Raw genomic sequence first — 288,358 nt, 5'->3', positions numbered from 1 at the left:
TTTATTAAAAAAATTTTTTTTTGGCTGCATCAGGTATTAGTTGTAGCATGCGGGATCTCTCGTTGCAGCGCAGGCTCTTCATTGTGCTGTGGGCTTCTTCTCTCTAGTTGTGGCATGTGGGCTCCAGGACATGAGGGCTCTGTAGTTGTGGTGTGTGGGCTCCAGAGCACATGGGCTCTGTAGTTTGTGCCATGCGGGCTCTCTCGTTGAGGTGTGTGAGCTCAGTAGTTGTGACATGCAGGCTTAGTTGCCCTGCGGCATGTGGGATCTTAGTTCCCTGACCAGGGATCGAACCCACATCCCCTGCATTGGAAGGCGGATTCTTTATCACTGGACCACCAGGGAAGTCCCTATTTTATTCTTTTTGATGCAATTGTAAATGGGATTGTTTTCTTAATTTCTTTCTGGTAGTTCATTATTAGTGTATACAAATGCAACAGATTTCTGTATATGAGTTTTGTGTACTGCAACTTTACAAAATTCATTGATGACCTCTAGTAGTTTTTTGGTGGCATCTTCAGGATTTCTATGTATAGTATCATGTCATCTTCTAACAAATAAATTTTTATAATAGCAAGAACAGCTATAGCCCTTTTTACATTTCATATAAATGGAAATATATTTTTGGTAGTGTGAAAATGAATTCTAATTGGAGGCGAAATACTGTCTTTATTGAACATCAATTTCTATACTTCTCAAGCAGCAGTTTATGCATATACCAAAATTAACAATTCATATGAGTGCCACATTTATCCACTGAACACTTAACCTAGTAACTTTAATTATCAAAGATGTAGATCCCATGCAAAAGCCTTCTAAACATCCAAAGTTAGGAAAATGAAGCTCATGTTCTAAAATTCTCTAACTTTATTCATAGAAGAATCAGAACTTAGGAGCTCTTACCATTTAAATATTATTCATTGTGTAGCTAGTATATGCCAGGTATTTCTACTATTGATACATAATCTTACTTATTCGTCCTAATGATAACTCTATGAGGAATTCAATTTACAGATGAAATTGAAGCTTAGAGGTTAAGTAAGTTGCCTGTGAATCACATATGCAGTTAAATTCCAAAGCCACCTTCTATCCAGAGGCAGGTAGTCTTAAGAACTTAAAGCGTTCATATTTCTGGGGTCACTTAGTATAGGTGCCAAATATGCATACAAGTCTAAATAGCCCTGAGATGATCACATGTAGTTTTTTAATGTTTCCTATAATGTAACACACTGAAGGAAAAGTTAAGATTGCATTCATTGTATGATCCTTTTAAAAGTAGGCAAAATGTGTGATTTATTCTGGAATAAATTTTGTTTAAGTTATCATACTTTTAAGTTTTTACTTTACTGTAGTTATTTTTAAAATCTATAAAATTAAAGTGAATTTCTTAAAGCATCTATGAGAAGTTCTAAGAGGATATAAAATGAATTTTGCACTCCTGAATATTGCTCTGTATGAAATTCTATAATCGCTTCATTCTGTTTAATACGTTGATGATTTTAGATCACTACCACTTTCAAGGTAGCCAAAATCATAATAGATTTAAATAAAAGGATAATGTTCACAAGAAGCCATGGTGTGTGTACGCTAATGACCCAACATCTTATACTTGGCCATGTATTATGAATCAGTGCTTCATAATCCACTGTGATTGACATCTCTTCCCCACCACTGATTCATCAAAGTTTCTTAGTTCTTTACCTTTGGAGTTAGGAAATCCCACATAGGCCCTGCCACCTTTAATTTTAAGTGTCTAATTTGACAATAAAATCAAATAAACTTTTCAGAGCCTCATTTTTTTTTCTCTCTTTTTACATTTGCAGTCTGATGGATTTGCTTGTATTAGCTAGTGATAGGTAGGTTTTTGTTGGGGAAAAGTTAAAGGTTTGTTTCACTTCTGATTTTAATAATTTTATAGCCTGTTAAGATTAAAGGACAACCAGAAAGTGGAATTCTAAAGACTGGAACTTTTAGAGAGAATACAGAAGGCACTGAAAGAAATAAAGTAAGCAACGGTTCATTGGATAGGAAAAGAAAACATGGATTATAACCATGTGGTTATCTCTACCATATCATCCTCCTCCATCTTAAGATCTTCTCTCTGAGGGAATCTTTGCTATCTTTGGTAGCATTTTTTGCTTGTTTTTGCATGATGGATCCACTTATATGCTAAAGGGAATAGATCCTTGTCTTCCTATTTAAAGTATGATGATATGTTCTATTCATTTTATGAAATTAAAAGATACTTAGGCCTTATTGTATGATCTAGCAATTCTCCTTCTGGTTATATACCCAAAAGAATTGAAAGCAGACTCTCAAAGAGAAATTTATACACCCATGTTCATAGAGTATTATTCATAATGGCCAAAGGATGGAAGTAACTCAAGTATACACTGACAGATGAATCTATAAAAAATGTGGTATGTACATATAATGGAATATTATTCAGCTTTTAAAAAAGAAATTATGACATGGATGAACCTTGATGACATTACGCTAAGTGAAATAAACCAGTCACCAGAGGACAAATGTTCTTTGATTCCATTTATATAGGGTACCTAGAATGGTTAAATTCATAGAGACAGGAAGTAGAGTGGTGGTTGCCAGGGACCTGGGGGTTGGGAGAAGTTCGGAGTTGTTTAAATGGGTACAGAGTTTTAGTTTTGCAAGATGAAGAGAGTTCTGGAGAGTGGTTGCACAACAGTTGCACAACATTAATATACTTAATGCCACTTACCTATACACTTAAAAATGTTCAAGATGGTAAATGTTATATTTCATCACAATTTTAAAAATATTTAGGCCTTTTATAAGATGTCTTTGCCTTTGTTTTTATTTAAGAGTTTTCTTGAGGTATAATTTGAATACCATAAAAGTAATCCATTTTTAATGTACAGTTCAGTGATTTCAGTTCAGAGTTGTGAAACAGTTTTAATGCAATCCAATTTTAGGACATTTCCATCACACCAAAAAGATCTCTGTGCCCAGCTATAGTCACTCCCCATTCCAGGCAACCATGAATCTAATCTTTGTCTCCACAGATTTACCTCTTCTAGGCATTTCATACAAATAATATATATATAGTCTTTTGTATATTTCTTTCACCTACCGTAATTTTTTGACATTCATCTATATTGTACCACGTATCAGTAGTTTATTCCTTTTGTTGCTGAGTAGTATTCCATTGTATGGATATACCACATTTGATGGACATTGGATTGCTTCTGCTTTGGGGCTGTTATCAATAATGCTGCTATTAACATTTGCATCTAAGTGTCTTTGTATGGAAATGTATTTTCATTTCTTTTGTGTTGACACCTAGAAGTGAAATTGTCTTTGTGTTTCTGTTTTTTTTTTTTGTTTTGGGGTTTTTTTTTGATGAAGTCCAATTTATTATTTTTTCTTTTCTTCTTTTATAAATTTATTTTTTTCTTTTTGGCTGCAGTGGGTCTTCGTTGCTGTGCACGGGCTTTCTCAAGTTGCAGAGAGCAGGGGCTACTCTTCATTGTGGTGGGCGGGCTTCTCATTGCAGTGGCTTCTCTTGTTGCGGAGCACAGGCTCTAGGGCACGCAGGCTTCAGTAGTTGTGGCACATGACTCAGTAGTTGTGGCTCACGGGCTCTAGAGCTCAGGCTCAATAGTTGTGGCACACAGGCTTAGTTGCTCTGCAACATGTGGGATCTTCCCGGACCAGGGCTCGAATCTGTGTCCCCTGCATTGGCAGGTGGATTCTTAACCACTGTGCCACCAGGGAAGCCTGTGTTTCTGTTTTTTTAGAGAAACTTTTAAAAGTCACCGTTATTATAGGCTTGTGCACACAGACTCCTTCCCCTTGCTGTGATAATTTTAGGACTTTTTAAAAAACATATATAAATGGAATATTACTCAGCCATAAAAAGGAATGAAATCGAGTTATTTGTAGTGAGGTGGATGGACCTAGAGTCTGTCATACGGAGTGAAGTAAGTCAGAAAGAGAAAAACAAATACTGTAATCTAATGCATATATATGGAATCTAAAAAAAGAAAAAATGGTACTGATGAACCTAGTTGCAGGGCAGGAATAAAGAGGTAGACATAGAGAATGGACTTGTGGACTTGGGGTGGGAGGGGGAAGCTGGGGCGAAGTGAAAGTAGCATCAACATATATACACTACCAAATGTAAAATAGTTGGGTGGTGGGAAGCAGCAATATAGCACAGGGAGATTGGCTTGGTGCTTTGGGATGACCTAGAGGGGTGGGATAGGGAGAATGGGAGGGGGGATATGGGGACATGTGTATGCATATGGCTGATTCGCTTTGTTGTGCAACAGAAACTAACACAGTATTGTGAAGCAATTATACTCCAATAAAGATCTATTTAAAAAAAGAAAGAAAACATGTATAGTTCTTCATCTTTGAACTTGTTTTAAAAAATATTAAGGGCAGCAACACAAGGCTTTTTGGTTCTTTGGTACAAGTAGCTTAAGTTTGTATATGGCAAAATGTAATTTAAAAATCTTTTACTTTTTTGTTTTTTTTCTTTAGTCTCGAGAGCCTTTGACAAGAGCACGAAGTGAAGAAATGGGGAGGATCGTACCAGGACTGCCTTCAGGCTGGGCCAAGGTAAAATTCAAAATTAGCACAGAAATAAATTACATGGTCACTGTTTTTTTAAAAAACAAAACATGTATTTGTTTATTCTGCATCTTCTCTAATGCAGAGTGGATTCTGTTTCTTCATTATAAAGGACATAACTCATTTCCCTAATTACAGCAGGGTTAGATTTTTCAGTATCCAATCTGGGATGATGGCTACAGTATATGAACATCCTGGCATTTGTCATTGAGAAACAGTGTATCACTTTAAAACCTAAAGTTGTTTGAAAGTTTAATTATAGAAGTGATTATCACCATTTTATTCAAATAATTTTAATCCAGAAGTAAATTCATCAGTGAAATACTTTTGAGTGATATTTTTGTTGTTGTTCACTTGATGTTCATCATTTTTTGACCTTTTTATTTTCCCCATGTAAGTTTCTTGACCCTATCACTGGAACTTTTCGTTACTATCATTCGCCCACCAACACTGTTCATATGTATCCACCGGAAATGGCTCCTTCATCAGCACCTCCTTCCACCCCTCCAACTCATAAAGCCAAGCCACAGATTCCTGCCGAGCGGGATAGAGAACCGTCCAAGCTGAAGCGCTCCTACTCCTCCCCAGATATAACCCAAGCCATTCAAGAGGAAGAGAAGAGGAGACCAGCAGTAACTCCAACAGTTAATCGGGAAACCAAGTAAGTTTATCCTAACTCCTAGAAACAGAATCGTCTGCTGTATTTGAAAACTTCTACTCTAAGCATATCAGTTTATTAATATCAGGGCGTCAGAAAATTCTGTGGATGGCTGTCCCAGCCTTTATTTACTAAAGAGGAAAAAAGAAATAAATGGATTAAATGTCCTTGGTTTTTCTCCCAAGTGCTAACTTAAATATATCACAGAGGATTATCATATGTAATAATGTAGATATAAAAGTATACACCTTGTTAAGTTTTAAGGCAGTGTGCCATAGACTGCCTAGACGTGTTGTATAAACTTCCTGTGATCCCTAAATCTCCTTTTGAGGACCATAATTTATGGAATTATTGAGTATGTCTTGTTGCAGCTCTTAAATTCCAAACTTTTTTTTTTAACTCAGCCAGTAATGTGGGAGTAAACTTACATAGTATTAAAATAATGAGCATTATAGTGTGTATCAGCTTCTATTTACCACTTCTGATCATTAATTTTGGGGGATGTAGGACAGATGGAAGTGAAAATAAATGGATTTTTCTATTTATTAAATACAATCTCTTAATTGCTAAGGAATTCTAACTAGGCTGTCTTTTTGGCCTCTTCAGAATCACCTCCGCAAAAAGTAGTTAATATATTTTCCTCATGAGAACCTTCCCTGCCAGGTAGGACTTACCTGGAGGAGATTTTGTAAAATTGGTAAATCTAGTTATAGATTTTAGGGCTCACTATTAAAGCTGGTGAGGTGTAATTCCTTCTTGAATTATCATTCTTATGAAAGTTTGTTAATTTGACAGTTTTAAAAACTACAGCATATGCAGTTCATGTATTTTTTTATCTGTGTTGAACAGAGAATAGCACATGAGTGCATACACCTGAGCCATGTGTAAAGAAAAGGTGGTTGAAATATAATCTGTTCTCAGTATTCCTTTCAGAGGTGGAAATATACTTAGGATCAATAATAAAAGACTTATCAATTAGGAGTTTTCTTAATGCTGTAGCAGTTCTAGAAGTTCCACATATACATCAAATACACTAAGTAACAAAAGTCTTGGAGGCATTCCCTAGTCTAGTGCTGTCCAATAGACATGTTGATAGAAATGTTCTGTATCTGTGCTGTCCAGTATGGTAGTGGCTATTTTGAATTGTGGCTAATGTAACTAAAAAGCTAAATTTTAAATTTTATCTTAAATTTATATAGCCACCTGTGGCTAGTGGGTACTACCATATTTGTCAGCACAGCTCTAGACTTTAGGTTATAGTACCCAAATAACCTCTGCCTGCTTGATAATATACTCCACAGTACCATATATATATATATATATATACACACATACACTTTTTTTTTTTTTTTTGATTCCTTGTTTGGCATTCTGGTTGAATACAACATTTGGTAATGCTAAATTTCCTGGGATCATTTAAAGAAGTTTGAAAGAGCCTTCTCTACTAGAAGACTCTACCTGTTCATGAGAAGCCAGAGAATCTATCTCAGGGTATCTGTAAAAAACCATGGACTCACATAAGAGGTTAAAGGTGTTTGTTTCATGGGAGGGTCACAGAATATAACCAGTGTTAACCTCGATACTAAATGTCCTGTAAGACCCATTACCTTATGAGCTAACTTAATAACTATTTGCAAGATTACTGAATACACTGGTACAGATGCTGCAGTTTACTGCCCTTTGTAGTGTGAACCTTCATTTCAGGTGCTGTGCATTTTAAAGTATCTTGTACACTTTTTTCTTCCTTAGGCCAACAAGCTACCCTAAAACTGAGATCACAAGGCTTTCTGCTTCTCAAATTCGGAACCTCAATCCTGTTTTTGGAGGATCTGGACCAGCTCTCACCGGACTTCGTAATTTAGGAAATACTTGTTACATGAACTCAATACTGCAGTGCCTATGTAATACTCCACATCTGGCTGATTATTTCAACCGCAACTGTTATCAGGATGATATTAATAGGTAAAGAAATATCATACTTTTTGCAGTACAGTATTAAAAGGGTGATCTAACCATGCTTCCTTACCAGCCAGTTCCAGAGATGTCAAATTAGGAAAGAGGAAAATATTCTTAAGAACAGTGTAGAAATTGCCAGGACATAGAAGCAACCTAAGTGTCCATCGACAGATGAATGGATAAAGAAGATGTGGCACATGTATACAGTGGAATATTACTCAGCCATAAAAAGAAACGAAATTGAGTTATTTGTAGTGAGGTGGATAGACCTAGAGACTGTCATACAGAGCGAAGTAAGTCAGAAAAACAAATACTGTATGCTAACACATATATATGGAATCTAAAAAAAACAAAAGATGGTTCTGAAGAACCTAGGGGTAAGACGGGAATAAAGACACAGATGCAGAGAATGGACTTGAGGACACAGGGAGGGGGAAGGGTAAGCTGGGACGAAGTGAGAGAGCGGCATGGACATATATACACTACCAAATGTAAATAGATAGCTAGTGGAAAGCAGCAGCATAGCACCGGGAGATCAGCTTGGTGCTTTGTGACCACCTAGAGGGGTGAGATAGGTAGGGTGGGAGGGAGACGCAAGAGGGGATTATATGCATACGTATAGCTGATTCACTTTGTTATACAGCAGAAACTAACACACCATTGTAAAGCAATTGTACTCCAATAAAGATGTTTAAAAAAAAAAAAGAACAGTGTAGAGAAAAGCCTCCTCTGATTGGTAAAGGACAGACAGGAAAGGAACAGTACAAGAAGGTGGAACCACACTGTCATAAACTGGAGCCTGTTGATAAGGAATAGGAGACCGTGCAGGGCTGGCAGCCAAAAGGAAGCAAGTTGGAGGGGTGTAATCAAAGTAAGATTCAGATAGGTATTTGGTAATAAACCTGTGAATAAGTATTTTAGTGTAGTATAGGGTCACATATTACAGTATGTTGATGTCAAGAACCCACTGTACCTTGGCTTTTTATAATTCCTGTATTGCCTTTTTGTAACTTTAATTTTATTTGCAAAGGTCAAATTTGTTGGGGCATAAAGGTGAAGTGGCGGAAGAATTTGGCATAATCATGAAAGCCCTGTGGACAGGACAGTACAGGTATATCAGTCCGAAAGACTTTAAAATCACTATTGGGAAGATCAATGACCAGTTTGCAGGATACAGCCAGCAAGATTCACAAGAACTGCTTCTGTTCCTAATGGATGGTCTCCATGAAGATCTTAATAAAGTAAGAAATTTTTCTGAGTTGCAGAGGCCCCTTAGGGTTGCTTAACATTGTACTCATTTTTATAGCAATTTAAAATTATAGTTGGTGATTGTTCAGTGCTAATTTATTGAAACCTAGTGACTCTGTACTATGGCATGGAAGTTTAAAACAAATACAACTGATAGGTCTAATATTTGAAAGGAAGTATATGCAATTTGTATTCACTTATGAAAATGTTAACAGGTTGTATTACTGCAAGAAGTTTGTAAATGTTGTAAATTTGTAAAAATAGTTGTCAGAGATGCTGTGTTTGTGACCCACATGACCAAATGATTCATGTGAAAAGTTATTACTGAGGCATCTTTGTCTGTGTACTGTGGCTTCTTTTTAGCACCAAGCTGTCCTCTTTCAGATACCTTTGGGGTCACCTTTCTTACCAGCAACCACAGAGATACACAAATAGATACACACACTTGTATATGTATATGTATGTGTGTGAATATATGTATGTTGTGTGTGTCTATATGTGTATATGTGTGTGAAGGTAGGTAGGTAGGTAGGTAGATAGATAGATAGAATGTATCCATCCATGAGACGAGGACAGCAAAATAACATCTGTCTAGTTGTAGCCCTAACTCCCAGCTCTATGTGGAATGTCTTTTCAAAACCAGACTTTTCAGCTCTTTAAATAAAAATTTGTTGAGCAATTGCAACAAGTTACATCCTTTTGATAAAGTGGGTTTTGGTATTTTAGGAGGTTTTCTTGGCTAGAATTTTTTTGTAGCACTTGATGAGATTAGAATTCCTTTCTGAAAAGAACAAGAAGTGTTTCTAAATCTGCAGAGTGTTTGTATTTAATATACTCTTTCAATTTTATATTTAAATGTTGACTTTGAGATATTAATATAGAGTCTAAATTTTATTTCCAGGCTGATAATCGGAAGAGACATAAAGAAGAAAATAATGATCATCTCGATGACTTTAAAGCTGCAGAACACGCTTGGCAGAAGCACAAGCAGCTCAATGAATCTATCATTGTTGCCCTTTTTCAGGGTCAATTCAAATCCACAGTACAGTGCCTCACCTGCCACAAAAAGTCTAGGACATTTGAGGCTTTCATGTATCTGTCTCTACCACTAGCATCTACAAGTAAATGTACATTACAGGTAAGTTTAGGATTGAGAGAAAATGATTTGTTGAAGAAAAATTCTTTTCATATGCACATAGAGGTGTACTTTATTCAGTAATTTATTTCTCTTGTTTGCCCCATAAACATTTTACAGGTTAAAACTTAAACAAAAATTTTGTTTTAATTAGGCCTCTGTAGATTAGGAAAAAACCAGCATTTTTAAAAAGAAATTTTCCTTTTTAAAAGATATTTTCCTATAAAATATTCTTTTAGAGTTAATAATTTTTTTTAAAGTTTGTATTTATTGAAGTTTTAAAAGTTAATTTGGAAAATTGTATGTTGACTTTAATTTAGGTACAGTTTTATAGGAATTTGCTCTACATGGGTATATCAAATAAATATGTTTTGCAGACAACAGCGGTGTGATTTAGAGAGCTTGTTGACACCCTTTAGTGTTGGCTTCCTGTTAGTCAGAACTTCCGAGCCACCAGGTGGAAGCTCCTCAGTGCTCTCAGGGCATGCAGGACTTCTTCCCTCCACCATTGGCAGCACCACCACTCGCCACACTCTTTGTCACTGTCAGCTCCCATCTGGGTCTGCATCCCTCACTAGATCATAAACTTTGTGGGGGCAGGAACTGTTTTGTAATAGTTTACTGTTGTATTCCTCATGCCTGGCAGAGTAACTTATTGAATAGATGCTCAGGAATACTGTGTTGAAAATATTAACAAGTATCTACTACTTGTTTTTGCCTCCAGGATTGCCTTAGATTATTTTCCAAAGAAGAAAAACTCACAGATAACAACAGGTTTTACTGCAGTCATTGCAGAACTCGACGGGATTCGCTAAAAAAGATAGAAATCTGGAAGTTGCCACCTGTACTTTTAGTGCATCTGAAACGGTAAAAGGGACACATTTTTCTTAGTGTTTAGTACTTTTTAGATGAAGGACTTCTAAGTCTTTTATTCTAAACACTTTGTTTTACTACCTGCTTAGGATGTATAACAAAGGAAGATCATCTGGTTAGGGTATCTCTAGGGAAACTAGGCAGAAATGATGAGATTCTAGTTCACCTTAGTGTTTGTAATAACAGGGCAAAGTGACAGCATCACTCTTTCATATAATTCTGTTTTTAAAAATCTGTGAAACTAGCGGGGAGGGATAGATTGGAAGTTTGAAATTAACATGTACACACTGCTATATTTAAAATGGATAACCAAGAGAATTCCCTGGTTGCCCAGTGGTTAGGACTCTGCACTTTCACTGCCAAGGGTGTGGGTTCAGTCCCTGGTCGGGGAATTAAGATCCTACAAGCCACGCAGCACAGCCAAAAAAATTAAAAATAAAAAATAAATAAAATAGATAATGAGTAAGGACCGACTATATAGCACAGGGAACTCTGCTCAATATTCCATAATAACCTAAATGGGAAAAGAATTTGAAAAAGGATAGATACATGTATATGTGTAACTGAATCACTTTGCTGTACACCCAAAACTAACACACATTGTTAATCAATGATAATCCAATATAAAATTTTAAAAATAAAATCAGTGAAACTAAATTATTGCATTTCAAATATGAAAATTTTAAATCATTACAAAGCATTCAGTGAAAATGTATAAAAATAATGTTATACAATATAACTAACACACTATTAGATAAAATTTATCATTCAAACAATATAGTACACATAACAAAAAATACTGTGCTGAAAATGAAATATATGAGTTTTTTTAAAGTATAATTTTTAAAGATAAAACATTAAGGATGCCATTGTAGAGTGCAGACGTATTTTTGCCCATATTTTTCCAGCCAATGAAAAAGATCTGGACCTGTAGCAGTAGAAGAATAATGGCGAGAGAGTTGTAAAACATGTGCCAGGTCTTTTGCTCTGATTCTTTGTCTTTATGGTATCCATCTGTGGAGTGATAACTTTAAGTCATTTTTTGGAAAAACTTTAAAAGGAAGTTTCATCTGTTTATTGAGAGCTCTAATTTTTGTTTCAAAGAAAGCATTTCTTTTTAATTTTTTGTTTCATCTTATATTATTGGAGATTCTTAGGCAGTTATTTATGTTAATTTCCACATTGATATATTCAAATTCCTCTTGTGTAAATTTTCTAACAAAAGCTTATATCAGTTGTCTTTTTCTGCTTCTTGCAGATTGTGGAGGTATAAACATTCTATAAATGATTACACATTTGTTCTGTTAAAATTTTTAATGCTGTGTATTACTCTTGGAGAATATCTAAAAGTATAAATGGTTCAGAGTTCATTATTTTTTAAATAATTCTGAAATAACCAGTATTTTGGTGTTTAAAGAAGCAGAATATGTCAGGATAATGGAATGCCATTATTTCAGTCACTAATTTATGTGCTTGCAGTTACCAGCTCTAGCGTCCCCAAAAGTACAAGCTTAAATCTAGACCAGCTCTCCTCTGTCATTCCTCTGTACTTTTGTGGTGATTAGCATTATAAATGGGGGTTTTCATAACTTTTTACCTTTGTAGAAGACTAATCTAATAGCTTTAGCTGGTCTAGGGATTAAGGGACCAAGGTATGGCCCTACCTCTACCACTCTAGCTGTTTGACCTGTGGTTAGACATTTAACTCATTATTGATGGGGGATTTTTGCAGAAACTAACGCCTGCGGCTGGCGATTTGTTATGTAAATGGATATTGAAATGCCTACAGTCAATACGTTCTGGTAACAAAAGACGTATTAATACGTCTCTGGTCAATAATGTGTTAATATCTGTGTACGACAGTTTCTTCATTTGTAAAACAAATGAAACCAAGTACAGCAAGTCCCCTATATACGAACGAGTTCTGTTCTGAGAGTGCATTTGTAGGTCCAATTCATTTGTAAGTCCAACAGAGCTAGCCTAGGTACCCAACTAACTCCACTATATAGTAATAGGCGTACTGTAATAGGTTTATAATACTTTTCACACAAATAATACATAAAAAACAAACACAAAAAATAAAACAGGGCTTCCCTGGGGGCGCAGTGGTTGAGAGTCCGCCTGCCGATGCAGGGGACACGGGTTCGTGCCCCGGTCCGGGAAGATCCCACATGCCGCGGAGCCTGCACGTCCGGAGAGGCCACAACAGTGAGAGGCCCGCATACCACAAAAAAATAAAATAAAATATTTTTAATCTTACAGTATAGTACCTTGAAAAGTATAGTAGTACAGTACAACAGCTGGCATACACAGGCACATTCACGTCTTTGGAAGTTCACAATTTGAAGATTCGTATGTAGGGGACTTACGTTATCTTTTTCTTCTTCTTTTTTTCTCTTCTTTTTTTCTTTTTTTTCTTTTTTGGCTGCACCATGCAGCATGTGGGATCTTAGTTCCCCAACCAGGGATCGATCCCACGCCCCGTACATTGGAAGCACTGAGTCTTAACCTCTGGACCACCAGGGAAGTCCGAAACCAGGTGTCTTTAACAGGTCCCTCCACTATTAAAATTCTGATTGTGTGTTTGAAATGGATTTTATGGTCCTGTCTAAAAATCTGGATTGTTAATGAATGAATTAGGGTTCATTCTGATGTCTTTGGTCTGTCAGTGTAATTGCTGTAATGTTATGCTCTACAGTTTTTCCTATGATGGCAGATGGAAGCAAAAATTACAGACATCTGTGGACTTCCCATTAGAAAATCTTGACTTGTCACAGTATGTTATTGGTCCAAAGAACAATTTGAGGAAATATAACTTGTTTTCTGTTTCGGTAAGTATCTCATTAAACTAAATACATTTTCTTTCGAAGCAAACTAAAAAACCCAGTTTCAAGTGGTTCCTTACCTCATAGGAAAGTAAGAACAACATAAGTCTTTGAAATTATTGACATATTTTAAATAATTCAATTTGATTTGATTTTCTGTCTTGTTTGGCACAGAATCACTATGGTGGGCTGGATGGAGGCCACTACACTGCCTATTGTAAAAATGCAGCAAGACAGCGGTGGTTTAAATTTGATGATCATGAAGTTTCTGATATTTCCGTTTCTTCTGTGAAATCTTCAGCAGCTTATATCCTCTTTTATACGTCATTGGGACCACGAGTAACTGATGTAGCCACATAAGGAGAAGTAGGTTATAAGCTAGTTATCTTTTAACAGGCTGAGCAACACAATTCTTGAAATGCTTAAAGATTCTGGATAGCTATAGCTGGCCATTTAAAGGAATTCTAGGACAGTGAGAGTTGTGTTACTATACCATATACTTCAGGTCAGTGCTATTATCAAAAAACTGACCAAGAACATTTAACAAGTATTGCAGTAAGCATTCCTTACAGGTACCATTTATTTCAAAACAACTTTTTTAGTTTGCTCCAAAGTTAAAATAATTAGCTAAGCATAATTATTCTGCTGGTCTAAAAACCATTGTATCCTTTATTTTCCTTTTTACTGTTATGGCCTTTTCACATTTCTAAATCCCAGCTTGATCTATGGATACTCTAGAATGATGTAAAACAGATAGGAATGTATGTGTATATATTTATTGCACACTTGCACATCAAGTCGATGTACATGTTATAATATGTGGTCCTTTTGTGAAGGCTAGAACTCAGAGGATTGCTTTTTTTTTTCTTTCCTTTTGGCCTATTCTGAGTAATTGCAGTGCTTTCTTAGGGAAATGACAGGGCAAAGCTATTTTTCTGTTGGCTTTGGGCTGTATTTGTGCACTGAATCTTTATTCTAAAAAAATAAATGGAAACTTTTCTTTAATTTTTTAAATGAGAATTTTCATTTACACCTACATTAAAATCTTATTGAGAAAAATAATTTAAAACCCTGTAAGTGTTGTCTTTAATTTTATATTATTAAACATAGAACAGTAGAATTACAGATTTTATACATACACTCTTTATACCACTACAATGACTTAAAATTTAGTATACTTATTCCTTTGCATCACTTGATTCCACTCATCCTTTACCTTGACCCTGAACTGCACATAGCACTTAAGATGCTCTCAGAGTTGGGAGTCAGAGTAAAATATAAATAACTTAATGCCCAGACTCATTCTATCAAGAGTAGTAGAATTCTTAGGATTAAGATAAAAAGAGATGAGTCAGACATGACTGCAAAGTGAACTGCATTATAAACCACATCTTTACAAAGTGATGTATTAAAAGGGATAGAGGAGCTTAGAATTTATCATTTACCTCAGGGACTTAGTTGTTATAGGTAAAGTCAATATATAAATATAAAAACAAGATTCTAAAGGTGCTTCTGAAAGATGTCACCATTAGTGGACACTCAGGAAGAAGATGAAAGGAAGGTGTTGAATTGTGAAACTGACAACGTTTCATGTTCTACAATTAGTCTGAGAGATTATAGTTTCTTGCCTAAATTATCTGAACAATTAAATATTTTCAAATCACATTCCTAACCTCACAGAGCCACCTGAACAAAAGTTATTTTGGTTTAGCTCCATGAAGTATCTTTGGAAAATAATTTGTTGGATATATATAATTATTATGAGATAGTTTATGATAAAAATACACACTAATAAACACTGTACTTTGAAACCTGAACATAATACTTATAATCTGATTGCTTTGAAGGTCCCCATTCGTTAGCATTGCATCATTTTCATGCTGCCTTTTTTTAGTGGGCCAGGACCCATCTTTTTATAGACTTACCTTGTGAAGGTTGCGTAACATGCCAGAAAGACTTAAAAATGTCAGTGACGCAAGTAAGTTGCAAGAGTTTTAATGACAAAGCAAAACTTAAGTACTAGGTTCTAATTGCTAGTTTTGCAGTTTTCAGGAAACACCATTTTCCTAGCTCTTGTGTTTTTGTATAGGTATAGAAAAGGGCTGGCAGCTATAGAACAGGAGATATGCTGTAGCGGTTTGAACTGAAGTATCTGGAATCTCTCTGACTCGTGTGTCATCAAAGTTATACCAGGCGTGAGTCACTGAGTTTTTGCAGAAAGCAGTGTAGTGGCCACCATCCAGATCACCAGAGTGGTTCTAGGGGAGAAAGGAATGTCACGCAGTATTTACATTTGAATACTTTAAATATTAGAACCCAAACGATAGGGCCAAGAAATATTTTTATAATTGTCCCTTATACTGGATTAAAAGCTAAATCATACGTTATGTTAAATCATACATATAGCCTGACTGGTATATTTTTCATGTCACTGAAATGGTTATATATTGTGTCCATCGATTATTTAATAGACTGTGAATGAAATAGGATAGTATTTGGCATCTTCTAATATTTATCAGTTAATACTTACTGAGCACCAACTGTACATAGACTATTAAACATCAAAGGAAATTTTAAAATAAGAAAATAGTCATGTTTCCTAAATGAGCTTATAATTTTGAAGACAGTCTAAGATAGACATGTAAAAAGACATTTAACATTGGAACAAGACATTAAAACAACTGCATACTGCTACCACACAATTTGAGGAGGTTGTACAGCAACAGCTCCCTTGGTCATCCAAGGCCCAAAAAAGAACCTGTTCTATTCTCTTTTTCCCATGTTTTCCCTAACCCAGTAAAGCAATGTTTGAAACAAAGGCATTGGAGAACCTCACTTCTCAGAAGGTGGTATGGCATAGAGCAGGGGTTGACAAACCATTTGCCCATGGGTCAAAGCCAGCCTGCTGCCTGTTTTTATATGGCCTGTGAACTAAGAATGCATTTTATATTTTTATATGGTTGAAAAAAATCAGAAGAATAGTATTTAGTGATGTGTGAAAATTATATGAACTTCAGATTTTTCAATGTCCTTAAATAAAGTTTTATGGGATCACAGCCATGCTCACTTGTTTATGTTTTTAAGTGGCTGCTTTCACACTATAACTGTAAAGTTGAATGGTTACAAGAGAGACTATAGAATACATGGCCTGCAAATCCTAAAATATTTACTATCTAGCTTTTTAAGTTTGTTGACCCCTGGGGTAGAAGGAAGAAAATGGATTTTTCTAGTTAGTTCTATGAATTCAGCTCTAATACTGCACAATGACCTTAAGGAAATTATTTAACCTTTCTGAGCTTTAATTCCCCTATCTTTTAAAATGGGTAATAAGACCTTGTCTTATACAACTACTATCTCTCTTATAGTGCTAGCACATAGGAGGTACTTATTAAGTGTTCCCTTAGACCTTCATCTTCCCCACATCTCCTGTTAACTCTTAGAGAAATATCCCAAAGCTGACATTTTAAAGATTCAGACTCTGGTCCTGGTCTTGGCCATGTGACCTTAAGCTGATATGCTTAAAATTCCTTATTTATAAAATGGTGCCCATAATATTGTGATGTAATTTGAGGAAAACAAAACATCTGGTGGATCCAGATGATGAAGTAATGTTCTAAAGTGACTACACAGATTATGGCTGGAATATGTTCTGTTTTGATGACAATGTAAACAAACAAAATTGACATAGTAGAATAGGGTAGGGTGAAGCATCATTCTAGACTTCCATTCTCAGTAATTTTGGCAGACAATTAGCCTGAAAGCCTTAGTTACGAAACTGTAAAGAATGCTCGATAGGGACTTCCCTGGTGGCACAGTGGTTAAGAAACTGCCTGCCAATGCAGGGGACACAGGTTCGAGCCCTGGTCCAGGAAGATCCCACATGCCGCAGAGCAACTAAGCCCATACACCACAACTACTGAGCCTGCACTCTAGATCCCACAAGCCATAGCTACTGAGTCCACACACCTAGAGCCCGTACTCCGCAACAAGAGAAGCCACCGCAATGAGAAGCCCATGCACCACAACGAAGGGTAGCCCCTGCACACCATAACTAAAGAAAGCCCATGCGCAGCAACGAAGACTCAACCAGCCAAAAAAAATAAAAAAGAATGCTGGATAAAACATGGTAAATACCCTTTGAAATATATGGCTAACTTTAAAGATTGTATAGTGAGAGTAATCTCCAGGGGCCAAGAACAGAGGAAATAAAAGATGAGCATGATGTGTGGTTAATGCTGTGACTGCCTGAGAGCAAAGACAGTTTCTGGTCCCTGGAGCCACAGTGCTTGGGTTTTAAAGGTCACACAAGGGCTGGAGGTAAAGTCCTAAGTCCCTGCAAGGTGAGGAGTTGGATTGAAATCCACACACATAGCCACAACCTCTTAAAGACAGGCACCCTCAATAAAAGAATAAACTAGGGGGGAACAAATCCACCCTCCAGTGCTTAGCTTAGCTTAGGCTTTGGGTACAAAGAATAAAAGTCATTCCTGGAAAGTCGTTACCACAGACCTGGCTTCTCTTTGGCTGGGGATTCAAATTTACACTACTGTGTCTCAGAATCCTGTGAATTTAAGGTGAGAATGAAAAGTATTTTGGGGTTGCTTGGCAGAAGAAAAAGAATTACTTTCTGATTGATGCACCTTAATTCAGGCTACACAGGATAACCACATATAAAAACCCAGTGATGCTGAACTCACAATTCAGTATTACAGAGCATACATGGAAACAATTCACCATGAGTAAGAGTTTAGAGGGCAATAAATAGCAAGATTAAAAACTCCAAGGGGACATGGAGAAGATGGCGGAAGAGTAAGACACGGAGATCACCTTCCTCCCCACAGATACACCAGAAATACATCTACAGGTGGAACAACTCCTACAGAACACCTACTGAGCACTGGCAGAAGACCTCAGACCTCCCAAAAGGCAAGAAACCCCCACGTACCTGGGTAGGGGAAAAGAAAAATGAATAAACAGAGACAAAAGAATAGGGACAGGACCAGCACCAGTGGGAGGGAGCTGTGAAGGAGGAAAGGTTCCCACACACTAGGAAGCCCCTTCGCGGGCAGAGACTGTGGGTGGTGGAGGGAGAAAGATGCAGAGCCGTGGAGGAGAGCCCAGCAACAGGGGTGTGGAGGGCAAAGCAAAGAGATTCCCGCACAGAGGATCGCTGCGGACCGGCACTCACCAGCCCGAGAGGCTTGTCTGCTCACCCGCCGGGGCGGGCGGGGCTGGGACTTGAGGCTTGGGCTTCGGTCGGAGCGCAGGGAGAGGACTGGAGTTGGCGGCTAGAACACAGCCTGCAGGGGGTTAGTGCACCACGGCTAGCCGGGAGGGAGTCCGGGGAAAAGTCTGGACCTGCCGAAGATGCAAAAGACTTTTCCTTCCCTCTCTGTTTCCTGGTGCGCAAGGAGAGGGGATTAAGAGTGCTGCTTAAAGGAGCTCCAGAGACGGGCGCGAGCCGCGGCTAAAAGCGCGGACCCCAGAGACGGGCATGAGACGCTAAGGCTGCTGCTGCCGCCACCAGAAGCCTGTGTGCGAGCACAGGTAACTATCCACAAGCCCCTTCCAGGGAGCCTGTGCAGCTCACCACTGACAGGGTCCCGTGATCCAGAACAACTTCTCCGGGAGAACGCACTGTGCGCCTCAGGCTGGTGCAACGTCATGCCGGCCTCTGCCGCCGCAGGCTCGCCCCGCACTCCGTACCCCTCCCTCCCCCACGGCCTGAGTGAGCCGGAGACCCCGAATCAGCGGCTCCTTTAACCTCGTCCTGTCTCAGCGAAGAACAGACGCCCTCCGGCAACCTACACGCAGATGCGGGGCCAAATCCAAAACTGAGCCCAGGGAGCTGTGCGAACAAAGAAGAGAAAGGAAAATCTCTCCCAGCAGCCTCAGAAGCAGTGGATTAAAGCTCCACAATCAACTTGATGTACCCTGCATCTGCGGAATACGTGAATAGACAACGAATCATCCCAAATTGAGGAGGTGGACTTTGAGAGCAAGATTTATGATTTTTTCCCCCTTTTCCTCTTTTTGTGAGTGTGTATGTGTATGCTTCTGTGTGAGATTTTGTCTGTATAGCTTTGCTTCCACCATGTGTCCTAGGGTTCTATCTGTCCGGGTTTTTTTCTCCTTCTTTTTAAAAAATTTTTTTTTCTTAAACTTATTTTTTATTTTAATAACTTTATTTTATCTTACTTTATTTTATCTTCTTTTTTCTTTCCTTCCTTTACTCCTTCCTCCCTCCCTCTCTCTCTCTCTCTCTCTTTCTCTTTCTCTCTCTCTCCCCGTCCCTCCCTCCCTCCCTCCATCCCTCTCTCTCTCTCTCTCTCTCTCTCTTTCTTTCTTTCTTTCTACTTTTTCTCCCTTTTATTCTGAGCCGTGTGGATGAAAGGCTCTTGCTGCTGCAGCCAGGAGTCAGTGCTGTGCCTCTGTGGAGGGAGAGCCAACTTCAGGACACTGGTCCACAAGAGACCTCCCACCTCCACATAATATCAAACAGCGAAAATCTCCCAGAGATCTCCATCTCAACACCAGCACCCAGCTTCACTCAATGACCAGCAAGCTACAGTGCTGGACACCCTATGGCAAACAACTAGCAAGACAGGAACACAACCCCACCCATTAGCAGAGAGGCTGCCTAAAATCGTAAGTCCACAAACACCCCAAAACACACCAGAAGACATGGACCTGCCCACCAGAAAAACAAGATCCAGCCTCATCCACCACAACACAGGCACTAGTCCCCTCCACCAGGAAGCCTACACAACCCAATGAACCAACCTTAGTCACTGGGGACAGACACCAAAAACAACAGGAACTATGAACCTGCAGCCTACAAAAAGGAGACCCCAAACACAGTAAGAAAAGCAAAATGAGAAGACAGAAAAACACACAGCAGATGAAGGAGCAAGATAAAAACCCACCAGACCTAACAAATGAAGAGGAAATATGCAGTCTACCTGAAAAAGAATGCAGAATAATGATAGTAAAGATTATCAAAAATCTTGGAAATAGAACAGACAAAATGCAAGAAACATTTAACAAGGACCTAGAAGAACTAAAGATGAAACAAGCAACAATGAACAACACAATAAATGAAATTAAAAATACTCTAGATGGGATCAATAGCAGAATAACTAAGGCAGAAGAATGGATAAGTGACCTGGAAGATAAAATAGTGGAAATAACTAATGCAGAGCAGAATAAAGAAAAAAGAAAGAAAAGAACTGAGGACAGTCTCAGAGACCTCTGGGACAACATTAAACACACCAACATTCGAATTATAGGGGTTCCAGAAGAAGAAGAGAAAAACAAAGGGACTGAGAAAATATTTGAAGAGATTATAGTTGAAAACTTCCCTAATGTGGGAAAGGAAATAGTTAATCAAGTCCAGGAAGCACAGAGAGTCCCATACAGGATAAATCCAAGGAGAAATACGCCAAGACACATATTAATCAAACTGTCAAAAATTAAATACAAAGAAAACATATTAAAAGCAGCAAGGGAAAAACAACAAATAACACAAAAAGGAATCCCCATAAGGTTAACAGCTGATCCTTCAGCAGAAACTCTGCAAGCCAGAAGGGAGTGGCAGGACATATTTAAAGTGATGAAGGAGAAAAACCTGCAACCAAGATTACTCTACCCAGCAAGGATCTCATTCAGATTTGATGGAGAAATTAAAACCTTTACAGACAAGCAAAGTGAGAGAGTTCAGCACTACCAAACCAGCTTTACAACAACTGCTAAAGGAACTTCTCTAGGCAAGAAACACAAGAGAAGGAAAGACCTACAATAACGAGGCCAAAACAATTGAGAAAATGGGAATAGGAACATACATATCGATAATTACCTTAAATGTAAACGGACTAAATGCTCCCAACAAAAGACACAGATTGGCTGAATGGATAAAAAAACAAGACCCATATATATGCTGTCTACAAGAGACCCACTTCAGACCTAGTGACACATACAGACTGAAAGTAAGGGGATGGAAAAAGATATTCCATGCAAATGGAAACCGAAAGAAAGCTGGAGTAGCAATTCTCATATTAGACAAAATAGACTTTAAAATAAAGACTATTAGAAGAGACAAAGAAGGACACTACATAATGATCAAGGGATCGATCCAAGAAGAAGGTATAACAATTGTAAATATTTATGCACCCAACATAGGAGCACCTCAATACATAAGGCAAATACTAACAGCCATAAAAGGGGACATCGACAGTAACACATTCATAGTAGGGGACTTTAACACCCCACTGTCACCAATGGACAGATCATCCAAAATGAAAATAAATAAGGAAACACAAGCTTTAAATGATACATTAAACAAGATGGACTTAATTGATATTTATAGGACATTCCATCCAAAAACAACAGAATACACATTTTTCTCAAGTGCTCATGGAACATTCTCCAGGATAGATCATATCTTGGGTCACAAATCAAGGCTTGCTAAATTTAAGAAAACTGAAATTGTATCAAGTATCTTTTCTGAACACAACGCTATGAGACTAGATATCAATTACAGGAAAAATTCTGTAAAAAATACAAACACATGGAGGCTAAACAATACACTACTTAATAACGAAGTGATCACTGAAGAAATCAAAGAGGAAATAAAAAAATACCTAGAAACAAATGACAATGGAGACACGACGACCCAAAACCTATGGGATGCAGCAAAAGCAGTTCTAACAGGGAGGTTTATAGCAATACAAGCCCACCTTAAGAAACAGGAAACATATCGAATAAACATCCTAACCTTGCACCTAAAGCAATTAGAGAAAGAAGAACGAAAAAACCCCAAAGTTAGCAGAAGGAAAGTAATCATAAAAATCAGATCAGAAATAAATGAAAAAGAAAGGAAGGAAATGATAGCAAAGATCAATAAAACTAAAAGCTGGTTCTTTGAGAAGATAAACAAAATTGATAAACCATTAGCCAGACTCATCAAGAAAAGAAGGGAGAAGACTCAAATCAATAGAATTAGAAATGAAAAAGGAGAAGTAACAACTGACACTACAGAAATACAAAAGATCATGAGAGATTACTACAAGCAACTCTATGCCAATAAAATGGACAACCTGGAAGAAATGGACAAATTCTTAGAAAGGCACCACCTGCCAAGACCGAATCAGGAAGAAATAGAAAATATGAACAGACCAATCACAAGCACTGAAATTGAAACTGTGATTAAAAATCTTCCAACAAACAAAAGTCCAGGACCAGATGCCTTCAAAGGCGAATTCTATCAAACATTTAGAGAAGAGCTAACACCTATCTTTCTCAAACTCTTCCAAAGTATATCAGAGGGAGGAACACTCCCAAACTCATTGTACGAGGCCACCATCACCCTGATACCAAAACCAGACAAGGATGTCACAAAGAAAGAAAACTACAGGCCAATACCACTGACGAACATAGATGCAAAAATCCTCAACAAAATACTAGCAAACAGAATCCAACAGCACATTAAAAGAATCACACACCATAATCAAGTGTGGTTTATTCCAGGAATGCAAGGATTCTTCAGTATACGCAAATCATAATCTACGTGATACACCATATTAACAAACTGAAGGAGAAAATCCATATGATCATCTCAATAGATGCAGAGAAAGCTTTCAACAAAATTCAACACCCATTTATGATAAAAACCCTGCAGAAAGTAGGCATAGAGGGAACTTTCCTCAACATAATAAAGGCCATATATAACAAACCCACAGCCAACATAATCCTCAATGGTGAAAAACTGAAAGCATTTCCACTAAGATCAGGAACAAGACAAGGTTGCCCACTCTCACCACTCTTATTCAACATAGTTTTGGAAGTTTTAGCCACAGCAATCAGAGAAGAAAAGGAAATAAAATGAATCCAAATTGGAAAAGAAGAAGTAAAGCTGTCACTCTTTGCAGATGACATGATAGTATACATAGGAAATCCTAAAGATGCTACCAGAAAACTACTAGAGCTAATCAATGAATTTGGTAAAGTAGCTGGATACAAAATTAATGCACAGAAATATCTGCATTACTATACACTAAGGATGAAAAATTTGAAAGTGAAATCAAGAAATCACTCCCATTTACCATTGCAACAAAAAGAATAAAATAGCTAGGAATAAGCCTACCTAAGGAGACAAAAGACCTGTATGCAGAAAATTATAAGACACTGATGAAAGAAATTAAAGATGATACAAATAGATGGAGAGATATACCATGTTCTTCGATTGGAAGAATCAACATTGTGAAAATGACTATACTACCCAAAGCAATCTACAGATTCAATGCAATCCCTATCAAACTACCACTGGCATTTTTCACAGAACTAGAACAAAAAATTTCATAATTTGTATGGAAACACAAAAGACCCCGAATAGCCAAAGCAATATTAAGAACGAAAAACGGAGCTGGAGGTATCAGGCTCCCTTACTTGAGACTATACTACAAAGCTACAGTAATCAAGACAGTATGGTACTGCCAGAGAAACGGAAAGATAGATCATTGGAACAGAAAAGAAAGCCCAGAGATAAACCCACGTACATATGGTCACCTTATCTTTGATAAGAAATGTACAGTGGAGAAAGGACAGCCTCGTCAATAAGTGGTGCTGGGAAAGCTGGACAGGTACATGTAAAAGTATGAGATTAGATCACTCCCTCACACCATACACAAAAATAAGCTCAAAATGGATTAAAGACCTAAAATGTAAGGCCAGAAACCATCAAACTCTTAGAGGAAAACATAGGCAGAACACTCTATGACATAAATCACAGCAAGATCCTTTTTGACCCACCTCCTAGAGAAATGAAAACAAAAATAAACAAATGGGACCTAATGAAACTTAAAAGCTTTTGCGCAGCAAAGGAAACCATAAACAAGACCAAAAGACAACCCTCAGAATGGGAAAAAATATTTGCAAATGAAGCAACTGACAAAGGATTAATCTCCAAAATTTATAAGCAGCTCATGCAGCTCAATAACAAAAAAACAAACCAATCCAAAAATGGGCAGAAGATATTTCTAAATAGATATTTCTACAAAAAAGATATACAGACTGCCAACAAACACATGAAAGAATGCTCAACATGATTAATCATTAGAGAAATGCAGATCAAAACTACAATGAGATATCATCTCACACCAGTCAAAATGTCCATCATCAAAAAATCTAGAAATAATAAATGCTGGAGAAGGTGTGGAGAAAAGGGAACACTCCTGCACTGCTGGCGGGAATGTGAATTGGTACAGCCACTATGGAGAACAGTATGGAGGTTCCTTAAAAAACTACAAATAGAACTACCATATGACCCAGAAATCCCACTACTAGGCATATACCCTGAGAAAACCATAATTCAAAAAGAGTCATGTACCAAAATGTTCATTGCAGCTCTATTTGCAATAGCCCGGAGATGGAAACAACCTAAGTGTCCATCATCAGATGAATGGATAAAGAAGATGTGGCACATATATACAATGAAATATTACTCAGCCATAAAAAGAAACGAAATTGAGCTATTTGTAATGAGGTGGATGGACCTAGAGTCTGTCATACAGAGTGAAGTAAGTCAGAAAGAGAAAGACAAATACCGTATGCTAACACATATATATGGAATTTAAGAAAAAAAAATGTCATGAAGAACCTAGGGGTAAGACAGGAATAAAGACACAGACCTACTAGAGAATGTACTTTAAGATATGGGGAGGGGGTAGGGTAAGCTGTGACAAAGCGAGAGAGTGGCATGGACATATATACACTACCAAACATAAAATAGATAGCTAGTGGGAAGTAGCCACATAGCACAGGGAGATCAGCTCGGTGCTTTGTGACTGCCTGGAGGGGTTGGATAGGGAGGGTGGGAGGGAGGGAGATGCAAGAGGGAAGAGATATGGGAACATATGTATATGCATAACTGATTCACTTTTTTATAAAGCAGAAACTAACACCATTGTAAAGCAATTATACTCCAATAAAGATGTAAAAAATAAATAAATAAATAAGAAAAAAAAAAAACTCCAAGGACTTTAGGTAATAGAGACTATACAGAGAGTATATAGACATTTAAGAAAAGGAAGCAAACTGAAAACCTAAAAAGAACTTTCAGAAATGATAAATACTTGAAATTAAAAATTTAATGTAGCGAGTAAATAGTACATAGAATTGAAGAGAGAATGAATAAACTATAGAAACAAAACAGGAAATTACCCTGAGTGTAGTAGCAACGAGACGCTGAATGAGAGACTTCCCTGGTGGCACAGTGGTTAAGAATCCGCCTGGCAGTACAGGTGACATGGGTTCAAGCCCTGGTCCAGGAAGATCCCACATGCTGCAGAACAACTAAGCCCATGTGCCACAGCTACTAAGCCTGCACTCCAGAGCCCACAAGGCACAAGTACTGAAGCCTGCACGCCTAGAGCCTGTGCTCCACAACAAGAGAAGCCACCACAATGAGAAGCCTACACACCGCAACAAAGAGTAGCCCCCACTCGCCGCAACTAGAGAAAGCCTGCACACAGCAACAAAGACCCAGTGCAGCCATAAATAAATAAATAAATAAATAAATAAAGTTGAATGAGAACATTCAGTATATGCCTTGTAGAAGTTCTAGAGAATATAGGAGCAAAACAGTATTGAAAGTGATAATGACTAGAAATGATTAATGAAAGGCATGAATCTTCAAATTTAGGAAATACAGTGAACCAAGGATAAATAAAAATAATACTGCAAGACAACAAATACAAAGAGAAAAGTTTTTAAAGCAACAAGAAAAAAAGATTACCTACAAAAGAATAACATGATGGTAGAACTCCATGGCAGCCTTATGAACAGAAATAATAAAATAGTTTCAAAATGATAAAAGAAAATCATCTAGAATTTGGTCTCTAGTTAAATTATTCAAGAATCAAAGTAAACTAAAGACTTTTTCAGTCAAAGACTTGGGAGACTTCAGGATAAGAGACCCTTGTTGAAAAGTCTACTGAAATATGTCCTACACAAATAAATAAAATTGAATACAAATGAAAAAGTAATATATAAGAGAGATTAGTTTGCAAAAAGGTTGGTAAAGATTCTGGTAAATCTAGCCCGCCCCTGCCCCCTTTCATGGCCACACTGCAAGGGTGCGGTCCTGGAGAGCAAGGTCCAGTCTGGTACCTGCTATCCTTCTCCCTCTCCTGCCATCCATTGCCTCAACTTCCCTCCACCGACCGGCACGCAGAGCCCAGGTCTGTGGTTATGTGCGTGGCGGCAGGCAAGCGCGATGAGGCGGGCAGTGCTGCAGCTTTGTACGCTGAGTAAAGGGCTCCTCGCTCCCATCAGAGAACTGACTCAAGGATCTCAGAATCCCAAGAAACAGAGAGTCTTCCACATTCATGAAATTCCAGATAAGTTGCGGGAGATAGTAGGAGCATCCACAAACTGGAGAGACCACGTGAAAGCAATGGAGGAAAGAAAATTACTTAATAGTTTTTTTGGCTAAGTCACAGAAAGGACTGCCACCTAAGGAGAATGAAAGACAGTTACACTGAAGTTCTCTTACCTTTGGGCAGTCAGCCTGAATTACAAGAGAAATATTTGACTGTTCAAAACACTGTAAGGTTTGGCAGGATTCTTGAGGATCTTGACAGCTTAGGAGTACTTATTTGCTACATGCACAACAAAAATCATTCAGCTAAGATGTCTCCTTTATCAATAGTTACAGCCCTGGTGGACAGGACTGATATGTGTAAGAAGAGCTTAATTACGCCCAGAACAGGACATCAAGTTCAGTGGCCATGTTAGTTGGGTTGGGAAGACGTCCATGGAAGTGAGGATGCATATGTTCCAGTTACACCGCAATGAATTTTCCCCTGTTTTGGATGTGACATTTGTAATGGTGGCCCGTGATTCTGAAAACAAAGGGTGGGCATTTGTAAATCCACTCACCCTTGAAAGCCCAGAGGAAGAAGAGCTCTTTAGACAAGGAGAATTGAACAAGGGGAGAAGGGTCGCCTTCAGCTCCGTGTCATTACTGAAAATGGCTCCCACTGCTGAGGAGAGGACAACCATATATGAGATGTTTCTTAACATGCTGGATCCAAAGACTATAAGTTTTTGAAGTTGAGTTTTGCCTCCTAATGCAGTGTGGATGGAGAAACCTTTAGAGAGAGTCATCAAGGAAAAAAAGAGACAGGGCCCAAATCAATAAAATTGCAAATGAAAAAGAAGTTACAACTGACACCACAGAAATACAAAGGATCACGGGACTTACCTGGTGGTTCAGTGGGTAAGACTCCATGCTCCCAATGCAGGGGGCCTGGGTTTGATCCCTGGTCTGGGAACTAGATCCTGCATGCATGCCACAACTAAGAGTCCACGTGCTGCAACTAGGATGTCTGAATGCCGCAAATAAGAAGCCCTCGTGGTGCAGCTATGAGCCCGCATGCCACAACTAAAAGATCCCGCATGCCACAACTAAAGATCCCACGTGCAGCAACTAAGATCCCAAGTGCCACAACTAAGACTTTTCACAGCCAAAAAAAAAAAGAAGAAGTACAAAGGATCATAAGAGACTACTACAAGCAACTATACACCAATACAATGGACAGCCTAGGAGAAATGGACAAATTCTTAGAAAGGACAACCTTTCAAGACTGAACCAGCAAGAAACAGAAAATATGAACAGACCAATGACAAGTACTGAAATTGAAACTGTGATTAAAAATCTTCCATCAAACAAAAGTCCAGGACCAAATGGCTTCACAGGTGAATTCTATCAAACATTTAGAGGACAGTTAACACCTACCCTTCTGAAACTCTTCCAAAAAGTTGCAGAGGAAGGAACACTCCCAAGCTCATTCTATGAGGCCACCATCACCCTGGTATCAAAACCACACAAAGATAACACACAAAAAAGAAAATTAAAGACCAATATCACTGATGAACATAGACACAAAAATCCTCAACAAAATAATAGCAAACTGAATCCAACAACACATTAAAAGGATCATACAACATGATCAAGTGGGATTTATCCCAGAGATGCAAGGATTCTTCAATTTATGCAAATCAGTCAATGTGATACACATATTAATAAATTGAATAATAAAAACCATATGATTATCTCAACAGATGAAGAAAAAGCTCTCAACAAAATTCAACACCCATTTATGATAAAAAAAAAAAACTCTCCAGTAAGTGGGCATAGAGGGAACCTTCCTCAATATAATAAAGGCCATATATGACAAACCTACAGCAAACATCATTCTCAATGGTGAAAAATTGAAAGCATTTCCTCTAAGATCAGGAAGAAGACAAGGATGTCCACTCTCGCCACTATTATTCAACATACTCTTGGAAGTCCTAGCCATGGCAAGCAGAGAAGAAAAAGAAATAAAAGGAATCCAAATTGGAAAAGAAGAAGTAAAACTGTCACTATTTGCAGATGACATGATACTATGCATAGCAAATCTTAAAGATGCTGCCAGAAAACTACTAGAGCTCATAAATGAATTTGGTAAAGTTACAGGATACAAAATTAATACACAGAACTCTCTTAACACATTAAAAGGAACACTCCCAAGCTCATCCTATGAGGCCACCATCACCCTGATACCAAAAACAGACAGATATCACACACAAAAAAATTAAAGGCCAATATCACTGATGAACAGAGACATAAAAATCCTCAACAAAATAATAGCAAACCAAAAGATTAGAAAGAGAAATTCCAGAAACAATCCCATTTACCATTGCATCAAAAAGAATAAAATACCAAGGAATAAACCTACCTAAGGAGGCAAACGACCTGTACTCAGAAAACTATAAGATACTGATGAAAGAAATAAAAGATGACACAACCAGATGGAGAGATATACCATACTCTTGGATTGGAAGAATCAATATTGTGAAAATGACTATACTAGCCAAAGCAATCTACAGATTCCATGCAATCCCTATCAAATTACCAATGGTATTTTTCACATAATTAGAACAATAATTTTACAATTTGTATGGAAACACAAAAGACCATGAATAGCCAAAGCAATCTTGAGAAAGAAAAACGGAGCTGGAAGAATCAGGCTCCCTGACTTCAGACTATACCACAAAGCTACATTCATCAAAACAGTTGGTACTGACACAAAAACAGAAATATGGATCAATGGAACAGGATAGAAAGTCCAGAGATAAACCCATGCACCTATGGTTACCTTATCTTGACAAAGGAGGCAACAAAGTACACTGGAGAAAAGACAGTCTCTTCAATAAGTGGTGCTGGGAAAATTGGACAGCTACATGTAAAAGAATGAAATTAGAACGCTCCTTAACACCATACACAAAAATAAACTCAAAATGGATTAAAGACCTAAATGTAAGATCAGACACTATCAAACTCTTAGAGGAAAACATAGGAAGAACACTCTTTGACATAAATTGCAGCAAGATCTTTTTTGATCCACCTCCTAGAGTAATACAGATAAAAACAAAAATAAACAAATGGGACCTACATAACATTAAAATCTTTTGAACAGCAAAGGAAACCATAAACAAAACAAAAAGACAACCCTCAGAATGGGAGAAAATATTTGCAAATGTAGCAACTGACAAGGAATTAATCTCCAAAATATACTAACAGCTCATGCAGCTCAGTATCAAAAAAAGAAACAACTGAACAATAAATGGGTGTAAGATCTAAATACACATTTCTCCAAAGAAGACATACATATGGCCTAAAAGCACATGAGAAAGATGCTCAAAATCACTATTAGAGAAATGCAAATCAAAACTACAATGAGGTATCACCTCACACTGGTCAGATGGCCATCATCAAAATATCTACAAACAATAAATGGTGGAGAGGGTGTGGAGAAAAAAGAACCCTCATACACTGTTGGTAGGAATGTTAATTGGTACAGCCACTATGGAGAACAGTATGGAGGTTCCTTTAAAAACTAAAAATAAAGCTACTGTATGATCCAGCAATCCCATTCCTGGGCATATATCTGGAGAAAGCCATAATTTGAAAAGATACATGCACCCCATTGCTCATTGCAGCACTATTTACAATAAGCAGGACGTGGAAGCAACTTAAATGTCCATCAACAGAGGAATGGATAAAGATGTGGTACATATATACAATGGAATATTACTCAGTCATAAAAAAGAATGAAATAATGCCATTTGCAGCAGCATGGATGGACCTAGAGGTTGTCATAATAAGTGAAGTAAGTCAGACAGAAAGACAAATATCATATGATATCGCTTATATGTGGAAACTAAAAAAAGGGTACAAATGAACTTATCTACAAAAAAAATAGAATTACAGATGTAGAAAACAAACTTATGGTTACCGGGGGGTAAGGAGAGGGGCATAAATTGGGAGTTTGGGATTGACATATACACACTACTATATATAAAATAGATAACTAATAAGGACCTACTGTATGTATAGCACAGGGAACTCTACTCAATACTCTATAATGACCTATATGGGCAAAGAAGCTTTAAAAAAGGGTCTATATATGTATATGTATAACTGATTCACTTTGCTGTACAGCAGAAACTAACACAACAATCAACTTACTCCAATAAAAAATTTTTAATAAATAAATAGCATTAAAAAAAGAAAATCCTAAGATCCCATCAAAGAACTACTAGAACTCATCAATGAATTCGGTAAAGTTGCAGGATACAAAATTAATATACAGAACCTACTGCATTTCTGTACACTAACAACAAACTATCAGAAAGAGAAATTAACACAAAAACAGACACATGGATCAGTGGAACAGAACAGAGAGCCCAGAAATGAACCCACATTTACATGGTCAATTAATCTATGACAAGGAGACAAGAATACACAATGGGGAAAAGACAGCCTCTTAGAGAAATGGTGTTGGAAAAGTGGACAGCTACATGCAAAAAAATCAGACTAGATTACTCTCTCACAGCATGCACAAGAATGAATTCAAATGGATTAAAGATTTAAATGTAAGACCTGAAACCAGAAAACGTCTAGAAGAAAACATAGGCAGTATGCTCTTTGACATTGGTCTTAGTAATATTTTTTTTGCATATAATCTCCTCAGGCAAGGGAAACAAAAGCAAAAATAAACAAATGGGACTACAACAAACTAAAAAGCTTTTGGACAGTGAAGCAAACTATCAGCAAAACAAAAAGGTTGCCTACTAAATGAGAGAAGATATTTGCAAATATCTTGCAAATGATATATCAGATAAGGGGTTAATATCCAAAATAATACATACAACTCAAAATAATACATACAACTCAACAACAATACATACAACTCAACATCCAAAAAACAAAAACCCTATTAAAAAATGGGCAGGGGCTTCCCTGGTGGCGCAGTGGTTGAGAGTCCGCCTGCCGATGCAGGGGACACGGGTTCGTGCCCCGGTCCGGGAAGATCCCACATGCTGCGGAGTGGCTGGGCCTGTGAGCCATGGCCACTGAGCCTGCGCGTTGGAGCCTGTGCTCCACAACGGGAGAGGCCACAACAGTGAGAGGCCTGCATACGGCAAAAAATAAATAAATAAAAATAAAATAAAATAAAAAATGGGCAGAGGAGCTGAATAGAATTTTTTCCAAGGAAGACACACAGATGGCCAACAGGTACATGAAAAAATGCTCAATATCACTAGTCATCAGAGAAATGGACATCAAAACCACAATGAGACATCACTTCACACCTGTTAGAATGGCTATTATTAAAAAAGATAAAGTGTTGGTGAGAATGTGAAGAAAAGGGAACCCTAGTACACTGTTGGTGGAAATGTAAGTTGGTGCAGCCACTATGGAAAACAGTATGAAAATTCCTCAAAAAATTAAAAATAGAACTACCATATGATCCAGCAGTTCCACTCCTGGGCATATATCCAAAGAAAACCAAAACACTAATTTGAAAAAATACATACACCCTTATGTTCATTGCAGCATTATTTATAATAGCCAAGATATGGAAGCAACCCAAGTGCCCATCAACAGATTAATGGATAAAGAAGATGTGTGGCATATATACACAATCGAATACTAGTCAGCCATAAAAAAAAAAAAGAATGAAATCTTGCCATTTGTGACAACATGGTTGGACCTAGCGGGTAGTATGCTAAGTGAAATAAGTCAGCCCACGAAAGACAAATACTACACAATTTCACTTATATGTGGAATATGAAAAATAAAACAAATGAACAAACAAAACAGAAACAGAGTTATAGCTACAGAGAGCAAACAAGTAGTTGCCAGAAGAGAGAGGCATAGGCGAAGGAGAAATAGACATGAGGGAAATTAAGAGGTACAAACTTTCAGTTGCAAACAAATGAGTCACAAGGATGAAATATACAGTGTGGGGAATATAGTCAATAACTCTATAATATCTTTGTGTAGTGATATAGCATAACTAGACTTACTGCAATCATTTTGAAATGTATAGAACTATCAAATCACTCTGTTGTGTGACAAGAACTAACATATTGTTTTAAGTCAATTATACTTGAAAAACAAACAAACAAACTCATAGAAAAAGAAACCAGATTTGTAGTTACCAGAGGCGGGGGTGTGGGTGAAGGAGGAATTGGAGAAAGGTGGTCAAAAGGTACAAACTTCCAGTTATAAGATAAATAAGTACCAGGGATGAAATGTACAACATAAATATAATTAACTCTGTTGTATGTCATATATGAAAGTTGTTATGAATAAATCCTAGGAGTTCTCATCACAAGGAAAACTTTTCTTCTATTCCTTTAATTTTGTATTTAAATGAGATGATAGATGTTCATTAAACTTACTGTGATAATTTCATGATTAAATAATTATGCTGTACATCTTATACAGTGCTGTATGTCAATTATATCTCAATAAAACTGGAAGAAAACAAAAGAAAAGAAAGAAAAGGACAGAAAAAGAACAAATAATATCATCCAAAAGAAAGCTGGAATAGCTTTTTCAATATCAAACTAGACAGACTTTAAGTGAAAAGGTATGGCTAAGTATAAAAGATTCCCCTACCATGATAAAAGGAACAATTCACTACAAAGATATAAAATTGCACACATAGCTTCAAATTATGACAATTACTGGAAAATTTTGGCAAAATCACAGTCTTCTTTTATCATATATCTTTCAGTTATTAATCTTGTTAAAGCAAACTAAAACTTATTAAGAGTATATATTCAAACAACACAATTAATGCATTATATTTAATAGACATATGGAACCCTGAACCTAATTTAAAAATTCTTTTCAAGCACACACAAAACTATGACACAAAGTGAGTATCAACACGTGCCAAGAATAGATAACATTTGGACCATATTTTCTGATAAGAATGCAGTTAAGTTAGAAATTAGTAACAAAAAGACAACTAAATAAAATTATGTTTGGAATTTTTCAAATGCACCTCTAAATAACATGTTGATGGAAACTCAAAGAAAGTATAAGAAGGGAAATAAAGACCAGAAATTAATGAAATAGAACACAACGGAATAAAGAATCAACAAAACCACGAGCTGGTTCTTTCAGATAACAAAATAGATAAACTTTGGCAAGACCGACCAAGAAAAAACAGATTAGACACAGATAATATTAACAATAAACAAAAGGAGAACTGAGAATTCAATAGAGATATTAAAATGTCAAGAGTATAATGTGAGCAATTTTCTGCCAATAAATTTGAAAATGTAAAAAGTTGGAAGTTTTCAATATAATTTTTTAAACCATGCTAAAGTAAAACAAAGCTTTTATAAGATAGAATAGGTAAGTGTCTTCATGATCTTTGGGTAGAGCAATTTGTGGTATTTTCACACAGTGTAATACTATACAGCAATGAGAAGGAACAAACTACAATACATGCAACAATATGAATGAATGTTGCATAATTTTGAGTAAAAGAAGCCAGGCACAAAAGAGTACACACAGTATGATTCCATTTCTATAAAGCACAAGAGCTGGCAAAACCTATTCTGTCAGCAGCCAGTGGTCTCCTGGACTAGAAGGGGGCACAAGAGCAGTTAGGGTGCTGGTAATATTCTACTTGAACTGTTTTCTGGTTACATGGGCAGGTTACCTTTACGAAAATTTATTGAGTTTTACATTCATGGCTTGCATTCTTCTATATGTATGTTTTATCTCAATAAAAAGTTTATTTTTTCAAAAATGAAGAAACAAACTCCTGAAATAGTCTCATCCTGGCTAAAGCAAATTGAGCAAATATTTTAAAATCTACCCACCAAGAATAAAAATTTCAGGACCAGATAGTTTTTTTGTTTAATTCTACCAGCCTTTCAAAAAACAAGTTATTTTTATCTTCTGCAGACTGTGCCAAAGAATAGAAAAGAATGGCCAGCTTATTTTATGAGGCTAGAAACAGGCTGAGCCTCAAGACAGAAACAGAAAAGAACAGTATGAGAAAGTTACATGTTAGTTTCTCGACTGTGAAAATAGATATAAAAAATGTGAAAACATTTTTAGCAAAGAAAAAAGAAATTAAGTGTTTTATGTTAATAGATTAAAGGAGATATTCAGGTCAGTTATCTTGAAAATGTGATCTGGGAGAACACACACACACACGTATATATAAAGTTTCATGTGTTAGCACATGACAATGCATTATACAAAGTTGTAGGAGCAGAATGCTGGAAACAACCTAACTGTCCAGCAACAGGAGAAATGATAAATAGACACAACGAATTAGTAAATGAAGGTAAATGTATGCACTAAAGCTAATATATCAGTATGGATTAATATCATAAAAATAATGCTGAGGAAAAAAGTTACAGAAGGATATGTACAGTTAATGATACTAGATTTATAAAACATGCAAAACACACTATATCACACATGTGTGATAAAAGTATGAAAGTATAGTATAGACACATACGAAAGAATGCATGGGTATAATTCCCTCCAAATTCAGGACAGAGAAGGCGGGGAGTGGGGTTGTTAAAGATACACAGGGGCTTGATTTTTTCTACAATACTCTATTCTTAACATCTGTGTGCACACTTACTGTATTCTGTTTTCTGTGCCTGAAATATTTCATAATTTTAAAAAGTTTTTCTAGAAACCAATCATCTGAAACGGGTTGAAGGAGGTAAACATTGTTGGTGTATGATCACTATTTTCAAATATTTGAACGGTCATCATGTATAAGAAAGAAGAATGTGTTCTGTTTAACTAACACATATGTACAAGCATTTGTTAACCAAAAAGCCACGCACATATTACTATTACTACCTCAGAGGACAGAATTAGGACAAATGGAAGGAGTTACAAGGACAAAGGTAGATTTGTGCCCCATACAGAGAGACAAGTTAACAGTCAGAGGCAGCATAACATGGCAGTGCGAGCAGGACTGTTTGGAGCCAGCCTGCCTGGCTTCAGGTCCTGGCTCTGCCCTTTGTAGGCAGTAGATTGGAGCAGATTATTTAACCTCTGTTCCTGTTTCCCATTCTGTAAGATGGGGATAATAATAGTGCCTACACTTCACAGGGCTACATAAGGATTAAATGATTGATTATTCATAAAGTGCTTGGAAGAGTGCTTGGTACATAGCAAGCACTATATGTTTGTAAAATAAATCAAACAAATCTGGCAGATAAAGAGCCTTCCTTATAAAGCAGGAAGCTCTTTAAGGGCTTATTCAAAAGCTGGATAAATCTCTGTTAAGGGTGGTGTGGAGGTAATCCTTCTCTTCTGGTCTAACTGAGTACTTCTCAAACTTCCATATGCATTCAAATCACATGGGGATCTTGATAAAATGCAAGTTTCTAGTCAGTAAATGTGGGGTGGAGCCTGAGATTCCTTATTTCTAACAGGTGTCTCCTGGGGACGACACCTTGAGTAACTGAGCTATGGCTGGCCTTTCCCTATGACCATACATCGTAGTTTCTAAGATGCTTAGTTCTTGTTTCTGATCAATCATCAATTTGCAGCAAATTCTAGATATATTTCTCTTTCAAAACCAATTTTTACCCTTCAATTAACAAATAATTTAAACACTAAAAGGATTAAGAATTTATAGGAAGCTTGGGTGACTCTTTTTATGTAACTGTAGATAATTACCACGTAATTTTTTATAAATTCTGCTTTTGGATTTTTTTTTGAAGCAGAAACACTTATAATGAGATGTTAAAACAGTAAAATATGGGGGGGCATATCATTTTGGAATTCACATTAGAGTTTATTATGATAGGGAAGAGGATGTCACTCTAGATTTCCAAATTGGCGAGTGAGAGAAGGAAAATCATATTTAAGGGCAGGATAAATTAGAAAGGAGAACGTGAAGGTTTGAAGTAAAAAGGAAAAAGTAAAGAAGGATTTTTTTTTTAAGTTTGAAGTATGGTTCTGAGAGATGTTAAAGAGAAAGACCAGTGGGATCAACATTTTATATTAATTCAGTGATAAGCCCAAAAGGGAAATTAGACTTCAGTACACTGGAGGGCTCTGATGAATCATACTGGGCTCCAGTGGGAGCCCTGCCCATCTGACATTGGACACAACTGGACCTCCAGGTTCAACTGAAATCTGAATGTTCTGAAGCAGATCTTTAACACTGTGATCCAGAATAGAAACCCAGAAAATGTCCTGTTGCTTGGGGTGGTTAATGTTGTGGGAAGTTCTAGATGATTTGGTCTGAATTATACTCCATGCTTTCTTTCCTTCAGGGAATCCTCAATGATGACAGTTGATTTACAGCCAAAGGGAACCCCCAGAGTTTCCTTAGGACTGACACACACAGGTAGTGAGTCTATGACTACCGTGTACCTAGTGTTTGGGGCTTTCACCATAGAGGGGCTCATGATTATTCAACATAAAGCTACTGGAACCGACTTCTGCTGCCCCCAGAGCACAGCTCACAAATGTCCCTAGATCTGAAATAGCCTGTCTCTACTATTGTTATAGTATTATTTATTAGTATAAATACTAATAAATAAATACTCTGTAGTATTATAGAGTAGAGGGACAGTGAGGAGGCAGCATAGAGGACATTGTATTCTTTGATGTATTCTTTCACTGCTCTACTGTTCAAGGTCAAAGCAGGGAGTTTCCAGGCTCTATATTTTGCTTTAAAAAGGGCAGTATAGGAGAAGTCAGGGAGAGATAGAAGTAGTAGTCATTCAAACAGATAATTCTACAGTTTTCTTTAAACCTGTGTTACTTTAAATAGTTTCAGTATTTTACTCACCACCACTGCACAGAGGTTATATTTAGGATGTTTCCGAAAAATTGGACAAATGTAAGGAGTAAGGTCCAAGTTAGTGAGCGGGTAATGAATATCTGTCCTCAGTTTCCTTTTCATTGTACCCAGAATGTCAAACCTGCAGAGATATAATAAATGTGTAAAATAGAAAGTAAGTTTGTGAACCACTCATGAATGAAGTCCACATACCTTCACAAGCGCTAAGTATAGTTAAAAGTAATTTCTTGGAAAGATTATTTGGTGTAGACTTATACATAAATTATTTTTTTCTTATCTACATATATTTGAATCTCCACAGCCAAAACTGAGGCTGAAGTGGGCCAAGAGCCTGAGTCAGGGAGTGAGACAGGGTAGAGTCAATCCAGCGGGAGAAAAAGAAAGGGATAAAGCCAAGCTCAGCATCGGGGGGAGTAGAAATCACATTGATAACTTCCAGAAGTCTTCCCTCCGTCTGATGCTGTTCACTCTAACCAAGCTGACTCAGCTTTTCCTTATGTTGATTTCAGCACACACTGTCTTCGCAGTGTCCTGTTTTCCAAGTTGGAGGTTTTAATATATCTTTAATAAGATAAAATTTTGTGAAAATCTTGTCACATTCTCTATGTGTTATACAGATCAGCAATTCCCAAATCTGAGTTCGTATCAGAATCACCCCAGAGCTTTTTAAAGAATAAATTATGTTCATTTTGGAAAAACAGCTGGCTTAGGTCAGGGGAAGGGAAATTACTGGGTGAGGCTGAGATATTCTTGTGCCAGAAAGCAAGAAATCTTGTTTGCAAAAACTAAGGGAATATCATATCATATGACCCAGCAATCCCATGCCTAGGTATCATCTCAGAAGAAACAAAGACTTATATCCACACAGAAACCTATATGCAAAATTTATATCAGCTGTATTCATATCTGCCCCAAACTGGAAACAACTCAAATGTTCATCAACTAGTGAATGGATCAACAATTTTGGTACATTCATAAAAGGGTATACTACACAGCAATCAAAAGGAAGGAACCATGACTACATTCCACAACATGGGTTAATCTCATTGTGCTAAGTGAAAGAAGCCAAACTCAAAAGGCCATATATGGTATAACATACGACATTCTGGAAAAGGCAATAAACATGGAAATCAGATCAGAAGTTTCTAGGGGCTGAGGGTGGGAGAAGGAATTGATTATAAAGGAACATGAGAAAACTTTCTGGGGTGATGGAAAGAATCTCTGTTGGCAGTGATGGTTACATTACATTTGTCAAAATTCATAGAACTATATAAAAGAAGGATACATTTTATATATGTAAGTAAACTTAAATTAACTAATGGGGTCACAGGAGCTGGCTTGAAGGGGATCCCACTGGCCAACTTTGAACAATTTGAGCATGGAGAAGAATGATAATAGTAATGGATATTAAACCAATTAAGTTTAAAAATATCCACGAGTCCAGAGTGATACTAGTTACAGAGGGGAAAACTACTATACCTTTAAATGGTGAGATCGTATAGTCACTACCTTAACTAAGTGATCAAATTAACATTACCAGTAGTGGGACAAACTTTTATTATCTGCCTCCTGATGTAATGTAATGACAAGTCCATAACATCAGCTATGGCAAATTCTTGCTAAAAAAAAAAAAAAAGTTTAGCCTAAATCTAACTATGGGGAAACAATTAGACAAATCCAGGATGGGTGACATAATCTAAACAAACTCAAAATGAGAAAAAATTGTTCAAATATGAAAAAAGAGGGAAGGAGTCTTCTAGATTAAAAGAGACTAAAGAGACAGCCAAATGCAATGTATGACCCTTGACTGGCTGCTAGATTGGAAGAAAAGTTATGAAAGATATTTTGGGGATGGGGGAATTTAGATATGGACTGTATCTTGGGTGATATAAAATTATTGTTAAATTTCTTGGGCTATATGATAATGGTGTGATTATGTAGGAGAATGTCCTATTCTCAGGTGATACCTGCTGAAGTATTTAAGCATGAAATGCCATGGTGTTTGCATCTTACTTTAGACGGTTCAGCTAATAAAATGGAAGGGAGGGCTGGAGGGAGAAACAGACAGACAGGAAGAGCAAAAGGAAATGTGGCAAAGTGGCCCCAACTAATGAAGATTCTAGGGTATATGGGTATTCATTATATACCTTTTCAAATTTTCTGTAGATTTGTAACTTTTAAAAATAAAAATTGGGACTTCCCTGGTGGCGCAGTGGTTAAGAATCTGCCCGTCAATGCAGGGGACACGGGTTCGAGCCCTGGCCCGGGAATATCCCACATGCCGCAGAGCAAGTAAGCCCACGCTCCACAACTACTGAGCCTGTGCTCTAGAGCCCGCGAGCCACAACTACCGAAGCCCGTGTGCCCTAGAGCCCGTGCTCGGCAGCAAGAGAAGCCACCGCAATAAGCCTGCACACCGCAACCCACGTTCCACAACTAGAGAAAGCCCGCACAGCAACTAAGACCCAATGCAGCCAAAAATAAATTAAAAAATAGGGCTTCCCTGGTGGCGCAGTGGTTGAGAGTCCGCCTGCCGATGCAGGGGACACGGGTTCGTGCCCCGGTCCGGGAAGATCCCACATGCCGCGGAGTGGCTGGGCCCGTGAGCCATGGCCGCTGAGCCTGCGCGTCTGGAGCCTGTGCTCCGCAACGGGAGAGGCCGCAACAGTGAGAGGCCCGTGGACCGCAAAAACAAAAACAAAAACATAAAAATAGTAACTGAGCGCGGTGTGGGGGGGTGTTAAAATTTTAAATAGTGATTCTTAGATTCCACCTCAGACCTGTGCGAACAGAATCCCCAAGGGTGGAGCTAGGGAATTTATTTATTTATTTTATAACATCTTTATAGGAAATTTATTTTTTAAGAGCACTCAAAGTGAGTGCCAAATGTCCATCGACAGTTGAATAGACAAACAAAATATGATGTACATACATACGATAGAGTATTATTCAACTATAAACAGGAATGAACTTCTGGTACACGTCACAACAAGGATGAACCTTGGAAACATGCTAAGTGAAATAGGCCAGCAAAAAAGACAAATGGTGTGTGACTACACTTATATGAAGCATCAGAACAGGCAAATTTATAGACACAGAAAGTAGACTGGAGGTTACCAGGGGCTGGGAGGGAAGAGGAATGGGGAGTTACTGCTTAATGGTTCCAGAGTTTCTGTTGAGGGTGATGAAAAAGTTTTGGAAAATCGATGCACAATATTGTGAATGTAATTAATGCCAGTGAAATTATATACTTAAAGTGGCAAATTTTGTTATATATATTTTACCACAGATTTTAAAAAATGAATGTAATATACTCAACACCATTGAATTGTACACTTAAATAGGTGAATTGCATGGTATGTGGATTATATCATGATAAAGCTGTTCAAAAAATCTTCTCACAAAATGTCAAAATCCATACCTTTTTAAGTGAAAGACAATTATTTTTGGTGCTTTAGAAATATTGGCCTTCACAGCTGTTTCTTGCTTGGTTTCGCAAAAGGAACAGTAAATTTGGTTGCTCCAGGTCAGTGTGTCTTGTTGAAAAAAACACTGGAGACAGTCCTGTTGAGGGAAGAAGCATTTGGTGACCAAACTGAATCCACTTCAACCTGGGGTCCTGTCTATATTAGAACTCTGAAAGAGCTGCGGAAATGTAATTCTCTGTGCTTTTCTCCAGGTCCAAGAGATGCCAGCGCTGCAAGCTGCAGCTTGGATATAGTCCACCTGGCAAAGGAGGTGCTGCCTTCTCACTGAGTTATTGAAATAGATCCAAATGTCCATCTCATTTCTAATCTCTGAATCAGCATTTTAACATTTCTGGTTTGTTTCGGAATAATACCAACTATGCAGTTTCCACTAACCAAGTCAGGCAGCTGCTTTAAGTTATTCATCTCATCAGAAAAATGATCTGGGGACTGAAAAATGACCGTATCCCTGTATTTGGGGGTGGCCCATAATAAAGACAGCAGAACAGAGAGAATTAGATCTCATGCCCACAGGAGACATCCTCAACCAGCCAGGCTCCCCGCTCTGCAAACCATTAACCTAAAGAGGAAGACGAGCACAGATTTGCCAGCACCTCACTTAGAGGCTTTGGAATTCATCTTCAGTAGTGTTTAGCAGTTTGATCTGAGAACAAAGCCCAGTTCTGAATAAGTAGTAGGATTATTTTCTCTAACTCTGGTATTTCAAGACTTTTAGCAATTTAAGAAGAAAAATATAAATGTGTGTTTTCCTGCAAGGAAACTTATTGCTCCCTCCCTCCTCACAGTTCCCTGGCTTTTACTGCCACCTACCACCCACCCCTGCCCCCGACTTCCACCACTCCTCTGTTTACAGATTAACTTTTGGTATTATGGTAAAGAAAACTCGAGAGGTAAACTAAGGCACTATTCCGTTCTATCTTCCCCCCAGATTCCTCAGCTTTTGTCCAAAACATAAGAGCTCAAGAATAAGAGTCAAAGTCATTTCCTAATATGTACCTACAGACCTCTGGGATGAGAAAGGGCCATAAAATTTTTATAAGTATAAATTCCCTATATGCACCAAGCCATCTCAATAGACTGTATAAAGCCCACCCATCTTTCCAGTTTTACAGTGAGGCTCTTTCATTGAGCACATTTAGAGATATATCTGAATTCATAGTAACTTTTGGCTGTATGTCACTTTTCTACAAAATGTTCTCATCACGGGTTTCCAATTTTTTTAAGTTATAAAGTAGCTCCCCTCATACTAGAAAATGTAGGAAACAGCCTTGGGAAAACCCAGGGCTGGGGTAGAGAAAGACAAAAGAAGTCTCATGGAGTAAGAATCCCTACCTGAAGAGAGCACTCGTATTTGGATGGAATGGGGAGGGAGAGGACGGTGAAGACTTCATTCTTGTAGGTACAGTTCTCACACTTTAAACATATGATGCTATAATTGAGCTGCCCTTCAAACAGCCGGGTGATGATGGAGGACTCGTTGGCAATCATCTTCCTGCAGAATCTCGGAATAGATCTTTTTTCATATGATCTTCTTCGGTGGTACTGAATAAAGGAACAAATTCACCCCAAATCAACTACTGGTTATCAAAATATTTTTAATAGAATGACCTGATTTTTCTAACAGAATGCTACCCAAAACCACTTAGTTTTGGATTCAGAAAATAAACAGAATAAGATCTTCTTAAGAGCATATAATATGTGTGATTTCTGATAATTCAGTTATTTCCCTCTTTAAGTGAACCTGAGGAACGAGGACACCCTAACCCCGGTAAAACATATATCCATGGTGCCATAAACTGACAGTAAATGATAATGTGATATAGGGTCCTGCAGGCAGTTTTTCCTGGGCAGAAGGTAAGCTGCAAACTAGCTTCTGGTCATGCAAGCTGATCTAGAGGTAAGATAAAGGAATTGGATCTCTCCTCCAGTCCCTTCAGGTTACGTTCCTTAGTCTCTTCTTTTATTGTTAGAAAAGAATTTTTTGAAGAGCAAATCTTAAACTCCAAGGGCAGCCCAATTTCACTAGCCTTGTAGCCTGATTTGAATCTAGCTGATGCTCAGGAACAGTATTTCCGGGAGCATACCCTGACTGGTGATTCTACAGCCTCAGCAGAATATACATTCTGAAGGTGCTTTAGCTCCACAGTCAGCTATGCTCTGGAACTGTGCACAAGGCTCCGCTTTGGCTGCTTCTTTCATCACACCCACCTGCCCGTGTCTTCCACCTGACAGTAGTTTGATGCCTCTAACTCCAAGTTTAACCTTGAGAACCAGAACGCTATTTATTTCAGACCGGCTGCAGATGAGGACCTCAGTGATTTTTACTGACCATCACCCTCCCCTCTGGCTAAAAAAAGTGCTGCTGTGAATATTTCAGTAAAAATTAAAAATGGAGCTGAGGACTGCAGATGAGAGGGATTAACAGTAATAGTTTGTGGTCGTTCATGATAAGTGTCTCCTGACTATGAGGTAAGCTAACAGCAGCCAGCATAAAGACACTGCATGAAGTCTAGGGCATATCTTTGGAGAGTGTGGGTCTCAGATCAAGGCTGAAGGTAGTGAGTCTTATAAATAAAGGCAACCTCCTTAGTAACTGGCAATTTCATGTTTTATTAAATGTATGTCCTAATCCAGTGAAGAACTCAGGTTAGGCACATTTAGTATAAAGATGAAACTGCAGTTTACAGATCTGTCCTTTCACCTTACACCAAGCTTAATATTTCCTCGGGTTTGTAGCTACCAAGAACACTTGTTTTAAATTGTAAATTTTATATATTATACCTCATGAGGAATATATTTTTATAAAAAAATGTGATTTTCACTCTAAAAAATAGTCAATGCAGATGTTACTGCCAAGGGAACTAGACCAGTGGTCCCCACACCTGCTGATTACTGGAAATCCCAAGTGAGTTTTCCCAGAAGACAACGCAGACATTCTAATTCAATAACACCAGAGGGCCTAAGAAGCTGTGCCATAAAATCTCCCCAGGTGATTCCGATAAACAGCTAAGTTTGGGAAATACAGGCCCATTCAAATACTAACTTGAATGTTCCCCATAGTGACCCCAGCACCTGTGCTCAGCACAGAGTAGGCAATACTGACTGAACAAATAAAAGAATGAAAACTGAAAGTTGCTGATAGAGCTAAAGGTCTATTTCAAGGCCATTAATTCTACTTACCTTTTTCAGAGTTTCATGAAGTTCATTCAGGACATAAATCAAGAATTCCTGAGCATCTTGCTGCGTTTTTTTCATAAATGCTGGGTAGAGTTTGCCAAAAGCTGACCAAAATATTTCTGGTGAGACACAGTCAGAGTCTCCAAGCCACATGTCTGTCATCACGTAGGCAAAAGCAGTGGCAACCTCACTGCAATCCCTTGGAAGAAGGAAGGGAAATGATTCCGGCTAAGCATGTGGCATCAGACCCCAAACAAAGCTTCATTCATTTCTTGGTTGACCTTCCCATTTTACTCACCCTAAAAATGGGATCTGGGGCACTGCAGCCTCTCCTAACTGGTTTAGCCCTTCATAGGGACTCTAGAGGGTCCCTTCCCTAACCTCACCTTGGAGAGCAGGGGTGAGGGCCCGGCTGCAGGGATGGCAAATTGTCTTACTTTTGAAGAGCGGTAATGTACTTTCCAGAGAGAAAGTATTCCACCAGCGGTGAGATGCTGCAGAGACACTGTAAGATGGCATTCATGTAGCATGTGTTGCCCAGGTTCTGCAGACCAGTCACGCCCTGGAAATGGGGCTGGTTCTCATCAGCCTCATTAACTGGAAAGGGGTCATAGTGATCTGTGCACTCTGTGCTGTGTTGGTGCCACATGGAAAGAAAGGACAGCATTTTGAGGAAACGAAATACGTACAAATGAAATAAGGCCATCTCAGCCTAATGACACAAAGAAGAGTCCTTCATAAGACTTCCACTAAATACATTCCCTATCAAAGACAGAAGTATTCGGACTTGGAGTCTAAAATTGCATTACTTTGTTTGGGACTCTTCGAACAGTGCCTGCGGCTAAATAAGCAGAGATAAAGTTTCTTCCTTAAACCAAAGCAAGAGGACAGAAAAATTTGGCCTTTCAGAGACCTAGAATTGCTTTGCTAAAATGCAGACTTCCTCTCTAAATATCAAAGTATTTCCTTTTTTGCTGGGCAAGTAATTTAATTATTATTACCAGTAATAATAATAGATAGTAGTTAATAACAATAGCTATCTTGTATTGACCTGACACTATGTTAAGTACTTAACATGAACTTTCCCATTTAATTCTTTCAACAATTCTATGGGGTAGGTACAGTTATCTTTAAATCCTGTTTTACAGGTGAGATATCATGTGTAAATAAATGGTTTCGTCATTTGCCCATGGTAATATACTAAGGCATGTGCAGTGGCACACAGAGAGAAGGGATATCTATCTATCTATCTATCTACCTACCCATCATCTGTCTGTCAAGAGTTATTTGGATTTATATATCAAATATTAGGAGTATATATGTGTGTGTATATACATATATATGCCATATATATATTTGAGAGCATAATATATACACATATTAAGAGAATATATACATATATTAAGAGCACATACATATGTATGTTATATATGTATATATAATACATACATATATAAACACACACACATACATAGAGGGGGGAGAGAAAGAGCATTTAGTTTAAATTTTGATGGTCACTTACCAGCTACATGATCTGGGACTCATATCTGTTTCTCATCTATAAAATAGGAATAGTGTTACCTGCCTTATAGGATTATTGGATTGTGAGGATTAAACAATGCAAGGAACGAGGCACAGATTACATAGTTAATGGTAACCTAAAAAAATTTCTTTAAAGAAATGACTGATCCAGGATGTCCTTAACAGTAGCTATGGAATTCGTGTGTCCATGTGGATCAACCAGACCTGCACAGAGGAGAGGGTCCTCTTCTTTCCACACAGAGCTTCCTTTTGTAATTTGGCTACTGTACCAGGCAGCCCAATATCTTCATCCTTTTAGGTTTTCTTTCCACATAGTATCTAAAATTGGGACTCCAGGAGACAGCTACCTCATGTCAGTATCTCTACTTACAATTCTGCCAGTTTGAAAAGTGCTCGCTTTTACACGGAGGGACATTTCCCCTTTTATTTACCAATGTCACAGGAGGCCCTGGGCTGTCACTCTTTAGGAATAACTATTGGCTAGATATTAAATAACATCTTCCCATCCCTTCCCTTTGGGAGACCTCCAATGGGTCAACCCTGAGGAATCCATTCAAAATTCGGCATGTACCTCATGACCCCTTTAAGCATGGCTTCCCCCCACCCCACCCCAGCCCAGCTAAACTTATCTAGAAAACTGTAGTAGATAGAGGCTCACAGGACATAGTAGATACCGAAGTCATCTGCAGTGAAAGGCTGTTGTGAAGCCATTTTAGTGAAACGATGTTGCGTCTTTCACTTCTATTCAGGAGCTACATCTAATCCTTTTAACTTCATTTCTCCAAGCCTGTTACTTTGGTTCTTCTTGTTTGTAATAAACAACTTACATGTTCCTTCCTACTTTCAGTAGCTGCAAACTGATTTCATCTGTACTTCAGGTACCTTCCAACTTGGATTTCCCATACATCATAATCCTTTACATTACACTTCAAAATTCTAGAATGCTGCCTGAGATACTGTTACTTGGTTGCTTTAAAACTTAAAAGATTAGATTTCAGAGAATTAACTGAACATATAACCTCTCTTCATCTTTCCAAGTTTCTCTTGTATATATATATTACAGACACACACACACACAAACACATACACAGAAGATTTGCCTCCACATCAGTGGATACTATGGCAACTCTGCCCCCTTAGGGCACTCATCCAGCTTCCCAGTGACCACACCACTCCAGGGACTTTGAGGGACTGTGTCTCACACCGGGGAAAGAGGCAGATGGCTTTTGCTGCTTCCCAAAATGCATAGCATTGGGATAGACTGGAGTATTTCCCTTCACTGTCATCAATTATAGTGCAAAAGAGGTATACACACACACACACACACACACACCTAATGCCACACTGGGCAAATAAAATTATTCATCAAAGAAGAAGTTATAAGTTGAGAAATAGCAAAGCACACATGAGCTCCTGAGCTCTCATTTTCTTCACAGAGAACTGTGCTTAAGAGAGCACTTCAAAAAAAAAAAGAAAGGAAGAAAGCACTTCAGCCACATAGCACACGGAGATCAGCTCAGTGCTTTGGGACCACCTAGAGAGGTGGGATACGGAGGGTGGGAGGGAGGCGCAAGAGGGAAGAGATATGGAAATATATGTATACATATAGCTGATTCACTTTGTTATACAGCAGAAACTAACACACCATTGTAAAGCAATTATACTCCAATAAAGATGTTAAAAAAAAAAGAAAGCACTTCAGCAGAGAGGGACACCCCAACCCCTGCAAAGAACCGCTACCCAATGCTCTGTCTAGATGAAAAGGGGTCAGAGAATACATGTGACCACCAGCAGTGATAGCAACCTGGTCGAGGAAGTGGCCTTGTTAGAAAGGGGGAGCCTCTGGAGTTCCGGAGCTAACAACAACATGTTCTTCCTCTGAGCTAACTTAGAATCTGTAGAGAGTAGGTAAAGAAAGAGCCATTAGGGCCAATTCAATTCATCTTTTCTCAGCTCTCCATCTAGTAAAATGAATGAGGTAACAAAAGGAAAAAACTCTTCAAAATTGTCAGTGTCAGGAAAGAAAGAAGGCTGAGAACTATTTCAGATTAAAAAGAAACTAGAGAAATAAGACAAATACTCAATCCTGGGTGGGATCCTTTGTCAGGAAAAAAAATAGTATAAAAGGACATTATTGGGACAACTGATGAAATCTGAATATGGATTATATAAGAATAGTTTTATATCTGAATTTTATAAAACTGTATTCTGTTTATTAAAGATAATGTCCTTGTTTTTAAGAAATACACACTGAAGGATTTAGGGATAAAGGGACATGACTTATGTAACCTGCTTTCAAATGGATCAGGAAAACAGACACACACACACAAGAGGAAAGGAGGGAAGAGAGAGTGATAAAGCAAATATGAAGCAGATGCAGCCCAAATGTCTGCAATTGGTGAATCTGAGTGAGGGTATATTGGAGTTCTTTATCCTCTTCCTGAAATCCTTCTGTAAGTCTGAAATAATCTCAAACTAAAAAGTTTAAAAAATGAGAATGTAGTAGACATATTTGTAATTTGGATTTATCTCCAAGGTACAGTACTGGTAAGTCAAAAAGCAAGGTGCTTAAGAGTTTGCCTATAGTGTGTCCAAATGCTTATACATATACATTTAAATTTATATATTTATACTCAGGCTACACAAAGACATTAAGAATAATCACTTTTTGACACCAGGATAAGGGATCCTGGCAACTAGAGGGGCTAACTCTTGCAGCTATTTGATCTTTGCAGCCTATTTACAGAGGAGTTTCTTGAAGTCACCACAGTGGTGATTCTGGAGGACGTGAGTCCTATCATCCTGCTCCTTTTGTCAGTGAAGTTCTCCCAAGGCCTTCAGTTTCTCCTAATCAATATAGTCTTGCTAAAATTTCATTTTAATTTGATGCTGGGAGGTAAAAATACAATTCATATTCATATGTTGATCTTGTATCCAGGAACCTTTATAAACTTACTTAAGTCTAATTTTTATTTAGGTTCTTTGGATTATTTCCTTTCCAATTTCTTATGCCTTTTATTTTTTATCTTTTGAACTAGCTAGCACCTCTAGTAAGACACTGAATACAAGTGGGATAGTAGGTATCCATAGCTCATTCCTGAACTGAGGAAAAGTTTTGTATAATTCACCAGTAAGTGTGATGCTTACTAAAGGCATAGTTGGGTTTTTTTTTTGGAGAGTTGTGATCATGAATAGATTGTGAATGTGATCAGGTTTTTCTGTATCTTTTGAGGTAATCATGAGATTCTATCTTCTTTATTCTGTTATCGTGGTTAACTATTGATGATGGTCACACATTAAACCCATATTCTATCTCTCGGAGAAACCTATCTTACTTGTGATATAGCATCATTTTCATGAATTGCTGGATTCTATTTGCTAATCTTTTGTTCAAGATTTTTGTATCTATGTGCATGAGTAAGATCACCCATGGATTAGCGTTCTATGCTGTGTAACAAATTACCAAAAAATTAGTGGTTTAAAACAACACCCATTTACAATATTATCTCAGTTTCTGTAGGTCGGAGTCCGGGCATGGCTTAGCTGGGATCACATATTGCATTTTGTTATCACATCTCTCTGGGATCCTTCAACCTGAAAGTTCTTATATATCTCCTTGACTTTCAGGAGCTTGACCCTTTTGAAGATTACTGGCCAGTTATTTTGAAGAATACCCCTTAATTTGGGTTTGTCTGATGTTTCCTCATGATCAGATTCACTTCATGCATTTGTAATACAAATATCACAGAAGTGATGCTGTGTTCTTACTGCATCATATTAGGTGCAACACAATTTTGATCTGTCCCAGCACTGGCAATATTAACTCCAATCACTCAGATAAAGTGGGGCCTTCCAGGTTTCTCCAATGTAGTTACTTTTCGTTTTTGTAATCAGTATATTGTGGGAAGGACTTAGAGACAGTGTAAATGGTCCATTCTTCATCAAACTTTCACACATTAATCAATGTTGCTTAGCTGGATTAATTATCACTATGGTGGTTGCCAAGTGGTGATTTCCTAATGCTGTTATTCCAATTACATTCATTAGCTGATCCTCTACTATAAAGAGAAGTTTTATCTTTTCCTCATTTGTTTTTTTTAAAAAAATTAATCATGGTGGACTCATGAATTTGTTTTATTCACTGGATTAGAATCTGTTATTATTATCATTTATTTCTGATGTATAAATCGTCTCAAGATTAGCCAGCAGGAGGCCCTTCAAGATGTTTTCTGTACCCATTTGACATGTCCCCATCATTCTTTGGGCACTTCCTTACTTTGTGGTACAGCAAGGTCTTCCAGACTTACCTTGTCTTGTCCCTGTCCCAGTCCTGAAGTCAGCCATTTCTCAAAGAGCCCTGGTTCCTGTTAGAGGAGAACAGTATTTAGAAGATCTGGGAGCTAGGTATACTCACACTATTACAGTGTCACAGCCCCCCATTACTCTCAATATATTTCCTTATTTGATCAACCCCAATGCATGTAAATTATCTCCTGTTGCTGCCACCCCTGATTCCCACCCTATTACACTACACACAGACACCATCCTTACCCTGCTTCTCTGACACCCCACATCAAGTCACTGCTGCCCTGCAACAATATGAGACCTAACTAGATTGGTCTCAACTATGGCTTTTAGACTAAAGTGTGAAAGAACGAAGGAAGAGAGGAAGAAAGGAATCAGGCTCTCCCTGTTATTTTCTGCTTCTGATTTTGATGGTTTACTTTTTTTTTTTGGTCTCTTTTCTCAGATGGCTTTAAGTTCACTAAAACTGCACCAGAAATTAAGCAATATGGCTTTTTAGCCTGAGAGTGAGTGTACAAGTGTTGGGGTGGGATGAGGCTGTCAGCAATTGTAGGCAAGTCTTAGCGGACTTTCAGCGGGAACAGGCTGCAAAGACGTGTGGGAAAAGAATTCTAACACATGTGGGTAGATTGCAAGTGTTCCGACAGAGGCCAGTAATGCCCACAGAGGCCACTCACACTGTCATGGGAAGAACCTGAAAAACATGGGTCTGTCCTGCAAATGTCTGTTGTTGTACAACTATTTGAAGTATTCTCTTATGATTGTATATCTTATCTGTGATATTGATTGTAACTTCTCTTTCATTTCTAATTTTATTTATTTGGGCCCTCTCTCATTTTTCTTAATGAGTCTGACTAAAGGTTTATCGATTTTGCTTATTTCTTGAGTTAGGCCTGTATTGCTATAAACTTCCCTCTTAGAACTGCTTTTGCTGCTTCCCATAGATTTTCAAAATTTGTGTTTTTATTTTCATTTGTCTCAAGATATTTTCTGTTTTCCTCTTCAATTTCTTCATTGACCCATTGGGGTTTTTCTTAGTAGTAAGTTGTTAGGTCTCCATATGTTTGTTTTTCCATTCTTCTTCTTGTAACTGATTTCTAGTTTTATCCTGTTGTGGTCAAAAAGAAGCTTAATATAATTTCAGTCTTCTTAAATTTATTGATAATTGTTTTATGGCCTAGCATGTGATCTACTCTGGAGAAAGCTCCATGTGTACTTGAAAAGAATGTGTATTCTGCTTTTTTGGGGTGGAATATCTTGTACATATCTGTTAAGTTCACCTGTTCTAACATGTCATTTAAGGCCAATGTTTCCTTATTGACTTTTTGTCTGGATGATCTATCCACTGATGTAAGTCAGGTGGTAAAATCCTCTACTATTATTGTATTACTGTCAATTTCTCTCTTTATGTCAGTTAATATTTGCTTTATGTATTTAGATGCTCCTATATTAAGTGCAGATATGCACACATTTATGAATTTATAGCCTCTTTTGGATTGACCACTTTATCATTATATAATGCCCTTCTTTGTCTTTTATTATAGACTTCGTTTTAAAGTCCACCTTATCTGATGAGTACTGCTACCCCAGCTTTATTCGTTTCCATTTGCATGGAACATCTTCCATCCCTTCATTTTCAGTCTGTTTTCAGCTCTGAAGTGAGCTTCTTGTGGGCAGCATACAGATGGGTCTTGTTTGGTTTTTTTAAATCCAATCAGCCACCCTATGTCTTTTGGAGCATTTAGTCCACTTACATTTAAAGTGATTATTGATAGGTAGGTACATATTGCCATTTTGTTACCTGTTTTCTGGTTGTTTTTGTAGTTCTTTTCTGTTCTCTTCTCTTAGTCACTTCTTTGTTGTTTAATGATTTTATTTAGTGTTATGTTTGGGTTCCTCTCTAATTTTTGCATATATAATTTTGGTTTTTTATTTGTGGTTACCATGAAGTTCATATATATCGACCTATATCTACTTATTTTAAACTGTCATTTCAGTTCATTTTAAAAGATCTCCATTTTTCACTCCTCCACCATGTTTTATGTTTTTGATGTCATATTTTACATCTTTATGTCTATCCCTTTACTGTTTATTGTAGTTACAACTGATTTTACAATTTTGTCTTTTAATCTTCATGTTAGCTTATTTCAGTGGTTGATCCATTGCCTTTACTGTTATTTGCATTTGCCACTGAGATTTTCCATTTCATATATTTTATTTCTTGTTATAGTTTTTTCCTTTTCACTTAAAGAAGACCCTTTAACATTTCTTTTAAGGCCAGTTTAGTGGTGATGAACTCTTTGTTTTTGTTGTCAGGCATACTATCTCTCCTTCAATTCTGAATGATAACCTTGCTGGGTAGAGTATCTGAGGTTATAGGTTATTTCCTTTCACCACTTTAAATATATCATGCCACTCCCTTCTGGCCTGCAAAGTTTCTGCTGAAAAATCAGCAGATAGCCTTATGGGTGATGCCCTGGATGTACCTCTTTGTTTTCTCTTGCTGCCTTTAAAATTCTCTATAATTTCTGCTGTTTTAATTATGGTATGTCTTGGTCTCTCTTTGGGTTCATCTTGCTTGGGACTTTCTGTGCTTACTGGACTTGGGTATCTGTTTCTCTCTTTGGGTTAGGGAAGTTTTTAGCTATAATTTCATCAAATACATTTTCTGCCCCTTTCTCTCTCTCACTCCTCCTTATGGGATCCCTATAATGTGAACCTTAGTACACTTTATGTTGTCCTAGAAGTAGCTTTAACTATCATTAAAAATATATATATATTTTTTTTTTTTGGCTGTTCTGATTGGGTGATTTCCATTATTCTAACTTCCAGGTCACTTGTACGTTTTTCTCTATCACCTAATTTGCTATTAATTCGTTCCAGTGTATAGTTTTCATTTCAGTTATTGTATTCTTCAGCTCTGATTGGTTCTTTCTTATATGTTCTGTCTTTGTTGAAGCTCTGAGTTCCTCAATCTTTCTCCCAAGTTCAATGAACATCTTTATGACCATTTCTTTATAGTCTTTATCAAGTAAATTACTTATCTTCATTTTATTAGGGTTCTTCCCCCCTTGAGGTTTTATTTTGCTCTTTTGTTTGAAACATATTCCTGTCTTCTCATTTTGTTTGATTTTCTCTGTCTATATGAAATTAGGTGAAAGTTACCTATCCCAGTCTTCATGGTGTATGGGAACATCCCTATGCAGTCTGTGTGTGGCCAGTGGCTTTAGTGGGAGAGCAGGACATGAAGTGAACAGGGGCCATGTCTTCTCCTGGGGTGTATTGGCAGCTGCCTCCTTGGTGGGAAGTAGGGCTGGGGTTGGAGGGGCTAGAGTCAGTTGCAAGCTAGAGCTTCTCCTGGTTCAGTGGTGGTTGCTGCCATCAGGGGGGTGAGTCCAGGGCCCAAGGGGCTGGAGCAGGAGCCCTGAGGGAGCTGGGCTTCTGCTAGGAGCAATGGCAATCTCTGCCATGGTTGAGGGCATGGCCAGGGTCTGAGGGGAAAAATATGGAACACTTCACAAATTTGTGTGTAATCCTTGTGCAGGGGCCATGCTAATCTCTGTATCATTCCAATTCTAGTATATGTGCTGCTGAAGCAAGAATTAGATTTTTTCTTTTTGCTTGAGTTTATCCTTAATATTTTCCAAGAAAATTGTGAACTTTCTGAGAAAGCCATTAAATAGCTGGGTTCAAGCTCCCCCTTTTCACTTAACAATATTGCTTTCTTGTCTCCTAGATACTATAGGACAGGTGAAAATTCTTATGCCAATCTGATTTTTCTCTCCTTTGTATACTTACCTTTTTAAAAAAAATTTATTTATTTTTGGCCGTGTTGGGTCTTCATTGCTGCACACAGGCTTTCTCTAGTTGTGGCGAGCTGGGGCTGCTCTTTGCTGTGGTTCGTAGGCTTCTCATTGCGGTGGCTTCTCTTGCTGCAGAGCATGGGCTCTAGGCACGTGGGATTCAGTAGTTGCAGTACACGGGCTCAGTAGTTGTAGCTCACGGGTTCTAGAGCACAAGCTTGGTAGTTGTGGCACACAGGCTTAGTTGCTCCATGGCATGTGGGATCTTCCCAGATCAGGGATCGATCCCATGTCCCCTTCATTGGCAGGTGGATTCTCAACCACTGTGCCATCAGGGAAGCCCTGTATACTTACTTTTTTGCTCATTTGCAGAGTGACCAAAATGTGGCATTAAGTAGGTCTTTTCACTTATTTCCTCTCTTCTACGTCTTTTAATCTGGAATGCCTATTAAATAGTTATTATATCTCATTTATTAATCTAGAAGATATTTATTGTGACTCTACTTTGTACCAGTCTCTGTGCTGGGTGTTTAGCAGTGAATAAAATACAAGTCTCTACCTTCAGATAACTCACAGTCTATTGACCACTTAGATTTATTCTCTGTGCTTCCAACTCTTCCCACAAATTTTCCATTATTTTGACTTCCGTACACTTGCACTTGTATGGTTACTTGACTTGAATTCTCTTGATGTTTTAGTTTTACCTTTGTGCTTAGGGCAACTTTTTACATCTTTTTTTTTTTTTTCCTAATCTCACTTAAAGTCTTAAAGGATAACATAAAAGTGCCTTCAATTGTTGAGATGATGATGGAAAAGACATACACTTTGAGCACATTATACACATATACACGTCTCTTAAGCATGTGCTGATATTTTAACTACACTAACAAAAGAAGCTACAAGATAAGTTCCTTTATAAAGAGAAAAATCACTCTCAGAATGTTCTCTATTCATCATACCCTCCTCTCTCCATTAGAACTTCCAAGAGAAAAAAAGGTAGCATGAACAGACCTATTATTTGAGTACTTTTATTTGCTGAGTACTTAACTCACTGCACCTTCACAACAATATGAGACAAATATTGTCAAATAGGCTTGCTCAATAAGTTGGTCAGTCATGGAATAAGTGGCAGAGCAAGAATAAGAATCCAAGTCTATCCAGCTTCATTTTGCACTGTGGTGTATACACAGTTACTACAGAATTGAAAGGCCCATGGGATGTTGTAGGACATATCAGTACTTCCTTTTATAGCCGGATAATATTCAACTTTTGGATATATCGTATTTTATTAATCCATTCATCCAAGGGACATTTGTGTTGTTTCCACTTTTTGGCTGTTATCAATAACGCTGCTATCAACATCTGTGTACAAGGTTTTGTGTAGACATTTTCATTTCTCTTGAGTATAAACATACACCAAAGATTAAAACTGCTTTGTCATGAGCTGTCTTTTTATTGATGTAAGTTCTTTACACAAGTCCTTTATCAGATATATTACTTGCAAAATTTTTCTCCCATGCTGAGTTGTCTTTTCACTGCTGATGGTGTACTTTGAAGCACAAAACTTAAAAATTTTGACAAAGTTCAATTTGTCTGTTTTTTCTTTTGTTGTCTTTGCTGTTGGCGCTGTATCTAAGAAACTATCACCTAATCCAATGTCACAAAAATTTACACCTACGTTTTCTCCTAAGAGTTTCATGATTTAGGCTCTGACATTTAGGTTTTCTTTTTTTTTTTTTTTTTTTTTGGCTGCATTGGGTCTTAGTTGAGGCCCACAGGATCTTTGTTGAGGCATGCGGGATCTTTCCGTTACAGTGCACTGTCTGCTTGGGCTCCTCTCTAGTTGCGGCGCATGGGTTTTCTCTCTAGCTGTGGTGCATGGGCTCCAGAGAACGTGGGCTCTGTAGTTTGTGGCAAGCAGGCTCTCTCGAGGTGCTGAGCACCTCAATAGTCGTGGCACGCAGGCTTAGTTGCCCCACAGCATATGGGATCTTAGCTCCCTGACCAGGGATCAAACCCACATCCACTGCATTGGAAGGCAGATTCTTTACCACTGGACCACCAGGGAAGTCCCTTCAATCCATTCTGAGTTGACTTTTGCATATGGTGTGAGGTACTGATTCACCTTCATTCTTTTGCAAGTGGGTATATAGTTGTCACAAAACAATTTAATGAAAAGTCCATTTTTTCCCCATTGAGCTGTTTTGGCACCCCTGTATGGTGCCAAAATTAACCACAAATTTCTGGACTCTTAATTCTATTTTATTAATCTATAAGGCATAACACACTGTCTTGATTTGTCTAGCTTTGTTTGGGAAGGAGTATTTTAGCAGGCTTTTCAGATAGTTGTGGACATTCTTATTTGAGACAATACCAAAATTTGACAAATGGAGGTTTTTTAAAGGTCAGCTGCAGTGTAGAATCTGAAACCCCTTGTAAACTTCTTCTACCCTGCCAGAGTTTCCCTCACTTCTTCACTCATGGACCATTTTGTAATCCATGCACAGAGCATCTGGAGAACATTGGTTGTTTTGCAGATCATCCAAATGTTGACACATTTCATATAAACTATCAAAAACAACTGTTGTTAAATCAGCACTGATTATATTGGAAAAGTATTGGGAAGCTGTCATGCTACAGTGTTAAGAGGAAAGTTTTCTAAAATTCCAACTTTCTCTTGAAAGTTCAAATTTTAGCAGTAACAAGTACTGTTAGTTTTCTGCCAAACACTCAAGTCAGAAGAACCCTGGTTTGTCTGCCAGTCATTCTTCCAAGTAGACATGTTCAATGAAAAAAGTGACTAGTTCAGTTTGTAACTCACACAATTGCATAATTGCCTTTCCTTTGAAACAATCATCACACTTCATTATGTAGCAAAAGTGCTTTATGTATATTTTTCATTTTGTTCCACAGACTATTAAAGACATGTTTTCAAGGTCAAGATTAATTAAAAATTGAAATGAACTTTTTAAGAAAAACTGTGGCATGAAAGTGAAGACTAATGAACAATAGTACAGTTTGGTGCTACTGTCTTGATTCATGCTAAGGTACCAGCAGCTTTACCCATCAATAATTTTGCTACATCAGTAAAACTTTCAACACATTGAAAAAGGTAAATAATAACTTAAGAGTTATGAGGAGTTTTGACCTTGTACGCCCCGTGAAAGTGTCCTGGGGACTCTGAGGGTCTATGGTCCACTTTGAGAACCACTGACCTAATTAATACATCTAAACAATGACCACCAAAAAGACAAGACCTGTGTCTCCTAGTGGAAGTACACACCACCACCAATGAAGCATTCTTCTCAAAAAATCAATCTTGAATTTGACCAAGCCGCTAAACCTAACAACTAGTTTATGGCATATACAGGAAACATAAACATAAAATGACAACTAAGGAAATAATCAGCAAAACCTTTTATGTAGGAAACTTTTTAGAATGAATGAGCTGGTTCTTCAAAAAATAAACTGGAAGAAAAAAGGTGGGAGGAGAAACCTATATATTAAAAGAAAATTTAAAGACAAATCAAGCAACTGCAAAACATGAATCTTATCTGGGTCCTGATTTAAGCAAATTATAAAAATTTTTTTTTGAGAATGACTATATTATCTGATATTAAGTAACTTAAGTTTTTTAGATGTGAAGATACTATAGTTCCTGTATTTTAGAAACATATACTAAAACATTTAGTTCCATAATGCAGGACTCCAGACAAATTCCAATGAAAAAACAAGGGCGAGAGCTAAATGTGGGGTGGGACAGTGCATGAAAGAAAGTACCCTGATGAAAAGTACTGTTTACTGTAAACTGGCGCATGTAGCTTTTCTGAAGAATAACCATACCCTTTCCCACCCCTCTCATGCCCACTAAGGTAGAATCAAGAAACCCAGGAAGAAACTCTGCTTTGAGGAATTTCCAAAAGGCCTAGAAAGAGGAAAACATATTCCAGAGAGGATCAGAACCTTACCTTGGGATTTCTCCTAAGAAAAAGCTCACAGATCATCTAATATTGGAAATATTCTGTGGTACTTCTTCAATACGTACTTATTGAGTACCTATATTGTATGCTACAAAATCCAGCAAGGATCCAAGGGAAATACAAAAATAATACAACTCTTTGTTGGTAACACAGACGATCTAGTTTTGAGAGACACACATAGTGGGTGAGTAGTTTTATTACAATATATAATTACTGAGTATTTAACTAGGTGTTTAACTGTGACAGATCTGAGGAACTGGGTTCCTCAAATACAGATGCCTTGTGTGAAATCTAGCTAGGAAACAATCAGAACAGATGTGGTAAACAAGGAGTATTCAAAAATCCCTCCCTGACCATAGATGCGCCCCTTCCTGCAAATAATTATTTCATCTCTCTTGTGATAAACAGCTGGGTCTGCACTGGGTGCTTTTGCCTTGTCTACATAAATACACAAGATGGTATCATTTTGATCTATCTTCAAGAGAAAGTTTGATATTGTGGAAAAACATTTAAAAACTCAATTATTTTTACAAAATGTCTGTCACAAGGCATGTGGTATACAAGGTGGTGGGTGCTACAGGAGCGAAAAATCTTAAGGGTCCTTTCCTCTGTGAATTGTACAGTCTAATGGGGTATAAAGACACATGGTAACTATGAAAGCAACATAGTTCAACTTAAAGGTCGAAAAGGAGGGTAATTTTATATTTTTCTTTACATTTAAAATTGTTTCCATATGTTCCAATACAATCAACGTGCATTACTTTTACAATAATAGTGGCTCACATATACCACCAGACCAAGGAAGGCACATTATTAGAGAACATCTGCAGAAGATATTTTATGAAGTAATACTTGGTAAAAAGGTGGAGCTCTGTTCTAAGTAGGATGCGACTAACAAGAAATGTTAAAGAGATTAAAGTAAATGACACTTTCAGACGATGGAGTAATAATGAACTTGAGTAATCTAAAAACAACACTTCTTTGGAATGAGAAATGTGGTTTTCAGGTAAACTGTTACTTTCTACAATTAACAAAAAAAGTTAATGGAGTAAATTTGTTTCAGAAAAGTGACTAGGAACTGGTACAGAAATCATCATTGGTCATTATGCTTGAAAGTTAATACGGCACGGGGCTTAAAAGCATAGATAAAAGCCTATCTGCCGCTCATCCACCAGAGGGGAGAGAGCAGAAGCAAGAAGAATTAAAATCTTGCAGCCTGTGGAACAAAAACCACATTCACAGAAAGATAGACAAGATGAAAAGGCAGAGGGCTATGTACCAGATGAAGAAACAAGATAAAACCCCAGAAAAACAACTAAATGAAGTGGAGATCAGCAGCCTTCCAGAAAGAGAATTCAGAATAATGATAATGAAGATGATCCAGGACCTCGGAAAAAGAATGGAGGCAAAGATCGAGAAGGTGCAAGAAATGTTTAACAAAGACCTAGAAGAATTAAAGAACAAATAAACAGGTGGACAATACAATAAATGAAATGAAAACTACACTAAAAGGAATCAATACCAGAATAACTGAGGCAGAAGAATGGATAAGTGACCTGGAAGACAGAATGGTGGAATTCACTGCTGCAGAACAGAATAAAGAAAAAAGAAAGAAAAGAAATGAAGACAGCCTAAGAGACCTCTGGAACAACATTAAACTCAACAACATTCGCATTACAGGGGTCCCAGAAGGAGAAGAAAGGACCCGAGAAAATCTTTGAAGAGATTATAGTCGAAATCTTCCCTAACATGGGAAAGGAAACAACCACCCAAGTCCAGGAAGCGCAGAGAGTCCCATACAGGATAAACCCAAGAAGAAACACGCCGAGACACATAGTAATCAAATTGGCAAAAATTAAAGACAAAGAAAAATTATTGAAAGCAGAAAGGGAAAAATGACAAATAACATACAAGGGAACTCCATGAGGTTAACATCTGATGTCTCACCAGAAACTCTACAAGCCACAAGGGAGTGGCATGATATACTTAAAGTGATGAAAGGGAAGAACCTACACCCAAGATTACTCTACCTGGCAAGGATCTCATTTAGATTCAATGGAGAAATCAAAAGCTTTACAGACAAGCAAAAGCTAACAGAATTCAGCACCACCAAACCAGCTCTACAGCAAACGCTAAAGGAACTTCTGTAAGTGGGAAACAAAAGAGAAGAAAAGGACCTACAAAAACAAACCCAAAACAATTCAGAAAATGGTCATAGTAACATACATATCGATAATTACCTTAAACATGAATGGATTAAATGCTCCAACCAAAAGACACAGGCTTGCTGAATGGATACAAAAACAAGACCCATCTATATGCTGTCTACAAGAGACCCACTTCAGACCTAGGAACACATACAGACTGAAAGTGAGGGGATGGAAAAGGTATTTCATGCAAATGGAAATCAAAAGAGAGCTGGAGTAGCTATACTCATATCAGATAAAATACACATTAAAATAAAGAATGTTACAAGATACAAGGAAGGACTCTACATAATGATCAAGGGATCAATCCAAGAAGAATATATAACAATTATAAATATACATGCACCCAACATAGGAGCACCTCAGTACAAAAGGCAACTGCTAACAGCTATAAAAGAGGAAATCTACAGTAACACAGTAATAGTGAGGGACTTTAACACCTCACTTACACCAACGGACCAGATCATCCAAAATGAAAATAAGGAAACAGAAGCTTTAAATGACACAATAGACCAGATAGATTTAATTGATATTTATAAGACATTCCATCCAAAAACAAATTACACTTCCTTCTCAAGTGTGCACAGAACATTCTCCAGGATAGACCACATCTTGGGTCACAAATCAAGCCTCAGTAAATTTAAGAAAATTGAAATCATATCAAGCATCTTTTCTGACCACAACGCTATGATTAGAAATGAATTACAGGGAAAAAACCGTAAAAAACACAAACACATGGAGGCTAAATAATACATTACTAAATAAACAAGAGATCACTGAAGAAATCAAAGAGGAAATCAAAAAACACATAGAGACAAATGACAATGAAAGCACAATGAATCAAAACCTCTGGGATGAAGCAAAAGCAGTTCTAAGAGGGAAGTTTATAGTTATACAAGCCTACCTCAAGAAACAAGAAAAATCTCAGTAAACAATCTAACCTTACACCTAAAGGAACTAGAGAAAGAAGAACAAACAAAACCCAAAATTAGCAGAAGGAAAGAAATAAAGATCAGAGCAGAAATAAATGAAATACAAACAAAAAAACAATAGCAAAGATCAATAAAACTAAAAGCTGGTTCTTTGAGAAGATAAACAAAATTGATAAACCATTAGCCAGACTCATCGAGAAAAAGGAGAGGACTCAAATCAATAAAAGTAGAAATGAAAAAGGAGAAGGTACAACAGACACCGCTGAAATACAAAGCATCCTAAGAGACTACTACAAGCAACTCTATGCCAATAAAATGGACAACCTGGAAGAAATGGACAAATTCTTAAAAAGGTATAACCTTCCAAGACTGAACCAGGAAGAAACAGAAAATATGAACAGACCAATCACAAGTAATGAAATTGAAACTGTGAATAAAAATCTTCCAACAAACAAAAGTCCAGGACCAGATGGCTTCACAACTGAATTCTATCAAACATTTAGAGAAGAGCTAACACCCATCCTTCTCAAACTCTTCCAAAAAATTGCAGAGGAAGGAACACTCCCAAACTCATTCTATGACCATCACCCTGATACCAAAACCAAAGACACTACAAAAAAAGAAAATTACAGACCAATATCACTGATGAATATACATGCAAAAATCCTCAACAAAATACTAGCAAACAGAATCCAACAACACATTAAAAGGATCATACACCATGATCAAGTGGGATTTATCCCAGGGGTGCAAGGATTCAATATATGCAAATCAATCAATGTGATACACTATATTAACAAGTTGAATAAAAAACATATGGTCATCTCAATAGATGCAGAAAAAGCTTTTGAAAAATTCAACACCCATTTATGATAAAAACTCTCCAGAAAGTGGGCATAGACGGAACCTACCTCAACATAATGAAGGCCGTATAGGACAAACCCACAGCAAACATCATTCTCAATGGTGAAAACCTGAAAGCATTTCCTCTCAGATCAGGAACGAGACAAGGATGTCCACACTCACCACTATTATTCAACATAGTTTTGGAAGTCCTAGCCATGGCAATCAGAGAAGAAAAAGAAATAAAAGGAATACAAATTGGAAAAGAAGTAAAACTGTCACTGTTTGCAGATGACATGATACTATAGAGAATCCTAAAAATGCCACCAGAAAACTACTAGAGCTAATCAATGAATTTGGTAAAGTTGCAGGATACAAAATTAATGCACAGAAATCTCTTGCATTCCTATACACTAATGATGAAAAATCTGAAAGAAATTATGGAAACACTCCCATTTACCATTGCAACAAAAAGAATAAAATATCTAGGAATAAACCTACCTAGGGAAACAAAAGACCTGTATGCAGAAAACTATAAGACACTGATGAAATAAATTAAAGATGATACCAACAGATGGAGAGATACACCATGTTCTTGGATTGGAAGAATAAATATTGTGAAAATGACTACACTACCCAAAGCAATCTACAGATTCAATGCAATTCCTATCAAATTACTAATGGCATTTTTTATGGAACTAGAACAAATCATCTTAAAATTTGTATGGAGACATAAAATACGCCGAATAGCCACAGCAGTGTTCAGGGAAAAAAATGGAGTTGCAGGAATCAGACTCCCTGACTTCAGACTATACTACAAAGCTATAGTAATCAAGACAATATTGTACTGGCACATAAACAGAAACATAGATCAATGGAATAAGACAGAAAGCCCAGAGATAAACCCACGCACTTATGGTCAACTAATCTATGAAAATGGAGGCAAGGATATACAATGAAGAAAAGACAGTCTCTTCAATAAGTGGTGCTGGGAAAACTGGACAGCTACATGTGAAAGAATGAAATTAGAATACTACCTAACACCAAACACAAAAATAAACTCAAAATGGATTTGAGACCTAAATATAAGACCAAACACTCTAAAACTCTTAGAGGAAAACATAGGAAGAACACTCTTTGACATAAATCACAGCAAGATCTTTTTTGACCCACCTCCTAGAGTAATGGAAATAAAACCAAGAATAAACAAATGGGACCTAATGAAAGTTCAAAGCTTTTGCACAGCAAAGGAAACCATAAACAAGACGAAAAGACAACCCTCAGAATGGGAGAAAATATTTGCAAACGAATCAACAGGCAAAGAATTAATCTCCAAAATATATAAACAGCACATGCAGCTCAATATTAAAGAAACGAACAACCCAATCCAGAAATGGGCAGAAGACCTAAATACACATTTCTCTGAAGAAGACATACAGATGGCCAAGAAGCACATGAAAAGCTGCTCAACATCACTGATTATTAGAGAAATGCAAATCAAAACTACAATGAGGTATCACCTCACACCAGTTAGAATGGCTATCATCAGAAAATCTACAAACAACAAATGCTGGAGAGGGTGCGGAGAAAAGGGAACCCTCTTGCACTGTTGGTGGTAATGTAAATTCATACAGCCACTATGGAGAACAGTATGGAGGTTCCTTAAAAAACTAAAAATAGAATTACCGTATGACCCAGCAATCCCACTACTGGGCATATACCTAGAGAAAACCATAAATCAAAAAGACACATACACCCCAATGTTCATTGCAGCACTATTTACAATAGCCAGGTCATGGAAACAACCTAAATGCCCATCGACAGACGAATGGATAAAGAAGATGTGGTACCTATATACAATGGAATATTACTCAGCCATAAAAAAGAATGAAATTGAGTCATTTGTTGCGACGTGGATGGATCTAGAGATTTTCACACAGAGTGAAGTAAGTCAGAAAGAGAAAAACAAATATATATTAACGCATGTATGTGGAAGCTAGAAAAATGGTACGGACGAACCAGTTTGCAGGGCACAAGTTGAGACACAGATGTAGAGAACAAACGTACGGACATCAAGGGGGGGAAACTGCGGTGGGGTGCGGATCATGGTGTGCTGAATTGGGCGATTGGGATTGACATGTATACACTGATGTGTATAAAATTGAGACTAATAAGAACTTACAGTATAAACAAACAAACAAACACAAAAGCCTATCTGCCTGTGTTCAAATTCTAGTGCTTCTACTTACTAAGTATAAGAATCTGAGGAAAGTTACTTTACCTAATGCTGTGATCTTCTAATCAGCCTCACAGGATAATAATAACACCTATTTCATAAGATTGCTGTAAGGATTAAAAGGGTTAATGTATGTAAAGTACTTAGAATAGTACATGACACATATTAAGTACTAAATAAGTGTTTAACTACTATTATTATTTGTTTTTAAATTAATTAATTTTATTTATTTTTGGCTGCATTTAGTCTTCCTTGCTGTGTGCGTGCTTTCTCCAGTTGCAGCGAGCGGGGGCTACCCTTCATTGTGGTGCGCGGGCTTCTCATTGTGGTGGCTTCTCTTGTTGCGGAGCACGGGCTCTAGGCACGCGGGCGTCCGTAGTTGTGGCTCACAGGCTCTAGAGTGCAGGCTCAGTAGTTGCGGCTCATGGGCTTCGTTGCTCTGCGGCATGTGGGAACTTCCTGGACCAGGGCTTGAACCCATGTCCACTGCATTGACAGGCAGATTCTTAACCACTGAGCCACCAGGGAAGCCCTCAACTACTATTATTATCATGTGAAAATAATCAACAAAATATTAAATATCGGTAGACAATTCATATCCCTCTTTTCTGACATAACAAGAAACAGATCCAAAAATAAATAACTAAAAACACAGTAGGAAATCAAGATCACTTTAAACATTGTACAGGACAGGAGATCAAAATGCACAGGCATACAATTGGTTCATTTGAAAAGAACCTGATATTCTGAAAAAAAATTAACAGTGAAAATATTAATTTTTCAGAATGATTACACTCAGTAAAACATCTTTAAACAAGAATAAATTTATTTAATTTCTTTTAAAGATTTAATGACATACAAAATGTATATAGTATAATATCTTTAATACATTTTTTCTTTCTCCCCCCCATCAATATTAAACACTATTTGAACAGCTTATCTCTTTTTCCCTTGTCTGTATCTATGAGATACACTACTGAATACAAATAAGATTTACACTGCTCCCTCCCAAATAAAAATTAAAATTAGTACCTAGGGGAAAAAAAAAGAGAAAAATAGTCAAAGCACAGTACTTCAGACAGATGAAAAGCTTTTCTTGTTGTTGAGTGTTCAACAATATCTGGGGCAGTTAAATTACATTTTATTGGCATAAAGTTGCATTGCAATCTCCCAACATCACATAATGATAATCCAATTCAATTTCTTAAGTACCACAAACAATATTCATGTTCAGATGTTCCTACACAATTTTAAATATATGCAAGAATTCATGTTTACATTCTGATTTGATATACTGGTCAATAAAATCTTTTGAGAAGTATGTAACTTCCAAGTTGTAACTATAGTAGATATAGATAAGAAAAAAGCACTTTAACTTTTCTCACAAGGTAACTTCTCTTGGACAGTGAGTTAAGTTTTTCCTTTGATATATTTAGGTTATACCAGTCTACCATGGCTTTCTTCTACTTAACAATGTTTAAAAAAAAAAAAAAGCACTAATACTTTGCACAATTTGGGCTCTATTTAACGAAAAACACTGGCTCTACCTTTTAAATAGGAGCCTAACCCTGATTCATAAGGTCCCTCTTAGAAAATGGTTTTCTGCTTGGGCTTTCTATATCCCTATAGATCTAGAATTGTAACAAGTCATCTCCTTTCCCATGAGACGGGAAACAACAAGCATCTAGCTGGGCACTAGTGACATCATCACTGAACACACTGAAACACACTGAGGAAGACACCTGACTGCCATTTAACCAAAAGACTGGGTGATTTCTTCATTTTGCTAGCTGAATCGCAGTAAACCAGCTGCCAATAAAATCTGCACGGACACCTAACTTTGGTTAATGGTATTGCACCACATGAAGAGAGGGTATTACCCTCATCAGAACAAAGTCAAATGAAATCCTCTGTTAAAAAGAGCCCTTTAAAAAGTTATAAATACTAATTTTTTTTTACCTTTAAAATTTAACAGCTGCCAGCTGTATTGTATAGGGAGTTCCCAACTAATTTAATCAGGTCTAAAGAATATTGACCTTTTAAATGTGCCAGTTCAGCATATTCAATTAGCACACGCTTTTCTTTATTACCAAACAGTTCCCTCCTAAATGAAAAGCGACAGTAACATTTTTGTGAGGTGTAGGCAAAACCAATGACTCAGTAATATTATAACATCAGACGAATAGAATTAGTTGATTCTGATTCTTTGGTGGAATTTCCAGGCTGAAGAGTCAAATCAGAAGCCTCATCCTGAGGAAATATAACTTTGTCAGGTGTATAGTCATTCCTCTTCAGATCTATATTCATGACCCCCAACAAAAAAAGAAAAAAAGAGTATCACTTAGAAACAAAAAATTAAGAACATTTTCTAAATCAATTTCCCTCTAAACATGCCAGATCTATTTTCTACAAGGTTGTTATAAATTCAAAAGTCACAAAATTTATACACATAAAAATGAAATCATTCAACAAATAATTATTACACTCTGACCATGAGTCAGTAACTCATGTAAGTGTAGAAATGCAGCAGTGAACAAGGCAGGTAAGGTCCCTGTTCTCATGGAGCTTATATTCTTGTAGGTGAAGAAAAACAAATAGAAAAATGACAATTATAAGTAGTAGCAAGTGCTTTGAAGAAAATAGTGTGATGAGAGTCAGGTGGGAGACGGTATGAGGTGATTCTTTTAGATAGGGCTCGGCAGAAAAGCCACAGGAGGTAACATATAAGACCTGAATACTAAGAAATGACCTATCAAAGTCCCAGGAAGAGTACTCTATGCAGAGAAAGTTAACTGCAGACTGCAAAAAGGAAATGGACTTGGTGTGTTCCAAGAATGGCAAGAAGCAGCATGGCTTGCATGTAGTGAATGAGGGAAAGACTAGGAGAAAATGAGGTCAAACAATCATTAACGGTCAGCAGTTGTCAAACTACAGCCTGTGCACCAAATCTGGCCTACTTGTTTTTGTAAATAGTTTTACTGGAATGCAACCATAGAAAATTTGTTTACAGATTGTCTATGGCTGTTTTTGTACTACAATGGGAGAGTTGGGTAGCTGTGACACAGGCCATATGGCCCACAAAGCCTAAAATGTATACTTCCTTTGTTTGCCTTTTACAGAAAAGTTTGCTGACCTCTGATTCATGGTTTGCAAACTAAGTATAGATTACGGTGAAAACCCACTGGAAGGTATTAAGAAGTCTTAAGGGAGGAATGTAATCAAATTTGTTTAAAATGACCATTCCAATCGTCACATGAAGTCTTGTTGGAGGGTTACTGGTAAGAATCCAGGAAACAAAATGGTGGCAATGACGATGAAGAGAAATTGATAAATTCTAGGGAGATTTCAGAATTTGAGCAGACAGAATTTGACAGATTGGTTATGAAAAGTAAGAGAACAGGGCTTCCCTGGTGGCGCAGTGGTTGAGAGTCCGCCTGCCAATGCAGGGGGCGTGGGTTCGCACCCCGGTCCGGGAGGATCCCACGTGCCGCGGAGTGGCTGGGCCCGTGAGCTGTGGCCGCTGGGCCTGCGCGTCCGGAACCTGTGCTCCGCGGCGGGAGAGACTGCGACAGTGAGAGGCCCGCATACCGCAAAAAAACAAAAAAACAAACAAACAAAAAGTAAGAGAACAAAGGAACTGGCTAGCTTTTAGGTTTTGAGCCTGAGCAACTGGGTAACCATTAATGAGACAAGGAAGCAGAATTTCGTGGGTAGGGGTGGAAAATGAAAGTCAAGAGTTCTGGAGTGAAAGTGTTACTTAAAAGTAATTCAAGTAGCAATGTAGGAAACTCAATATAGAAACAGGAGCTCAGGAAAGAAGTTAGTCTTCAGTTAAATTTGGTACTATCAGGATGTAGACTGCCTTTATAGCTATGGGATAGGATGAACTCAGGGAGTAATAGACATATATGACAATGGTTGCAGAGCTGGAAAACAATGCAGTAGTATCAAATTTATACTTTATAAACAAACCATAGTCGTGCATATACCCTTATACTTTTATCTCCATGTAAAATAGAACTAACACTCAGAATATGAACTGTTAATTTTAATTTCAGTAATAGTCTATATTCAATGATCCAAATACATATTTGCTACAGTATGAACAATTTTTTTTCTTGCGATATGCGGGCCTCTCACTGTTGTGGCCTCTCCTGTTGCGGAGCACAGGCTCCGGACGCGCAGGCTCAGCGGCCGTGGCTCACGGGCCCAGCCGCTCCGCGGCATGTGGGATCTTCCCGGACTGGGGCACGAACCCGTGTCCCCTGCATCGGCAGGCGGACTCTCAACCACTGCGCGACCAGGGAAGCCCCAGTATGAACAATTTTTGATAAACTTTAAATTCAAGACTTTGCCAGTAAGGCCTTAGGGAATGCAAATTAATTTGTAGCTGAAGTGTACACAAAGAACAATGGACAGAAACACAATTATAATTCAAACACAATTATAATTCAATTCACAATTATAATGCTGTTAACTAATGGTGTAACCATGGGCAAATCATGTAAACTCTTATTTTATGTTCTGTAAAACGATGGACTTGGACTGGGTTGCTTTTAAGGTCCCTTCCAAGCTGTAAAATCCTTTAAATGACAATTTAAAAAACAGATATGCTATTAAATATTGCATTGTATCAAAACCAAATAAAAATTATATCTGGGCTGCCTGTTAAATTCATCATTGTGTGTTCTACTTCTGGCTTAAATGGACTAAGCATATTCCATCCTCTCTCTCTCTCACTGATTACAAATAAAAACTGATTACAAGTAAAAACATGATACATAAAGCAACTATCTCAGATTTCTGAAAAGTAACAGCAGACATATAGGAGAAGGAAATCAGAACTTGAAGAACGATTTATATGGTGGTGAGCTTCCTGTTTTTTTCCCATCTCTTATTTCTGGGCTTAGACTTGAAAATAGCTCAATCACAGAAACATAGAGTGAGCATGGACACAAAAAGCTCCAAGACCTTCTGGCCACAGGATAAGGAAGGAGGACCCTGTGGGATGGAAAATGTTGAGGGAAATTCCCTCTTTTTAATTATTCTTTTTGCTCTTCTGCCCTTTACCTAAGCCCTGGTCATGAAGAGGCATTCCTACAGTGGTGGCAGTTGGGCAAGAACCTACAACTCCAAGAGAAAACCCTTCTCTCTGACCAGAAGAACTGAGAATAGGTACCTCTATGATCCAAAAAGTATTATATTCAGCACCAGAAACAGACCTAATTGCAGAATGTGTGTGACAGCGCAGGGATGCCAAAATCCTGGCTTTCTAGTCAGTGTACCAAAAAAAAAAAGGAAAGAAGAGGCCCCCGGGAGTCACAAAGTATGGAAGAAATCATGGAGAGGAGGGAAATGGAGAGAGAGATACCCTAAATTTATGTATGAAATCCCAGACTCAGGCTTGAGTGGCACATATATGGAAAGACGGCATAGCATAGGCTTTGAGAACTAAACTATGGTGCAGACCTTCACTTGTGTCCCAGACTTGCCCTTGTTTGACACACATGTGAGAGAGACCTGATTAATAATGCAAAGGCTTTAAAAACTAAACTGACAGTAGAGGGACAGCCACACAGAAAACAGACTGGGACTTGTGAACTGAATTTAACTGAGTTGGTTGCCTACTAACACCAAAAACCTCAAGGATTCAAAATTCAAAATTCTCTATAGAGGATTTTTAATAAGACCTCAAAAATCTTATAACATAATATTCAAAATATCCAGGACACATTCTAAAATTACTAGAGATACAACAAACAGGAACATTTCAAAGATTCTCAAAGAAAAAGACAACCAAGAGAAGCCAATCCCAAGGTTACTCAGATGGTAGAATAATTAAAGACTTTAAACTAGTAGAACCATACTCCATGACGCAGGACAAACAGACTTGAAATGAAAGGAAAAATAAGTTTTCAGCAGAGAAATAATCAGTATAAAAAGACCAACAGGAAATTATAGTACTGAAAAATATAACTGAAATAAAAAATTCAGTGTATGGGCTTAATAGCAGAATGAAGAAATAAAGAATGAGGAGTCAGTGAATTTGTGTGTAGATCAATAGAAATTATCCAATCTGAACTAAAGAAAAAAATTAATTTTTAAGGAAGTAATCAGAGCCACAGGTTCCTGGGTGACAATATCAAAAGGTCTAACATTCTTTTTATGAGAGTCCAGAAAGAGAAGAGATTGATGCAGACAAACATTTGATGAACTAATAGCTAAAAACTCCCCAAATGTGATAAAAGTCATAAATTGGCAAATTCAAGAAGCTTAGTAAAACTGAAACAGGATAAACTCAGAGCAAGCTACAACTAGACATAACTGCTAACTACAGTTAACATAACCACAGAATCAAACTACTCAAAACCAAAAATAAAGAGTAAATCTTGAAAGAAGATAGATTATAATGATACATCATGTATAAGGGAAGAACAATTCAAATGACTGGAGTTTTCATCATAAATAACAGAGGCTAGAAGACAGAAGAACATTTTTTAAGTGCTGAAAGAAAGAAATGTCAACCTAAAATTCTAGATCCAGTGAAAATACCCTTCAGGAATGAAAGCGAAATACATTCTTAGGTAAGGGGAACTAAGATCAACCACTAAAAAAACTAAACATAAAGATAAAACAGAATACTAAAACAGAGCGAGGGCTGTGGGGTGTGGGGTGGAGAAAACAACAAAAAAACCAAACCAGAGACATCAAACAGAAAACAATAAAACAGCAGATCAAAATCTAACCATATCAATAATTACATTAAATGTAAAGGGTCTAAAACAGCTATTATAAGATGGAAATGGTTAGATTTTAAAAAACAAATTAAACCTAGGAACTAACTGTATGCTGTCTACAAGAAAACCACTTTAAATATAATTAATATATACAGGTAAAAAGAATGGGAAAAGATACCTGATGAAACCACTAATCACAAGCTATGTTAATATCAGACAAAGCAGACTTTAGAAGAATGAGAATTACCATGGCATTAATTTAATAAAAATTAAATCACGAAGAAGTCATAACAACTGTAAATCTGTATGTATCTAAGAGCAAAGCTTCAAAATACATGCAGGAAAAATTGATAGAACTGAAAGCAAAGCAGATAAATCAACAATTATACTTAGAGACCTTTCTTCTAAGTAATAAATAGAATAAATAGACAGAAAATCAGCAAGGATATTAAAAACCAGAACAACACTATCAAAAAACTTTCCTTCATTGGGACTTCCCTGGTGGCCCAGTGGTTAAGAATCCGCCTGACAATGCAAGGGACATGGGTTTGAGCCCTGGTCTGAGAAGATCCCACAGGCCGCAGAGCAACTAAGCCCGTGTACCACCACTGCTGAATCTGCACTCTAGAGCCTGTGAGCTACAACTACTGAGCCTGCGTGCTGCAACTACTGAAGCCCATGCACCTAGAGCCCCTGCTCTACAACAAGAGAAGCCACCACAATGAGAAGCCCGCACACCGCAATTTAGAGTAGCCCCCACTCGCCACAACTAGAGAAAGCCCATGCATAGCAATGAAGACCCAATGCAGCCAAAAATAAACAAAAAAGATACCTGTAATTAATCCATAGATCAAAGAAGAAATCTCAAAGGAAATAAGAAATATTTAAAAAAGAAAAACAAAACTAAAACATACCAAAAAAAATTTTTTTAAATACCAAAATTTGTGGGATGCAGCTAACACAATGCTTAGACGAAAATTTACAGCACTAAAATGTTTTGTTAGAGAAAAAGTCTCAAATGAATATTTTAAATTTTTACCCTAACAAACTAGAGAAAAAACAAACTAAACCCAAAGCAATCAGAAACATGGAAATAATAGAATAAGTCAATGAAACTGACAACAGAAAATAGAGTAAAACAATGAAAACAAAAAGTGGTTCTTTGAAAGTATCAATAAAACTGATACACCTTAGCCAAACTGACCAAAAAAACAAAAAGCACAAATTACCCTAATGAAAGATGGGATTCACCACAGACACCTCCACAGACATTAAAAAAAATAAGATAGTAGTATCATTGACTCTATGTCCATAAGTTTGACAATTTAAATAAAATGAAGACAAATATTGTATGATCTCACTTATACATGGAACCTAAAAAAACAAACAAACTCACAGAAACAGATGACTTGTGGTTACCAGAGGTAGAGGGGTGAGGGGAGGAAGAACTGGAGGAAGGTGGTCAAAAGGTACAAATTTCCGGGCTTCCCTGGTGGCGCAGTGGTTGAGAGTCCACCTGCTGATGCAGGGGACACGGGTTCGTGCCCCGGTCTGGGAAGATCCCACATGCCACGGAGCGGCTGGGCCCGTGAGCCATGGCCGCTGAGCCTGCGCGTCTGGAGCCTGTGCTCCGCAACGGGAGAGGCCACAACAGTGAGAGGCCCACGTACCGCAAAAAAAAAAAAAAAAAGGTACAAACTTCCCATTATAAGATAAATAAGTACTACGGATGTAATGTACAACATGGTGACTACAGCTAACACTGTTGTATGATATACAGGAAAGCTGTTAAGAGAGTAAATACTAAGAGTTATCGTGAGGAAAAACATTTTTTTTCTTTCTTTTTATTCTATCTATACAAGAAGATGGATGTTAGCTTAATCTAGTGTGGTAATCATTTCATAATATATGTAAATCAAACCATCATGCTATCCACTCTAAACTTATACATATGTATATCAATTATTTCTCAATGAAAGTGGAAAAAAACAATAAAATGGACCAATTCCCCGAAAGACACAAACTACTAAAACTCACTCAAGAAACTGACATCTATTTTAAAAAACTAAAAATTAAAAAGCATCTGACAAAACTTCAGACTGAGATGGTTTTGCTAGACAATTCTATCAAACATTTGAAGTTGGGATAATATCAATTCTATACAATCTATTCCCCAAAACAAAAGAGGTATAAACACTTAAAACTTATTTTTAAGGTCAGTATTATCCTGACACCAAACAAGACAAAGACAGTACAAGGAAAAAAACCCCATAGACCAATATTCTTCATGAACATAGATATAAAAATCATCAACAAATATTAGAAAATTGAACCCAACAACACATAAAAAAGATTATATACCGTGACAGGGACTTCCCTGGTGGCGCAGTGGTGAAGACTCTGCACTCCCAATGCAGGGGACCCGGGTTCAATCCCTGGTCAGGGAACTAGATCCCACATGCATGCTGCAACTAAGAGTTCACATGCCAAAACTAAGGAGCCCATGAGCTGCAACTAAGAAGCCCGCCTGCCACAACAAAGACCCAGCACAACAACAACAACAAAAATATATATATATTATAATAATATAATAAATAATATATTATATATAATAATATTATATATATAAAATATACCATGACAAAGTGGAGTTTGTCCTCAGAATACAAGACTGGCTCAACGTTTAAAAAGTCAATCAATGTAATTCGATGTAATACTAACCAGTTGAAGAAAAACCAAATGATCATACAAATAGATGCAGAAAAGACATCTGACAAATTCAGTGAACATTTAGGATAAGTGTCTTCAAGAAATGAGGCATGGAAGATGTCCACTCTCACTACTCCTATTCAACATTGTACTTGAATTCCTTGCCATTACAAAAAGTCAAGAAAAAGAAATAAAAGCCATACAGATTGGAAAGGAAGTAATAAAACTGTCTCTATTGTTTACCCAGAAAATTCCAAGGAATTTACAAACAATAAACAAGAACCAAACAAAAACCTCCTAGAACTAAGTGAGTTTAGCAAGAACACAGAATGCAAGGTCAATATACAAAAATAAATAATTTCTGTATCTATTAATAATGAACAATTTTTAAAAATTTACAGATAGTAGTATTAACATGCTTACTATGTGCCTGTCACTGTTCTAAGTACGTCACAAATACCAACTAATTTAATCCTCAAACAAAAAACAACAAACCTCTATGATGTAGGTATTCTCTGAGGCCCTGGAGTCTGGCTCCCAGGTCCAAGCTCTTAACTACTACTATATTATTGGTCATAATGAGAGGGACTTTTAAAAATACAGCTCAAGGGTGAGTGCCAGGCACCTGTAATTTTGAAAAAGTTCCACAGGGGATTCTGACACACACCAAAGGGTGAGAACAACTGGTTTGTGATATAACTTATGATTCAATAATAACTTGTAATTCTTCGAATATAAGATGAAGTTACTATCGTGAGAGACTGTACCTTCAGTTCCTCTTCCAGTTTCACAGAATACTCTTTTCCCAACTCTTTTCCAGGCTAACTTGAAAGTCTATTCATCCTTCAGTTTTAGGCAAATCTGTTAGTTCCCCAGGTAGCATTCCCTGACTTCTAAGTTTGTGTTAGGTGATCTGCTTACCTGTTCTATTTTTTCTGCTTGGCATTTATGATAGTCCTATAATTCTCTGTTAATCTTGTCAGTATCCAAGACCTGGCTAAACTCCACCGAGTGCAGGGACCATGTTTGTCTTGTTCACTGTGCATTGCTAATATCTAACACAATTCCTGGCATCCAGCAGACACATAATAAATATGTATTAAGTGAATGGACTTTGTGTTTTTATAAGTAATGAATGAAAGCATAGATCCATTTATAACCAAAAATACGTATTTATGCTTCTGGCCTTATGAAGTTCTGTAGTAATTAACTTTGCTAACAATTTATATATTATACTGATTAAGAAAATGCCTACCTGGAAGTTTAAGCTTTCTACAGCAAGAATTACAGTGATGTTTTGCTCTGAAATTTTTTATTGCATCTTCTCCTAGGTTTGCTGGGCCAAAAACCATATCACAGGATCTGTGGAATTGGTAGTTAAAAGAAAAAGTCAGTTAATGAAAATAGAAATGTAGAATTTGAAATTACAAAAATGTCTTAATGAAATTATTAAAACTTATTACCTCTTTTCTTCTGCCTTTATCACAGATGGGTCAGTCAAATTTTCACCCACACCTTTATATGTATATATTAAAAAGACAATTTTATTATATAATTGATATAAATACATAAGTATAATAAAAAGTCACAAGAGATTCTATAGCATCATCAACCATTACACGATGTTAAATTATTCAAAAGAGGATAGTTTTTCACTCTTGATATTTCATAACTTGACTTATGACCTCAACATTGCACTAGGAACAAACACAGTTCCTTTGACATGAACAACAGTTAAATGTCAGAATAGGTAGGTAGGCATGTAATCTCCTGGTGACACCAGTTTCTGATGCAACAAGGCCAAGCTGGAAGTAAATATCTCCTTATTTACAATTTGCCTTGTTTCAGCTTAGTTAGCAAAGAACAATTAGGTACATGAAGGCATGATCTATAGGTCATTTTACAAGTCTTTTGGATTTTTTAAAATCACAGGCTAACATATAAATACATTTTCTTGCAAAAGATTTAGATTACATAAAGAGTAAGATTGTGAGCATCTTCCTTCACCTCCAGCCCTGTCCAGAGGTGTTAAAAGTGTGGTTAAATCTTTTCAGTCTCATCTATTCATTCATATAAAGAACTACTGATATTTGAATAATCATAAAATATTTAACCCATTAGAATGAAACCTAATAAAATGGGTAGAATTTCACAATAGGAAAAGCTAGAATTAAAACATGAGTCTAATTTTCTACTCAGATTGGCAAAGATTAAGTAAATATTCAGTAATGAAGAGATGGCGAAGAAATCGGCACAGTGATGAGTGCTCACAGTGCTGAGTATGAATTCACATAACCTTTTGGAAAAGTAACCTGGCCGTTGCTATTGAAATTGTACTCATCTCTAAAACTAAAAATTGGGTGACTGTCTCATAATAGAGGATGTAAATCATGCTATGCCTCCATACTACAGCTGTTAAAAGGAATGCCTCAGATTTATCAATAATGATCCAGAAGACGGCCATCATGTATTATTAGGTAGAAAAAAAAAAAAGTGAAATACACACACACACATACATATATATAGCATGATCCCAGCTGGAGGAAAATCACAACACAAAATGATTAAAAGTAAGTTTTAAAATTTGTAATTTGTCTTCACAAAGGTAGAGGAACAGTAAAGATGGGAACATTTTGTTCTTTATATATTTCTATGCTGTTTAACTTGTTTATAGTAACTGTCTAAAATATTTCTATGAAAAAAATGGCTCCATGAACACATTAATTTTGTAGAGAACATCACTATTACTCTGCTTATTAAAAATAACTGCCATCTTTTAATTAACAGTTTGGCCTCACTTCCTAGGCATATTTGAAGATGGACTGGCCCGTCTAATAATATACATCAGAAATTTCACTATATATATCACTTAATCATTTATGTAAAATGATGAATTTACTAAAAAAAGGACAGCTATTTTTACACAGATTTTCTTTCTTGAGTTGGTATTGAAAATCAATACCAACTGTTTGCTTTTCAACAAATTGTTTATATTTGGGAGTATCTATATAATGAGAGAAGTCATCAAGTGATAAATATTCTAAACAATTGTTTTTATGTGATTTGAAATCTGGTCTATGTTGACATTTGAAATTAAAGCTGCTCTTTAGGGGCAAAAAAAAAATGGAACCTATAATGTGAAAGTGTCATCCAGGCAGAGCTGGCAATTTGCTCAATTTCATTTTTCTTTGACCCTGCTGTGAAGCTGCATAAATATTACTCTAAGCAAATCACTGCTCTCTCCTAGTCATAATTTCTTTTTTTTCTCCCTTTTACATGTATGAAGGAATCTGTCTACAAAGATGGCTATGCTCAGTTTTCCCCTCCTTGTATACATGCTGCTCTACCTTCCAAGTGCTTGAATCTATTCCCTACCTCTTGAATCTGAGCTGTCCTTATAACTTACCTTGACCAGTAAAATGTGGCAGAAGGGATGTGGGCACATTCTGGTCCTAACCTAAGAGTTTCTGCTTTCTCTCTGGAGGAAGCCAGCTGTCATGTAAGAAGTCTAATTACCTGAAACTACCATGCTACAAAAAGTCCAAGCTACCCAGCCATGTGGAAAAATCACTTTGTGGTGAACTGAGGAATTCAGCTGTCTTGAACAGAGACCTAAGACATTTGGCTCCAGTCAAGCTGTCCAAACTAGTCTCCAGCCATTCAAACCCTCCAAGGGGACAGCAGAGATGAGCCATCCCCAAATTCCTTAACCAAAGAAGTGTAAGCAAGCAAAATGGTTGTTTTAATCCACTATTAGGTAGTTTAGTTCACAGTAATAGATAACATAAACACCAGGAACAATACAGATAGTTGTTATTGTTTTAAAGAAATGGTCTTTATACTTTTGAAGAAATTAAGGCTACAGACCTATGAGTGGAATAGGGGATTTCACATGTTTTTGCTTATTAAAACATCTGTATTACCTAAATAACAATTAAGATAGCATCCCACTCTTCAGGGCCCTGATAGCTATATACTACGGCTGTTATTGACTTGCTTTTTTAACAGCTTCTGCTGACCTAAGATTTTACCTATCCATAAATTAGCAGATTTCTGTATATTGCTCATAACACATGAATAGATGAGAACCTAATGCATAATTCCCTTTTAGCAATATTTTAATAAATTTACCTTGTAAATCAAGTACCAGTAACTCCCCTCTTGTATATTCATAAGTCCAATGGCTAAAGGCTAGCATGATCTCTTCCAGTGTATTTGTTGGAATAATCTCATCACCATTATTGTTGTTGTATTTTCTAAATTCTCCAGTCATACATTCTTCCACAGCGAACCACTGTCCTGCTGAATGGCAATACAGCAGGAAAACTTCAAGGAACCTTATGAAAAACAGTTATAGATATTACTAGTAGTTTTTTGTAATGATAAACAACCAAATGACAATTTTTATTGATTTAATCTTAACCAATACACAATCTATGCCATATATAATTCTTTCAGCTCTGCAACCACCTACACTTATTCACATTTTTCAACTCAAGTTCAGTGCCCTCAGAAAGGTTCCTGCTCAATTTAGTCATTTTATCCTATACTAGTAGTTTTCTTAATAAAGTTCTAATCCATCTTTAAAATGGGTAACTAATGAAATATTCAGCATCAATAATGAAGGTCAAAAGAGAATGCTATCCACATAACACTAAAAGATCTCAAAAATTTTTAAAGATTTACCTTGGAGAATATGGTATGGATTTGGGTTTCATTTGGTTGAAGGCAAATGTGAGCTTTTGTGCTGCTCTCTGTTGTTGAATTTCCTACAGAACAGAAAAAAGAAACCCTCGTTCAACACTGAAATTAAGATTATTTGATTTATCATACTTTAGAAGTGAAAACATGAAGCTCAAATAATGCTTCACTGTATGCATTCACTAGCACTTACTCTAAGACAAAGATGCAGAACTGTATCTTCTTTATAAATACTTGACCATGTATTAACCACCTCAGGAAGAAAAGATTTGATAATATAAAGATGTCCTGATTTGAGGATATCATGTTCTGACCAAGTACACTGTACTTTGACAGCTCTTCGTAAACCTCCTCCCATCTCCTCTTTACTTAAAAACTCTATTTTGGCACAGAGGCCTAGCTGTGACCACGAAGACATGCTGTTATTCAGTATGTTGGGAGAACTCTCTTCCAAGCGATACACTGTGACAGGCTCACCTGCAACATGAATAGACATATTTTAAGGTCAAAGTATGACTCTGAAAATCACAAGGTAGAAATTGGCAGGTATCTTTGGTTAAGATTAAGTGAGGAATAGAATATGAGATGGACCAAGTTGTAGTTTTATAAAAGAAGTTTAAGGGCAAGAAATACTCAGAAACCAAGGATCTAATATCTCTAAATTCACCTGTATTTGGTAATAATAAGCATTTTTGAAATCGTGAACATTTTCGAGAAAAACTTTTAGAAAGCAATTAGACGTCTAAACACTTTTAAGCTAAACTTTTTAACAGGAGGTTAGATCTGTTCCACAAACCCTGTGATATCAATATATTAACGCTTTCATTGCTAAACTACGGATCAAGAGCTTTTCTGAATTAAAATACACCACTGTTTCCGATATGCCAGAAAGAGAGAAAATCAATACTTCTGATGCTTCCTTCAGTTTAAACATACCTGAATCTTGTAGTAATCAGACTGATTAAAATTTATATGAAATTAACAATTCTTAATGTGATCCTTCCTCTTTCTGTCACCACCCATGTTCTATATTACAGTTAAAACCACATGTTAATTAAGGGTTTATTTTCCCTCTTATTTCTTTACTTTTTGGATTTACCTCTTGGAGGCACAGGTGTAAATGGAATGCTCTGGGATAATCTCATCAAGTTATTTCTTTCCACAGCTGCATAAAAATGAGAGAGAAATAATGAAATCCCCAAAAGCTCAAAGAACTACTCAATTTTGTTTTTAAAATTTACTATTACTAACCTGAGTAATAGTAATTTGTATCCATAACTGGTTTAAATGGAGAAGCAAGACCTAAAATGGTAAATAAACAAATGAGACCCTTTTAAAAGTACTAATGCAGCATAAATTTTTGTTCAAGCATTCTCATTTAATCATCCCAAGTTTCCTTCATGTAAGCTCTGTTCACAAAAACAGAAAAAAACATGTAATAAATTATGTCCATCATGTGCTTTATTACCCTATTTCATTATGGCAGATTAGTGGTAACTGTGTAGTATGACACCTGGAAGGGAAAAAGCACATGATGGTTCACACTCTCCTGTTATAAACTGCATTCTTCCCTTATTCCCTACTCAAAAAGAAAAGTGTCAGACCTTTGGGGTGTGGGGCTGTAGCCCTGTAACCATTTTAATGGGTTGACCATGAGAAGATATAAAATAACAAAAAAGCCCCTCTTCCAACTCTAAGTGTATCTGAGGACTTTACTTTTTTTAATTTTTTTATTGAGGTATAGTTGATTTACAATGTTGTGTTAGTTTCTGTGAGGACTTCACTTTTTTTTTTTTTTTTTTTTTTTTTGCAGTACGCAGGCCTCTCACTGTTGTGGCCTCTCCCGTTGCGGAGCACAGGCTCCGGACGCGCAGGCTCAGCGGCCATGGCTCACGGGCCCAGCCGCTCCACGGCATGTGGGATCTTTCCGGACCGGGACACGAACTCTTGTCCCCTGCATTGGCAGGCGGACTCTCAACCACTGCACCACCAGGGAGGCTCAGGACTTCACTTTTTTATTTTTTATTTTTTGGCCACGCCATGCAGCTTGCAGGATCTCAGTTCCCCAAACAGGGATTGAACCTGGGGCCATGGCAGTGAAAGCCTGGAATCCTAACCACTAGGCCACCAGGGAACTCCCGAGGACTTCACTTTTTAACTGTACTGAGAAAGATGGAGAATAAGTTGAACCAGGAGAATAAATTGAACCTGCTGTGTGTTAAGTTTCTAGAATATAAATGAAAAAGAACTTATCGTCTTGCAGAAGAAGAAAGCTAGTTAACAGTTATATCATTGTGTGAGAAGTATAAAATATAGTGTGTGTGTATGTGTGTGCATGTGTATGTGTGTTCTCACACATGCACACAATACAGGACTGTAGAGGAGGGGTACCAAATGTCTCCTGGTTGAAGGCTGAAGGATATCTCAGAGGAAGAGTGCTTTGTGAGTGCAAGGTCAATGGGGTCAAGAATACCTCCTGCTCAGGTTTCACTTAGCTGACTGAAAAAGTACCATTCACTAACACATGGAATATAAGGGAAGAAGCAACCTGGGTAGCAAGGATAAAGGGGAGTGGGGAGACTTTTGTAAAACGATCATCATTCACACGGTGAGTTCTTGTATTTGTGAAACACTTATAATGAAGAGAAACAAGCTGAAGGGAGAACTTTCTACTACCTTGGCTTTTTCAAATATGAAGTCTAAAATTTCTTACTTAGGACAATGTAGTATTTGCTAAAGTAGATCATATACAATCCTCAGTTTTTCGCATTAAATCTACCACACAGACTCACCATTCAACGTTCCTTCTTCAGATGGCCTAAAGAAACAACAAAAAATGTTACAATTTTAGTAACTTAAAATTAGTTTTGGCTACCACAAAATTTTTTATTTTATGAAGTTACTGTTATTTAATATAACATTATTAAAGGAATTCTGAGATTCAGACTCACTTTTGTTTGAATATTTGCCACTTCCCTTAAGCTTGTACCAAATTCATACACGGATATGTATAAATCCACATGCATATACTTTATCAACAACTTTTACCTCCAATTTATGCCTACATAAATATTACTAGTAGTTTGATGCCAAACTGAAGGTTCAGTACTAATACAGTAAAATATTCCATGACTCCTCTATTTGTGGAGATTCATTCCAGTACTTTAATAATGCCTTGAAATGACTTTGCAGGATTCTAAAAATACTTCAACAGAACTGATGGGCAAAGAACAGAGAGAACAGCAATTGTATACCATTTTGCAAAATTCAATTGCTAATGTTGAAAAATTTTTTTTTCCAATGTGAATATGTTTATTTATAACAACATATACTGGTACCAAGTGTAGGTTCTATTAATCCCAAAGATTCCAGTGCAAATTAGAGACAAGTGTAGTAGAAAGGAAAGGGGAATGGGAATCAAGAAAAATAGATTAGAAGCTTAGCTCTCCCATTATACAGTTATGTGGCCTTGCTCAGGACTAAAAGGACTAGATCTAGAAAGAACCACTTGAGTAGGAGACCTTGGTAATCTCTTTCTAGCTCTTACATTCTATCTGATCCTGATATTTCCCGTTGGCTTTCACCTTAGTAACATCAATACTTCCTATAGAAAATACTTTTGACCCTAGCATCAGCCCTTTGCCTACTGCTGATAAACCACTCTTATAGCACACCCAAAGAGTACTGACCAACTCCACCTTTCTGGGTACTTCTATGGGTCAGTATTCTGTAACTCAAAGTTCTCTTGTTAGCCGAATTAACATCAACTTTAAGTACTGATTCTGCATTTACATCCTACAGTTCTACTTATAAAAGACATTTTTCTCTGAAGAGGTCTGATTATAAATAGATCTTCCAAATGCCATTCAGGGCCAGGATACCTCCACAATTTGAACAACTGCATACCCACATAGCACCTGGTTTATTCTCTTCTCTATATATTCACATCTATTTCTGATAGAGAAGGAAATAGGGAAAACACTATATAATATATAATAAATTCCCTCAAATTGGCTTCCCTTCTCAAGCAGTTCACATTGGAGAGTAACTTTACCATGCTTCTAGTATCAAATGGGTGTCAAAACAAGATTACTCTTTTTTAATTACTCTTTTTTAATGTCCTTTGGAATCCTAAAATACTAATTTCGAGGCTGGAAAACAGAGAGATTATCTTTGATTCTTCTTTATCGTTATGTTTAATCTGTACTGAAAATTTTCACTTTCTGGGGATGACTACTTGTAAGATTGCCTTTTGTTTCTACTTCTGGTTCTGGATTATCACATCAGCTTTCTCGTGGATCTTCCTGTATGCAGGCTTTCTAATGTACACTGTGTATTACTGCTCTAATTATCAAAGTGCTTCCCAAAAGCAGAAGAAAGGCTTGTTGATTAGAACGATGGGCAGAGAAATTATTAGCTAAAGTGTCAAACTAAGTTGTTGAACAAGTTTATTCAAAAGCAAGTTGGAAACAGGACTAAATAATAAAATCATAACTGTATCATTATAATGAAAATTTTATTTGAGCTGTGGTTATAATATGACTAATATAGCTATATAAAATCATAAATTAAAATTTATACATTAACTTATAATAAATGATTCCCCAATCTCTTCTATGTAAAGACAGGAGATCACAAAATAAATAATCAGCAATAATTTCAAGAAGTGTTAAAAAGATGATGCAAAGAGCAGGAAAAAAACAACATTCAATACCTATGATACTTTTCACACTAACGATGAGAAAAGGCTTACTTACATTTCTCTATTTGATGGTCTATCTTGTAGCCAATCCTTTAGTCAGAAACAAACACAAACAAAAAGTTAAAGAAAAAAGTCTCTAGATAAAGCATAACTGTTTATCTGTTTTGTATCCTACATGTTTGATGAATGAAGGGTTGAAAAGTTAATATGCATTTGTTTTATACAACTGAACTAATAAAATAAAAAACTGGTATAAAAGCTACCGTAAGGCCATTCCACAAGGTAGAATAAAGAATTTCATGAGTGTTATTTCCTACAACATAATTGTAATTGTCTGCTGACAATTTTATTTTCTTAAAATACATATTTGTTTCTATGACTCTAAAAAAAAATATGTGCCTGGTGCCAAAACACATCAAAGTATAAAGATAAAAATTAAAATCATGCAAACTGTGACAAAGAAATCACTAATAACAGGCATATTTCATTGAAGCCCTTTTGTGTGTGTACGTGGTAGGCTTTATTCTGCAGTTTTATAATTATTTTTCTAGGTGTGGATTTATTTTTACCTCCCCACTTTGGGACTTCGGCTTCCTGAATTTGAATCTTCATATACGTCATCAATTTGGAAAATTCTAAGTCATTTATAGTATCTTCAAATTGTCTACTCTCTCAAGGCCAATTTAGAGGTATTTTTCCATCTCTTTACGCTTAACACATTTTCCACCTAATTATAATTCTATGTTACATTGTGGTCCAATTTAGCAAGATTCTCCATTCAGCTGTGCCCAATCTGTTATTTTAACCCCCACCGAGATTTTTTTTTTTTAATTAACTTATTTTTGGCTGCTTTGGGTCTTTGTTGCTACGTGCGGGCTTTTATCTAGTTGTGGCGAGCGGGGACTACTCTTTGTTGCGGTGCACGGGCTTCTCATTGCGGTGGCTTCTCTTGTTGAGGAGCACGGGCTCTAGGCACGCAGGCTCAGTATTTGTGGCACACGGGCTTAGCTGCTCCACAGCATGTGAGATCTTCCTGGACCAGGGCTCGAACCCATGTCCCCTGCACTGGCAAGCAAATTCTCAACCACTGCGCCACCATGGAAACCCCCAACTGAGATTTTTTATTTTTTCCCAAATTTTCCAGTATTTCTAATATCTTTTCTTTTTTAGAAATATTTATAATACTTTTTAATGGCTTTAATCAGACTTATAATCTGTAACCAATAATTCTACTATCTCAAGTTGTCAGAGATCTAACACTGTTTGTATAAGCTGGCTCCCACAAGTTTTGTAATTTGGCATTGTGAGGTCATCTTCAACGGAACCTTATTTATAGCAAAACTGTGCAGCTTAGGTTCAGGATGAGTCCTTCCAGAAAGGAGGATTTGTTACTGTGAAATTCTGCATTCACTAAACACCCTTCCCATTGAAATAATTTTTTTAATAAAATGATTTTTAATAATATAATCTATCTCTTTACAGCACAATGTAAGTTAATATGGTTAATATGTTCTTTTTTTCTTTTCTTCAGGCTTCTAAAATGTTTTAATAAGAATGGGCATCTGGGGGACTTCCCTGGTGGTCCAGAGGTTAAGAATGCACCTTCCAATGCAGGGGATGCGGATTTGATCCCTGGTTGGGGAACTAAGATCCCACATGCCACAGGGCAACTAAGCCCGAGTGCCGCAACTACTGAGCCCGCACGCTGCAATGAAGATCCCGCGTGCCGCAACTAAGACCCAACGCAGCCAAATAAATACATAAATATTTAAAAAAAAAAAAAAGAAGAAGAAAAAACGAATGGGCATCTGGGACAACCGGCAGGCGAGTGAGCAGGGCAAACTGGGATCACTGGGCAGCCGGAACTCCTTGCTGGACCCGATCCTCCTGGTGAGCATTTCTCCGCTCAGGGTCACAGACTGCAGACTGGGCAACACTTTTCTCAAATGTTCCTGGGCAAGGTACGACTGCCGGGGAGGGGATGGATTCCTCACTCCCCATGCTGGGCCGGTTCTGGGCATTGGAATTCACTTCCAAGGTTCACTGCTGGCTGGCCTCAGCTGGTGCGAGTGTCGAAAAATTTTTCCCATCATCTTCAGTAAACATCACAACCTTTGTGCATGCGTGAAGAAAGTTTCCTCTCCCCCACCCCCCTTGCTGTGGCCACAACAAAGGAACATGCATAAATGAGATGAATAAAAATACAGTAATATTAAAAAAAAAAAAAAGAATGGGCATCTGATGGACTTAGAAGATCCTCTTGTTTCCTTTCTGCATTAGATGATGGAAATGAGTGAAACAATAGGAGCAGCAGGTCAAAGGCTTCTAACAGGATAAGATAAAAAAAAAAAAACCTGGTGTACAAATACACTGACTGGAATATCCAAGGGGTTTCCCTTTCAGTTTATCACAGAAATGAATCCACATCCCATTCGCACACTGAACCACTTATAGTGCCCAGTTCTATGCACAACCTGGGATTTCTCCCCTGCCTGCTCTGGCAGCTTCCTGGAATCTTCTCCATCACTTTTGCTTGCCTCACCTGGGGCTGATAACACCTGGTTGAATGACTTCTTTGTCTTCTGAAGAACCTCCAGGCTCTCACGGTTGCCTTGCTTGCCAGGGTGGGAGCAAGCAAGAGGGTGTGAGTACATGTGTAGCGTTCAGTCCAGGGGGATGGGGCCAAGTTAATATGTTCTTGATGATCCAGGATCATAATTATGAGCACTAATTTCTATACTTGACTAGAAAGGAGCAACTGTTTTTGCTTTCTCCCAAGCTATTTGTCTTGGTTGCCAAAGTCTGCTTTTAAAGAGTGTTTGTAAAATCAAATATTACTCCAGTTGGCTGGGAATAATTTCATATCATTAGCTTCAATTCAAACAGAGATTCCTACCTTTCTTCCTTCTGCATACATTTTTCTTTAATAATTCCTGACTATTCACTACAGGAAGAAACTCTTTTCCATAACTGCTACTATGCACTGAGGTCAGTTTTCTAATGTTAAAAAATTTTTGAAAGCTAGATATAATCTCAGATAAAATATCACCATCTTTTAGCTCTTATCTAATAAATTTTTTTTTTTTTTTTTTGCGATACGCGGGCCTCTCACTGTTGTGGCCTCTCCCGTTGCGGAGCACAGGCTCCGGACGCGCAGGCTCAGCAGCCATGGCTCACGGACCCAGCCGCTCCGCTTCCCAGACCGGGGCATGAACCTGTGTCCCCTGCATCGGCAGGCGGACTCTCAACCACTGCGCCGCCAAGGAAGCCCTAAATAAATATTTTTAAATACACATATGTTTAATTGAAATGTACAAACCGGTAGTAAAGCTGCTTTGGAATCTACTTCATGAGTGTCTTCTATAGATGGCCTTCTACTGTTACTTTCCACTAAAAGAAAATTTAAAAAAATAAAAAAGTTATACAAGTAAAACAAATTTTTTTTAATACCAACTAACCAAACACAAAGTGTTTCGAGGCATAATGTAACTTACCTAAGATAACTTATCCTCTCCCCAACACTGATGAATGTAAGAGTTATATGAGTCTCACGGGTCTCTTGACAGGATATCAAAATTATTCAATTTATTTTTGTGAAAAGGCAATATGAAATAAAAGAGTATGGAAAAAAAAAAGTCTTGCTCTTCCTCTGTTCCCAAATTTCTTGTGTATCCTTCCAAAGATATTTTGTGTTTCTATATATACCCCTGAATCTTCGTTTTTTAACATAAATGCTAGTATAATATATATATCTTCAGGTTTTTTGTTGTTGGTTTTTTAAATTTAAGCTTGGAGATCTTTCAATATCAGTACACAGAGGATTTCTCTATTCTACTTTGATATTATGCTGAACTTCATACAATGGATATACAATAATTTATTTAACCAAACTCCTATTGATGGACATTTGGCCTGATTTCAATCTCTTGCTGTAACAATGTTGCAATTAATAATCTTAAACATCATTTTACAGTAATGGAAAAAAAATAGTTCATCTTTCCCCCCATTTAAGATGCCACTTTTGTCACATTTTGCTTGTTTATGCCAAATAAACTTTAGAATTAAGCCTATTTTCCAAAAAAAGTGAGGATGTTAAATTTTAAACTAATTTAGAATTTACAACCTCATGATACAATAAAGGAAAACCTCAGAAAGAACAGTGAAGAGAAATCTTAGAACGAAAGAATGAACGGTGAAAGGAAATCTTAGAACATTCCAAGTATAGAGGGCAAAAAGAGCAGATTGAGATATATTAGGGGACTCTGGGCAAAAGTTTTTCAAGATGATGAAACTGAATATTTTGAAAAAATTTATTCAAAGAGCAGAGAATCCAGTGTTGATCTAACCAAAATCATGACTTAACTACACTGGTGGGAAAGGGTAAAGACATCTGTGCATGAATGTGGGCTAGGGAATAGAGAGGGGTGGGGACGGCGGTAGGAAAGAGCTCAATCCTTGTCTTCTTTAGTGGGAGGTCAACAGATACTGCCTAAAACTGAAATACGAGGATATAAAATTACAGGCATCCTAACTTTAGAAATAATATCCATGTTATCCAAAAATAGTGAGTTTTATTTCTTCCCTCCTAACCCTTCTACCATTTATTTTTCTTCCTTTTCTTCTTTGGCTAAAATGTTAAATAGAATCCTTGTCTTGTTCTCCTTCTGGGGTGTTCAATACTTCACTATGAAGTATGGTATCTGTGGCAAGTTTTTGTTAGATACCCTTTATTCAGATTAAGGACACTCCATTCTATACTTACTTTGCTAGGAGTTTTAATCATGAATGGATGTTGAATTTCATCAAATTCAGCCTTTTCTGCAGCTATTAAGATAATCATATGATTTTCTTCTTTAATTTGTTACTAAATGCCTTATATTTTTGAATGTTAAACTAATTTGCACTCCTGGAATAAACCCAACTTGAAGAGAATAAAAGGAGAAATAATGGTGAGGGGAATAAGGAAGTACTGCTTTTCTTAAGGAACCTTATAAAGATTAAATGTACATAACTGAAAAGTTAGATAACAATAAATTTATACGCATATAACTATGACCCCAAAAAAGCATGATATGGAAACATCTCCAGATCATTAAACTTCTTAAATGAAAAATTAAAGATGCAGAACAACATGTATGGTATGCTACCTTTTGTGTAAAAGATGAAGAGGTAAAAAAGACTATTGTCATATATGACTACATAAGCATGAAACTAGAGAAAAAACAAAAATAACAGTGGTTACACATGGGGTTGGTGTGAGACTGAGACTGATTTTCAAAGTGCTTGTGTGTGTGTGTGTGTGTGTGTGTGTATTTTAATTTTGAACCAAATAAATGTATGTTATTTTTAAAGGTTAAAGCAGAAAAATAAGTTGATTAAATGACTATACAGATTAAAATACAACCGATTCATTTGTAAAAAAGCATATTTGTAAAAAGCGAGTCTTTGCCTTTCATCTTTTAAGTCTAAACAATTTGTTGAAAAATATTAGAATGTTCAGATTATGTATTATTCAAGGTTAAGAACAACGATGGACCAGAATCTTCATTTTCTTACTTCTGAAACATTCACTGCTCAAGTGTGTGACATACATAAAATACATTTAAAGTTTAATGATGTCCATAAAATACCTGTAAAGCTTAAATGAATATATTTGTTAGCATAATTCATGAAGTCAAAATACTCACCTTGCTCTGAATGAAGAGGAACAGAAGTTTTGTGACACTCAGTAAATCCAGCATGAGAACTCACAAGTTTCAGAGTGTCTTCAGAAGGAATATCATTCTGCATATTATACATATACACAATTTTAAAACAATTGAACTAAATTTCAAATCATTGCTCTAAGTAGTATAAGAGCCTCTGGATCTATTTAGCTCAATATGCTTTAATCTACCTGGACTCCAAGGGGTATATTACAAATTACAGTTATTTTCTTCAATGTCAATTTCAAAAACTGCCATCAAAACACCCTACTTGCTTATTGTTCATAAATCCATCTGAATGAATCCTTTTTCATAGCAATACAAGCTCATTTAAAAAATTGGAGGAAAATAGGAAACTGTAGGGAAAATAATAAAACATTTATCAATTCACCTTAAAAAGAAAAAAACTATTTTACACTAAAATTGAAACAGCAATACTTTCTTCTTTGGAGAGTAAAAAAGTGGAGGGGAAATTTATTTTGGGGAGTTTTGGTAGCTTTCTTATTGCTTTGTATAAGCTATTTGTATAACAAAGATCTATCTTGTCATTATTTGTCAAATTTCAATTTTTTTCATATTTGTTTTATCTATGCTTTATATTTTTAGGTACTCATCTCTTTTCATCCTTCCCTTAATATTTGTTTTAAAAGCCCTCCTGGCTTTACTGACTTAATATTTCTATTTTCTTAAGTTTTTTTTATACTTTGAATTTTTATATTTAAATCCAGAATTCATCTGAGATTATGAAGCGATATGAAACAGACGTTTCCTAATTTCTACCCAGTTGTCCAATTTGTGTGTTTACTGACAAAGCATTCCTTTTCTCATCAATTTCTAATCCAACTCTTATTAAATTTGTATTTGTAGAAGGGTTATTTTGGAGTCACCAAAATGTTTCACTAAATATTCATGTTTCAACTGTACCACTTGTATAGATATTTTAGTATCTAACAACTAATTCTCCCCCATTTTCTTCTTTTTACCTATTCGTTTTTCCAGATGAACTAACGAAATTCATTAAACTAATGCGGAAGATCTGATACCTTCACCCTGTTTTTTTTTTCAGCTATACACAGGTCATACTACTATGTAACTTTAAAATATTTCCAAACCTCTACCACCCCTCAGAAACAATGAGTTTTAAAATGTTACTACCACAATAAGCTATTACTTTCATTAAATAAATTTAACTTAAACATCTCAAGAAAATTAAGTTTTTCTACCTTTGATGTTTCACATTCTTCACATTACAGCTGATTTATTGATATATAGCCAAGCAAAAAGTGCTAACCTTTTTCCTATTGTCACAAAGCAACTCTGATTTCCTTTCTGATTTTAGTTGTTCCTTTTGGAACCAGTTCTAGCTATTTCTTGATTGTTTTACTTAAGTATTTTCCTTGATATATACTCTTTGATACAATGACACATCAATTTCATAGAACCATCTTTGATAGAAATTCTAGTGTGGGGCTGATGAGTGGGCTTCGAGGTATTTGTAAAACTCTATACTTTAAAAGAAAAAAATTTGTATATGTGCATTTGCCTGGGAAGGTGGTCTGTAGTTTTCATTAAATTTTCAAAGGGATGTATAACCCACAAATGTTCAAGAACTCAAAACCTCTAATCGTCAAGAGCTAGAGTTCATTATTCTATTATTACAGTTCTTTTCCTCTAAGTAAAGTACTCACAGTTGTTAAATTTAAAACATAGCCACCACTTTTCTTCCCACTCACAGAAACTTGTTATTTCTTCTTGTTTTTACCAGGAAGTTATTTGCTCACTTAAAAATTTTCAGCATACTCCTGTTTTAAGTTCATTTAATAGGTCCATCGTTAAAAGGTGCAATCTGTGGGGAAACCCTAACATCTACCATTTACCATTAGGAAATGTCCATTCATTATAAATGATTTCCCACCATATATCAAGTGCTTCACAACAGCAAAATGCCATCAGAGTGTCATCAAATTCCTTCAACTGCTGTTGTGACACCTTGTTAAAGATACCTTAAAAGTTCAATGAAATATAAATTAAGAGAATTAACAGCCTAAGTCAGGGTAACTATAACTACTATAACTAAGGATTGAGAAAAGTAGAGGCACTAAAAAAGTATTTAGGAAGCAAAACCAGGTAGACTTGGCTGTTGACTGGAAGGGTAGGATGCTGATGCTATTAACAGAGGTAGGAAATACAGGAGGAAAAGAAATATGTCTGCTGAGCGGGGAGATGATGGTGAATTTGAGGTTTTGACATGATGAGTTTGACAACTCTCAGAGTTCCAGCTAGTTAGCAGTTCTAGCCTTTTATTGTGGTGTCATGTCAATTCTCTAAGTCATAATCACTCCAAAGATTTACTTTCTCCATATCCATTCCTAGCCTTCAGAATTTTCCTGGCTAAAATTGAAGTGTACAGGTTTAGAGTCAAACTTGGGGTCAAATGCCACTTAGGCACTAATGCCCCTATTACTAAGTTTTATTACTAACTGCTAAAAGGTATCAATAAATATCTCTAAAATTCTAGGATACCAAGTACCCAACTATAATATTTAAACATTTAAAAAATTACTTTCACTAATAAAAAGTGAACAAATATACTACCCAAATTATCATGTACATCTCTCTTGAACAACTAATTATACTATAAGGAAGGACTAAAATAAGAGGCATTGGGCTCTCTTACACTGACACAAATGGACTCTACAATTGAGCAATATAACATACTGGGTCCATATTTTTAATTAAAGGGTATTCGTATATAGGAGAAAGAGAGTGTGATAGAAATTTTATTGAACTTAAATAATTCCAAATTACAAAAAAACTCTATTAAAAGTTACAAAGGTCCATAAAAAAACTTCATTTACTATAAAATCCACTTCAGTTAAAACCTGTTCAAGAAAAACCCCATATGGAATGTAGATATATCACGTCTACACTTTAAGAATTATAAAACCAGCTCTGGTAGAGCTTTGTCAGTTCTTCTTTCTACTTATTACTTTTTCTCATTCATTTATTCTTCCCTTGTTTTTCATCATCACGTGTCAGCTAATGCTACCTAAATGCATTCAACCTATTTATTTAGTTCTCTCCTTCTCTGTAAGGCATCATATATAATGGAAAATTCAGATCTTTAGAAGTATGTCACAGAATTAAAATGGTTAGAATACATCATGCAAATTAGTCTTATGGTAAGTTTATCTTACCTACTTCCTCCATCTAAATGTATACGTATATTTTAAGTTAACTTTTTGACTCCCACAAGTACTAAAGAGACTTTACCTGATATTTACGCATCTTTGAATACTCCATAATCGTTATTTCTTACATCATTCTGATGGTCTTATTTGAGGTAAGAAATACAAACTTAAAGGCAAATATGGAAAGAAAGGGACCTCATGGAATCACTACATCTCAATTTACATATAGTCACCAATTAAATCCAAAGTTAAAATCTAGTTAATAGACATTAAATTATTCACTTTCGTACAGTAGTTCAATCAAAATATATGCTATTAAAAATACAAATGTTGGGGAATTCCTGGTGGTCCAGTGGTTAGGACTCTGTGCTTTTACTACCAAGGGTGCAGGTTCAATCCCTGGTCAGGGAACTAAGATCTTGCAAGCTGAGTGGCACGCCCCACCCCCAAAAAGAAGTCAGCATTTATATTATAAAAAATGCACTTGAGTCTACCTTTTAGATGTAGGGTAATAAGTAACATGTCCTGACAGCAATTTCACAATTAACTATAGATCATATGAGAAATAATCATTTATAAAAGCTTATATTATATCATTATCATTTCCTTGGCTCTAGTTTTAGGAAAAACTTTATTTCCGTTATATTTATCACTTGATCATTTCTACAACTTAAGTTCTTAAGGGATGGAGAAGCTTAGCACTTTTCCAGGTCTTCCTAATTATCTTGATGTAGCTGTTATTACCCTTAAAGCTCAAATTGGTTATTGGTAATTTATGAAAGCAACAGTTAAGAAATAAAAATTTTCAGCCAGGAAACACACCTTTTTGCTAGTTGTTCTGTACACTTTAAAACTCATTTAACCAACATTTATTGAACATCTTACACTTGCACGCAATACTGTAGTTACTGGCATATTCAGCTTTTTATTGCTAGACCACAGGGTCCTTGAGAAGCAGGGTTATATTCTAATGAATTCTGTGGCCTGGGAAAGAGTTGAGTTCAATGAGTAGTCTGTGGAAACCATATAGGGAGAAGCATTTTTTAAGAGAAATGTTAAATAGGTGATTTTTAACTTCAGTTAAAAAATGCAAGCTATTTGTACATTTTTTCATATTCTTCAACTGTTTCTTCTTTTTTGCAAATTGTGTATAAGCTTCAAATATTTGGAACTCTCATGCTGATGATGGTTTCTGCTAACACTGTATTCTTCCTGAAAAATATGCTTAATTCTATTTTGAACTAAACTCCAAAATAGCAAAATAATCGCACTGCTATAAGGATTTACTTACGGATAATATTTCTTTTATCTTGTTTGACGTTTCTTTAAACCTCTGTAAATCCATGCTATCTCTGTGTCCTTAAAAAAGAAAAAAGAAAAGATTACAACAAAAAATACTTGTTTTTTTTAGTTCTATCAAAATAATGTCATTGCTTAGTCTATTCAAACAAGTGACGTATGTTGTCTTGTGAGTAGTTTTGATGGCTCTGAAGTTTCCTGTAGCTTTCCTGATAAATACTGAAAATAGGTATCAAAAAGCTGGAGAAGATGAGTAGTTCAAGTTTACAGTAACAGGATCCTAAAAGAATCCAACATGTGATATAAAGTAAACCGCTTGAAATTTAGAAGAGGGGGAGCAATCATTTTTACTCTCAATAAAAAAAGCATTATATATAATTATTATACATATATACATATTACATATAAATATAGACATAAAACATGGATATCTATATCTACATATCCATACCAGTGGCAATATATTAACAAACAAACTAAAATATGTTTTTAAAAAATAAATTGGGATAGATTTTATGTAGGAAAAGTTGTCTCTATAAACCCACAGTGAACTCACATAGCCTAGCAGTAGAGATCAGCATGCTCCGTACCTAGATAATCCATGGGGTTGGCCCTAATGTGGAGAATTTTACATGGACATAACATTCTGTGAACCATCTCTATACATGTTCTGTGACTAGGTAAATTCCTAGGCTGGGAAGGCTCATATAAGTGTTAAAGACAAGGTTGGGAAGCCACCTGAAGGAAAAATTCTAACTTGAAGAGACAGAGGGCCTTCTTCAAACCTTGGAACATTCTGGTTATGTCCACGAACAACCCAAGTTGCTTTCTAAGAATTCTTTGTTAAATACTTTTATCTTTAATAATCTAAGAGGAAGGCTGTTAGAACACTATATTCTACAAATACTTGGGGCTTAGCTAGCTCTACAAAGCATTCCCTCTTCATCTTTTCCTTCCACGTGGCATAATGTCAACATTTAAATAACAAAACAATCATCATTAAAAACAAAAGAAATAAAACCTTAAACATACAAACCACAATATTAGTTCTTTCTTTCTGCCTTCATTGCCAAGCTTTTGAGTCGCCCCCCATCACTCTCTACATTCACTCCCATTTGTACTTTATTTCACTATAATCAGGCTTCTTCCTCTATCACTTCCTTCACTGAAACAGTTTTCACCAAGGTTATTAACATGTTATCATTGCCAAAATAAATATATTTTCAGTCCTTATTTTACTTGAGGTGAGGTATAAGAATGAATCATTCCTTTCTGAAATGATCTCTGGGTATATACTCTCTGGGTATATAAATGGGTTGACCATAAATACTCATTTTCCAAGTAGAGTCTTGGCTTTCCCTATTATCCTAATGTAAATATCAGTAACACACCCTTTCACTCTCAAAAGTGTACTGGTTTGGATGAAAAATTATATGGTCAGCCTATTTATAAAACACTGTTCTTTTCCAGTTACTTCTAGCCTCCCCTATACCTTTGTCTTGCAACACTTACACATCACTCAAATTCTTTCAACAGAAGTTGATCAAATTCAAGAGACTATGCTTAAATTCAAAAGACAGAGTCTAGGGCTTCCCTGGTGGCACAGTGGTTGAGAGTCCGCCTGCCGATGCAGGGGACACGGGCTCGTGCCCCGGTCCGGGAAGATCCCACATGCCGCAGAGCAGCTCGGCCCGTGAGCCATGGCTGCTGAGCCTGCGCGTCCGGAGCCTGTGCTCCGCAACGGGAGAGGCCACAACAGTGAAAAGTCCGCGTATCGGGGAAAAAAAAAAAAAAAAGTCCAAATAAGTTTTCCATACAATTGTTATTATAGTAAGTTGCACCAAAGAGGTATGTGCTAATATAACTAGTATAGCCCAATTCAACCTACTTCCCCGACTTCTGACTCCTTAAAAAATTTTTAGAACTATACTCTATGAAAAGGTAATCCACTTGTCACACAAGTACATGATTTTATTAATTAGCAATTTATTTTTATTTCTAAGGTGATAATTATAATTAAAAAATAAATAACGTTGATATACAAATATCAGTTTGCCAAACTTACCTACGAATGCTCCAAATTCTACATTATCTCCTTCTGCAGCTTTAGAACAAACAGTTTCTTGATCTTTGGTTATAGTTTCCAAGTGGCTTTTGCAACTTGGCTGGGATGGTGTACTAACAAAAAATTTGGTTGGTGGGGATGACAGATGTGGTATGCTATTAGACGAACTGCCTGATTTTTGAGTTTTACTAAACATTTTTAAGGTTTCTACTCCATGTTGTCTCTGTCGCAGTTCTGGAGGAGAGACAGCACTTGGGAATAAGGCACCACAAGAGGAACCAGCCTCTGGAAAATTGAATTCTTTTCTCTGGGGTATTACAGGTAAATCCTGACCAGATATGTTAAATTGGGAATCTTTTTCATCTTTCATAAAAATATTACAAAGAAAAGGATTATTACTTTCAAGACCACTTTGAGGAAGAGAGGAGCTAAGTGTATTTACAACACTGTGCTTTTTCCATACAGAAGGTCTTACAGGACCATCATCAATAAGGTTTTGAGCCAAATGTTTGGAAATGCTCAATTCTCGTGTGATTTCATTGTGAACTTTGCTAGCTTCTGAAGCTTTCTGGGCAGTGAGTGTTTTTAATGTATCTACAGTCAGGGCCGAAAGATCTTGCAAATGGCCAATTTGAGAATCTAATGATTGTAATGATCTTTTGATATAGTTGACGCGATCTCCAACTTCTTTAATCTGAATGGACATCTGCTCCACTCTGTAAGGGAAACACAGGAGTTTTACAAATGTTAAAAATTAATGGTTTCGAAATATCCGCCTGCCAATGCAGGGGACATGGGTTCGATCCCTGGTCAAGTAACTAAGATCCCACGGGCTGTGGGGCAACTAAGCCCGCGTGCTGCAACTACTGAGCCCACAAGCTCTGGAGCCCACACACCACGACTAGAGAGCCCACGCACCATAACGACTGAGCCTACACACTCTGGAGTCCGCACGCCGCAACTAAGACCCAACGTGGCCAAAAATAAAGAAATATTAAAAAAAAAAAAGGATCAAGTGCTAATCCTATTATAATAAAAATATAAGATTTTAAAACACACTTTTGTACCATAGGCTATTTATTCCCCCATCAGAGTAACACAAAACTGTGTATTCAGCTACATACACATAAACTACTATTACCATTATTGTACCTACACAAATACCATATACTTTTAGAACGTAGCAAAGCTAATGGAAAGAAACATGTTTTAAAATAATTAAGACAGTTTAACTTTTCTCCACCAACTCTTTTCTGCCCTCTGTAACAAGGGTCAAAAAACAGTTAAGAGACTGACTGACTGACTTACATGAAGTCTTAGAAGTAAAGAATGGAACTGTCTCACAATATATTATGTAAAACCATTACTAAACTTACTTGTTTGACAAACATAAATTGAACAATGACCATGTGTAAGAGACATAACTAAGAGAACCCACTCTGACATAAAATCAGTTATAATTAAAGAGTTTCTGAACCTTTCAAAAGTGACACGAATTCTCTCTTCACTCCCAGAATGGAATTTGTCATCTTTTTCATTAAAATACATCTCAACACACTGCTCTTCAAAATCATGAAGTTTCTTTTGATCTTCTTCTGTTAAAAAAAGTTCTAAGGAGGGAAAAGAAAAAAAAAATCAACAGAGACATCAAGATAAACTTTAGCTCATGAGTTTTATGTTATTTAGAGTTCATAAAGCTATGTAAATCATCAGCATTTTTTTTTCTCTTTTTACTGGTGTGTTTCTAAAGCCCTAAACAAGTATTTCTACTTCTTTCTTCACTCACAGTGTGATGCTGCAAGAATAGTTTCCAGTATTTCCTCCTTTTCGAATCTCCGTTTCCTATAAAATACCCTTCCCCATCTATCTCTCACACCTCTCCTTCGCATACCCAGGTACAAGAATATAAGAACTGATCTGGTAGAATAAAAAGCCACTGTAAAATTTTAGGCAGAGTTTATTATGTCTCACGTAGTACATAGAATGTACTAAAAGTGTTAGTTTACACAGCAGTCAAAATGGTTTGTAGAACGGCAAATGTTATGGCTTACACTAGCATTTTAACAAAACCGAATTGAGATGCCATACCAAAAGGGAAGTTTAATACTAAATTTACTTTTATAAATAAACATATTGCACTTTAAATTCTTTTATGTTTAGGCAAATTCAACAAAAGGCTTTACAATAACATTAACCAGTTAAGTCTTCTGAATAAAATTAATACTTAGCTTTCAGGGACTTCCCTGGTGGCACAATGGTTAAGAATCTGTCTGCCAATGCAGGGTACACAGGTTCGAGCCCTGGTCCGGGAAGATCCCACATGCCACGGAGCAACTAAGCCCATGCGCCACAACTACTGGGCCTGCACTCTAGAGGCCGCAGGCCGAGAGCCTGTGCTCCACAACAAGAGAAGCCACCACAATGAGAAGCCCGCGCACCGCAACGAAGAATAGCCCCACTTCACCGCAACTAGAGAAAGCCTGCGTGCAGCAACGAAGACCCAACGCAGTCAAAGATAAATAAATTTAAAAATAAATTTATTAAAAAAAATATACTTAGCTTTCAGTGTGATACTGATAAGTGATAAAATAAAAACATTTGCCTTAATATATTTTACTTACTTGGTCCATCCGAAGTCTTGTCTTTTTTTCTTCTTTTACATATGCAGCAAAACAGAGAAACTATATGGCTGAGAATGATAAGTGGTGGAGGCAGAACTGGTTTCTCATGATAAGCCATAATAAAATGATAACGTTGGTACTTCCATACAATATTGGAAATTGCCTTCACTTGTAAATACACATTGCTTGAATAACAAAGAATAAAAATAAACTTAGCTAATCACATTTTAAAGTTTTAAATACTAAAATTTTATTGTAATTCTGCTCTAAACAAGGATTCAAAGGAGTACTCCACCATAAACAAGACTAAAAGGTAAATGCGAAACCGGAAAAAAACACATGCAACAGTATAAGGCAAAGTTTGATACTGCTGAGGGTCTTAATTATAAACTCCCAGAAAAATAGGCAGAAAATATGATTTTAAGCTTTTTAAATTACATATAAATGACAAAAACAGAAGAAAATATTCAATCTGAGTAGTAACAAAATAAGTGCAAATAAAAACAAGACTCTTATGTACTGTCAAATTAGCAACCATTAAAAAGATAATACCTACTGTTAGCAGAGATTTGGAGACACAAGGCCTATTTTGACTTAAATAGAAGAAGTCCGAAATATACATATATTGAATAGTTCTACTTTTAGGAAAACACTCTAAGGAAATACATAAGGATTAATAAAAAATTTAACCACAATGTGGTTTTGGGGAACAAAAAATTATAAACAATCGAATGGAGCAATATAACATATTGGCTTAAAAATTACAGTCTATATCATGGAATACGAGGTAGTCATTAAAAAACTGGAGAGGGATATTTATTAATGTAGGATAATATTCATGTTTTGCTTAGTTAAAAACAGTATACAAAATATAAGAACATTATTTTTAAAAAGAAAAAGTGGTTCATATATATAAAATATAAAAAGGATGTATACCAAAATACTAAGGATGGGATTACTGAAGTATTTTCTATTTGCCTTTCTGTTTTGTATACTGCATGTGTATTCCCTGGCCACCTTGTAATAAATACCAAATAAAGATTAAATTTGTAAAAGAACTGCATGTTGAAAGATAGAGTCTCAAATTTAGAATTAATTTGATTTTGAAAATACATGCTTTCTTATTTGTAATTTTCAAAAATAATTTTTAGTAGTTTAAGCCTCAATAAAATCTTTATACTTTAAATTTTGTATAGTTCCTTCAAAAAGAGAACTATATATTAAATGATCTCATTACAATAAGCAACCAAATAAAATTCTTACTTGAAAAATGCAATAAGAAGATTGACCATAATGATATACTGTACAAAGAGGTAGACTGCTTGAAGAAATGGAGTCAACCATGTCCCAGGACCACAGATTTCAGTGATAGTGGAATCCTTTGCACAAACTTGAAAAAGAAAAAAAAAAAATTAAAACAGTAATTTACCAGTTACTGCTTCTAGTCAATATTTGTGTACGTTTGTTTGAAGGAAGTTTTGATTACATACATATCTGTTTCACAGATTCTAGCAAAAGCTTCTGGGCAGGCAGCCATACAAACACCAACTTAACAGTATTCCAAAAGAGAAGAATTTTGTGAAGGATGTGGGTACTATTCTACGACTCTACTCCATACAAGGAAGTATATATTTCTGTATTATGTCTACCCTCCAAGGTAGGGTTTAGCCAGAGGAGCATTAAGAAGAATAAAACTCCCAGATTCAGCCACACATTTCTATAAGAAAAATACCTGAACCAGAAAAGAGTATGATAAACTCATAGTAAATCTACAAACATAATGAATACTGAGTTTAGCTTATTATGCCACAAAGGAGGGTTGACGGAATGGTTAAAGTGCCTCTTAAATATACAATGATTAGATTTGAATTCCTTGCATTTCATTGCCTCCATCTGGAATGTTTCTGAAGCCATAATACAGCTGAATTAAGGAAGGGAAGAGCTTTAATACCCACCAGAGTTATGAGGAATAAAGTAAAATAAATTCAAGTAGGGCAAGGATTTGAATTAAATAGTCTTGAATTAGTGACAAGTTTTATACAAATATTTATAATACACTTAGCACCTGGTGTTTTGTAAGCATTTAAAAAATATACATCATTGAAATTCTCATCATGGCTGTATCATTCCTTTCACATAAAATGGTTTTACGGGCAAACTGATGCATAAGGTCCTTTCACTCCTAAAAAAATTTTTTTTTTTTTTTTTTTTGCGGTACGCGGGCCTCTCACTGTTGTGGCCTCTCCGGTTGCAGAGCACAGGCTCCGGACGCGCAGGCTCAGCGGCCATGGCTCACGGGCGCAGCCGCTCTGCGGCATGAACCCGTGTCCCCTGCATCAGCAGGCGGACTCTCAACCACTGCGCCACCAGGGAATCCCCTAAAAAATTTTATGAATCTATTTCCACTCTATTCAGATTAGTTTGTTGAAGCAAATAACCAAGAAAGAGAATGCAGGAGAGTAAAAAACTGTATCCAATGCTGTATAACTAAACTAGAGCCACATAAGAAAAAGCAGACAATAAAAACCTGGAAATGACACTAAACAGGAAGCCATTAAACACAAAATTTTACCAGGCTGGTAAAAACCTCACTGTTTTAACCAACATCTCAAAACAACTGATGACTACTATGTGACCATCCCCTGATCTAATCACCTATAAATAGGTGGGTAAGGAGCAACACAGAATGGGGGTGATGGAGGAGTAAAGTAAGATGGGTGAGAGAGAGCAAGAGAGAACATGAACAAACTAACAAAATAAAGATTCTATAACTCAATGTGAAGGTCAGAAGAACATCCTTGAAAGTTGGCAGTATCAACTATGTCCACAAGTTATCTAGCCTTTTAAACTAAAACAACAGAATAGCTTTATGCAGAGAATGTATTCAGAGTTGAATTTTACAATTCAAGAATATATACAATCCGGGCTTCCCTGGTGGTGCAGTGGTTGAGAGTCCACCTGCCAATGCAGGGGTCACGGGTTCGTGCCCCAGTCCGGGAAGATCCTACATGCCGCAGAGCGGCTGGGCCCATGAGCCATGGCCACCGAGCCTGCGCGTCCGGAGCCTGTGCTCCACAACGGGAGAGGCCACAACAGTGAGAGGCCCGCATACCGCAAAAAAAAAAAAAAAGAGTATATACAATCCAACTAATCAATGTAATTCCATTACCCTTGCCCTGGACAGGTAGACTGAAGCCAATCTGAGCTAATGAGATTAAAAAATAGGTTCAATAGAAGGCATCTGGGAAAGGGACTTTTTCCCCTGAAGGGAACCAATGGAAAACAGTGTCTCTTTCCTCCTGTTGCTTGTGACAGAGTCTTACAATTGTAAAGGAAAACCTGTATGAATCAGACACTTTTTACAGAGGACTGGGATGAAAAAGAATGTGTCTTTAGCATGAATTAACCAATCCCAAAGACCACAGACCACTCTACCTCTGAACTTTCTGTTATGTGAGCTAATATATGTCCTTATTGTGTAAGCCAGTTTAGGCCAGATTCCATTATTTGCAGCTAAAAAAAATTTTGAAATACTTTTTTTTCAATTAATTTTTGTTATGTTTCTTCTGGGATTAACTAATGTATCATGGCAGGACTTAGGCTGGTTAACAGTTTGATTTGTGAAAATTTGTAATATTACTATAATGCAATTTTGACTTTGAAATATGAAATAACCAAAAGATATATCTGTACACATAAATCCTTACCATCAATTTCATATGCATAAACTTCACCAAAAATCATCCAGTATGGATGAAAAACTATGTCTTTAGCAAGAGTCCAAGATGGTGCTTCACGAGGATAAAGTATTGCCTTTCTGGGAACACCAAAACTAAGTAATACAAGAGCCATAATCACTACAATGTAGAACATATTGGCCACCTGTTAAAAAATGAACACTGTTAAAATACATGGGAATTTAAACACAAAGACAATTCTTCATCTTAAAAAACAGTTTCTAATGTTCCAACAGATAACTTGAATCTTTGAGTTTCTTTTTATTCCTAGCATTAGCATTCAAGAAACCTCATCACTACATAAACCTTAACATCCAGGAAATTATGTAAAAACTGATCTGTAACATCAGGTAAGTCACAGGCATCCTCTACATAATGAACCATATCACAGGCTCAAACTGGAGTCTGCCTATCTCATGTCCATGAAGATTTTAAAGAAGTAAAGACATAAGGGGCAGATTCAGGGAACCAATTTCCATGAGAGTTCTTTCCTAAAACTGTTCTGTTCTTATACAGGAGGTGCAGACTATCTTTTCTACCTTCCTTTGATAGTATCTTTTGCCCACTTCACAAAAGAAAGGCATTCTTTTCACCCATCGTGAACCCTACCATGGTGCCTTGTCTCCTGGGCTGTGAAAACCTCCTAAGAGGTAAATAAAACAACAAACTGAATAATCAGTATGGGTGTTGAAAAAATTAGTGATACCCGTATCTGGTTAACAAATTCTTTTGCAAGTCACGTAGTTTGCAATTCTTTAATTTCAACAAAATTGAAAAAGAGCCTAACTGAACTATCACATAATAAATCATTAAAAAACAATTTTTATTGCTAAATCACAATGTGAATTTTGACATCATTGCTCAGGAATTCAAAGAATTAAGTGAAATGCTATAATGAAACTTCAATTTCTATCCACTTATTTATGTGTACAAGTGTTCAGCTCTTACATCTAAGAAAGTGAATGTAGTGTCACTCTGGTAATATGTAATAATATTCATCCACAAATAATAATCTAAGGGGAAAATCCCATGGAGATCAAGAGACTACATTTACAATAAATCTGTACTTTAATCTACTATGAACTAACAATAATTGCAGTAATAAATCTATCTAAAAGAAATTACTAAGACATTTTCATATGTTTTGAACAAGTATATAGTGAGAGTAGAAATGGAAGGCAGGACTGTGAAAAGTAAAGAGGACAGTAAGTCTACACTACATGGAGAAATTATAAAATATTTATTTATAAATAATCATTTAGTCTTGATCCTTTACCTTTAAAATTGTTAGATCTGCCAATAATTTTTTTTAAAATTAAGTTAGAGTTGAGTCCCTGTGACTTACAATAAAAAAATCCCATACACCGCCCAAGATTCAGTTTTTTTCTTTGTAAAATGGTTAAATAATGCCTTATTTGACCACTTAAGAGAACTACTAAAAGAATATATGTTTTCAATAAACAAAATCTTGGGATAAAAGATTTTTAAAGGCAAATAATTCATCAAAACATTATTCACGGCATTTGCTGTAATTTGAAATCCAAATTAAATAAAGAAAAAGCCCAACTCAAAAGTTCAAATCAAAACCCAAACCTGAAATATTCTAGATTTGTTCAAGGTCTGTTGGCTGATGATTCAGAGTTCTCTGGATTTCATACCTTTCGCATAAAGCCTATTTGACAATCTTCCTTATATTTGATCTAAATTTAACTAATTAAAATATCTGAATATTCCATTTCTTATACCTAAAATGAGGGTTCCTAGCTTGAATGTATAGGTATATGGAGCGAGTAGGACGAGTTCAGCATTTACCATGTAATTTTCATTAGTCTGATCTCTATTAAAGATGTCAAATGTGAAGATTTCTTCTACTTTAATCTTTCATATCTTTATGAAAGATATGAAGCTGTTTTCTCTGATTAGAAATTCCCTGCTCAGGAAAAATTCCTACCTATTTTCTAAACTTTTTTCAAATACCATGTTCCTTGTGAAAGCTTTGTCTTCACAAAACAGTTTATCATATCTTTCTCTATCTGCTCACATGCTTGTCTTATATACTAGACTGTGAATTCCATGAGGATCTGGACCACGTCTTATTCATCTTTGTAGTCTCAGCTTAGTATAATGCATAGCATATAACAGATACCCAATGATTAAAAAATGTTAAGTTACTCTAGGAATCTACTACATACTATAAAATCATCTCCTTTATTCATTAAAGGTATACTTTAATGAAGGATTTCTTATACTTTGCAGCATCTACTTTAAGCAGATAATTAGAACATTAACCATCTGAGAGTACTGAAGGAGGTAGAAAGGGAAGATGGCACTAGGAGAAAAACGATAATGATATGATAAATAAATCGTTGACAAGGGGAAAGACATAATCCTGGTGGAGGGTGGTTCTAAAGAAGATCAAAGGTAAAGAAGAAAATGAAATATATATTTCAGCTCCCTATAATTGGGACGGGAGAACCGGTGGGAGTGTTGGGAGTATATTAGAGGTAAGATTCAGATGGAAATCCAGACAGCTCCACTCTCTCTTGGCTTCCTTACTTTTCCCATCTCCATCTGTTATTAAGATTGTTCACTTTTATACTTCCTGCACCTTCCATTTACTGTATATCACCATTAAATTAACCCAATAATACTAAGTCACTAAATAATCTGGTAGACAATGAGAGCTAGAGCAGTTTTTTGCCCTAAAACGTTAGGCTAAAACCAGTTCCTCCCCCAAAACCTTAACTCCCCTAACTTTTCCTGGAAATATCACTACTTCATGAAAGAATGCAAAATGGATGAATAATAAGTACTTCTTTGATGTGACAAATAATAAACCAGTAATTCTTAACTGGGGAGAGTAGGATACACTCTCCTAGAGGGAAAATGTGTAGTGCGGAAAATCAAGTATAATAATGAAACTCTGTATTCAAAAAATGTAAAAATTTTGTCTTCATGATGCAAAGCAATGCTGATAATCCTGTGAGCTAGTGGGGTTACTTAAAAGATAAATTTAATCTAGAAGACCAATTTTAAAAAGAACTGAGAAACAGCATACACATAATGAGCCCATTTCGATAAAACTATTATATACATTTATTCGTGTGAAGTTTGACACAAATAAACACACGTATTCATATATATGTCTTGAAGGATGGAAAGGTATACATCAAACTGTTAATATTGGATGTCTCTGGAGGGTAGTTTGTCTGCACCTGCTAAAATTTTCTACAATGAATAGTAATTTTAGAACAAGGAAAGAAAAGTTACTTTCACAAAAGCAACAGAAGCATAATAGAGTTTGCCTTTTTCAACTGAAAACCGAAAGTAATTTATGGCAGGAGTAGGCCCAAATTTATGGCAGGAGTAGGCCCAGTACATTTTAGATTTTTTCAGCTCAGTGCATAAAGAACTGCACATTAAACCTGACATCTGTATTTTAAAAACAAAACCTGCCAGTTGGTTAAGCCTATGGGAAAGAGCAAAATATTGGGCATATTATATCAGGAAAATATTAGATGTTCTGGATATAAATTTTAAAAGTCTGGATCAGTAAAGATAGGAGGAAAGAGGTACCTAAAGACATAAACCACTGACAGTATTTGTTTAGTTAGCATTATCTTGCAAAGTGCATTAATAAGGGACAAGATTAGTGTGGTGGGTTGGAACTGAGCATGAGGAACCCTTGTGAGGCTTCTTCAGACTGCCTCACTGGTTGAAAATCATCATAATGAACAATCTGACTAGCTCCTTTCAATATCCATACACTGAAAAGTCACTCCAAGATGATAAGGAAAGACAGAGAAATGTCAACCTACTTCTTTTATGGTAAAGAAAAATCAAAAATTGGCAGGAAAACTCTTCAATGGTTTCCCCTATATTTTTCTTCTCTAAAGTCCTAGTTTTCAATGTTCTATATACTCCAAGCTACTACGCCCTGTCTAACCAATTTGCTAACAAACTATACCTTATCACAAAAAAATTTCCAGTCAGGCTGTTCCTTTTTACTCCCATCTCTCTCAAGCTTTCGAAGAATGGCTCAGATTCCACTGCTTTAACAAAAACCTCCACAAATTTCTCTCTTTCCATGAATCCCTATATCCCCTACTCATTAACTTAATCAATAAACCACATTGATAGTTTTACTAATATCTCATATAATTTCCTAAAATACTTTATGTAGGATAGGCTCCTCAAGCTAGATTATGTAACTGTTAAAAATAACTACAGGACTGATAAAGTCAAAAAAGAGAAATGTGGTTTCACAAAGTTCAGGGACAATATCCTAATAACCAATCTGCACTGTCTTGCATAACAGTGAAAATATAATAAACATTAAAAACTACTTGGTGAACAATTACAGTTTTTTAAATTTATAATCTGCTGCTAAGGATATAAAAATAAGAGAAAAAAATCTTAACTACCAACCTATGAAAATACAATTAATGTTCAGTATTTTTATGTTGTTTTTTTCCTACTTGAAATGGTTTTATCCACCCAACCAACAAATATTTACTAAGGAGGAATCTACTAAAGTGATAAGTATTGAGATACTAGAGATATAAAGGTGACCAACACCAGACAAGGTTTCTACTCCAAGGAATTTAAAGTCTAGAGGAGAATATAAATAATACAATAAGAATGTAGTTTAAAATGCAGTTAGACACAGATAAATATTCTGAAGGGAAAAACATGGGTCCCATAAAATTATACAGCAAATAAACTTGATCTAGTTGAAAAAGATCAAAAAAGCTTCCCTGAAAAAAAATATGTTGAAGCCAAGATCTGGAGAACAAAACTAAGTTAATTAATGAAAAAAGCTAAGGATATGAGTGTACATGAGGGTGATCATTTTACACAGAAAGAACATGAGCTATTCTTGGTTCTCTGATAGGGGCTGTGTTAAAGGAAAAAGATAAAGGTTTGTGTGACTAGAACACAAATAAGAGGTCAAAAATGGTAAGAGGTGAGACTTAAGAAAGCAAGGAAGATGTTACCACTGGAGGAAACTAGGTAAAGAGTACACAGAATCGCTCTGTATTATTTCTTACAACTGCATGTTAATCTGTAACTATCTCAAAATTTAAAGGGAGGGAGGGAGAGAAGAAGGGAAGGAGGGAGGAAGAAAGGAAGGAAAGCAACAGTCAAATTGGACAAGGCTTATGGGTTTCATTATTAAGTGCACTGATTTCTAGCAGTAATGCAAAATCATTAAAAGATGTTTTTAAGAAGGAGAACTGACATATCCAGATTTGCATTTTGAAATATTACTCTGGCTATAATATAGATTGAAGACAGGCCAGAGTGCTTGTGAGTAAACAGATTACTATACTACTGCCAGTGCCAGATGATGACAGATTGGGTTTAGGGTAGTGGTAGTAAAGATGAAAAGAAACTCATAGATTTGGAGCTGGCAAGTTCATATTTTTTCAAATAGCCCTAGCAAGTAACATTTAAAAATTAAAGTATTTCAAAAGAAAACAAATAAAATAAGGTTTCCTAACTTTATCCCCTCAAATATTTTCTTCAAAAGTTAATATCCTGGGCTTTCCTGGTGGCACAGTGGCTAAGAATCCACCTGCCAATGCAGGGGACACAAGTTCGAGCCCTGGTCCGGGAAGATCCCACATGACACAGAGCAACGAAGACTGTGAGCGACAACTACTAAGCCTGCACTCTAGAGCCCGCGAGCCACAACCACTGAGCCCACATGCCACAACTACTGAAGCCCGTGCACCTAGAATCCATGCTCTGCAACAAGAGAAGCCACCGCAATGAGAAGCCCGCACATCACAACAAAGGGTAGCCCCCGCTCACTGCAACTAGAGAAAGATCACACGCAGCAACAAAGACCCAACTCAGCCAAAAACAAATAAATAAATAAATTTTTAAAAAAGCTAATATCCTTAGGAATGGGTCTATTTGCAATATGAGGCAAATAAATATGAACTATCATTCTCTGGTTCAAGTAAAACTATATTAATAACATATTTTTATGATTTTAAGAAAAAATATCAATAAACCCATGAGTATTATCAGACACCTCTCAACTTACCATTTTTCCAATCATCATTACATAAGGTCCTGCCTGTTGATTTACAGCTAGAAAATCTAGCAAACGCACATACCAAAATATTATGTTAAGACAGTAAATTAATCTTCCAGCCACAAAAACATGATTATCATATGCATTCTCAAAGTTCCATTTTGCTCCAAATCTTAGTCCAAATCCAATGAAGAAAGAAATTATGGCAATTGTATCACTGATATTGAAGTAATCACTAAACCACACTTTAATCTTCTGGCTTATTTTTCCAGCTTCAGACATAAAGATCTACAGGTTTAAAAAAAAAAAAAAGAAAAAGGTTTCATCACTTTCTTCCTATTAAAACATATACCAGAATTCAATTATACTGTCAGAGCAGAATTTTATATATCATTTAATATTTCAAAGTATTTTGACTGTCTTGGCATTTGATCACCAAAACAACTCAATAAGATATCAAAGACAGATACTTCTTATCCTCATTCTCTATATATAGGGGGAAAAAAAGTAAAAACAAGACCCACAAATAAATGACCTGCTCAACCAAGGTCATCCAACTAAGACACTGAAAATCCTGGATTAGAACACAATTCTCTAGACTTGGAATGTGAGATACCTATCAAAAGTTGTTTTATTTTTCACTGAAACAACACTAGGATATCCAGGTAGGATCTTCCAAAGGTGCCTTATTTGCAGAAAGTAAACAACTCAATGGTTTAAGTAGCTATACTTAGCTCTTTAATATAAAAAATATTTTAAATTTTTTGTGGGGAATGGTAATACATTTAGAGCTTCAAAATCATAGTGTATCAAAAGTAAATACTGAAAAGTCTCCCTTCTACTCTTCACCCCTAGCCAACTAATTCTTCCCACTAGAGGCAATCACTTTTATTACTATCTAATAAATCCTTGCAGAACTGTTTTATGAATTAAAAAATTATATGCAACTTGCTTTCACAATTTAACAACTTAATTTCTTCAAACATGTTAGTAAAACAACAGATTTCATAAACATATGGGCTGTGGCACTCAAAGGCATTTAAAATGCATAAGCTATTAAATTCCTATTATACCTAAGTGGGAGGGAAGTACAATGCCTTCTATCTATTTTTGCAATTTCATGTACTCTCTAAATGTAGAGACATGAAATAATTCATATGTATTTAAATAACTGTGTTATAAAACAACATTTATATAGGTACTAGATTAAACAGAAAGTATAAAACTTTTTTAAAAACCTTTTTTTCCAAAATCAGGATATTAGAAAATTTACAATTTTAAACTGAAAACTCTGATGGACATAGGGATCTAAATCTAAATAATAATTCAATGGGCAATACAGTACACTTTAGAGCAGTACAACCTAAGAGCAAAGTAAGAATATACTTATAATTTATCTACCTGATTGGCTATATGTATATTTAATACTTTTTGAGAATGGCAAAGAACATAAATATGAATGTTGAGGAAATAAGACAAAAACAAATCTATTTTTTGAGACAAATCATTATCTTTGCAATTGTGACAAAGTTAACCACACAATCTCTATTCTTTGGCCATCACTTTTAGAACAGCAAAACCAAACAATCTATGTACTTCAATAACATCACCTACTGGGTGATATAGGTGGGTATATGAATATACTCACCTACATCATGGTTATGTGTGTGGGTATGAATAACACATACCCACACACATAACCAAAACAAAACGTAACACCCTCCATATATACACTAATTTATTGGTAGGAAAAACTAAAGACATACCTCACGGACTTTCTCAATAGCATAGGTAAAAATATAAGCAATAACAATCCATTCTTGAACTGAAGGTAATTGTTCCATTTGTACAAGAACGACAAATGTATAAAGCATCAGAAATCCTAAGTATGCCAACTAATAAAAAAAAGAAAATACAAGATATGAATAAAATTTATTATAAAATACAATTTCTTTACTATGAAAATTTCCAAGCATACACAAAAAAAGAGACAAAATGAGCCCCTGTGAAGTATCTCCCAGCTTCAATCATTAAAAAAGTTTCAGAAGTAACTCTTCTTCCATGCAGACATTGCATTTATCAATCAACCATTTATAAATGGTCCCCAAGGTAAAAGTGTGTTATTCTAGACTTTAGTTGACTTTTTAGTACTTCTCATAGGAAGAATTTTATAATACCAGGTTTATGTTCTCAGTATAGTCCACATAATTTCACTTAACTTATATTATACCTCAAGTATCATACTATAGAACTTCATCACCATCATCAAGAAACACATAATATGTGGCTCCTCCTTCCCCCAACCAAGTAGTATTCCTAAGAAAGACAACTGGTATTGGGTTAGCCAAACAGTTCCTTTGGTTTTTAAGTAAAAATAAAAAACACATTTTTCATTTTCACCAAGAACTTTATTGAACAACGTATTCACCCTTTTGTTCCACTACCTTCTGCCATTTTTCAGGCAACTTCATAATTCCATCTTCCCAAAATTTTTATATTTTTGAGCAAAGAACTGTTCCAGATGCCTTTTACAGTCTCCCAGGGAATGGACATTTTTTCCATTAAGAGAAGTTTGCAAAGACCAAAATAAATGGAAATCCAAATGTGCAATGTCTGGTGAATACGACGGATGAATGAGAACTACTCAGCCAAGCCATAAGAGTTCTTGCCTGGTCATCAAAGAAACATGTGGTCTTGTGGTATCCTGATGGAAGATCATGCATTTTCTGTTGACTAATTCCAGAAGCTTTTCATTGAGTGCTGCTTTCAGTTGGTCTAATTGGGAGCAGTACCTGTTGGAATTAATTGTTTGGTTTTCTGGAAGGAGCCCATAATAGAGGACTCCCTTCCAATCCCACCATATACACAACATCGCCTTCTCTGGATGAAGACCGGCCTTTGGTGTAGTTGGTGGTGGTTCATTTCACTTGCCCCATGATCTTTTCCATTCCACATTATTGTACAGTATCCAGTTTTCATTGCCTGTCACAATTTTAAAAACGGAATGTTTTCGTTACATTTAAGTAGGGAATCGCATGCAGAAATACGGTCAAGAAGATTTTTTCCACTTATGTGGAATCCAAACATCAAAGTGATTAACGTAACCAAGCTGGTGCAAATGATTTTCAACGCTTGATTTGGATATTTTGAATATGTCGGCTATCTCCCATGCGGTATAACGTTGATTGTTCTCGATGTCTTGATTTGATCATTATCAACTTCAACTGGTCTACCCGACCACGGAGCATCGTCCAGCAAGAAATCTCCAGCATGAAATTTCCCAAACCACTTCTGACATATTCAGTCACAGCACCTTCTCCATACACTGCACAAATCTTTTTTTGCATTTCAGTTGTTTTTACCTTTCTTGAAACAATAAAACATAATATGCTGAAAATGTTGCTTTTTTTCTGCCGTCTTCAATATTAAAATGGCTACACAAAAATTCACCAATTTTGATAAGCTTTTTTTAAATGCATGCTGATATGACAGCTGTCACAATACAGCCTAACAAAATTGTTTTGAATGAAGTTAAAGACAACTAAGTGCTACTACAGCCATCTTACAGAAAAGACCCAACAAATTTTTTGGCCAACCCAATATCTTCTTAGCTCCCAATCACTGAGGTTGAATCCCAAGAAATGTAAACAAATATGGAAAACATTCTACCTAGGTAAGAGAACATCCCACCTTTGAGACTCTTAACAAGAAAGGTTTTAAGGAGATGATAAGGAACAACATATAATAACATTTGAAGAGTCATTTCATTTTAGAGGAAAACCCAGACTCTCTGACCCTTGAACAATTGTGGCTGAGAATTCTCTCATCGTTTTCCTTGCCTCTACCAGTTTTAAAATAAGCCATATCTTTGATTTGAACTATGGCGGAGTAGAGAAGTAAACTGCAATATGCAAAGAAAGAAAAAAGAAATTCCTAGAGCCACCTGAATTGTCCATTTTTAAATAGTTGTTCATACGAATGCAAACATATGAAACCTATGTTATTTCCATTAGTGGAGACAGAATTTGGGGATTATATTAGGTAATTCAGATTTACAATTTTAACATCTGAACAAGATGGAGCAAGAAAATTTTCGTATTGGGAAGGAAGCGTAATGAATTAGTATCAGGTTAATGGGCATGTGTGTAGGTGAGAAAGCAATGGTTGAAGGAACAAATTCTCAAATGTTCATATTAGCATAAAGCTAACAGAAAACTAACATTTGCATACTTTGGCAATTCAAAAAAAGCCTGATAATGATGAAAATGAAACACAACAAACATGACAACAAAAACCAAAAACAACTTAAAAGTTTTCCTGGGGAGTAAAAACTCATTCACTTGGCCCCTGGAAAAAAGTAGGCACCAGTCTCATGTGTTTCTCAGATGGAGTCCATTCCTCTATGGACATGTATGTTCTTTAACCTGGTAGTAAAATTTGTTCTTCCACTGGCAAGGGAAAAACCAATTATGTGACAGATAACCAAACATGTACTATGATTAAAGAAATAAGCTATCATACCACTGAAAAATAAAACTATATGAATAATCTAGATTACTTTTCACCATCAACTAACACTGCAGAAAGGTTTATTTCCAAAATTTTAACATTATCTGCAAAATCCAAAAGCACGAAGAAATTATAACTGTGTATCAGAGAACGTACTGTTCTTTTAAGTGGAAAATGGATTTCCAGTGATCTAAGTTATATCAAGATTAGTATGGACTCTAAACCAAAGGTACCCTTAAAGCCTATCTTTCAAAAACATTTTGCTGGCTCTGCGGGGACCTGGGCTCCAGCTCCATTCCGGGCGGGGGGTGGCGGGCAGTGGGGGCGGGGCCACTCCGCCCTCAGTCACTTGGGGGAGAGTGCAGAATACATGGCCCCACCCCTAGGGGGTTCCTGGAGGGGGTGCCCCAAGCCGGGGGTGGGGGGCGGGCACCCACAGGCCCCAGCCAAATAATACCTAAATGTTGGAGTTCGGAGCAGAGAAAGGTTTACTGCAGGGCAATGCAAGGAGGCTGGTGGCTCATGCCCCCAAAAACCCAAACTCCTGAAAGGGTTTCAGCAAAGCATTTTTAAAGGCCAGGAGCTGGTTATTCCCGTATTTCTCCTGAGACAAAGGATGGGAGAAATTGGCCTTTTCAGCATTTCAAAGTCAACTATGAAAGTTCGGCTTGTGCGTAGGAGCTGGTGAGGGAGATGTGCTGACACCTTTGAAGGTACATTCTCAAGATGCTGATGTGTTTCTTCAACATAATATTGATGAAAAAACAACCCAGAGCAGGAGAAAGAACAGGAGGAAATGGCAGCTTCTCAGGGACTGCTGACATTCCAAGATGTGGTCATAGATTTCTCTCAAGAGGAGTGGGAATGACTGGACTTTGATCAATGGGAATTGTACAGGGACAGATGTTAGAGAGCTATAGGGATCTGGTCACCTTTTTGGAGCAAAAAAAGGATCTCTAGGATGTGAAGGGAATGGAGACAGTAGCCACATACCCAACTATGTCTTCTTACGACACCCAGATTTTGATGACCACAAAGTAGGCATGGAAGATTTATTCCAAAAAATACTGCTGGGAAAACATGAAAGTTGTCGACTTGGAAATTTAAACTGCAATAAACTGTGTAAGGTCTTAACCAAGAGCTCTATTTTTCAATAACTACAACAGCATTTATAATGGAACAACAAGCTATCCCTGCATTGAATCAGACAATAACTTTGACCGAGACTCAAGTCTTATGAAACATCAGGGCACTGAATTTTCAGAAAACCATTCTAAAAGTAATAAATACAGGAATGTCTTTTATCAAAGCTCAAATATTACTACATATAAGAGGATTCATATTGGAGAGAAGACTTACAAATGTAGTGAATGTGATAAAGGTTTTAATCAGTCTTCAATATCAACTTACTCAACATCAGAGTAATCATACTAGAGAGGAATATTACAAGTGTAATAAATGTAGGAAAGTCTTTAATCAATCATTAAATCTAAGTAGACAAAGGAAAATTCATACTGGAGGGAAACTTTATAAATGTAAAGACTGTGGAAAAGCCTTCAAATGGTGCTCAAAATGTACTCAACATCAGAGAATTCATACTGGGGAGAAACTATACAAATGTAAAGAATGTGGCAAAGCCTTTACCCAGGGCTCAAATCTTAAGCAGCATCAGATAATTCACACTGCAGAGAAGACTTACAAAAGTACAGAATGTGGCAGTACCTTTAATCAGCATTCATATCTTATTCAGCAGAGACCTCATACTGGAAAGAAACCTTACAAATGTAGCAAATGTGGCAAAGCCTTTAACTGGCTCTCAAAAACATCAGAAAATAACAGTAGAAAAAGTAGAAAAAAACCATAATAGCAAAAAACGTACAAATGTAGAGAATGTGATAAAGCCTTCAACCAGAGCTGTTACCTCACTCAACATCAGAGAATCCATAGTGGAGAGAAACCCTACAAATGTAATAAGTGATGAAAGACATCAGTCCTAAATATATACTTCAGAAAACACCTGAAGAGTTCACAGTGGAAAGAAACTTGAATGATGAAAAAAATGTGAAAGTACTTAATCAAAAATCAAATCTAAACAAATATCAGAGTACATAGTAGAAAGCATTAAAGTCAATAACTTTTCTGGCGTTACTCTAATTGAGAATATTACAGAAAATAATCTAAAGTTAAAACACTTATAAAATTTGTGGTATTGATCACAGGATCACAGGGAATGATGTTTGGGCAGGTGTAATTATTATCAGCATCTTTTTTATATTGGCATTATTTGAGATTATTTGAAAATAATATTAGGTAGCAATCATTTATTTTTACTACTCCATGGATGTTTAAAGAGCCTGTAATGTAAAATGTACAATGAAAATCTAAATGGAGATGACATCTGTCATTGATTTAAATCATTCCTATAGATCACCATTAGTTAAGTGTTCAAGGAATCATTCTTTGTATTAAAGACAGAGGATCACTGTAAATTTTAAATAGTTGTGACCATTTGCTTTTAGGATAAAAGGATGTTAATTCATTAAAATCTTGATAAACATTCATTAAATCAACAGATAGAAGTCATGAATATTAGTTGGCATATTTGAAACAAATACATCTTCATCAATAACTAAGAAAAATATAGGTAACCCTTCCATAAGAAGTTATAAAATTACTGTACATCCATGTTTACTAAATAACTAGGCTTCTTTGTGTAAATCAAAAAAATCACAATTCTCAGATCATTCTATCCAAAGAACAAGAATTCTTCTGAATTACTGTAATCTGTATTTTGATAGAGAATCATAGATGGATTGTTAAAGGTTTATTTAGACCATGTGTGAACTTAATACGTTAACTAATAAAACTGAATGGTTTTTAATGTGGTAAAAACAATTTTTGCTCAGTTTTAAAATATACCATGTTACTAATTCAAAAAGATACATGCACCCCAATGTTCATAGCAGCATTATTTACAGTTGCTAAGATATGGAAGCAACCTAAGTGTCCATCAACAGATGAATGGACAAAGATGTGGTAAATATATACAATGGAATATTACTAAGCCATAAAAAAGAATGAAGTGTTGCCATTTGCAGCAACATGGATGGACTTGGAGGGTACTATCTTAAGTGAAGTCAGACAGAGAAAGACAAGTATTGTATGATATCACTTATACGTGGAATCTTAAAAATACAACAAACTAGTGAATATAACAAAAAAGAAGCAGACTCACAGATATAGAGAACAAACTAGTAGTTACCAGTGGGGAGAGGGAAGGGGGGGAGGGGCAATATAAAGGTAGGGGATTAAGAAGTACAAGCTATTAGGTATAAAATAAGCTACAAGGATATATTGTACAACATGGGGACTATAGCCAATATTTTATAATTTTATAAATGGAGTATAACCTTTAAAATTGTGAATCACTATATTATACACTGTAACATATAATATCAATTATACTTCAATAAAAAAAATCATACCGTGTTAAACCAGAATTTTACAATTGGTGCATGATAAAAGGCATAAAACTTCCGTGTGATTGGAAGCTTTTTTGATTTTATTTGTATCTCCAATTCATTCTTCCCTTCATTCCTGTCCAATATTCTTACTTCTTTAAATACTTCCTAAAATAAAAAGAACATTTATTGTACATTTATTCACAACAAATTTATATTTACTTTAAATTTTTTCTCCTCCTTACCATGGGAATCTCTTCTGTTATGTTTTGAAAGTTGTTCTCACTATCTTCCATTGTCATTTGATGAGCATCTTGAGATTGTGGAATATGAGACATTTCAGCCTTAGTTTTATATTCTAACATTAATATGGCAGGTGGAACTAAAATGCTTAGTATGACCTAAAAATTTTAGAAACACAAAAGTTTACATTTTAAAATTAATGGCCTTCAAGAATATAATAAAGGCAATAAAAAGGTATACAATCTCCTGATTATTAGTTAGCCATTTTTCCCCTGGTGGTGCAGGGGAAAAACAAAAACTTCACATTTTACTTATATATAAAGAGGCCAGGTTGAATTGTTTTAAAGAGTAACAAAACATTTGAGTATTATGATATAAGGGTATAGAAAAGATTTAATAATTATTATACACTTGTCCTGTTAAAAAATCAGGTTACAATTTGTTCAGAAAATACATTTTTGTCTAAATAAAATGTAAGCCTTATGAAGTTAATATGTGCTTAATTTTATCCTAAATCTCTCTGCAAGTGTTCCATGTCACAACGTGATTACTCAGCTTGTGCCTCTATAAACAAAAAGGTTTATTTCCAAAATTTTATGTATTACCTGCAAAATCCTCAAGCACAAAGAAATTATAATTGTTGTGTCAGGGTTTCTATTATAATTGTATATCAGGGTTAATCCTTCACCATTATTTTTAGTATATGATCAGTATTTATTATCCACTTACAATGATCAGTGATTAAACTACTTGCCTGATTTCTGCCTTCTATATTTCTATACCTTTTTTCAGACATAAAATAACAAAAAGGAAAGTTTAAAGTAAAATCTCTCACTAATGAAACTGAAAGTACCAGACAACATTTTACCCCAATTTATAACCATAAAAACCGAGCAGATCCAATATACTTCAAGCAAATTAAAAGTAACAGATTATTAAGTTAGTAGATAGGTCCTGAATTTTAGAATTTGGGAATCATCTTTTCATAAAGCAACAACTTTTTTTCATGGCTGCTATAAATGCCAATACTCCCATTTGTTGCTCTCATGCTCCTGGCTCAGACTGGGGAAACAATCACTATACACCACACCTGAAAAGGATTCAGAGTGAAGACTAAGAGGGATAAAATGCCAACACCGCAACCCCTACCACCCTCACAAATCAAGGCATTTTACTATACAGCTGAGCTAATTCCTCTGTTCTTTTTTATCTAATCACACACTTTATATTAAATTATTTCTAAGGTATACCTTGTACCAGGAATTTTTCCTCATATTCAGCCTTCCCATCCACATATCAGATAACAACATTTGTGTACAGGTGTGGGCTACAAAAGGTCTAAGTCTTGAAGAAACTGCTAACTTAAGACAGGTGGAATTACTCCAGTTTTTCAGTTCATAAGTGAGCAATTTCATAGCCATGGTTTCATCTTGTCTGAAGGATTGTTCTAATAATTCAACTGCCAGTTGACCAAAATCACTATCAAAAGATAAAAGCCAAAACATATTCAGATTACCAAATTGCAGTTTTAAACCATTATCCTTAAGTCATTCATAACATGTTCCAGTTTTTAATATTTTCACACACACACTTAGGGAAATGTGAGGCATCAGAATCATAGTAGCCCTGCGTTTTCAGATATCCACTACTATGTGAAAATCACAAAATATTAAAATATGCCACATTAGGAACAAGGCTGAAAATGTGACTCCGGAGCACTTTCCCCTGGTCCTAGAAATAAACCTATAGACTCACAGGAAACCAAAACTGACAATATTCAGATGCTCTGTTCAGAAAGTCTCTATATAATATTTCAAACATAGAAGAGGGTTGGTACCCAGTAGAGAGGAAGAATAATGTGAATAGGGACTAACCTAATATGAAGAACATCTTAATCTTAAATCCCTGGTAACATGGTCACAGGATCTCTATTTGAGTTATTTCCAGTAACAACTCTTACTCTCTTCCAAAGACAGCCCATTTTGGGGGAAGGTGGTCCTATTCTCTATTATAAAGCTTCCTACAAACTACCTTTCTAGCTTAATATTCTATTACTCCCCTAAGTAGACTGTAAAACTTGTGAACTATTTTATTCTTCTACATATGTAGTCCCACCATCTGAAATGCCCTTCCAGCTGAATTAAATTTATTTCCTTAGACTACAGCTCAAACCTCACTTTCTTCCTTTCCCTACCACTTCAAATGGAACTTTTCCTAATCTAATTGCTATTATGTACAACTAATTATTAAACTGATTTCTGGCATTTCTTCTTTCTTGTTGAGATATTTAACTCTTGAACTGCAAACAATATACATGCCTAGGCAGCAAAGTTTCTTTCTGAGTTTTTTTAAAAAAACTTAAAACATTTAGAAAGTGGGTTTCTCTTAAATTTTCCAGTAAAATTATAATATGTAACCTAATTAGTGCATGGCACTATAATCTCCACTTAAACCCCATCTATTTTGTATTTTAAAATGTTTCAAATGATAAAATGTAACTTACTTGGAATATTGTTTCAATTCCTCTGAAGTATCATCTACGAGGTCACTCTGCTTTGCTTCATATGCCATTGAACGATAGATCTTACAGGCAACTAATGCTTTAGCCATTGATTCTTCACCATGCTGCCACAAAAAACGGGCCATGACCTGCCTCTTCATAAGGCAAGCCCAAATTAGCAGTTCATTAAGTGGATAAGGAAAGCGCTTGGTTTCTGGATCATCAATATCTACAATTTCATCTTTGGTTCTTTTCTTCTTTCCTTCTTCCACAGCTGTATCAATCTTTAAGAGAAAATAAATGTTATAAGGCTCATCAAAATAAGGCCATATGACATTCATGTGAGAATTTTAATAAAATACCCTTTATTCTTCAATTTCATACAGCTGCACAAATCAAAATAGTATAAATTTTACACACTTGATTTTTATTATAGCTATTCATTTTATAGAAATGTCATTTCCAAAAAAATGTCTTTGCAACGAAGTTTTCCAGGATTAAAGAAAGGGCCTAAATATTTCAACTAATATCCAATAAAACACAGTATTAATGAAAGGAAAGTTTGGATAACACCTCTGTCTTGCATGTTGTTAATCAAGTAAATATGGAATAAAAGGAGGCAGTTAAGCAATCTAAAAATTTTGGTCATTATCATAAATACTAAAAAATAACAATCATTAAGTAACAATCAATATCTTTTGGCATATAGGAAAATGAAGAATCAAGGATATAATACCATATCTAAAACCAAAAGATAATTCTTACTAAAACAGTAGTTTTTTGCTTCATAATACTAAGTAATTTAGAAAGAACAAAATGTGAAAGCCAGAAAGGGTAATATTTAAACAAATATACCTTTGGTCGGTAGGGCTGTGCTGTTTTAATGAAATGATTATGCCTCATTTTTTCCTTTTTATCTGCTCTATTGCCAAAAGATTCCTGACTCTTTCGCAATTGAGGAGTGCTGCTGGAGGTATTTCTGCCAGACCTCTGAAAACAAAAGCTTATTAGATTTTATAGATTTAAATATGCTGTTATGCTATAAAAAAATCAGTTTTTACTCATGTATGTATATATAAATATATGTGTGTACGCACACCAAAAAAAATATATAGTTTCTTCAGGATTTCAATTACAAAGTATTTCTAAGTACTCTTAGTTTAAAATCTCATGTTTTTAAGGCAATCCCACTTTTACCATTCTAAGTAATTTTTAACTTTTAAAGTGTGTAAGTTCATTTTAAAGCACATCTATAGACTTCCCCCCAAATATTAATTACATACCCGATTATTTCCACCAAGACTATTATATATTAATCGAAAACGTTTCCGAGTGTAGGTGCATCTATAGGTTCCTCCCATAAGATATTCAATAACAAGTCCTATATCAATTAGAGTGATCTTATATCCTGGAGGAAGATTTCCCTGAAAACAAAGCATTAGTTTTAAAAAGACAAAATAGTATTTCTCAATATTTCCATGCCATGCCTAGAAATGTGCCTACTATTCTCCAAAATAACAAATGTTTACTTGTTACAGGAAGCTGGAGTTGCCAGCAGCTAACTTTACAGAAGAAGGGAGTGATTTGTTTCTGTTTCCTTTTGTAAGAAGAGAGATTCTGAAGTTTTGAAGTCCCAACGGTGTGGCTCAGGACAGGAGTATGGCTTACAACAGGAAGATAATTTGATCTCTCCACTGTACTAATACTTCACACACACAGGCAAAGAAACCTCTAAGTGCCAAGTATTCTGTTTCACCGTGGCACATAAGTTGCATTTTCCTGCATAAATAATGCTATAAATGTTTCCTGAGGGGCCCATTAATACTTATAAATATTTTTAACCAAAATTATATTGGCCATATTGTAGATTACACGTTTTTATAGCCTTGACTAGAATTCAACTGCCGCCTATAACATTGTTCAGAGATAAAAATTCATTTTCCCAGGGCATCAATTTACAAATGAACTTTTGGAACATAATCCATTTGTGAATTTGGAAAGACAGTTTCAGAATGAATTATTGGTTAAAGGGTTTAATCATCAGATGAGTTATATATGTTAACCAATTCTGCCCTCTTACACCATCCATCACCATTCTTTTCATTTCCCTAATTATAACTTCATGAACTTAGTACTTTTTAAAATGCTTATACTTTTTATATTTTGGCTGCATCTGTGAAGTTTCTAATTTCTAGATACCTATATTCTTTAGATTGCTAATTTAAAAACTAATCAAAAAACATATTTTCACCTTAAATACAAGATTTTTGTTTTTAATTTCATCTTAAGCAACCTCAAAATATGCTCTATGATTAAGGATGTCAGGTATGATAGATATTTTAGTTTTATTTTTTTTTAATCTGACAAATACCCTTATGTTATGAATTCACTTGTATGGGAAATACTTAATTTAAGGAAAATAATGTGAGTTATCTAAAAAAAAGATAAGTAATTTCTCAAGCTATACAAATAACTCTTAGAAAACTCATTAATTTGAATTAGAAAATATTCAATTACTGCTTTTACTTCAGGATTTTTCACTTATGCAAGTAGAAAAACTGGGCTTATTATTACAGCCATCAATGTAAAAGAAGTTAACATATAACAAATCTCCTATGTGAGGTTCCCAGAATTAACAACTATAGTTCTGCTAAATCACATAAGTAAATCATAATGCAAATGTGTTTAAGAAATCCCCGGACTGAAGGTCTCCCTCATTATTCAAGCTTTCTGGGAAGAAAAAAAAAAGCAAGTTTTAGTTACTTAAACAAAACAAACAAAAATTAATGTGAACTGTCCAGAATAGGAAAATCCACAGAGATAGAAAAGAATTAACCGTTGCTTAGGGCGGGCTCAGAGGCAAGGAATAGAGAAGGAGCAGGAATGGGGAGAGACTGCTAATGGGTATGAAGTTACTTTGGGGGGTACTGTAAATACTCTAAAATTGTGGTGACGGTGGCACTACCCTGAATATAGAAAGTCACTGAACTATATATACACTTCACATGGATGAATGTTATGGTATGTGAAATACATTTCAATAAAGCTACAAAGAAAAGCACATGGAAAAAAATAAAAAAATTTTTAAGTATGACAAGGTCTAAGTTCTTTCTATGAAATGTTAGTTTAGTATTAAACATATTACAAAACACAGAAAATGACATTTCTATCAAGTTTTCCATTTTTTAATAGTATACTCACTCACACTTAATGGCAAGTAAAACATTTGAATGAAGAATTCTAGAAGGAAAGCATTTCAGTTCAGAAACTTTAAAAATAATTCAATTAACTAAATATGAGTACTTTTTCTCCAAGGGAAATAAAATTATTGGATATCAATAGTTTAAATTGTTATAATTTTTAAATAAGTGTTTAAAACTATTAATTCACAGAGAATTCAGTAGAAAAGAAGAGGAATATCAGTGTATCAAATTTAGTCACCACAGAATGGCTTCAGACCATATGAGAGCCTTATATATGAAATCACTACCAATACTGAATATAAAAGAAGGGGGAAGAGGGAGACAGAGATGGTGGCAGGGGGGCGGGAGAAAGACATACACAGAAAGAAAGACAGAACATTTTCAGCCTTTTTATTGGCAAAATCTGCCATTGAAGATCACCAATCTGTGTTTCTCTCAATGTCCTTTACATGCCCAGGGAACAAATTTCTTCTTAACACAGAGAAAGAAGACCTTCCTTTATGAACAAATTAGCATTAAGAAATTCATCATACTGTATCCTGGATGACTAGAAGCTCAGGTCTTAATTTCATAAACTTTCCTTTCTCTTGATTTCTGATACATTATGCTCTTTACTCCTGTATTACTACAAATTTATCCCTTATTTTAATCTCGATCTAAAAAAAGTCACTTTATTGCTAATTTTAAGATGCACTGAAATGCTTTCTAGAAACAGATGAAATATAAATGACTTTTTTAAAATAACATTTTTCGAAAACAAAAATAATCTTTTACCTGTTTGACATCTCGAACAAGATGAAATAGCATTGGATTAGTTGGGCCTTGTTTCTTTAAGGAGAAAATAATTAGAGCAAACTATTATTTTTCTTCTAAAATAACTTAAACAACTTCCTTTTTGTTACAGGACTTTTGTACTTACACAAATTATATTGTTTTTGAGTTATACAAGTTCTGTTCATAAAATGGAACAAAGAAAAAGATGTAACTATTTCATGTTGTCATATTTACCTTTAACAAGATATATAATTTCTTATGCTCTTACATTTTTACTTCTGCAAAACACAAAAGCTTTTCTTTTCTAAAAGTCATGCAAACATTGCAAGCTTCACAATTATATGTTAAATTTAATTTATATTTCATTGATAATGGAGGCATACATTCTCTTTCCTCTTGTTAAAATGTCTGTACCTCTGTTTCTGCCACTAATCATCAAGCTGTAGCAATACATTAAATATTTTGGGTAACAAACTTTTAACATTTATATAGGCCATTTTTCCCTATTATCTTAATTCTATTTAAATATAATATTACAGTAGACTAATGACAAGTTTCATTTTTACATTAATCTTATTTTGATGGTATCCTGTATTTTGAAAAAATACCCAGGAGTATACGTCTCCCCATCAAAACTGAGATAAATGGGCCAAAAAGATATTCTTCTAAACTTTTTGGACAGTGCTCTGACCTATATGAAATTTACTGCAATTGATTCTATGTAGCACAAATCAAGAGAATTATTGTCAATACTTTAAATCTATTGTTTAAAAGAAATACCAAATGAGATTTTTCTCCCACCACTGTGTTACTGTTAATTTTTATGAGGTTATTTTAGTAATCAATTCAATGTACTTCTCCATTTTGATTACATATACTTGGTAATACATTTTCAAATCTAAGTGGGTAAACTTATTATTCCTTTGAAAACAATATTATTTTCTTTGATATTACTGGCTTTCAAATTCTATATAATATTTAAAGATGGCTATAACTGATACTGCATTCTTTTTACAGTATTTAGTCTATAGACTTAAGAGCTGAGTTCCCTCAGCTCATTCTCCCCTGTAAGTTAATTTTTTTCTAATTTAAAATGTCATTTATTTTTAACATAAAGAAACTTAGTAGAAATATTTACAAAACATTGGTAATATTTTAGTGCACTTAGACTTACAAAATATTTACAGCTCAAACATTTCTGAAATGCAAAGGATTATAAAAAATAAAGACAGAAGGCCTGTAAGTTAATTGTTAAAAAATGTGTCTTCCAAGTGAATGTGAATTATTTCATACTTTTTAAGTATTAGGAAGTTTAATTGTATTTTCTCTAATAGTATATAATCAGAAAGAAACGCAATTTTTGTAATTCTATTTTATCTTAATCCATTAATGTTTATTCATTAAATATAGCTTCCTAGTAAAAAATAAGTATACTTTAACACAGCAGTTCTCAAAAGTACAATCTGGGGACTCCTGAAGGCCCCCAAGACCCTTTCAGGAGGCCCATGAGATCAAAAGTGTTTTCAGAATCATGTTAAAATGTTATTTGCATTTATTCATTCTCATTTTCTCAGTGTTCAGTGGAGTTTTCCAGAGGCTTCATGATGTGTGATATTAAACTCAAAAGCAAACATGAGAATCCAGCTGCCTTCTATGAAACCAGACATTAAAGAGATTTGTAAGCCATAAAAGTATTCTACTCTCCTCACTAATTCTTTTTTGTTTTCTTGAAAAATGTTTTATACATTAACATGTAATGGATTTATTATCTGTATTGAAGTACAAATTAATAAATATTTTTAAAATTTCTTGGTGTTACATTCCAATATGGTACATATCAACACACATAAGCAAAACCTCTCTAGAACAGCTCTGTGATGTCCTCAATAATTTTTATGTAATAGGATCTTGATAACAAAAAGTTTGAGAACCACTGCTTTATCATGTTATATATAATCCCTCAAACTTTAAAAAATTTTATCAATAATTGATGCTGAATGTTAACTATTATCTTAATAACTTTGAGTTATATAGTTAAAAAAATTACTTTCCTTGCTAATGGGATCAATTTTTATTTTTAGTGTTTTATATTTGCTTTACATTTCAGGGATAAACCTTACTTCGGCACAATGAATAATTTTTACATCTATTTGCTAGAGACAGTAGAACGCCAACAAATCCCTACTCAAAGGAAATTTACAATCCACAGTGGAAGACATAACTGTACTTAACAAACTGCACCACTGGGCTTCAATGTAGTACTGCCTTGGCATTTTAACTAGGTTCCAAACAAAATAAAATCCAGTAAGTGGGTAGTAGTAGCTGGAAGAAAAACACATACCAGCACTGTGTAAACAACTAATGCTTTTTTAAAAAGTTTATATTTTGGGGAAATAGCACGTAGATGACATAGTTGAAATATCCACTATGCGGAGGTGGGAGATAGGAATTAAAAGGCCAAGTGAGAGAGATAGCTGAGGCAAAATTTCAAAAGCTGAAGAGCTCTGAAAATCAAGTGAAGGGTTTGAGTATTATTCTATACATACTGGGGAACCATCAAAAGTTTTTAAACTGGGGAAAGATATGATAAAATATGTCACTATAAGAATATTTAGGTTAAAGATCTGAAAATAGACAAGGAAATTAGATTACTGAAGTAGTATAGGCTGGAAATGATTGAGTAGTACAAAGACATTAGGAATGAAAAGAAAGAGATAAATAAGTAGAAACTGATAAATAAAAGGAAACAGCTTTGCAGAGAAGTCAAAGTTAGAAAGCTAGGATTTGGTCCTAGTACTCCTCAAGGTATACTTCTATTAGTAATGAAAAACCATTAAGAAGAGTAGTATTTACCCTCTCCAATGTTAGTGATATGAAATTTGAAACAAAATGAGAAAGGCTTTGTAAAAGGAATAATTAGTTTTCAGGAGCTCTTTAAAAGAAAAGTTGAAAAACAGTACGTAAGCTGAAAGTACGACACCACAAGGTCAAAATCATGAATGTAAACAACAAAAAGGAGAAAAGAAAAAGCAATGTGTAATTTCTCCATTGGTCAAAGGAATCAAAAGAAATTTGGTGTAACAAATGACCACCAAGAAAAAGAAGAAATATAATGACTCTATAATTAAGAACTTGATCTTATAGTTTTAAAAAGGGTTGAGGTGAAGGAAAGGGTTAACACTAACTACATCTCTTTCCTATGTGGCTATGGTGACAGAGAAGGTCTCCAGAAACAGGGAAAGGGTTTCAGACTGTCATATAAACAATCTATACTAAGACTGGCTGTAATTTTTCCATGTAATCCAGCAAAATATTAAAGGTTTTACCAATAGGAATGAATATACTCAGGTAAAATGACACTTTCCAAAGATGATAAAACTTAGTCCACAAAGAATTTTAACATACACTTACAGTGTTGTAAAGTTCTTCCAGTCTAGGAATGGTAAGGAATTTATGCATGCTTACTCCATTTTCAATAAGAAGTTTTACAAATGCAACTCTATCCATTACAAGAGCATCAAGCATAGCTTGTTCCAAGGATCCAACCTAAAACAGTATCAAAATTAATAAAATTATACAAACAGTTCTACATGCAAGTCCTTAGGATTTATACATATTTGTTCCTAAACAGTTTTAAAACAAAATTAAAAAGATGCAAAGTAATAAAAGACTAGGACTTAAGGTATATAGGGAATAGATAAAAAGACCTCACTAGAGTAGCATTCCCTAAAAAACATTCTGTAGGACAGCAAGGGTTACATGGGGGGGGGAAAACAAGAAAGAATCCACCATCAAGTAAATTTTGGGAAAAATACCTTAGAGCAATGGTTCTCAGTGTTTAAGAAAGGTTTTTTAGAGGGATCATTTCAATAATTGGGGGCCACTACTACATTTAATGGACACGGTCAAAAGATACCAGAAATCATGCAATATGCCAGACAATGTCACTCAAAAAGAATTGCCTTGTATCTCATACAACTTTCTATTATCCTGTTAGATTCTCACAAATGAAAATCCAGTAATTCTGCTTTACATATAAACACAAAGTATTCTGTCACAAACTTTCCAAAAATACAACTACTATGTAAGTCAGAAAAGATTGTACTTAGTTTTCTTTAGAACTTTAACAGAAACCATTCACTGTCAGAGAAAAATCATATCTCTTAACAGCAATACAACATGTGGCACTGCAGTTTAATATAACACATGTATCAGTCAGCATTTGTAGCGCTCCCTTGTAAGTTTTCAGAGACACTTTTACAGACTTCAACAGACACTGAATCAAATACTCTAAAATCAGTGAAGACACAAATACAGAAATTTCACTGAGAAGCATTATAAAAGTCATCTTATTAATGTAATAATATTAGTATGTTTAGTATTACTGATATATTAATATTTTAATAATACCTCATTGCTTCTGTATAATTTTAAATATTTTGGTATCATAGGATAAAAAGCTTTGTGAAAATCAATACCAGAATCACTGGGTTTGGGCTTCCCTGGTGGAGCAGTGGTTAAGAATCCGCCTGCCAATGCAGGGGACACGGGTTCGAGCCCTGGTCTGGGAAGATCCCACATGCCGTGGAGCAACTAAGCCTGTGTGCCACAACTACTGAGCCTGCACTCTAGAGCCCATGAGCCACAGCTACTGAGCCCGCGTGCCTAGAGCCCGTGCTCTGCAACAAGAGAAGCCACTGCAATAAGAAGCCTGCACACGGCAAACGAAGAGTAGCCCCCACTCCCCGCAACTAGTGAAAGCCCGCGTGCAGCAACAAACACCCAACGCAGCCAAAATTAAATAAATAAAATAATAAATTTTTAAAAAATCATTGAGTTTTTTCACCTCTCGTTTTTAAATCTTTATTGTCTTCAAAAGTTTACCATACAACTATACAACTTCTCTACAGCAGTTTCTATTACCATTTCTTTACCCAATCTACCCTTGATTTCCATTACTTTGCAAAGGATAGGGTCTCCAAAATCTTTTTAGTATACAGACTAAATGCATGCCTTATGCATGATGGATGATGATCAGACGGCAGATATGTTTTCTGTCATTTTTTTTTTTCACCACTCAGTTCTATTTCATAACAAGGAAAATATTTTGGCATCGCACTTAAAAACAAGGCACAACTAACTTATAAGAATGTAATACGTATTCAATTTCTCATATATTAACAGCCTGTAATTGATCATGGCATGTTATTCCTATTTTAGTTAAGATTATCTCCTACTTTCTCGTACCACATACAAATCTGATTTCTTATTAACTTATTCTAACATTAACAACCTTTACTCTATTGCTCAGTTGGTCTTCTCTCCTTTCTTTTCTTATCCTGTACTTGTAAGGGGTGTTCTTCTGTTCCCCATGGGTTTTAAGTTACCAACAATAACATTCCTGTATTAGTCTGGTTAATTAAAAAAATCATCACCAAAACCTATGTCAAGGATCTTACCACCTATGTTTTCTTTTAAGTTTTATGGTTTCAGGTCTTATGTTCAAGTCTTTAATCCATTTTGAATTAATTTTTGTGTGTGGTATAAGACAGTGGTCAAGTTTCAGTCTTCTGCATGTGGCTGTCCAATTTGCCCAACATCAATAATTGAAAACACTGTCCTTCTCCCATTATATATTCTTGACTACTCTGTCGTAAATTAATTGACCATATGTGCATGAGTTTATTTCTGGGCTCTCTATTCTGTTCCACTGACCTATTTACCTATTTTTATGCCAATACCATACTGTTTAAATTACCATAGCTTTGTGACACAGCTTGACATCAGGAAGCATAATGTCTCCAGTTTTGTTCTTCTTTCTGAAGATTGCTTTGGCTATTCAGGATCTTTTGTGGTTCCATACAAATTTTAGAATTGCTTGTTTTATTTCTGTGAAAAATGCCATTGGAATTTCGATAGAGATTGCACGGAATCTGTAGATTGCTTTGGGTAGTATAGACATTTTAGCAATACTAATTCTCCCAATCAATGAGCACAAAATATCTTTCCATTTCTCTGTATCTTCTTCAATTTCTTTCATCAACATATTATAGTTTTTAGTTCACAAATCTTTCACCTCCTTGGTTGAATTTATTCCTAGGTAATTTATTCTTTTTGATGCAATTGCAAGTGGGATTGTTTTCTTAATTTCTCTTTCAGATATTTTGTTATTAGTGTATAGAAACACAACAAATTCATGCATATTTATTTTGTATCCTACAACTTTGCTGAACTCATTTATTAGTTCTAACAGTTTTTTGGTGAAGTCTTTAGGGTTTTCTACACATAGTATCATGTCATCAGCAAAGAGTGACAGTTTTATTTCTTCCTTTCCAATTTAGATGCCTTTTATTACTTTTTCCTTCCTAACTGTGGCTAGGGCTTCCAATACTATGCTGAATAAAAGTAGCAAGAGCAGGCATCCTTGTCTTGTTCCTGTTCTTAGAGGAAAAGCTTTCAACTCTTCACCATTGAATATGATGTTAGCTGTAGGCCTTTATTATGTCATATATGCCTTTATTATGTTGAGGTGCCTTCCCTCTATACCTGCTTTGTTGAGAGTCTTTATAATAAATGGATATAGAATCATGTGAAATGTTTTTTCTGTATCCACTGAGTTGATTATACGATTTTTATCATCGTTTTTCTTAATGTGATATATCACGTTGACTGATTTGCAGATCCCCAGAATAATCCCACTTGATTATGGTATATGGTCCTTTAAAAGTACTGTTGAATTCAGTTTCCTAAATATTCTGAAGATTTTCAAAAGATGTTGTCTGAGGGTATGGATTCCAGTCAGTCTGAATCTGGATGCTGAAATACTTCCCTTAGGGACCCTGATAGGTAACTGCACATTCTCAACTACTGGGAGCTAGTAAAAATACAATACGTTGCTTAAACAAGCAGAAAGGTCTGAGAGAGAACAAAAAGCTGAGTCAAGGTTGATTGACAAGGCTCATCCCCTACACAAGGCTACTTCTTCAAGACTGGAAGAGGTGGTTATTTCATCTACTGTACAGAAACCAAAACACAGTCAAGTAAAATGGAGAAACTGAGAAATATGTTCCAAATGAAAGAACAAGATAAAACCTCAGGGAAAAACCTCAATGAAATGGAGATAAGTAATTTACCTGATAGAGTTCAAAGTAATTATTATAATGATGCTCACCAAATTGTGGAAAAGAATGAACACAGTGAGAACTTCAACAAAGAGATGGAAAATCTAAGAAAGTACCAAATAGAAGTCACAGAGCTGAAGAATAAAAAACTGAACTGAAAAATACACTAACAGGGTTCAAGAGCAGACTAGATGAAGCAGAAGAAAGGATCTGTCAACTTGGAGACAAGGTAGTATGATTCACCCAGAGTAGCAAAAAGAACTTTTAAAAAAGTTAAGTTAGCTTAAGGGACTTATGGGACAACATCAAATGGACTGATACATTTTAGGGTTCCCAGAAGAAGAGAGAGACAAAGGGGCAGAAATTGTATTTGAAGAAATAATGGCTGAAACTTTCCTAACCTGGGGAAGAAAACAGACATCCAGATACAGGAAGCTCAGAGAGTATCAAATAAGGTGAACCTATAGAGACCCACACCAAGACACATAATTGAAATGCCAAAAGTTAAAGACAAGGAAAGAATATTAAAAGCAGCAAGAGAAAAACAACTTGTTACATACAAGGGAACCTCCATAAGACTACCAACATATTTTTCAGCAGAAACTTTGCAGGCCAGAAGGGAGTGGCATGATATATTCAAAGTACAGAAAGAAAAAACTTCCAACCAAGAATACTCTACCTGGCAAAAATTCTTATTCTGAATTGAAAGAGAGAAAGACTTTTCCAAACTAGCAAAAGCTAAAGGGGTTGATTACCACTAAACCAGCCTTTCAAGAAATGTTAAAGGAGCGTCTTTTAAGCTGAAAAGAAAGGGTGGTAATTAGTAACAAGAAAACACATGAAAGAAATCTCACTGAAAAGGTAAATATATAGTAAAAATAGTAGATTAATCACTTATGAAGTTAGAATAAAGGTTGAAAGACAAAAGTAGTAAAAATAGCCATGATTACAATAATTAGTTAAGGGATACTCGAGGTAAAAAGATGTAAACTGTGACATGAAAAACAGAAAAGAGGAAAATAAAAATGTTGAGATTTAGAATGGGATCAAACAAATGGTTATCAACATAAAATAGACATTACAGATATAAGTTATTATATGTAACCCTCATAGTAAACACAAAGCAAAAACCTATACACAAAAGACAAAGAGAAAAAAATATAAGCATATCAGTAAAGTCATCAAATCATAAAAGAAGAGAGCAAGAGACAGAGAAAAAAGGAACAGAATGGAACTACAATAACAGTCAGAAAACAATTAACAAAATATCAGTGAGTACATACTTATAATAATTATTTTAAATGTAAATGGACTAAGTTCAACAATTCAAACACACAGAGTAGCTGAATGGATAAAAACACAAGACCTATCTATACGCTGCCTATAAGACACTCACTTTAGATGTAAAGACACACACATAGACTGAAAGTGAAGAAATGGAAAAGGATATTCCATGCAAATGGAAACCAAAAGGAAGCTTACTTATATCAGACAAAATAAACTTTAAAAAAAAGACTGTAATAAGAAACAAAGATGGATGGCACATAATGATAAAGGGGTCAATTCAACAAGAAGATACAATATATGTAAATATTTATGTACCCATCATAGGATCATATAAATACATAAAATAAATATTAACAGTCTTAAAGGGAGAAACAGACAGCAATACAAAATAATAGAGGACTTTAATACCCACTTACATCAGTGGAGAGATCATCCAGACAGAAAATCAGTACGAAAACATCAGCCTTAAATGACACATTAGACCAACGGACTTAACAGATATACAGAACATTCCATCCAAAAGCAAGAGAATACACATTCTTCTCAAGTGCACACAGAAAATTCTGCAGGACAGACCATGTTAGAGCACAAAACAAGTCCTAATAAATTTAAGAAGACTGAAATCATGTCAAGCATCTTTTCTGACCACAATGGTATGAAACTAGAAATTACACAAAGAAAACTGGAAAATTCATAAATACATGAAGATCAAACAACATACTACTCAACAACCAATGGGTCAAAGAAGAAATCAAAAGAGAAATTAAGAAGTACCTTGAGAGGGCTTCCCTGGTGGCGCAGTGGTTAAGCATCTGCCTGCCAATGCAGGGGACACGTGTTCGAGCCCTGGCCCAGGAAGATCCCACATGCCACAGAGCAACTAAGCCCGTGCACCACAACTACTGAGCCTGAACTCTAGAGCTTGTGTGCCACAACTACTGAGCCCGCGTGCCACAACTACTGAAGCCCATGTGCCTAGAGCCCGTGCTCCGAAACAAGAGAAGCCACTGCAATGAGAAGCCCGCACACTGCAACGAAGAGTAGACCCCGCTCGCCGCAACCAGAGGAAAGCCCGCGCACAGCAACAAAGACCCAACGCAGTCAAATAAATAAATAAATAAAAAGTACCTTGAGAGAAACAAAAATGGAAATATAACATACCAAAATTTGTGGGATGCAGCAAAAGTAGTTCCAAAAGGGAAGTTCACAGCAATAAATGCCTACCTCAAAAAACAAGAAAAGTCTCAAATAACCTAACTTTACACCTCAAGAAACCACAAAAAGAAGAACAAACGATACTCAAAGTTAGTAGAAGGAAGAAAGTAACGAAAATTAGAACAGATATAAATGAAACAGATTGAAAAGACAACTAGAATGAAACTAGAACTAGTTCTCTGAAAAGATAAAATTGACAAACCCTTAGCTAGACTCAGGAAGAAAAAAAAGAGAGGACTCAAATAAATAAAATCAAAAAAGAAACAGATGTTACAACTGATACCACAGAAATACAAAGGATCATTAAGAGGTTAATATGAACAATTACATGCCAACAAACTGGACAGCCTAGAAGAAACAGATAAATTCCTAGAAACATACAACCTATCAAGACCAAATCATGATGAAATAGAAATTCTAAACAGTCTGATTACTAGTAAGGACCAGACAGCTTCACTGGTGAATTTAACCAAACATTCTAAGAACTAATACCAATCCTTTTCAAACTCTTCCAAACTCATTTTATGAGTCCAGCATTACTCTGATACCAAAACCAGACAAGGACCCCAGAACAAAAGAAAATTACAGGCCAACATTCCTGACAAACACAGATGCAAAGAGCACTATTTCTAAAACTTTTTTCAGTTACAGGATTTTTAAAGATCTATACCCTATAAAAAACACAGTTTTTATCAAGAGGCAAATAGAACTTATTAAATCCTAAATGGATCTGAATGTTGCAGAAATGTTTGGCTACAATAAGTTTGCACTTTTGACTGACAGGTGAATGTCAAGTTAGGTAACAGTTTCAGCAAATACTTTGAAATTAACTTAGCTTAATTAAATTACACTGTTTATATAGATTATTTACATACCAGCCACTGCTGTCCATAAACAAATACATGATTTTTGGCAATGTCAACTCTATCCCATGCCAATGTAAGGATGAGCTGGTCAAATGCAGATGCATTAGTGCCTAATCAAATAAAGAAAACAGTCGACAAGTTCAATTAATTTATCTCCATAAAATATGAACACTTATGAATTCCCCTCCTCCCCCTTTAATTAACTTACACAGCTGGTGTTAGTCACTATTCAGAGGTAGCCTGCCTCAGAAAGATAAGGTTACCCCAGGGTTGAGGACTTTTATTTTCCAACTATAGAAAAGACACAGCCTCATCCATCGCAAACAATTGAGAATGCACAAGAATGAACAGAAAAGAAAGATCTGTTTCTATCACAGCGAGAGTATTGACTATTAATATTATGAAAAATATCCTTACAGGTGTTTTCTGTGCATATATAAGTTCATACATATACTTTTAATTGTTTATGCAAAAGCAGGTCATACTATACAAAATACTCAGCCTGCTTTATGTATCATATTTAGTTTTCAATAACAGTACATACAGATGTACCTTATATATATATAAATACCTTTTAAAGGTGAACTAAAATTTATTCAACAAATATTCTAACTAGTGGACATTTCACGTTATTTTGAATTTTCTGGTAAGTGTATCTTTGTGCACATATTTAACAGGATGAATCTGTAGAAGCCAAATTGCTACGTAGAAGGGTATATAATTTAAAGCTTTTGACACACTGCCAAAATATATTACAGAAAGGTTATATCATCCATCAGGAGTATACAAATACCCAGTAGGAGGATAAAAAGCTTTTTTTTTAATTTATGTTTTTTTAAAAATTATAACATCTTTCCATCATTTCCACATTTCCCCCAAGTATCTGTATTCTGCTAAAATCTTTTACTTAAATTTTGACTCATTTTTCCATGAGGTATTCATCTTTTTATTACTAATTTACAACACCTTTTTGTGATCCTTCCACATTCCTGTTCTTAGTTTTCTCATCTATAAAATGAGGAAAATAATAGGAAATCTTCATCTTAAGGCTGTCACAAGGGTAAACAACATAAACCACTAAAGCACAGTAGCTAGTACACAGAAAGTACACAGCAAATATTAGGTGCTCTCTTTTTATTTTTTATTTTTATGCAATCGCATTTATTGATCTTTCCCTTTATGGTTTCTAGGCTTCCTATTACTTATGATCTCTTATTCTCAGATGATGTAAATATGTTATATTTTATTATAGTATTTTTCAAATGTCTGATCTATTGGCAATTCATTGTAGTCTAATATTTGGGAAATTCTCGTGAATGATAAGATAGTGCCCTCTTGCCCTGCTTCTGCCACCTCACTGCATACTTGGACTTTCAGGTACTCAGACAAAACAACATTTTAATTTCTAATTTTTGAAAAGATTTTTCACTATAGTATTGTTTGTCTTATCAGTTAGATGTCTTTGGAAAGATAATAAGAGGAAAACAATTCAACTGCGTGTGCATTAACCCCTTAGTCCTAGAAGATACCATTAGTTTTCTTTCCAAATTTTCCTCCCTAATGAAAATAGCACATTTAAGAATGCTATCCTTAATTTCTATTAACTAATACTCTATTACTTTTAAACAATTATTTTTCAGCCAATTAAAAATATGACATGTTTGACACATTCTTAACAGGATAATTAAATAGGTCTAATGGCATAAATCCCGGTATGAACTTTTTAAAAAGCTGTAAGATTAAAAACAAAAGCAAATTTGTCAAAGAAAGTGAACACTGTGTCTTTTTCAAAGAAAAACTATTGAAAAATTCAGTTCTCAAACATTTAGTCAAATTAAAAAATCCTAACTTATATAAAAACACTATAAATGAAAGACCTAACAAATGAATTTTAAGTCTTACCTTTAAGCAGTGCAGTAAGTATTGCTACATCTATATCTTGATGTTCATCTGATCCAATGTGGAAAACAGTAATCTATTTAAAGATCAATTCATAATATTATGCCTTTATATTTTATAAGCTAAGACATAAGGCATATAAATCGCAAAGTAACTGCAAACTACTTGGCAGATATAGTTTTTTTGAGTCAGGAATAATTTCATTACAATCAAAACACAGAAAATTAAAGAATTTGTATCATTTACCAAATAAAATTCAAGTAGGGACTTCCCAGGTGGCACAGTGGTTAAGAATCCACCTGCCAATGCAGGGGACACGAGTTTGATTCCTTGTCCAGGAAGATCCCACATGCCGCGGAGCAACTAAGCCTGGGTGCCACAACTATTGAGCCTGCGCTCTAGAGCCCGTGTGCCACAATTACTGAGCCCACGTGCCACAACTACTGAAGGCCGCGCGCCTAGAGCCTGTGTTCCGCAACAAGAGAAGCCACTGCAATGAGAAGCCCACACACTGCAACGAAGAGTAGCCCCCACTCGCTGCAACTAGAAAAAGCCCACGCGCAGCAACGAAGACCCAATGCAGCTAAAAATAAATAATAAATTTTAAAAAAATAAAATTCAAGTATATTCAAAATGTTTGGTTTCATATTATATTAACTTTTTATATATTTTATGTCCATTACTAGAATAAGCAATTTATGAGCTAAGGCTATAAATTACTAATCTGAGTAAATCCTGCTGTTTCTTCTGCAGAGTGGACACTTACTCAGTTCAAGTAAATATATGTGTTCTTGAATGAGAAGTGTTTTGTTGAATCCTTTTACTGGAAATTTATTTAAAATTATTTGAAACATAATACCATTAGAGAGAGGTTTTCATTTAATAATCTTTTCATAAAGTAAAAGTCTGTTGTTATAACCCCAATACAAATTTTTCAACTAACTTCATTTCATAGTATACAAAAACGAAATGCATGGAAGAAAACTGCAGATCAAACCATGTTATCATCCACCTACGTAGAGAACTGTAAAAATTTTTTGTCTCTGTAAACTTAAGCCCATGTCTAGATGACTGAAATTAAGCAACACTGGTCTCTATTTTTTTTTATTGGAGTATAATTGCTTTACAATATTGTGTTAGTTTATACTGTACAGCAAAGTGAAACAGCTACACGTATACATATATCCCCTCTTTTTTGGGATTTCCTTCTCATTTAGGTCACCACAGAGCACTGAGTAGAGCTCCCTGTGCTATACTATACAGCAGGTTCTCATTAGTTATCTGTTTTACACATAGTATCAATAGTGAAGCAGCACTGATCTTTAATTTGAGCACTCACTCAGAGGAAAATAGGGTTTTTTCCTCCAAATATATTTTAGAGAAGCCAATAATAACTCTTTAGAGTTCTTCCTTGATCCTGAACATAATCTACTGAGGCTTAGTTATGAAACTTTTCCAAAAATACAAGTGTAATACATGTCTCCACACCATATAAAAACTATATTCTAGGGGCTTCCCTGGTGGCGCAGTGGTTGAGAATCCGCCTGCCAATGCAGGGGACACGGGTTCAATCCCTGGTCCGGGAGGATCCCACATGCAGCGGAGCAACTAAGCCCATGCGCCACAACTACTGAGCCTGTGCTCTAGAGCCCATGAGCCACAACTATTGAGCCCACGTGCTGCAACTACGGAAGCCCGTGCGCCTAGAGCCCCTGCTCCACAACAAGAGAAGCCACCACAATGAGAAGCCCACACACCACAATGAAGAGCAGCCCCCGCTCACAGCAACTAGAGAGAGCCCGCGCGCAGCAACAGAGACCCAACCCAGCCAAAGTGAATAAATAAATAAAATAATTTTAAAAAAAAACCTATAATCCTTCTATGCTATCTCTTAGCTTGAACAAAATTATAAATGACATCTTTACATGGTTAGAAAAGATTTTAAAATTTTAAATCCAAAGTTTTTAAAAAAGTATTTCTCCAATTGGGAATTCTCTGGAGGTCCAGTGGTTAGGACTCCATGCTTTCACTGCAGAGGGCCTGGGTTCAATCCCTGGTCAGGGAACTAAGATACCATAAGCCATGGGGAACAGCCAAAAATTAATTAATTAATTAAAAAGCATTTATCCAGGGCTTCCCTGGTGGCGCAGTGGCTGAGAGTCCGCCTGCCAATGCAGGGGACATGGGTTCGTGCCCCGGTCTGGGAAGATCCCACATGCTGCGAAGCGGCTGGGCCCGTGAGCCATGGCAGCTGAGCCTGCGCATCCGGAGTCTGTGCTTCGCAACGGGGGAGGCCGCGGCAGTGGGAGGCCTGCGTACCGCAAAAAATAAAAAAAATAAAATAAAAATAAAAAATTAAAAAAATAAAAAAGCATTTATCCAGTTTAGAATGTACTCTGAATGAAATAAAAAGGCTTATTCTGGGCCTCCCTGGTGGCGCAGTGGTTAAGAATCCACCTACCAATGCAGGGGGACACGGATTCAAGCCCTGGTCCGGGAATATCCCACACGCAGAGCAACTAAGCCTGTGCGCCACAACTACTCAGCCTGTGCTCTAGGGCCCGTGTGCCACAACTACTGAGCCCACGTGCCACAGCTACTGAAGCCCATGTGCCTAGAGCCTGTGCTCCGCAACAAGAGAAGCCACCACAATGAGAAGCCCACTCACCACAACAAAGAGTAGCCCCCGCTCACTGCAGCTAGAGAAAGCCTGCACACAGCAATGGAGACCCAATGCAGCCAAAATAAATTTATATTAAAAAAAAAAAGGCTTATTCTGTGAAATGTACTTACGAGCTCCTTTCTTTTCATACATTCCATCAGTGTTTGAAATAAATGAACTGCTTCACTCTGGCCAAAGTTAAATGTTTTTTTGATGGTTGAAATAATATCAGGCTCTGCTGCATCATGAAGATTCCTGAAGTAAGAGGAAACATAACTCAATCCAGATTTCAAATTCCATTATTTGCAGAATCTAATATCAAGTCCTAGTGGATCCAGGCAAGACATTTAAAGATACTGTATTAATATTAAATACTTCACCCTGAGTGAAATTTTCTCCTTCATTAGACTCCTACTATAAGTCGTAAGGGTGGAAAATGGAATGGAGTGATTTTTCTCTTTGAATTATTTCTAATTTTTTTATAAGGCATGTGTTAATGTTATCAGTTATACAGTATCTTATCATGTAAGATATTGTATAAAGATAATATGGTGTAAAAAGCAGTATTTTAACAAAATGTGTTAAATATCAGCACATTTGCATTTTTATTTCTTTTTCTCAATATGGAATATATTTACATGCTCAAAAATATGATATAATATAAAATATAAAACTGTGAAAATTCATAGTGAAAGTGTCTTTCCCACTGTCTTCCATCAGCCATTCCATCTCAACTGCTTTCAAGAAACACTATTACTTTGTATAACATTTGAGGATCTCTTTCAATACATACAATTATCTCCTTGTCTTTTTTCCTACATAAAAGGTGCCAAAATATACATGTTACTGTACATTTTCCTTTTTTTACATATATATTTTGGTAATCTTTCCAAATCTAATATACAGATACCTGATGTAACTACAAACTACTCCGTTGTGCAGATGTACCTTAAGTTATTTATCTAGCCCCCTTGATATAAATGTTCTATTTTGTTCCAATCTTTTACTGTTACAAACCACACTGTATTGAGTAACTTTATATATGTTATTTCACATGTGTACAAGTACATTTGTAGGAACAATTATCAGAAATGGAACTGTTGCGTCAAAAGATACGTGCCTCTGTCTATTTAACAGGTCTTTGAAAACTGTCCACTACAAAGACTTATATTTTAATTCATTCCAATAATGTATCAGACAGGCTATTTCCTCAAGACTTAAGAAGGTATTTTCATATTATTAAAACACTGAAATGAATCTAATCTTCTAAAAACCACAGCTTCTTTACATAAAATTATTAAAAATATGTTGTAATCATACACTTACCCTCCTTCTTCTGTCTGTTTATGAATATATGCTAGTAGATCTGCAGCCCTGCCTGTTCCTTCACATACGACGACTGGAACAGGAGGACTTTCCTGAAGGTATTCTAAAACTGTGAGGATAACGTTTGGCCCACCCTCAAATATAAGTGCCACCACAGGAACACCTTGAACAATTCCTTAAAAAAGGTAAAAGATTAATTATGATATTAGGCAAAATTCAGTAATTTAATCTTAGTTTTCACTCAATCAAAAATAAAATGCCAAAATATAATTTCCTATAAGACTGTGCTGACTTAATTTTATGTACTCAACATGATATATAGTCTGATATAAATAAATTAAATACTGAATAAATTACTTTTGCACTGACTTTAAGTCTGTTCTAAATAACAAAATTAGAAAATCCAATATACAATGAGGCACACACTATAATTTATATATTCACTGAAAAGCAATAATTATTTTGTATATTTCACTACATTAACTCGACAAGAAATTAAAACACCAATTTGGTTTTCAGTTTTTTAATACTTTATGAGTTGAACTTCTCATATGTATTTGTCTTTAATCACTTTTAAAATGTCTATTTTTGATTCCAAATGCATTGAGACATTAATATAGAAATTAACAGAATCAGGATTACACAGACAAAAACAGATCAAAAAAATCCAAGACCTCTATTAAGAGTAACAAAAAATTTAGTGAATACCAATTTTTGTTTTACAATAACTTGTACTGCAGTGAAAGAATCCAAAATATAGGCATTCCCTAGTGGGGTATGAAGGATTCTAAGATATTCCTAATTTTTAGGAGATGCTATGACTCCATCATAATCTGAAAATACTGTTCTGAGTTTGTATTTCTATTTCACTTTGTCATAGAGCTCACCTCCTTGGTCTCCTAAAATTATTAAATTTTTTTTTTTTGGAAATAAAAATCCAGATGTTGAACCAGAAAGTTTGACCATGATCAGAAAGGAAGACCAGAGGACGAAGGGAAGATGGCAGAAGAGTAAGATGCGGAGATAGCCTTCCTCCCCACAGATACACCAGAAACACATCTACACGTGGAACAACTCCTACAGAACACCTACTGAACGCTGGCAGAAGACCTCAGACCTCCCAAAAGGCAAGAAACTCCCCACGTACCTGAGTAGGGCAAAAGAAAAAAGAATAAACAGAGACAAAAGGATAGGGACGGGACCTGCATCAGTGGGAGGGAGCTGTGAAGGAGGAAAGGTTTCCACATGCTAGGAAGCCCCTTCGCGGGCGGAGACTGCGGGTGGTGGAGGGGGAAAGCTTCGGGGCCGCGGAGGAAAGCACAGCAACAGGGGTGCTGAGGGCAAAGTGGGGAGATTCCCGCACAGAGGATCGGTACCGACCCGCACTCACCAGCCCGAGAGGCTTGTCTGCTCACCCGCCGGGGCGGGCGGGGCTGGGACTTGAGGCTTGGGCTTCGGTCGGAGCGCAGGGAGAGGACTGGAGTTGGCGGCTAGAACACAGCCTGCAGGGGGTTAGTGCACCACGGCTAGCCGGGAGGGAGTCCGGGAGGGAGTCTGGGCAAAAGTCTGGACCTGCCGAAGAGGCAAGAGACTTTTCCTTCCCTCTTTGTTTCCTGGTGCGCAAGGAGAGGGGATTAAGAGCACTGCTTAAAGGAGCTCCAGAGACGGGCGCGAGCCGCGGCTAACAGCACGGACCCCAGAGACGGGCATGAGATGCTAAGGCTGCTGCTGCCGCCACCAAGAAGCCTGTGTGCGAGCACAGGTCACTAACCACACACCCCCTTCCGGGGAGCCTGTGCAGCCCGCCACTGCCAGGGTCCCAGGATCCAGGGACAACTTCCCTGGGAGAACGCACGGTGCGCCTCAGTCTAGTGCAACGCAACGCCGGCCTCTGCCACAAGCTCCCCCCGCACTCCGTGCCCCTCCCTCCCCGCCCCCCCCCCCGGCCTGAGTGAGCCAGAGTCCCCGAAGCAGCTGCTCCTTTAACCCCGTCCTGTCTGAGCGAAGAACAGACCTACATGCAGAGGCGAGGCCAAATCCAAAGCAGAGCCCCAGGAGCTGTGAGAACAAAGAAGAGAAAGGGAAATCTCTCCCAGCAGCCTCAGAAGCAGTGGATTAGAGCTCCACAATCAACTTGATGTACCCTGCATCTATGGAATACATGAATAGACAATGAATCATCCCAAATTGAGGAGGTGGCATTTGAGAGCAAGATTTATGATTTTTTCCCCTTTTCCACTTTTTGTCAATGTGTATGTGTATGCTTCTGTGTGAGATTTTGTCTGTATAGCTTTGCTTCCACCATTTGTCCTAGGGTTCTATCTGTCTGTTGTTTTTTTTAAAATTTTTTCTTAATATTTTTTGTTTTAATAACTTTATTATATTTTATCTTACTTTATTTTATCTTTATCTTTTCGTTCTTTTTTCCTTCCTTCCCTCGATCCCTCCTTCCTTCCTTCCTCCCTCCCTTCTTTCCTTCCTTCCTTCCTTTCTTTCTTTCTTCTAATTCTTTCTTTCTACTTTTCCTCCCTTTTATTCTGAGCCGTGTGGATAAAAGGTTCTGGATGAAAGGCTCTTCGTGCTGCCACCAGGAGTCAGTGCTGTGCCTCTGAGGTGGGAGAGCCAACTTCAGGATACTGGTCAACAAGAGACCTCCCAGCTCCACATAATATCAAATGGCGAAAATCTCCCAGAGATCTCCATCTCAACACCAACACCCAGCTTCACTCAACGACCAGCAAGCTACAGTGCTGGACACCCTATGCCAAACAACTGGCAAGACAAGAACACAACCCCACCCATTAGCAGAGAGGCTGCCTAAAATCATAATAAGTCCACAGACACCCCAAAACACACCACCAGACCTGGACCTGCCCACCAGAAAGACAAGACCAGCCTCATCCACCAGAACACAGACACTAGTCCCCTCCACGAGGAAGCCTACACAACCCACTGAACCAACCTTAGCCACTGGGGACAGACACCAAAAACAGCGGGAACTACAAACCTGCAGCCTGCAAAACGGAGACCCCAAACACAGTAAGATAAGCAAAATGAGAAGACAGAAAAACACACAGCAGATGAAGGAGCAAGATAAAAACCCACCAGACCTAACAAATGAAGAGGAAATAGGCAGTCAACCTGAAAAAGAATTCAGAATAATGACAGTAAAGATGATCCAAAATGTTGGAAACAGAATAGAGAAAATGCAAGAAACAGTTAACAAGGACCTAGAAGAACTAAAGAGGAAACAAGCAACAATGAACAACACGATAAATGAAATTAAAAATACTCTAGATGGGTCAATAGCAGAATAACTGAGACAGAAGAATGGATAAGTGACCTGGAAGATAAAATAGTGGAAATAACTACTGCAGAGCAGAATAAAGAAAAAAGAATGAAAAGAACTGAGGACAGTCTCAGAGACCTCTGGGACAACATTAAACACACCAACATTCGAATTACAGGGGTTCCAGAAGAAGAAGAGAAAAAGAAAGGGACTGAGAAAATATTTGAAGAGATTATAGTTGAAAACTTCCCTAATGTGGGAAAGGAAATAGTTAATCAAGTCCAGGAAGCACAGAGAGTCCCATACAGGATAAATCCAAGGAAAAATACGCCAAGACACATATTAATCAAACTGTCAAAAATTAAACACAAAGAAAACATACTAAAAGCAGCAAGGGAAAAACAGCAAATAACACACAAGGGAATCCCCATAAGGTTAACAGCTGATCTTTCAGCAGAAACTCTGCAAGCCAGAAGGGAGTGGCAGGACATATTTAAAGTGATGAAGGAGAAAAACCTGCAACCAAGAATACCCTACCCAGCAAGGATCTCATTCAGATTTGATAGAGAAATTAAAACCTTTACAGACAAGCAAAAGCTGAGAGAGTTCAGCACCACCAAACCAGCTTTACAACAAATGCTAAAGGAACTTCTCTAGGCAAAAAACACAAGAGAACGAAAAGACCTACAATAACGAACCCAAAACAATTAAGAAAATGGGAATAGGAACATACATATCGATAATTACCTTAAATGTAAACAGACTAAATGCTCCCACCAAAAGACACAGATTGGCTGAATCAATACAAAAACAAGACCCATATATACTCTGTCTACAAGAGACCCACTTCAGACCTAGAGACACATACAGACTGAAAGTAAGGGGATGGAAAAAGATATTCCATGTAAATGGAAACCAAAAGAAAGCTGGAGTAGCAATTCCCATATCAGACCAAATAGACTTTAAAATAAAGACTATTAGAAGAGACAAAGAAGGACACTACATAATGATCAAGGGATCGATCCAAGAAGAAGGTATAACAATTGTAAATATTTATGCACCCAAAATAGAAGCACCTCAATACATAAGGCAAATACTAACAGCCATAAAAGGGGAAATCGATAGTAACACATTCATAGTAAAGGACTTTAACATCCCACTTTCACCAATGCACAGATCATCCAAAATGAAAATAAATAAGGAAACACATTCTTTAAATGATATGTTAAACACGATGGACTTAATTGATATTTACAGGACATTCCATTCAAAAACAACAGAATACACTTTTTCTCGAGTGCTCATGGAACATTCTCCAGGATAGATCGTATCTTGGGTCACAAATCAAGCCTTGGTAAAGTTAACAAAATTGAAATCGTATCAAGTATCTTTTCCGAACAAAACGCTGTGAGACTAGATATCAATTACAGGAAAAGATCTGTAAAATATACAAACACATGGAGACTAAACAATACACTACTTAATAATGAAGTGATCACTGAAGAAATCAAAGAGAAATTAAAAATACCTAGAAACAAATGACAATGGAGACACGACGACCCAAAACCTATGGGATGCAGCAAAAGCAGTTCTAAGAGGGAAGTTTATAGCAATACAATCCTACCTTAAGAAACAGGAAACATATCGAATAAACAACCTAACTTTGCACCTAAAGCAATCAGAGAAAGAAGAACAAAAACACCCAAAGTTAGCAGACGGAAAGAAATCATAAAGATCAGAGCAGAAATAAATGAAAAAGAAATGAAGGAAACGATAGCAAAGATCAATAAAACTAAAAGCTGGTTCATTGAGAAGATAAACAAAATTGATAAACCATTAGCCAGACTCATCAAGAAAAAAAGGGAGAAGACTCAAATCAATAGAATTAGAAATGAAAAAGGAGAAGTAACAACTGACACTGCAGAAATACAAAAGATCATGAGAGATTACTACAAGCAACTCTATGCCAATAAAATGGACAGTCTGGAATAAATGGACAAATTCTTAGAAATGCACAACCTGCCAAGACTGAATCAGGAAGAAAGAGAAAATATGAACAGACCAATCACAAGCACTGAAATTGAAAGTGTGATTAAAAATCTTCCAACAAACAAAAGCCCAGGACCAGATGGCTTCACAGGCGAATTCTATCAAACATTTAGAGAAGAGCTAACAGCTATCCTTCTCAAAGTCTTCCAAAATATAGCAGAGGGAGGAACACTCCCAAACTCATTTTACGAGGCCACTATCACCCTGATACCAAAACCAGACAAGGATGTCACAAAGAAAGAAAACTACAGGCCAATATCACTGATGAACATAGATGTAAAAATCCCCAACAAAATACTAGCAAACAGAATCCAACAGCACATTAAAAGGACCATACACCATGATGAAGTGGGGTTTATTCCAGGAATGCAAGGATTCTTCAATATACGCAAATCAATCAACGTGATACACCATCTTAACAAATTGAAGGAGAAAAACCATATGATCATCTCAACAGATGCAGAGAAAGCTTTCGACAAAATTCAACACCCATTTATGATAAAAACGCTGCCGAAAGTAGGCATAGAGGGAACTTTCCTCAACATGATAAAGGCCATATATGACAAACCCACAGCCAACATCGTCCTCAATGGTGAAAAACTGAAACCATTTCCACTAAGATCAGGAACAAGACAAGGTTGCCCACTCTCACCACTCTTATTCAACATAGTTTTGGAAGTTTTAGCCACAGCAATCAGAGAAGAAAAGGAAATAAAAGAAATCCAAATCGGAAAAGAAGAAGTAAAGCTGTCACTGTTTGCAGATGACAGGATACTATACATAGAGAATCCTAAAGATGCTACCAGAAAACTACTAGAGCTAATCAATGAATTTGGTAAAGTAGCAGGATACAAAATTAATGCACAGAAATCTCTGGCATTCCTATACACTAATGATGAAAAATCTGAAAGTGAAATCAAGAAATCACTCACATTTACCACTGTAACAAAAAGAATATAATATCTAGGAATAAACCTACCTAAGGAGACAAAAGACCTGTATGCAGAAAATTATAAGACACTGATGAAAGAAATTAAACATGATACAAATAGACGGACAGATATACCATGTTCTTGGCTTGGAAGAATCAACATTGCGAAAATGACTCCACTACCCAAAGCAATCTACAGATTCAATGCAATCCCTATCAAACTACCACTGGCATTTTTCACAGAACTAGAACAAAAAATTTCATAATTTGTATGGAAACTCAAAAGACCCCGAATAGCCAAAGCAATCTTGAGAATGAAAAACGGAGCTGGAGGAATCAGGCTCCCTGACTGCAGACTATACTACAATGCTACAGTAATCAAGACAGTACGGTACTGGCACAAAAACAGAAAGATAGATAAATGGAACAGGATAGAAAGCCCAGAGATAAACCCACGCACATATGGTCACCTTATCTTTGATAAAGGAGGCAGGAATGTACAGTGGAGAAGGACAGCCTCTTCAATAAGTGGTGTTGGGAAAACTGGACAGGTACATGTAAAAGTTTGAGATTAGATCACTCCCTAAAACCATACACAAAAATAAGCTCAAAATGGATTAAAGACCTAAATGTAAGGCCAGAAACTATCAAACTCTTAGAAGAAAACATAGGCAGAACACTCTGTATGACATAAATCACAGCAAGATCCTTTTTGACCCACCTCCTAGAGAAATGGAAATAAAAACAAAAATAAATGGGACCTAATGAAACTTCAAAGCTTTTGCACAGCAAAGGAAACCATAAACAAGACCAAAGGACAACCCTCAGAATGGGAGAAAATATTTGCAAATTAAGCAACTGACAAAGGATTAATCTCCAAAATTTATAAGCAGCTCATGCAGCTCAATAACAAAAAACAAACAACCCAATCCAAAAATGGGCAGAAGACCTAAATAGACATTTCTCCAAAGAAGATATACAGACTGCCAGCCAACAAACACATGAAAGAATGCTCAACATCATTAATCATTAGAGAAATGCAAATCAAAACTACAATGAGATATCATCTTATACCAGTCAGAATGGCCATCATCAAAAAATCTAGAAACAATAAATGCTGGAGAGGGTGTGGAGAAAAGGGAACACTCTTGCACTGATGGTGGGAATGTGAACTGGTACAGCCACTATGGAGAACAGTATGGAGGTTCCTTAAATAACTACAAATAGAACTACCATATGCCCCAGCAATCCCACTACTGGGCGTATACCCTGAGAAAATCATAATTCAAAAAGAGTCATGTACCAAAATGTTCACTGCAGCTCTATTTACAATAGCCCAGAGATGGAAACAACCTAAGTGTCCATCATTGGATGAATGGATAAAGAAGATGTGGCACATATATACAATGGAATATTACTCAGCCATAAAAAGAAATGAAATTGAGCTATTTGTAATGAGGTGGATAGACGTAGAGTGTGTCATACAGATTGAGGTAAGTCAGAAGGAGAAAGACAAATACCGTATGCTAACACATATATATGGAATTTAAGGAAAAAGAAATGTCATGAAGGACCTAGGGGTAAGACAGGAATAAAGACACAGACCTACTAGAGAATGGACTTGAGGATATGGGGAGGGGGAAGGGGTAATCTGTGACAAAGCGAGAGAGAGGCATGGACATATATACACTACCAAATGTAAGGCAGATAGCTGGTGGGGGGCAGCCGCATGGCACAGGGGGATCAGCTCGGTGCTTTGTGATCACCTGGAGGGGTGGGATGGGGAGGGTGGGAGGGAGGGAGACACAAGAGGGAAGAGATATGGGAACATATGTATATGTATGGCTGATTCACTTTGTTATAAAGCAGAAACTAACACACCATTGTAAAGCAATTATACTCCAATAAAGATGTAAAAAAAAAAAAAAGAAAGGAAGACCAGTGTCAAAAATACCAACTCTTAAGACATTATCTACCAAAGAGTGATACCTACTCGTGTTATCAACTTTAAGCAAGGTGATTCTTACTTCACAATAAAGTATATTTTTCCTCTTCAATCTTGAATTTCAAAGTCGGGTATTGGAATATGTCATACATTAAGAATATTTCTGAATTCCTTGAGCTGCAGTGGGATTACAATAGCAACAAAGCTTCCAATGAACCTCTGTGGCTTTGGCTTTGTTATCTGAGTACCCTATTTAATCTCAGACTTCCTTTCCTAGATCTTATTTTGTGTAAGGTCAGTCATTCATGGCTGTTTTGTATGTTATCCTGCTACATAAGGAAATGAACACTTAAAGAACAGTCTACCTTTTTTAGAATGCTGCTCGCAATTACTACAGCCCAGGATAATTTCAACAACAACAAATTTATAAATCCCCTTACTAGCATGAATTCTTTGCTGATTAATAGTTTTTTCAAGTTCTCTTCTCAGTCTCACTTCTGCCCCATACTTTCCAACAGTGCCATCATCCACCAATATGAAATGGGAATGTAGATTATTCAGAACATTCAATTTGCTCAGAGGGTTCAATAACGTTTGGTAAGGAGCAACCACCTAAACAATAGCAAACATGAGAGTTAGTGGGCAGGATTAAATTTAATATAAAGTAAAAACAAATTTTGAAATAATCTGTAAAGGCAAGTAGGAGTTAAGATTCTATTTATGCATAGCAACAAATAGAAAATGTAAAAGAATATATCAAAAAGCATGAGCTTTTAAGCAGCTGAAGATTATTCAATAATGGGTTGAACCACAGTATTGTATTTCAGCTATCATTGCAGAATATACCATATTTCATCATCCCATGGAAAGGAAACAGCAGCAAACAAGCAAATAAACAATGTGAAGAAACTATTAAGTTATTACTGAATAAAGTGAAATATATAAAGGACACTGAATAAAAGCAATCAAATGTCATAGTTATTTTTCCAGTCATAAGCAGAATCTTTAAAATTGATGTTAGAAATTTAATTGCACTTGAAAGTGATCATTATAATTCAGTAATTCCTTTTCAATAATCTCTTGAAAGATATCTATAACCAATTCACATGTCTTTAACCTACGTGAATAAAACACCGGTATTTGATTACTACTCTTACAGACAATACAATTAATTCTTAATAGAATGTCGCCATTAAAAATTTAATTACAAAGACTGGCATGACATGGAAACGGTGTGAAATAGTTATACAAAAGAAGGCAGAAACAATGTATTAACACTACTTTTTGTATCTATGAATGCATTTTCGAAACGGTCGTGGTATGATCATGAATATTTTAGGTTGACTTCGCATTATTCTTGCTCTAACTTTGTTTATACATAAGTTTAAATGTAAGAAATTTTAAAAAACACTCTTACATCTCTCCCAACAAGATCATTTCTGTTTTCAATCACTCCCCACGGAGCTATTCCGATAGTGCAAATCTTTCGAGATGATCTGGAAGTATGTTCTTTAAGGGCATCACCAACATGTTTTGCCACACCTGTTCATACAAAATTTAATTCATTTTATTTGGAAGTCTTTACAGTGTTCAGAACAATCCTTCGCTCAATAACATTACAATTGGTGGTATTTTTCTTTACATACACTAGATAAAAGGCAACAAGGTCCAAAAGACAAACTTACAAAAGAAAATACAAGGACAAAAAAGAAAAAAAACCCCACAATGTCAAATCACTACAACTGCCTGAAACACACGTAAAACTTTTACCATGTTGTTAGGCCTAGTCTCCTCTCTTAGATTCCTCATGTTAACTGTAGTTTTTGTTACTGCTCTAAACATCATCTTAAAAAAAAAGAAGAGTATGGCTCAGGACTATAAGCAAAACACACATGCTCACAAAAAACTACAAAAGTTTTCCAACTGAGTCAAAATTGGGAGGAAAGTAGAAAAGATAATTCAAAAGAGCACACAACTTCTCATTATCACTTGTTATGGACTGAACTGTAGCCTTTCCAAAATTCCTATGTTGCAATCCTAATCCCAGTACCTCAGAATGTGACTGTATTTGGAAATAGGTTCTTTAGGTTATCATGTGAAAGTGAGGCTGTTAGGGTGGGCCCTACTCCAATCTGACTGGTGTCCTTATAAGAAGGGGAAATTTGGACACAAAAAGAGACACCAGGGATGCACATGCACAGAGGGAAGGCCACAGGAGGACACAGGGAGAAGAGAGCCATCTGAAAGTCAAGGAGAGATGCCTCAGGAGGAACCAAACCTGCTAACATCTTGATCTTGGGTCTCCAGAACTGTGAGAAAATAAATTTCTTTTGTTTAAGCCACCAAGTCTGTGGTACTTTATTATAGCAGCCCTAGCAAACCAGTGCATCACTCGATTTGATTTTTATAACGCATTAGATCTCGTTCCTAACATGGATAATGGAAACAGCACCTTCACTGTTCTTCCAAGTGATGCCTTGCCTGTTTACAGTCTATTTTTAAATCATCATTCAAGTGATCTTTGCTCTTGTCAACTCTCTGTTTAAAACCTCCCCTTCTCATTCGATTAAAAGTCATAGTGCTTATAACGGCCTACAAGGCCTTATATGATGATCTGTCTATTGCCCATGCTATTCACCACACCACCCCACGCCAGGCCTACCACCACCACCACTCACCCATAATTTTCTGATTTCATCACTTTGGCACTCCTTGCTCATTCCAGTCAAGCTACACTGGACCTTTCTTACTATTCTTCCAACACTTGCCACTTCTCCTTTAAATGCTCTGCTCCACATTATTCTTACCTTGCTCACTTCATTTCCTTACATCTCTACTCAAATGTCACCTTATCAATGAAGTCCCCTCGACCATCCCTCACTATCCCTCCTCTGTATTTCATGTGTCTCCAAAGCACTTATCATCTAATTTATTATACGCTATTTAGTTATGTTTGTTGTTTGCATCTTCCCCACTAGAATATAAGTTCCATGAAGGTAAATATTTTATTTTGTGGAATGATGTATTTTCAGCAGCCAGAAGAGTGCCTGACACACAATGAGGTTCAAAACACAGTTGCTGATAACAAATTAGATTTTTCCAAGCTAATTTAAATAATAACTATGTTTTACTTTGGATATTAAAATTAATTTGCCTTCAATATATCCAACCTGTATATCTGACAGGGAAGACTTAGAATGAAAGATTATAGTACATTAAAAATTAATTTGAAAAGCTATTTCTTACCAGTGTCTAGGCAATGAATTGCCATTCTTCTCTCAATTTACCGGTAGTCACACAGTGACAAGAACAACACTTCACTTTACAGTAGGGAGTCAGCAAACTTTCTTATAAAGGACCAAATTGTAAATACTTTAGGCTTTGCAGGGCATACAGTCTTTGTCAGACCACTCACCTCTGCTTTTGTAGCACAAAAGTATGATACAAAACAATACAAAAACAAATGAGTGTGGCTGTGTTCCAAAAAACCTTTATTTACAAAAATAAGGAGTAGGCTGGATTTGGTGCATGGAGCCACAGTTTGCAAACACCTGCTCTAAAGCATATTATTCTTGGGGATTCCCTGGCGGTCCAGTGGTTAGGACTTGGTGCTTTCATGGAGGGACAGGGGTCCCGGATTCAATCCCTGGTCCGGGAACTAAGATCCCACAGGCCGCACAGCATGGCCAGAAATAAATAAATAAAGTCTTAATTTTAAAAAAGTGAATGATAAAGCATATTATTCTTTTAAAAGAATAAATGAAAACCAAATACTTTTTCAGTTAGCATTTATACTTAGGAAGTAGATTATTTAACAGAAGAATTGAATATATTTATATTCGGTGTTGACTTTTCAAATATCTAATTGATATTATGAAGAATTTACAAGCACACCAAATAAAATTGGTATAATCACATTACCTGTGTTTACTCCTCCTGTTAAAATCCAGGCTCCAGTTGTAACTGCAGCTTTAATAAGACCCTTTCCAAGCAACTGCTTGATTCGTGGGTGAAGCTCAAATTTCTGCATGCCACCGTGTACAGAGATAACAAGTTTGGGTAATTCCATTTGCCATTCTTTAAGAAGAAGTTGTAGAATGACTTCAGGTTTGGTGTCATATGATAGCCTCACATACTAATAAAAAAGGTTTTAAAACAATAATTAACAATTGAATATTCATAGGTTTCAAAATGCAACATTATATGACTTAAGAAAAATTTTGTTTGGATCAGATTATTATAAAATAGATTTCACAGGCTACTTGCAATATATTTACACTTCTAGGAATAAGCAATAGCAAATGATTTTAAAGTTGGAAAATCATTCCATAAGAGCTACAGAAGTATTGGCACTGTAATTTTTAAACCAAGATGTAAATTTGTTACTCTTTCTGTTTATATAAACTTAATTACCATTCATCTGATTTACAAATTTATCCACAGTACTCATTGCCTTGTTTAACTATAAGTATGCATTGAGTGAGAAGTGTTAAGGATAGGTATGATGATGGGAAAAGGGAAAATAAGAGAAGAATGGTGAAAACATGGAGACTTCTACAACTCTTGCCACTATGAGAGGCAAATACTGAATTATCTATTTGAAAGTTTGATCAATGATCTAATCCATTGATCAGAATTGTGACTATGCAGTAAAGTAACACAGATTTTTTTTAATACAGATGATTGTTTCCTTCACTGGAAGTAACTGTGGATTTGACTCACAAATTGCTGAAAATAATAAATTTTGCTCAGTATTTCAAGGTGTTCAGATGGAATCACCACTTTAATTTCTGAAAAATCATTCTATAAGAAAATAAGCTATCATATCTGTGGAGTAAGTTCCTCTGGTTTGAAAGATTAAAAAAATGATCTTTCTGGTAAGTGACATCACAAAATTTACTTGCTATGACTACTGTAATTCATTTTCTTTATCTAAAGCACCTATGACTTAGCTCATAAGAAATCTAAAATATTCAGACGTTGGAAGAAAAACACTTTTTTTTTTGCGGTACACAGGCCTCTTACTGTTGTGGCCTCTCCCGTTGCGGAGCACAGGCTCCAGACGCGCAGGCTCAGCGGCCATGGCTCATGGGCCTAGCCGCTCTGCGGCATGTGGGATCTTCCCGGACCAGGGCACAAACCCATGTCCCCTGCAACGGCAGGCGGACTCTCAACCACTGCGCCACCAGGGAAGCCCAGAAAAACACTTTTAATCATCTCTAATAAAGGTTCTTTGCAAAACAACATATTGCCAATTCCTTTACAAATAGAGATCAAACACCAAGGAAAATTATCCCAAAATATCAGAATTATATAAAACTGAGAAGACTCCAGAATCCGTTAAGAATGATTTGTAATGAGATTTGTTCTGTACTAAGTCTTTCTGCATTAGTTCTGTTTAACTCATTATTATACTTGGGTACATTAAGTAGTGTTTGGAAAACAATCTAAAGTTAATTTTTTTTAAAAAAAGATTATGTTAGTAATAAATGAGGAATTCCATTTCCAACAATGATGGACTAGGTTGTTTTCGACTAACTGCCCCTGGGAACTAAAGAAACCAGAAACTAGATAAATAACACCTGTTGTTAAGCTATCAGTGAGCTACCAAAGCAGTGACAACTTGTGGGATCAGGATCCAAGAGAATAGAAAAAATGGAGAGACAGGCCCAACATTTGGCACTGCTTATCAAATCAAGGCAGGGAGGGAGGCAGGTGGAACAATCTAAGGGATAATATGTTGATACATCTAAATGAATAATAATGATTTGGAAGTTTAATACACGAAGAAATAAAATTCATGCCAACAAGAGCACATTAGTCATGAGGGAAAAAAATGTAGTCACAAGTATTCTAAAGTTTCTTGCGTTGTCCAGGAAGTGGTAAAAGTACTAATTTATAATAGTAACAAGTTATAAATGCATTTTATAGTATTTATTATAAGATTAAGCTAAAGAATAGAGAAACAATGTATAAATAAAATGCTATAAAGAAGGAAAGCTTAATAAAAAAATACTTAATCCAAAGGACCAAAAAGAAAAGAAAAAGTGAGATAGTAGACTAAACTAAAAAAAAAAGGTTCCATTCAACAAGATATAACAATTCTATATTCATATATGTACCTATACAAAGAACTTCAAAATACATAAGGAAATGATTGAAACTAATTTTCTGACACAATATTATTGTCAGGTAATAAACGTATATTATTAGGTAATAAGGTAAATGAAGAAACTCAAATACATGACATACCTTAGCTCTGTAGGAATGAGAACCCCCTTGAAAATTTATGACTCCATAAGCATCCGTTGGGCTCTGTTCTGTATGTTTTTCCACAGACCACTCTTCTAATGTCTGATTAAAATGGTCACCCAATTTCACATCTGAGTATTTCATGGCAAGACTTGCAGTAAAACAAGCATGTTGCTTGACCAAGCGACCACAAAAACACCTAAAGGAAAAAAGTAATAAAATTTTAAAAAGACCTTTTAAAAAATTAGTCAATGAAAAACCATACGAAAATAAATGAACTCAGAGTATGAAAAGTAATCTTTTTGATTTCAGGATATCAGTAAATTAATACCTTCACCATAGAATTAAAATAGTATAAATACATTAGTATTTGATGATACAGTCTTCTAAATTTAGTTTGGGGCATCTACTTCCTACTGGATGGGCAAAACAGCATTGGAGATTGCAGAAATAAGTGTTAGTGAACCTAAAGACAGATCAATACAAATGATCTAATCTAATAAATGGGAAAAATTATTTTAATTAAATAAAAATGAAACAGGGCCTCAGTGACTTGTGGAAAATATCAAGCAATCTAATATATGTATAGCTGGAGTTTCTGAGGGAGGAGAGATAGAGAATGGGGCAGAAAAGTATTTTAGGAAACAATGGCTGAAAACTTATAAATTTGGTGAAAAATATGAACTTGCAGATATTTATGCAAGAAGTACAAAAAGAACCATTCCTAGGCACATCATAAACCTGCTGTTGAAATCCAGAATTACAGGGGAAAAAAAAGAATCCTTAAAATAGCCAGAGGAAAAAAAGACCCATTACACACAGGAGAGCAACTATACTAACGACAGCTGATTTCTCACTAGAAACCAACAGCTAGAAGACAATATAATGGTATCTTCAAAGCACTGGAATGAGAAAAGTGTCAACTCAGAATTCCACATTCAGTGAAAATATCCTTTAAAAATGAGAGTAAAATAAACATATTTTCAGATAAACCAAACTGAGAAAATTCCTCTCCAATATATCTGCATTATACCAAATGCTAAAGGAAGCTCTTCAGCCTGAGTGTAAAGACACCAGACAGAAAACTTCCCATCTAGAGGAACAAATGAACAGGACTGGAGATGCTAAAACAACTCAATATATCTGAATGAACATATTCTATGCACTTCTTTTCCTAGCCCACCACCAAGAGACCTTCTCATCTTCCTCTTGTCTTCTTTCATCACAGCTTAAAAGAACAACATTACTCTTTAATTAGTTGCCTAAGTAAGAAATTTAGGTACCATTCTCAAATCTTCCCTTTCTCCATACATCCACCAAATCCTATTGAATTTGTCTGATTAATCCCTTCAAATATGCCTAATTCTCCTTCATCACCATAGCCAGTATCTTAATTCAGGCTATCATTTTTTGCCAGAATTACTCCAAAAGTTTCTAAACTATTTTTTTCTCCCAATCCAATCTCCTCAAAATACCAACTGCTTTTATTGAGGAAAAAAAAAAAACTAAACATGTTACTTTCCTATATAATACCCTTTTAACATGAAATCACAACTGTGTGGCATAGTACACAAAGAGCTTAAATGATCTGGCCCTACTTATTTCTCCAGACTCTGATCTCTCCAATATCCATCTTACATTCTACAGCCTGCAGTTTCCTGACAGAACCATAATCTTTTTCACTGCCAGGCCTTCCCACAACCTGTTCTCTCTGCCTAAAATCCCTTTCCCTCAATCTTTACCTAAGTCACATTCAGCTTTAGAACTCTGCTCAGATTACCTACACTTGAGTTTCAAGCAGCTTTGCCTGATCCTTCACCTCCCAAGTCTGAGTAAAGTAACCCTTAAACATAATGGCCTGTGAATTTATCCCAATGTATTCTGATTTTTTTTTATACATTAGTTTTATTTTTCAAAATTTGTGCAATGGAGTTATGAAAATTACCTGACGAGTTGTTGACAAATTTGACATCCTGGAAGGCACCTATAAAACAAGGTAAATCTATTACTTAAAGGGAAAAAATTTTTTTAGTTTAAACTATATAAAATCCATAAAAAAATACAAAACAAAGGAAAAATTATGTATTTAGTTTAATTTTTCAGTAGATAGCACAAGACATTTATACCTTAATTTACATATTCAAATAACTACTTTTTAAAACATGATTTTCATATTTTAAACATAATTAGTTGTGACTTAAAACCCAGAAACCATAAGAGAAAAGACTGACAGATGTAACTACATAAAAAATACAACATTTTTATGTGGCAAAAATATGTCACTCATAAAGTCTAAAGGTAAACTGAGAAAAAATATTTGCAGACAAAATGTTAGTTTTCCTAATATATGAGCTTCATTGAATCAATATAAAATAGGAAAATATATAAACAGATAATTCACAGTAAAAACAAACATGAAAAGGTATTTGATTAGAAAAATAATTTTTTTAATCCTTTAAGACAATATCTTGGTGAGAATATAGAGGAAAGTAGCCTCGTATCTGCTGGGAGGAGTATAAATTGATAAACTCTCTATGGAGGGCAATTTGGCAATACTTATCAAAATGAAAAATGCAGACTCTTTCTCTAAGTCTAAAGTACTAAGAGTGAAGGTTAAAAAATATCTACAGCATATGTGTAAAATGATTCACTTATAAGGTTATTCACTACAGAATTTTTTTCATTCATTCATTCGTTTGTTTATTTATTTATTTATTTATTGTGGTGAAGGAAAGAGCAGCATTTATTGTAAGGTACCAAACAAGGAGTCAGGGATGGCTACTGCTGAAAAAACCCAACAGAATTTTTTTTTTTCTAACAGCAAAAAAACAGAATAGCTAAAATGTCCTAAGGGAATACTAAAATTATGATCCAGATATATAATTAAAAAGGATGCAAAAATTAAGAGCAAAGTGGTTATTGCCAAGATAATAAACACGAGATAAACAGTATGTATTTAAAAGGGAAGAGGGAGGAATAAATATACATCTGCTTGGTCAGACAAAGAGTATATCTATTTCTGAAAGGTATCCCAAGGGATAGGTAACACCAGTTTCCTTTAGGGAGGGGAACTTATAGTTAAGGCACAGTGGTAAAAACGAGGCTTTCACTTATAATTTTTGGTACCTTGTAAATCAATGATTAACCTATTCATATTAAATTAATTTTAAAATCCAATTAGTGTAGGAAAAAATGACCAGCTAATGGTGTTTGTAAATTAGGTCTCATATGGAAGGCTACAGGCAAGGGTATTTAATAACAGCTTGAGATTTCTTTAACACCTAATGAGGACTTGTATTATTTCTACTGCAAAGTAAAATTAACAAAATTACAAGAAATAAGCTCCTTAATGATAATACAATCTATTTTTTAATAAAGCAAAACCATAATTTTCTCTAAATGGAAGAACAACACAGTCTTATTTAGAGCTGGCAGATCTAAATTCTAATCCAATCTTTATGAATTATTAGCCATGTGACCTGGGAAATGTCACTTATGCTCTCTGGTTAAGAAATGTAATCTTATCTTGTAATAAAACCTATCTTTAATAATTAGTAAGAAATACAAATAAATCATAGAATAATGATTGGAAGAGATATTAAGGTTATCTATTTTAATGATCTAAAAAGACATTTACAGAAATTAACAAAAATTGGGGGAATATTAAAGAATATTAAAAATGTTTTCTCAACAGTAATCAAATAAATGCAAATTTAATACACTATTTTCTACTCATCACTTTTTCTTGAAGATGATGGATCATATTACTCTAGTCAATATTCAGGCAATCTCGTCACTACTGGTGATAATGTGTATTCTTTTATCTTTTGTAAAGTTTTTTTGGCATTACACATACTAAGCGGGAATAAAACTTTAAACACAAAAAAGTTTTATCCACTAAGATCTCCACTGTGACCTAATTTTAATTTATAATGCTAAAAACTGAAAATAACTCAAACGGCAAAGAGTAGGATAGGTATATGAATTGTGATACATACACTAACAGAATATTAACTACCGTTCTTATAAAATACCTATATCATGAAAAAATGTAATTACTATAACATTTTGTTAAAAAGCAGATTCAAAGCTTTACGTATAGACTGAATTTAGCTATATTTTAAAACGAAAGCTATGCACTGAGAAAAGATTAAAAATAGGTGCAATTAATGTTATTAATAATGACTGTCTTCATGTTTTGAAACTGAGTATTGTGCCTACTTTCTTTTTTTTAATGATACAGTAACTTTTTTAATTAAATAAATTTATTTATTTATTTTTGGCTGCTCTGGGTTTTGGCTGCTGTGTGCAGGCTTTCTCTGGTTGTGGCGAGCGGGGGCTACTCTTCATTGCGGTGCATGGGCTTCTCATTGCAGTGGTTTCTCTTGTTGCGGAGCACGGTCTCTAGGTGCACGGGCTTCAGTAGCTGTGGCTCGCAGGCTCTACAGCACAGGCTCAGTAGTTGGGGCACACAGGCTTAGATGCTCTGCCGCATGTGACAACTTCCTGGACCAGGGATCAAACCCGTGTCCCCTGCATTGGCAGGTGGATTCTTAACCACTGCGCCACAAGGGAAGTCCCTGAGCCTACTTTCTGCATCTCAAAACTTTCCAAAAGTTATCATGCACATTCCTCTTATAATGGAAATTTGTTTAAGTGAGAGATATATTCAAAATAGGTATTTTTTGCTGTTTAAAAAAAAAGAGAAATGCTGAATTCAAACAGCAGGTTTATGTAATGTAACAAACAAAAGGTTCAGAAATTCTATTCAACAAATATTTACCAAAAACTCACTATGGACAATAATGGTGACAGGTGCTAAAATTTAAAATACATCAGTTAATAAAAGATTACCTACTTGGCTGTATTTTCATAAGAGCCATATAGTAAATGGAAGTAAAGTTGCAGAGAAGATTACTACATAGCAAACAGGGTTTAACAGGAGACAGCAAAGGTAAGAAGACTAAAAATCCTTGTAAATGCCTTTTTCAATTAATTTTTCCTAAGTGCCTGTGAAAAGAGGTGCTCTGTAGGCCAGAAAATAACTGTATTTTTGATTTACCCTTTTAAGCTTCTTGCTATTTTTAGGTCTAAAGAAAAAGAAAAATATTAGGAAAAATATTTCTTCAATAAATACCTCAACAGGTCTTTTTCTTGAATTCTAACTACTGTCCTTTACTTAAAATTTTTTCTATTATCAAAGCCATTTTAAAGACCAAAAGACAATCAGAGATGCCAACAGAATCTCTGGTGATAGGTTTTCCACTAAGTGCTCATTATAGCTATATTTTGGCAAACAAAACCAGCAACTATTAGGTTCATATTGGTTTCTTCAGCATAAACCACAGTGTTGGGCACTCAGTAGATGCCCATTAAACCGATATACAAACTTTTTTAAGTTCTCAGTATCAGTGAATCAATTAAAAAAGACAGCCTTAACTGTCTTTGTAATACACTAGTATGATATGGGGGAGATTAGGGATGGAACAACTTTGAAGAAGAGGTTTTATGTTGTGAAATGTCATTAAGAACTCCAGAACACTGATATTTTGCGATGATAGCTCCTTCTCCTAATCCTAAAAGAATAAGTAACAGTAAGCACAAAAGTTAACAGTAACTACAAATAATTAATAATTTAAATTTTTAATAAATAAATAGCAATATAATTTACATCTAAATTTCTAGAAGAGGGACTTCCTTGGTGGTCCAGTGGTAAAGAATCCGCCTTCCAATGCAGCAGACGCAGGTTCAATCCCTGGTCAGGGAACTAAGATCCCACATGCCACGCGGCAACTAAGCCCACGCACCTCGACAAGAGAGCCCGCGCACCACAGCTACAGAGCCCATGTGCACTGGAGCCCTCGCACCACAACTAGAGACAAAAATCCCACACACCGCAACTAAAGAGAAGCCCAAGTGCCGCAACAAAGAGACTGTGCTCCGTAATGAAAGATCCTGCATGCCTCAACGAAGATCTCGTGTGCCACAATTAAGACCCAACGTAGCCAAAAATATAAGGTAGGTAGGTAGGTAAATAAATTTATTTATTTATTTATTTCTAGAAGAACCCAGAAGAAAGAGAAGTATGCTTACCTGTGAGGGTCTTTTGAACTTGGTATAATGTATACACATTCCCTCTTGGTCAAAGTGCTTTCTATCCAGGATTTCTGGGACTAAAATAGAAAGTTTAAAAAAGATGGTTTATAAATTAACCAACTAATATTACAAGGAAAAATTTAATGATAAATACATTAAAATAATTCACTAAATATTTACTATATACAAACATGTTGACTGACGACAGCACACCTAAAATATTAGAATTATTCCATTTAAGTCCAGTGAGATTGAGATTACTAAATCAACAGTGCTATGCAGATACTGTGGCTTCAAATAACCAGAGAGGAGGGAAATCGAGTTTCAGCCAGAAACTTCAAGAGGGGCTGGTATGATCCTGGGAAGTGGATCATTTTAAGGCCAATTAAAAGTGACTGTCACAGCTTCCCTGGTGGCGCAGTGGTTGAGAGTTCGCCTGCCGATGCAGGGGACACGGGTTCGTGCCCTGGTCTGGGAAGATCCCACATGCCGCGAAGCGGCTAGCCCTGTGAGCCATGGCCACTGAGCCTGCGTGTCCTGAGCCTGTGCTCCGCAACGGGAGAGGCCACAACAGTGAGAGGCCCGCGTACCACACACACACACACACAAAAAGTGACTGTCAGATTCAACTAAAAATAAAATAAAACCTAATAATAGCTATACTCTGTTTCTAAGACAAATACCTAAAGCATAGGCCATGGAATGGCTAATGGTACAGGGACAGAAAGAGATATCAAGCAAATTCTAATCAAAAGAAAGACAATACTAAAAAAAAAAATACATGCTAAACATCAATAGGGATAGTGCAGGTTATTATATGATTTCAAATATCTGATTCACCAGACTACTACAACAATCTTAAACATGAATCACCAAATAAAATAGTCTCAAAATGCATAAAGCAAAAACATCAATATGGAGAATAAGACAAATCTAGGATGACAGTGGAAGATTAACACATTTCCATCAATTACTGTAAACCTGAAATAATTTCAAATTTAAAAGTTTTTTTTAAATTACTTTTTATACCACCACTTAAGCTTCTGCCTGGATCCCTAGACTCTGTAACCTGCTATTGGTGATTGATCAAAAAGGGATGAGGTGGACTTCCCTGGTGGCTCAGTGGTTAAGAATCCACCTGCCAATGCAGGGGACACGGGTTCGAGCCCTGGTCTGGGAAGATCCCACATGTCGCAGAGCACATAAGCCAGTCCACCACAACTACTGAGCCTGCACTCTAGAGCCTGCGAGCCACAACTACTGAGCCTGCGTGCCACAACTACTGAAGCCCACACGCCTAGAGCCCATGCTCTGCAACAAGAGAAGCCACCGCAATGAGAAGCCCGTGCACAGCAACAAAGAGTAGCCCCCTTTCACTGCAACTAGAGAAAGCCCGCGTGCAGCAATGAAGATCCAAGGCAGCCAAAAATAAAATAAAATAAATAAATAAATTTATTTTTTTAAAAAAGGGATGAGGCATTACATACTGAGATAGGTGAAACTCCATAAGTTCGGACTGAGTAGATTGAAGATCTTGAGCTTCATCCTCCACATAATATATATATTAGACATATAAACATTAAATATCTAATAAATCTATAGATATTAGATATATATTAAATATAGATATTAGCACGCTCTCTCTCTCAAAATCTCTCGCCCCCATCCCCCTCTTTCTTACCAGTACAGTACAAAAAGGAAGAGCCTGTATTCCAAAAAGAAACCTGTAGGGAATTCTCTGGGGGTCCATTGGTTAGGATTCTTCTGTGCTTCCACTGCAGGGGGCATGGGTTCGATCCCTGGTTGGGGAACTAAGATCCTGCAATCCAACACCTTCTTTTTCTAACTAAAGTCTGGTAGTATTCCTTTGAAGAATCTGCTTCCCTACATACCCCTTGGGCGGGGGGGGGGGGGAATAGGAATCTCTCCAGTTTTACTGTACTAGGAATACACCTAGCAAACGCAACCCTGATTCAATCCAATTCCCCATCTATTCCATAACTGCCTATATTAATATGACTATGGAAAAAAACAAACAAAACAACACCCTCTGGTTTCACTTTAAAGCCCTGACCACAAACCTCAAATGTCCCTTCATGATGCCCAACAGTCACACCATATTTCCCTGGTCCATTTTCTCATTCTTCTGTATGATTTCACACCATCTCCTCCTCTCCTCAAACCTCCAACACTCCTTCACCATTCTTACTCTCAAGTGATGACCTACTTCCCATTTCACTCAGAAAATTGAGCAGCAAGAAGAGAACTTCTACAAACCTCTACCACATCTGTCCACCAGTGAGTATCTATACCCACACATTCTGCCTTCCTTCCTGTGACTGTGTTCCTATTTAAGTCTAATCACTCTTGTGCTCTAGACCCCATACCCTTACTAACTCTCCACCAGTTCTCCCTGATTTTTTCCCCTTCTTTATTAACTTATTCCTATCAGCACGTAACATGCTATTATTCTTCCCATTTTAAACACAACAAATTTTGCATGACTCCATTTGCCCCTCAAGCTAACACATAATGTTTCTGTCTCCATCTGCAGTAAAGATCATTGGAAGAAGTGTTTCCTTCTTTTCTTCTCCTCCTATGCTTTCTAAAACCCACTCCAGTCAGACTTTCAAGGCATGCACTCTCCTAAAATAAGTTTCAACAGGATCATCAATGGTTTTCTCTAAATCCAAAGGTCAACTTTCAGGACTCATCTTCATTGATATATCAGCAGCATTTAACAAAATCAACCATTCTTATCTTCTTAAAACATTTTCATCAGTTAGTTTGATTTTCTTCCCTTCACTGGCCACTCCATTGCTGATTTCTCCTCTTCTCCTCAATCTTTAGACTTCTTTTTTCCAATTATATTCACTCAGACTTTGGACTTCTTTTTTCCAGTTATATTCACTGAGACTTTGGACTTCTTTTTTCCGGTTATATTCACTCAGACTTCGGACTTTTTTTCCAGTTATGTTCATTCTTTTAGTGCTCACATCCAGTTTGCCATCAATACATTGGATAACTCTCTAATTTGTATTTCCATGTCAGATCTTTCCCTGAACTCCATGCTCACATAACCAACTGCCTACTTAACAGCTTCATTTTGATGTCTAACAGGCATCTCAAACGTAACATGGCCAAAACTGAGCTCATCTTTCACCCAAACACTATTTCTCATAAAGTCTTCCCCATCTCAGTAAATGGTAACTCTATTCTTCCAGTTGTAATTCTTTCTTTTTTTTTTTAAGGCAAAAATACTTTTTTTTTTTTTTTTTTGGGCTGCATGGCATGCAGGATCTTAGTTCCCCAACCAGGGATCGAACCTGTGGCCCCTGCAGTGGAAGTGTGGAATCTTAACCAATGGACCGCCAGGGAAGTCCCTTAAGGCAGAAATTTTAATGTCATCTTTGATTTCCTCTTCTTATATACTTCATATATAATCCCATGGCAAAACCTGTCAGCTTGCCTTCAAAACACATCCAATATCCAACCACTTCTCACACCTCCACTGCTACTATTCTGGCCCAAGCCATCATCACCTCTTGCCTGGCTTACTGCAGAAACCACTCATGCCACCCTTGCCAAAAGAAATAAAATAATCTTTTTAAAACATTTTTATTTTATTTATTTATTTTTGGTCATGCCACACAGCATATGGAATCTTAGTTCCCTGACCAGGGATCGAACCCATGGCACCTGCAATGGAAGTGCAGAGTCTTAACCACTGGACCACCAGGGAAGTCCCTAAAGTAATCCTTTTAAAATATGTGATTATGTCACTTCTCTGCTCAAAACTCTCCAGTATTTTCACATTTTACTCAAATAAGTTTTATAAAAGCCAAAGTCCTTACAATAATCTTTAAGGTCCTAGTGCTCTGCATCTCTGCATCCTGACTCATTACTTTCATTCTATCACCTCCTTCAAGTCTTTGAGCAAACGTCACCTTTCTCAATGAGACTTACTCTATTTAGGAATGCAATCTCCATCACTCCCTACTCCCTTATGCACCTGTAGAGCAATAGAACCATCCCCAGGATCACATTTAGAGCATTCTCCTGAGAACATCTGGCCATGTCAGTTAGACTGCTGGTATATTATTGCTATCCTGGCCCCTTCTCCCACTCCACAACCATAGTACACTGAAGGTAGGCAGAGCATCTGGATCTAAAGACATTTATTCATGTGACTTCTGCTTGTAACTTGAAAAAAATACCATTTGGTAGGCTGCTCTGACACGCGATAACGTGAGGTTGAATTTCTACCAAAACCAACTTAACCTACTGCTTTAAACTCATGAAATTTTCATTAAGCTCCTATTATTAAAAATGCAGGGTTTAGGGGTAGCACTAAAATTATACTGTGATTTATCATTTAAAGGGTTGCTTCTCTCTTCTAGAAAAAATTGGAACTGGTTTGAGGGGGAAAAACAGATTAGTGGTTGTACTTGCTGCTATATTTTTACTGGTTGTTAAAGCAAGACAAAGATTTGTTTGGAATTTCTCCCTGTGAGCTTCTTTGCAAACAAATGGCAATGACCACAGCTCAGTCCCATGCTATGGTAATGAAGTCCACCAAAATCAGATTCTAGAACATATGCAAATAACCTACTAAAATAATGGCAATATACATGCATGAGAAGCACTCAGACTACTCCAGTATGAATTATATGTATATGTTTTTAACTAAATCATTTGCAGTTCATGAGCATATGTCTAAAGCCTACAATATGAATGAAAGATGGGCAAAAAATGAACACAACATGAGCAAATCTATTAATTAACAGTGGACCTTTCTAAGGAGTTCTGTCAAAGACAACCACTTGACAAAAGAGGAAAACATCTTAGGGAGAACTTGGAAATATATGGGCATAGATAAATGCTATGAAATGCAATCTTGTACAGTTCACATCCTCTTTTTTTTTTTTTTTTTAACCTCATCTTTTTCTTGATAGGAAAACTAGAAAGAATAGAGTAGACTTAAACAACACTGTCAATCAATTTTACCTGATGGAACTTATAAAATACTCCACCCAAAATAGCATATACTGATTTAGGACTTATTTGCAAATAAGATAAAGGACTCATAAAACTCAACATTAAAAAAAAAATCCAATTCACAAATGGGCAAAAGACATGGAGAGACATTTCACCAAGGAGAATGTGCTTACTTTACCAAATAAGTATAAGAAAAGGTGCTCAATTTCACTGGCTATTAGGGAAATGCAAATTTAAAACTACAATGCAATACCACTTCACAACCACTAGAAAGGCTTTAATCAAAGGCTGACAATACCCAGTGCAAGCACAGATGTATAAACTGGAATCTCATACTTTACTAGTCGGAATGCAGAATGGTATAAACACTTACAAAGGAAAAGTTTGGTTGTTTACTGAAATGTTAAACATAAACTTACATATGACTCCAAGATTCCATTCCTAACTATCTTCCCCCCAAAAATGAAAACATGTCCACACAAAGACTTGTATTTGAATGTTCTAGAAACATTATTCATAATAACCAACAAAGTGATATATCCATGCAATGATATATACTACTTAACAATAAAGAGGGACAAACTAAAGATAACACGCAACACTGCTGGACCTCAAAAACATTATGGTAATGGAAAAACCCAGACATAAGATATTATGATTTCATTTACATGAAATTTCTAGAAAGGCAAAACCACAGAAACAGTAAGTTTAGTAATTACCTGGGGCTGAGAGTGAGAGCAGGGATAAACTGCAAACAAGTCCAAGGGAACTTTGTGAGGTATCTAAAACTGGATTATGTTGGTTATAAAAGTAAATAAATTTATTAAAAACCATCAAATGAAAAAGAAAAAGAAAAAAGAAAAAAAAACCCCACCAAATAGGGAACTCCCTGGCAGTCCACTGGTTAGGACTCTGTGCTTTCACTGCCGAGAGCCTTGGTTCAATCCCTGGTTGGGGAACTAAGATCCCACGAGTCACACAGCATGGCCAAAACCAAACAAACAAAACAAAAAAACCCATCAAATGTGTATACTTAAAAACGGCAAATTTTATAGTATGAGCATTATTCCACAACAAAGCTGTTAAAAAGGCAGGGGAAGGTTACAAGACATGTAAAACAGAATGAGAAGATCAAACGTAAGTTTAATCAGAGCTCCAGAAAGAGAAAAGACAAGGTATGGGCAGAGACTTAGACATGAAAGTTACAAGACTGTCCAAAGTCACACAGCTAGTAGTTTACCCTGACTCCAAAGCCTCTACTAGCTTTCTTTTTTTAGCTTTTTAAAAGAAATTTAAGATAAGCATTTCAAAATCATTTGATGATATGCTTTAAATAAGCACCTTTCTTACATCTTTTTTTGAAACCAATGAGTAGAAATATATTAATTACTTTCAAAAGTAGAATTCCTATGTAATCACTATGTATATAATTTTCTGAACATGGAGAAAAATAAAAAGAACAGACAGCTAACATACCTCTCCTAAAAGGTATTGTTAATTGCTAACTACTGCTAAGCAGTATTAGCTTTTCCCCTTTTCTTTCTCCAATTCCACTCCTCAGCAACAGTCTACCTGAAGCAACTCTAACTATAGCTATTCAAACCCAAGTGGCGATAGGGATGGAAGTATCAATAGATTTCAAAATGACTGTTCTACAGCAACGAACTAATGCCCCAGTTAAGTCTAAATGCTGGCTTGCAAAACTTTGGATAGTTATTAATTGAAATACTCATAAAAGTGAAACACAGGTGGGCTTCCCTGGTGGCGCAGTGGTTGAGAGTCCGCCTGCCGATGCAGGGGACACGGGTTCGTGCCCCAGTCCGGGAAGATCCCACATGCCACGGAGCGGCTGGGCCCATGAACCATGGCCGCTGAGCCTGCGTGTCTGGAGCCTGTGCTCTGCAATGGGAGAGGCCACAGCAGTGAGAGGTCCGTGTACCGCAAAAAAAAAAAAAAAAGTGAAACACAGGTATATATACTTTTCATACCTTATGCCTTCCTATTAAATGTAAATATAAACATTTTCATTGACATTTTAATTTACATACGGAAGAAAAATGAATCCCAAGTAGCATTTACCATAAGGAATCATCAGAGCTCTCTTTAGGAAAATTAATCAGGGAGGTAAGTAAAAGTAAGCTAGAGCCACCAGTCTTTTGGGGAGGGGCAATGGAAGCCTGGACTAGTAAAGGAATGGATACAACAGATAATTTCCAAATCCTTTATAGTTTAACGCAATGCCTTACAAAAAAATAAACACTACAGATCAATTATTAATATAGTCCTGGTTTCTCATCCTTTCTTCAAATTCACCTCTGCAATTATTTGTCCAACAACAGACAACTCATCAGGGCCCAAAGGAACACCTTTCGCCTTAAACTGATGCTTCCTTCAACTTCCCCGCTTCTTAGAGAAGTATGGCTATACTCTAAATGGGCAATCAGTAAATTTTTTCTATTAAGAGCCAGATGGTAAATGTTTTAGGCTTTTTGAACCACATACTGTCTCCATCACCTATTCTTTGTTTTGTTTTTTAACCACTAAAAAACATAAGAACCATTCTTAGCTCAAGGCCATACAGAACAGGCCTTGGCCAGATTTGGCATACATGACATAGTTTGCCAACTCACGCTCTAAATCCCACAAAAGCTTCCCACAAAAAAATCTCACCATTCCACTGAGTCAATTCAATCTAACAAGTACGTGCCAAGCCCTTCAGATTCTTCCCCTACACTGTTTCTTGGATATTACTAATGTCCCTTCTACCAGCCCTACAATCCCAATAGATCCTTGTATTAAGAGTTGCTTTCTAGAGGAGGAACCAAGATGGTGGAGCAGAAGGACGTGCTCTCACTCCCTCTTGCGAGAACACCAAAATCACAACTAGCTGCTAGACAATCATCGACAGGAAGACACTGGAACTCACCAAAAAAGATACCCCACATCCAAAGACAAAGGAGAAGCCACAATGAGACAGTAGGAGGGGTGCAGTCACAGTAAAATCAAATCCCATAACTGCTGGGTGGGTGAATCACAGACTGGTGAACACTTATACTACAGAAGTCCACCCACTGGAGTAAAGGTTCTGAGCCCCACATCAGGCTTCCCAACCTGGGGGTCCGGCAATGGGAGGAGCAATTCCTAGAGAATCAGACTTTGAAGCCTAGGAGGAATTGATTGCAGGACTTCGACAGGACTGGGGGAAACAGAGACTCCACTCTTGGAGGACACACACAAAGTAGTGTCTGCATTGGGACCCAGGGGAAGGAGCAGTGACCCCAGCGTAGACTGAAAGAGACCTACCTGCTAGTGTTGGAGGGTCTCCTGCAGAGGCGGGTGTGGCTCTGTTTCACCGTGGGGACAAGGACACTGGCAGCAGAAGTTCTGGGAAGTACTCCTTAGCGTGACACCTCCCAGAGTCTGCCATTAGCCCGACCAAAGACCCCAGGCAGGTTCAAAGGTTGGGTGGCCTCAGGGAGGGAACCCAGCCCCACCCATCAACAGTCAAGTGGATTAAAGTTTTACTGAGCTCTGCCCACCAGAGCAACAGTAACCTCTACCCACCACCAGTCCCTCCCTTCGAGCCTCTTAGATGGCCTCATCCACCAGAGGGCAGACAGCAGAAGCAAGAAGAACTACAGTCTTGCAGCCTGTGGAACAAAAACCACATTCACATAAAGACAGACAAGATGAAAAGGCAGAGAGCTATATACCAAATAAAGGAACAAGATAAAACCCCAGAAAAACAACTAAATGTAGTGGAGATAAGCAACCTTCCAGAAAAAGAATTCAGAATAATGATAGTGAAGATGATCAAGGACCTCGGAAAAAGGATGGAGGCAAAGATCGAGAAGATGCAAGAAATGTTTAACAAAGACCTAGAAGAATTAAAGAACAAACAAACAGAGATGAACAATACAATAACTGAAATGAAAACTACACTTGAAGGAATCAATAGCAGAATAACTGAGGCAGAAGAACGGATAAGTGACCTGGAAGACAGAATGGTGGAATTCACTGCTGCGGAACAGAATAAAGAAAAAAAAATGAAAAGAAATGAAGACAGCCTGAGAGACCTCTGGGGCAACATTAAACGCAACAACTTTCTCATTATAAGGGTCCCAGAAGGAGGAGAGAGAGAGAAAGGACCAGAGAAAATATCTGAAGAGATTATAGTCGAAAACTTCCCTAACATGGGAAAGGAAACAGCCACCCAAGTCCAGGAAGTGCAGCGAGTCCCATACAGGATAAACCCAAGGAAAAACATGCTGAGACACATAGTAATCAAATTGGCAAAAATTAAAGACAAAGAAAAATTATTGTAAGCACCAAGGGAAAAATGACAACATACAAGGGAACTCCCATAAGGTTAACAGCTGATTTCTCAGCAGAAACTCTGCAACCCAGAAGGGAGTAGTATGAAATACTTAAAGTGATGAAGGGGAAGAACCTACAACCAAGATTACTCTACCCAGCAAGGATCTCATTTAGGTTCGATGGAGAAATCAAAAGCTTTACAGACAAGCAAAAGCTAAGAAAATTCAGCACCACCAAACCAGCTCTACAACAAATGCTAAAGGAACTTCTCTAAGTGGGAAACACAAGAGAAGAAAAGGACCTACAAAAACAAACCGAAAACAATGAAGAAAATGGTCATTGGAACATACATATCGATAATTATCTTAAACGTGAATGGATTAATTGCTCCAACCAACAGACACAGGCTTGCTGAATGGATACAAAAACAAGACCCATCTATATGCTGTCTACAAGAGACCCACTTCAGACCTAGGGACACATACAGACAGAAAGTGAGGAGATGGAAAAAGATATTCCATGCAAATGGAAATCAAAAGAAAGCTGGAGTAGCTATACTCATATCAGATAAGATAAAATAGACTTTAAAATAAAGAATATTACAAGAGACAAGGAAGGACACTACATAATGATCAAAGGATCAATCCAAGAAGAAGATATAACAATTATAAATATATATGCATCCAACATAGGAGCACCTCAATATATAAGGCAACTGCTAACAGTTATAAAAGAGGAAATGAACAGTAACACATAATAGTGGGGGACTTTAACACTTCACTTACACGAATGGACAGATCATCCAAAAATGAAAATAAATAAGGAAACAGAAGCTTTAAATGGCACAACAGACAACAGAGGTTTAATTGATATTTATAGGCCATTCCATCCAAAAACAGCAGATTACACTTTCTTCTCAAGTGCGCAAGGAATATTCTCCAGGATAGATCACATCTTGGGTCACAAATCAAGCCTCAGTAAATTTAAGAAAACTGAAATCATATCAGCATCTTTTCTGACCACAACGCTATGAGATTAGAAATGAATTACAGGGGAAAAAACGTAAAAAACACAAACACATAGAGGCTAAATAATACATTACTAAATAACCAAGAGATCACTGAAGAAATCAAAGAGGAAATCAAAAAATACCTAGAGACAAATGACAATGAAAGCACAATGAATCAAAACCTATGGGATGAAGCAAAAGCAGTTCTAAGAGGGAAGTTTATAGCTATACAAGCCTACCTCAGGAAACAAGAAAAATCTCAAGTAAACAATCTAACCTTACATCTAAAGGAACTAGAGAAAGAAGAACAAACAAAACCCAAAGTTAGCAGAAGGAAAGAAATCATAAAGATCAGAGCAGAAATAAATGAAATACAAACAAAGAAAACAACAGCAAAGATCAATAAAACTAAAAGCTGGTTCTTTGAGAAGATAAACAAAATTAATAAACCATTAGCCAGACTCATCGAGAAAAAGAGGGAGAGGACTCAAATCAATAAAAGTAGAAATGAAAAAGGGGAAGTTACAACAGACACCGCAGAAATACAAAGCATCCTAAGAGACTACTACAAGCAACTCTATGCCAATAAAATGGACAACCTGGAAGAAATGGACAAATTCTTAAAAAGGTATAACCTTCCAAGACTGAACCAGGAAGAAACAGAAAATATGAACAGACCAATCACAAGTAATGAAATTGAAACCGTGAATAAAAATTTTCCAACAAACAGAAGTCCAGGACCAGATGGCTTCACAACTGAATTCCATCAAACACTTAGAGAAGAGCTAACACCCATCCTTCTCAAACTTCCAAACAATTGCAGAGGAAGGAACACTCCCAAACTCATTCTATGAGGCCACCATCACCCTGATACCAAAACCAGACAAAGACACTACAAAATAAGAAAATTACAGACCTATATCACTGATGAATATAGATGCAAAAATCCTCAACAAAATACTAGCAAACAGAATCCAACAACACATTAAAAGGATCATACACAATGATCAAGTGGGACTTATCCCAGGGATGCAAGGATTCTTCAACATATGCAAATCAATCAATGTGATACACTATATTAACAAACTGAAGGATAAAAGCCATATGATCGTCTCAATAGATGCAGAAAAAGCTTTTGACAAAACTCAACACCCATTTATCATAAAAACTCTCCAGAAAGTGGGCATAGAGGGAAACTACCTCAACATAATAAAGGCCATATAGGACAAACCCACAGCAAACATCATTCTCAATGGTGAAAAACTTAAAGCATTTCCTCTCAGATCAGGAACAAGACAAGGACGTCCACTCTCACCACTATTATTCAACATAGTTTTGGAAGTCCTAGCCACGGCAATCAGAGAAGAAAAAGAAATAAAAGGAATACAAATTGGGAAAAGAAGAAGTAAAACTGTCACTGTTTGCAGATGACATGACATTATACATAGAGAATCCTAAAAATGCCACCAGAACACTACTAGACCTAATTAATGAATCTGGTAAAGTTGCAGGATACAAAATTAATGCACAGAAATCTCTTGCATTCCTATGCACTAATGATGAAAAATCTGAAACAGAAATTATGGAAACAATCCCATTTACCATTGCAACAAAAAGAATAAAATACCTAGGAATAAACCTAACTAGGGAGACAAAAGACCTGTATGCAGATAACTATAAGACACTGAGGAAAGAAATTAAAGATACCAACAGATGGAGAGATATACCATGTTCTTGGATTGGAAGAATCAATATTGTGAAAATGACTACACTACCCAAAGCAATTTACAGATTCAATGCAATCCCTATCAAATTACCAATGGCATTTTTTATGGAACTAGAACAAATCAACTTAAAATTTGTATCGAGACACAAAAGACCCCGAATAGCCAAAGCAGTCTTGAGGGAAAAAAACAGAGCCAGAGGAATCAGACTCCCTGACTTCACACTATACTACAAAGCTACAGTAATCAAGACAATATGAAGCTGGCACAAAAACAGAAACATAGATCAATGGAACAAGATAGAAAGCCCAGAGATAAACCCATGCACTTATGGTCAACTAATCTATGACAATGGAGGCAAGGATATACAATGGAGAAAAGACAGTCTCTTCAATAAGTGGTGCTGGGAGAACTGGACAGCTACATATAAAAGAATGAAATTAGAACACTCCCTAACACCATACACAAAAATAAATTCAAAATGGATTCCCGACCTAAATGTAAGACCGGACACTATAAAACTCTTAGAGGAAAACATAGGAAGAACACTCTTTGACATAAATCACAGCAAGATCTTTTTTGATCCACCTCCTAGAGTAATGAAAATAAAAACAGAAATAAACAAATGGGACCTAATGAAACTTCAAAGTTTTTGCACAGCAAAGGAAACCATAAACAAGACGAAAAGACAACCCTCAGAATGGGAGAAAATATTTGCAGACAAATCAATGGACAAAGGATTAATCTCCAAAATATATAAACAGCTCATGCAGCTCAATATTAAAGAAACGAACAACCCAATCCAAAAATGGGCAGAAGACCTAAATACACATTTCTCCAAAGAAGACATACAGATGGCCAAGAAGCACATGAAAATCTGCTCAACATCACTAATTATTAGAGAAATGCAAATCAAAACTACAATGAGGTATCACCTCATACGAGTTAGAATGGCCATTATCAGAAAATCTACAAACAACAAATGCTGGAGAGGGTGTGGAGAAAAGGGAACCCTCTTGCACTGTTGGTGGTAATGTAAATTGATACAGCCACTATGGAGAACAGTATGGAGGTTCCTTAAAAAACTAAAAATAGAATTGCCATATGATCCAGCAATCCCACTACTGGGCATATACCCAAAGAAAACCATAATTCAAAAAGACACATGCACCCCGATGTTCACTGCAGCACTATTTACAATAGCCAGGTCATGGAAGCAACCTAAATGCCCATTGACAGACAAATGGATAAAGAAGTTGTGGTACATATATACAATGGAATATTACTCAGCCCTAAAAAGGAACGAAATTGAGTCATTTGTTGAGACGTGGATGGATCTAGAGACTGTCGTACAGAGTGAAGTAAATCAGAAAGAGAAAAACAAATATCGTATATTAACACACGTATGTGGAACCTAGAACAATGGTACAGATGAACCGGTTTGCAGGGCAGAAGTTGACAGACAGATGTAGAGAACAAACGTATGGACACCAAGAGGGGAAAACCGCGGTGGGGTGGGGGATGGTGGTATGCTGAATTGGGCGATTGGGATTGACATGTATACACTGATGTGTATAAAACTGATGACTAATAAGAACCTGCAGTATAAAAAAAAAACTAATACTAAACTCTCTTTGGGTTAATTTGTATGGAAATATGTTAATATAAATGTTTCAGACATTACATGAAATTTCTAAAAATATTATATGTTCTGATATAATGTTATAAGTCATAATTCTAGTTATTACTTTAAAATATATATCTCAGAAATAACTAAATTTCCTTGTCAATTGCATTATTATGAACTTTCATCAAATCTTTAACCGTGGTCATTTTTAAGTCTTTTTTCATTTACAGACAGTTCTGGATGTACTCTGATGCTTTTCCAAATATGTTCCTATAAAAGGGTTTCATCCTCAAGGAATTCATGGAAAAGACTCTGACAAGTACAGGTTTCTGGTAACTGACTATTCTGCTGAACTGAATGAATAAGCATTTTCAGAACTCTAATGGAAAACTGATGAATTCATAAAAGTGGTAACAAAAGATCAAGATAAAAAAAATTAATTACATGGGACTGAGTGAACTGATTAGGATGATTATAATTTTTGTGACTTTCTGTTTGAATAAAAAAAAAAAATCCCGCAAGGACTCAGAGGCAAAAAACATACAAATCAATTTTCACTGCAAAGTAAAGGAGCTGTTACAGTAGAGGATTACTGGACTGAATGTCAATATTATGACATAGTATGAGTGTGTTTCGTGTTTGGTAAATTGCAGTCATTGTTGCTTTTGTTGTGGTCAAAAAAATAAATAAAAATAAATAAAAATATTTTTAAAGAAAAAAAAAGAGTTGCTTTCTAATGAGGTGAAAAAAGAGGTGGGGCTAAAGAGTTTTAGATGTAGATTAACAAAAGTTATTTTTCCTGCAGGTTTCCTATAGCTGATAGTCACATATCCCAGCTGATAACTGCAAATCCTTCCCAATGACTGGTTTCTGCAATTTTTGAAATTCTGAGTTTCTGCTCTGCCATCAGGTATCCAATCAAATGTACCCTGGATTACAAATATATGTATATTTATATTCCTGATTTTATACTTCTTTTGCTAGACTGTATTACTGAATTTTACCAAAAGGTGGCACACTGCAAACACAAATCTGAAAATTCCTAAACTTAGGAACTTTTACTAGGTAAAGTAAAAACTAACTATATCCACAGAACATTAGCAAAAGAGGGAAACTTCGGGATCACTTAGTGATCTTCAGTGGTTAAAGAGCACAGATTCTGGAGTCAGATTAACCTGTTAGAATTCTAGCTTTGTTGTTTATACTGTCGATGCAACCTTAAGCAAGTTTCTGAACTTGTACCCTCACCTATAATATAGAAAAATAACAGTATCTAATTCACAATGTTGCTCTGAAGACTATGGTCCATGTTTTAGCAAAATGCCACACACACAGTCATATTTCAACAACTCTTCAAAATTCAGTTATAAATTCTTCCTATCTGTCTCCTAGCAATAAGGGGCACATATGCTATAAATAAACCTTCTAACCACATACTACTCTTCAAACAAGTCAGTAATAGCACATCCTTCTTGCCTATATGCTGAGAACAAAAATTGGGGGAAAAAAAGATTGCTTTAAAAATTCTACTTTCAAGGTAACATGTGAAAATCAATCTATTTTTACAACTAAATACACTCTATGGTTCTATATATTAATATTAGAAAGGAGCTTCCAGCTATGAAGCTTCTACTGGATTAACCCTCCCACAGATAACCATAAACTCTGGACAAAATAAAAATTAACAACAACAAAAAAAAAACTACTTAACGGCACTGGAGAGGCAACCAAAAGCAAGCAGAAATCAGATGAAGTCTGTACTTAGGATAAAGGGACAGCACTGAGCGAGTTTCCCATTTTTTGCCTAAGACAGGCCCCACTCCACATCTACTAAGTAGCTAAAACTCCAATAGAAATCCCACAGTCTTACTCGCTTGAAGAACCAGAACAGTAACTTCAAGGTGACAACAGCAGCTGGAAAGTGATGGGAAAAGTGACTCTGCAAAGGACAGAGTCACAGAAAGGGAAGCTTAAATGCTGCACAATAACTCTGTTCAAATCTAGCTGACCCATGAAGTACGTACACATGGGGCAGATTTCAAGCATGTCAGTTAAGAATAAAATAACTGAACAGATATTTTTGCTGCCCACTGAAGGAGACACAGTTTGGAATTTGAGTACAGTCAAGTTAATCAACTACTATCCTAGTCTGCTTTGACTGCTGTAACAAATACTGGAAGACTTAACTGTGGTTTCAACAACCAAAATTCATTTTCTCACTTCTAGAGACTGGAATCCAAGATTAAGGTGCTAGTAAGGTCTGTGTCTGGTGAGAGCCCCCTCCTTGGGTTGCAGACAGCTGTCTTTTCACTGTGTCGGGGAGAGGGAGCAAGCTCTCTGGTGTCTCTTCGTATAAGGACCCTACCTTCATCACCTCATCTAACTCTAATTACCTCCACAAAGCCCCATCTTTAAATACCATCAACACTGAATTCTGGGAAGACACAAACATTCAGTCCATAACAACTACTTTAAAAAACAAAATCAGTAGTCTTCAGAGGACTATAACAGAGCCCAGAGTCTCTCCAAGGTAACATTCACAACACCTATGATAACAATCCAAAATTACTAGATATAAGAAGAAACAGGAAAATGTGACCCATACTCAAGAGAAAAGGCAATCAAATTAAGAGGAAGTTTGCCTACTGATAAAATGCAATAGCTTAAAAAAGTTAAATGACACTACAGATCTAGAAATTTTGAGTTACATGATAATTTTGTACATAGGTCAACATGCCTGCCAGCAACAGCACAATGACAAAGAAAAATTAAGGCTAGCCTGAAGCAAAATGTTGAAAACAGCTGGCACTCTTTGACTTCCTCTGTCAGAGTCCAATTTATTTGATCTCCCGGCACTCCCACAGGCCCTTATGCTAGAGTTCTGCTCTTGTGCTTAATTGGCTGCCAACCACTTAACTAATTAATAATTACATATTACTGATAATTCAAATGTGAACCCTCTGAACAGGTTTTAAAGACACTGTTGAAAAGCTTCTGTGGAATGATAAACAGTTGGGGAAGTTTTATATATTAAAAAATAAACAGGGCTTCCCTGGTGGCGCAGTGGTTGAGAGTCTGCCTGCCGACGCAGGGGACACGGGTTCATGCCGTGGTCCGGGAAGATCCCACATGCCGCGGAGCGGCTGGGCCCGTGAGCCATGGCCGCTGAGCCTGCACGTCCGGAGCCTGTGCTCCGCAACGGGGAGGCCACAACAGTGAGAGGCCCGTGTACCGCAAAAAAAAAATAATAATAAAAATAAATAAATAAACAGAATCAGATTCAGACCATGACTATGTTTGTAAAGAGTCCAACTACTACAACCCATCTTATTTTCTGTTGGTTTTGCTGTCCTGCTGACCTCGTGGAGGTTGCTACCCTGACTGCTTACCAGCCCAATACTGCCCTCAATTTAAGGGATAGAAAATGTTTGATAAAGATAAGTATGAGTAGCCATCATGCCATACCATCGAGTCCAAGACATTAAATAACTGAAGACTAGACATTGAGTCTAAAAAGTGACCAACCTCCATTTAGCTCAAACAGCAGTAATTTTTTCCTCAGGTATTCCAGATAAAGTCTTACCCAGAATAATTCATTTTTACCATAAAGAATTATTATTAAAATGAAAAGGGATCAAAATTCATCATTTTAGGAGAAAAAAAGATAAGTATGTTGGCAAAAAAAAAATTAAATTTCTTACACTAACTCAAGAAATTTTACCAGACTCCTAAGATTGCTAAAAAATCCAAATAACTATATTGACACAAAAGACAAACAGAACAACTGAGTAAATCACTTAGAAACTTGCACTTAAGGAAACTTGGTGTGTGACAGACACAGCAATACAAATCAGGAGATAATACCAATATACTATATGTATATGAACTATCACACTAGAATTCAAAATGAATACTAGATGGGTTAATAAAGTCATAACTTTAAAACTTCTACCAAAAAATAAATAACTTTATAACCTCAAGATAAGAAAAAGCACATGCTATAAAGAAAATACTGATAAATTATTACACTAAAATTAAAAACCAATGTACACCAACAACCTAAAAATAAGTAAATAGCCCACCATTAACAAAGTAAAAATTTTAAAAGCTAGAGACTGAAGAAGGTATTTGTAGCTCATAAAAACAAACAAAAAAACAAAACAAAAATTAGTATCCAGAATACATAAAGAACTTCTAGAAGTAAATAATAAAAAAGAAAAAGATAATCCATTAGAAAACTGAGCAAAGCAATTCATCAAAGAGGAGGTAACCATAGCCAAAAACTTGTAACCTGAAATGATACACAACATTATCGGTGGACAGGGACATGCAAATTAAAACAATGAGGAACTACTACACATTCAAGAATCTGGCAAAATAAAAGAACCGCATCAAAAGTGCTGGCAAAGGCGTTGGGGGAAAAAAAAAGAATTCTCATATATTTCTAGAGGGAGTGGACACTGCACAACTACTTTGGTCAACACTTTGGCAATATCTACAAAGATGAAGATGCACCTACCCTATGACCCAGCAATTCTACGTCTAGATATATACTTCCTAGAAAAATTCTCACATGTGTACATAAGACGATACATATAAGAATGTTACATCATTATTTGTAAAAAAACTGGAAACAACCTAAATGCCCAATAACAGTAAAATGGACAACATACAGCATATTCCTATCGTGGAATAATATATAGCAGCTGAAAGGGATAAACTAAACCTTACATGTATCAACATGAATTAATCTCCAAAACCGAATGTTCATTAAAAAGAAAATAAAGAGGTCTTCCCTGGTAGCGCAGTGGTTGAAAGTCCGCCTGCCGATGCAGCGGACACGGGTTCGTGCCTCGGTCCAGGAAGATTCCGCATGCTGCGGAGCGGCTGGGCCCATGAGCCATGGCCACTGAGCCTGCGTGTCCGGAGCCTGTGCTCCGCAATGGGAGAGGCCACAACAGTGAGAGGCCAAAAAAAAAAAGCTATGATATACTGTTCAGCACAGGAAATATATCCTGTATTTAATAATAACTTTATTTTTTTAATATCTTTATTGAAGTATAATTACTTTACAATGTTGTGTTAGTTTCTGTTGTACAACAAAGTGAATCAGACATAAATGTACATATATCCCCATATCCCGCCTTATAATAACTGTAAATGGAGTATAATCTATAAAAATATTGAATCACTATGTTGTACACCTGAAACTAATATTGTATATCAATTATATTTCAATAAAAAAAGAAAACGAAAAAAAGATCCATAAAAAGATGTACATAATTCTATATATATCAAACATAGAAATACCAAAAGACCACTATATAGTATACATACTCTTGGTAACAACATTACAAAAGCATCCAAAGGAACAATAAAGGCTGAATTTAGGATAAAAGTTATGTCTGAAAAAGTAGAAAGTGGAATGGGATTTTGATGGGGTACATCAAATTTTGTCTGTAATATTTTATTTCTTAAGCTGGGTGATAAGCATTGTCTGCTATATTATGATCTACACACCTGAATTCCATAACAAAAAAAACCAGCAAAGAACTCAAATTATATACATTTATTTTAAAATATTATGTACTTCCAGTCAAATAGTATACAATTTAAATTCTGCACCTTTTTTCCTGGCTCCTTATTACCTAATAAAATATTTTTTCAAAAGCAACAGCATCTGTTGAATTAAATGGATCTATCACATATACCTAATTCAATGACCATTGATTGATATGTTTTCAGATGATACCACAAAAATTAATCTGAAAAAGAGAAATCTAAAGAAGTATTGGACATTCTCTATTACAAATCTTGAGCCTTCATATTGGAGTAAACCATAACAACCTATTCTCTGTCCCTGAGTAGTGTGATGATACTTTGTTGATACACTCATTATAGGCATCTATGGTTTTTATTAATGAGTTCTACCTATAACAAAATCTATTTAGTTTAGTTAATGACTTTTCCAATCTATTAAGGATTCCCTCAGAATAGTAAATCTCTGCACTTCGTCAAAATACCATGTAAACAACTGAGTTATAAATAACCTACCCTAAAGTTATTACATAGAAATTTGGTACTAAAGGAAATTCTACTAAGCTTTACAGCATTTAAAGAAAATATGGTACGACAAAATTTTTTTAAAGGTGACACATCTTTTTTTTTTTTTAAAGGATGCACCTTGCCTTTATTGAAGAGTCTTTAAAGAATTCAGTAGCTTACTTCGTATTTTTTTTAACATCTTTATTGGGGTATAATTGCTTTACAACGGTGTGTTAGTTTCTGCTTCATAACAAAGTGAATCAGTTATACATATACATATGTTCCCATATCTCTTCCCTCTTGCATCTCCCTCCCTCCCACCCTCCCTATCCCACCCCTCCAGGCGGTCACAAAGCACCGAGCCGATATCCCTGTGCCATGCGGCTGCTTCCCACTAGCTATCTACCCTACGTTTGGTAGTGTATATATGTCCATGACTCTCTCTCACCCTGTCACAGCTCACCCTTCCCCCTCCCCATATCCTCAAGTCCGTTCTCCAGTAGGTCTGTGTCTTTATTCCTGTTTTACCCCTAGGTTCTTCATGACATTTTTTTTCTTAAATTCCATATATATGTGTTAGCATACGGTATTTGTCTTTTTCTTTCTGACTTACTTCACTCTGTATGACAGACTCTAGGTCTATCCACCTCATTACAAATAGCTCAATTTCGTTTCTTTTTATGGCTTAGTAATATTCCATTGTATATACTACTCAGCCATAAATGACACATCTTTTTAAATGACCTTAATTTTTTTACTTAACAGTAACACCTGTCATCTGACATCTCGCTAATAAAGATCCTTCTCCAGGTTTCTATAATTTGGCAAGTCAACACCTACTCTTCCACTTATAAGCCTTATGACCTCTGGTGAGTGATTCTGCTTCTCTGTTCTTTATACAAATAATGGAGGCCGGAAAAAGTGTCTACTTCATAATGCAGTCTTGAGAGTGATATATGTAATTGATATATGTAAAGCATTTAGAACGATGGCCACAAAATGCTAATACATGTTAGCTAATATTGTGAAAATTTGTCTAAAGCCTATAACACACTTTGTTTCGTCAGGAGTACCTTCTGGGTAGAGCACCTTCCAGGTACTGGGTATGGTAAATTATACTTAAAAACAAGGAAGACTGCTAGTTCACATACTGAAGGGTAATTTACAGTCCCATCTTTCTATTCTAGTTAATGTTTCTCCAGTCTCCTCCTTATAGTAATAGTCTGCTTCCCAGATAACTTTCCTTCTATCATTCCTAATGTACTACCAAACTGTCAGAGAAAAGTAGGTAACTAAGCCTATTAAATTTCACTTTGCACATATTTTTCAACCAGTGAACTCTGGGCTTAAGGGTGCTATATTTCTGATAATGGCTTGGCTCAAAAGCTTTTTTTCTTTCTATGAGGAGTTGGGTTTCCAAAGGATGAAGTTTTCAGAAGTCTGGCAGCTGGGATAGTTGAGGTGTTAAGTTATTAACATGTTTTCATGACGCAAGGAGGGACAAATAGTGTTTCACAGACTTTAATCCTAGTACTGCTCCTGAGGTGAAGTAGAACAAAGATTACCATCTGCCTTTCACAGAGTAACAGTGACGCTCATAAAAGAGTGTGACTTGGCAGAGATGCTTAGGTGAACAGGCAAGTCTATCAATTTCAACGAACTGCTTACCGCCATACACCAAAATTTCTTCAACAGGGTTCTAAAACCTTTAGATAGTCAGGAAACTAAACACATATTCCCCCAAAAGATCCAGAGTAATTTTCTAAATCCTAGGTGAACCGAACCAAAGGGTCAACAAAATATCTAAAAGTAGTAACTTAATTCAAATTAAACCAACATTTTTATAAAGATAAACTAGAAGAGGTCCAATTCTCCAAGTCACACATTTCACTTATATTCAAACTAATCTAATAATTACAAAGCCCCTTCTAAGAGTGACACACATCTAAGTGTTTTTATACCAATTCATATAAATGACTCAGTTCAAATTCCCATAGATACCCAAATGTTCCTCATGTTCTAAACTAATCTCAACCACTCTGAACTTTGCCTCCAGGCAACAAACTTAAAACAGGCATTTAAAGAGCAGTCTCTTAAAAAAAAAACAAAACAAAACAACAACAAAAAAAAACACTGTAAAATTTAATCATATGCTGAAAGGTTCCCCCAAAAAGAAAGGAGAAACAGAAACCCAGAGTGAAATAACTGAGCAATGGCAATAATCATCAATTGCTACTATTATGTGAATGTATGATGGGGAACTTCACAACTCAAAGATCAGGCAGCTGACAACACCAACCCACTGGTCAATCTTAACATCAAAAAAAGAAAAACCAGACAGCATGTGCCTCTTAATGTAACGCAATAAAAAGTACACAGCACTACCTGTGAAGCAGTCTTGCCAAAACACCCAACTAGAATCTCATAGAGTCTTTAGATTAACCACTCGTTCACAGGAAATACAGAGGAGAAAGGAACATGTTACAGGATGCTATACGGATACATTCAACAAAATCCAAACTGGGAAATTCTACAGGGCAAATGATCTGGATTTTTTTTTTTCATTAAATAAATGTTAAATGACAAGACCAAAAAAGCGGGGGGAGGGGATACAAGAGACTGAGATTTATCAACCAAATGCTGTGTGGACTTTTTCGGATCCTGATTCAAACAAACCAACTGGGAAAAAAAACATGAGAAAATTAAGGAAATATACTGAATATTTAATGATATCAAAGAATTATTAATTTTAGGTGTGCTAATAGTACTGTGGATATGTTAAAGTTTTAGAGATAAACATAATGAAGTACCTGTAGATGGAACATGTCTGGGATTTGCTTTTAAATTATCCAGTTGAGGAGGAATGAGAGGGATAATAGCAGAAACAATATTCACATGTTTCAAACTGTTGAAAAGGGTCATGGGTATATGGTGATTCATTTTACTATTATACCTTTGTAAGTTTGAAATCTCCCACATTAGAATGTTAAAGAGATTATCAGAGTACTGTATCAAAAATATCTATGGTTGGCAAAACTCTCAAACTTAAATTTTAGAAGTGTTTGCTTCAATAGACCTTCATTTAAAAATCAAAACCAGGGACTTCCCTGGTGGCAGAGTGGTTGGGAATCCGCCTGCCAATGCAGGGAACAAGAGTTCAAGCCCTGGTCCGGGAGGATCCCACATGCCACGGAGCAGCTAGGCCCATGCGCAACAACTACTGAGCCTGCACTCTAGAGCCCGCGAGCCACAACTGCTGAAGCCCGCATGCCTAGAGCCCATGCTCTGCAATGAGAGGCCACCGCAGTGAGAAGCCCGTGCACTGCAACGAAGAGTAGCCCCCCCACCCCCCGCTCACTGCAACTATAGAAAGCCCACGCAGCCATGAAGACCCAATGCAGCTATAAATAAATTTGTAAAAAAAAAAAATCGAAGTCAAAAATACAATTTTAAGTACTGCCTTTAAGTATTATATTTGCACATATTAAGTAATGACTTCAACTATTACATGTTTTCATTTTATGTCTGGTTCTTCTTACTGACATTTGCTAACACACACACACACACACACCCCTCCTCGAAAGGAACCAAGTTCTAAATATTCTAACGCCTAAACATCTCAATCAGTTCCTTCTTTTCTTCTACTACTTCTTTACGTCAAGCCCTAAATATTTTGGTCAGTCTTGCTACAGCCTCCTTATGGACTCTCTTTTCAGCTTAAACACACAGCAAGTCACCCTCCATACTGATTCCTTCAGTGGACCCCTCATCTCCAGAATAAAATCCAAACTTCTTTGCATAACATACATTGCCCTCAGAAATCTGGTCCCTGCCTATCTTTATAACACTCCCAGACTAGTACCCCATATATCATCCCATACTCCACTCTTTCTAAACTACATACAGTACTCGTACAACAGATCTTAAGATAAACTATGGATGCTCTTTTTTTTTTTTGGCCGCACTGCACAGCTTTCAGGATCTTAGCTCCCTGACCAGGGGTCGAACTCAGGCCCTCAGCAGTGAAAGCGCCGAGTCCTAAACACTGGACCAGGGATTTCCCTGGATGCTCTTCTCTTCTAAAGCTCAGTTCCCTTAGACTAAAACCACCAATACCAAATTCTACTTACCTTCTATCTCCAGGTTAATTAATTCCTATTGCCTCTACGACACTCACTTCTCCTATCAGCTCCTTTGCAAGCCTAACCAGACTTTCCTTTCTCTCTCCCTGACTACCCTATACATTCACAGTAATCTATGCAGTAATATCAAACTACCTTTTTGCTTTTTGCATATCTATACTGCCCTTCAAGACAAGAGTATCACAGAGCCTGCTAGACACTAAATGTTTGTTTTGTGATGTATGCATCTCCCATTGACAACAGACAGGTAGTTCTTTTATAAATAACTGGAATGTAAGCGGTTTGAAAGTGGGAAACTTGTCTAACACATCTTTGCCACTCCAGTGCTTGGAATATATTAAACACTGTTTACCAAATGAATGAAACAAATATTTCTAATAGCCATGGTTTGTAATTTTGTAACAAAATTTATTCCACTGCAGTTTCCCTTGTGTTTCTTGGTATTTTATTTGTTTTGTGTTGTTTTTTGGTCTGTTGGCTGATTAGTTTTAAAGCAAAGGCCTTAAACAAGAGTTTACAATAAGAATTATACAGTGTAGCTACAACATGCCTAGGGAAACTTTCAGGTCACAGTGTTTACCTTAAAGTTGAGGAGGCTCAACGAATTATCATTATTGGAGAACCTCAGTATTAGGTTATCCTAAGGTTTCACTGTAATTTAATTGGAAATTGTAGGGAAAAATCACAAAACTCAATAGCAGTCAGGACCCAAGCAACGTAAAAAATAAAATCAGATTCTTAATTTCAAATTTTAAAATGAAAAATTCTCCCTGTAGAAACAACAATGCTGCATACAAACGTTGTTTCGGAGGCGGGGGGTGCATCTGCTACAAAAATGGAAAGACAACAAACACAAGAGAAACTCTGACCACGTCAATTTTTGAAGGCTAGATTTCAAAGTGTGTAGATAGCGACATTAAGAGGCTGAACTTAAGAACAGCACCTGAGGTAAGACTAAGAAATTGACTTTCACTAGAATGTCACTAGAAACAAAGTCATCTGGTTGCTTTAACCAAACAGTAGGAAGCAATGGCTTTTAAGATGATGAATCGTCTTCATTTCCATTTTCTAATGTATCTAAATTTTTTTCTAAATACTTAAGTGGCATGTTCAAATATATGCTATTTACCATATAAAAAAAGGAAAACTAGACACATCACTGAACAGTATTAATGGTTTATTTTTTTTAATGAAAGGCACTTTGATTCAACTTCCCCCCCCAAAATAGATTCCCTTAAAATCCACTTAAGTAATAAATGTTAAAATTTAGCGTCGGTAGAGGAACTTAACAAATCCCTCTTTTAAAAATTACGAAAAAAGGTAAAATGACGTTTTTATTGACTTTACCGGAAAATGTGGAAAATAATGGAAAGGTGTACTATTTATTCAAAGCGTAACTACTTTCGTGGTTTCAATTTGTATGGTACTTGAATTAGTTTCTAGAGAAAAGTAAACCTGCCAGACTCCAGCAGAGAGAGAATTGTTTGCATGAAGCCTATCTAGTTCAACTACTGACCAGGAATACCTACCCGCTCGTCAAGTCTCTGATCTAAATGACTTTCTCTGTGAGCAATCTTCTAATTTTATTCCTGGCCTTAACAAAAACCTCTATCAGAAGGTGAAATGCGCCGCATCCCTCTCGCAACTTTGGTTTAAAACACGACCAACCCTTCTCTGGGGCAACGGATGAGGCGGTTCGACATAAATCCAGACAACACATCGCCTCGGTACCTACAGCAGCGCCCCAATAAAACCCTTAATTCTTGCTAAAGAAAATTCCAAACCAGATTTAGCGTCAATATCGTCTAATCCCTCCTCTTGGGCTCCAGAGGAAAATGGACCTGTGGAGTACACGCTGCGCAGCAAACAAGGCACAGCTCCAAAGCCGTATCCTCTATCCCGTTTTTGCTCCCTCTCAGCCCTCCCTCTGCTTCCATGCAGAACTTGAGCAGAGCATTTGGCTGCCTTATCTGCCAGCAACAAGCGCCAGGAGGAACGCGCTCCCGGGAGATGCGGAGCTTGCAGGCTGAGCGCTGCCTCTGGCGCGCTGCGGCCGCTCAGCTCTGCCAGGTCCTCCGCGGCTCCCGCCTCTGCCGCCCCGAAGAGCCCTCGCTTGAGCCCGGACTCCGCTCAGGGGATTCCCGCGACGAGGTGTCGCGCCAGATTTGCTACCTGCTTCCTGCTCCTCACCCGCGAAAGAACTGCACTCCCGTCCCGCCACGGCAAGTCCGGAAGCCTCAAGGCAAACCGGCGGTGCACAGCCCCAGGAAGAGCGGCTCCGCGCACACACTTGCCAGCCGAGTCCTCCCCCTTCCCTGCCCGCAACCCCCAGGGCCATTCCCCCGCCTGGGCCTGCGTGGGTCCAGTACCATTCTCCTCACGGGGCGGACTCCGGAAGGGCAGCAACTCCACCTCCTCCTCCTCCGCGGCCTGTAGCCATCTATCGGGAAGCGTCTCCGGAGGCGGCAGCAGAGGCCGCCGGACAAGGACAGCCCAGGGAAACCTCAGAACTAACTCAGCTCCGGCACTAGCAGCAGAAACTGAGTCTTTCATAATTGTGCGACCAACTCCGCCGGGTGACTGGCCACAGGGACGCGCCCGCGCCCGCCTCCGCCGGCGACGGGGCTGGAGACAGACCACGTGAGGGGCGCGTCGTGTGCGTAGCCGCCCGCGGCCCGGGTCACGTGAGAGGCGCGCGCTCCCTCACTTCCAGGCCGCCTCCATGCGCGCCGCGCGTGCGCGCCGCGCGTACGCGTCGGGCACGAGCGCCCCCAGTCCCAGCGCCTCGGGTATGCCGAGTTGGGTGAGGTGTTCTCCCCAGATCTCCGTGGGATACCCAGGCGGGACTTGCACAAACATCTGCCTCAGCTCGGGGAGTGGAACTTAAGGAAGCGATAGTTGAGGTTTAAGGTTTCAGGCCCCTGGGATCCCGCCGGGAGTTGTGGCGTGGTCTCGTCTCTGTTAACTGGGCCTGGCGTCTGCCTGCAACCCCGTAGCTGTGCCTCAGCGAGGGTGGAGGCCTTCCATGTTTTTCTCTCCTAGTCCAAAATGGAAAATTATCTTGACCCAAATCATGTTCTTCCTCTAGCTTCCCCTGTTTGTGCCAGCAAAAATTCTTCTGGCTTTAACTGTGGGCACTAGCCTTTCCCTCCAGAGATATCTCCCGCCGGCGCGGACACACCACACACCTGAACCTAAGACTGTGGCTTTTCTGTCTTTCCTTTTCCTTTGCTCTCACACCAGCCCAGGTTTGACCATTAGGGATAGTTTACTAACTGTTGCTTTTCACACTCCGGAAAAACGTCAAGAGTTCCTCTGTCTGATGCGAATCTTATCTCTGTTTTAAAAACAGTTTTATTGGGACTTCCCTGGTGGTGCAGAGGTTAAGAACCTTCCTGCCAATGCAGGGGACACGGGTTTGAGCCCTGGTCCGGGAAAGTTCCACACGCCAGGGAGCAACTAGGCAGGTGCGCCACAACTACTGAGCCCGCAAGCCTAGAGTCTGTGCTCTGCAACGAGAGAAGCCACCTCGATCACCTCGATGAGGCACCTGTGCACTGCAACTAGAGAAAGCCTGTGAGCAGCAATAAAGACCCAATACAGCCAAAAATAAATAAAGTAAAATTATTTTTGAAAACAGCTTTATTGAGGAATAATTGACATGTCAATTAAGTAACCTATGCCTATTTAAATGTACAATTGGACAAGTATTGACATATTTATACACCCATGAAATCGTCACACTCAAGACAGTGAATGTATTCATTACCTCACACTTTCCTTCTGCCCTTTATAATTCTTCCATCCTGTCCCTCCCCATCTCCATCCTTTAGCAACTACTGATCTGCTTTCACTCACTATAGATTAGTTTGCATATTCTAAAGTTTTATGTAGTGGAATTATACCATATGTACTTTTTTGGGGGAAGGGAGAGGAGGTCTGGCCTCTTTCACTCAGCATAGCTATAACCTTGTAAACCTTTTAAAACACAATTCACTGAAGTAGGATCTTCTCTTCAACAAAACTGATCCACCCATTTTCCCTAACAAGCTTTGGCCATACTTGTGAACAATCTTCAATTACAGACATACCCTGGAGATATTTCAAGTTCCATTCCAGACCACTGCAATAAAGTGAATATTGCACTAAACTGTGTCACATAAATGTTTTGGTTTCCCAGTGCATATAAAAGTTATGTTTACACTATACTGAGGTCGATTAAGTGTACAATAGCATTATGTCTAAAAAAAACTACATACCTTAATTTAAAAATACTTTATTGCTTTGAAAATAGTATCTTTGGGCTTCCCTGGTGGCGCAGTGGTTGAGAGTCCGCCTGCCGATGCAGGGGACACGGGTTCGTGCCCCGGTCCGGGAAGATCCCACATGCCGCAGAGCGGCTGGGCCCGTGAGCCATGGCCGCTGAGCCTTCGCGTCCTGAGCCTGTGCTCCGCAACAGGAGAGGCCACAGCAGTGAGAGGCCCGCGTACCACAAAAAAAAAAATAGTATCTTTGAAGAGCAATAAAATGAAGTGCAATAAAACAAGGTATGCCTGTATTGTATATTCCTTCCCCATCTGGCAGGTCCAGCAGGACCAAGGTTTAAAAAATGGTGGGTTTTTTTTCTTTTTTTTTTCTTTTTGGCGGTATTGGGTCTTTGTTGCTGAGCGCAGGCTTTTCCCTAATTATGGAGAGCGGGGGCTACTCTTCGCTGCTGTTCGTGGGCCTCTCATTGCGGTGGCTTCACTTGTTGCAGAGCACAGGCTCTAGGCGCTTGGGCTTCAGTAGTTGTGGCACGCAGGCTCAGTAGTTGTGGCTCGCAGGCTCTAGAGTACAAGCTCAGTAGTTGTGGCTCACTTAGTTGCCCCGCGGCATGTGGGCTCTTCCCAGGCCAGGGGTTGAACCCATGTCCCCTGCATTGGCAGGCAGATTCTTAACCACTGCGCCACCAGGGAAGTCCTAAAAAAATGTTTTAAAACATGTGTCATACCTTTCCTACTAGATTGTCAGCCCCTTGGGGCAGGGATCTAAATGTTTATTTTCTAGATCTCAGCTGGGCCTACACACTTCCTGCCTTTAGGGAGTTTATAATCTAGAAGGTGGAAACAAACCAGAAAATCAAAATAAAATGAGATAAGAGTGCCCTGTTCTCCTTGGTCTTTGTGTCTCTGGCCTTTTTGTACCCACAAGTCCCCTTGCTTGGATGGTGTAGAAAAGAAACAAGAATAGCTCAATGATAGTTGGTGTCCAGAAATTTTTGGTAAATTGGAGCATTTAGTTTAGAGTTAGAAATGTTGCTTGCCATTTCAGTAAACAGCGAATGTTGCCCATGATCAAGCCATCAGCCACTATCACCTTGTGCTCTGAGGGGAATTCAGGATAAAGAAAGACAGGATACTGGCTCTAGATAGTTAAGATGCATATCAAAGGAATAATTTCAATGAGCCCAGACCCTTATTTATTTATTTGGCTACATAGGGTCTTAGTTGCGGCATGCGGGATCTTTCATTGCGGCACACGGGCATCTCTCTAGTTGTGGTGCACAGGCTCAGTAGTTGCGGCATGTGGGCTCTAGAGCGCTCAGGCTTAGTTGCCCCGCGGCATGTGGGATCTTATTCCCCCCCCCCCCCCCCGCCAGGGATTGAACTGGCATCACCTGCATTGGAAGGCGGATTCTCAACCACTGGACCACCAGGGAAGTCCCTCAATGAGCCCAGACTCTTGCATCTTCCCATACATAGAAAAGCACTAACATCATTAACTTGAGATGTCTGTTTTTTTGTAATTAGCAGTAATGTTTTGATGTTCGACTACATGTCTTTTTCTAGCAAAGACTCCTACATAACCTGGCTCCTCCCTTACCTCTTTGAAACAGTTTCTCGAAGCTATCTGAGAGTCTGTTTCCAGGCTATAGTACTCAGTAATGTTCTTGAATAAAACATAATTCTCAACTTTTAGGTTGTGCATTTTTTCCCACTGACACCTTAATTGAACTACTGAAAATAAATTATTTAATTTACAGGTGATCAGACAGCCCTGAAGTTCACATATGCTGACCTTCAGTGAGCAATCAGTTCTGGAGGATGAATATATTCATTCAAAAAAAAGTGTTGGGACTTCCCTTGTGGTCCAGTGGGTAAGACTCCGCGTTTCCAATGCAGAGGATCCGGGTTCGATCCCTGGTGGGGGAACTAGACCCCACATGCATGCTGCAACTAAGACACGCCTCAGCCAAAGTAAATAAATATTTTTTTTAAAAGACACTCAAACAGCCTCTGAAGAGGTACATGTGGCAAGGGGCTGAGACCTCCCAACAGCCAATACCAAGTTACTGGCAAGAAAGTGGAGCAACAGGAACTCTCATTCATTGCTTGTGGGAATACAAAATAGTAGTGACACTTTGGAAGATAGTACAACAAAAACTAAACATACTCTTTTGACAGGATCCAGCAAGTGTGCTCTTTGGTATTTACCCAAATGAGGTAAAAACTTTTGTCCACATAAAAGCGTGCAAATAGTTGTTAATAGCAGCCTTATTTATAATTGCCAAATATTCAGAGCAATCAAGATGTCCTTCAGTGAGTGGATAAACTAACTGTGGTACATCCACAGAATGGAATATTATTCTGTGATAAAAGAAATGAATTATCATGCCATGAAAAGACATGTAGAAAACTTAAATAAATATTTCTAAGTGAAAGAAGCCAATCTGAAAGGCTACAAACTGTATGATTCCAACTGTGTGACACTCTGGAAAAGGCAAACTATGGAGACATTTAAAAGATCCGTGGTTGCCAGAGGTTTGAGAGGAGGGAGGGAGGGAGGGATGTATAGGTGGAGGACAGGGCATTTTTAGGGCAGTGAAACTACACTGTATGATACTGTAATGTGGATACATGTCATTATACATTTGTCAAAGCCTGTAGAATGTACAACGCAAAGAGTGAATCCCAATGTAAATTATGAACTTTAATTAATAATAAAGTATCAATATTTGCTTATCAGCTGTGACTAATGTACCACACTAATGCAAGATGTTAATAATAGGGGAAACTGGGGGGAGGGGGGAGGGTTGTGAAAGGGGTATACGAGAACTTTCTATACTTTCTCACTCAATTTTTCTGTAAATATAAAACTGCTCTAAAAATAAAGTGTATTAATTTTTTTAAAAGCATATGGGCAAAGTAGAATAGAAACACAAGCTAAGGACAAAAAAAGAATAATGCAAAATTTCCTATTCTTGAGAAGGTTACCTTTCTTAAATGAATAATGATGGGTATCAAATCATATTTAAAATCTAAGTGATAAAATTTACATTTTAAAGTCTATAAATTTTTAATATTCTGTTAATTACATTTATTGCAAATATTTTAAATTATGATAAAATATACAAGGTTACATAGTATTTTTCACACTGATACATATTTTATTGAGATATAATTGACATATAATATTATATTAGTTTCAGGTGTACATCATAATGATTTGATATATGTATATATTGCAGAATGTTCACCACAATAAGTCCAGTTAATATCCATCCATCCATAGTAGTTTCTCAAAATTATTTTAAGTGGTATGTAAACAAAAATACTTGAAGACCATCACTCCAAGTCTCTTTCATTATTTTGGAAGAAGATAGATACAGCCATAGTGTTTTAGACTTCAAGTTTCATAAGGACATTAAAAAAAATAAGATTAAGAACCATGAGAAAAGAAATGGATTATATAACTTCCAAACTGTAGAGGAGAAATGGATTAAAACAAAAACAAAAACTCAGTCAATCTAAAAAATGTCAGTGATTAGTCCACAATTTCCTCTTGGTTTTTGTAATTTGAATTTGTTAACTAAAATATACAATACTTGGTGTTGTATTTACATTTAGAATGTTTCAGAAGCACATTTTGCTGTTTTAAACACATCAACAGCTGCAGTAAGGATGTGGCAATTATAAAACAACCATTTTAAACATTAGCAGATTCTTTGTGGTTTTAGGGTATTTAATAATAAAGAGGCTAAATTTTAACCTAGGAAAAGTATTTTTAGAATGCTGCAAGTTTAGGGACCAATAAATAGTGCAGTTTATGAGTGATGACTATCTCTGACACTAGCCAGGTTTTATGACTTCCCACAATTATTTAAAACATGTTTCACCTTGATGTCCACACAAATGTGTATAGAGGTTTACATTCAGATAAGTAAAAGCAGGCTCCATAGTAAAACAGTTGGAAAGCATCAGAGTCCTTACTTCCTAACACTGAAGAGCAAGCATTTATTGAATGGTTTCTCTCTGCCAGGTATTATTCTAGTCACTCAACTTGTATTAACTTAAGTCCTCTGAACTCTATGAGCTACATACTATTATTATCATCCCTATTGTACAGAGGAGGAAACTGAGGCACAGGGCAGAACAAGGCAGCCTAATTCCAGAGTTTATGTCCTTAACACTTCTGCTATATTACCTCTTGTGACAGTAAAACACATTGAGAAAGCTGTTACTAATAATAGAGAACAGATTATATAAGATTCAGCCTTTCACAAAATCTTTTCTTCAAACTATTTAATCAGCTAATCAAGATTCTTTATTTACTTCACTAGGTCCAAATATTTGGCTTATATGATTGTTTTCACATTAATCATGCTCTAACTTCTCCCTAAACGGATTTGCCACCAGCGTTAAGTCCCTGAGCAACCTGAGAAGGGGACACTGTGTCGAAAACTGAAGAACACTGGCAACATTAAAACAATTAAAATTGATTAAAGCATCAAAACAATTAAAAAGAGAGCCAATATATGAAGTATACGTTTTATGATCAATTTCCCTGTCACTTAAAATTAGACCCTCATAAATGTTTGGCAAATCCTTTGTATAAGCAGAGCTATTAAACCAGTTCCAAGAAATTTTGCAGTAATTTGGATTGAGGATTAATGGATTTTCTTTCTTAGGCATTCTTTCAAAAGAATTAACCTGTTTTGTAAGAGGAAAGCTAATAAAATGGCACCAAAAATACCTGGAATCTTTCAAATATTTTTTTAATTAATTTATTTATTTTTGGCTGTGTTGGGTCTTCGTTGCTGCGCGCAGGCTTTCTCTAGTTGGCAGTGAGCTGGGGCTACTCTTCGTTGTGGTGTGTGGGCTTCTCATTGCGGTGGCTTCTCCTGTTGCGGAGCACGGGCTCTAGGGCACATGGGCTCAGTAGTTGTGGCACACTGGCTTAGTTGCTCCGCGGCACATGGGATCTTCCCAGACCAGGGCTCGAACCCGTGTTCCCTACGTTGGCAGGGGGATTCATAACCACTGCACCACCAGGGAAGACCCTCAAGTATTAATCTCTAACCCCAATAGTTTAGTACAGTGCCTGGTATATCATAAGTATTCAATAAATAGTTCTTGAATAATTGAGAAGATGAAAATCAGGCTTCTTGAATTAGAGTGTATGCATATATGTTATTTATGCAATATACAAGTAATAAACATTTTTTATAACTGTTTTCTTTGCCCCTAGTTTATTTTTAAAATAAACGAAAATCATAGGGCTTCCCTGGTGGCACAGTGGTTAAGAATCTGTCTGCTGGTGCTGGTCAGGGATGATCCCACATGCAGTGGAGCAACTAAGCCCGTGCACCACAACTACTGAGCCTGCACTCCAGAGCCCTCGAGCCACAACTACTGAGCCTGCATGTCACAACTACTGAAGCCCGCACACCTAGAGCTGGTGCTCTACAACAAGAGAAGCCACCGCAATGAGAAGCCCGTGTAGCACAACAAAGAGTAGCCCCCGTTCGCTGCAACTAGGGAAAGCCCATGCCCAGCAACAAAGACCCAATGCAGCCAAAAATAAATAAATAAAATTAATAAAATTATTTTAAAAATAAAATAGAATAAATCATAGACATCATGCCATTTTGCTTCTCTATACTTCAAAATACATCTGTTTAATAAAATGGACATGATGTCATTATCACATCTAAAAAAACCAATATTATTTGGTATTGTTTTATATCTGGTTCATAACCAAATTTTCCCAGTTGGCTCACAAATGTCTTGTTTAATTGGTTTATTAAATTGGGATCCAAACAGCATCCACACAAGTGATTTGGATGTCATGTCACAGAAAAGTCTTTTAATTTAGAGCAGCCCTTCCTTCCACACTTTTTCCCCCTATGGTATTCATTTATTACAAGAACCAATTCAGTTGTCCTTGAGAATGTTGCATATTCTGCATTTGTAAATTTGCTCCCTTGAGTGTCATTTAACTTCTCCCTTCATCCTCTATATTTCCCATAGTTGGAAGTTTGTGCTGTAGATTTGATGAGGTTCCAGGTTATCTTTTTTTTGGAAGAACACTTCATGGTGCTTTGTGCTTCATACTATACCATGTTGAAATGCCTACAATGTCTGGTTGTCCCACACTTAATAATGCTAAGATTAATCAATGATTTCAGGTGCTGACAGATTTAGCCCTCCTCTCATCTAATGATTTTATACACTGATGATCATTGCCTAAACCAATTATTTCATTTGGGATTACAAAATTGTTATTTTCTAATCCTATCATTCATGAAGAGCCATAGATCTCCTCTTATACTTCATGTAGCTGGGCAAATTTTTTTCCTTGACTCTGGCAGAAAACTGGAGCTTTGTTCTTTGGAGAGAGTAAAACAGGGGTTTTACTGACTGGGATGATACCAGTTACAATCGAGGGTGTGCATGGGTAACAGACTGAAAAATGTGTTTGAGTGAATGTTTGCATGTAGAATGCTGAGACCCTCAACACTTTCCCAACCACTGGCTCCAAAAGATTTGGAGACATTTTTCTGAGAAATCTGATCATCCCAAGAGAAAACATTTAAATATACTGGTATTGGGGTTTCCCAGCAGCAAAGCCAGATCATCCTACAATGTACCTCACATTTAATAAGCCCATTTATGTGCTCAGAGTGTCCAACTGTATTTTTAGCCTCTCACTCTTAAACATGAGCAGAAAACTAAAGATTACCTTCTCTCTGAAGAAAGCTTCTAAGAAATAACACACAAAAATGGAGTTGAAAGAAAACGGTGGTTATACACAGAGGACAATTTCAAAAACAAGCAAACAGAAACCCTATGATTAATATTTTCAGAGTGTTAAGAGAATATATGGCATCAATGAAACAGCAATAGAATACAATAAAAAATAAAGTATCAGAGAGCAAAAAAGAGCTCTTGGAAATTTTTAAATGTTAGCAGAAATAAATTCAATAAAAGGATTAGATACTGTTAAGGAAATCTTCCAGATAATGGGCAAAAAAACAAGAGGTGGAATATTTGAGAAAACAGGTAAGACAGGAGGTACAACATCAATATATTAGGGATTCCAGAAAGAAAGAACAGAGAAAATGAAGGGGAGGAAATAACCAAATAATTTAAGAAAATATCCCAAAATTGAAGGACAGAGGTTACTAGGCTGAAGGGTCCCATTGTAAGATCAGCATAATGGATGAAAATAAACCCTTTCTAAGTATACTTTGGAACATACTTACACTAAGAAGTATCCATTGTTTATCTAAAATTCAAATTTAAATGGGCATCATGTATTTGATCTGGGAAACCTACATTGACCTTATCATTACCAGTAATGGCAATTCCTCATAATTTCCACTTCTAACAATCATCTTGGACCACCACTTTCCATCTATTGAACTTTTTCTACTATTCCAAACCCAACAATCCTTCAGTTCTATAGGTATCTATAATGCATTTATCCTAACACCTTTTCACCATCATTTACTGCCCCCCCAAACCCTCATGTTCTTCTTTACCTAGCTTAAATTTCATGGTTAATAAGTTATATTCACTCCTTCACACACATCCTAAATTCCCTTGCTCCTCTTTTGCTTTTGAATTTGCTTGGCTAAATCACAGCACTGGTTCAATTCAATATTATACCTGTATAACTGAATGTGGCTGGGGAAACATACACACACAAACAGAAAGTCCAATTTAAATTTAAGACTACGGACCTCATGATATGCCCCTGATGCAACTATATCATACTATATTTCCTTAGACCAGTAGTCCTCAAAGTGTGGTCCGCTGGCCAGCAGTACCAACTTCATCTGGGAACTTGTTAGAAATGGAAATTCTTGGTTGGGTTCCACCCCAGACCTGAATTAGAAAATCTGAGACTGGGGCCCAGCTGCCTGTGGTTCAATAAGCCTTCCAAGTGAGTCTCATATGCCTGGTCTCAAATTTTAGCTTGTAAAAGAATCACCTGTAAAGCTTGTTAAAAACCAGATTGCTGTGCCCCACCCTTGAAGTTTCTGATTCAGGTCTGGGTGGGGACCAAAATTTTGCATATTTAACCAAGTGATGCAGTTGCTGAGCCAGGGACCACACTTTGAGAACCTGTCCCTATACCAATCATTCTTACTTTTGAAAGATTAACTTTTTTCTTTCTCTTCAAACTTTCTGCATCTGCTCCCGAAACTGACTCAGCTGATGACCCTGATTAGCACTTCATTGGCAGAATATAAAAGCAGTCAGAAAAGAACTTTCCATGCCCACACCTATCACACCTACCTCCCTATTAAGCATTTATACTTACATACACTACCTTATCTCCAGTTACTGGAGGCGAACGCTCCATATTTCTGTTTAATGCAAGCCCTTCCACTTGGGCACTAGATCCCATCACCTCTGGCCTACTTAAGGAAATAAACTTAGTTAATTCTCCAATCTCTTTCCAACATCATCAAAATATCCCCTTTTATTGGATCCCCATTAACATTCACAAATGCTGTTATTTCTTCCCTTGTCAATACCCCACCCCCATTCCAAACTTTTTAAAAAAAAATTTTAATTTTTTTAAACTTTTTATTTTATATTGGAGTATAGTTGGTTAACAATGTTGTGACAGTGACAGTTTTAGGTGTACAGCAAAGTGATTCAGTTATACATGTATCTATTCTTTTCCAAATTCTTTTCCCATTTACCAAACTTATTTCTTGAGCCCATTTCTCATCTTCCTTTTTAATAAAACTCCATAAAGGAATTGTATTTGTTCTTTCCACATTTATCTCTTCCCATTCCAAACAGTGATACCTAAACTGAGATTTGAAGGGGATGGCTGGGTGTGGGAGGTGGGAGTGTGCTTAGAAGAGCTTCCTAGGAAGAGTGTAAGGGGGCAGGAATGAAGGAGAGGAAAATAATGGGAGATTAAGTTGGAAAGAAACAGGGACTAGAAAAACCACATTAAGGTATCTAGACTATTCTTAAACAAATTTGGTGCTATTAAAGGTTTTTTTAAAGTGCTTGAATTGCATGATTAGATTTTTATCTTGGAAAGATCACTGGCTATGATATGGAAGGGGGATTGATAGTGAAATTAGTATTTGGAAGACCAATTAAAAGTCTGTTACAGTACAGATGAATTAAATTGAGTTAGTGGCAGTGGGGATGGCGAGTACCAGGATTCTTTGAGAGACGTTTAGAAGAGTATGGAGAGGACTTGGCATTTGAATTTGTCTATTTTATTTCTCTGCACTGAAAGGGGCTGGGGTAGATTTTATAGAAAAAATAATAATACGTGAGGCTTCAATCAGTGTTCCAAACACATATAATAAATTTTTGGATGAAGCACTCTTCATTTGTAAAAAATTACTTGGTTTTCCATAGCTAGCAGAGCCTATTAACACATAACTATTAATTAGAATCCAATTGATACCTTTCCCACTTATCTAAAGAAGTGACCCTATGATCTAAATTGGAAAGTTGCTTTTAACATAATGACATGCCAAACCATAGACTTTTATTTACAGCTAAGGTTAAGAACTATTTACAGTAAACTTTCAAGTTGTGAACTTTCAAAGATGCAAACCTGTGTTCACGTGTCCAATCACGTTAGTTCACATGTCTGGCATACATTGTCACGTGCATGCACCCTCTACAAGTGGTTGTGCTGTTGTGGACTTACCTTGTGTAGCTTACTAATGAAGACCTGATGGAATTGGAAGCCCAGAGAAAGGACGAAGAGAGACAAGAGGAAGAAGTAATTGAAGAACTAAAGAGATGCACTATGCAGGAAATGGCAAGGGGATAGTCTTTATTTGAGGAGGCACCATTAGTTTGTTTTTGTTTTAATTTATTTTTGGCTGTGTTGGTTCTTAGTTGCCGCACGTGGGATCTTTTGTTGGGGCACACGGGCTTCTCTCTAGTTGTGGTGCGTGGGCTCAGTAGTTGTAGCATGCCTGCTTAGTTGCCCTGCTACATGTGGGATCTTAGTTCCCTGACCAGGGATCGAACCCTCATCCCCTGCATTAGAAGGCAGATTCTCAACCACTGCACCACCAGGGAAGTCCCGAGGCACTGTTAGTTTTTGAGGCACAGGACCAGAACATAGCATGGTACACGAAGTTTGCAGCAGCTGTTCAGAATGCAATCCAGTGCTACCGTGTCATCTATGACGAGAAAAAATGAGCTACTACCCAGACATCACTGGATCGTTTTTTCAAGAGGGTAGATAGAATTGAATCCAGCAAGGAAATAGAACCTGTGCCATCAACGTCAGGCATGAGTGAAATTGCAGCTTGCCCTCCTTGTCTCCTATTGCTGACGATCCTTCAGCTCTCCCATCTCCCACCTCCTCTCCCTCCTCCAGTCAGTAACTCTTCTTGCCTGTTCACTCGATGCCAGCCCCTGTATGCCAGCTGTTGTGTTATACTACTGTACTTTTCAAGGTACTGTACTGTAAATTAAAAATGTTTTATTTTTTGTGTTTGGGTTTATGTATTGTGTGAAAAGTATTATAAACCTATTACCCTATATAGCCGATTGTGTTAGTTGGGTACCTAGGCTTTGTTGGACTTACAAACAAATTGGACCTACGAACACGGTCTCAGAATGGAACTCGTTCATATGTAGGGGACTTACTGTACCCATAACCTCCTAAGAGAGCTGTTAAGAATTAGTGCCTTACTGCAATTTACAGAGCTCTCTCTCCAGAATTCTGCCGAGTCTGGCTACTGCTGCAAATGCAAAGTGTCTAAGAGCTCATATGCAGGTAGTTGAAATTTCCAAAATTTTTAGGAAGGATACTTTGTTATCATTAGTGTTGCCTGGAATTGGACATTGTTTTCCATTGTCAATGCTTTTCAGTGATTCATTATTTTTACTTTTGCCTTTTTTTTTGGCCATGCCACACAGCTTGTGGGATCTTAGTTCCTGGACCAGGGACTGAACCCTGGCTCCAGCAGTGAAAGCACTGAGTCCTAACCACTGGACCGCCAGGGAATTCCCACTTTTGCTTTATTTTTAATTTGTTGTGGGTCATTTGGTTAAAGGCCACAAAGAAATACTAAGTTGAGAACTTCTGATCTCAATTCTAGAGTCTTCATGGGATTATAGAAATGGGAATGAGCTCATAAAATTTAGTTCTACTCTTATTTTCTAGCAAAAAATGAATTTCAAGCTAATAAATTTGTACAGAACATAAATTTCAAGACAAAAAACATGACAACTGGTTATTTCTCCCTTTACTCCCACTATACATATTAGACTGTTTCCAAGGCTTACTATCTTAAGAAAAATATGAGTAATTTATTAGTTAACCGTCTATTAGTATGAATACCTATTAAGAGGAAAATAATTCAATAGATTTTTATGATTTGTATTTTGAATCTTAATAGAAGTATATGATAGAAAATGTAAAAGGTACTCTCACTCTCCCTCTCACTCCTGTGCTCAACCCATCTTATCCCCTCTCTTCCTAAAGAGAGCCTCTCTTTCCAGTTTCTTATGCATCTTTTCAGGTATATGGGCCTGTGGGATGAAACAAGGTTCCTCTGAACAGGACTCCTCAACATATGGTCGAGACAAAACCACTACAGATACATATCTGGGCCATCCACATCTAAGTTTAAAAAAAAAAATACCCCGTACAATGGCAGCAGGGATCTTAGTAATTTGTGAGAACATAAGCAAAGCTGCAAATGTCAGGGATGTTCATTACAACAGGTAGGATAGTTTCTTGGTAAAAAAAAGTCTATAGATATATCAATTCAATAAATATTTATTAAGAGCTATTATGTATCAATATAAATTTCCAGTAAATGACACTTATGGAATTTAGGTTTTACGGATAATTTGTCAGATTTAAAATAACCACACAATTTCATAAGTGATTATTATCATTTTCACCTTATGTGAACATGATCTAGTAGCTTTTAGTTCATTTTCAATTATTTTTCACCATTCAAAATAAAACAAACTCAAATTTTATTTTAAAATAGAATTTATTGAATACCATAGTGAATTCAATACATTAAAAAAACTGTTTTTCTTGTCAGTATTGGCACATAATGAAGAGTTTTAAAGCACTGCCAGATTAACACTTCAAAAAATTTTAAATCATGTTCCATAAAAAAATAAAGCCTAGTAGTGCTATTAAAGTACTAATTTACACTAACATATCAAAGTGTTAAAAGAATTTCACACTCTAACCTCCATCTAAGAAGTAAAAATTCAGTCATGTACTTTAAAAAAGGTTCTCATATGATCAAAAGACAACAGAAGGTATAAAACAAGCAAAACCCGCATAATTTACATTGACTTGTCTCATTGGGAAATCTCAAGGCTAACCAGATAAACTTTAGATACTGAAAAAAAATCCATATTCCAAAGCAAAATAAGTTGTTTACTTTTTATGCCTAATCAAAGAAACAAATAATGACATTAAATATTCCACATTTTTTTCTTTTAGTTGCCCCTTAATTGCAAATAATGTAGGACTATTCTAAAAAATTTAGTTAAAAAAATTTTCCCCAATGAACATTTTCTTAGATACAAAAAGCTGTCCTTATGGAAACATTAAACAAGAAAATTTACATATATGATTTTCACTGTAATATGGCCTGTATATTACTCTTATAAATCATTTTGTTTACTCTGAAAATTCAGTAGCCCAAATTGTGAGTACTACATAATTTCTTTCAAATTCCAAAAGGTTAAGTCATTTGATTCAGATCTCTTGAATTTATAGAGTATCTTTCTTCCAGGAAGCATAAACTGATTTTTACTCAGTATTTTGATTTTATTTTCATTACCCTCCCCTACCTCCTTTAGAATTACCTCTGAGGTAAATAGAGCACTGAAAATAAATTTTTTAAACTGTAAAATGGGTTGTTTGCATAACAACTTTTTTCCTTGTTAATGGGAAAATATGAAGCCTTTCAAACTAGTACAATCCACTAGTCTGAAAAGCAATTCCTGTTTGTGAAGTCTCATTAGCTGAGATCAAGTTGACATTTTAGAGACCAAACTTAAATAAATTAGTTTCTGCTTATATCTAAGGCAGAAATTAAAAAAACAAAGGAAAACTGGAAAGCTCATTTGTATTTACTCTAAATGTACCATTTCATCAAAATCTCTATGAACATGTAACTAACATCAATGAATGCCAACAGCAGATGGGTTAAAATTTTCTTCCTTCAAAAGAGAAATAAATTGCTGAGTCTACTAATAAGGTATTGCTAATCTAAAAAAAAAATCTACAAGCTAGAAGGAAACATAACATCGTAAAATATCAAAGTCCTTTCCCACAAACCTCATATTTATCTTTGCTGAACTAAACTGAAGTAAAAATCATTGACTTTACAATTTGAGGTATTTAATAATTTCTGTTTGATAAACTACAAAAATGTTCATAGGGAATTTCTCAGACTTTTTTTTTTTTTGCAGTAAGTAATCTCCTACAATATTTCTTATTGTTTTAAAGACATGTTTAGGAAAAAACCAAACTTCTCTTCCCCTTAAAGTTATTGGTGGTAGGAGGGCAAGAGAGGAAGAAATGATACAGTCTTCTAAAGCCAAATTTCCATCTCTGCTATCTTTTGCTTATATTTTGATTCCCCAAATATTTCTGCACTTTATTGTAATTTCTATAAATATTTTCAGTTCAGCTGCTAGAAGGACTAAGTACAATATAAAGTTGATATTGAAGACGGAGAAACTTAAGAAATTTCACTTTTTATGTGATTTCTATTTAATCTGTAAGATTTAAATAGCAAACTAGAACAAGGTTATACCTTCTTGATAACTAATGGTTGGATAAAGTAGAATTTGCCTCCAAGAATTAAGATTCCAGACTTCTAGATGTAAAATTTTCTCTTAACATTCTTCATAAAATGTGGTTGAGGCTTTTGAATATTCTAAAGCTGGGATAAGAATGCAGATAATTTTACTTAAAAAAGCTGTATTTTGGCAAACATTTTATTGATATTATAAATGAAAATATAGTTGGAGCTTTAACATGGCACTTAATCTGTTCTCTCTATTAGAGTCTGCCAAATAAATTAAATTCTTTGGAAAAAATTAAAACTTTATATTATAGAGGCAAAATTAACATGAACTCTTACTTGTCAGATACTTATTTGTCATTTGCCATAAACCAAATGACCCATAAGTGTATTAAGTAGAAAGAAGGGCTGACTGTCAAGGGAGCTTCTACGTCTATAAATTACCCAGCAACTTAACAATTAATCAAAAGCATCTAATTCCCTCAAATACTAAATTTAGTTCAAACATCAAAGGTCTGATCCATTTTTAAAGGCATTAGCTTTATCTTTTAATCAGTTAAACTGGCCTTAGAATGAAAAATCATGGATTTGTTCACGTATCTTGTACATTATTCACAGAGAAATACAAAATCCTGCTGTCTTTGCAATCACTTTTCATTTGGGAATTTCTTAGAGAAAATAAAAGAAAATGGAAAGATAAAGTGACCTATGACTCCCAGGATAATGTTCAAGTCCACATCTGAGATTTAGCAAAGAATGAGAAAGATTTTTTCAAGTTGGAAGATACCAAAGTGATTAGTTGGTCTAAATACTCATTTTGCAGATGGGAAAGCTGAGATACAGTTCTATTGAGCTAATAAAATTTACTCAAACTCTTGTAATTAAATTGAGACTAACACCCAGTCTCCTGTCTTCTGTCTCCAATTCTTTTCTCTGAAGCACACTTTGTATATTAGTAAACCACTCTCCATCCAAATTTTAAAAAGTTAACAGTGGTTTCCTATGGAGAAAGGAGTAGGGAATTAGAAATTTAAGCTACATCTTCAAGGAAACAGCAGAACTGAAAACTGTGGATTTCAGTTTTTGTTTCCTTTTAATGACTAGCTCTATATATTATGTTTCTCTATATCTGGCAAAATATTCTAATATAATACATATGTAGTCTGAAGTAATTTAGGTTCTCAAGTTTAAAAAAGGATTGGGATTTTTTTAAACTTATGCTACAAAAATACACATTTATATATATTCCCAAATTATATATTTCTAACCTCTGCAGTGATAAAAGGTCTAAAATTCCATTGCTGAACTGCCTTCTTACATGGTCTTAAACAGTTGTTTCTATAGAGCATAAAATTTGCATAACTCTTTACAGTAAAATCTGCTCAGAAATTCACTTTGACAAATACTTTTAACTATCATTAGAGTTGAAAGAAAGAGATTTCAGTAAGAAAAGTACAGGTGAAGACTTTTTTTTTAGAAAAATATACTGTATATATTACATCTTAAAAATTACACAGACCATATGCTTTTATTTAATGTGAAGGCACAACTTTAATGTAGTTAAAAGCAAATGTATTTTAATTACTTATCATGTAGTCGTCAGTACCAGCTCTTAAAAATACATATTTGCAAGCACAGCATTGAAGTTTCTTTCAGATTGTCAATTCAAAAGCCAATTTAAAATGGCCAACTCTATTTGTAGAAAGTCAATTGACACATTATTGCAAGTCCACATAATATTATTACTGGACAATCTGTTCACCAGCAGTCACAGGGTTTTCTTCATTTGTTGCATAGTCCAGATGGTCCATCATCTAGGCATAAATAAAAGATGTTAGGAAATGCAAATTTTCAACTTGCCCCCAGCATTCACTAATTTGGCAAAAGGAGTCCCAGTTTTTAAGAGACACAGAGTGCTCCATGGAACTGAGCACTCCTTTTGGAGCAATGTACTGTTTCAACATCCACACTCCTAAGGAAGGACATGCTCAGAGTCATTACTCTTTCAGGAAGCTTAATCATTACACTAGGGCCAATCTGGTAAGTGCTTTCTCTGGATCTTCCACTATTTCCATCTCCCAATATGAATACTGCCCTGCATGGCAGTGGGAATATCCATCACAAGATATTCCTGATGCTTATTCCAGGACACTATTCCAAGCAGTGTCCACTCCTACAAGTGGAAAAACTAAAAATGGCACCACAAATCACTGTGAGAATACTAGCTGGTTCAGAGACAGTATAACCTGGTTGACACCTTGAATTGACCTTAGGATCATTTAAAAATGATGCATGAAATATTAAAAAGACTGTATGACAAAAATTTCTACTAAGGGCAAAGAAATTAAAGTCAAATGATATCTGAAAACAAAAACAAGAATATACTTGCCATAGACTATTTTAGGGGAATTACCAGTTGAACTTCTCTCAAATGATCACTTCAGTTCCTCCCATATTCTCATAAAAATCTTTGCATGTTTGGGAATGAAGGAAGAAACACTTAAATGTTTTCAGTGTCTTTACCCTGTTCTTCAGATAAAACTCATTAAAAATAGGAAAAAAGGGACTTCCCTGGTGATGCAGTGGTTAAGAATCCACCTGCCAATGCAGGGGACACAGGTCCGAGCCCTGGTCCAGGAAGATCCCACGTGCCACGGAGCAACTAAGCCCGTGCACCACAACTACTGAGCCTGCACTCTAGAGCCCATGAGCCACAACTACTGAGCCCACGTGCCACAACTACTGAGCCCACGAGCTGCAACTACTGAAGCCTGTACACCAAGAGACCGTGCTCCGCAACAAAGAGAAGCCGCTGCAATGAGAAGCCCGCACACCACAACGAAGAGTAGCCCCTGCTCGCCGCAACTAGAGAAAGCCCGCGTGCAGCAACGACCCAATGCAGCCAAAAATTAATTAATTTAAAAAAATAAAGTGTGACCTATAAAAAAAATAGGAAAAGAAAAAGTACTTAATGTCTTTCTGAAGATTGGCAAAGATTTTTAGATTGGTGATTAAATTTAAATATTGTGATGTAGTTTTTCCCTTCTCCTTTACTAAGAAGTAGAAGACAAGCAAGATAAATGTTCCCATTTTTATAAACTGATTCTAAAAGCTTTAGTGTTTTTTGGAAGAGGAAGCAGAGAGAGCAATAATTTTCAAATGGGGTCTCTGGACATGCCAGACGAAGAAGAATACAAACATGAGCTGAGGCTTTCAGCTGACAACTGTCTCAAGTGACAGAGACAGCTTATAAAACCCAAACCTGCTGATACTCTGTGAGTCATTTCAAGCCCCTAAACAATCAGTTTTGAGGTCCTCTATTTGCCAAAGATATCCCCTAGATTAATGTAGTTGCATATTCATAGCGCTTCTGCAGTAGGTGGGGGGGGGCACATAAAAGCCAAATCAAGATAGGTAACAAAAAGACGAAGTTGTTGAAGAGCTGATTTTAGTCACAATTTAAATGAGAGAGGGAAAGAAGAAGCACATAAGATACATTTAGCCTCCCTCTTTTTCTATAGACACTCCAGTGTAAGAGGCTGGAGCTGTGGGGACAGAGAACTGCAGAATGGATGTTGGGGAAAAACCCTCTTTCTTCCCCAAGACCTGCTGATCCTGGTAGCTGTAACCTAATGAAATAATAGCCTACATAGCTCTAAGTTATAATGTGCCTCTTCTTTCCTAATCCTCTGGTACCTCATTGGCACTGTAATCGAATCTCTAAATATAGAAATATATTAGTTAAAAAGAAAAAAACTTGCAAAATCAACTTATTGAGAAGTGACATCTCTACTCTGTATTTACTTTTCTTTACTGACTTTTCAAAAAAAAACAACACAGAAAAATAAAGAGCAAACTTGAAATAGGATTTTAAAAACACAACAAAAATTAACATAGATAATAAAATTGACCAGAAAATTCATGTAAATTTTTTTCTTAATATTTGTAAATAGGCAAGCTTAATTTAGAAAAGATGTTCTCTGAAACTGGGTCGACTAACCTGGCATTTACTGATAGCTCTGAACCAATCTCCAGAAACAGCCTAATGAAATGCTCATTAAAGTGCAGGAACTGGAGAGTTGTTGATACTACAGCAGAGTTGTTCTAAGTATTTCTGTATTCTGACTTGTCAGTTACAGCTTGTGACTTCTAAAAATAATTAGAAGCAGTAGTGACATTTAACAGGGACAAACCCACTGTTTACTGGATATTAACAAACTGAAAACTTACTTCCCACCCAGAGTAAAACAGCCCATTGGAGGTTGCTGCATAAATCTAACTCCACTGATTTAGGATTAGAAACAAAAAAAATTCTCCCCAAAGGATGATTTCTATTAATTGTTCTATATGCCAAAGTAATTATGTCACCGCTTAATTTTTCTCCTTAGAGAAAAAACACCTTAACTTTCTCTACACTCATTATAAAATAAGGGAAACTGAATATTGTAGCTCTTAAAGCACTCCAGAAAAATAGTTCATAAAAAATATAGTGTAAGTAGCTTTGAGCTATAGAAAAGAATATACAATTAAGATTTCCAAACTAGTATCATTTAATGAAATCCTATAGGAAACTTTACTTTTTTGATTAGAGAAATTCATGGAAGGGCTGAATGACTCCAAGTAAAATACTAAAGTATCTCTATGAAGTCTCTAAGTTTCAGCAAAAAACAAGGTATAATTTGTCCTTTGAAAACAGTATAAAAAGGCTATCAGGGCTACCTATGACTTTTAAAAATCTACAGTGGAAAAGTCCTGCTTTCTACTACTCTTACACTCAATGCTAATATCAGGCATTAGAATGAATCAAATGATAACAGCATAAACAAATGTGCTGTTAGATTCTGATTTTAATTTATATTATTTGCTTTACATTTGATTTTTTTTTCAAAACAGTAGCAAAAACTTTTGGCACTTGCAAAAAATGGTTATATATAAAGACTGTAGAGATATGTCTAGTTTAATGTTTCAAAAGTGCCACACTTTTACAATACCTTATTAACATTTTTGGTAATTTTATGAAGGCTGCTAAAACACAACCCAGAAGCTTACACACACACACAAAAGTGATTAAAGGTCAGTGCCTTAAGGACTGAACATTATAACTGCTTTGCATGAAGAATTTCCATAACATAGACTGAGAATTTACAGTGTACAAAACACTGTTATCAGCACTGTGGGTTCCTAACACCTAGGAGCTAATAACTTAAGTGAGGGAAGCACACACAAATATCTACACTACAAGGCAGGTGTCAACAAGTATTTAAAGTCAAAGTCTAAAGAAAATATGGGGAAAGGTGAACCTGATTTCAGTTGGAGAACTCTTGGATATCTGCTTGGAGAAGGCAGATCTTGAGTTGGGAGTTATATAAGGGATATTCTGGAAAGAGATACTGGAGGTAGGGGGAGAAGAGGGAAAGGATTATTATACTGTTAGGCAAAGAGATGAACCAGTAATGGCCTGAGGGTTGTCTTCAGGGCTGATTCTCAGGCCTCTCCTACACTAAGTCCATACCTAGTCTCCCTTTATTTTCCCAGGCTTGTTGAGGTTCCCTGTTCTACTTCCAAAGCCTCTGCTAGCCTTATCTGATTTCAACATCCACTTGCCTCACTAAGCTTTGGGCTAACCTACCTCTATAGATTAGATTCTCCTACCTCCCTGTAAGTCCAACCTCATTTTATGAACGAGGAGTCTTCAGAGATTAAATAATTTGCCAGAACTGATGCCAAAGCTATAATATACTGTCTTCCACAAATGACAACATTTGAGCTAAATTAAGTTGGACTTTAAAGGTTGGACAAAAGGTATGAGAGATTTTCTTTTTTCACATTAACAGAAGGCATTACATTCTATAACTTTTAAAAAGGCTAGTTTTTTTGGAAAAATAGACTCTCTCCTGGCAGCAGTTTATAATATTCTGCAACTAGCTTGCCTAAAATTTCAGGAAATGTCCATGCTTAATATTTTCTGTGGGAAAATGACCATGTTTAACAAAATCTTTTCTCTGAGGCTTCTGATGGCCTTTTACAAATAAGTTAAAAGGAAGCAGATTTAACAAAGACCCAAAGTTTTAATATCCAAACCAGGAAAGTAGAAATCAGTTAATGAATTGAAAAATAACCACCAAACCAACAAATAAACCAAAACAAGAAAACTCAATTCCTACAAATAATAATAGCAAATACATTTATAGTGCTAACAACGTGCCAGGTACTGTACTAAGCAATTTGCATCTATTACAGCAACATTCTGAAGCAGGTTGATTATTATCCCATCTTACATTGGAGGAAACTGAGGCACCGAGAAGCTAAGTAACTTGCCTAAGGTCACATGTCTAATAATTAACAAAATCAGAATTCAGACTTAGGCAGTCTGGCACCAGACTCCATGCTTTTTATTACTATGTGGTATTTTATATTCTGAATGCCTTATGTAATAAAATTATGATACCACACTACAAAAGTGAGAAGTGTATTACCAAAATTGTCTTATTTTTTGACACTTTAAGATGGATTTTCCTACAATCAACTGTCTTATTTACTGTCTCTGTCTTAGAGTGAAGGCCCTGGAGACCATCCTTCTGTAACTATTTACTATGGCTTTGTGTCCAGCTGCAATGATCTTTAACTTTATATGTAGCTGTTGTGAATCAGAATCATCATTTCTTTCAAGGTCACAATTTTTAAGAATGAAACTTGAATGGTCCAGGGCAGAGCACTTATTCATAGGGAATATAAATGCATCCCTTGGTTGAAGTCCATTCTTACCCACCATCCCCATTCTCCTCAATAAAAAGCATGGAGAGAGAAAGGTGCTATAATAAACCACCCGACCCTTAAAGCTGCATTAAAGGGGAAGGAAAATTTTACAAGTAAAAATAAAATGCTGGTGATGAAAATAACAACAAACATACTTAATTCTGTAAGATAGTACCATGTGCTCTCATTAACTGTCCCAAATTTAAACTTTAACCCTAAACAAAGTTTCCCCATGTTGCTCACCCTCTTTGTCCTGATTTACCTCATAATCAGTTAATAAGATAAGTGCCCCTAAAAGGAGAAACCTCTTGGCCACAGTTCTGTCCTGAGCCTTTTCTTCTCCCTCTACATTCTCACTCACGGAGTATGCTAGTGACACTCCCAAATTTCTGTCTCTAGCTAGGCCTGTCTCCTGCATATCAGGAGATGTTTATTCAACTGCTTACTTCTCTTTTCCTGGTAGTCCCATAGGTATTCTGAAATGTCCAACATTGAATTCATCATCTTATCTCTCAAATCTGTTGCCCTTCTTAATCTCAGTGAGTGGTGTCACCATCCACCCACTCAGCTACCCAAGTCAAAAATCTTGGACTCCACTTCCTCTCCCAACACTGAATCTATCACCAGATCACATTAATTATGCCTCTAAATTTCTCTTGACCTTGTTCTCTTCTCTCAATCTCACTACCTTTCTAACTCTGGCTACCACTGCTTCTAATTGTAATAGCTGCCTCAAGTTTTGCTCCCTCCTCCAATCCATTTTCTGGATTTCTTAAAACTCTTAAAATGGTCTCCAGTGTTCTTAGGATAGAGTCCAAGCCCTGGAACGTGGCTTACAAGACCCTACAGACTCTTTCCCTTGCTTCCTTCTCCAGTTTTCATCTCCTACTGCTCCCCTATTCTTACTCAATAGGATAGCCATCCTAAACTTCATTTCGTTCCTAAATCTGTCAATGCTCTTCCCTCCAAGCATTTTTTTTTTTTTTTTTTTTTGCTCTACACTGGCCTCTCACTGCTGTGGCCTCTCCCATTGAGGAGCACAGGCCCCGGATGCACCGGCTCAGTGGCCATGGCTCACGGGCCTAGCCACTCCGAGGCATGTGGGATCTTCCCGGACGGGGGCACAAACCCGTGTCCCCTGCACTGGCAGGCAGACTCTCAACCACTGTGCCACCAGGGAAGCCCCCTCCAAGCCTTTGAAGTTATGGTTCTCTCAATATGGAAAACATGGCTCAGTCTTAAAGTCTCAACATAAACTTAACATTCTTTTTTTTTCTTTTTGGCTGTGTTGGGTCTTTGTTGCTGTGCACGGGCTTTCTCTAGTTGTGGCCAGCGGGGGCTACTCTTCGTGGCAGTGAGCAGGCTTCTTATTGTGGTGGCTTCTCTTGTTGCAGAGCACAGGCATGCGGGATTCAGTAGTTGCAGCACGTGGACTCAGTAGTTGTGGCTCGCGGGCTCTAGAGCGCAGGCTCAGTAGTCGTGGCGCACAGGCTTAGTTGCTCTGTGGCATGTGGCATCTTCCCGAACCAGGCACCAACAGGGAAGTCCCATAAACTTAACATTCTTTAAGAAGCTTCCCTTCCTCAAATCACCTTTGACTGTCTCAAAACCATAAGCACTGGGTGTCCCACTTCTAGTTTTCATGGCACCTGCCATAACTAACATTCATCACACTTTATTGTTAGTGACTCTATTTGTATCGTCCACTAGACTCTAACTTTCAAGAGGCCATGAGAGTAGGCCTGCTTCTAACTTGCTCATCTTTTATCAACAGCTCATACAACAGTACCTGGCTCAATAGAACTGCTCAATAAACATTTGCTAAGTGAAGAAACAGAAAACTATTTTTAAAACATGATGACAAAGAGCACTTCTTGGGATGTGACTTTCAAAAACTAGTGTTAGGGACTTCCCTGGTGGCACAGTGGTTAAGACTCCGTGCTCCCAACGCAGAGGGCACAGGTTCGATCCCTGGTCAGGTAACTAGTTCCCACATGCATGCCACAACTAAGAGTTTGCATGCCACAACTAAGGAGCCCATGAGTCACAACTAAGGAGCCCACCTGCTGCAACTAAGGAACCTGCCTGCCACAACTAAGACCTGAAGCAACCAACCAAATAAATAAATAAATATTAAAAACAAAACAAAACAAGTATTAGAGTATGTGTTGTAGGACATACTTTTACTTTTCAAAATCTATAAAACATTCCATGTGGGTGTCCTCTTTATGGAAGTTACAAGCTGTCTTACTAGTTTAGTCAAGGACCTTGTGGCCATAAACTAATTCTATGTGTATAAATACAAGTTGAGACAATGGCATTGTGAGGTAGGAAAGGCAGGTATTTATCCTAATCTCAAAGAAATTATAAGACTTAACCCAAAGAATTCTAAGCTGGTGCTTTTTTCAATTACAGTAGTCTAACTTAATGTGCTAATCACCTCTTGTTAAATAAAGATGACACTACAGGGCTTCCCTGGTGGCGCAGTGGTTGAGATTCCGCCTGCCGATGCAGGGGACACGGGTTTGTGCCCCGGTCCAGGAAGATCCCACATGCCGTGGAGTGGCTGGGCCCGTGAGCCATGGCCGCTGAGCCTGCGCGTCTGGAGCCTGTGCTCCGCAACGGGAGAGGCCACAACAGTGAGAGGCCTGAGTACCGCAAAAAAAACAAAAAAAAAGACACTACAACCAACCACAAGGTGGATATGAACTTTGAACTGTTTATCTACTAACAGAATTGCAGCCATCTACCCAAAGTATCTCTATTTTTGTTCATGTGATCACTGACATGCATGCATGAGGGTGGATGACAGAGGGTAGTTTGTTGTAATAGGGCAAAGAAGAGCTAACTGCCTCATGAAGGGATCAATGCCATGACCATGACCTCAACAGGCAAGGGTTTCCCAACCCTCTTTAATTTCGAAGCAAACAAACAAACTTTACAGGAATACCAAGAACATTTAGGAAAAGAAGAAAGGGGTTTAACTTCAACGAAGAAATAACTCAAACATGATAGATTCTGGTATCTGATATTCTCTGTTCTAGGAATTTTACAGAAAGATTAATCTTGATCAATTTAAATCTGAGGGGCTTCCCTGGTGGCGCAGTGGTTGGGGGTCCGCCTGCCGATGCAGGGGACATGGGTTCGGGAGGATCCCACATGCCGCAGAGCGGCTGGGCCCGTGGGACATGGCCGCTGGGCCTGTGTGTCTGGAGCCTGTGCTCTGCAATGGGAGAGGCCGCAGCAGTGAGAGGCCCACGTACCAGGAAAAAAAAAAAAAAAAAAAAAAAAATCTGAAATGAGTGCCCTCTTTCATTTCGTTAGGCCCATTTAGATGCTGGAGAGAGTACTTTTTATCTGCAAAATCTCAGGACTCTTACTATAAATAGCTAATGTCAGTATCAAAATTTATTACTTAAACAAGGGTTTTATCTTTCATGAAGGCGACTTTTGTGTGGATTTTGAAAACTCATGTTGAAATGCCGTTTTGATTTTCCCTGATGCCCTCCCATGCTTCTTGGTAGTTTTATCTTGAGTCACCAGAATTTTGGCATCAGATTGCAGTGGGGATGAGAACTGATGATGCAGCAGGTGAATAGTAAGGGGGAAGTAGTGGAAAAAACTTAGGACATCCTGACAAATTCAAGGCAACTTTTTGGCATGTAAAAGCTTTGATATATACAAGCAGTTCCCATCCAAAGTTAGGCAGTGTCATAAGATAACTTGGTAACCAAGATATAAGCACATACCTGATAGCCGCTACCTTTCCAGAACTTTTTCATTTCCTTACGTCTCCAAGCAACAACTGAGGCAGTAATAAGTGTGCAAGGTACTAAATAGAGGAGAGCAGGTTGCCCCTTTTTCATCAGCACCAGAACAACAAATGTAAGTATCATACCGACGGCATAGGCTGCGAGAAGAATATCAAGTATCAGCAATTTCTATATGCTATCAAAGGTGGATTTTAACTCTGTCACTAAAGTACTGGTTTTCGAATACTTCTAAGGACGTTTTTGCCCTATGACTTCTTTTCATAATTTCATTATTTTCCTAGATAGTAGTTAGGAGAGACATTCTACAGAGCTTCTGAAAAATTTGGAAACTGGTTAGTGGTTTCATTATAATTACCCTAATCGTTAATCATTGATAAAGATAATAATTCAAGGAAGCCTCAATTATCTGCCACTATTAAGGATGTTGAGTTGTTCCACATTTTAGGTAACTAAAATCTGTGCCTCTAGGTACTAAAGTTTGCTTTTAAAAATCTTCCTAATATTGATTATATACTTCCTGGTCTTCTTCAACAAGTGCATACCAAACATCATTTGATCTTTTATTAATGATTGAGGGTCTCATCATGAACACAGGATCTCAGAATATTGGAGCTAGAAGGGCCTTTATGGACAATGCAGTCCACCTTCTTGCTTTATAGATGAGACAATGGAGGACCAGTGAAGTTAAGTGAGTTGCCCAAAGTTACACAGCAGAGTTGACAGTCCTATTATCTGTCTTTTCATTGAGTTCTTTTATTCTATCACACTGATTGGTGCTGGACTCTAATATGTTAATACCTTTTGGGAGTACTATACTTAATGGCCTCAGACTGCTTTTCTTATTTCTTTATAATTTCCCCTTTTTCATCCTTTCACTTACTTAGCTGTTCTTTCTTACTGTCAGGGTAACTATTTCTAGCAACACCCTTTTCTACCACTAATGTACACTTTTAATTTACTAGATTTAATTCCATTGTGGAATTGAAAACCTTGCTAGAACAGTATCTAAATGGCTCTGGTGCAGGCCATTTACCTAAGAAAAAAGAACTTTGGTGTACAGACTTTGAGATATCTATTTGATATGTTCAGAAGCAGAAAAGTATTTTTTGGCTTACAGCCTGTTCCTGTCTGTTTTCGATAATAGAAATAAAAGGATGAGTGACAACTACCGCTGCTGTCCCAGGTGAAATGTTATTGTGCCATAAATTTATTTATATTAATACGTAATTATTGTACCGTATTTTTAAAGATTATTTATTTATTTTATTTATTTTTGGCTGCATCAGATCTCAGTTGCGGCACGTGGGATCTTCATTGAGGCACGCAGGATCTTTCGTTGCAGCACACGGGCTTCTCTCTAGCTGTGGCATACGGGTTCTCTCTCTCTAGTTGTGGCACACATGCTCCAGGGTGCATGGGCTCTGTAGTTGTGGCGTGTGGGCTCTGTAGTTCGCTGTAAGCAGGCTCTCTGAGGTGAGTGAGCTCAGTAGTTGTGGCATGCTGTTGTGGCATGTGGGCTTAGTTGCCCCACAGCATGTGGGATCTTAGTTCCCTGACCAGGGATCGAGCCCATGTTCCCTGAACTGGAAGGTGGATTCTTTAACAGTATAGGGACCACCAGGGAAGTCCCTATACTGTATTTTTTAAAAATCTAGTATTATAGAATTTATTGACTACTTATGTGCCATGTGCTTTAATAAGAATTTTATGTGTAGAACCCAAAGTTTTTCTTTCACATATAATTTCCTTTTTAAACCTCCAAAACCTTGTGATATAGGTAGTAAAGTATAATTATCTTTTTGATGGAAAAAATATGTCTGATTCATTCATGGTGAAGAACTAGAATCCAGGACTCCTTATTTTTAGACCTTTTCCTACAGACAGTACAATTCAATATAATAAAAAGAAAAAACAAAAACTTACCAACTGTGGAGGAAACATAGTATATAGAAGAACCAGCCTGAACATCAAATCTTCTACAGTATGCAATCAACAGGCCTAAAAAAACACTCTACATTATTTTCTTAAAACAACAACAGCAATACAAATTCAACTGTTAACTATGGCAACAGAACATGTTGTATTGTATCTAACCTTCATTTTTGCATCATTAGAACATTAAACTACCTCAAATTCTGGACAAAATTTTACATGCTGATTTTTTTAAACTTAATACCATATATTAAACATTTTCCTAAGCCATCAAACAGTCTTTAAAGATATGATTTTTATTAGCTGCTTAATATTCCATCTCATGGAGAAATTTTTCTAATATTTCTGTGGTATCACTTGTAATGTCTCCTCTTTCATTTATAACTTTACTGATTTGGACCCTCTCTCTTTTTTTCTTGGTTAGTCTAGCTAGAGTTTTGTCAATGTTGTTTATCTTTTTAAAGATTCAACTCTTGGTTTTGTTAATCTTTCCTATTATTTTCCTGTTCTCTATTTATTTTTGCCCTAATCTTTATTATTTCTTTCATTCTGCTAACTTTGGGCTTAGTTTGTTCTTCTTTTTCTAGTTCTTGTAGGTGTAAAGAAAGGTTGTTTATTTGAGATCTTTCTATTTTCTTGATGTATATGCTTATCAGTGTAAACTTCTTAGAACTGCTTTTGCTGCATCTTGAAATGCTGTGCTTCTCTTTTCATTTGTCTCACAACACATTTTTACTTCTCTTTTAATATTTTCTTTGATCCACTGGTTGTTCAGGAGTGTGTGTTAATATCCACGTGTTTGTGAATTTTCCAGTTATCCTCCTGTTACTGATTTCTAGTTTCATTCCACTGTGGTCAGAAAATATACTTGGTATGACTTCAATCTTCTTAAATTTGCTAAGATTTGTTCTGTGGCCTAACATATGATCTATCCTAGAAAACGTTCCCTGTGTGCTTCGGAAATATGTGTATTCTGCTGTTGCTGGATGGAATATTCTGTATATGTCTCTAGTCTATTTGGTCTCTAGTGTTGACAAAAATTTTTAAATGTATCATCAAAAAAAAATGTACTGAAAGAGCATCAAAGAAGACAATTTCAAATTGTGATCAAAGAAATCTCTTTTCCAAGGAGAATAAAATAATTTGGAATTTTAATACAGAGAGTTCAAATGGCAATGAAATATAAGCTTTAATTTGTAAGCATGCAAGTGTACAGGAAAAAAAAATTTATTACCTATTTAAGAAATGTGTTGAACCTCTCCAAAGAAGAAATCTCAGACTGTATTTATTTGCTAAACACTATTATGAAACAGTAAGAATGACATTCAACTGCTTAAAAATATCCGAAAATAATTTTACTATCTTTATTAGTTGTTTCAGTTAATTAGTTTTGGTCCTTACATAATTAATCAAATACGATTCTTGGTAGTTCCTTGTTATTTTTTACTATATTTGCTGTTTAATCAACATTTCCATACATTAAAAACAGTGATATCCATCCCCCCCAAATTAGAATTTAGCTTTTAGAATTAAGTCACATATTATAAAACACTCTGCTTTTTGGGGAAATATTTGTTAGTGACCTTTGTCATTTACTTCAAGAATGCAGTATTTACATACGATCACACTATTTTCACCAATTCTATGCTATGTGCTTTTTATAGCACATGGTGTGGGACTGGTAAAGTTGGGGATAAGTTTAAAGATATTCAAGAAACCTTAAGTTTACTCAGCAGAATGCTTTCCCTACTTAATCAATTATGTGAATGGAGACTCACTGAGCTAAGAGAGCTGCTACACTGGTCTTTGCGATCCAGCTCACACGGCAACAGTTTTTGCTTATTTCTCTATCCAGCTTTACTATGTCAATGAAAGGGCTTTTTCAGAAGAGCCAGTACTCTTTACCCAGCCACAGGCAGTTAGTACATAAGGAGACTATAAGAAAAGTGAGGAAGGAAAAACTCTCAGCTGATTGAGAAACATTATTAATTATTTCTACACTATATTATTCCTGGGCTGGGATTAACTTTATTCTACAGGTAGCCCAGTGAGGAAAATAATGCAGAACTGCAATAACTGTCAGAGAAGACATGCTAGGAGAAGGTGATCAATTTCCACCACATGCTGTATTTTTTTTGCATTATAGTGCCCTACAAGCTATTGTTGTTCTACTATGTTTTCCTCTTGGTCATGACCTTGCTTAGTATTCCTAAACCACTTTTCCTAGAATATAACTATTATTTTATTATGATACATTTGGTAATATTAAATTCAACTTTTAAAAGGGGATTTGTTATATACTTTCTTGGGAAAGAAGGTCAAACTGATACTAGTTACTTCTTCTAAGACACTTTTTGAGCCATGGAAAGTATACTTTGGTTGTTACTATTTGGGCTTTATCTTCTACCCCCCAAAACACTTTTTCTCCACCTCTGTCTCTGTGGCTGATCCCAGCTCTAGCTATAGCCAGAAATACTTAATACAGAGTAGGTAACTTTTAACATTTGACATTTGATACTATACATATGACAATGTTAAACCATCAGTATATTTCCACTCAAATTGTTACAAACAACCGCTTACCTGGTACAATAATGTCTCCAAAACCCAATATTGAAACTGGCATGAGGCACACACTCATTACTGAGAAATAGGCCAGCTTTGGTACCCTGATGACTACTGGTAACTGTAATTACAAAAAAAAAAAAAAAGAGGCCACCAATAAACCTCTTAGGAATCTTTACCCATATCTTTAGAAATGGAAGGAATGATATTAGAATAATTGTTTTAACATTTGAGAATTAACATTTTAGGAAAGCTTAGAATCAGAGAACATAAATTAGGCATATATATACTCTGAATTTATAGAAAGCTTGAAAGAAATAGATATGTAGTTTTGGAAAAACAAAACCCAACACACATGTAGGGTTAACAGTATTAATCCAGTATCCGCATATCTAACCTTTTTCTCTTTCCTTTTTACCAAAAATAGGACTCAGGCCTTGAAACTTTTTTTTTTTTTTTTTTTGGCAATCTGGATTTTTTTTCCCCAAAGAAGAGTCTTGTCTCAGAGGGTATGATTTAAAGTCCAATGAACATATCTGAAATACAATCCTTACTTTCTCATGGGGAGCTGAGGGTTGAGCAGTGGCTTCCACCAAGTTTCCATCATTCTAGGATGAAACCCAAGTCAATAGGTATTTAATAATTTAGAATAACTAATAAAAGGGCTATATTTTGTGAGAAATAAAGTTTTACAATACCTTAACATGCACTACGTAACCAATGAATTATACAAGAAGGCAAAATTATTAACTGGACACACACACATACACTGGCAGCCATTTGTAGTTAATTGCCATCCCTACCTTTTCATTATTTCCAAAAGGTCCAGCTGCAAGTTCAATCATGATGCTCTCACCATTCTAAAATTGAGAAGAAAGATGAAAGAAATTGTTCAATCACTTAAAGGGAACAATCTGCCAGTGTTCAAGACAGATTTGACCCCATGGCTCATGGCCTACTGTAAGCTGATGAAAAATGGGTTGTAGACTGATTTTTTCCTAAAACGGTCTCTGTAGATAGCAAAACTCGGAGTCATCTAAGACAAATTTCATCTAGCATGCTGTTCCACTTTATCAGCGCTCAACAATTATCAGAAACTTACAGATAAACCACACAAAGATTATCCAATTGAGTCTGAGCACTGATTTATGCTGACAACTAATATCTAGCATTTCTAATGGGCTATAAATTTTAAGTGCTTTTAATTACATTTGTCATATACTATGTGTCCTTAGTCATTCTTAGCAATAACAATGAACAGACACACAAGAAATATTGAAATTTTTTATATTTAGATTTGTAATAAATATTGGTAACTTTATTTACATTTGACCTTCCGACTACTCACCACAATAACAATGAAGCCAAACTTGAAAAGACCCAGCCCTAAAGAACTTGAGAACATTTCTCTATCCTGACTCCTGTCCAATTTCAGCCCTGCCTGCTTTTTATGCACCAATCAAAATATTAACCTTAGCCGAAGTTTTTCTTTGTGTATGCCTAAGGTCTTTTTATGTGGGCTGTGTTTATTAAAAAGTTATTTCCTGACAGCCAAATCTACTGGGGAGAGGGAAAACATTCAGATGTAGCTAAGACTGCATGAGCACCCATCTTACACTTCACATTATGATAAATACATGCCCCAAATAGGTAGTCGGAAGATAAATAAATGCTGAATTTTAGGAAAATTTGATTGATTAACTATCCTATTTGCCATGTGGGTGGGGTGCATAGGAGAAATTACTTGAGTATTTTTAAGAAGACTTAAAATATTTTTAAGACTCACTGACACCTGAGCTGACTAGAAAGAAGGCTAAAATCCTTAGTTACAGAAATCTTTTCCTCATGTTAAGCTTCGGGTTACAGAAGGGTTAAATCACAGGAATTTATGAAAATAAACTAATATTAAATACAAACTCCCATGATATGATTCAATTTCCAGATAGAGTTCACATTGGTTCATTTTTGAATTGCTATTTAAAACATTTAACTGAAGACCATTATTAACATCCTCTTATACATTCATAGATATCTACCTGAGTAACTACTATTTGCAAGATACTATACCTAGTATGGTGGTGGATGAAAAAAAAATGAAGACAGGCTCTTATTACCGGTACTCCTATGGCTACCTGTCCTGCCAACTCATTAACAGTCTACTAATACCAGGGTCAAGAACATGTTTAGAATGTCTAATATTTAATCCTTGAAATTTTCAGTGAAAACCACAAAAATCAGAAATTACGTATCTAATTTTCATTTTGAGTTGCCTAACAAACAAACCAGACTGAGAAGAAGGTGTTAAGGTAAATCTACAACAGTGAACACTAAAGAGCACTTCAATCTTTTCCAGTGGATCAGATTACTAGAAATCACATTCCTAGTCACTGGGAACAAAGAAGGAAAAAAAGAAGATGAAAAATTCCCTAAGCACAGAAGAAAGAAGACTCAAAGACATCTTTATTATTACCATATACCTTTAATATACTAAAACTTTTTATGTGTAGCGAATGGACATAGTTTGCTGGCAGACAAGTTTGGCATTTATAAAGTGATACTAGTGTTAAAACAGAATGGAAAAATTATTTTTTAAAGAGTTTAGTTAGGGGCTTCTCTGGTGATGCAGTGGTTAAGAATCTGCTGCCAATGCAGGGGACACGGGTTCGAGCCCTGGTCCGGGAAGATCCCACATGCCTTGGAGCAACTAAGCCTGTGTGCCACAACTGCTGAGCCTGCGCTCTAGAGCCCACGCGCCACGACTACTAAGCCCACGTGCTGCAACTACTGAGCCCATGTGCCGCATCTACTGAAGCCCGCACACTCTAGAGCCCGTGCTCTGCAACAAGAGAAGATACCGCAACAAGAAGCACGCGCACCTCAATGAACAGTAGCCCCCACTTGCCGCATCTACAGAAAGCCCGTGCACAGCAAGGAAGACCCAATGCAACCAAAAATAAATAAATAGAGAGTTTAGTTATAGTTTATAGCTATGCCCACTGTGCAATATATGTATCATATGGTATAACTACGTGCTGACTTATGGAAATGCCTTTGTAGAGAGAGTGCTTTACTTTCATTATGAGATCTCTGATGGAGTGACTTATAGAAACATATTTTTTTTAACCAAATAAATTGACACAAGCTAGAACAGCTTTGGAGAGAACTTTAAAATATGCTTTAGTAAATTAACAATTTTGTTATAATCCATAATACTAGTGCTATGCTTTTTTAGGTTACTATTGCAAATGAAGTCAGTGAGCCAGATGGCTCATCATTAAAGCATGGAAAGGTGCTAATGTTTTGGGACAGTTAACTACGTTTGTTACCTAGTTGCAATTTTAGCTCCCCAATGGAGCACATGTTTGTCTTATGCCATTATAGCAAATATCAGAAATGCAGAGATTGCACAGATAGTAGGGGCTAAAGAATAAAGAACTACTAGGGAAAAAAGCAGTGATTATAATATCAAACACTAAATATATGAGGGTGACAAAGGATAAAGAAATGATATAAAGTTACAAAGCAAGACTCAAAGTGGGGAAAGTGGAAGAATTAAGCAATAATTAAAAATATGTTCATGAGACAGGAACAGGCACAAGGTAGAAAAACTGGGCAACGAAGGACTACCACACTCATCCAACACCTCTCCCTTATTCTAAGAACAGCACCAGGATTTTATTGAGGAGCTAATGGTAAAGCTGGGAATAGATGACCTATTTTTTTTAAATTTACTTTCATTTATTCCAAGGATATTTATTGATCACTTATGAGGGTCAAAACACGTGAGAAAAGTAAAAATACAAATATGAGAACAAATATAACTTATAAGTGAAGGGACTATTATTTGTGTTACAATAATTACTTTCAAATTCATTCATAGCAGAATTTATTAAGATTTAAAACGTGACAAGTGATTCCAGATTTTTGATCAGTCAACATTCGACAGATAATGAGTGCTATGATTCTAAACTCATGGAAAAAGCCAGTCTGAGACAATGAACATATGGACAGAAGCAGAAAGGGAGAGCATGTGCCCCTGAGTCTAGTTTCTCCTGAGGCCAGGCCCAACCTGGCCTTTGCACATGTCCTGGGTAGATGGGACCTCTTTCATATAGAAAGGTTAGGTTGGGTTCTGGCAGTGGCAACCAAAAGAATCCTACTGATGGAAAGAGAGGATGGAATGCTAGCAATACTCCCTCACCTAACTGATTAGGAAACTGAGGGCTAAGTGACTAGCAGCCCAGGGTTATAAAGTTACAGACCTACACTTGAGGTCTTCAGACTTTCAGTGTGGTGCTCTTTCTTAGTCTCACACTAGGGTTACAGATATGAAAGTAGTAATGACACTTTTTTTATTCTTTTTGCTGTCTATATTCTCTATAGCACATATTTATAGTTTTACAATAATAAGAAAAGTTACATTAAAATGGGTAGGAAAATTTATAGATATTCTCATGTTTACATCAATCAGGACAGATTTTTTTATTTAGCAGAATGGCTTAAAGGCTTAAAAATATCCTCTACTAAAAGGCCAATTTCAATGATAATTCTCTTAAGAGAATTAAAACTCAGTCAGTGGTAAACATCTGCAAAGTCAATACTCTAAGAGCATGTTTAAGATTCTCATCTTTTAGCATGTTTCTCATGGATTTCAAAAATATCATACCTTTGTGATGAATGGTGTTATGAAAACAAAAAATACATCATAGAGGAGGAGAAGGCTTAGAAGTATCACACATGACTGTTGAAGAAAGAAACAAATTTAAAGGTCAAACTTCCCATATCTAAATTAAGAGATATTATTTTACAAATACAAATAAACATGTAACATACATTTGAACACTTTTTAAAGGCATTTAATGTTATTACTATTTGTAGTTTTATTCTACAAATCACATTCAAACTTTTATCTGCTTTAAGTCATTCTTTTTTTTTTTTTTTTTTTGCGGTACGCGGGCCTCTCACTGCTGTGGTCTCTCCCGTTGCAGAGCACAGGCTCCGGACGCGCAGGCTCAGCGGCCATGGCCCACGGGCCCAGCTGCTCCGCGGCACGTGGGATCCTCCCAGACCGGGGCACAAACCCGCGTCCCCTGCATCAACAGGCGGACTCCCAACCACGGCACCACCAGGGAAGCCCTAAGTCATTAGTACTCGTTTTTGTAATTTAAAATAATACAAGGAAAAACAGGAGCGTTATTTTAAACCTCTGCAGTCCAATATGCATTGAAGGACTGAAGGACTGAAGGACTGAAGGACTGAAGGACTTCCCTGGTGGTCCAGTGGTTAAGACTCCACGCTCCCAATGCAGGGGGCCTGGGTTCAACCCCTGGTCAGGGAACTAGATCCCACATGCATGCTGCAACTAATAGTTTGCATGCCGCAACCAAGGAGCAGGCAAGCCGCAACTAAGGAGCCCATGAGCTGCAACTAAGGAGCTACCTTCCGCAACTAAGGAGCCCACACACAAAAAAATCTCTGAATCAAAGAAATGTTCTTCCCTGATATCTAGTCTTGCACAGATTATATGAATTTGGCATATTATATGAATGATTAAAAATATTTTAGCTAGCAAATTAGTGGTTGCTTGGGGTTGGGGATTAGGATTGACTGCTAAAGGGCATGATAGAGCTTTTGAAAAGATAAGAAATATTCTCTAATTGATTGGGATGGTGGTTACAAAGTTACATATTTGTAAAATTTCAACAGTCTGTACACTTGAAATGGGTGATTTAATTATCTGTAAATTATACCTTAATAAAGTTGTTTTAAAAAGAAAAAAATTATTTTAGCTAGCAAAGTAGTATACTTTACCTTGAAGTTGGGTAACTTCAGTGTTTTAATTAAATTCAGACAGAAAGCAATCCCTAAGATATCCTGTAAAATCCAAGCCCACCTAAAATCAAAAGAAATTACTCTATTGTTTTACTCAGTTATTTTTAAATGGAACATTTCAAAAGAAACAGATCACTAAAGTAATACTGTTCAATTGCTATGAGTACTCAATTATTAAGCAGCAATTATAACAACAGAAAAACCTCTTATATTCTCCATATTTAGTAATTTACTGTCCTAGTAGAATAATGAATACTACTACTACACTAAGAAAAAGTTGAAAGGCTACCTCAGAAGAATGTATATCACGCAAGTGCATATTTATCTTTAATCTTTGAATTTATACATGTCTCTTTTAAGAAAGGTAGCTCATAACAAAGGACATTGATGTTAATATACATCCAGATAGCTAAAACATAAAGGAAATGAGAGCTATACAACATACTCTACCAGAAACTGACAATTGACATGAATAGTTATCAATTATCATACCTGAAGCTGCCTGAAATTGTATGAGCTTTGCTCCCAAACTTTAGGCTGTTAAATCCTTTTGGGTATTAGTAATTTTATCAATAAACTGTTAAATTTTTTATTCTTCCTGCAAATGGACAGATACCTGTATATTTTCTGATATTTCCTTTCTCATATGAAAGGTAGCATACTCTAGATATTCTTTCATATTTTGCTTTTTTCACTTAAAAATATATCCTGGAAGTCACTGCATATTAATTCAGAGAGATCTTCATTCTTTACAGCTGCATTGCACTCCACTGTGCGGCTACACCATAATTAAGTATATTTTTGAAGCGTATTTCAGCTTAGATGTTTAAATCCTAATTCATTATTTCCTTCTCTAGACAACCTCAAATCCATTAGCACAAGGTCTGTTTATTTAAGAATTTATTTAGCATGTTTCAAGACTATGATGTTCTGGGATAAAAGCCAAAAAAATCCATAATAATCATAATGAACAATTATCAAGGCAAGATATAAAGTAATCCATCCTTAGACTAATCTAAAAGTAAATACAAGGAGTATTCATACCTATCTTCATTTCGAAATACAGCCCAAACAACAGCTATTGCTATGCACAGTCCAGAGAGAAAAATAAGTCTCACTTCAATGCTTTTGCCACGACACATAATCCTAAAAGAGAGAGTGAAATAGGTTAATTCACCCTGTAGATGAAACACAATGTTCAGTTAATGTAACAAATCAATGTTAGCCACAGTGACAAGAAAACTTTTGAAATATCAATTTAAAAGTCTTGATTTTAAGTATAACAAATGATACATAATAAAATATTTATCAGTTCAGTAGAACTGTGATGATGAAAATGCTTTATATCTGTGCTGTCCAATACTGTAGCCACTAGCAACATGTGGTTATTTAGCACTTGAAATGCGGATAATGAGACTGGGCAACTGAATTTTTAATTTTATTATTTTAATTATTTTAAATTAAAATAGCGACATGCATATTGGACTGCACAGGTTTAAAATAACGCTCTTTTTCCTTGTATTATTTTAAATTACAAAAACCAACATTATAGGCTTCCTCATAAGAGATACATACATGCATTGTCCACATGGTATCTTCTGAATTAGTGCAGCAAGACAGTTGTACAGACTCATTGCTGATGCTATGCAGAAAATTGCTATCATAACATAAACTAGAAAAAAAAGACACTAAATTATATGAGAACAGAAAGAAACATGGTAAGAAAATATTTATACAATCAATATTAATTCTTTAGCTTTTTTACTGGATCATAATACTTTCAATGCAGAGACCACACCATAATCTGAATTGGTTACTAAACTGAAAATATTTAGATCTTGAGCTTTAAGGGTGGGTATTTTATGTGTTGTTTTAGTTCCATTACACACTGGTAGGATTTCTTTAGGGGCTGAAGCTGGCTCCACATTTTCTTTCTTTTTTAAAAAATTTACTATTTTTTTATTGAACTATAGTTGATTTACAATATTGTATTAGTTTCAGGTGTACAGCTTCAGATTCTTTTCCATTATAGGTTATTCGTACAAGATATTAAATATAGTCCCCTATGCTATACAGTAAATCCTTGTTTATCTTTTTAATATATAGTGGTGTGTATCTGTTAATCCCATACTCTTAATTTATCCCTCCCCCTTCCCTTTCCCTTTAGTAACCATAAGTTTCTTTTCTATGTCTGTGAGCCTGTTTCTGATTTGTAAATAAGGTGATTTGTATTATGTTTTAGATTTCACATATGTGATATCATATTAGTCTTTCTGTCTGACTTACTTCACTTAGCATGACAATCTCTAGGTCCATCCATGTTACTGCAAATGGCATTATTTCATTCTTTTTAATGGCTGTGTAATAGTACACTGTGTGTGTGTGTGTGTATATATATATACACATATATATATATATATATATATATAAAACACATCTTCTTTATCTATTCATCTATAGATGGGCACTTAGGTTGCTTTTATAATTTGGCTATTGTAAATAATGCTGCAATGAACATAGGGGTGCATATATCTTTTCTAATTAAGTTTTTGTTTTCTTAGAATAAATACCCAGAAGTGGAATTGCTGGATCATATGGTAGCTCTAATTTTAGTTTTTAAGGAACCTCCATACTGTTTTCATAGTGGCTGCACCAATTTACATTCCCACCAACAGTATAGGAGGGTTTCCTTTTCTCCACATCCTCTCCAACATTTATCTGTAGACTTTTTGAAGATGGTCATTCTGAGAGGTGTGAGATGAAACCTCATTGTAGTTTTGATTTGCAGTTTTCTAATAATTAGCGATGTTGAGCATCTTCTCAAGTGCCTATTGACCATCTGAATGTCTTCTTTGGAGAAATGTCTATTTAGGTCTTCTGCCCAGTTTTGGATTAGGTTGTTTGTTTTTTTGATATTGAGTTGTATGAGCTGTTTGTGTGTTTTGGATATTAACCTCTTGTTGGTTGCATCTTTTGCAAATATTTTCTCCCAGTCCATAGGCTGTCTTTTCATTTTGTTTATGGTTTCCTTTGCTGTGCAAAAGCTTATAAATTTGATTAGGTCCCATTTGTTTATTTTTGCTTTTATTTCTTTTGCCTTCGGAGACTGATTTAAGAAAATATTGCTACTATTTCTGTCAGTGGCTCTGCATTTTCTATCATTCAATGATTCAAACTCACATGTTTGCTAAAGATGTCTATAAAGTGAGTTGTAGACATTTGTATTTAATTTAAATGTAATGAATGGAGCAATTAATAAAACATTATAAATGCTTTTTAAATTGCAGCTTAAGGATGAGAACTGACACCTACCTTAGACGTTAATCATGATGTCTATATTTTCCTACAGTGGAATTTATCTCTAACAACTTTATATGTGTAAAACTAAATCCACTTAAACAAGCCTCTTTGTCTAGATACGATACTAAGGTAGTTAAAATTCACAAATGTTTTTCTATATTAGCTATACTTATTTGAGAATTATTTAAAATTAAAAACACTTGATCTCGCTATTGTTAAAAAGGGGGAGAAATTATTGTACTCTAAAAGTGTTTGTTTTCTGAACTTTCTCAAAATTTCACAATGGAAATACAAATTTTAACTGAATTTTGCAAATTCCACTAGATTTCAGAAAACTATAACTCTGTTTTGTATGTGAGAAAAGAGTAAACTAGAGACAGTAAATAAGGGATAGACACTTTCTAATTGGTGATCTTGGACAAATTATTTTTTCGTTTCCTTATTATTCGTTATTGTTATTATTGGATACATATGGTAATCTGAGTAGTAAGATTGACAGTCAAAGGTTGCCAAGTTGAGTTTGGTTAGTCATCCACCAAAGGTCTCCAACCCAAGATTTAAAACTCTGGTGGAAATCATGCTCTGGAGGCCCTAAGAGAGTTTTAAGGTGTCTCATTCAATGTCATACTATACCTAAGAAAATGATTTGACATGAGAAAGAATTTGGTTAATATAACTATCTTTAGTTACTTTCTTGTATATGACAACATAAAATGGTAAGGAGAACCTGCAATTTTGTACATTGAACATATTAAGAAATGGCAGCAATTTTAGCCATAACGAACCATTTGAAAGTATATTAAATCTTGCAATATCACACACCATTGTCAGAGTCATAATTAAATCCCATGTCCTAGGATAACCATGAGGTTAATTGATTTTCCTCCTACATTGAAAATTAGTTATAAGCAGGGTTAACTTTTTAAATACGGATGAGTTTAAGGAAATTCCTTACCAAAAATGAAAACATGCTTTAGGGTAAGGTAGAAAAATCTCTTTTTTCTGTCAAAGACCTCTATATATATCAACTGAGGGTCAGACACAAACAGTTGAAAGCTGAGAATTAAATCAGAAAAATTAGCTGTGCAATGATGACCTAATACAAATATCACCCTGGTATCTACTCTCCCAGCAACATATTGAAATATGAGTGATATTCAAAGAAAATTTTTTCTAATTGGAAATATATGTCTTAAGTATAGTTTTAAAACTGCTGCCATAGGACAGGAGAAATTGAACAATAAGCTGAAACTAACCTTGGGGCCTCATTTTTCTAGTCCAGAAACTTATACTAATATTCTCTAAATAAGCTTTGTAGCCTGTGGTGGTTTTTACAAAGGTTTTTAATTCTCATCAGGCACACTCTCTCTTTCCCTGGGCTCCCTCCTCTTTTTGCTATATGTTGGCCACAAATAGCAAATTTCCATCCTATCAGACCACTAAGAAGACAGGCCAGGGGATGGGCAAGCCATTATCCTACCTTCTTAAAGGAAAAAGTATAATTTATTCTCTAGACCACAGGCAAGTACCTGTGTGTTTTTAGACGTAGTATGATCTGAAATGTTTATATAAGTAAAACAAAATTGGAGCAATACAACATCTTGGTTTGCAAAATGACAAAAAGAACAAACAACACTTTGGGGGTAAGCAGAAGCAATAAATCCATAATTTGAATAATCTTCTATTTCATATAACTATATATAGCCACCAAGAAATCCTTAGTCTGCTGCTGGCCTATTATGCTTTAACTGCAGAGAGGGAAACTTAAGGGCCATAGCAATTCTTTCAAGTCATCCATGAAGAAGTGTTCTTTCAAGGCACAGTATATTTTTTTCCTTTTTTTTTTAAAAATTGGGGTATAGTTGCTTTACAATGTTGTGCTAGCTTCTGCTGTACAGCGAAGTGAATCGGCTATACGTATACATACATCCCCTCTTTTTTGGATTTCTTTCCTATCTAGGTCACCACAGAGCATTAGTAGAGTTCCCTGTGCTATACAGCAGGTTCTTATTAGTCATCTATTTTATACATATTAGTGCATATATGTCAATCCCAACCTCCAAATTCACCCCATCCTCCCTTCCCACCTTGGTGTCCATACATTTGTTCTCTACATCTGTAGGACACGCTATTTTTTAATTTTTACTATTTTTAAATTGTTTTTCTTTTCTTTTAAAAAAATTTTTTTTATTGGGGTATAGTTGTTTTAAAATGTTGTGTTAGTTTCTACTGCACAGCAAAGTGAAGTAGAGTTCCCTGTGCTATACAGCAGGTTCTTATTAGTCATCTATTTCATACATAGTAGTGCATACATGTCAATCCCAACCTCCCAGTTCATCCCACCCCCACCCCCACACCGGACACAGTATTTTTTTAATTGGAATATATTTTTTCTAATCCCAGAGTAATAGGGGCCTAACACTTCTGACAGTTTAAAAAGTTCATATCACTCTTTAACTATTCACTTAAGTTTTCCAGATAGAATGCCTTAAAGGAAAAGATAAATCTGGCAAAGTAAATAAAAAGATGTATGCTAGGGGCTTTCCAGGTGGCTCAGTGGTTGAGAGTCCGCCTGCCGATGCAGGGGACACGGGTTTGTGCCCCGGTCTGGGAGGATCCCACATGCCGCGGAGCGGCTGGGCCCGTGAGCCATGGCCACTGGGCCTGCACGTCCGGAGCTTGTGCTCCGCAATGGGAGAGGCCACAACAGTGAGAGGCCCCCATACAGAAGAAAAAAAAAAAAAAAAAAAAAGATGTATGCTAAAAGTAGCAAATATAAAATATGATTTCTTACCCAACCATTTGTAGAAGAAATAAAGTAAGACCATCATAACACAGCAGATGACCACAAATATTACAACTGTTAGAGGACTAAAAGTAAAATATTCTTCCTTCTTTTTCCTCATTTCTCTATCTTCAGTGTTTGTCACTGCCTTCATGCTTTCCCTGCATAAACATACACAGGAACTTCAGCAAATCTCTGCCAAGTATAGCTATTTTAAAAATCTATCTCTAACACCAACTTAGATTTGTTTCTGATTACAAAGTAATATACTTAAAAATTACACACCAAAAAGAAATATTTAATCTAGAAAGTAAAAACTCCCTATAATTCTACCCTCAAGAGTTGATCTGTTATTAACCACTAACTTTTGAAACAGCATTTTTTTCTGGAGGCAAAATTGTTGAAACAGATGACATTTATTACATAAACAAATTAATGTGTATATTATCTAATTTGGAAACTACATTGACGTAATAAGTTTCAAATGATAACCAATTCTTTTTACACACTTAATATTACCAACTTGCAGATAGGAAAGTACTTTTAAAATTAGCTTCTCTTCAATGTAAAACACTAAATTCTTCTCTCAGTCAACTCAGTATTTTCTATATGTCTGTTCAGGGCTCACTGACATACTATGAAGGATTCAAAAGGAGTTCAAGACATAGCTTTGTCCTACCTTGATATAAGATAGCAAAATAGTTTCTAATTCTCCCAACAACATTGCTGGGTCACACAGCTAATAAAAGGCAGACACAGGAGTTGAAGAGGAAAGGGTCACAAGCTTCTTTTGTTGAGCAGTGAGTCTCTGTTCTGTCACCTAATTGTCTCTTCCCAGTTATATGGAACCCACTACATACTTTTCCAGCTCCAATTCCTTCAACTCTGGTCTACTAAATTCTGTTCCCTTTTCGTATATCCTGACCCTTTTCATCAGGTCTGGGCTCAATACAAACTTTAGGTTAAAAAAAGATTTATTTCTATGAAACTGTACATTTGCCAAACTGCTTATTTACCAACATGCCACTTTCTTATTAGAAAACTGTGGATTGGGATGGTGACTATTCTAGGCATCTGTGACTCTAGGGAGGCAGCCTGGGAAAAGAGCTGGGAGAGGGCCTGGGGAGAGACACACAGTACCTCCCTGAAACTGTAGAGCTGGATGACAGGGTATTAACAAAAGTTTCAATGAAAGTAGTACCTGAGTGGGAAAACATGCCAACCTTTGGTATCTATCATTGCAAACAGATCCATTTAAAGACATTTCTATCACAGAACATATATAAGCCATAATAATCAAAGAGTCATATATTCATATTCAGTGTACTAAAAAGCACCAGGCAATTTCTTGAAGGAAAACATATACTAGATTTAAATCATGTTAAAATAATATAATTCATCTTTTTAAAAAATCGTACTCTTAAATCAGCTCTAGAGCCACATGCAATGAGAAGCTAAGCTTTCGTTCCTGCCATCTTGAGTTTATGATGAGAACCAGTTATAAGAAGGACTCATTATAATAGACTTTAACTCTCTACTGAAAAGTCTTTATATGGAACCAAGGCATTTTTCCTTTTTGCAAAAAGTACCTCTTTCATTTGGCAGGGTAATTCTGGGTTATGAGATCCTGTTCTGATAAATTTTCCATTCCCTAAGCCTTATTCTCTTTTCCCTTTTCTTTCAGTCTAACTCTCTTTACTTGCTAAATAACAGTCCTTGTGTTATTTTTTAAATTAAGATATAATTGACATATCATATTAGTTTCAGATGTATGACACAATTTGATATTTGTATATATTGCAAAATGATCACCACAATAAGTCTAGTTCACATCCATCACCACACAGTTAAAACATTTTTTTTCTTGTGATGAGAACTTTTAAGAACTACTTTCTTAGTAACTTTCAAATATGCAGTACAGTATTATTAACTATGGTCACCATGCTGTACATTACATCCCCAGGACTTATTTATTTTATAACTGGAAGTTTGTACCTTCACCCATTTTGCCCCCTCCCCACCTCCCCACCTGTGGTAACCACCCATCTGTTCTCTGCTCTATGAGTTGTTTTTTTTTTTAAGATTCCACACATAAATGAGATCATTTGGTATTTCTTTGTTTGACTTATTTCACTTAGCATAATGCCATCATAATCCAGCCATGTTGTTGCGAATAGTCCTTATGTCCTCAATAATTCTACTTTTTATGAAACTTTCTCCATTTTATTACTGATTCATACTCTCTTTCTCTATACTGTCACCCCCACCACCAACAACACACACACTTAGTTCTTTCTATCTTTATCCTGCTCTTAGAATAAGCCTCCTCAATTTCAAAATCCATAATCCTGCAGGTAAAGGACATCTCCTCTCCCAACCCGGCTACTGAAGGCAACACATTCTTTGCTTTTGCCCATCATGTTTTATGAATAAAAGAACTTATACGTGCTGCTCTCCCACCTCCAATTTTCTTGAGGAGGAGCCTGCCCTGACATGTATATGAAGCTTGCCTTGCTAACTCAAAGTGTGGTCCACGGGCCAGTTTGTCAAAAATGCAGAGTCTTAGCACGCATCCCAAGCCTACTAAATCTGAGGTTTTAAAAATTTTAATGAGCTCTCAAGACAGTTTGTATGCACATTACAGTTTGAGAAGCACTACTCTAGAGAAGAAACAATTTACATTATAATGTAAGTATAGTGAAGATATATATTAAATGGAAAAACATTTTCAATGAATCAGTAGCTTTTGGGAAATTATTTATAAAGTTTCACCATATAATCTAGAAAATGATTTTGGAGATCTTACATACTATGCTTTATAAAGATTAATAATGAAGAAAAATAATGCTTACTCATGTGAAATCATGTGACTAATACATGCTGAAATGTGTTTTCCAAATATGTAAAATATTTTAAGCTCAATACTCTAGGAATCTACACCTGTTAAACCCTAGACTTCTCTCTTGATGAAAGTCAATCAAATTTTAGTACTTTAAGAAATTACAAATAAGCTTATTAGCTTCGGCTAGCGTCAAGTAAGCCCTTTTTAATGGAATCTATAGATCAATTCACAAGTGAATATATCGTCCTTTATGCATAAAATAATATGCTCTGAGCACAATTTTTTACTCAGAGTTATAAATATGAACTGATCCTTCTAAACTACATTGCTGGGACTTTCCTGGTGGTCCAGTGGTAAAGAATCTGCCTTACAGTGCAGGGAACGTGGGTTCGATCCCTGGTCAGGGAACTAAGATCCCAAATGCCGTGGGGCAACTAAGCCTGTGTGCCACAACTACTGAGCTCACGCACCACAACTAGAGCCCGCATGCCGCAAACTACAGAGCCCACGTGCTCTGGAGCCTGTGCGCCACAACTAGAGGGAAGCCTGTGCCCCAACAAAAGATCCCGCATGGCTCAACGAAGATCCTGCGTGTCACAACTAAGACCCGATGCAGCCAAAAATAAATTAAATAAATAAATCTTTAAAAAAATAAACTACATTGCTTGCTTTAGTCTATAGCCAAAGGTACGTAACTGTAAGAAGACTGAGCCTAGGTTGTTATTAAATAGAGAAATCTAAATTTCACATACATTTGGCATTTCTATATTTAAATTAAAATATGGACATGTTTAATTAATATCCTTAGAATTACTAAAGCATTAAATAGAATGATGAGGTCACACTGTAATGACTCAACTCAGGAGGAGCTGAAAAACTTCCCACCTTCTCTTGTTTATTTTCTTCCAATCTAAATAGGCACATTAGAATGTTAACTATCTCCACCTTTTCTGGGAGAGGTAATTAAACATTTTAATTTAAGAGTCTCTGGTGAAATTTCAATGTTTCCTTCCCAGCAGAAGAACAAGAGGAACCTATGACTCCCTTCTTCTCAGTGAAAAGTTAAAGACCTGTATGAGGACAAACCTGGCAATCTAATGGTCAGCACTATATTCTAAGAACAAGCAGAACTTTATGCGTTGTTACACGATAAAATGATTAACAAACAATTTTTAACCATTTATCTTAAAAACAATGAAGTTTAATTAAGCTTACAATTCAATTAGCCCACTCCAGTATCCTCCTAATGCCACAGTGAACACAGCAATTACAAAAATAACCACCATAGTATAGTCAAAGTTAGGCCACGATGGAGAATACATTTTCACAGTAATGTTATCTCCGAGAGTCTGAAAGGCAAAATAACAGTTAATACACTGGAATTAGTTTTCTTTTTACTATAGCATATGGCAGCAATATTCCAATTTCATTCTGGAATGGACACTATACATAAGATAGCCAAGAATAATAGAACTGTTTTGACAACACGATATATAGTCTCTTGTCAAAATTATGAGGCTATGCTTTGGTTTATTAAATCTTGAAAGTGCAATGTTCCACACATCACATTTTGTTCAAGGATTTAAAGTTAAATGATACAACACAAAGATTTTTAAAGAGGTCAAAGTAAAGAAATATCCCTTCTAAAGTCAGGACTCTGAAACACCTTGTGCTCAATGGGGGGGTGCATACTTTCCAAATAAAAACTTGATAGGCCTTTATAACTTCCTGTTAGCAAATGGAACATATATAATAATTTAAATTAAATATCATGGTTAAAAGTAAAAAGCTGTACTATTTATAAACTTTATCTAATATATAATTACTAATTTACCTGCTTCGTATCTTTAAAGTCCTTGTGGTTTATAAATGCAATCAGTATTTTCACATCATGAAATTCAGATTTGTTCCCTGAGGGAGGAAACTAAAAGAAAAAATCATATTGTGAAGACTTATGAACTACTAGTGTATTTACAGAATAAAATACAAGTTATTCATTAAGTACAAACATTACATCTTTTTAAAGTAATAAAACGAAGTTTCATGTGTTCTTAATGTTATAGTAAGAGTTCTCAAACTGGAATCCTTTTAGCATAAACTTAAACTGATACTTTACACACACATACACACACACACACATTCCTAACATAGTCTTGTCTACTTTAGGAATGGAAAAGAAACAAAATTTTCCAATTAAACACCTATCATAACCAGAATGTTTATTTAAAAAGAATCCTACAATCAGATTATTCAAAACTCAGCCCCTAAACCACACACAAAGAAGATAGTTCAATTCCTGTGAAATTTGATATCATGAACTCAAAAGAAGTTATTCTAGTTTTATAACTTACGAGGACACTGTTATTGGCAACCAACAATGCTTCAGCACCTCCTGTTTGTGCAATTCTGGCTTTTTCAAGAAAATGGCAGGTTCCCCACTGTACCACAACTGCTTTGTTCTTTATTCCATCAGGAGGAATATCAGAAAGGTTGCACAGTGGTGTGGTAGTCAGATTCATCAAACTAATGGAAGTCTGGAAAGAAGAAATGTCTTTAATATTATAAATATCATATTTCACCCTAAATGCATTCAATGACAAAGTGTCAACATTGGTTTAATACAAGGTTCTTTTTTTTTTTTAATTTTATTTATTTATTTATTTTTGGCTGTGTTGGGTCTTCGTTGCTGCACACGGGCTTTCTCTAGTTGTGGTGAGCGGGGGCTACTCTTCATTGCGGTACGTGGGCTTCTCATTATGGTGGCTTCTCTTGTTGTGGAGCACGGGCTCTAGTCACGCGGGCTTCAGTAGTTGTGGCACGTGGGCTCAGTAGTTGTGGCTCGCGTGGCTCACGGGCTCTAGAGTGGAGGCTCAGTAGTTGTGGAGCCCAGGCTTAGGTGCTCCGTGGCATGCAGGATCTTCCCAGACCAGGGCTCGAACCCGTGTCCCCTGCATTGGCAGCTGGATTCTTAACCACTGTGCCACCAGGGAAGTCCCAAGGTTCTTTTAAATTAGAAATATTTGATGACAATCAGGCTTTGAGGCAAGTATTTTTATTTTTATTTATTTATTTTGAGGCAAGTATTTTTATTATCTAACTTGTTTTTCTCACAGAAATACTTAAGCAAAAGCAATAAATATTTATTAATCATAATATAACTAGTTTACGTTCTAAAACATAATAATCACTCATTCTTACCATTCAATATTTTTATGTTTATAAATAAATAGAAGCTGTGATTTACTTACTGCATTTTCTAGGGTACTTGGAAGAGCTGTCCAATGAGGGTTATATAGCATGCAGTAATCCTTAGATGGTGAAGGCATGCCATTTCCAGATGCGTGCAGGATTGCTTCCTGAGCAGCTGTCTAGGACACAAACAATAATTTTCACAGTGGCAATCATTCGGCTTGCCAAGAACTAAGGATTTTAATAAAGCTATTTATATACAGGTTTGACCACATTTCCTTAAGGGGGAAGGTCCTCCAATAAATTGATTTCTTCTTGTTTGAGGAAATGGTAAAACTGTTCATGGTTGCCCAGAACACATTCTTTAAGGAAGATAAGTCACTTTCTTACAGGCCCTTGTTATAAGGGCCATATCCCAGGGAGGAATCTTGTTATGATTTTATAAGTTCAATACTCCCTTTACAGTCTGAAACTTTATTTCCCAATCTCTTATGAGTTATTATTCCATTGTTCATATTCTATAAAAGAAAATGAACTTGAAGTCCCTCAACCTATATTACCTTCAATATTCTACGAGTAACTGGGGTAAAAAAAAAAGGTATCATTATTTCTAAGTGCTATCTTTGGAAGAGAACCAGAGCAACTGGAAATCTCAAGTTTTCAAGACCCTGCAACTGCCTATTCCAAAAGACCAGTCTAGAGTTTAGAGTGGAAAAAGAAGATATAGAAACATGTTCGTTCCTTTTACCTCATTTCTCACTACCTAGAAAAGAGAGACAAGAGGTAAGAAGTGACTAAAAAGAACATCCATTGTACATGGGAATGGGGGGTGGGAGTGGAGCCTATGACATGAAGAAACAGCCTAAGATAACTAGAATACCACTCCACATCCCAATTCCCTTCAAACTTGGATCAGTCCAGATCCTTCCTCTCTCCTCCTTTGAGAAAATCTTACTGTACAACATAAGGGAGAAAAATGATTGTTTGGCAGATAAATATGTTGTACTACTAAGCCTCTGCCACTAAAGCATGCGTTAGGTCGAGCTACAGGAAACTGCTGATATTTGATCATTTTTGATCTATAAAATTGTTTATTACATAGAAGTCAATTTAAATGTCTAAGAAGTACAGAAATGCTCTAATCCATGCTCTCCTACCTGAAATCTCCCTTGAACCTTCGAGATTAGAAAACTTTCTAGCATACTTGGGACTTTATTAGCTTATGGATCTAAACAAGTATAGGGAATCCTTGAAACATGCCATCAGATTACATAAAGTAATTACATAAGGAATCTACTTCTGGAAAAAAGAAATGTAGCTTTCATTCAGCTATATACTTGGTGGCTATGAATGGATTCTGACAGGAGGTAAACTGATATGTTAAATTCTTACTGAACACAAACTATTTTTAGGTGTAAACAAACTACACAAATTCAACAAAGTATATTTAGGTTAATGTCATACATTTATTTGATTCATTGTCAGTTTTATAAATGATGGCTCTGAGACTCAGAGTAGTTACTAACAACCTACGTAAGGTCACACATCATCTACAGTTCTAACTATTGCTGGTAATTTTAGATAATCATAAGGGTTGATTAGACCCTTATGACATTAAACATTTTTTAAAGAATACTATGTAAGTGAATTGGGTACTTCTTATTGCACCCAACAAAATGGCGCATGATATCAGGATGTCCCGCTATTAGCAATAATGAGTTTGATTATTTGGTTAACATAGTAACTGCAGGGTTTCTCCAGTGTAAAGTTAAATATTTTTTTCCTCTTGTGATTAGTAAGTAATCTGTAGCACAATGTGAACAGTTCAGCAACTTATCACCTAGTGTTTTAGCCTCCATGCCTGAATTTAATTTTACATATTATGTTGGGGGTTGTGAAATGGTGAATGTCAATCCTCTATATTTCTTAGCTTGTACTCTTCTTTTTTCTTTTATAAATTTATTTTATTTATTTTTGGCTGCATTGGGTCTTCATTGCTGCGTGCGGGCTTTCTCTAGTGGCAGCAAGCAGGGGCTACTCTTCATTGCAGTGCGCGGGCTTCTCATTGCAGCGGCTTCTCTTGTTGCGGAGCACGGACTCTAGGCACGCAGGCTTCAGGAGTTGTGGCACACGGGCTCTAACAGGCTCAGTAGTTGTGGCACATGGCCGCAGTAGTTGTGGCTCGCAGGCTCAGTAGTTGTGGCACGCGGGCCCTAGAGCACAGGCTCAGTAGTTGTGGAGCACGGGCTTAGTTGCTCCGCGGCATGTGGGATCCTCCCAGGCCAGGGCTCGAACCCGTGTCCCCTGCATTGGCAGGCGGATTCTTAACCACTGCACCACCACAGAAGCCCTTGTACTCTTCTTTTCTAAAAAAAAAAAAGAGCTTTACTCTCTCTCTCTACCACCTTTTGTTTGCTATCACTAGAGATTAATTGACTTTTTAAAATTCAATGTAGTGCAATTACAATTATTCGTTTGATGTTCAAATTACCCCAAATTTGGCCAGCAGAGCCTCTTCCACCTTGCTCTTTGTATCCTTTTGGCAAGACCCCATTAGTCTTTGAGGACTTCCTTGTTCTAGGCTGACTTTATCCTTTACCTGCCATAGATTGGAACCAGTAATTCTACTAAGCTCCTTTTAGAAAAAACTGTATTTAAATTAGGATTTGGGTTTTAACAATGCACACTGCTGAAGTGGTATAACCTTTACAATAGACAATTGGCAATATCAATCAAACTTTTTTAATACTTTTAATTCTCTGATTCATATCCTACAGATGTATTACATAATACACAAAGATTATACAAAGATAGATGTACAAGGATATTCACTGCAATATGTTATAGCAAAAACAAAAAACATCTTCCACAGATAAGAATCCATTACATTATGGTATGCATAGTACACAGCTATTAAAAAGAAAGAACTAGAGGACTTCCCAGGTGGTGCAGTGGTTAAGAGTCTGCCTGCCAATGCAGGGGGCACAGGTCCGAGCCCTGGTCTGGAAATATCCCACATGCCGTGGAGCAACTAAGCCCGTGCGCCACAACTACTGAGCCTGAGCTCTAGAGCCCGCATGCCACAACTACTGAAGCCTGAGCGCCTAGAGTCCATGCTCCACAGCAAAGAGAAGTCACCGCAATGAGAAGCCCACACACCACAACAAAAAGTAGCCCCACTCGCCGCAACTAGAGAAAGCCAGTGAGCAGCAATAAAGACCCAACGCAGCCAAAAATAAATAAATGAATAAATAAATTTATTAAAAAATTTGAAAAAAGAAATAACTAGATCTACCTGTAGAAATAGATGTCCATGGTGAGAAAAGCAAGTTCCAGAAAGATATTTATAGTGTTTTCTATTTTTATAAAAATGACCCCCCCTCAAAGCTCCCTATATGTATTTGTACTGTTATGTGAACTTAAACAATGATGTGGAGAGAGATCAGGCTATTTAAAAAAAGGAGAGGAAAACAAAAGCAAAGATGAGGGTGTAAAAAGATTGGAACGAGAAAATTAAAAAAGGAAAGAAACAATCAAACAAAACAAAAAGGTATGAAGTCCCTCTCCTCTCATCCTGGTTCTCACAGTCACCCCTTAGGGGCTTCTCTTTTGTCTTTCCAGATACTATCTACGAATATTTAAGATAGAGAGATATTGGGTTGGCCAAAAAGTTCCTTCGGTTTTTAAGTAAAAATAAAAGACACATTTTTCATTTTCACCAAGAACTTTATTGAACAACGTATTCACCCTTTTGTTCCACTACCTTCTGCCATTTTTCAGGCAACTTCATAATTCCCTCTTCCCAAAACTTTTTATATTTTTGAGCAAAGAACTGTTCCAGGTGCCTTTTACAATCTTCCAGGGAAAGGAAATGATTTCCATTAAGAGAATTTTGTAAAGACCAAATTAAATGGAAATCCAAAGGTGCAATGTCTGGTGAATATGGCGGATGAATCAGAACTTCCCAGCCAAGCTGTACAATTTTTGCCTGGTCATCAAAGAAACATGAGGTCTTGCGTTATCCTGATGGAAGATTATGCATCTTCTCTTGACTGATTCTGGACGCTTTTCATCAAGTGCTGCTTTCAGTTGGTCTACTTGGGAGAAGTACTTGTTGGGATTAATCATTTGGTTTTCTGGAAGGAGCTCATCATAGAGGACTCCCTTCCAGTCCCACCATATACACAACATCACCTTCTTTGGTTGAAGACCGGCCTTTGGTGTGGTTGGTGGTGGTTCATTTCACTTGCCCCACAATCTCATCTATACCACATTATTGTACAGCATTCACTTTTCATCACCCATTACAATTTGTTTTAAAAACAGAAACTTTGTTACGTTTCAGTAGAGAATCGCGTGAGGAAATATGGTCAAGGAGGTTTTTCTCACTTAACTTATGTGGAACCCGAACTTCAAAGTGATTAACATAACCAAGTTATTGCAAATGATTTTCAACGTTTGACTTGGATATTTTGAGTATGTCGGCTATCTCCTGCACGGTATAAAGTTGATTGTTCTCAATTAATGTCTCGGTTTGATCGCTATCAACTTCAACTGGTCTACCCGACCATGGAGCATCGTCCAGTGAGAAATCTCCAGCATGAAATTTTGCAAACCACTTTTGACACGTTCGATCAGTCACAGAACCTTCTCCATACACTACACAACTCTCTTTTTGCGTTTCAGTTGCATTTTTACCTGTCTTGAAATAATGAAGCATAATATGCTGAAAACGTTGCTTTTTTCTCCCATCTTCAATTTAATAATGGCTATAAAAAAATTCACCAATTTTGATTTTTTTTAATGCATGCTGATATGACAGCTGTCACATTACAATCTAACAAAATTGCTTCGAATGAAGTTAAAGACAACTAAGCCCTACCAGAGCCATCTTATGGAAAAACCGAATGAACCTTTTGGCCAACCCGACAGATAGATAGATAGATAGATAGATAGATCTCAAACATATACATTGTTGTCTGTTTTACACATATGGGATCATACTATATATACTACTGTGTAGCTTTTCTAAAATTTTACTTTTTAAAGTTTATTTCTTTGAAGTATAACCGATTTACAATGTTAGTCTCTACTGTATAGCAAAGTGATTCTGTCATATATATATTCTTTTCCATTATGGTTTATTACAGGATATTGAATATAGTTCCCTGTGCTTTACAATAGGACCTTGTAGTCCATCCTATATATAATAGTTTGCACCTGCTAATCCCAAACTCCCAATCCTTCCCTCCCCCACGCCCCTCCCCCTTGGCAACCACAAGTCTGTTCTCTATGTCTGTGAGTCTGTTTCTGTTTCATAGATAAGTTCGTGTCATATTTTAGATTCCACATGTAAGTGATATCATATGGTATTTGTCTCTGACTTACTTCACTTAGTATGATAATCTCTAGGTCCGTCCATGTTGCTTCAAGTGGCATTATTTCATTCTTTTTTATGGCTGAGTAGTATTCCATAGTATATGTGTACCACATCTTCTTTATCCATTCATCTGTCGATGGACATTTAGGCTGCTTCTATGTCTCTGCTACTGTAAATAGTGCTGCTATGAACACTGGGGTGCATGTATCTTCTTGAATTATAGTTTTCTCTGGATATACGCCCAGGAATGGGATTGCAGGATCATATGGCAACTCTATTTTTAGCTTTTTGAGGAACCTCCATACTGTTTTCCATAGTGGCTGCATCAATTTACATTCCCACCAACAGTGTAGGAGGGTTTCCTTTTCTCCACACCCTCTCCAGTATTTGCTATTTGTAGACTTTTCAATGCTGGCCATTCTGACTGGTGTGAGGTGGTACCTCATTATAGTTTTTTGTTTTTTGTTTTTTTTTGTGGTACGCGGGCCTCTCACTGTTGTGGCCTCTCCTGTTGCGGAGCACAGGCTCCAGACGCGCAGGCTTAGCAGCCATGGCTCACGGGCCCAGCCGCTCCGCGGCATGTGGGATCTTCCCAGACCGGGGCACGAACCCATGTCCCCTGCATCGGCAGGCGGACTCTCAACCACTATGCCACCAGGGAAGCCCTGTATGTCTTTTTGGAGAAATGTCTATTTAGCTCGTTTGCCCATTTTTCAATTGGATTGTTCTTTTGTTGTTGACTTGTATGAGCTGTTTGAATATTTTGGAAATCAAGCCCTTGTGGGTTGCCTCATTTGCAAATACTTTCTCCCAGTCTGTAGGTTTGTCTTTTCATTTTGTTTATGATTTCCTTTGCTGTACAAAAGCTTGTAAGTTTGATTAGGTCTCATTTGTTTATTTTTTCTTTTATTTCTATTGCCCTGGGAGACTGACCAAAGAAAACACTGGTATGATTTATGTCAGAGAATCTTTTGCCTACGTTCTCTTCTAAGAGTATTATGGTGTCACGTCTTATATTTAAGTCTTTAAGCTGTAAAATTTAAATTTTATATGTTAGATTTTCCATATTGATACATATACACTACCTCCTCTTACACAACTGTATAATAGTCAGTGTTACTTTTATAATTACAAAAGCTAAGGGATTTTTTAAAAAGCTTAAAAGTACAAGGAAGTACAAAGGTATCCAACTATGAGTAACATTTATTGCTATAGACAGATTACAGTCTTTTCTACAGTGGTAGAAAATTTATCATTGATATAAGCAAAATTCACTGATATGGGAATTACTAAGGCAAAACACAAATTTTAGTGGAAGATTAGTATGAGAGAGGAAAGTATAACCATACATAATTGTAGAATAGTTCATATTGGATGTGCAACATGCAGCAAATTTCATGAGCAAGCTAATATATCCAAATAACTTAAGCATTTCCACTACATTTTAACATCTTAGTAAAATTTCTCATAGAGATGATATAGTTTTGAAAATTCAGTTTATCAACAATAGATATCATATGTTCTGGAGTTAGAGACCTAGGACAGAATGGCAATTTCACCATTTGTTGGCTATGTTACAAGTCATTTAAACTGTTTAAGCGTCAACATCTTGGTTTTTTTGTTTTTTGCTTTTGGTCCCGCCTCGAGGCTTGCGGGATCTTAGTTCCCAGACCAGGGATTAAACCTGGGCCCTGGCAGTAAAAGTACGGAGTCCTAACCACTAGACCTCCAGGGGATTCCCTCCTCAGCTTTGAGATGACAAAAAATGTCCAGACCTCACAGAGCTGTCATGATGATTAAGTCAGATGATGCAAATGTTTACACATATTAAGCTCTTAATAAATGGTAACTATTATTATTAATAATACATCTAGCACCTTGCCAAGTACTCGCACAATGCAGAAGAAATACAAGATGATTAGTGGTTGCTTAGGGTTTGGTAGGATGTGGGGATGGGGGTGATAGCTACAGAATATGAGGTTTCTTTCTTTCTTTTTTTAAAATAGACCTTATGTTTTAGATCACCTTTAGGGTCACAGCAAAACTGAGCATGAAGTACAGTGTTCCTACATATCCCCTTACCACACACACGCATAGCCTCCCTCCAACCTCCATTATTAACATTTGTTACCATCTATGAACCTACACTGACAATTCATTACCACCCAAAGTCCACATTTTACATTTAGGGTCTCTCCTGGTGTTTTACATTATATAGGTTTTGACAAATATGTAATGACATGTATACACCATTACAGTATCATATGGAATATGAAGTAGTTTTATTGCCCTAAAAATCCTCTGTGCTCTACCTATTTGGTTTCTTTTTGAGGTGATGTAGATGTTTTAAAATTGACTATAGCAACGGTTGTACATATCTGTAAATATACTAAAAGCCACTGAATTGTACACTTTAAATGGGTGAATTTTATGGTATATGAACTATATCTCAATAAATCTGCCCCCACCAAGAAACACTAAACAAGAAATTATAGTCTTACTGGGAAGATTAAAAAGAAACCTGAAAAAGATAATGACAAACAGAATGTGATTTAAGTCAGTCTCTAGTAAAAGCTTTAGTAGTTCTTAGGGTGTTGGAAATGCAAATTTTTGGACCCTATTCCAGACCTACTGAATCAGAAACTCTGAGAAGTTTATTTTTAACAAGGCCTTATGGAGATTTTGATGCTTGTTAAGGTTTGAGTACCATAGCTATAGGAGCAGTGCTTCTAAAGATTTAACGTGCATACAAATCACTTAGTGATCATATTAAAATGGAGATTCTGATTCAGTTGGCCTGGGTGGAATGTGGGATTCTGCATGTCTAACAAGCTCCCAGGTGATCCTGATGCTGCTGCTCTATGGGCCCAACCTTGAGCAGCAAAAGCCATATGGGAACAAGAGCACAGTCATCCCTCAGTATCTGAGGGAGACCGGTTCCAGGACAGATAACAAAATCCAGGTATGCTCAAATCCCATAGATTTGATTCCACACAAATTCAACAAATTGTAGATCATAAACAAAGTATATGTATTGAAAAAAATCCAAGTACAAGTGGACCCACGCAGTTTAAACCCATGTTGTTCAAGGGCCAACTGTAGTAGAAACCACATCACTATGGGCCACTTAGGTTGGGAAGCACAGAGGCCTGAAGCTCAAGTGTCCCTTCAAACATTACAAGTACCAAATCAGGAAAGACCTGTGGTCTACCCGCACTAGTATTAGATCATCTGACAAAGACCCTATGGTGGATGGACAGGATACCTTCCTTTATATTTTTCAAGTTAGAAACATGCTTCAAGACATCTGAATTTTCCTTTGTAATCAACTGTGGTCTGTTCTTCTATGACTTTACTCAACCCTTAAAAAATATCTGTTTATATTTTCAACCAATAATGAAAATATTCTCTTAGTAAAATGCTTAGTATCAAGAGCTTGAAGGGATTTAGGGATATCTAGTCCCTTCATTTCACAGCTCAAACAGGTCCAAAATGATCAAAATGAAGTCTCAGGGGCCAGATTAGAATTGAGTTCTCTAAAACCCAGACCAGCAGTCTTTCAGCTCTGCTATCACTTCAAGTTCCCTTATGCAGCTAGATCCGCCAGCACCCCTTAGTACCCAATCATCACCCTCCAGTTTTAATATTGGTCATATATATCTCTGCATTAGCTGTTAACTCCCTCTCTGCTGTGATTCTGGGCATGGGTCTCCTACCACCACTCAAATTCCTCTAATACCCAATTAGTTCCTCCCACACCCTAAACATCCCAAACTCTAACTCCTTTCCTTACCCTCTTCCAAGTACCCCCACTTCTACGACTCTAGAGTTTCATGGAATTCCTTTCCCTATGACAAGTGCTCCTTACTGCTCACCCCAAATCCTGCCTCTTAATGGCAGTTCCTACAACCACTGGCGGTGGAATCAAGTGTTCTTCATGGCCATCAAATCTTTATATTCCACATCTTGCTTGATCCTCACATGCAAGGGAAGCAAGTTTACTAGCCCACAGTGTGAAGCAGTACTTCCTGTTTTTCTGATTCAAATATACCTCACATAAAAATTCATCGGATGCCTGTTGTTTGTGAACATTTCCAAATTTACTTTACCCAGATCACTTGACTTCAGTCTTATTCCATATCATCTTCTTTTTAAATCAATGTTTAAGTCTATCTTAATGTCAGAGTTGCCTATTCTTTTGATCATTTTTCTCCTAAATAATTTTTGGTATGATAAGTGCCAAATGATTACTCAAAGTCTAAAAACACCTCAACTGTAATGGAGTACACTATACTCACATCCTTGCAGGTGTCCTATTTCCTCATTTTCCCAAACCAATCAGAGCTTAAACAATGGGACATATATAAAGAGCTTTATTTCATCAGTGAACTTTCACTGAGTCAGTCTTGCACTGACCTTCACGTCCCTGTCTCTTGAGGCTATATCTATGCTTTATACTCCAGTCTCTTGGTAGTCCCAAGCATGGGCATTTGTATTCCTGGCCTCTGTTCAAACGGCCTCCTGATGCTGACTCACCAGCCCAATATTAACCTAGGAAACAGGCCTTTCTACTCCTGTCCAAGCTAATAGCACAGTTCAATTCTTCTGTGACTTTGTTTCACAGGTTTAGTTTGCCTTCTACTCTTCTTTCTCCTTCAAAAGGTATCTGCCAGCACTGGATCTACTTTCCAAATTTAAGTCTTCACACATTCCTTTTGAAAATAAAAATTCTTCAGCTAAAAATTTATCTAATATACTACCCCTTGCCCTGAATCCACGCCATACTTTGGGTCTGCCAGGACTCTGTATCTTGGTCCATTTTCACCTCATCATGATGGAGCTCTGACTAATACAATGCTAACTTTTACCCACGTATATATTTAATTCCCTTTAAAAGCCTTAAAAGATTAGTCAAGCATGGTTCTTCTTTTTTCTTAGAGATTATGGTGAGTAATCTGGGCAACAATTTCTTACCCTTTATTATAAATCAGTGCTTCTTGAATTTAATGTTCTGTTAAAATCAGATTCTGATCCAGCAGGTCTTGGGAGGAGCCCATGATTATACATTTCTAACAAGCTTCCAAGTGATGCTCTGATGTTGGTCTGCAGAGTACATGGTTATAGACTTCATCATGAATAGCAGTGAAACTCATTAGATTTCCAGACATTACTCGGGTTCTCCTAGGAATTTTCTTAAGAGGTGAAAGTCGCACTGTACCTGCAGTATGCTGGTATAGCCAACGTTCATGTATTGGCCAGCAGTTCCCCCATTTCACCCATAAGTTCACTCAAAACTCTTCAGCATTTGTATCACTGGGTCCCAGCTTCCCCACCCACCTCCACAGTCTGTCAATTAAACATGGTTCACATTATTCATATTGTTATCCATTAGATATACTTAATCCTTTGGTTTCAAGGGACAATGTGTGAATATGATGAACCCTCTCTCCAATGAACCCCCCTTACAATCTTTCTTCATAAAATCTACAAATTAAACTACTCCTCTATCTTTAGATACCGAATATGAGGGCTGGGGGTTTGGGGCAAGTTTTGCTAATAAACAGAATTTATTTAAAATGAGAACTAGCAATTTAAAAAAAATTATTTCTAAACCAGAAGGTAAAAAGTTAAAATGTAATCACTGAGTGCTAGATGCCAAAGAGTAACAGTCATCTACCCATTACCCTTATATCATAGCAATGTAGGAGGTATCCTTTTCTTTACAAACATCTTTCTCCTTACACAGATTGAGTTTTAAGTCAATAGCAATACACTAAGAGTTGAAAGCAGCCTCTACAAGAAAGGCAGAATTGGAGTTATATGTCTGAATGACACATGTTCCAAAGCCAGGTCTAAATAACTTCCAGATTCACTATTCACTATTATATTTTCTATGCCTCTTTCCTCAATAATAAGTTATATAATCAAGACAATCTATGTTCTTTCTACTCCTACTTCCAATATTCAAGGTTTATGGAAACCATGCACTGAAACTGACTAGACTCAGACCCTCAGAGATGAAGTGAAATCTTGATTACTTAATTAATGGCTCAGTGGGAGCTAGGGCACCAAACAGGGATTTATAGAGAATCAGAGGAGTCTGTGGGACATGGGGAAAGTAGATCCCCAGGATCATTCCTTACACTTGGAGAATCTGGGGGCATGTAACAGGCTAAGATGTACTAGGGTGGAGGGAAGAGACAAGGTAACCATTCATTCATTCAGTACTCTGCAAACTATGAGGTGCTAAGGGAGACAGCAGAGAATGAGTCAGGTAGCTTCTCCTTCATGGGGCCTATATTCTACGTTACCTAGATCCAGCCTTCTCCCTGGGTTTCCTTAAGTAATCTTACTACTTAACTATTATAGAATTTACGACTTACACTAGAATTCATAAACTCAAATGCGTAAAAGGCCAGGCAGGTAAATAAGAGTTGATTTAAGACCATAGGACATGGTAACATTTGGCAAATTCTGGCCTAAAGACTATGAAATTTTTGAAAAAATATTTAGTATCTTGGGGTAAGAATCCATACCTGGAGACTTTATGGTCTAGATTTCTATAGACAGATCCAATTTCAGGTGAATTTTTAACAAAGACAAATTATTAAATATATAATAAACATGACTTCTATCTTTAAACCTTTTTTCATGAAAATAAATTCACAAATTTTTCCAATCAGTCTTGTGATCTATTTTTGATCAAAAAAAAAAAAAACACTTAGTGGAAATGTATAAACAAATGTCTTAGAAACTCTGGGTTCTAGTCCTCTTTTTCATGACTTTCTATCTGGTCTAGGACAAATTGTAATCTTCCTGAAACTTCTCTCAGGATCATTTTGAGATTCTAAGGAGATGTATGTTTAGGTGTTGTATTTTGAGAAGGAGATAACACAGCATTTAGTGACTTAAAAATTGGACAATGGGATGCAGAATCCACAGAGACAGCTCTGATTGTGAAGAATCTGACGGTTAAAGGAGGAATGTGACATAACCAGCATGTCTAAGCTTGGGCTTAGACATGTACCACAGACTAGGTGGTTTAAACAACAGAAATTTATTTTTCACAGCCTGGAGCCTAGAAGTTTCAAGGTGCCAGCATGGTCCAGTTCTGGTAAGGGCTCTCTTCCTGGCTTGTAGAGAGCCACCTTTTCACTATGTCCTCACATGGTTGTGGGGGGCAGGGGGAGAGAGAGCAAGGCAATAATCCCATTGTAAGGGCCCCACCCTGATAACCTCATCTAAACCTAATTATCCTCAAAGGCCCAGTCAAATCTCCAAATACCGTCACACTGGGAGTTAGGGCTTCAACATGAGAATTAAGAGGCACACAATTCAGTCCACAGCATTTCTCCCCTGGCTCCCAAAATTCATATCCTTCTCACATGCAAAATATTTATATTCATTCCATCCCACAGCCCTAAAAGTCTTAATTCATTCCAGCATCAACTCTAAAAAGTCCAAAAGCTCATCTAAATGTCGTCTAAATCTGATATGGGTGAGATGCAAAATTCTTCATGAGGTAAGATTCCTCTCCAGCTGTGAGCCTGTAAAACCAGACAAGTTATGCGCTTCCAAAATATAATGGTGGGACAGGTATAGGATAGACATTCCCATTCCAAAAGAAGAATTCAGAAGGAAGAAAGGGATGAGGGGACCCAAGGAAGTCCAAAACCTAGTAAGACATAGATCTTAAGGCTCAAGAAGTATCCTTTTTGGCTCTATGTCCCACTTTCCAGGCCCACTGGGGAGGAAGTGTCACCCCCATGGCTCTGTGGGGTAGCCTTTGGTTCTGTGGGATACCACCCCCAAGGCTCCTGGTAGAGGCCAAAAGGCTTGTTGAAACTGAAGTTGTGGCCCTGATGATCTCTGAATCACCTTTGGGGGTCATTTCTCCCTCTTCTTGAAGAATAATGCATGTTCACAGCCTAATAGCTCTATCATCCCATCCTGTCACATCCAAAAGGTCCAACAGCCTTTCTTCATTTCATCCTGTCTCCTTCCCCCGGAGTTAAAAGTGGCAGTGTTTTTGCTCATAGAATCCCATAAGCTACTTATCAAGTGATTGTTCAGCAACACTCTTAGTGTTCTTTCCAGAACAAACTTTCTCTTTTTTTTTTTTTTTGCAACATGGATAGGCTGAGAATTTTCCAAATCTTCAAATTCTGGTTCCTTTTTGCTTAACAATTCCTTCTTCAATTCCTCTCTCCCCTTTGCATTTCACTAAAAGCAGTTAGAAAGAACCAAGCTGCTCCTCCAATGCTTTGCTTAGAAATCTCCTCAGCTAAATATATTTCACTGCTTACAATTCTTCCTTCCACACAACACTAGAACATAGTTCAGCCAAGTTCTTTACCATTTTATGACAAGAATTGCCTTTCCTCTAGTTTCCAATAAACTGTTCCTCATTTCCATCTGCGTTCTCACCAGAATCACCTTTAATGTTCATATTTCTAGCCTCTACCCATTACCCAGTTACAAAGCTGCTTCCACATGTTAGGTATTTGTTACCACAGAACCCCACTCCTGGTACCAAAATCTTAGTCAGCTTGGGCTGCCATAAAAAAATACGATAGGGAGAGGGGGAGGGGGCAGGGAGAGCAAGCTCTCTGGTGTCTTTTCTCATAAAGGCACCAATCCCATCACAAGGGACCTACTCTCTGACCTCATCTAAACCTAATTATCAATATCTCCCAAAGGCCCCATCTCCAAATACCATCAATACTGGGGGTTAGTGCTTCAAGATATGGATTTTGGGAGGACATGATTCAGTCCATAGTACAGTAGCTCAGCATGTCTCTGATAGGTTGGGTAGCAGAACACTACTAGTTTCCCCAGGAGGTTGAGGCAGGAGGACAGAAGGAATTAAAGAAGACTCTTTGAGTTGGTGTAGTATACCAAAGGAATGCAGATTTCAGTAAGAGATTTTCCTGTTGGGGATTCTGATTACCACTTCATTTTCATAAGCTCAAGATATGGCTATATGACACTTCAAATTCTTTGAAGTAATGAAAACATGAATACAACTTTTATAAAAACATTATGAGAAAGACTCAGGATTCTTCAGAGAACTTTGAAGCAATTTTAGAAAACAGATCCAGGCTAAATTTCACTCATTGTCTTTGAAACAGAACCCTGTGACTGGGTCCGAATAACACTAAAATAAAGGTCTGACAGTTGGAGCTAGCGGTGGGAGTTGGACTAGGGAAGGACAAGTGTGATATGGAAATATGGCAAAGCCAAGAGAGAATTAATTACCCGCCAGGCACTCTTTTCATGTCTAGACTTAAATGTTTAATGGGTTTAGAAGTCATTAAAACAGCCAGATGTGCTGTAGTTTGTGTTCAAGATACACGGTAAGGTCACTCTGATGTGATGAGGACAAACAGAGTAGGGTAGGCTACATGATGTTGAAGGGGCTTTCCAATGCTAAATACTCTGCCTCTTCTACAAGGATGTGACTCTTTCTGGAGATTAAATGCTGCTTCTAGATGAGGATGATGACCCTTTTTTTTTTCTTTTAATTTTTGGCTGCGTTGGGTCTTCGTTGATGCACATGGGCTTTCTCTAGTTGCGGTGAGGGGGGGCTACTGTTCACTGAGGTGTGAGGGCTTCTCATTGCAGTGGTTTCTCTTGTTGTGGAGCATGGGCTCTAGGTGCGCAGGCTTCAGTAGTTGCAGCACGCGGGCTCAGTAGTTGTGGCTCACAGGCTCTAGAGTGCAGGCTCAGTAGTTGTGGTACACAGGCTTAGTTGCTCCGCGGCATGTGAGATCTTCCCAGGCCAGGGCTCGAATCCTTGTCCCCTACATTGGCAGGTGGATTCTTAACCACTGTGCCACCAGGGAAGCCCATGATGACCCTTTTCTAACATGACCAAGGGGAAAGAGGCTCAGTAGGGCCAGCTTCCAGAGACCAGAAAGAAGAAATGAAATGATTAAGCTGGCATCATTCATTCAAATGAACTCAGGGAGGCCACCTAGGGCTGTAAGAGTAGGGAAGAGGAGTAAACAAGGGCTTCAGGGAGAAAATGGTTAAAATAACAAAAAACTTAAAATAGTGGAGGAAAGGAACTAGGTATCTAGTAAACAGAAGGAAAGAGAGAGCTCCTGCTGAGAAAAAGGATACCAGATTTATTTGAGCTCCTCAGAAAAGGAAAGGAATGAGAAAGAGATCCTTTCATGAATTTAAAGGAAGAAAGAGTGTAGAAGAAAAAAATCCACTGTGGAATCACTAAGAAATAGAAAATCAATAATACTAGTTAGCACTGAAAAAGATCTTCCCAATTTCGAAACATCTTGTCAGTGTATTCACAGTTACCAGCACAGCTCCTGGCATATAAGAGATAACACACTAAATATTTGTGGAGTGAAAGAATGTTACTGAGTCCTCACAACAACCCCGCAACCGGGGAATATAGAACTCAAGATTAACATGGTGAAATATGACAAAATATATATGTGCAATATAAAAAGAATAAAATCTAGAATATGGGAGAGACAGACTAGCTACAATTTAGAACACGGACGAACTTTAGACTTGTGAAGCACTTGAAATTACATGAAAATTTTGCTTCCATTTTTCTAGTGAGAGGCTTCAGAGCTTATATTAAGAATTTCAATAAGAGTTTTTGAGCAATTGATGTTTTATTAGGTTAATTATTAATTTGTGTTGAGAAAGGACAGGTGGGAATTTATACACACATGTATATATTCTTACAATTAGCTTAAGGAGTTCAAATGAAAATGAGTGCAAAAACGCTCAAAAAATTTCATACCTAGGTTATAGTTTTATGTGTATTTACATACTACCTGAATTATCTTCTGGACACGTCTGATTACGAGGTAAACAACACCTCAAAGATTCAGACCAACACTGCCACTTTGCTATTCTCTTTATATCCTACTCCTCCCCCCGACCCACCTCAAGCAATTTTTAGATACATTCTTCCTAATGCTGCCTAGCAAAGTTATGAATACAAGGAAGGCACTTGAACCACTTCAGGCTTTGAGTTTGGTTTCTCAATAAATGTTAAAAACACTTTCATATTGAATATATTCACTGGTAGTAATCATTTAAACTGGAGAGTAAGCAAAATATACTCTTTCAGAGAAGTTACACATTCTAATGGAAAGAACTAGACAGGCATACACCATACCAATTCTGTATAAAGCTCATAAAAGTTTCCAACCTGAAACTCCCTAAGTGAAATTTACAAGAAACAAAAACTGAAACACTGAACACTGGCGTCCTTACCACCCATTCACTGAACCTTCTGCTTGGTGTTGAATTTTAAGACATTATTACTTCTCTCTAATTACGAAAACAAACTTGTGTACACATATTTGTTACTGTTACTTAACCGGCTCTCCTCCCCTTTAAACTAGGCAGAGAATTGAAACCCACTAAAACCCGCTAAAAGAATTACACTTTGGTGTGTTAAGAAATTATTTTAAATTATTACTGTTACCAGAAAGCCCCAGAATGGAATCAAATGAGCCCTAAGGCGAAACAGAAACTAGAGAAGAAAAAAATCTGTATGAGAGCAATTAAACTAAAGCGCAGTCCTTGAACCGCTAAACATCCAGGGATCGCGTATACGTTTTTTCCTTCTTTCGGGGTTGGGGTTGGGGGTAGTGCGGGTTAAGCAGCGGTAAGAAAGACTGGACAATAAAATTCAGAGGTCAATTCAAAACGCCTGGAACAGTGAAACTACAGAGGAGAAGCACCAAAGTCCGAGTCGTATTAGGGGCTCGGCAGGTAGCTTTCTCGGGGGTAGGTACCGGGACTTCAAAGGACGGGAATGGGGGCTAGACCAAAAGGGAGTAGTGGGACAGGGGTGGGTATGAAAGCAAAAACCCAGAGCAGGCCGCGTGGGCGCGGGAGAGGGCAGGCCGGCAGGGAGCCAGTGGGGGTGAGGCGGCGGCGGCGGCGGCGGCGGAGGGTGGGGGGGGCCCGGCCCCGCCCCGGGGAGGCCCGAGCGCCCGCCCGTCCCCCTTACCAGAGGGAGCAGGAAGCCCCACAGCAGGGCGACGGCGGCGGGGGTCAGCGGTTGCTGCAGCCCCATCAGACTGCCTGGTGAGCGCCCGGCGGCGCGGCGCGAGGCGGGGCGGGTTCGGGGTCCCCTCGCGGCGCTGCTTCGGTGGCTGGGCCGGACAGGGGCGGGCAGCGGGGTTGGGCTGGGGCCGCCGCGGCTGCTGGAGCCGCAACTGCAGCGCCGACTTCCTCTTCCGGCCCCGCCCGGAGGCCGCGGAAACCCCCACGGGGCAAGTGGAGGCTGGGTCCGCGCGCGCCACCCGCCGGGCTCTCTCAGGCTCCCGGCGCTGGCGAGCACCGGCAGCGGGTCTGGGCGTGTCTCTTTACAGCTGCGTGACCTGAACTGCTCCCCGGTCCGGGCAGGCGAAGGGACTTTTTCAAGCCCTCCTTCTTCCTAGAAGCGGCGGACCGCCTGTTCAGTTCCCCACCAACTACCCAGGTGCTCGAGCCAAAAACCTACATGCTCTGAGTCTTAATTCACCTGCTCATCAGCCGTCCTAGGCTCTCTCACATGTATGTCCCCAAAACGCCCACCTTCTCCTAAACCGCAGTGACCACCCCCAGACCACCGTTGCTTCTCTCCTCCAAACTGGTTTCCGTTTCCACTCCCCACATACCATTATCCACACAGCTGTCCTGGAGAGATCTTTTTGAAAATGTAAATCAGATCATGACACTCCCAACCACACTTAGAATAAAATCAAAGCTCTACTCCGGGACTTCCCTGGTGTCCCAGTGGTTAAGAATCCACCTGCCAATGCAGGGGACGGGTTCGAGCCCTGGTCCCAGAAGATCCCACAAGCCATGGAGCACTGAAGCCCACGCGTCTAGAGCCCGTGCTCTGCAACAAGAGAAGCCACCGCAATGAGAAGCCTGCCACTGCAACAAAAACCCAACACAGCCATAAATAAATAAATTTATTTTTTAAAAAAAGCGGAACACTCTACTCTGGAGGACAAAGTTTATATAACATGGTCCGTGCCTGCTTCTCTGACCCCATCCTCACTGTTTTCTCACGCTCGTTTCAAGCCACGTGGGCCGCCTTCGGTTCTTCCGGCCTTTGTACTGGTAGTCCTCCCTGCTGGAACGCTTCTCTCTCTGAATACCTGTCACGCTGGTATTCACTTATCAGCTTAAATGTCACTTCCTCAGAGGGAACTTATTTATTTACTTTTTTAGTTAATTAATTAATTTTGGGCTGCATTGGGTCTTCGTTGCTGCGTGTGGGCTTTCTCTAGTTGGAGTGAGCAGGGGTTACTCTGTTGTGGTGCGTGGGCTTCTCATTGCGGTGGCTTCTCTTGTTGCAGAACTCGGGCTGTAGGTGCGCGGGCTTCAGTAGTTGTGGCACATAGACTCAGTAGTTCTGGCTCACGGGCTCTAGAGCGCAGGCCCAGTAGTTGTGGCACACAAGCTTAGTTGCCCCACAGCATGTGGGATCTTCCCAGACCAGGGCTTGAACCCGTGGCCCCTGCATTTGCAGGCGCATTCTCAACCACTGCGCCACCAGGGAAGTCCCGAGGGAACTTATTGACATACCCAATCTAAAGTAGCCACCCAGTCACTTTCATATCACATGATTTAATTCTCTGCACAGCACTTTTCACTCTTACTTATTTATCTCATCGTTTATTTATGATGTAGATTCCCACTTGATAGAAAGGTGTATCTTTGCTTTGGTCACTGCTGTATCCATTACAACATTTGGCTTAAATTTGGTCCTCAAATATTTGTTGGATGAATATTCAATACCAAACACTGAATAGAATGCTGTCCCTGCCATCCCACAGCTCATGGTTTAGTGAAGGACATAGATGTGTGAGCAAACTGTTCAGGGTGAGTAGTGACCATTTTGTTTGCAGAAGATGCTATGGGAGTATCAAAGGGACATTTTAAAGGAGTGCCAGGAAAAATTTCAACCTAAGCTGAGTCTAGAAGGCTGAGTTAATTTTAGCCAGGCGATGGGTAGGAGAAGGGGGAGACTTCCAGGAAGAATGAACCATTAGTGTCAAAGCCAAAGGTGACATTGGAGGAACTGCAAAACTTGGGCTTGGCTGAAGTTATGAGTGATGATAGATGAAGTGAGAGAAGAAGGCAGAGGCCAAATCACAAATAGATAGGGGTATCCTGCTTGGAACTTTAGGCTTCGTCTAGTTGGTGATGGAAAGCACAGTGACAGACCATTTTTGTTTTAGAAAGCCCTCTGTGATGGCAGGAGGGGTGGCAGGTGGATTGAAACAGGGCAAGAGTAGAAGCCAGGAGACCTATTGGACAACAGTAGTAACGCAACCCAGGCAGGGATAGTGAGGGCCTGAACTGAGACAGTGGCAGAAGAAATGGAAAGGAGGAGGAGGTGGTGGATCTGAAAATTCATAGCAGAATTTGGTATAACTGAGGGTACATGAGAGATGAAGGAGAGGGATGATTCCCAGGATCCTGCTCTGGGCCCTTTATTGAGATGATCATCCCAGGAGATGGAGGGGGTGGGGGATGGGTGAGGAAGAGGAAAGAATTTTGGACTTGAGTTTGAAATGTTTGTGGGACATCCAATTGCAAATGTCTGTAGGTTGATGGCTAAGTGGGTTGGTCTGAAACTTAGTGGCATAATGAGACCAGAACTCAGGTCTCCTGCCTGTCAATCCGAGACTCTTTTCACATTTTCTAGCTGCCTAGGGCAAGCCAGATTTCCCTTTTGTAAAATGACTGTGATTAGATGACTTCATCTCTAAATATTCCCTTCTGTCCATAATGGCCCTTCGCCTAGTGAATCTCCAAGGTGGCTCCTGAGGCTGAAGATCTCTGGTTTTCCTGTCTAGAGTTATGCCCATTTTTTCTTCCCCTCAGTCGGAGAAAATTTTGTACCTGCAGTCAAAGAACCTGTGTTATAGGCTAGTTCCTTGTGCAGTCTCTCTTTGCCTGCTTTAGTTTTCTCAGCTGAAAAATATGGAGAGTAATACCTGTTCTGCCTGTCTCAGATGAGTATTGTAAAAATTACATGACTTGTAATTTGCGTATAATTACTCTGAAAATTTTTTAAAAAAGAAAAAGGGAGAGGAGAGGAAAAACAGAAGGCTGTGTTATTGCTGTAGTCCAGTGTCAGCACTGTTTGTCATAATTCTTCTGCCAGAATTTTTTCTTCTTGGTCAAAGTCCCTGTGCATGATGAAGGAAAATGGGAGGGTTAATGGAATATTGAAAAGATTCTTAATTCATGACTTTACTGTTGGAATGGCTGTTAAAGGATATTTGGAGTATACCTCTATTACACATGAATTTCCCTGGAAGTATTAGGTAGGATAAAATTTACCTGCATAATTTTTAGTCGATATTTTTCTTCTCTAAATAAGCTATGTATAAAAACCCAATTATGGAAAATAACTGTCATTAAAGATTGTTTTAATTTCTAAATATATTTAGTTAATGGAATTTTTTCCCCAATGATAAAAGATAGAATGTTATTGGTTGTCAGAACCTTTCTATAGTCTAAGAAATGGTCAAGAACTATTGGCTTCATTTTACAAATGTGTTAGATGACAGCAGCAGAGGAGGAGCTAAAACTCAGTCTCCTACCTTAGTACACTAACAGTAAGTAAACCTGTTGTTTGCTGGTACTTCCACAGTGTTTTTTACTCAGAGGACATTGATGAAGTGTTGGTAATGTGCCCCAAAGACTTTCTTGGGCAATCTAGATCATTACTTTAGTATAGAGCAGTGATTCTTAGTCTTGATTATTTATTAGAGTCACATAGGAGAGCTTAAAGGATACTGATGCCTGGGTCCCACTACTCCCCTTTCCCCATGCAGATCCTAAATTTAATTGGTCTGGATGTAGCCTGTGTATCATAATTTTTAAGGCTCCTCAGGTGATTCTAATATGCAACCGAGGTTGAGAAAGTGGCTTAATCAGTGATTTTTAAAATGTGGCCTCGTGGACCAGCAGTATTGACACCACCTGGGAACTGTGAGCAGTGCAAATTCCTCCAGACCTATAGAATCAGAAACTCTGGTTCTTCTGACTATAGAATCAGAAACAAAAGCAATTTGTGTTTTAATAAGCCCCCTAAGCAATTCTGATGCGTGCTAAAGTTTGAGAACTATTGGTTTCAGAGCAACATTCCTTAATTCTGCCTGCATATTAGAATCAGATGCAAAGTTAAAATAAAAAGCAAACCATTTGCTCCAACACTAATCAAACTGAAAGGAAAAACAGACAAATCCACAATTACAGTTAAAGATTTCAACTCTTCTCTTTCAATAATTGAAAGAATGAGTAGGCAGAAAATCAGTAAATACAGAAGACTTGATCAACATTATCAACCAATTTGACCTAATTGGCATTTATAGAACACGCCACCCAACTTATGCATGATACACATGATTTTCAAGTGTACATGGGACCTTGACCAAAATAAACCATTTGGCCATAAAACAAGTCTCAAAATTTAAAGTTTCCAAATCATACCAAGTATGTTCTTTGCCCACAATATAATTCAATTAGAAATTAATAACAGAAGGATACCTTGAAGATCTTCAAATAATTAGAAACCCAACACACTTTTCTAAATTACCCATGAACCAAAGAAGTCACAGGAATTAAGAAAATATTTTGAATTGAAGGAAAATGCAAACATGACATGTCAAAAGTTGTGGGGTGCTTAAAAGAAATTTGTAGCACTTACAATAGAAAGGTATAAACATTTAAAATCAATGACCGGGACTTCCCTGGTGGCGCAGTGGTTAAGAACTCATCTGCCAATTCAGGGGACGTGGGTTTGAGCCCTGGTTGGGGAAGATCCCACATGCTGCAGAGCAACTAAGCCCGTGTGCCACAACTACTGAGCCTGTGCTCTAGGGCCCGCGAGCCACAACTACTGAGCCCATGTGCCACAACTACTGAAGCCCACGCACCTAGAGCCCGTGCTCTGCAGCAAGAGAAGCCACCGCAGTGAGAAGCCCACGCGCCACGACAAAGAGTAGCCCCCACTCGCCATAACTAGAAAAAGCCTGCGTGCAGCAATGAAGACCCAACACAGCCAAAAATAAGTAAGTTTAAAAAATAAATAAATTTATTTATAAATAAAATCAATGACCTAAGCTTCTATCTTAAGAAACTAGAAAAGAAGAGCAAATTAAATCCAAAGGTGAGCACAAGAAAGGAAATTAAAATATCTGAGAAGAAATCAACAAAATAGAAAACAAACAAACAAAAAACAATAGGAGAATTGGTGAAGCCGAAGACTGGCCTTTTGAGAAAATTGATAAGTGTTGGTAAAACTCTAGTCAAACTGATTAGAGGAAAAATAGAAGATCCAAATTAGTAATATCAGGAACAATAAAAAAAAATTACTAAACATCCTAAAGACATTAAAAGGATAACATGTAAGTATTATGAACAACTTTATGCCAATAAATTTGACAACCTAAGTGAAATGGAGAAAGTCCTTGAAAGACAAACTACTCAAAAAGAAATAGATATTAGTGATAGATTATCTATTTAAAAATTTGAACTTGGGGAATTCCCTGGCGGTCCAGTGGTTAGGACTCCATGCTTTCACTGCTGAAGGCCTGGGTTCTATCCCTGGTCAGGGAACTAAACTCCCATAAGCTGCATGGTGCAGCAAAAAAAAAAAAAAAAAAATTAATTTGTCATCAAAAACCTTCCCACAGAGAAAACCCTAGGCTCACACGGCTTCAAGAGTGAATTTTACCAAACATTTGAGGGAGAAATAATATCAATTCTACACAAATATTTTCAAAAACTTGAAGAGGGGGTAATACTTCCTAATTCATATTTTGAATCCAGCGAAACAAAAAAATGATATATCAGTTCTAATTAAGATTCATCCAAAACGTGCAAGATTATTCAACATTTGTAATTTAATCAATGTACCTCACCATCTCCACACTACAAGGTCAATAATAAAAGAATCAACTGTATTTCTCTACACTAGAAACAAACATTTGGAAATTGAAAATACCATTTACTATAACATCAAATAATATCAAATACTTAGGGATAAATTTGGCGAAGATGTGCAAGACTGAAACATCAAAAACTACAAAACATTACTGTGATCTCTTGATTATTAAGTAGTGTATTGTTTAGCCTCCATGTGTTTGTATTTTTACGGATTTTTTCCTATGTTCATTGCAGCTCTGTTTACAATAGCTAGGACATGAAAGCAACCTAAGTATCCATCAACAGATGAATGGATAAAGAAGATGTGGCACATATATACAAGGGAATATTACTCAGCCATAAAAAGAAATGAAATTGAGTTATTTGTAGTGAGGTGGATGGACCTAGAGTCTGTCATACAGAGTTAAGTAAGTCAGAAAGAGGAAAACAAATACCGTATGCTAACACATACATATGGAATCTAAAAAAAAAAAAAGGTTATGAAGAACCTAGGGGCAGGACATGGGGAGGGAGAAGGGTAAGCTGGGACGAAGTGAGAGAGTGACATGGACTTATATATACTTCCAAATGTAAAATAGATAGCTAGTGGGAAGCAGCCACATAGTACAGGGAGATCAGCTCAGTGCTTTGTGACCACCTAGAGGGGTGGGATAGGGAGGGTGGGAGGGAAACACAAGAGAGAGGAGATATGGGGATATATGTATATGTATAGCTGATTCACTTTGTTATAAAGCAGAAACTAACACACCATTGTAAAGCAATTATAATCCAATAAAGATGTTAAAAAAAATTACTGTGAAGTGTTAAAGGGGGACCTAAATAAATAGGGAGATACACTATGCTCATGGATTGGGAAAGTCAAAATACTGTTAGGATGTCAGTTCTGGGACTTCCCTGGTGGCGCAGTGGTTAAGAATCTGCCTGCCAATGCAGGGGACACGGGTTCGAGCTCTGGTCCTGGAGGATACCACATGCTGTGGAGTAACTAAACCTGCGAGCCACAACTACTGAAGCCCGCGCGCCTAGAGCCTGTGTTCCACAACAAGAGAAGCCACTGCAATGAGAAGCCCGGGTAACACAACAAAGAGTAGACCCCACTTGCCGCAACTAGAGGAAGCCCGTGCGCAGCAATGAAGACCCAACACAGCCAAAAATAAATAAATAAATTTATTTTTTAAAAACTCAGTTCTTTCTAAATTGATCTTTAGAAATAATGCAATTCCAATCAAAATCACAGCCAGATTTTTGTTGTTGTTTTTGAAACTAGGATGCCAATTACAAATTTATATGGAAATATAGAAGAGCTAGAGTAGCCAAAATAATTTTGAGGAAAAAAAAAGAACAAAATTGAGGACTTAAATACATGATTTCAAGACTTTTTAAAGCTCGACAGTAATCGAGTGGGGTAGTGGATATATATATATGTGTGTGTATATATATATATATACACACACACACACACACACACACACACACATATATACATATAGATCAATGAAAGAGCATAGAGAGTCTGTAATTAGACCTACACATATATAGCCAATTGATTATTGATAAAGATGCTAAGGCAATTCAATGGGGTAAGGATAATCTTTTCAATAAATAACTGGGTTATTTGGTACATGCCTCCCAAAACAAAACTTCCCCCAAAATGAAACTCAGTTCTTACCTCATAACATATTCTAAATTTAACTTGAAATAGATCATAGACCTAAATGCAAAGGCTAAAACCAAAAAATTTCAAAGAGAAAACATAGGAGAAAATCTTTTTCTCCTTTTTCTCTGCTACCTTTTGTTAGGCAAAGATTTCTTAAATAAAACACAAAAACCAGAAACTATAAAAGAATAAAAATTGATAAACTGGACTTCATCAAAATGAAAATTTTCTTTTCTTTGAAAGATAATGTTAAGAGAAGTAAAGGCTAGCCAGAGACTGGGAGCAAATATTTGCAAAACATATCCAACAAAGACTTGTTCCAGGACATATAAGAAACTCTCATATCTCAATAATTAGAAGACAAAAAACGCATTTGAAAAAATGAAGAAAATATTTGAAAAATATAATCTTACAAATAGTCACCAAAAGCAGATTCATCGTTCCCTGGGGAGGGTATGGATGGAGGGATGGGATATGAGAGTACATAAAGAAATTTTGGAAGATGATAGAGATATTTGTTATCTTGATTGTGGTGACGGATCCACAAATGTGTATTTACATCAAAACTTGTCACACTTTCAGTATGTACAGTTTACTGTAGCCATATATACCTCAATAAAGCTGTAAACACACACACACATACACACACACACACACACACACACACACACACACACACTAATAAACGATACCAAAAAAGATTCTATGCCCAAACCTCATCCCCAAGAAATTCTGATTTATTTGGTCTGGGGTAGGGCCAGTCGTTGATATTTTAAAAGCTCCCTAGGTGATTCTACTGTGCAGCCAGAGCTGGGAATTACTGGTAGAGAGAAATCAACTCATTATTACTAGTAAACTCAGACTTTCTAGGCATTTCCAATAGAGGAGGCTATAGGCCAGATCTCATTCCTTCCTTCTTCTCTAAGAGTGGGAAAAAGTATCCCACGAGTTTTCATTTAGCGTTTGTGTTGTTGGGGTTGGATACATGTGTTGGTATCTATCTCTGAGCGCAACTTATAGGAGACAATCTTTTTTATTATTTTATTTTATTTTTGGCTGCATTGGGTCTTCGTTGCTGCGTGTGGGCTTTCTCTAGTTGTGGTGAGCGTGGGCTACTCTTCATTGCGGTGCACAGGCTTCTCACTGAGGTGACTTCTCTTGTTGTGGAGCATGGGCTCTAGGCGCACGGGCTTCAGTAGTTGTGGCACATGGGCTTCAGTAGTTGTGGCTCGCGGGCTCTAGAGCGCAGGCTCGGTAGTTGTGGCGCACGGGCTTAGTTACTCCGGGGCACGTGGGATCTTCCCGGGCCAGGGCTCGAACCCGTGTCCCCTGCCTTGGCAGGCGGATTCTTAACCACTGTGCTACCAGGAAACCCTATCTTATTTTTTCTTAAACAGCTCTTTTGAGGTGTAATTGACATACAAGCATTGTATATGTTTAAGGTGTACAACTTAGTGGTTTGATACATATACATTGTGAAATGATCACTACAACAAGCTAATTAATATATCTATCACTTCCACATAGTTACCATTTGTGTGTGTGTGTGATGAAAAAACTTCATTTAAGATCTACCCTTTTAGCAAATTTCAAGTATTCAATACAGTGTTGTTAACTGTCATTACCATGCTGTATGTTAAATCTCAAGAATTTATTCATCCTGCATAATTGAAACTTTGTACCCTTTGACCAACTTCACCCCATTTCCCCCTTCCCCCAGTCCCTGGCAACCACCATTCTATTTTCTGCTTCTATGAGTTTGACTAATTGGATTCACATATAAGTGAAATCATGCAGCATTTGTCTTTCTGAGTCTGACTTATTTCACTTAATATAATGTCCTCTAGGGCTTCCCTGGTGGCGCAGTGGTTTAGAATCTGCCTGCCAGTGCAGGGGACACGGGTTCGAGCCCTGGTCTGGGAAAATCCCACATGCTGTGGAGCAACTGGGCCTGTGAGCCACAATTACTGAGCCTGCGCGTCTGGAGCCTGTGCTCCGCAACAAGAGAAGCCGCGATAGTGAGAGGCCCACACACGGCGATGAAGAGTGGCCCCCGCTTGCCACAACTAGAGAAAGCCCTCACACAGAAACGAAGACCCAACACAGCCATAAATAAATAAGTAAATAAATTTTAAAAATAAATAAATAATGTCCTCTAGGTTCATCCATGTTTTTGCAAATGGCAGGATTTCCTTCCTTTTAAAGGCTAAATAATATTCCACTGTGTATCTATTTAATCTATCTATCTACCTATCTATCTAAATGTGTATGTGTGTGTGTATCACATTTTAAAATCCATTCATTCATTGAAGGACATCTGAGTTACTTCCATGTCCTGGCTATTGTGAATAGTGCTGCAATGAACGTGGGAATGCAGGTATCTCTGCGAGATCCTGATTTCAATTCTTTTGGAAATATACCCAAAAGTGGGATTGCTGGTTCATATAGTAGTCTTAATTTTAATTCTTTTTCAAGAATCTCCGTAGTGTTTTTCATAGTGGCTTCATCATTTTACATTCTCACTAACAGTGTGCAACTCTTCTAGTGTCTCCACACTTGTTATCTTTTGGGGTTTTTTGATAATGGCCATCCTAACAGATATAAAGTGATACATCAATGTGGTTTTGTCTTGTATCTCCCTGATGATTAATGATGTTGAGCATCTTTTCATATACTTGTTGGCCATTTGTATGTCTTCTTTGGAGAAATGTCTGTTCAAGTCCTTTGCCCATTTTTAAATTAGCTTTTTAACTATATAGAGTTTTAGAAGTTCTTTATACGTTTTGGAGATTAACCCTTTATCACATATATAGTTAGCAAATATTTTCTCCCATTCCATAGGTTGCTTTTCATCTTGTTGTTTGTTTCCTTTGCTGTGCAGAAACTTTTTAGTTTGATGTAGTCCCACTTGTTTGTTTTTGTTGCCTGTGCTTTTGGTGTCATTATCTATGAAATCATTACCAAGCCTGAAGTCCTGAAGTTTTTCCCCTATTTTTTCTTCTAAGAGTTTTATAGTTTCAGGTCTTATGTTTAAGTCTTTAACCCATTTTGAGTTTATTTTTGTGCTTATAACTCTTTTGATAGGAATAATCAATGTTGCCACCTCAGCCTCAGTAATTATCCTGTCTGCAGATTAAAAAGCTGCTTAGTTTCCTGGTATTGTTTTTCTGTAGCAACTACGTGGCTTTGGTTAAACACTTTCCTCCTCTAATACCTGTTTCTGAGGTATTTATCCTTGAGCAGAACATGTGATTTGAATGCTTCCTGGGTCATAGGAGGTGACTAGGAGCAGAGACGCAAGCTGACAGCTGTGGTTTCATCACCAGATCTTCTGTTTACCTGTGCAACATATATACTGTTCTTGACGGAGCTGCCTCCCAGTTGGAATTTTGTCAGTAAGTGAAACATAGTAGACACTTCCTACTGAGAGGTGAATTTACATATTAACTTGAATCTCAGGGCAGGCAGAAGAGAAATATGCAATGGACGGAAATACTCTGAGAAAAAATTCATGAAGCTCACAGTTGTGGGGGAGCAGGTGACCCAAGGTGACAGGACCAAAATGCAGGCTCTGGTCACCTTCTCTTGGGAAATCTTTGTAAGCTCTTAGCAAGGGAACTTCTTGAAGGCAAAGCAATGCAAAGTTTAATAATAATGTCTTATAAACTACTTTATTATCATTTTAAAGCTCCTATTTACTTCTGGGTTAGATGCTTTGTATACATTATCTAATTTAATTAATTTGAAGCAATTTTATGCGATAAATTATTGCTCCCATTTTGCAGATGAGGAAATTTAGATATCAAATTATGCATATGAAATCTCCCAGCAAGTTATAGAGCAGGAATTGAAACCCAATCAGAGAGGATTCTGGAAAGATAGCAGAGTAGGAAGCACCGGGAATCTGCCAGTTGGATTCCTATGTATATCATTGTAGGTGCTCAATAAATGTTTCCTAAATTAGTAAAATTTGTCAATAATTAATAAGCCTGTATTCTGGTTTTGAATATTTTTGGATTCAACTAAAGCATCATCTCAAGCTTAAAGAAATCTACTCTTTTGAGGAATAGCCAGATCTAATTTTTCAAACAAAATCAGTTCTTTGAATTTTGATTTGCCTGGAAAATCTGAGTCTCCTCACTGACTGGTAACAAGGAGGAAGAAACTTAAGTTGCATATTCAATATTAAGATGAATCATTTTGACAATTAAGACTTATTAAATCCCAGAAATTTTTTTAAAGTTTTGTAACTTTCTGAACAGTTTAAATTTACCAAGTGAGTCCCTAATAATATCTTTGATTTTTTTCCTTCCAGGACATATTTCCACACTAAAAATGAAAAGATAACCTGATACATACATAAGATAATCTTAGATTATAGAATACCCATATGTGTATATATACTTTTGTACATATTTGTATGAATGAATTTTTTAAAGTAAACTTTCTGAAGGTGATAACCTATTGTTTTGTAAACTAGAGTTATATTGTTCTTGCTGTTGAGGCATAACAAGAGGTGCTATTGTCTGTATAAATCAGTGTGAGGAGCAGTGGTTGATTTTAGATGTTTCTGGGAAAGACAAAGCCTAGCTTGTTCTCAAGCTTCCCAGGCAGAGCAGATTGACTCACATGTTGCTAAAATCCCCCTCTGGCTCCAGATGAATGAATGAATCGATGCGGTATTCTTGCCTGGGCATTACAGTATTGTCTATTGACATGTTGAGACTACTCTGGGCTTTTAAAACCAAAGAAGCTTATTTATAGGAGCCTCCAGATTAATAACTTATCACCCTCAGCAAGTAAATGCAACTAGATGCTCTTTGATACACAAGGATGCTTTCAAGCCTCTAAGGTGCCATACATTATACAACAGAGTACTTTCCACATGACTTTTCTGGCTCTATTTTGCTGTGATTCTATGAACTATTACCTGCTCAGAAGAAAACAGACTCAGGACTTTTTGGCTAATAGTGCAATTCAACAACAAAACTGTATTCAGCCTCTATTATGTGCAAGATGAATAAGGGATATTTTGGGTCATAAACCAGTACCCTCCCCACTGCCAGATAAAGGATGACACAAACTCACAAAAATAAATTAACATTTTAAGTCAATGTTTTATCAACTGTCTGATTTAGTAGGAAGATTATTACATTCATCCCAATGTGTAGGCTGACCTCCATGAGTTATTTGCTGAAGATGCAAAGTATATAATTATATTTTCTAATTAACAAGCCTTGACAGTATTGAGCTTTTCCCCCGCCTTTCCTTGTTTTTCATTAACCTACACCTGCCATTCTGTGTCAGGTGTACATGCCAGAGATCCCGATGATAGGGCCATGTGATATTGACAGCCCAGTCTAGGGATTAGTGTGCAACCCAGTCAGCAACTGCAGCTGGTCATTTCCAGCCACTTGGATCAGCTGAGATGAGAACATCAATTTAAATGAAAGTGTAATTAGGGTGGTGACCCACTGTCACGAGATACAGACTTAAGGCCAGGAGTTTAAAATTCAATAACAAAAGGGTGGAGCACAGGAAATAGGAAAGAGTGAGAGAAGTATTTTACAACTTATGAAGATGAAAGAGCTCTCTATACCTTTAAATTAACTTTTTCTTCAAGTACAATACACAGACAGGAAAGCGCACATATTGTAAGGGTTCACCGCAGTTCTACACATCTGTGTATCCAGCACCTAATCAAGAAACTGAACATAACTAACTCCTGAGAAATCCCTGTTGTATTTCCTTCTAGCTAGTATTCGCTCCCAAGAGTAACTGCTTTATGACTTCTTTATTTCCCCAGTGTTATTGAGATATAATTGACGGACATACAGCATTGTTTACCTTTAAGGTGTACAATATGACGGCTTGGTATTTCTGTATATTGTGAAATAATTACCACAATAAGTTTAATTAACACATACATTTCCTTACATAGTTACCTTGGGGTTTTTTGTTTGTTTGTTGTTTTGGTGGTGAGAACATTTAAGATCTTCTCTCTTAGCAACTTTCAAGTATACAATACAGTATTATTAACTATAGTTACTAGGCTGAATATTAAATCCCCAGAACGAATTCATTTTGACCAACATCTCCACGTTTCTGCCACCCTCCAGCCTCTGGCAACCATCAATCTACTGTTTCTATGAGTTCAACTCTTTTAGATTCTACATATAAGTTAAATCATACAGTATTTGTCTTTCTCTGCCTGACTTATTTCATTTAACATAATACCCTCAAAATTCATGTTATCACAAATGGCAGGATTTCCTTCTTTTTTTATGGTATTGTATCATATTCCATTGTATATATATGCCATATTTTCTTTATTCATTCATGTTTTTCTTTTTTTTTTGGCTGCGCTGGGTCTTCACTGTGGCACGCAGGCTTATCTAGTTGTGGTGAGTGGGCTTCAGAGCGTGGGCTTAGTAGTTGGGGGGCTCAGGCTCTCTAGCTCTGGCACGCGGGCTACAGAGCACACTGCTAGCGTGGGCTTAGTTGCCCCGAGGCATGTGGGATCTTAGTTCCCCGACCAGGGATTGAACCTGCATCCCCTGCATTGAAAGGCGGATTCTTAACCACTGGACCACCAGGGAAGTCCCTATTCATTCATCTGTTGATGGACACTTAGGTTGTTTCCATGTCTTGGCAATTGTGAATAGTGCTGCAATGGACATAGGAGTACAGATATCTCTTCAAGATCCTGATTTCATTTCCTTCAGATATATACCCGTAAGTGGGATTGCTAGGTCATATGGTAGTTCAATTTTTAATTTTTTGATGACCCTCCATACTATTTTCCATAATGGCTCTATGAATTTATATTCCCACCAGCAGTGCACAAGGGTTCCCTTTTTTCCACATCCTTGCCAACAGTTGTGATCTTTTGGGTTTTTTTGGTAATAACCATGCTAACAAGTGTGAGGTGATACTTCACTGTGGTTTTGATTTGCATTTCCCTGATGATTAGTGATGTTGTACACCTTTTCTTGTACCTGTTGGAATTGCTTTCTGATTTCTATCACCCCATATTTAGTTTTGTCTCTTCTTAAACTTCAAATAATCGAAATCATACAATTTTTACTCTTTTGTGTTTTGCTTTTCTCTCAACATTGTGAAATTCATCCACATTGTTGCATATGGTTGTAGTTCAGTCATTTGCACTGCTATATAGTATTCCATTTTATAAATGTACTACAATTTTTTACCCATTCTTTGCTCATGAGTATTTGGGTAGTTCTCTACATTTGGTTAATACAAAAAGGAAAAACACATATCTTAAACAATGAAAAACTTGATTTTACAAGGTCCTGGTGACCTGGCCTGAACTCATTCCTCCAGCCTCAGGTCTTGTTATTTCCCTGGTCTCATTGAAAGTTCCAGTTATACTGAACTTTCTGTTGTAGAATCCATCTCTTGCTCATTTCCTGGCCTTTGAACATTCGGTTCTTTCTTCCTGGAATACGTGTTTCCCACCGCCTATGCCTTAACCTGGATAACACCCACTCCTCCGTTGGGTCTCAGTTTGGATGCCTTTTCCTCTAGAAAACAACCACCTCCCTCTAATCGACTAATTAGGTTATCCTCCTGCATTGCCAGTTTACTCGAATATATCCCCAGGAGACTGCGGAGAGAGGCTGCCTTATTCTCTGTGTATTCTATCTCTGGTGCTTAGTGTAGAGTGGGCACAGGTTTGGCTGGATACATTTATTTTTTACAATCTAATAAGTAATTAATCCAGTGATACACACTCATCATTTTAAGACCTAGTAAACTTTCATAGAAACAGGACATGATCTGGTTATTTTGTAATTTCTCCTCAGTTTTGATGAATACAGAAATCGAATATGCACATTTTCAAAAGGAAAATATGTTTCTTTTCAAACATCATTCTTGAAACACAGCCTCCTACATATCCTGCTGTTTCAATGGTATTTTATACTTGTTGGTTAGAGAACTGGGACCATTGTGAAGCTAGATTCAAAACATGTCTGCAGTACTCTCAAGTCTCCATGTTCTCTGGAAAAAGAGGTGTGTTGAAGGGTTGTCAGGAGTTTTCCCACCGAGTCTCTGTATTTTTATTTGGATGATAGGCTGGTTTCTCCAAATTCTCTGGCCGAAGGCTAGTTTTCAGCTTTGGAAGGAATAACCTGAGTTGGAAGGTGAATGTGGATTGGGCTACCTTGACGATAAGAAGCACGTAGTGTATTTGTTAAAAATATAAATTCCCGGGACTTCCTTGGTTGTGCAGTGGTTAAGAATCCGCCTGCCAATGCAATGGACACGAGATCGAGTCCTGGTCCAGGAATATCCCACAAACCGCAGAGAAACTAAGCCCGTGTGCCACAACTATGGACCCGCGTGCCTAGAGCCTGTGCTCTGCAACAAAGAGAAGCCGCTGCAAGGAGAAGGCCGCGCACCGCAATGAAGAGTAGCCCCCACTTGCCACAACTAGAGAAAGCCTGCGCACAACAACGAAGACCCAATGCAGCTTTCTCTTCGTTGCAGTGTGTGGGCTTCTCATTGTGGTGGCTTCTCTTTGTTGCAGAGCACAGGCTCTAGACACGCAGGCTAATTTATTTATTTATCTATCTATCTATTTATTTATTTATTTATGGTTGCATTTTATCTTCATTGCTGTGCAATGAAGCTATATATATATATATATATATATAACTCCCAATGTAAATTGGTGAAAGCACTATGGAGAACAGTATAGAGGTTCCTTAAAAAACTAAAAATAGAGCTACCATGATCCACTCCTGGGTATATAGCCAGAAAAAAATGAAAACACTTTTTTGAAAAGATACATGTACCCCAGTGTTCATAGCAGCACTGCTTAGAATAGCCAAGATATGGAAGCAACACAAGTGCCCATCAACAGACGGTTGGATTAAGATATACACATATCTGTCTATATATATATATACACAATGGGATATTATACTTAGTGAAATAAGTCAGAGAAAGACAAATACTATATGATATCACTTACATGTGGAATCTAAAAATAAAATAGAAATGAATGTATATGCAAAGCGTAAACAGACTCTTAGACATAGAAAACAAATGTGTGATTACCAAAGGGGAGAGGGAAGTGGAGGTGGGACAAATTAGGGGTATAGGATTAACAGATACAAACCACTACATATAAAATAGATAAATAACAAAGATATACAGTTACAGCACAGGAAATTATACCCATGATCTTTTAAAATCCTATAATGGAGTATAATCTGCAAAAATACTGAATAACTATGCTATACACCTGAAACTAACACAACTTTACCTCAATTAATAAAATCAAATTCTCAGTTCCCATCAGAGCCTCTTAATCAGAATCCCCAGGGGAGGGAATTAACTAGGTTTTAGCCTGTTTTAAGAGCCCGGGGTAATTCTTATCAAGAGCAAAGTATAGGGAATGCTGTTTGACAAATTCCAAGTGTTTAAGGAATTGGGGTATAGTTAATGGTGTGCTAGAGCTGGCTTGATTTGCAAGTTGATTGTGCATATCTCTTCCCAGATCCACGTTGGGTAAATTCTTGTTGGTAAACTGAAATTGTTCATAGTAGGAGTACTTACACCACAGAAATTGGCAAATGCTACAAATCAGGGCATTTCCCCCCCAAAGAGCCAGTTTTTAAACATTTATGTGCATACCACTGACTACAGAAGTGAACAAACCAAGGAAAATCCTTGCCCTCGTGGAACTCACATTCCATTCTAATTGGGCAGACGGACAAAATAAGTAAGTGAATTATGTTAGAAGTATGTTAGAAGGAGCTAAACACTAAAGAGACAGAGTTGCACAAAGAGATAAGGAGTATGCATGATGATGGGCATTGCAATTCTAAATAAAGTGGTCAGGAAAGTTTTCACTGAGAACATAATATTTTAGCATTAATTTGAAGGAGAGGAGGGAGTAAGCCATGCATATAGCTAAGAGAACAGTGGTTGAGACAGAAAGAAGCATCAGTGGGAAGGCCCTGAAACAGGAATGCTGCAAGGGGCCCACTAGAGCTGGAGCTAAGTGAGGAAGGGGTAGAGCACTAGGAGCTGAGATCCTACAGGTAATGGATGAAGAAGCAGGAGAGGGGTGGAAGGCCAGAATATGAAGAGTCTAGAAGGCCATTGTGAAGACTTGAGATAAATTAATAGGAGCAATTGCAGATTTTTACAGAGTTAAAATATATTATCAAATGTTAACTTAGATTCCCTGCTGAATTCAAAGCTGACTTCCAAATTGCTTTCTTTCCGCTGGTTTAACCTCTAGACTTGCCTTGGTAGCATTAGTCACAGATGGCTATTTAAATTTAAATTAATTTAAACATTAATTACTAATTTAAATCTATTAATTTATGTTAAATAAAATTAATTTAAATTATTAAAAATAAAATAAAACTAAGAATTTAGTTCCTTGCTTGCAGTGGCCACATTTCAACTGTTCAACAGCCACAGGTGGTTAATAGCTACCACGTAGGACAGCACAGATGTAGAACATTCACATCATTGCAGAAGGTTCAATTGGATGGGGCTGCTCTAGGCAGTAACCTTGGTGAGATTAACTATAGACTGGGCATGAAGAAGAACTACAACCTGCAGCCTATGGAACAAAAACCACATTCACAGAAAGACAGACAAGATGAAAAGGCAGAGGGCTATGTACCAGATGAAGAAACAAGATAAAACCCCAGAAAAACAACTAAATGAAGTGGAGATAGGCAACCTTCCAGGAAAAGAATTCAGAGTAATGATAGTGAAGATGATCCAGGCCCTCAGAAAAAGAATGGAGGCAAAGATCAAGAAGATGCAAGAAATGTTTAACAAAGACCTAGAAGAATTAAAGAACAAACAAACAAGATGAACAATACAATAACTGAAATGAAAACTACACTAGAAGGAACCAATAGCAGAATAACTGAGGCAGAAGAACAGATAAGTGACCTGGAAGACAAAATGGTGGAATTCACTGCTGTGGAACAGAATAAAGAAAAAAGAATGAAAAGAAATGAAGACAGCCTAAGAGACCTCTGGGACAACATTAAACACAACAACATTCACATTATAGGGGTCCCAGACGGAGAAGGGAGAGAGAAAGGACCAGAGAAACTATTTGAAGAGATTATAGTCAAAAACTTCCCTAACATGGGAAAGGAAATAGCCACCCAAGTCCAGGAAGTGCATAGAGTCCCATACAGGATAAACCCAAGGAGAAACACGCCGAGACACATAGCAATCAAATTGGCAAAAATTAAAGAAAAAGAAAAATTATTGAAAGCACCAAGGGAAAAATGACAAATAACATACAAGGGAACTCCCATAAGGTTAACAGCTGATCTCTCAGCAGAAACTCTACAAGTCAGAGGGAGTGGCATGATATACTTAAAGTGATGAAAGAGAAGACCCTACAACCAAGATTACTCAACCCGGCAAGGATCTCATTCAGATTCGATGGAGAAATCAAAAGCTTTACAGACAAACAAAAGCTAAGAGAATTCAGCACCACCAAACCAGCTCTACAACAAATGCTAAAGGAACTTCTCTAAGTGGGAAACACAAGAGAAGAAAAGGACCTACAAAAACAAACCCAAAACAATTAAGAAAATGGTCATAGGAACATACACATTGATAATAACCTTAAATGTGAATGGATTAAATGCTCCAAACAAAAGACACAGGCTTGCTGAATGGATACAGAAACAAGACCCATCTATATGCTGTATACAAGAGATACACCAGACCTAGGGACACATACAGACTGAAAGTGGAGGGATGGAAAAAGATATTCCATGCAAATTGAACTCAAAAGAAAGCTGGAGTAGCAATACCCATATCAGATAAAATAGACTTTAAAATAAAGAATGTTACAAGAGACAAGGAAGGACACAACATAATGATCAAGGGATCAATCCAAGAAGAAGATATAACAATTATAAATATATATGCACCCAACATAGGAGCACCTCAATACATAAGGCAACTGCTAACAGTTATAAAACAGGAAATCAACAGTAACACAATAATAGTGGGGGACTTTAACACCTCACTTACACCAATGGACAGATCATCCAAAATGAAAATAAATAAGGAAAGAGAAGCTTTAAATGATACAAGAGACCAGATAGATTTAATTGATATTTATAGCACATTCTATCCAAAAACAGCAGATTACATTTTCTTCTCAAGTGCACACAGAACATTCTTCAGGATAGATCACATCTTGAATCATAAATCAAGTCTCAGTAAATTTAAGAAAATTGAAATCATATCAAGAATCTATTCTGACCACAATGCTATGAGATTAGAAATGAATTACAGGGAAAAAAATGGAAAAAGCACAACCACATGGAGGCTAAACAATACGTTACTAAATAACCAAGAGATCACTGAAGAAATCAAAGAGGAAATCAAAAAATACCTATAGACAAATGACAATGAAAATACGTCAATCCAAAACCTATGGGATGCAGCAAAAGCAGTTCTAAGAGGGAAGTTTATAGCTATACAAGCCTACCTCAAGAAACAAGAAAAATCTCAAACAAAAAATGAAACCTTACACCTAAAGGAACTAGAGAAAGAAGAACAAACAAACCCCAAAGTTAGCAGAAGGAAAGAAATCATAAAGATCAGAGCAGAAATAAATGAAATAGAAACATAGAAAACAATAGCAAAGCTCAATAAAATTCAAAGCTGGTTCTTTGAGAAAATAAACAAAATTGATAAACCATTAGCCAGACTCATCAAGAAAAAGAGGGAGAGGACTCAAATCAATGAAATCAGAAATGAAAAAGGAGAAGTTGCAACAGACACCGCTGAAATACAAAGCATCCTAAGAGACTACTACAAGCAACTGCATGCCAATAAAATGGATAACCTGGAAGAAATGGACAAATTCTTAGAAAGGTATAACCTTTCAACGCTGAACCAGGAAGAAACAGAAAATATGAACAGACCAATTACAAGTAATGAAATTGAAACTGTGATTAAAAATCTTCCAACAAACAAAAGTCCAGGACCAGATGGCTTCACAGGTAAATTCTATCAAACATTTAGAGAAGAGCTAACACCCATCCTTCTCAAACTCTTTCAAAAAATTGCAAAGGAAGGAACACTCCCAAACTCTTTCTATGAGGCCACCATCACCTTGATACCAAAACCAGTCAAAGATACTACAAGAAAAGAAAATTACTGGCCAATATCACTAATGAATACAGATGCAAAACTCCTCAACAAAATACTAGCAAACAGAATCCAACAACACGTTAAAAGGATCATACACCATGATCAAGTGGGATTTAACCCAGGGATGAAAGGATTCTTCAATATACGCAAATCAATCAATGTGATACACCATATTAACAAATAGAAGAATAAAAACCATATGATCATCTCAAAAGATGCAGAAAAAGATTTGGACAAAATTCAAAACCCATTTATGACAAAAACTCTCCAGAAAGTGGGCATAGAGGGAACCTACCTCAACATAATAAAGGCCATATATGACAAACCCACAGCAAACATCATTCTCAATGTTGAAAAACTGAAAGCATTTCCTCTCAGATCAGGAACAAGACAAGGACGTCCACTCTCACCACTATTATTCAACATAGTTTTGGAAGTCATAGCCACGGCAATCAGAGAAGAAAAAGAAATAAAAGGAATACAAATTGGAAAAGAAGAATGAAAACTGTCACTGCAGATGACATACTATACATAGAGAATCCTAAAAATGCCACCAGAAAACTACTAGAGCTAATCAATGAATTTGGTAACGTTGCAGGACACAAAATTAATGCACAGAAATCTCTTGCATTCCTATACACTAATGATGAAAAATCTGAAAGAGAAATTAAGGAAACACTCCCATTTACCACTGCAACAAACAGAGTAAAATACCTAGGAATAAACCTACCTAGGGAGACAAAAGACCTGGATGCAGAAAACTATAAGACACTGATGAAAGAAGGTAAAGATGATACCAACAGATGCAGAGATATACCATGTTCTTGGATTGGAAGAATCAGTATTGTGAAAATGACTATACTACCCAAAGCAATGTAGAGATTCAATGCAATCCCTATCAAATTACCAATGGCGTTTTTTTTTTTTTTTTTTTTTTTTTTGCGGTACGCGGGCCTCTCACTGTTGTGGCCTCTCCCGTTGCGGAGCACAGGCTCCGGATGCGCAGGCTCAGCGGCCATGGCTCACGGGCCTAGCCACTCCGCGGCATGTGGGATCTTCCCGACCGGGGCATGAACCCAAGTCCCCTGCATCGGCAGGTGGACTCTCAACCACTGTGCCACCAGGGAAGCCCTACAATGGCATTTTTTATGGAACTAGAACAAAAAATCTTAAAATTTGTATGGAGACACAAAAGACCCCAAATAGCCAAAGCAGTCTTGAGGGAAAAAAACGGAGCTGGAGGAATCAGACTCCCTGACTTCACACTATACTACAAAGCTACAATAATGAAGAAAATATGGTGCTGGCACAAAAACAGAAACATAGATCAATGGAACAAGATAGAAAGCCCAGAGACAAACCCATGCACCTATGGTCAACTAATCTATGATAAAGGAGACAAGGATATACAATGGAGAAAAGACAGCCTCTTCAGTAAGTGGTGCTGGGAAAACTGGACAGCTATATGTAAAACAATGAAATTAGAACACTCCCTAATACCATACACAAAAATAAACTCAAAATGGATTCGAGACCTAAACGTAAGACCAGACACTATAAAACTCTTAGAGGAAAACATAGGAAGAACACTCTTTGACATAAATCACAGCAAGATCTTTTTTGATCCACTTCCTAGAGTAAATAAAAACAAAAATAAACAAATGGGACCTCTTGAAACTTCAAAGCTTTTGCACAGCAAAGGAAACCATAAACAAGGCAAAAAGACAACCCTCAGAATGGCAGAAAATATTTGCAAACAAGTCAACGGACAAAGGGTTAATTTCCAAAATATATAAACAGCTCATGCAGCTCAATATTAAAGAAACAAACAACCCAATCCAAAACTGGGCAGAAGACCTAAATAGACATTGCTCCAAAGAAGACATACAGATGGCCAAGAAGCACATGAAAATCTGCTCAACATCACTAATTATTAGAGAAATGCAAATCAAAACTACAATGAGGTATCACCTCACACCAGTTAGAATGGGCTTCATCAGAAAATTTACAAACAACAAATGCTGGAGAGAGTGTGGAGAAAAGGGAACCCTCTTGCACTGTTGGTGGGAATGCAAATTGATACAGCCACTATGGAGAACGGTATGGAGGTTCCTTAAAAAACTAAAAATAGAATTACCATATGACCCAGCAATCCCACTACTGGGCATATACCCAGAGAAAACCATAATTCAAAAAGACACATGCACCCCAATGTTCATTGCAGCGCTATTTACAATAGCCAGGTCATGGAAGCAACCTAAATGCCCATCGACAGACGAATGGAAAAAGAAGATGCGGTACATATATTCAATGGAATATTACTCAGCCATAAAAAGGAATGAAATTGGGTCATTTGTTGAGACGTGGATGGATCTAGAGACTGTCATACAGAGTGAAGTAAGTCAGAAAGAGAAAAAGAAATATCGTATATTAACGCATGTATGTGGAACCTAGAAAAATGGTACAGATGAACTGGTTTGCAGGGCAGAAGTTGAGACACAGATGTAGAGAAAAAACGTATGGACACCAAGGGGGGAAAGCCGCAGGGGGGTGGGGATGGTGGTGTGATGAATTGGGCGATTGGGATTGACATGTATATACTGATGTGTATAAAATTGATGACTAATAAGAATCTGCTGTATAAAAAAGTAAATAAAATAAAATTTAAAAAACCCCAAAACCAAAAAAAAAGCTATAGGCTGGGCACTTGTTCTTAGCCTTTTCATGGATGGTGCATTTTTTAAAAATTGAAATATAGTTGACATACAATGTTATATTATTTTCAGGTGTACTACATAATGATTTGACATTTGTATACATTATTAAATGATTACCATGGTAAATCTAGTAACTATCTGTCCCTATACAAAATTATTACAATATTATTGATCATATTCCTTATGTTGTATATTACATCCCTGTGACTTACTTGTTATATAACTAGAGGTTTGTAGCTCTTAATCTCTTTCACCTATTTTGCCTACCCCTCACCCTTTCCTGCTGGCAATCGCCCATTTGTTTTCTGTATCTATAAATCTGTTTTTATTTTGTTTTGTTTGTTTGATAGCCTCTAGATCTAGCCATATTGTCATAAGTAACAAAATTTCTTCTTTTTTATGGCTAATGTTCCTCTGTGTGTGTGTGTGTGTGTATGTGTATATACATACCACAATTTCTTTGTCCATTCGTCCATCAATGGACACTTAGGTTGCTTTCATATCTTGGCTGTTGTAAATAATACTGCAGTGAACATTGGAAGGCACATATGTTTTTGAATTAGTGTTTCTGGGTAAATACCCAGAAGTGAAATTTCTGGATCATATGGCAGTTCTACTTTTAATTTTTTGAGGAACCTCCATACTGTTGTCCACAGAGGTTGCACCAATTTACAATCCCACTAACAGAGGGTTCCCTTTTCTCCACATTCTCACCAACACTTGTTATTCCTTGTCTTTTTGATGATAATCATTCTAACAGGTGTGAGGTGATATCTCATTGTGGTTTTGATTTGCATTTCCCTGATGATTAGTGGTGCTGAGCATTTTTCCTATGTCTGTTAGCCATCTCTATGTCTTCTTTGGAAAAATGTCTATGCATGTCCTCTGCCCTTTTTTTTTTTTTTTTTTTTTTGTAAAAGAGAAAATTGGGTTGAACTTTTTCTTAAAATTTTTTTTATTTTTGTTGTGTTGGGTCTTCATTTCTGCGCGAGGGCTTTCTCTAGTGTGGCAAGCGGGGGCCACTCTTCATCGCGGTGCGCGGGCCTCTGACTATCGCAGCCTCTCTTGTTGCGGAGCACAGGCTCCAGATGCGCAGGCTCAGTAGTTGTGGCTCACAGGCCTAGTTGCTCCGCGGCATGTGGGATCCTCCCAGACCAGGGCTCGAACCCGTGTCCCCTGCATTAGCAGGCAGATTCTCAACCACTGCGCAACCAGGGAAGCCCCCTCTGCCCATTTTTAATTAATTTATTTTTTTGGCTGCACCGCGTGGCTTGTGAAATCTTAGTTTCCCAAGCAGGGATCGAACCCAGTCCCTTGGCAGTGAAAGTGTGGAGTCCTAACCACTGGACCACCAGGGAATTCCCTCCGCACATTTTTTAATTGAGTTGTTTGTTTTTTTGATGTTGAGTTGTATGAGTTCTTTGTATATTTTGGGTATTAACTGCTCATCAGATATATCATTTGCAAATATCTTCTCCCATTCAGTAGGCTGCCTTTTCATTTTGTTGATGGTTTCCTTCATTGTGCAAGAGCTTTTTTAGTTTGATATTGTTCCATTTGTTTATTTTTAGTTTTGTTTCCCTTGACTGAGGCAACATATCCAAAAAAATATTGCTAAAACTGATGAACTGATTACTGTAGCTTTGTACTATAATTTGAAATCAGGGTGCATGATACCTCCAGCTTTGTTCTTCTTTCTCAAGATTGTTTTGGCTATTCATGGTCTTTTGTGTTACAAATTTTAGAATTATTTGTTCTGTTTTGTGAAAAATGCCAACAGTATTTTGATAGGAATTGCAATGAAACTATAGATTGCCTTGGGTAGTATGGTTATTTTAAATATATTAATTCTTCTAATCCATGAGCATGGTATATCTTTCCATTTGTTGTATTGTCTTCAATTTCTGTCCTCAATGTTATAGTTTCCCAAGTACATGTCTTATCTTCTTGGTTAGGTTTACTCCCAGGTATTTTATTCTTTTTGGTGCAATTGTACATGGGATTGTTTTCTTAATTTCTCTTTCGGATAGTTTGTTGTTAGTGCATAGATGTACAACAGATTTCTGTATATTAATTTTGCATCCTAAAACTTTACTGAATTCATTTATTATTTCTAATAGTTTTTTGGTTGCATCTTTAGGATTTTCTATATATAGTGTCATGTCATCTGCAAACAATGACAGTTTTACTTCTTCCTTTCCAATTTGGATTCCTTTTATTTCTTTTTATTGTCTGAATGCTGTGGCTAGGACTTCCAATACTATGTTAAATAAAGTGGCAAGAGTGGGCATCCTTGTCTTGTTCCTGATCTTAGAGGAAATGCTTTCAGCTTTTCACCACTGAGTATGATGTTGGCTGTGGCCTTTTTTATGTTGAGGTATGTTGCATATATACTCACTTTGAATTTTTATCATAAATGGATGTTGAATTTTGTCAAAAGCGTTTTCTGCATCTATTGAGATAATCATGTGATTTTTATTCTTTGGTTTGTTAATATCATGTATCACATTAATTGATTTGCAAATACTGAGCCATCCTTAATTCCCTGGAATAGATCCCACTTGATCATGGTGTATGATCCTTTAATATACTGTTGAATTTGGTTTGCTAATATTTTATTGAGGATTTTTGCATCTGTGTTCATCAGTGGAATTGGCCTGTAAATTTTTTGTGGTGTCTTTGCCTAGTTTTGGTATCAGGGTGATGTTGGCCTCGTAGAATGAGTTCAGAACTGTTCCTTCCTCTTCAGGTTTTTGGAATAGTTTGAGAAGGATAGGTGTTAACTCTTCTTTAAATGTTTTATAGAACTCACATTCTAAGCTGTCTGGTCCTGAACTTTTGTTTGTTGGAAGTTTTTAAATTGCTGTGTTAATTTCATTGCTGGTAATCATTCTCTTTGTATTTTCTATTTCTTTCTGATTAAGTGTTGGGAGATTGTACATTTTAAGGAATTTATCCATTTCTTCTAGGCTGTCTATTTTATTGGCATGTAATTGTTTGTAGTAATCTCTTATAATCCTTTGTTATTTCTGTGGTGTAGATTGTAACTTCTCCTCTTTCATTTCTGATTTTATTGATTCAGGCCTCTTTCTTTTTTCCTTGATGAGTCTGGCTAAAAGCTTATCAATTTTGTTTATCTCTTCAAAGAACCACCTCGGAGTTTCATTGACCTTTTCTATTTTTTTAGTCTTTTATTTATTTCTGCTCTGATATTTATTATGTCTTTCCTTCTACTAACTATGGGTTTTGTTTGTTCTTATTTTTCTAGTTCCTTTAGATGTGACATTAGATTTTTTATTTAAAGTTTTTTTGTGTCCTGAGATAGTCTTTTATTGCTATAAACTTCCCTCTTGGAACTGCTTTTGCTGCATCCCATAGATTTTGGATTGTTGTGTTTCTATTTTCATTTTTCTGCAGGTATTTTTGATATATTCTGATTTCTCCAGTGACTTAAGGATGGCGTAGTTGCCCTAGCAGAACTTTTGGCAAGGACAACTTGGTACAGGCATCCTGGAGCCGTTTGATTTCTGCTCAGATTGTAAGTTTCTATTTCAGGACCTTATTTCTGAAAGCAGCTTTACATAAAACCTGTAATCTTCTCCAGAGACATCCTCCAGTTCATTTATATATTCATAAAAAGTGAGTGGTCACTGGCTATTACCTGGCTTGTATAACCTGTTGTTGTGAAAAGCAAGGATGAGGTAGATGCAAATTACTGGTCAAAAATGGCCCAAATTATAGCCTAGAGACTTTAATTTATTCATTTATTTATTTTGTGGTTGTTTTCAATACTAAGGATTCACATTAAATAGTGATTAAATCTAAGATGTATATTGCTCAGAGTCAAGAAATGCAAAACAACTCTTTAAAAGAAAGGATGTTTTGGAGGGTTAGCTCAGGGTTCTTCACCCCCTACTTCTCCAGTGCTTCCTGAATGGGGAATAGAACCATCAAAACTTAGTGGTCTGACCAGAGACTTTTCTCTAGCTGGTTCTGTGTGATGAAGGGAACGCAGTCTCTAAACTTCATAAAAATGGCAGTTATCCTGTGAGTGTCTAAGCTGGCTTATTTGGAGCAAGGTGATTCATAAGCAGCTGGGAGCTCATCCTTTATATTCTGCTAGAAATGAGATCTTTATATTCTGCTAGAGATGTGTCCCCTGGGGCTAGGTGAGCATGGATCCTTTGGGCCAATGAGGCTTGCCCGGCCCTTGTGGTTCCTTGTGGATATTTCTCTGAGTTAAGACTAGGTCTTATGGTCAAGGTCATCCTCAGACTTCTCCAGCTTCCCTCATGCAATGTTCTTTCCCTTTTCCCTCAGCCAAATACAGTCCAGAATTCAACAGACTGGCTTTTCCTCTCCCTCCAAGCTTGCCCTCTGGGAAGAATCTGAAAGGTTTATTCATGTTAAAATATAAATTACTGGACTTCCCTGGTGGGGCAGTAATTAAGAATCTGCCTGCCAACGCAGGGGACACGGGTTCGAGCTGTGGTCTGGGAAGATCCCACATTCCGTGGAGAAACTAAGCCCATGTGCCACAACTACTGAGCCTGCACGCCACAACTACTGAGGCCCGCACACCCTAGAGCCCGCACGCCGCAACCACTGAGCCCATGCATCGCAACTACTGAAGCCTGCAAGCTCTAGGGCCCACGTGCTGCAACTACTGAGCACACGTGCTGCAACTACTGAAGCCCACGTGCCTAGAGCTCGTGCTCCTCAACAAGAGAAGCCACTGCAATGAGAAGCCCATGCACAGCAATGAAGACCAAAAACAACCAAAAAAAAAAAAGACAAAGAAATAAAGCTCTAATTGTGGAATTTCAGACATCAGCTGAGGATCTATCTACTTCCTCAGAAATAACATCATGGTTACAATTAGAGGAATTATATACATCTGATTTGCTTGGGACAGTCCTGATTTATACCTATTACTCTTGTATATTTATTAACCAGTGTTCCCTTTCACTTTCAAAATATCTGGATGATAAATTAGTTACCTTATTTATAACCCTTTCTCTGCCTAAAGCCTGAAAAATAGGTGCAAGGCAGAATCTTCTCAAAGTTACTTCCTTGAGTTGGCTGCCCCTAATAATCTCTAAGCCTTTCCCTCCTTTTTCAAATTTCATTCTCAAATTGGAAAGCACCAGGAAACAAATGACAGCATGTGGAGTATTACTTTTTTTCAACAAGTGGTTAAATAACGTAATAAGTCTTGATCCTTGAATAAAATCCTAAAGGGGCACATCTTTTCAAGGCTACTCATCAATTTAGTAATCTTGATTTCAAATATTTTCCTTTCTGCTTGTCTACGAAAACATGATTCCTCTGAGAACTCCCTTTTTTGAATTATTTCCTCATATTAGCATTGTGATTGGATTGATTCCACTTTCTATTTTTAGAACTGCAGCGACTTTATTCACAGATTTTTGTCTGAAGTGTGCACAATTAGAATTTGTTATAATCTTGCCTTTGGGCCCCACATCTTATCTGAGATAAGAGCCTGGAGTATCTGGCATTTTCAAAATTCATTACCAGCTAGACTAGCCTAGAGGCAAACTGGAACACTAGTCACTAGCATGAGTTACACCTGCATGCATATAAATGGCATTTTAAGAAGAAGAAAGCATAAAGCCACAAAGTCATAACGTTAATTTACAGCTGGACTGTAACTATAAAAATCACACCATGTAGGCACTTACATTTTTAGCTGTTCTGAGTTCTCCACTGGTTTTTATGAAAGTAAATGTGTATTCATTTGGATTTTTATATCAAGGAAATAGTCTGACAGTTCTCTTTGCTCGTGCAGCTATTTTCCTTAAAAATTTCATTATATATCTTACAACTTACCTTTATAAGCCAGGCCCAAAAGGATTTGTCTTGACACTTTCCTTAGCACTTTAGATTATAGAATTTCCAAATGCAAGCATGACCTAAGCATTTTCATAATTTTGCCCCTGTAACCCTTGGATTCCAATTAGTTAGAAATTAACCTATTTAATGTCCTTGGGAGCAAAGGGTTAAATCCTAGCATCAAAGTTAATTTAAAACAAAAGTTGGCCTCTTGTGCAAATAGTCTCTTCCACTTAAGGACACACTCCCCCCCTTTTTTTTTCCATTCCAAATGCCAGTTTACGATTCAGTGAGCTACTTTTCTATTTATAGTCTCCTCACCTTAAATGTAGTCCCTCAAATAGTATCAGGAGTTCTTTCTAAAACACAAGAAAGGGATATCTATCCTCATACCAAAAAGAAAATCTATGTTGGCCAGGAAAATTATCTGTGGTAGTAATAGCAGTGACAATATGAAAACTATTAGTGCAAATGAGAAGATATTAACAGTCTAACTCGTTCCATTAACCGAAGAACTTAGACAATGAAACAGTAACTGAGTAGAAATAAAAATGAACTTTTTATCTGAAGGAAAGGGAGGATGCATTCTAACTAGACAGAAAGGTGATATCCAACTTTAATAATTAGAATCTCCAAGCTTAAGGTTATAGTTAGAGAGATGTGCTGGTTGTGGACTAGGAAGGCGGATTACTCAGGGGAGCTGACTTTGATGTGGGTCTTTAGGCCTTGGCTCAGACTCAGCACAGGCCCTGAGACTCGTTTTTGTCAGGACATCTACAAGAAATCACAAGAAAGGGAATGAGCAAACAAGAATCTTCATGTGTTCATTTTTAACTTTTAATAATTTGTATCAATATATGTATATATAGATAACTATGTCTGTGTATGTGCTTGCCTGCAGGTGCTAAATTTATTTGGATCTCAGGTGCAGAAGGTTCAGTTAATGACATTCTTCAATTACTGGCATGTTATCATTATCGGTACCACTGAGACCACTCTGTCCTATTTATATATCTATCTATCCATCCGTTCATTTTTTTGATCATCATACTCTACTCCCGTTCCCCATCCCCATAGGTAATTTAATGTATTTAATGTGTATCTTTTTTTTTTTTTGCGGTACTTGGGCCTCTCACTGCTGTGGCCTCTCCTGTTGCGGAGCACAGGCTCCGGACACGCAGGCTCAGCGGCCATGGCTCACGGGCCCAGCCGCTCTGCGGCATGTGGGATCCTCCCAGACTGGGGCACGAACCTGTGTCCCCTGCATCAGCAGGCAGACTCTCAACCACTGCGCCACCAGGGAAGCCCTAATGTGTATCTTTTTATTTGAATGTGTTATGCAAACTGTATATTATGTGCTTGTATTTTTAGTTTATATGAATAGTATTGCATTCTATATCTTTTGTCATTAAGTATTATATATTAAAGACCTATTCTTGTTGCTATATGGTACCTCTAATCCATTGCATTCAACCTGTTCACTCTCTCAGTGATGGCCACCCAGGTTACCTTCAACTCTCCAGAACCATAATCAAAGCTCTAATGAATGCCCTCCTGTGTGTTCCCTAAGAGACCAGTCTAATCGATGTAAACTTGATGTCTCATTGTCTTTGTGAAATTTTGTTTAAAATTTTTCTCCCAGATGGGGAGCCAGTTTTCCCAACATCTCCTAAACAACTTGTTCCTTTTACAGTGATTTGTGTTTCCACTTTTATTGCATAATGTTTCAATTTGGACATGGGTATGTCTCTGAGCTCTTCTCTCTGTCCAAGTGCAAGTATTTATTTCCAGTGGGAACTCTGTACTCTCAGAGAAACAATAATGCCTGTAGACTCACCAGGGGAGCTCCCTTTCCCTTCCTGGTTTCTGCTTACTTGGCAGATCAAATGAAGAACCAGAAAATTTCCTGGTGAGCATGGAGTCAAGAGAAATCATTTTAAGGGATGTTTTTATGTGTACATCTAATCCAGCTGAACAATCTCTGCCCCATAGAAGAACAGTTCTCTGCTGAGCCGAATCTTTGTGAATTGTGCTTATATGGCTCTTCATCTCTAGGCTCCAAACAAATCCATTCCCTTTTTTTAGATAGCATACTCATTCTTCAGGCTGCCATGATAAAAGTAATCAAAGTTGAGCATGTTTAGAACAATGGCATTCCAGGTTTGCCTTCTGAGATGACTTCGGGTCACCTCAGCTACAGTTAATTCAACAGATGCAAAGTAGTATAGCTTTGGATACAGATGGGTTGAATCTTGGCTATACTATTTCTTAGCTATGGCATACATGTTTAATGCCTTTCCCCACTTCCATTCCCCACTTACCTCCATGTCTTCCTTGCTAGATTTTTTTTTTTAAGCTGGCAATGTGTCCAGTCTCAGGGGGAATGAATTGTGTTTCTAGCCACATACAGATGTGACACTTGGAGCAGAGATGGCCCTCTTGTGATCTTGAGGAAATAGCCTAAGATAAAAAACTTATTTATGATGGCACATCAGATAGATGGAAAGAGTCTGTGTCCTGAAGGACACTGTAGAGCTGTTGAATAAATCCTGGAACTGCCTACCTCCAAACCTCTCACTAAGTAAACAATAAGTGTTTTTGTGGTTAAACACTTGCTATTCAGTGTATGGTCTCCAGACCAGCATTGGCATCACTTGGTTGCTTATTGAAAATGTAGAATCTCACCCCCAATTCCCAATCTACTAAACTAGAACCTGCAGTTTAACAAGATCCTAGGTGATTCTTATTCACATTAAAATCTGAGAGGCACTGGTATTAGCCACTCCTCATAAGTTTTTATTTCTTGCAGCCGAATTCACCCTAATTGACACACTGTGACATTGAGTAAGTTCCCTAAAGCATCTAAACCTCTGTTTCTTTATCTGTAAAATAGGAGGGATACATCATCGGATGAATGGATAAAGAAAATGTGGCACATATATACAATGGAATATTACTCAGCCTTAAAAAGAAATGAAATTGAGCTATTTGTAATGAGATGGATAGACCTAGAGTCTGTCATACAGAGTGAAGTAAGTCAGAAAGAAAAAGACAAATACCGTATGCTAACACATATATATGGAATTTAAGAAAAAAAATGTCATGAAGAACCTAGGGGTAAGACAGGAATAAAGACGCAGACCTACTGGAGAACGGACTTGAGGATATGGGGAGGGGGAGGGGTGAGCTTTGACAGGGCGAGAGAGAGTCATGGACATATACACACTAACAAACGTAGTAAGGTAGATAGCTAGGGGGAAGCAGCCGCAAGGCACAGGGATATTAGCTCGGTGCTTTGTGACAGCCTGGAGGGGTGGGATAGGGAGAGTGGGAGGGAGGGAGACGCAAGAGGGAAGACATATGGGAACATAGGTATATGTATAACTGATTCACTTTGTTATAAAGCAGAAACTAACACACCATTGTAAAGCAATTATACCCCAATAAAGATGTTTAAAAAAAAAAAATAGGAGGGATAGTAATAGTAATAGCACCTACCTTGTAAAAATGCTGCAATGAGTAAAGGAGTATGTAAAATGTGCTGCCCAATATCTGGCATATAGTTCACACTCAGTGTTAGCTATCTCACTGGATTCTGCAAACATCCTTAGTGTAGATAATAAAGTTTGAGTGAAAATGCAATTCTCTGCCATTCTAGGATGGAAACTGGGTGTTTCCAGAACATCTGTAGGACAAGGCTTTTATTGTCATTGTTGCTGCCAGGAGTATAGGACAGACTACTTCTAGTAGCTGCTTTCCTGAGAATTGACTATTGGCAACTTGTACCTACATGTAGCAGGTTTGATTTTATTTTTTAATTTTCTTAAGCTCAATAATAAAAGTCATTGTTTAGAAATGACTTTGTCTATTTAGCTGGACAGTAAAAATATAGGCCAGCAAACGAAAGCAAGGCACATTAGAAAAGACTGTAGGACAAAAATGAGATTAAAGAAGAAAGGCACTTTAAATGCTTGGGTATTTGGTGACTGTGCAATAGGACGACTGGCTAGGACTTCAGTAAACTTGCATATTAAGTCATTAACTGTTAAGCTGAGGTCCCAATAGACTTGATTTAGTGCAATAAAATAATGTTTGCATGCCAGGCATGCCCTAAATGTAATGTAGTGTATCCATATCTCATAAAAATATAAGGCTCTAAAACCATTAACCTATTTGCTATACTCTAAAATTAAAGTATATTTATCACAATATAAAACATTCACTGAAATACTAAATGCCAATGGAAAAACAAAGGACCTGATGACATCTGAACTGTGCTAATCTCAGAACGTCCCTGTGAGGCTGCACTGCTTACTCTAGGCTGGAGAGGAATGTCAGGAGGATACTTTGCCCCAGACCCACCCATCCCAGGTGGTGAAAGGAAGGTGTGGGCCCAGCTGAATGTAAAGGCTCTGACAGCTCAGCAGGGCAAAGGTGCCTCAGTGAACTGCAGGAGAAATGGACATAGTTTAAGCAAATATTTGGTCTGCAGCTAGGTCATCAGGGCAGAGCGAGGTTTCCCAGCATAAGTTATGAAGGGGGTAGGCAAAACTCAAGACTACAAACAGACAGAAAGCCAACTTACCATGCTCACCATGGTTAATTAACATGTAATGGCCTCTGGATTAGAGGGCATAGCTCTGGTGCAGGACCCAGCAAAAGTGAAGCAAGGTCTCATTCTTAGGAACTCCTGGGATATTAAGCTAAAAAATCCAAAAGCAGGACTAAGCTTTATAAACAGTGTTGGAACCCAGCCTCAGGAAGCAGTGCCCATTACCATAACAGGGCACCTCGTGGGCATAAAGAACTGCAACTCCTTAGTTCTCCGCTGGCAGCACTGACCAAGTCCCATTCTAGATCTCAGTCAGGGAGGAAGTGGTGGAAAACACAGGAGCCAGGGGTCAGCACTGCAAGAGAACCTGCTTCTTTCAAGTACTTACAGATTGGGGGGGATGACTGGTGTGTGCCAGGCTGCTTAAGTGCTTTTTATCCCAGCCCTGGATGGGTGAATATAAGGCTCTGAAGGTGATAAACAATCCAAAATCCCAATGCCTAACAGAATAATCATTTCTTATTAAGCTCATAGTCCAATTTGATTGGTTGGGATGAAGTAAATGAAGGAAGTAGAAGTTTACTCCACACAGTCATTCAGGCACTCAAGCTCCAAGCACTTTTCATCTGGTGGCTCCAGCATCTTCTCAGGTATTGGTATCCTCCATTGGTTTCTCTGCATCCAACAGAAGGGACCAACAGATAGGGAGGATCTCAAGGAAGGTATTTTATGGGCTCAGCTTGAAGGAAGATACATCATTTCTGCTTACTTTCCATTGGTGAGAATTAGTCACAAAGTACTGCCTAGTTGCAAGGGGAATGATAAATGTTTTCCAGAAGTATGTTATGGAAGAGGACACAATTTTAATAAATAGGTAGCCAGTCTGCCATGAGAGAAGAAAGCAGCAGGAATGAGATGAGGCTTATAGGAAGTAGGTTAAAATGGTTCCCCTTTGAAAAAGTCAGTTTACTTATGGGGAAAGGCAAGAGATAGTCATTTATTCATTAATTGATTTATTCATTGCTCTATTCATCCAATCAATAAAAATTTATTAAAGATGGACTGTGCTGAGCACATCAAGAAGAGTTTACTTAACAAATATTAGTATAACACTTCTTATTGCCGAACAGAGTGTTTTAGGTGCTGGGAATAGAACTGCAAACAAAATCAGACAATGCCACTAACTTCTAGTTATTCATAGGTTAATGGGGAATATAGACATGGATGTAAAAAAATATAATGGAAGACAGTTAATGTTATAATAGAGGCGCTATGGAAACCAAGAGGAAAATGCATCTGAATTGAGTTGGGGTGGTGGAGGCCTGGAAATAATAATACAGCTAGTATTTTTCCTATGTGGTAAACATTGCACTAAGCAATTTATACCCCTGATGTTATTTAATCTCACAAATATCCAATGAAGTTATTTTCCTCACTTTGTAGATAAGGAAACTAGAGCAGAGAAAGGTTTAATAACTTTTCTCACGTTGCCTAGCTTTTAAGAGATGGAACCACATTTGAACCTGAGCCTAGCAAATTCTGAAACCCATACTCTTTCCTCTGTATGTCATTCTGCATTTCATTAGGCACAAGATACTGGGGCTGGATCCTGAAATAAAGAGCTGGCTTGATGGTTGAGGTGCCAGGACCTTTCAGGTATTGTGAACAGCATGTGCAAAAGCATGAGGAGTGAAAGAACAGGTTGCATTTAAGGAAGTATTGTGAATTGGGACAGACTAAATTAAATTATTGTAAAAAACAACCCCCAAAGTTGCAGTGGTTTAAAACAACAAAAATTTATTTCTCTGACACACTGTTCCAGGCTGGTAGGCAGTGGGTTTTACTCCACATTGTCACTCAACGACCCATGAGGCCACTCGAGTCAGAGTAGAAAGAAGGAAATCTAGAGAATCAAGCACTGGCTTTTTTCTGCCTTGACCTGGAAGTGACACACATCAGTTCCCCTCAAAGCCCATTGACCAGATCTAGTCACATGGCTCCAACTACTTATAAGCTGGGCAGAAGTGGGAGAAAGTATATGAGAGAAAATGAGTATTGTGTGAGTATTACTGTCTGCTGCATCTTGCATTTACTTAAAAAAATATATTTTAGGTAATTTTTAAAAAATAATTAAGGTAGAATGCATCAAAGTGAAAAATTCTCATCCCCGACTTAGACCTTGGTCTGATTTTAACTTGTTTTAGGTAAATTCTCATTGGAGGATTTCTGGAGGGACTAGTTCAATTCTAGGCCAAACCAAGGTTTTGAATCTCTTTGAGCTGGTAGAGAGGTCCAAATTTTCAGATCAAACCTTCCTTAGGTCCAGAACTGAACCACTATGCTCTGTGCAACACAGATTAACCTGGGCTGAACTAAACCTCTTAGCACTCGAACCAGATAAAAGTGTATTAAATTATAACTTCAGTGTATTTTATATAATTTCATTGAAAGCTTTTCTTAGAATATGACTGCATGATAAATCAGTTTTAAAATGAAAATAGCTGTATAAAAAAGAAAATAGAAATGATTTTTCAAATTTTAATGTTTATAAAATCTCTCAATAGGCTTTCTGTTTAACAGTAAACAATTGGAAAAAATGCAAGCAATCCCAAGATTATAGTTCCTTAATAATATGGAACATTAGTATATTTTGATAAAATATTTCATATTCCAAAACTGTGTGTATAAACTTTTAGTATTAGAAGGGTGAAGGGGTTAGTGAGAGGTTAAGGACATTAATAAATTGATTATTTGTACTAAAATCTCCTGTTACCAGTCTTGTTTTTGTTTTTTAAAAATATTTTTCTATTTATTTATTTTTTGCTGCATTGGGTCTTTGTTGCGGCGTGTGTGTTTTCTCTAGTTGTGGAGAGCAGGGGCTACTCTTCGTTGTGGTGCGCGGGCTTATTGCAGTGGCTTCTCTTGTTGTGGAGCATGGGCTCTAGGTGCACAGGCTTCAGCAGTTGTGGTGCATGAGCTTAGCAGTTGTGGCTTGCAGGCTCTAGAGC

General features: G+C 36.9%; 4 protein-coding genes and 2 pseudogenes across 9 annotated transcripts in view; 2 read left to right on the top strand and 4 right to left on the bottom strand.

Annotated features, from left to right (window-relative positions):
* The window catches only part of USP8 (ubiquitin specific peptidase 8), a 99,489-nt gene extending 85,175 nt beyond the window's left edge, over positions 1–14,314 (top strand). For 2 of the 3 annotated variants that reach the window (XM_029239766.1, XM_029239765.1), the window contains 8 exons: positions 4,525–4,602; positions 5,013–5,275; positions 7,022–7,234; positions 8,259–8,469; positions 9,378–9,614; positions 10,336–10,478; positions 13,183–13,315; positions 13,484–13,669. In XM_029239766.1, coding sequence (XP_029095599.1) covers positions 4,525–4,602; positions 5,013–5,275; positions 7,022–7,234; positions 8,259–8,469; positions 9,378–9,614; positions 10,336–10,478; positions 13,183–13,315; positions 13,484–13,669 — 1,464 coding nt within the window. Of the gene's footprint in view, positions 1–4,524; positions 4,603–5,012; positions 5,276–7,021; positions 7,235–8,258; positions 8,470–9,377; positions 9,615–10,335; positions 10,479–13,182; positions 13,316–13,483 lie in introns of all 3 variants that reach the window. The other variant, XM_029239764.1, reaches the window with a different exon arrangement.
* Positions 14,315–15,122: 808 nt separating this feature from the next.
* Positions 15,123–46,617, bottom strand: USP50 (ubiquitin specific peptidase 50). 2 transcript variants are annotated; one of them, XM_029238487.1, is made up of 7 exons: positions 46,378–46,617; positions 44,615–44,809; positions 44,181–44,376; positions 42,333–42,542; positions 40,934–41,076; positions 37,501–37,633; positions 15,123–15,567 (listed from the first exon to the last, which is right to left on the bottom strand). In XM_029238487.1, exons 1-7 carry the CDS (start codon positions 46,428–46,430, stop codon positions 15,376–15,378), a joined length of 1,122 nt encoding a protein of 373 aa, XP_029094320.1. In that variant the 5' UTR covers positions 46,431–46,617; the 3' UTR covers positions 15,123–15,375. The 2 variants fall into 2 exon arrangements, with proteins under 2 accessions (XP_029094320.1, XP_029094319.1); XM_029238486.1 differs by lacking the exon at positions 46,378–46,617 and having other exon boundaries at positions 44,615–44,883.
* LOC114904481 lies at positions 25,797–27,822 on the top strand (annotated as a pseudogene).
* Positions 46,618–53,523: 6,906 nt separating the features above from the next.
* Positions 53,524–53,623, bottom strand: LOC114905264 (annotated as a pseudogene).
* Positions 53,624–64,840: 11,217 nt separating this feature from the next.
* TRPM7 (transient receptor potential cation channel subfamily M member 7) lies at positions 64,841–185,661 on the bottom strand. 2 transcript variants are annotated; one of them, XM_029236519.1, is made up of 39 exons: positions 185,398–185,661; positions 159,164–159,243; positions 155,016–155,054; positions 153,071–153,269; positions 150,740–150,953; positions 148,236–148,360; positions 147,259–147,430; positions 138,605–138,779; positions 137,410–137,533; positions 134,620–134,692; positions 132,727–132,827; positions 125,640–125,774; positions 122,229–122,282; positions 119,535–119,675; positions 119,107–119,241; positions 118,255–118,535; positions 117,002–117,230; positions 115,754–115,909; positions 115,533–115,676; positions 109,305–109,433; positions 107,548–107,826; positions 101,463–101,637; positions 99,019–99,145; positions 97,756–97,940; positions 96,612–96,744; positions 95,135–95,850; positions 93,062–93,129; positions 88,562–88,658; positions 86,194–86,264; positions 82,930–82,964; positions 80,965–80,990; positions 79,424–79,474; positions 79,272–79,337; positions 78,366–78,649; positions 78,158–78,240; positions 77,603–77,808; positions 74,935–74,986; positions 74,727–74,833; positions 64,841–66,322 (listed from the first exon to the last, which is right to left on the bottom strand). In XM_029236519.1, the coding sequence occupies exons 1-39, from the start codon at positions 185,398–185,400 to the stop codon at positions 66,192–66,194; spliced, it is 5,601 nt and encodes a 1,866-aa protein (XP_029092352.1). In that variant the 5' UTR covers positions 185,401–185,661; the 3' UTR covers positions 64,841–66,191. The 2 variants fall into 2 exon arrangements, with proteins under 2 accessions (XP_029092352.1, XP_029092353.1); XM_029236520.1 differs by lacking the exons at positions 155,016–155,054; positions 159,164–159,243; positions 185,398–185,661 and having other exon boundaries at positions 150,740–150,895; positions 153,071–153,102.
* A 15,039-nt stretch (positions 185,662–200,700) lies between these two features.
* On the bottom strand, positions 200,701–251,644 carry SPPL2A (signal peptide peptidase like 2A). 2 transcript variants are annotated; one of them, XM_029237501.1, is made up of 15 exons: positions 251,436–251,644; positions 234,117–234,236; positions 233,220–233,402; positions 232,703–232,792; positions 232,084–232,217; positions 228,036–228,187; positions 223,517–223,613; positions 222,986–223,087; positions 221,921–222,002; positions 220,776–220,850; positions 216,913–216,969; positions 216,128–216,230; positions 213,536–213,610; positions 211,589–211,749; positions 200,701–202,897 (listed from the first exon to the last, which is right to left on the bottom strand). In XM_029237501.1, the coding sequence occupies exons 1-15, from the start codon at positions 251,499–251,501 to the stop codon at positions 202,826–202,828; spliced, it is 1,569 nt and encodes a 522-aa protein (XP_029093334.1). In that variant the 5' UTR covers positions 251,502–251,644; the 3' UTR covers positions 200,701–202,825. The 2 variants fall into 2 exon arrangements, with proteins under 2 accessions (XP_029093334.1, XP_029093335.1); XM_029237502.1 differs by lacking the exon at positions 251,436–251,644 and adding an exon at positions 216,664–216,717 and having other exon boundaries at positions 234,117–236,187.
* Between the last annotated feature and the right edge of the window lie 36,714 nt (positions 251,645–288,358).

This window comes from Monodon monoceros, unplaced genomic scaffold (genome assembly GCF_005190385.1).
Source record: "Monodon monoceros isolate NGI ecotype Baffin Bay Population unplaced genomic scaffold, NGI_Narwhal_1 Super_Scaffold_21, whole genome shotgun sequence".
In the NCBI taxonomy this organism is placed as follows: Eukaryota; Metazoa; Chordata; class Mammalia; order Artiodactyla; family Monodontidae; genus Monodon; species Monodon monoceros.
Note: the sequence above shows the minus strand (reverse complement) of the source record. Positions and strands in the feature narration are given on the sequence as shown.

Coding starts and splice junctions, on each gene's coding strand:
- USP50 (XM_029238486.1), bottom strand. CDS start 44,883: ATGGCCTTATTTCATTTGTACGTATTTCGTTTCCTCAAAATGCTGTCC. Junction 42,543..44,180: donor TTCATGAAACTCTGAAAAAG/GTAAGTAGAATT, acceptor TCCTTTATTCAG/TACCACCGAAGAAGATCATA. Junction 37,634..40,933: donor ATTGTCTTTCACTTAAAAAG/GTATGGATTTTG, acceptor ATATCTCTGCAG/GTTTGACATTCTGGGTACAA.
- TRPM7 (XM_029236519.1), bottom strand. Junction 138,780..147,258: donor TCAGCAAAGAATTCATGCTA/GTAAGGGGATTT, acceptor ACCTTTTTTAAG/GAATTGTTCAAGGTGTTCCT. Junction 93,130..95,134: donor AGAATTTGGAGCATTCGTAG/GTAAGTTTGGCA, acceptor TTCTTTTTTAAG/GACACAGAGATAGCATGGAT.
- SPPL2A (XM_029237501.1), bottom strand. CDS start 251,501: ATGGGGCTGCAGCAACCGCTGACCCCCGCCGCCGTCGCCCTGCTGTGG. Junction 232,218..232,702: donor ACTTTAAAGATACGAAGCAG/GTAAATTAGTAA, acceptor TTTGCCTTTCAG/ACTCTCGGAGATAACATTAC. Junction 223,088..223,516: donor ATACCATGTGGACAATGCAT/GTATGTATCTCT, acceptor TCTCTCTTTTAG/GATTATGTGTCGTGGCAAAA.